Source organism: Schistocerca nitens, chromosome 8 (genome assembly GCF_023898315.1).
Source record: "Schistocerca nitens isolate TAMUIC-IGC-003100 chromosome 8, iqSchNite1.1, whole genome shotgun sequence".
In the NCBI taxonomy this organism is placed as follows: Eukaryota; Metazoa; Arthropoda; class Insecta; order Orthoptera; family Acrididae; genus Schistocerca; species Schistocerca nitens.
Genome location: NC_064621.1, coordinates 428,878,709 through 429,103,755, shown reverse-complemented (window position 1 = coordinate 429,103,755; position 225,047 = coordinate 428,878,709). Strand labels below are relative to the sequence as shown.

Genomic DNA, 225,047 nt, shown 5'->3' with positions numbered 1-225,047 from the left:
GATAGAAATAACCGGTTACTGAGAAGTAACGGTTACTGCGATAACCGTTACTCTGATACAGGCAGTTATTTCAATAACTGTCTAATGTCAACAGTGCCTCGCGCCATCTGTTGACCGAAAATCGTACTACGCTTTCCCGTCAACTCATCGGTGATCTGGCTAGGAACTAGGGAGCGGGTAAACCATTTGGTAGGCGTTCTATAGGCCATGGGAAAAACTGTGAGACTGCGCGCCATCTGTTGATAAGAACTGTGTACTATATAGTGCGTCTTCGTTACTTTTAGCACAAACAATTAAATAAAGTTAATCTCCGACAGTGGCTGATAGGAGCTGCAGTACAGGCATTAACAAGTACGGTCGTTCCCTTAAGCCACCGCCTCATATGTCAATTTAGCTTGGACGGGTAGTATAAAGAGAGGTACCATAAGGAATTCGAGCGACTATGGAAATAACTGTCAGGGATCGGTATTTTCCTCTGGCAGTTAACGTTATTGGTTCAAAGTTCTCGCTCTCTGGCAGTTATCGGGCTACCGTTACAGGCATGTCTATTACAAACTACTTGTATCTTCGAAATGTACAGTTTCGCTAGGGAAATTTAGCACTAATTGTAGATGACTTCGAAAACTATATCGTTGATTGCGCTATATTATATCTGAGTAATCTTTGAAGCAACTCAAAAGCGAAGCTCACTTTGCACTTGTCAGAATAGTATCATACAAAATAAGAATGCACTCTACCATCATGACTAAAAGAAACGTCCTGTAATGGAACAGATAGTTCCTGAATTCGTGTTGTACGGTGTCACATGCTGTTACTTGTGAATGCCGCGTACCGGTGCTTATATTTAATAACCCTGTGAATAAGCATACAGAAGGCCTGAAACCCGTATGCTATGTTAAAGCTGGACCAGCAAATATACAATATAGGAAAAACGTCTGCTACGTATCTAAGTTGCCCCTTTCTCTGACTGTCATATAGAAGATACGAGTTCGATCTCCCTGAGTGAGAATGAATTTGGCGATGTGCGGTGAACTGAACGTAATTCGCTCATTCTTGGGTATGTATTGTACTTGAAGTAGCGGTTCCAGTTTCAAAAGCTAACGGTACGATGATGTTTTGCCCATCCAGCATGTGTAAAATGTGGAACAAAATTTCACTTTCGATGCGCAAAGGTCGACTGCTCATTGAAAGGAAATGAGAAATTTACAAAAACGTGGAAGTTTAATACGTGTAGACCTACCGACATACTAAGAAGGGCCGCAAATATCCCGCTAACAAACAGATTTGAAGTGCTGGACGTAGATAGTAACGATGATGCTCTTCAAGCTCATACAGAACATTCTCAATCATCGAATGCTACAGTAACTCTTCCGGAAAGCACTACCGCTTAGGAACTTCAACAAGGAGATCTTCAAATTCCGTGTGATGCTGCTGTTCTCCGAAAACCATTAAACAAATTTCCCAAGAAGAGGTCTGCGTCCTGCACACAGAACCAAGCAATTAATGTAGGCCACTAGACCGCCTACAAAGACAATGGCAGGCTGTTCCTATCACAAAACGCGGTAGAGACTGTGTAAACTTTCCATCCTTGGAAAGCAGATTTAGTGTTCTTGAGCTTGTTGATGCTACAGGGAAACACATTAAAGTAGACTCACAAGTCAAGGTGCTTAACCCAAGTAAGGTTAATGAAAGTGAAGTGAGTAGTAGGTGTAGCAACAATATTACATCAACTGTCAATAGAAGTGAAGTGAATAATGGGTGCATTAAAAATATTACGTCAACTGTCAATAGAAGTAATGAAACCGCAGGTTCTTCATCAGCAGAAGCTATGGAACTGGCAGTTTTTCTGGCTGGATCAAATGACGTAGCGAGAAATGAAGGAAAAGACTTGTTATCATTAAAGAAGAAACTGCAGGAACTACAAAATACGAAAATCCTCATCTTTTCAATACCATGTCGGCATGATCTTCCATACTAGTCTTGTGTGAATGTTGAAGCGAGAAGAGTAAATGAAGAAAATTTGTAAATACTTTAAAAATGTCTGTTTTGTGAACATAAATAACTTAGGTACAAGATTCCACAGTGCTCATGGTCTCCATCTGAATCAACCCGGAAAGAAGTATGTGAGTAATGAAATCATAAAAGTAGCCAAAGTGTTAGGCATAGCAAAAATCGATAGCTCTGAGTCAATACCTCTTAGATTTCGGGAAAATTCTTTCTTAGAGGTAGCAAAGAAGGGCGGAGTCTAACAGGTTTGCCCAGATTCACACTGAATGACCAGATTAAATATAAGAATAATATAATAAATGTCAGTAACACTAGAGAGAAATATAGCAGTAATGACGATTGCCCCCATAAAAAAATTACTCACCAACTTTGTCTCTCAAGATAGGTTATCTCAATATTGAAAGTATAAGTGGAAAACATGTAACTTTAAATGAATTTGCAAATGAGAACTTACGTGATGCATTATGCTTAAGTGAGCACTGGTGTAAAGGAAATGAAATATCTTTTCATGTACTAGATGATTTCCACTTAGCAAACAGCTTTAGCAGAGAGCAGCATATTCATGGGGGTGTATTAATTTTCATTAAAAAAGAATTAATAAATAGTAGTAATGAACTAGATCTAGGATTTCTGTGCAGTGAGAAACATATCTGGATCATTTAAAAATTTCTATTGTATCTCTTTACAGATCACCAGACAGAAGTCCACTAATATTTTTAGAAAAACTTGAGACTTCACTAAATTTCTTTCTTAGTCCTCAGTGGAAGAAATACGGTATAGTGATTGGTGGTGACATCAATGCCGATTTTTATGTAAACAAAGTTGTGCACACCGTAAATGAATTTAAAAACCTGTTACGACAATTCAACTTCATTTTTACAAAGTGCAAACCCACGATACAGTCTGTTTGTCTCGGCAACATATTTACAAATGTCACTAGAGAGTTACTGTCTTCAGACGTAGCTGTCTTCGATTTCTCGGACTATGACTCAGTTTGATTAAAAATAGGTACAGATAGGCCTAATATGGGCTATAAAGTGTTTAAAGAGCCTAAAATAGTCATCACAAGACCAATAACGCAAGAAAAAGTATCTAATTTTATGGTGCTACTCAGTAATTATGATTGGTCACATATGTTTAAAAATAATACCCAGGACTCTGTCAATACATTGTTTGATAGATTTTTTCATTCTTTCTTACATATATTCGAGACCAAATGTAAAGTTTAACCTAAAAGTAACAGTAATAGACATAAGGATAAGAATCCATGGTGTACCACTCAACTAGCCAATATGAAAAGCATGTTGTTGTTGTATAGAGATTCCTACAGACTTCAGAAAACTGATATGGGTAAACAAAGGTACTCAAGAGCGCAAAGCAATATAAGTATGCTTTAAATGAGACCACAAAACAGCATAACCTATTAAGCATTGAGTCATCAAAAAATAAATGCAAAAATGCATTGACTATAATAAATTCATTGGCCAAAAGAAAGCTTAGGTAGAAATTTCTGCAGATGAATTTAATAACTACTGTATAAAATCTGTTAACCAAATTAGGGAAAGCATTGGGAGGCCACAAGAAACTGTAGCTGATTTCATTAAATATCATAATGTAGACTACACCCTGAAAGATAAATTCCTTTTAACAGAGGTCACACCAGATGTTATTTTAACTATTGTAAATAATTTTAGGCCCTCTCATAGTGAAGATATATATGGTATTTCTTGTAATATGTTAAAAAAGATAATTGGGCACATAGTATATCCTCTTACTAAATGTATAAACAGATGTCTAATTGAAGGAGTATTCTCAGATGTATTAAAATTGTCCAGGGTAGTGTCCCTTTATAAGGAAGGAGACAAAAATTGCCCATGTAGCTATCGCCCAATATCTCTGACACCTATAGTATCTAAAGTTTTGGAATCCATCATCAACTCCCAGTTGTGTGATTATCTGACATGTAATAACATTATTACTGCGGTACAATTTGGCTTTAGGAATGGCAAATCCACAGTCCATGCCATTGACTCCCTGATTAAAAAAGTGCTTAATGCTCACGAAGGAAAAAATTTTGCTCAGACTATCTTTTGTGATCTTAGCAAAGCCTTCGATTGTGTGGAGCATATTTCACTCCTCAACAAACTAGTTTATTACGGAATCACAAACAGTGAAGTTGACATTTTCGAATCTTTCCTCAGAAACCGTAAACAAATTGTTTGTATTGGTAAACAGAGATTACAGCTAGCTGAAGTGCGGTGTGCCACAAGGCTCAGTATTAGGACCTCTGCTATTTATCCTAACGACAAACGACCTACCATCTTACATAAATTCTCACTCCATTCTCTATGCAGATGATACCACTTATTTCAATATCAGCTCAGACATGGATATGCTCCAAACTGTGGCAAATGACTCAATATCACAAGCATCAGTCTGGTTTCGAGCAAATGGGTTCCTGCTTAATGAGATTAAAACTCAAAAGATTGTATTTAGTTTAAGAGCTCTGCCAGTAGCAGACTTCATGGATAGTGTTAAGTTCTTAGGTATTGTTATAGATAGTAAATTGACTTGGGAGCCACATATTAAATACATTAGTGCATAGCTGTCTGGAGTGGTGTATTTGTTAAGGAATTTAGAAAACCATATACCTGCGGCCTATGAAAGATCGGCATACTTTGCTTTTTTTCAAAGCATTATATCTTATGGGCTTTTAATATGGAGATATAGCTCACACCTTCAGGATATTTTGGTACTTCAGAAGAAAGTAATTTGAATTATCACAAACAGTGATAAACTCGCCCATTGCAAACCACTGTTTATCAACTTAAAAATATTAACTGTTGTAAACATGTATAATTACACTGCCCTACTGCATACAAAGAGCAACTTATCAGAAAACCACCGTAGAAGAGATGTACACTTTCATGGAACCAGAAACAATAGCCATCTTGACATACCTTAATACAAATTATCCAAGTCACTGAACAGCTACAAAGTGGTGGGTATGAAGATGTTTAACAAACTGCCTCTAGAATGGGTAGAAGCTGCATTTGATTTATTTAAAGACAAATTATTCAATTGGTTAGCTGCAAATCCTTGCTACTCACTTTAGGAATAGTGGTATCAGTTTGGAGAGTACTGCATAATTTCTTTAACTGAGTAATTTATAATGCAACGTTTTCATATTTGATTTTAAATATTGTACTTTATGGAAAACCAATTGTGACATATTGATCTTCAACCCATGTATATATGCTGTATAACTTTTATACATGTAACTTGACTTTGTCAGTTGCTGTAATAGCTAAACGACAATAAAATTTCGTTCAATTCAATTCCAGTACTGCCATCCAGGCATATAATATTAGTGCGTATCTGGCTTTTCTGCACTCAATATAAGCCTATGGTGCATTCCTAAGAGTCGTCAGTTACTATTTCTCAGGTGCTTCGCCAAATATTTTCAAATTCGTTTTTGCGATTTGTAGATGGAGTTGACCCAGGTAAATACTGATTATCATTAGTTTCCAGTTTCAAAAAATGTGGCTTTAAAGGAGATTTTTATGTACCCATTTGATACAGCAGTCCCAACTTAATTTAGTGTTCATTTTAATGAAATGTATTAACAGGGATAGTAAAACACGAAGGAAAACCAGTACTCCAGCAGCGAGTACGTTGTGCTGCTGTATGGTGGTAGCACTCAGTGCAGGTTGCCACGTGGGATGGGTAAGTTGGATAATGAAGATGTGATAGAGGTTTTCCTGTTCCTATTAATATATAAATAATTTCTTGATGAAGGTGCAGTATAGTTGTGAATAAATTAGTAATTTAGATTGTCATTTGAACAGTTTTCGAATTCTTCAAATTTGTTAAAAGCCTTTGCTTTCAACTATTTTGTGTTTTATTTTTGAGGACATTTAGTGAGACATGATGTGTGTGTGAAAATATCATATTAAGGAGTAGCGTCCAATGGAAAGACGTGCACTTGGCAGATTTGCCATAAGGCATTACTGTCTCTAGGTATTTATAAATACACTATGACCGAGCGAGGTGGCGCAGTGGTTAGACACTGGACTCGCATTCGGGAGGACGACGGTTCAATCCCGCGTCCGGCCATCCTGATTTAGGTTTTCCGTGATTTCCCTAAATCGCTGCAGGCAAATGCTGGGATGGTTCCTTTCAAAGGGCACGGCCGACTTCCTTCCCCGTCCTTCCCTAATCCGATGAGACCGATGACCTCGCTGTCTGGTCTCCTTCCCCCAACCAACCAACCAACCAAATACACTATGATTTCTTAAATCTAACTGTAAATACGCCTATCTGCCATACTTAATGAGTATTATGCTGATGTACAAACTGCCTTAGCTATATTTGTTATAGATTCCTTTTAGGTTCAAAAATCAACCGTGTATGACAGTAGGTGGAACTGTTAAATATATTAACTTTTTAAAATAAGGCCTACAAGCTATTTTACTGAGGGGAATTCCAGACATGCTTGTAATTATCTTTTTTTGGCATTTAGAAATTATTTTGGCCCCAGAAGAATTACATCACAAAAGAATAAAGTATCTTACATGGCAGTGAAAACAAGTGTAAAAAGAACTAAGCAACAATTTTTCAGAAACACATAGTTCATTTAAGAGATAAATAACATATGACAGCCTTTTTAGATATATACTCTGTGTTAACTGTTTGAAGTTAATTTCGAATCTAGATACATACCAAGAACATAAACAGATGTGTATTCATTGTCAACGCTGCATAAACTGAAATTTCACATTTAAGAGAGAATTCATTAAATTTAAACCAGATATCCGATAACTAAGGTACTCTTCAGTTTGTAGTTTCAATTTGTTCCTATCTTTACATGGCGTGTTACTGGACAGGTCATTAACAAATATTTTAAATAACAGTAACCTTGGGACAAGGGGAGGAGAGTGGGAGGGAGTTTGAAAATATCCTTCGTTCCATGTCATCGTCTGACAGGCAGTCCATTTTTCCACCTGAGTTGCGTGGGTCGCCATCATGAAGACCAACATGCAGCAGTATATGAAATTTAAACACAGTTGAATAGAATTCATGACATTTGTGTGTTACAAATGATAATAACAACTGTGGACATGATCATTGAAACACATATTAACTGATTAACTAATTTATTTATGTATTCATCCATCCTTAAGCATTTGCAAGCAATTGATGTTGTCATGAGTAATATACAAGAGGTTTTATAAACTATGAGTGACATTCTTAGAAACACTTACATACACTATGGTACTAAATGCAATTGAAGTACATATAAAGAAAGAATATACATGATAAAACAATGCAGGTGATTTATACAGATTTCCCCACAAGCTTAACAGGTAATAATGTGACTAAGCATTGTTAAGCTTCACATTCTCATAATAAATGAATAGAGCGCATACATAAAAGTTTCCCAATTTGGTTAACAGTAAAATATGAGCTGAACATTATTTACTTACTTGCGTGTCCATTATATATGTAAGGCAAGATACCAGAGGGGACAAAAAAGCATAGAGAGAAGGTGCAAACAAACAATAATATGAGTTATTTAGTAAATCAGGTCCACTTTTAATGAGTTTTCAGAGTCTTAAACAGTGTAAAAAGCAGTCTCTTTCAGACATTTTTTGGGTCTTATTTTTAAATATATTTAGAGGTGCAACATGTGTCTGCACGGGTAATGTATTGAAAAGCTTTATTCCTACATAATTGTAACTACCTTGTGGTTTTTAAAGTTAGTTGTATAAATGCTTGTCTTTAATGCTTGATGAGTAATTATGATTATTAATGAATTGCCTAAGGTTGTAACTGTTAAAGTTTTCTTTTGTGTACGAAAGGCAGCTTTATTTTAGAAGAGATGAGAGTGTCATTACCTGTAATTCTTTGAAATAAGACCTGCATGATATGTTATTTTTGGTAGTCCCAGAGATGCTCCTGATGGCTTTTTTCTGCCAAGTAAAAATATCCCTGACTCCCAGAAAATAACTCCCTAAAAGAATGGCATAGCTTGGATGGCAATGAAAGATGGAATAATAGGAGTTAATCAGCAGTTTTTCAGAAACAGATGTGCAGACTTTTTACAGTAGATAGATAACTCATGAAAGCTTTCGAGATATGTAGTCTATGTGACTCTGATTGGTAGAAGTGGGCTCAACAATGACACTGGATAAGTTGAAAGATATATTTACAGTCTTTTTGTAGTTAATAGCTAACTCATTGTCCTCAAACCACATATTGGATAATCTGAGGATATTTTTACTTTGATTCTTATGTTTATCTATGTCCTCCCCAGAATTGATGAAAGTAGTATAATCTATGTAAAGCACATTTTGCTGGGCGCAAGCACTGATCTGTGGGGAACACCTCTAGTAATGCCCATAAACAGTGACTTTTGTCCATTTTACCTTACAATTTGTTTGCTGTTACTGAGTTAGGATTTAATGAAGTAGAATCCCAGGTCCCTATTGCTGTAACACCATAGTTGTTCCAGTGGTTTCCCTGTGAGTTAAATAAACAAATGCCTTGATTGAGTCCACAAGTGTGGTTTCAGCAGATAATTTGCATTCAGAAGAAGACTGCACAATAGAAATATTATTTTCAACAGCTTTAACTGTTGATAACTATGACTTAAAACCATATTGCGACTTAATCAATATATTGTTTTTGGCAAATGCATGCAGATTTGCTTTTGTATGCAACATTCAATAATTTATGAGAAAATAGTACCAGAGAAGTTGGATGATAATGATTAGTGCAGGTTTTATCACCCTTTTTATGTAATGGAATGTCTACTGACATTTTTAGACGTTCTGGAGAAATATTACTAACGGACACCCAGTTCAATCAGATAATTTGAAAGGCCATAAATGTCTTCTGAATTGGAACCTCTTAATTTTGCTATTGATTTAATTACATCACATATTTCCACTTTTCTCCAATTACAATTTGGCAGAGTACAAACAAAATTTCGAAAAAACTGTTTTATGTAAACAGAGTGGGTATTAAGCATTGATGCAAGTTTCAAACTCTTCATAAGAGGAAGAGAAGAATTAGGATTAGCAGCATTGATGAAAAAGGGTTTAAATTCATCTGAAGTCCAGCTGTACCTAATTCTGCTTTAATGATTCTCACACGGCTTTACATTTATTATTAGAGTTTTCAGTGAAGTTATCATTTGCAGTACATTTGGCTAATCTGATTTGTGATCTGTAGTGTCTCTTGAGGCTGTTGTATGTTGCTTTATCAACACTACAACCTGTTGCTTTATCATGGTAGATCAAAATATCTCAGATGATAGCATTGCACCACAACCATCATCCCTCAAAGCTATTTATCTGCATCTATTTTATTTATTGATTTACGACGTCTTATACATCTTTTTTGTTATGTAAAAAATTGGCAGAACATTGAATTGTCCACATTTACATAGCAAATGAAACCAGCAACAGTACCTCATATTTTGTCATACTTTTGTTTTTATTTAATGAACAAATTACGATTTTTCCTGTGACTATTTAAATATTGATTCTAAGTACTATTGAAAACCGTGCTAATTTAAAAGTGATCAGTTGCATGTGTTAGCGGACATCACAGTTCAAAAGAGAACCAAAAGACATGTCAAGAAGGTACAAAATGTTATTTAAATAATATTAACGACAGTTCATTGTCATTTAACGTGAGTGCAATTGCAAAATAACACTGTCTTATTTACTTATGGCAAAACTTTATTTATAATTATTGATAATTATCTGACTATAAGAGAATGTTTATAAAATTTTGTTATTAAAATATTGTAATATGTTAGTTTAGTGTGGAAAGATAGTCATAATGAATCAAGTCATGTATAGAGCTTAAGGACGATGTATTTTTGGTGGAGATGGCCTTCAGCCAATGGAGAAGCAGACAGTAGCTGAATACTATGGGAGTCAAGTAGAGACTGGGACGTTTCGAGGGACAAAGTCAAGGGAGCGATTGTAGACACTTTGTGGCGAGTTATGGAAGATGGCAGACGTGTCTGTGGTAACATGCATGATTCAGTCTTATAGGTTATTGATTCTGGGCGGTGAATGGCTGCAACAATAACTTTTTAAGGGTCTCTAACTCATAAGAGATCTGAATGTGCTCCAGAGTAGGACTTTAACTTTCTTCACTTGTATTATGGAACTGAACATAGAGAAAGTATGAGTTACTGTTCTTTGTATTGCATGTGTTAATTTGTGAATCATGTCGAACTCTAAACTATTTTGAGCCAGTGAATATCTCATGTATTGTGATCACAAAATAGACTTAGTTTTTGCAAGTTTTTGATAACTATTTATTTTGGGGATTTTTATATCATTCTTGTAATGTTCTGAACGTAACTTCACTGCATTTGATCAGGATACTTTCTGCCTGTATTTTGACTGAATATTGTAGTAAGGTACGAACAATACCAGGCAAAGTCGCAACTGTATTGCTCTTATGGGATGTTGTTAAGAACAGCAACTACACACCAGTAACAGTTTGGTACCTACATACTTGGGGTTTTTCTCGTCTGGGATATTAGTCTGACGCCTTCAGAATTGCAATTGTAATTTGAACATGTTGCAGTATTCTGTGCTCCAGGTTCCAGATGTATTGCATGGTAGGCAGTTTGCTTGGAGGCTCTGAACAAATAGTATTGCAGCAGTTGCATGCGTGAGATTCAGTAGCAAAGCTAGGTGTGGGGAAGTTCGCCACAGAACTTAAAGCAAGAAGAAGAAGACTACACAGAGGAGTGCTGAGTCTGAGTCTACAGCAGCTGTGGAGATCTCAATGGCAGCACAGCAGCGCAGATAGTGTCGACATTGGGCGTGCAACTCTTAGTGGGCAGAGGTCGACAGAACATACTTAATTTCGTTATTTGCGAAAGAGAGGAATAAATTGCATTATACATGAGATTAGGGGGAGATTTCAAGGTGTTATTTAAATGTGTTACTTGTAGTAGTTTGGGTGTGTGACATATGTAATGTAACTGTAATTATTGTTTGCACAGAGTTTGGTGTGTGGAGGTCATCGGACTTTATTAAAATTTTAATTTCTTGTGGAAGTAAAACGTGATTACGTGCGAAATGCTAGTTACGTTTTTGAGGGTATATTATGTGGCTTAATTTTAAGATGTGTGTTATCATTGAAGGGTTTTGAAGAGATTTGTGTCTGAAATTTTCAGGATGACTACATAATATGAGTGAGAGAATAATTTTTCGGATAAGCGTTTTATTATGCAAAGAGAGTACAGATGAATTTTTAGTTCAGTTTAACTGCTGAAAAAAATGGGCTACTTCTTCACAGGGTAGTGCTGGTTTTAAATTTTCGTACTAGATGCAGTAAATTTGTAGAGAAGTGATAAACAGTTGGTTTTTGAAAAATTTCATAGTACAAAAGACGTGTTTTCTCGTGGGAACATGGACAGTGTGTTTGAAATGTCGAACTGAATCAAGTGTTTTGCCCATAACATAAATCAGTTTTTGATTGCTATCCTGTTTGTGAATTATCGATTCCATTGGGGAGGGAATTCATTGCCTGATCTGTGGGGAGTCAGGAAGTCGTATGACTATTGTCAACTACACCACCGTCATATTTCTACAGCTATCACCTCCAGCACTGACAGTGAATGCGGATTGAAGCATGTTTCGTGGCCAAAGGCGTCAATAATTTTGGCAGAGGTAGTTGGACTGTGAACCATCCGAACTTTGGCCCAGAACATCGATCGCATGCTGTGTTGGTGATGATGAAGTGTTACGATGTGGCCAAAGGTAAAATTTGATATAAAATGAGCCAAATGTGGAAAAAACTTTTGAAAAATCGAGATGTTTCTAAAGTCACATAAAAGTTCTGTGTTTAATTGGGCATTTAGTTAATAATCCACAGTTTTATAATTTGTGTTAGATTTAGTAAATGGATAGTAGTAAGAGGTTATTACATATCCTAGGAGCAACATAATGTTTCATACACCATCTCAAGGATACTTACAATGTTGTCGATGTGCAATGACGTACAGTGTTGAGACGCAAGTAGGGTAGTCTGTTTGATACGTTATGTATATGCTTATAATTTTAAGTAAATGTGTCAAATTTGGTAAGACTTAATATGCCAACTTAGCGACCTAATGAGCCACATTAACTGGAGGTGTGTAATATTAGGAGTATGTGCGTGTCTACCTAGGCCTGGCGCTGAGGAGAGATGACATTATTGCATGGCGGAACGTTAACAGGCACAGGGCATGCCACAGCCAGCCTGCTAGTTGACTGTTTCCGCCCCAGGTGAGCTTAGGTGCAGAGACAATGAACGTATCGCCGGAAATGGCTAAATCCAAGAGCTAGGAACTTGGACGGCTGATACTTACATTGCCTTTGTGCAGAATATGCCCTAGAAAATGGCAGACTGTCAGACACTCTTAAAGATGACCAAGATACAGCTCTTAAGATTTGACAATTACTCAGATAAAAAACTAAACGTCGTCCAAACAGGCCTTGGAAGGCCCAACAGTACCACCTAGACGCCACGTCAGCCACTCAGCGCAGGGGCGTCACTGGATGCGGATACAGAGGGGAATGCAGTGAGCACACCGCTCTCCCAGCCGTTGTTAGTCTTCATGACTGGTAACTCACATCAAATATTAATTCAAATCGGAATACAGATGCGATCTCAGATAAATAAGGCATGTCCAATGACACCATAATATTTCAATACCTTTAAAAGTACAGAAGTTAATATTTAACATTGAATAAACACTTGCACACTGAACCTCTGAATTAACAACCTTCAAATGCTTCATGCAATTTCAACAAATGTTATCTCAGAGGATAGCATTGCACTATAGTTATCATCCCTAAAAGCTATGTATCTGTATACAGGGTGGTCCATTGATAGTGACCGGGCCAAATATCTCACGAAATAACCATCAAACGAAAAAACTACAAAGAACGAAACTCGTGTAGCTTGAACGGGGAAACCAGATGGCGCTATGGTTGGCCCGCTAGATGGCGCTGCCATATGTCAAACGGATATCAACTGCGTTTTTTTAAAAATAGGAACCCCTATTTCTTATTAAATATTCGTGTAGTACGTAAAGAAATACGAATGTTTTAGTTGGACCACTTTTTTCGCTTTGTGATAGATGGCGCTGTAATAGTCACAAACGTGTAAGTACGTGGTATCACGTAACATTCCGCCAGTGGGCGGACGGTATTTGCTTCGTTATACATTACCCGTGTTAAAATGGAGCGTTTACCAATTGCGGAAAAGGTCGATATCGTGTTGACGTATGGCTATTGTGATCAAAATGCCCAACGGGCGTGTGCTATGTATGCTGCTCGGTATCCTGGACGACATCATCCAAGAGTTCGGAGCGATCGCCGGATAGTTAACGTTATTTAAGGAAACAGGAAGTGTTCAGCCACATGTGAAACGTCAACCACGACCTACAACAAATAATGATACCCAAGTAGGTGTTTTAGCTGCTGTCGCGGTTAATCCGCACATCAGTAGCAGACAAACCGCGCGAGAATCGGGAATCTCAAAAACGTCGGTGTTGAGAATGCTGCCGGCCGCGTTGGTCTAGCGGTTCTAGGCGCTCAGTCCGGAACCGCGCGACTGCTACGGTCGCAGGTTCGAATCCTGCCTCGGGTATGGATGTGTGTGATGTCCTTAGGTTAGTTAGGTTTAAGTAGTTCTAAGTTCTAGGGGACTGATGACCACAGATGTTAAGTCCCATAGTGCTCAGAGCCATTTGAACCATTTGAGAATGCTACATCAACATCGATTGCACCCGTACCGTAATTCTATGCACTAGGAATTGCATGGCGACGACTTTGAACGTCGTGTACAGTTCTGCCACTGGGCACAAGAGAAATTACGGGACGATGACAGATTTTTTGAACGCGTTCTATTTAGCGACGAAGCGTCATTCACCAACAGTGGTAACGTAAACCGGCATAATATGCAGTATTGGGCAACGGTAAATCCACGATGGGAGCATCAAGTGAAACATCAGCGAAGTTCATGGGTCAATGTATGGTGCGGCATTATGGGAGGAACTATAATTGGCCCCCATTTTATCGATGGCAATCTAAATGGTGCAATGTATGCTGATTTCCTACGACATGTTCTACCGATGTTACTACAAGATGTTTCACTGCATGACAGAATGGCGATGTACTTCCAACATGATGGATGTGCGGCACATAGCCCGTGTGCGATTGAAGCGGTATTGAATAGCATATGTCATGACAGGTGGATTGGTCGCCGAAGCACCATACTGTGGCCCGCACGTACACCGGATCTGACGTCCCTGGATTTCTTTCTATGGGGTATGTTGAAGGATATTTGCTATCATGATCCACCGACAACGCCTGGCAACATGCGTCATCGCATTGTCAATGCATGTGCGAACATTACGGAAGGCGAACTACTCGCTCTTGAGAGGAATGTCGTTACACGTATTGCCAAATGCACAGAGGTTGACGGACATCATTTTGAGCATTTATTGCATTAATATGGTATTTACAGGTAATCACGCTGTAACAGCATGCGTTCTCAGAAATGATAAGTTCACAAAGGTACATGTATCACATTGGAACAACCGAAATAAAATGTTCAAGCGTACCAACGTTCTGTATTTTAATTTAAAAAACCTACCTGTTACCATCTGTTCGTCTAAAATTGTGAGCCATATGTTTGTGACTATTACAGCGCCATCTATCACAAAGTGAAAAAAGTGGTCCAACTAAAACATTCATATTTCTTTATGTACTACACGAATATGTAATAAAAAATGGGGGTTCTTATTTTAAAAAACGCAGTTTACATCCATTTGACCTATGGCAGCGCCATCTAGCGGGCCAACCATAGCGCCATCTGGTTTCCCCCTTCAAGCTAGACAAGTTTCATTGTTTGTCGTTTTTCGTTTGACGCTTATTTCGTGAGATATTTGGCCTGGTCACGATCAATGGACCACCCTGTAAATTTCATTTATTGGTTTACTGTGTCTTATACATCTTTTCTGTTACACACATCCTCAGCATTTGCACAGCAAATGAACCCAGCATCAGTGCCTCATATTTTGTCATAGTTAAGTTTTCATTTAATGAACATCTTACCCCACAGTAACTTTATTTAAATGTTGAATCCAAATGCTGTTAAAACTGTGCTAATTGAGAAGTGGTCAATTGCATGTGTTAGTGGAAACAACAGTTCAAAAGAAACCAAAGGACACATGTCAAGAAGTTATTTAAATAATATTTAACAACAATTCATTGTCATTTAGTGTGAGTGATTTTGTGAAAGAATACTGTCATATTTAATTATACACAAAACTATTTGTAATTATCGTAAATTATTTGAATGTAATGTTTATAACATCTCGTTATTTAAACATTATTGTAATACTATAGTGTGGGAAAGTGGACAAGATGAATCAAGTCATGTGTAGAGCTTAAGGGCGATGTGTTTTTGGTGGAGACGGCCTTCAGCCAATGGAGAAGCAGACAGTAACTGAACACTATGGGAGTCAAGTAGAGGCTGGGACGTTTCGAGAGACAAACTCAAGGGACCAATTCTAGATACTTTGTGACAAGTTCTGGAAGATGGCAGACATGTCTGTGGTAATATACATGATTCATTCATATAGGTGATTGATTCTGAGTGGTGAATGGCTGCTACAATAACTTTTGAAGGACGTGTAACTCACAACAACTTTTGAAGGGCCTCTAACTCACGAGAAATGTGAATGTGCTCCAGAGTAGGACTTCAACTTTCTGCGTTTGTATTACAGAACTGAGCATATACAGAGCATGCATTACTACTCTTTGTATTGCATGTGTTAATTTGTGAATCATCATGTTGAACTCTAAACTGTTTTGATTTGGTGAATCTTTCATGTACGGTATTGTGATCACGAAATGAAAGTTTTCGCAAATCTCACGGGAGTTAAGGAAAGGAGAGAACAAACTTTATTGTCTATAATATATCATACAATCTCCATTGATCTTTATTTTACAATTGCCATTGCCGACTTTCACCCATGTAAACAGGTACTCATCTGCATTCAATTTTTTCTTCCTTCTCGATGTCAAAACAAATCGCATGCTTGGAACAAGTGTTCCATATGGTTGTTTAGCCAAGAGTCCTGCAGTCTCTGCTATACTCCATGTCTTCCAGGCCAAGATATTTGCATCAGGAAAGGCTTCAAGGCCACCATAATCTGCTTGGTTGCCCCATACAACTGCAAGTGTCAGCCACGTGCTACCTCCAAACACAGCCTGAACATCACACGTGAAGTTCAGATGCAGTCCACAAAAAACATTTGGGCCTCCAATCAATTGCTGTTTATTGAACTGTCCAGCCAAGTCAATATCAATGGCCTTCAAACTGCGATAGACAGGTACGCTGCGCCGCCAGCGACGTCGCCATGCACGTCGCAGAGTGGGGATTTTTCTATCATTCTTGAAACGCTCTGAACGTAGCTTAACTGCATTTGATAAGGGTATTTTGTGCATGTATTCTGACTGATTATTGTAGGAAAACTAAACATTATTCATTATAATTCTCTGTCATCTACATCAGTTACAGTCGTTAGAATAGAACCATTTCTATTAAGTTATCGATGTATCCTTTATTTTATATTTCTGTGTATTTTATTTACTTGCAATTCTAGCCAATGCATAGACTCTTTGACTGCAGCATCACAGCGACAGGTTATTATCTGCAGCGAATTTCCTGTGGGACATGAAAGCATACATTCACAGCTCGACCCCATGACTACAATGAGCTAATCTTTTTAAACAGGGCCGTGTGTAGTACAGATACCTAGGGTATGGGCAATATCAGCCAAAGTCGCAACTGGATTGTTCCTATGAGATGCTGCTAAGAAGATCAACTATGTAGAAGTAACATTTAGGTAGTGTCACAAGGGGCATAGTGTTGCACTAGTGTACTGACCTCAAAATCTTGGAACATGTTACGGTCAACACTATTCTGCCACTGTACTCCTTCAACATGGACGATTTTTCAGGGACTCATCTGGCCCTAACTTCATTTGAACGAGAGAATATGAGGTGAATGGACAGGCCTGCCGGTTTCCCAATTTAAATCCAATCGAGCATATGGGGTCAGTTTGGGGAGACGTTTTGCAGCACATCTATGTGCACCAAGGAGCATCCAACATTTGTCAATTGCACTGGTGGAGTAATGGCATGCCCTACCACAAGAACACCTTATCAACATTGCAGAGAATGCTTCGCTGTCTGTGGTGATTACACACTATTAAGAACCATGTGTCGCCTTTTGTAACGCCCAGGGCACCATCATGAATCGCAGTGACTTCAATGTAATTTTTGTCTTCGAATAACTGTATTTTCTATTCATCTCACTCCGTATTTACTTCAGTTACCTTGTGAACTACACTCCTGGAAATGGAAAAAAGAATACATTGACACCGGTGTGTCAGACCCACCATACTTGCTCCGGACACTGCGAGAGGGCTGTACAAGCAATGATCACACGTACGGCACAGCGGACACACCAGGAACCTCGGTGTTGGCCGTCGAATGGCGCTAGCTGCGCAGCATTTGTGCACCGCCGCCGTCAGTGTCAGCCAGTTTGCCGTGGCATACGGAGCTCCATCGCAGTCTTTAACACTGGTAGCATGCCGCGACAGCGTGGACGTGAACCGTATGTGCAGTTGACGGACTTTGAGCGAGGGCGTATAGTGGGCATGCGGGAGGCCGGGTGGACGTACCGCCGAATTGCTCAACACGTGGGGCGTGAGGTCTCCACAGTACATCGATGTTGTCGCCAGTGGTCGGCGGAAGGTGCACGTGCCCGTCGACCTGGGACCGGACCGCAGCGACGCACGGATGCACGCCAAGACCGTAGGATCCTACGCAGTGCCGTAGGGGACCGCACCGCCACTTCCCAGCAAATTAGGGACACTGTTGCTCCTGGGGTATCGGCGAGGACCATTCGCAACCGTCTCCATGAAACTGGGCTACGGTCCCGCACACCGTTAGGCCGTCTTCCGCTCACGCCCCAACATCGTGCAGCCCGCCTCCAGTGGTGTCGCGACAGGCGTGAATGGAGGGACGAATGGAGACGTGTCGTCTTCAGCGATGAGCGTCGCTTCTGCCTTGGTGCCAATGATGGTCGTATGCGTGTTTGGCGCCGTGCAGGTGAGCGCCACAATCAGGACTGCATACGACCGAGGCACACAGGGCCAACACCCGGCATCATGGTGTGGGGAGCGATCTCCTACACTGGCCGTACACCACTGGTGATCGTCGAGGGGACACTCAATAGTGCACGGTACATCCAAACCGTCATCGAACCCATCGTTCTACCATTCCTAGACCGGCAAGGGAACTTGCTGTTCCAACAGGACAATGCACGTCCGCATGTATCCCGTGCCACCCAACGTGCTCTAGAAGGTGTAAGTCAACTACCCTGGCCAGCAAGATCTCCGGATCTGTCCCCCATTGAGCATGTTTGGGACTGGATGAAGCGTCGTCTCACGCGGTCTGCACGTCCAGCACGAACGCTGGTCCAACTGAGGCGCCAGGTGGAAATGGCATGGCAAGCCGTTCCACAGGACTACATCCAGCATCTCTACGATCGTCTCCATGGGAGAATAGCAGCCTGCATTGCTGCGAAAGGTGGATATACACTGTACTAGTGCCGACATTGTGCATGCTCTGTTGCCTGTGTCTATGTGCCTGTGGTTCTGTCAGTGTGATCATGTGATGTATCTAACCCCAGGAATGTGTCAATAAAGTTTCCCCTTCCTGGGACAATGAATTCACGGTGTTCTTATTTCAATTTCCAGGAGTGTATATTGTAGCTCTACAGTGCAAATTTCATCTAGCTATATTACTTGGTAGTGACACATAATGCGAGTTACTTTTGTCCTTAAGTTTTTCACACCAGTATAATTAACCGCCATTGCAAGAGGCATGAATATTTGAGTATTATTGCGTGCACACAAACTGAACTAAAATATATTTTAAGTAATAATATGAATCAATGCTTTGAGATTTGTTAACTTCATTCAAGGTAAAAGAAATCCTTGTGCTCTTTAAGAGAAGTAACGAATGTATCCTAATGTACCTTGCTCACCCTATGCAAAAAGGTTAAAAAGTTGATGTAATTAATTGTAGGACGTGGGACTGCTAGCATTATATTATCCAAGCCAGATAATATTCTTTCATGATATAGGCATCCCATGTTGCAAAAAGAAGAGGATATATAAGATACATCACACATATTGGTGTTGACACCCAAGTATCCCTAATATTGACATCTCTGTCGCTTTAATAAAGCAAAAGATCTGCACAGAAGCCGTTGCCTTCATGCACAGGAACACAAGTGCAAAAAGTACGTTCCTTGAAGATCCATCTGGTCACTGTAGCCATGGATACTACATCACTGGCGAGTTAGATGCATGTCAGTCATACAGAGCAGTGATTCTGGAAGATGCTGACCAGTTTCTGACGAAATGCGTGAAGGGATTCTGTCACATCACTAAATAAAACAGATAAGATGACATGATGTGTCTTGTCAATACTTACTTTTAATTCAATGCTGCAGCTCAGAGGTCATGTCAGAAAAAGGATGGGAGTTTTAGAACTGGGACAAGTTTTATGTGGAAATTAAGAAACTATTCAGTGACAACCATATAACTGATCAAAAGAGCCAGCACTAGGAGGAGACAGGAAGGTCATAAATACAGAGTGATTAGTGCAGTGTCACACTTTGAACCCCAATACTATGGAACTGACAGAGTTCCACAGCCATTGAATGGCGTGGCAGGGATGTCTATCAGGTGCTCCTTTTGAAGTATGCATGGCTGTTATAGGAATTCAAGTGGTATCAACACAGAGAGATAACATATCAGAAAATAATATGCCAAAAGGCATTCAACAGGGTTCCAAAATTCGTACTATTGAGAAACATGCAAGTTCATCAAGATCCCTCATACAAGTATGACAGATAGTAAGAGAAGAGATGCAAATGTTTATAACATCAACCCACACAACTAGGCGTAGCAGCGTTGAGCGTCAAATCCATCAAGAACGATGTAACATCGCTAATTCATAAAAAGAATCCTCTATCACTGGCACCGACCTCTACAAATCAAACCAACATTGATGAATGTAGTCAGAAACCTCAAATACGCCATAACATCCAAGATTCTCAATCACACAGATACAAAAGGTTCCCTTGTTAACTCCACAGGTGAATAGAGGAACTCATGCTTGTGGGATGGAGGAGGAAACACAGTAAATTTTCAGCGTACTCTGGTGAAGAGAAAGAAGAAGAATATTCGACGACCATTAAGCCGTGAAAAGTCAATTAACAGGGCAATTACTGCCCACAGTCCAACATATGGGACGAGGGCAATCGCCATAGCTTAGTTGACAGAGCTATCCAATGTGCGTCAAGCATTTCCTGTCGCCATACAGAGGTCCCAACTGTTTTCCCAGGTGCCAAAATAAACTAAACGAGGCGACTATGTGTGGATTCAAGGTATGACATGATATACAGCCCAAGAATTTCAGGACGGCCTAGCAGTGGACAACGAATTTTAATCCTGAACTTCACTCAGTAATAAACTGTAGTGGCACAGAGTGTTATTTCATGTGATGTGTCAGTATAAAAGTCATGTTGTATAGAGCGTGATACAGGATGCCGAAATTTATTGATTATTACATCTATACTCTACAAGCCACCTTATAGTATGTGGCAAGAGAGTAGTTTCTGTACCACAGTCACTTCCCCCTTTCTAGTTCCAGTCATGAATGGTTCATGGGAAGAAAGATAGGTGAGAAGGATGTGTGAACTGTAATCTGTGTAATTTTACATTCATGGTCTTTTTTCAAGATTTTAGGGGGAAGCAATATATTGGATGACTCCTCTAGGAATGTACACCCTCAGACCTTTAAACCACACTGCGATGCAGATGCCTCCCTTGCTGTGTCTGCCATGACACTTTTGTGCCTGCTAAATGAACATCTAACGAAATGCTCTACTTTTATTTGGATCTCCTGTATTTCCTCTATCAAATCTATCTACGTCTAGACCTAGCAGTAAAAAAAAAAAGTGCACAGAATTGACTCGAATAGTGCGTATATCATAAGGTGAATAGTCGTATCGAATAAGGAAATAAAAGCATGCATTGATAGAGAGTGGCAAGAAATCTGGGATGGAACAAACAAGGAGGAGTACCTACCAGTTTCTTCCTAACATAAGAGGAAGAACAAGAAGACATACTACCTTCGGACCAAGAGAACTATACTCTGTCTGTTGGCATGAGGCCCATAACCTATCTACTTACTAAAAATACAACAGCGCACCACAGACACTTGTAAATGTGGAGCAATTGATCAGTACCCTGGGTCACATTGTCTGGGAGTGTGCCATTAGACAAGATATTACAGACCAGGACAGGAACTCATTTTGAAATGCAAGTCTGTACCGTAATATTATAAGGAATGAAGAACTGTGGCATAAGCTGACCTCGCTTACAGCGATCAGCTTATGAACCACAAGCCTACATGGCTGAGAGACAACCAAGAAGAGGCCTTACATCACGACTGTGAGATGCACCGTGGCAGAACACCAATCTACAACTACCTTCTGTAAATAGTGAGAGATAAGCCTTGGGGAGGACCAGGAAGGACTTCCTGAGATCCTGACAGCCATCTCCCAATCCAGCCATCTCCCAACCTCTGCGCTTTGCGTAGTAGAGTAGCACAACCCATGTGAATCCTGAGTTACACCTCAGTATGCTAGGGGCTAACCCCTAGACAAATGAGAGTTTCAGCTTGGTACTAATATCAAGTACTGAAGTGAAGTGTATTGTTTTGTTGTGCAGTGTAGTACTGTGTTGTATAATGTGATAGTCATGTATTCCAGCATTATAAATTACAGAATTTGTGGTCTTCGAATGCTGCATAGTGTAATAGACAAGTAGTGTGTGTCTCCTGGATTCCAGATGAACAGCTAGCTGAGCACCCGATGGCCAAATGGGGGTATGTAGACTTTTTTAAAGTTATTATTATTATTTTTTTGTTATAATATAGTTATTCTATGTAGATATTTCCCCTTTAAATAGCATAATGCTTAGTTATGACTAACATGTTTGAAATTATGTTAAAATATTATGTGCTTTATTCATGCCAGTTCGTGTGCAACATTCGATCTGTTCTTTTATATAAATAACAGACTAAAAGAAAATAGCGAATAAATAAATAGAAAATATCAAATCTATCTGTTATGGATCTCAGACTGATGAGCAGTATTCAGGCATTGGTCGAATGAAGGTTTTGTCAATTACATCCTTGGTGAATGGATTAATTTCCTGAGTATTGTTCCAATGAATCTCTGTCTGCCATCTGACTTACCTGCAGTTGGTTTTATGTGGTCTTTCTTGTCTAAACTGCTTCATAAGCATACATCTAGATATTTATGGAAGTGATTGCTTGTAGTAACTGTTCTGAAATTGTGCAGCAATACAGTAATTGGTCTTTCTCTATATGTATACACAATACATTATGTTTGTTTGTGCTAAGAGCCACTCCCTAGACCAAGCATCGAACCCCTGCTGATCTTCCTACATTTTGCTACAATTTTATAGCATACAAGTTTGTCAGAATAAAACAGCATCATCCACGAAAAGTCTGAAGGAACTTGTAATGTTATCTACTACGTCGTTTCTATATGCTGTGAAAATTATTGGACCTGTAACACCCCAGTGGGGTATGCCCAAAGTTAATTTTGCGTCAGACGACTTCTCGCCATTGAGAATGACATTCTGTGTTGTGTTTTCTACAAGCTCTTCAATCACACAGTTTGTCTGATACTCTGTGCACTCGTATTTTGTTCATTAAGAAACAAATGCCTTACAGAACTCGAGGAACACATCGTCACTGTGAGCGCCATTGTGTACTGCTTTCTGGGTCTCACGGACCTATTGGGCAGCCTGGGCTTCAAGAGTTTCCCAATTAGAAAGTGTTTTCTTCCTTCACATACAATGGCACATTTCCTCATGGTGTGAACCAGTTATTTTAAATGTTTCTGACGAATGTAGGTTAGCTAATTGATGTGAGTATAATGTGCTATCATGACTGTGCTGTTTGATGATGAGAGAAGGGAGAGGGTGAAATAGGTTTCCAGCACATAGCTTTTTTCCTCTTGAATGGCACCAAAGGGGTCGCCAAGCTTAACGACCACTTATGTCAGATGGATCACCATTAGTGGTGTCACATGCCCTTGCACAATGAAACACACAGAGAAGTTTGTAAGTTACTTCAGGACATTGGCAGGAAGTCTGGTGATTAGGAATTTTACACCACCCCTTTATCACCCCATGCTGGCCAAATACTTTCACTCAATATGTCTTCTACCACTGGAATTTGACTCGATTGCAAAGTCAAACGCCATTTCACAGGTGTACATTAGTGACCTCACATACAGAGGCGAGTTGTTATAAAATGAAATGTCATGTAATGCAAGAAAGCCACTGTATGTAAACAGTTTTTAATTGCTAAGTGGCAAACTAGTCAGTAGACACTACAATGGTAAGATACATTGCATTTTAAGTTGTGACATAATTAATGCTTGAAAAGAAGAAGAAACAACAATGCAGGAGCAAAACAGTAATGGGCTCTTTTATGCCCATAAAATATGGTCTCTACCACAATATTTGTAATATAAATAATAATGGAGGACTTGGAAGAGCAGTTGAACGGAATGGATAGTGTCTTGAAAGGAGGATATAAGATGAACATCAACAAAAGTAAAACGAGAATAATGGAATGTGGTCGAATTAAGTCGGTTGATGGTAAGGGAATTAGATTAGGAAATGAGACACTTAAAGTAGTAAAGGAGTTTTGCTATTTGGTGAGCAAAATAACTCACGATGGTCGAAGTAGAGAGGATATAACATGTAGACTGGCAATGGCAAGGAAAGCGTTTCTGAAGAAGAGAAATTTGTTAAGATCGAGTATAGATTTAAGTGTCAGGAAGTCGTTTCTGAAAGTATTTATATGGAGTGTGGCCATGTATGGAAGTGAAACGTGGACGATAAATAGTTTAGACAAGAAGAGAATAGAAGCTTTTGAAATGTGGTGCTACAGAAGAATGCTGAAGATTAGATGGGTAGATCACATAACTAATGAGGAGGTATTGAATAGGATTGGGGAGAAGAGAAATTTGTGGCACAACTTGACTAGTAGAAGGGATCGGTTGGTAGGACATGTTCTGAGGCATCAAGGGATCACCAATTTAGTATTGGAGGGCAGTGTGAAGGGTAAAAATCGTAGAGGGAGACCAAGAGATGAATACACTAAGCAGATTCAGAAGGATTTAGGTTGCAGTTGTTACTGGGAGATGAAGCAGCTTGCACAGGATAGAGTAGCATGGAGAGCTGCTTCAAACCAGTCTCAGGACTGAAGACCACAACAACAACAACAAATAATAATGGAGTGGATGCATGCACACTCGCAGAAGACAGACTCATAGACTGCTGAATGACTGCTTAATCTACAAATTACAGCACTAATTTCAACACAGAACACTGTCTCTAAAGACATTTTGTAGTTTTATATTCTAGCGTACACACCGAACACCTGTGAGTTCAACACCACATAGCTTTATTGTTTTGTGCTCCTTAAAAAAGGAAACTTGTAATTTCTGAATATTTCATGTTGCACACTATCACTAACGTTTTTTCTCCAAACTAGCTGCTTCATAAAATTAATGACTTTGGTCATGCAGTACAGTGTTTGTTTTTACACCCTTACATTAATGTTTTCAAGGGACAGGCATCTGTAATTACATCATCCCACCTTACTGACTTGTCGAACTAAAATTTTATTACTTGACACCACATCATCAATTTCAGTGTATCTTGTCCAATGAGATATCCAATAAAACTCAAGTACACTAATAGATAAAAAGGTATGTCTAATTTGAGTATCTGACTATTATTGCACTTACCATTCACAGAATGCATCAGACAAAAACTGAAAACCTGCAGTGCCATGACGCTGTCCAAACCTCATTTCTCCTCCGACAGACTGAGTAGGTGTGGTGGAGAGGTAGTAGAGTTTTGCTGGTGTCATAGAATTACCAGGTTTCAGTTTGTATGATGTGGTCTGTAAATGACGATATACCTACACTGGACATTCATTATTTTCAATTTGTGTTCTCAAGGATTCAGTCATATCTCATGATAGGGTGTGAAACCCCAAAATCGATTAAATGGAATAAAATCCATATAGTGCAATCTAATAAGTCAATTATACCAGAGAAAATTATATTTGTTTGTGCACTTTATTGTGATCTGTAGTGCAATGAAGGACCGCAGCTAAAGAGAAATATTTTTGTTGTTATTTTTAACTGTTATTCCTTTTTGAAACCTTAAGTCAGACTGTATTGGAGGGCAGCTTTACTGTATGATTAAATACACTAAGCAGATTCAGAAGGATGTAGGTTGCAGTAGGTACTGGGAGATGAAGAAGCTTGCACAGGATAGAGTAGCATGGAGAGCTGAATCAAACCAGTCTCAGGACTGAAGACCACAACAACAAGTCAGACTGATAAATTGCACAATTCTCTTCACTGGGCCACGTAATTTCAGCCACCTGGAAAGACTATCCACTCAGTGGGCTTTTGATTTTAATTCTGTAAAATACAGATGAACAATTCTCTCATGTCGCTTTTTACATTAACAACTATCTTTTGCCTCTGTATATAAGCAAAACCACTCCAATGTTAGTTAATAAAATAGGGTTCTACACTGTTGTTGATGCAGCACTCCATGCTACTCTTTCCTCTGCAAGCTTTTTCATATCCAAGTAACTACTGCACCATACATCCTTCTGAATCTGCTTAGTGTGTTCATATCTCGGTCTCCCTGTATGATTTTTATCCTCCATGCTGCCCTCCAATTCTACATTGGGATCCCTTGATGCCTCAGAATAATTCCTACCATCGATCCCTTCTTCTAGACAAATTGTGCCACAAATTCCTCTTCTTCTCAACTCTGTTCAGTACCTCCTCATTAGTCACATGAACTGACATCTGTACTCGTTGTTAACAAATTTCTTGTCTTCAGAAACGCTTTCCGTGCCATTGCCAGTCTACATTTTGTATCCTCCCTAATTTGACCATCATCAGTTATTTTGCTCCCCAAATAGCAAAACTCATCTACTACTTTAAGTGTGTCATTTCCTAATCTAATGCCCTCAGCATCACCCGACTTAATTCGACCACATTCAATTATCCTCGTTTTGCTTTTGTTGATGTTCATCTTATAGCTTCCTTTCAAGACACTGTCCATTAGGTTCAACTGCTCTTCCAGGTCCTTTGCTGTCTCTGACAGAATTACAATGTCATCAGCAAACCTCAAAGTTTTTATTTCTTCTCCACGGATTTTAATTCCTACTCCAAATTTTTCTTTTGTTTCCTTTACTGCTTGCTCAATTTATAGATTGAATAACATCAAGGATAGGCTACAACCCAGTCTCACTCCCTTCCCAATCACTGCTTCCCTTTCGTGTCCGTTGACTGTTATAACTGCCATCTGGTTTGTCTACAAATTGTAAATAGCCTTTCGCTCCCTGTATTTGACCCCTGCCACCTTCAGAATTTGAAACAGAATATTCCAGTAAACGTTGTCCAAAGCTTTCTCTAAGTCTACAAATGCTAGAAACATAGGTTTGCCTTTACTTAATCTATTCTCTAAGATAAGTTGTAGGGTCAGTATTGCCTCACGTGTTCCAACATTTCTACGGAATCCAAACTGGTCTTCCCCAAGGTCGGCTTCTGCCAGTTTTTCCATTCGTCTGTAAAGAATCTGTCAGTATTTTGCAGCTGTGACTTATTAAACCGATAGTTCGGTAATTTTCACACCTGTCAACACCTTATTTCTTTGGTATTATTATATTCTTCTTGAAGTCTGAGGTGTTTCGCTTGTCTCATACACCTTACTCACCAGACTGTAGAGTTTTGTCAGGGCTGGCTCTCCCAAGGCTATCAGTAGTTCTAATGGAATGTTGTCTACTCCCGGGGCCTTGATTCGACTTAGGTCTTTCTGTGCTCTGTCGGATTCTTCACACAGTATCTTATCTCCCATTTCATCTTCACATACGTCCCCTTCCATTGATTGCCCTCGAGCACATCACTCTTGTATAGACAATCTATATACTCCTTCCACCATTCTACTTTCCCTTTTTTCTGTAGAACCGGTCTTCCAGCTGAGCTCTTGATATTGATACAAGTGGTTCTCTTTGCTCCAAAAGTCTCTTTAATTTTTCTGCAGGCGGTATCTATCTTACCCCTAGTGATATATGCCTCTAGATCCTTACATTCGTCCTCTAGCCATCCCTGCTTAGCCGTTTTGCACTTCCTGTCGATTCATTTTTGAGACGTTTGTATGCCTTTTTGCCTGCTTCATTTACTGCATTTTTATATTTTCTACTTTTATCAATTAAATTCAATATCTTTTCTGTTACCCAAGGATTTCTACTAGTCCTCGTCTTTTTACCTACTTGATCCTCCGCTACCTTCACTATTTCATCTCTCAAATCCACACATTCTTCTTCTGCTGTATTTCTTTCCCCTGTTCTTGTCAGTCGTTCCCTAATGCTCTCTCTCTGAAACTTTCTATAACCTCTAGTTCTTTCAGTTTATCCAGGTCCCATCTCTTTAAATTCTTACCTCTTTGCAGTTTCTTCAGTTTTAATCTACAGTTCATAAACAATAGATTGTGGCGAAAATCCACACCTGCCACTGGAAATGTCTTACAGTTTAAAACCTGATTCCTAAATCTGTCTTGCCATTATGTAATCTATCTTAAACCTTCCAGTGTCTCCAGGCATCTTCCACGAATAAAACCATCTGTCATGATTCTTAAACCAACTGTTATATATGGTGAAGTTATGCTCTTTGAAAAATTCTACCAGGCAGTTTCCTGTTTCATTCCTCATCCCCATTCCATATTCACCCACAACTTTTCATTCTCTTCCTTTTACTACTATCAAATTCCAGTCCCCAATGACTATTAAATTTTTTTGTCCCTACACTATGTGAATAATTTCTTTTATCTCATGATATATTTCTTCAGTCTCTTTGTCTGTGGAGCTAGTCGGCATACAAACTTGTACTACTCTGGCAGGTGTGGGCTACAATAATGCATTCACTATTATGTAGTAGCTTACCTGCACTCCTATTTTTTATTCATTATTAAACCTACTCCTGAATTACCTCTATTTGATTTTGTATTCAATTTTCCTATTAATCTATCCAGTTCCCTTTTTAAATTTTCTAATCTACCTGCCCATTAAGGGACCTGACATTCCATGCTCTGATCTGTAGAACGCCAGTTTTGTTTCTCCTGATAACGACGTCCGCCTGAGTAGTCTCCGCCCAGAGATCCCAATGGGTCACTAATTTACCTCCAGAATATTTTACCCAAGAGGACGCCATTATCATTTAACCATACAGTAACGCTGCATGCCCTCGGGAAAAATTATGGCTGTAGTTTCCCCTAGCTTTCAGCAGTACCAGCACAGCAATGCCGTTTTGGTTAATGTTACAAGGCCAGATCAGTCAATCATCCAGACTGTTCCCCTGCAACTACTGAAAAGGTTGCTGCTTGTCTTCAGAAACCACAAATTTGTCTGGCCTCTCAACAAATACCCCTCCATTGTGGCTGCACCTATGGTACAGCTATCTGTACCACTGAGGCAAGCAGGCCTCCCCACCAACAGCAAGGTCCATGGTTCATGGGGGAGGGGGTTCTACACTAATAAAGAAAGAACACACAGTTACTGCTTGAAATTGAACCACACTTTGTTTTTTAATTAAAGAAAGAATACAAGAATATAGTACAATTATTTCGAGCAGACGACAATAAATCTATTTTAATGAAGAATTATTTAAATATTACTTGATCTTTGTCCACTGTAGTATAGTCAAATTAACAACGTCCCACTGTAAAGAATGGCTCACTTACATGTACATATTACCTCAGTATTCTCTGACTACCAGATCAGAGGTGGCACAAAACAATGTACATGCTCATGTTTACACCATTTACAATTGACACACTTTTTACTTAGCTTATTAATTACAATCCATAACATTTGGCCTTTTTGCAAGAGCTGATATTAGTTTTATTAAAAATTAAGTTGTCGCTATTTTACATTTGCAGCACTGCAGCAGAGATTTGTTGGTGAGACATGTTGCCTTCTTTTAGTCAGTACAAACTGTATAGCTTGTTTTGTACTAGCTCACAGATGTAAAACTTGGCATTTACACTGCTACTTTATTCTCATAACATCATCATACTGTTTGTGGCTACTACAAAACTGAACATGAAATGAAAATACACAGTAATGAGTAAATTGTCCAATATAATCCTGATGTGTAATTTAAGATAACAATAAAGTTACTTTTGAATTTTGGTGACTGTCTTGTCCCATTCAAAAGTTTTCATTCAGACGGCACTTCAGCTACTACAACGCAGACCTTTTTTATGTTAATCCTATCTGGGTTGTGATACAACTATTATTTTAAGTTCTTGATCTAGGTAAGATAGGTGTACCCTATCAAAATAGTTTCTACAGTTATAAATACTCTATGTGATTAGCAATGTAACCTGTAAACAAGTTCAAACGTAGTATAGTTTCATGTTCAAACGTGATTAAAAGCTATTTTCTTCTACTATGTTCTACAAGTCTGTAGAACTTTCTGATCTTGAATTTATGCATGTGTAATACAAGAATGAATCTTGTTTATCCATAACATTTGACCACAGTAATAAATCACAGTCATCTGTTAGTAAAATTCTTGGTTATATTTATTTATGTCTAGAGAATGTCAACTTAATCTTATACTATTTGAAATTATGTAATTAGAGCACAATATTTAAGTACATGAGAAACTTCCACAGTACCCTACTGAATCAACAGAATAACGAAAGCTTGTTCTAAACTGTACAAGATTTGTAAATCTGTAGAGGATATCCATTGTAGTGTTTATTATTATTTCATACCATTTTTTACTTAGAGACAAATATAAGACAATTTTTATAAAGAACCAAATTCAATTTCACTATTTTTTTGTTGAGATCCTTCATATAAGTATATAGCAGTTAAGGATGAATAAGTTATTATTTGAACTGCCACTTCGTTGCATTTTGTGTCTGAAATATATTGAAAAATTTTTATTTCATACTTCTTTGCACAACTGAATTTGAATGGATAATTTGTGGATATTTAAGACCAAGTTTTCGTACTTACAATCAACATTTTGGGTGCAGTAATTGATGAGGTGGAAGTATCAAATTAAAAAGTACTATCACTAGAAAAGAAAAACTTTGAGGAATCAGAAATTGCAAGAGTCATATAGAAATGATAATGTGCTGAGGGAAGAAGGGGTATAGAAATAAAAAGAAATTGTGGAATTACTAAGTAATGAATTAAATTAAAAATGTATTCTTACCAAATTGTTTAAATTAAGTGTGTTTCTGAATACTGTAAATAAGTTGTTTTAAAAGTAACCAGTCTTCTAACAATCTGCAATAATGAATAAATCTGTAATCATACTTACTGCTTTTTTGCAAGGATAATGTGAAGTAGTTGATTGCATCAGTACAAGCTTAGGGTAACAACATCCTTTTTGAAAAGGCTAGAACATCTCATTTTTTCATATATTGTGTGTTACATTTAGCTGTTTACTGATGCAGTAGCATATTAGACATCATTCTGTTCTCTTTTTCTGAAAAATTTAAGTCATTGATGTAAATATATCAAAATTAAATCAGCTGTGTAAATTTTTAGAATCTCATATATTTAATTAAAGTAGCAATTTATTAAACAAAATCTTAGAAATACATGGAAAAACTCTCACTGCACCATGACATGTCTGGCTTAGCACCCCTCATTACTAAAACATATACAGACAAGGTATAAAACAATAATCTCAATTCATTTTCAACAGTCAGGAAAATAAAGTAGGGTAAACTGAATTTAAGTTATGTGAAGTCTATAAAACTGTCCTTAGAAATATATGTTACTAAATGGGTATCCTGGGATACAGTCATCCAGTGTCATTAAGGGGTGAAAGGTTTAAAAAGTAAGATAAGTATTACGGTTAGAAACTGTATTTGTCTTGAAGCATCTTAATTCATGATATGCGGTTCCCCATACTGTATTGATCCATTATTTGTGAATGAGAGTATTTAACGATTTGTAAGTGTGGTGTCTTGCCCTCTCTTCACTAATAGGGTGCCTACAGGATGCAACGTTCTCAGAATGCTATATAAAAATTTCAAACAAACAACATTAGTAGTTTTCTTTCTAGAAAGGAAATAGACAGTACTTAAATTTACTAGAGCAAATGTCGCTAGCGAGAGGTGACGTGAAAATAACACAGTTCTTGCTGCACACCAAGTCCAAGGAAATACTTGAAACAGATCTGACGGTGGAGCACGTTGTAGATTCGGGCCGATATTGTGCGGCCGAAGGTTTTTGTAATAGAGGTGGAGCCCCTCCACACCCACACTGGCATGATGGCCAACTCAAATAGTCATCTCTACATAAGGGTTAGTTTGCACTAAAGTGAGGTGTCCCAGGATGTTGGTTCAAATGGCTCTGAGCACTATGGGACTCAACTTCTGAGGTCATCAGTCCCATAGTACTTAGAACTACTTAAACCTAACTAACCTAAGGACATCACACACATCCATGCCCGAGGTAGGATTCGAACCTGCGACCGTAGCGGTCGCACGGTTCCAGACTGTAGCGCCTAGAACCGCTCGGCCACCCCGGCCGGGCAGGATGTTGGTACTGTGATGTTTGCGTATGTCTGGTTAAGGTTAACCATTAATACGCGCTCATCTGGAGATAGATTGTGTTGAAGTCGAACGAAGGGTAGCGGGCTGAAGGGCAGAGGAAAAAAGTGCCAAGGCAAGAGCCAAGGGAAAAAACCTGTGCGATAATTATGTCGGGTGATAAGAGCAGTAGTGGATGTCTTGCTGCCTGCGACAGGTCATGCAAGGGTAGGCTTTGTTAGTAGTGGGTATCATGCATATCGATACCTTTGACGTTGTGCGGTGCTGTTGCTCGGCGGTTGCTGCTGGGTGCAGGCGTTGAACCCTCGATCAGCGTCAGGAACCTGCAACAGTTAGGTTTATCATCGTCTCTGTGTCCGATAGGTCATGTATCGGATGCACAGTGTAGGGTGATGTTGGCGAATTGTTTGTGCGTCAGTGGGCGAGCTCGTCGGTTTCCCTGCTGTGGCCTGTTGGTCGGCTCTAATAGCAGCTAGTAGTTTCCAGTCAACGTTGCTGATATTCAGGGGCTTGCCGACGTTTGTAGCTTGTTGGTGTATGTTAGCTTGCCATAGGTGGTTATGCCCCAGCTAGTAGTGTCTTTGACCGCTTATGCTTCCACCTATGGCTGGCAGGAGCTTTTATATACAGCTGTTGCAGGTAGCGCGCCTGGCGCGGTCCAATTCCGCGATCCTGGTCCCCGATTCTTCGCTGTCTTCTCTGGTCTTTCATCTCGCCTCTCCGTTCCGGCGCTTGTGATTACGCCTGAACGTTCCTCCCTCCGTCCCCCCTTCAAAACGTCGGATCGTCGTCGTGTACGGCGTGCGACAATGGGGGGGGGGGGGGGATGCAGGAGGGTGGACGCTATGATGGGCCAGAAGCTGTAGCTGCAGGGGACGACCAGCTTCCGGCCATACCCCGCCATCCAGCCTGCGCTCTGGCAAAAATGTCCCCCGGAAAACGACCAGAAGGGTACACGTCCACCTCCTGCTGCCATGAACCAGATGAAGACGGCAGCGACTGCTGCGGTGCGGGCGGGTCCAGCTTCGTGGGTAGGACGAGGGGAGGTGGAGGAGGCGAAGGCTCCGTCTCCATCGGGCCGTCCCACGGTGTCGTGATGACACCCTACGGCGGTTGCTGTGGCCGCGCTGTCATCTGGACCCGTGACTCTGGGGGAAGAGGGACTGAAAAATCATCGTGTACATGACAGAGGCGAAGCTGATTTTGGTGGCGGTGCTGCAAACCATCCGGACCTGAAACACGACTCATGCAAGCGCCTAGTCGACGGACAATCTCGCGTCGCGACCACCGTCTGCTGCTTCTAAAAACCCTGTAAAAGACAAAATCACGCAGCGCGAAGCGATACTTGCGGGCTTCTTGCGGCGCCGGATGCTGAGGAGAGTGGAGCAGGTGGTGCATTGTGCGATAGCGGCGGCCGTGAAGCAATTCCGCCGGCGATAGTCCATCTCGTGGGTGCGAACGTTATGAGGCGAGAAACAGTTACAATGCTTGATCCCTGGTGTGTGCGGAGCGACGTTTGGCCATCTGCTGAATGTTGGGACAAAACGTTCCGTTTCGCCGTTTGACTGTGGACGGAACGATGCACTAGTTACATTTAGTATGCCATTGCGTTCACAGAATGTTTGAAAGTCATTCGACGTGAACTGAGGACCATTGTCAGACTATTACTTCAGGTAAGCCTTCTAGGCAAAAATTCGAAGACAACACCTGAATTGTTGTCGAGTTCATTGGCACAGCAAACGGAAACTTGCTGTATGAGTAAACCACAATTTAACGAGTGTTCCAGAAAGGTCCCGCAAAGCCTATGTGCACACGTTGCCATGGCGACTGCGACTTAGGCCAAGCAGAGAGCTTTTGTGACAGAGCTGACTGAGTTTCCGTACATGTGTGACACTGACGTCATCTGTTCTGTTTGGGCGTCCATGCCCTGCCAAGTACAGTGTCGACGAGCTAACTGTTTCGTACGAACAATCCCTAGTGCAGGCTGTTCCAACCGAGCTCCAGGGAGCCGGAGCGCTCCGGAGCGCTCACTGCCGCACCTCAGAGCCTGCGTGGAGGGGGAAAGTGAACTCACTGCCCCCTGGCCGCATGCAGCCGCAACTGACGCAATAATCCGTGTTCAATGACAGCTATAGCCGCGGGAGTCCTGTACCTCTATTGGAGGATACCTTTCTATTCATTGAGAGGGATTGTCGCCCGTAGTGTCTTGTATGTCACAAAGTGTTTAATTCTGCGAAGATGTACAAAATACGACATAATATACGACATTATACACGACGCAGCGCACTACGATCAGGAAGAAGGCCTTGCACGCAGAGAACTGGTAGCCAGTCTTCAGAACGGCATACCGGGAGACCTAAGTTTAAAAACGGTTTCGTAATACTGAGGGTATCAAAACATGCAACATAGTTCGTGTTCTGTAATGCGTTTATAATTTTCGGGTGATTGAGAGCGGAGAAAATACCACTGAATCTGCAATTCGAGCAAGCTACAGGGTCGCTCACATCATTGCGACGAGTGGTAAGCCGTTTTCGGTGGGACCACTCGTAAAATCGTCCATGGTAGCAGTTGCAAAATGTTTGTTTCCAAGGGAGGTGCAAGCAATTGAAGGGGTTTGCCTGTCGAAGCAAACAATGTCTCGTCGAATCCTAGACATGGCAGCGGATTTAGAGACACAGTTTAGGAAAAAGGCGGAGAGCTTTGTTGCATTTTCGCTAGCGCCTGACGAAAGCACCGACATATCGGACTGTGCTCAGCTTGCAGTCTTTGTGCGTGGTGTCGACATGGAGCTGCAAGTAACTGAAGAACTCTTGGATGTGGTACCACTCGATTACACCGCAACAGGACCTGACTTTTTTTTCTTTGCCATTCGTGAGGAAATATCCCTTTTTATCGAAATGAAAGGGGAAGAAGTCCGTTGTCTGAAAGATATAAAATGGATATCAGACCTGGCGTTCCTAGCTGACATGACTATGCATCCGAATAATTTAAATCTGTCATTGCAGGGCAAAGGGCAGCTAATCGTTGACATGCACGACCAGATCAAAGCGTTCATGGAAAAGTTACGTTTATTTGAGAGGCAGATGAGTTACGGACATTTAACGTTCTTCAATCGTCTTGCTTCTTTAAAACTACCTGAACGTACCACTTTCGGCGATTACCAATCAAAGTTAAAGCAGCTCATCAAGTCGTTTGAAACACGATTCCGAGACCTCACTGGTTTGGAAATGGAACTTAAGTGTTCAGCACTCCTTTTTCAGTTTCTCCCGATGACTTGTCATCGTCACTTCAATTGGAGATTATTGATTTGCAAAATTCAACTTTGTTGAAAGAGAGGTACTACAACACGTTGGATTGGTCACGATGGTATCGTTCATTACAGCAAAAAACATTTCCCAAGCTTCACAACAATGCCGCTTAGATCATGTGCATGTTTGGATCTACATATTGTTGGGAGCAGCTTTTCTCAGCAATGAAAAGAGTAAAAAGTAAGGAACGATCGTTTCTTCAGGATGCAACAATGAAGGCAATACTCCGCATTAACGGTGCGACTACTTTGACGCCTGATATTTCCGATCTTGTAATGAAAATAAAGTGATAAGCTACACAGGCCCAATAAATGTAGTATGCAATTTCTTGTAAAACAGTTGTTTCTTATTTATTTCCTGAACATCGTATTTCCTGGTATAGCATGTCACCACGTCTTAGCAGCTATGAGTATGAGATTGTCGATCTTGTAAGACGCAGCTGGCACATCAAAACGCTTGCCTTGCCGCCTGCCTCAGCCAGCCGAGCCACGTGCCGGCGTGCCGGCCCACTTGAATGGTCACAGCGAGCGACACGGCTCCCTGCAGCAGGGAGCGCTCCGCGGCTCACAACGGAGCCGACAAGCTGGAACAGCCTGCCCTAGTGTCTTTGGTGAAGTAATTGCAACACTTCTTTTTGCAAAACTTTAGGGATCAAGACACGTGACTGCCCACTGTCACTTTGAACAAGAATCACACATTTATGTACAGCAAGGCTATTCCGACTAGCAAAGTATCGGCGCACTACCGAATTCTTGATGCTGTCCAAGGAGTAAGGCCAAGATGTGCGAATATAATTGGGCAAAATGTTCAAATCTGGTCAGCATCCGTGGCCTGTGCAGTTTTTCATATTTCAGCGGAAAAGACTGAAGCAATTCAGAATCCTGTGCATCGATGTGACAAGATGCACCAGAAGCGTTAAAGTCTGTGCCAGGGCCAATCGGAAGTACGTCCGCATTACCATGTTGAGCTGTCGGATGATACACAATCTCGTACTGGTATTTAGACAGCAAAGCCCATCCTTGCAATTTTTAGGCAGTTCGTACAGGAACCGGTTTCTTCGGATGAAACAAGGACTGCAAAGGCTTGTGGTCTGTAACTAAGTAGAATTTTCTGCCATACAAGTAATGGTGGAATTTGGTGACACCATACACAATAGCCAATGCCTCTTTCTCAATTTGTGAATAGTTGTACTGAGCTATGGATAGCACTTTTGATTCGAAAGCAATAGGTCTGTCTATCACCAATTCTGTGTGAACGCACTGCACCGATTCCGTAAGAGGAAGCGTCAACCTGCAATACAACAGGTTTTTCAGGATCAAAGTGAAATAAGCAAAGATCAGTGAACAATGCATCTTTTAAGTTTTTGAAAGGCTACTTGGCACTGATCTGTCCATACAAAGGGGACTTTCTTGCAACGCCAGCGATTCAATGGAGCTGCTTTTTTTGCAGCATTCGGTATGAACCAAATATGATAGTTCATTTTTCCTAAAACTGACTGCAGTTCTGTGATATTGCGAGGAACTGTCAAGTCTCGAATGGATAACAAATGCAACTGCAGAGGATGTATATCTTGACTGTTTATGATATGACCAAAATACTCCACCTCGGGTTAAAAAAAAAAAATCGCACTTCTCCAGTCTGCACTTCAATCCTGCATGAGAAAACACACTAAACAAAGTACGCAAATTTGCAGTATGTTCTTCAGGTGTTCGACATACTACTACAATATCGTCCAAATAGTTTCAACAGTTTGGCACTTGTGCAGTCAGCTGTTCTAAATACCGTTGGAAAATGGCGGGTGCGAAAGCAATGCCAAAAGGCAAACGCAAATATTTAAACAAGCCCAAGTGAGTACTTACTACACACATTGAGATTCTTCACCGAGCGGTATTTGAACATATGCGTCGCGCAAATCAATTTTAGAAAAGTTGGGCGCCTAATTTGTCCATAAGATCTTCTGGGCTTGGCAATGGATAAGTACTAATGACAGTTTGTGGGTTGACTGTAGACTTAAAGTCAACACAGAGGCGAATGCGACCTGAAGATTTCGGTAGCAAAACCAGTGGACTTAGGTACTGACTAGCTGTTACGTGTGCAATAACTCCACTAGCCTGCAATTCTTTAAGTTCGGCAGTAACTTTGTCCCATAATGCAATGGGAACAGTTCTGGTTCGGCAAAATTTCGGCAGAGAATTGTCTTTCAGCGTAACGTGTGCAACAAAATTGTTACCTTTGCCTAAACCTTCAGAAAAGATTTCCAGGAATTCTTTTAGCAGGCTAACTACACTGTCTTTTGCATTGAATGCAGACACTGGCAACACGTTGTATTGAATGTTAAAGCCAAGCAAATGGAAGGAATCAAGACCAAATATGTTCTCACACTCGCGGGATTGTAGCACTGTAAAAGTCACTGTTTACGTATGTGAGCGATACATGGCAGGCAAAGTACATGTTCCGAGAGCGGGAATGTGTTGTTCATTATAGGCCATCAGTTGCGTGCTAGGTTTAGAGATGCTTGGGGATCCTAATAGTTGATATGTGCAACGACTTAGCAATGTGATAGAGGCACCCGTGTCCAACTGAAATTTCAGACTTTTCCCGCAAATAAGTAAATGAACAAAAAGTTTGACTGACCTATCGCTGACGAAACTGCACGCACGCTAGTTGCAGACTTTGAATATACTGCATTAATAACATAGGCCCTGTGACATGAGTTTTGTGAGTGGGCTAAATTCTGATGTTTGCTCCGTTGCAAACATACGGATTACACATGTCCTTTCCTACCACAAGCTTAACACTGAGCTTGTCGGGACGAACAGTCTTGGCGTTTGCGCCGTGTATAACAGCGAGGGCAAGACTAAACCCTATTCGGCTGTGGAGCCGCCTCTTCAGCGAACTGCTTTCGCGGCTTGGACAGGTGTTTACACGGCGTGGCTAGCGCATGCCGCCGGTGCGGAATGGGGCGATCACAACTAAGGGATTCAAGCCGACAAACAGCTGATGCTCAAATGTATGAGCCGAAAAGGCACCGAAATCCTGCTGTTCTAGTATTTGCACTACCTGCTGAAATGACGCATCGGATTGTTTCAAAATTTGTTCTCTGACGTTGACATCAGGCACGCTGTACACGATCGCATCACGCAACATTACATCTGAATATAAAGAACCTCAAGTACATTTAAATTTGCATTTTCTTGTCAGACCCTGCAAATTTGTTACCCACTCGCGACGTTTGTTCAGACTTTTTTTTTTGTTTTTTGTTTTTTTTTTTTCAACTGAAGAATTGATACCTAGCTGCTACCACATTCACTTGATGGTCATAATAGCGCGTTAGTGATGCTACCACGTCGTCGCAGCAAGTTCACTCGGAGTGGCGTTAGGGAACAGTTTTTATAGGAGCCTAAACTCTACACTTCCTACTGTTGATAGTAGATAGGGAAGTTTCGCAGTACCTGGTACATTGTGGGCAATGACGTGGGCTTCAAAAGTGACAACCACTCGAGCCATTCTTCTTCTTGTTCACAGAACTGTCGAAAAGATGGTATAGCAGCTGTAGTAGGGCGTGCTTGTTTCATCAGGCGTGCAGCGTTGGCCAGTAGCTGCTGCACCGTGTTGAGCAACGTTGACATTTGTTGTGTGTGGAACTGAAACATCTGCATTAACTGTGTGGCATCTGACGCTTGCGGCTGTGACGCCTGAGCGGGGAGGGGGGGGGGTGTCATTTTTGAAGAGACAAATGCAAAAAACAGGCAAGGCAAGCAATGTAAATAACGACAACATCAAAGAAATTTTCTGCAACGCCCATCTGAAAACACTGATTAGGAAAAAACAACAAGAAACCGTTTAAGCAAGGAAAAGCCCCCGCAAAGTAAAGACAAGAGAAAATTAATTTTTTATTCCGTGGCCGTTTGGCACTGGGTTCGGTGGATACTCGTCCCAATATGTAGGCTCTTGTTCACTCGCCTCGTATAGGGTGCCTAAGGGATGCTGCGTTCTCGGAATGCTATACAACAATTCAAACAAATAACATTCATAGTTTTTATTACAAATAAGAAGATTGTGTGGTGTGCGTACTGTAATACCTTCGGTACACGCACCATAAGATTATTTGACTTGTCGCTCTAACGAAGTAGGCGAGTGTCAGCAATATGTCTCGTGGTCTTATCGTAGCGTGTTCATCTTCTGCCGTTAGGTCAGACGATAGAAATGCCACTTGTACGCTTAGAGTAGCAGATTGACGGTGACCAACAGAACTTGATTAATTTTCACGTTTATTAAAATAATAACAAGCATAAAAATAACTTAACTTGGTTCTGGATGCTAAGTTCCTTTGGTCTTGGTACGTTAATCTTATTCTCACATATCTCTGATACTTGACAAAAGTGTATATACATTTATCTTCATGGCTATGTACAGGAATATGGTAATCTTATTAGGCGCAGACTGAAACTTGACTACAGACTAATGCAGACTAATGCGGACTGGTACAGACAGGTGCAGACTGACTAATCGGAGGTCTGTACACTCGTTATAATACCTCGCGCATTCAGGTATCACTGCGCGAGTGTGATCCGCGAGGAGAAAAGGTTCTACGTTAGCAGCAGTCTCATTGGCTGCGTTACATATTAGTACGAGGATTGGTGGAAGCAGAATTTGGTCCGACTCTAAGACAGCGCCATCTCGTAGTGCGGAGACGGACAAGTGCTGCTCCTGCACTGTTGTGCTTAGCGGGGCGCGCTCTATTGGGAAAGTTGTGTACGCGCTGACTACGCGGAACTATGTACACAACAGATTGATAATACTTAACTTGGAATATGCAGTGGTGTCACACGTGATGGGCGACATGCGACACAAATCCGAATCCTTTGCTATATACCATGTTCATGCATGTTTGACACACAGTTTGTGGGTCACTAATAACTGCTATTGTAGCATTCTTTGCTAGGCCTGTCTATATGCTGCCCGAATACTGAGCAAATACTGAGCAGCCGAGGCTGGCAGGAGAGGCATTTATATTCTTATCTTTAAAGGTTGCTCATGTCATGGTGCGGTCCTAGTCAGCGCAGCATTGGCCGACGTCATTTCACCGCCTTCTCTTCTCTTGCGTTCTTCATCTTCGTCCCAGCGCTTGTGGATACACCAGAACACACAAGAAGAGCCATTCTTGAACCCCAGCGCGAGGCACCATGGTGTGAGGGGGGTGTGGGTGGGGAAGGGGTATTGGATATGCCAATAAGACTGACTTGGTAATTTTTGCGGGAGGCTGAAAACTCGACAGGATGTGGCAAGAATACCAAACTCTTTCGTCACTCCCTTCATAACTTGGGCACGATAAGGCGTTTTCCAGCAGGATAAAACAAGTCTCCACACTGCGAAAAACGGGAGAGTAGGTTTTAACATTCCATATACAATGAGGTCATTAGAGGCCAAGCAGGAGCTCGGATGAGGGAAGAATGGGGAAGGAAATCGGCCACATCCTTTTATAGGAACCATCCAGGCATTTGTTTTTAGAGAAATTCGGAAAATTACCGAAATCCCAAGTTTTAATATTCGGACAGGGATTTAAACTGATGTTCTTCAGAATGCAAGTCCAGTGAGCTAACCATCTCACTCGATCCCATGCTGCAGATCACACAGCAAAAGCCTTGAAGAATGTACAGATCTTTGGCTGGCCTGGCGACCCCTATTTGTCATCTACAGAGAATGTCTGGGATGTAATTCGAAAATGTGGACTGTTATATCAGTCTTCTACCACCAGTCTTCACGAACTAACACATCCCATGTTTCAGGCATGGCAAGATATTCCTGCAGATGATTTTTGGAGGCTGTCTGCTCCTATGCCACAATGGATACAAGAGTGTGTTCATGCACACCTCATATTGATTTTGATAATGGATATCAGTTCCAAATGGAATGATAGCTTTATCGTTAAATACCTGTAATGTGATGAACAAACTTTGATACATATAATATTGGTCCCTCTTTGGTGTACTGCCTTACATTTCTATCTACTTATTAGCTGGGCAGGAACTGCGGGTGCGTCCTGAGCAAGTGCTAGTATCTCATTCAATGAGGCTCATTATAGTATGAATCATAGAAATAAGGCATAAAATATAGGAAGGTATAAGATTCCAAAAGGGAGGGGGGAGGGGAAATTTTCCCTCCATTCGTATGGTATGGAGGGGGTGTGACATCATAGGTGGAGGGTGGGAAAAACCCAGTCGCCATTCTGAATAAATTATTTGTCCCAGAAATGGATTTGTTCCACTACTGGAGTTCCATGCTTGCTGCACTTGATTGGTCAGTAAAGGGGCAGTTAATGCTGGTTGTGAATAATGTTGTGGACTGGCAAGACAGCCAATCCACAATGGACGGGAGACCGAAAGGCACGCGTTTAAGCTCACACAGGCTGGCGTGAGGTCTGGAACAGGTAACGTAATTATACTATCAAGAAAAGTACGTAGCTGCTGGAGTACTTAACTTTAATCCATAATTGGTGAACATCGGTCTGACTGTACATGCATCCCAAGATAAATAACAAATGATAATGGCGCCTTGCTAGGTCGTAGCAAATGACGTAGCTGAAGGCTATGCTAACTATCGTCTCGGCAAATGAGAGCGTAATTTGTCAGTGAACCATTGCTAGCAAAGTCGGCTGTACAACTGGGGCGAGTGCTAGGAAGTCTCTCTAGACCTGCCGTGTGGGGGCGCTCGGTCTGCAATCACTGACAGTGGCGACACGCGGGTCCGACGTATACTAACGGACCGCGGCCGATTTAAAGGCTACCACCTAGCAAGTGTGGTGTCTGGCGGTGACACCACATTCCTCCCCCGCAAATCGGCGAACGGTTGTGTTATAAGGCTTCCGCCCGCCGTGGGGAGGACCCCATGTTGACGTATGCGACGAGGTGGGGAGCCTAACAGCAGGCGAGGCTGTGCCACCCGCACCCTGCCATTCGGTCCGAGGGGAGCTAGGAAACGCCTGAAAACCTAGTCCAGGGTGCACGCCTACATGCGGTGTATGCGCCCGTAGAGAGACAGGAGGGGCCGAAGGGTCGACCTCCATCGAGTCGGGGCACCCGACGGGCGAAGACGACATATGGTCCGGAGCGGGCAAGAGTTCCATGGCGGATGACAACTGGTCACGGGAAGCGATCGGCGGCGCGTGACCCAGGGAGGCACCCGGCGGTTGCAGCGACGTGTCCACTTCGGGCGTCGACGGCGGGAGAACAGGCGGCGGCGGCGGCGCGTCGCCATGGGGCAAAATGGAAGGCAGCGTCGGTAACACCTGGGGATGAGGCGAGCCAGTAGATGGGTCCCCAGGGCGCTGACCGGACGGCCCCGTCGTTGAAAGCAGACGGGGAGCGGCAGAACCCGTGCGACGACAGAGGCGCAGCTGATTGAGATGCCTACGCACCTCACCAGAGGCCCCCAAAACCAGATACATAGCGCGGCCGAGGCAGCGAAGAATGCGCCCCGCGAGCCAACGCCGTAAACCTCGATAGTTACGATAGTAGACAACGTCGTCCGGGGCAAAAGCAGGTGTCCGCCGCTGCACAGGAACCTGATGCGGCGGATGTAGCAAAGACATCAAGGTGCGAAGAGGACGACCGTGGAGCAACTCAGCCGGCGAGCGACCATCGCGGGCCATCGCGGGGCTGAGAGCGATACGAGGACAAAAAGAGCAATAACGCGTCCTCCCGAGAATGCGACTCTTTCAACTTCAACATCTGGGACTTGAAAGTCCTGACCAAACGCTCGGCGGCACCGTTTGACTGCGGCGAAAACGGCGCGGACGTCAGATGTTGAATACCATTGGCCTTGCAGAATGACTGAAATTCTGCGGACATGTATTGTGGGCCATTGTCGGAAACAATAGTATGTGGAAGACCTTCAATGCAAAAGATAGCGGATAACGCTTGGATGGTGGCAGATGACGTCGTGGAAGACATGCGGACAACAAAAGGAAAATTACTGAATGAATCGACCACAACCAACTATCGAGCATTCCAGAATGGACCAGCAAAATCGATGTGTAAGCGTTGCCAAGGGGAAGTGGCTTTTGGCCACGCAAATAATTTCCGCGGTGGTGCGGATTGTTGTTCGGCACACACCATGCAAGAAGAGCACATTTGTGTAATCGCAGCATCGATTCCGAACCAAGTACAGTGCTGACGAGCAAGTTGTTTCGTTCTCACTATACCCCAATGTCCTTGGTGGAGAAGCCGTAAGACAGAGGACTGTAACGAACGTGGGACCACGACCCGGGACTGATCATTATCAGAACGCAACAGCAAAACACCGCGTCGTACAAAAAGTCTCTCCTTGTGAGCAAAAAATCGGCGAACCAACGGATCCTCGATCCGTGATTTTGACAAGGGCCATTGCGTAGTTTAATGAAATTTCCAAAAATTTAAATGAAGAAATTTCATTAAAGAATTAAATTTGTTTTTTAAGTTAATTTTCTTTACCTTTCTTTCTGTAAGTACGTACGAACTTTGTTGTAGAACCTGTTATTTACGTGTGGTAATAAAAAAAATTCATTTAGACAGAATTACATACATTTAAAATTACGTGAACTCATATTAACTGATTAAGAATATTTAGTTGAGAATTAAATCCTTTACATAATTCGGCCTTGGCACCCATTTTCTAAATGCAGTGGGTTTTTAAAATATTTACTGAATTCCTTCCCGGCGTTAGCTATGGAACACAAGACTGTCTCTATTAGTAGAAAATGGTTAAATATTGCCAAGCCGACGTTTAGTTATCACTGATATAACACACTTGACTATACATTTAAGTTATTTGAAAGAACCAAAATTGTTAAATTTCAACATTAACTATCCGCCTACGAATGCACAAATGTGAAAATACACTCCTGGAAATGGAATAAAGAACACATTGACACCGGTGTGTCAGACCCACCATACTTGCTCCGGACACTGCGAGAGGGCTGTACAAGCAATGATCACACGCACGGCACAGCGGACACACCAGGAACCGCGGTGTTGGCCGTCGAATGGCGCTAGCTGCGCAGCATTTGTGCACCGCCGCCGTCAGTGTCAGCCAGTTTGCCGTGGCATACGGAGCTCCATCGCAGTCTTTAACACTGGTAGCATGCCGCGACAGCGTGGACGTGAACCGTAGGTGCAGTTGACGGACTTTGAGCGAGGGCGTATAATGGGCATGCGGGAGGCCGGGTGGACGTACCGCCGAATTGCTCAACACGTGGGGCGTGAGGTCTCCACAGTACATCGATGTTGTCGCCAGTGGTCGGCGGAAGGTGCACGTGCCCGTCGACCTGGGACCGGACCGCAGCGACGCACGGATGCACGCCAAGACCGTAGGATCCCACGCAGTGCCGTAGGGGACCGCACCGCCACTTCCCAGCAAATTAGGGACACTGTTGCTCCTGGGGTATCGGCGAGGACCATTCGCAACCGTCTCCATGAAGCTGGGCTACGGTCCCGCACACCGTTAGGCCGTCTTCCGCTCACGCCCCAACATCGTGCAGCCCGCCTCCAGTGGTGTCGCGACAGGCGTGAATGGAGGGACGAATAGAGACGTGTCGTCTTCAGCGATGAGAGTCGCTTCTGCCTTGGTACCAATGATGGTCGTATGCGTGTTTGGCGCCGTGCAGGTGAGCGCCACAATCAGGACTGGCTCAAAAATGGCTCTGAGCACTATGGGACTCAACTGCTGAGGTCATTAGTCCCCTAGAACTTAGAACTAGTTAAACCTAACTAACCTAAGGACATCACAAACATCCATGCCCGAGGCAGGATTCGAACCTGCGACCGTAGCGGTCTTGCGGTTCCAGACTGCAGCGCCTTTAACCGCACGGCCACTTCGGCCGGCTACAATCAGGACTGCATACGACCGAGGCACACAGGGCGAACACCCGGCATCATGGTGTGGGGAGCGATCTCCTACACTGGCCGTACACCACTGGTGATCGTCGAGGGGACACTCAATAGTGCACGGTACATCCAAACCGTCATCGAACCCATCGTTCTACCATTCCTAGACCGGCAAGGGAACTTGCTGTTCCAACAGGACAATGCACGTCCGCATGTATCCCGTGCCACCCAACGTGCTCTAGAAGGTGTAAGTCAACTACCCTGGCCAGCAAGATCTCCGGATCTGTCCCCCATTGAGCATGTTTGGGACTGGATGAAGCGTCGTCTCACGCGGTCTGCACGTCCAGCACGAACGCTGGTCCAACTGAGGCGCCAGGTGGAAATGGCATGGCAAGCCGTTCCACAGGACTACATCCAGCATCTCTACGATCGTCTCCATGGGAGAATAGCAGCCTGCATTGCTGCAAAAGGTGGATATACACTGTACTAGTGCCGACATTGTGCATGCTCTGTTGCCTGTGTCTATGTGCCTGTGGTTCTGTCAGTGTGATCATGTGATGTATCTGACCCCAGGAATGTGTCAATAAAGTTTCCCCTTCCTGGGACAATGAATTCACGGTGTTCTTATTTCAATTTCCAGGAGTGTAGTTTAAAATCCGTCAGTCTCAGGATCGCTGTAAAAGAAGAACATTTTCTTAAATCACTGCTTATTTTTTTTATCTGTTCCCGATTTACGGGTTTGGTTAATTTTTCTTAGCGGAACAAATTTTTTAAATGTGCCGCCGCTGCAAATCGATCGATCGTGTCACAGCCCAGCAATACCGCTAAAAATGCTGAAAATTCTTTAAATAAATATTATAGATGACATGGGCAAGCTAATTTACATTAATAATACACACTTTTGATAAATTATGATGTATTTATACCACAGCAATAATTCAACTTACATTAGTTTGTAATTTCTGCTCTAATGGCGGCTAAATCTCGATACAGACAAAAGAAGTCTACCCATTCATAAAATACTTCGTCACAGCTTCCTCTCGCTTTCAGCTCTACAGGGAGATGACCAAAGAATCCACAGTACATGGTGCTTTTATACTACTGCTGACTATTAACATTTCTCTGTAATCCGACAACATTATTTTCGTCTGTGGCTGAATTTTACATTTTTGTTATCGCAGATATTTACACATTTCACAATTATATTATGAATATAGAAATCTTACCATCCTAAATACATAGAGAATATTACTTCAAAAAATATTACAATAATAATGAATGTCCTTTACACAAAATTCAATAATATTTTTTGTTAAATAATTACAGTATATACAAATTGCTCAGAGCGGCGCATATGATACAAATAAATTTTAGTTTATTAATAGTGTGAGTTTGCCAGGGAACGTTACATTGCCCCCTGGCAGCATTTGGCAAAGAGTTTCTATACTTTGACACAATGGTGCCAGTAACGTTCTTTACAATTCTGTATTTTTTTATGGAATGGCTCTTTCAATTAGTCCCAGGGTTATATATGTTCATGGCTCCCCAATTTGGGCGAAGGCAGACAGGAAACCTGGGCAAAACTGTGCCGGAGCCCAGCCATCCCAGTTGGTTCATGATTATTCTTGTCTCTTTAACAGTCATTCTTTTGAATTGATTTAGCAGTTTGTCATCAACAGTTACATAATATCACAGTCACATACAGTTCAACGAAAGTTTTTTGTGTGTGATGAACAACTCGTTACTATTAATTTTGCGATATACTGCAAGGTCACTTGTCCTAGGATATATCACTTAGTTTTTTGAAATAATTTAGCACAACGTCACTTTTCATAATGTTCCCACTACCTACGTGTTACAAATCCATCTCCTACACTTGTTAGTGTTCATTTTCTCTTATCAGTTTACGGATAAACATAATAAATGTTCAATGTTTATCAAAAATGGAGTCATTGACATGTTATGCAGTTTGTGTAAATATTTTGGAATATGACAATAATGCTGTAGTTGGTGAGCGGTGCGGAGTGATTGTTGAGCGGCGCTCGGCGCGGCGCGTCGGCTCCGTGTAGGTCACCGCCCCCGGTGTTGACAGCTACGGCGCGGAGAGGCGTGTGGCTGTCTGATCTGCTACGGGCTGCTGCGGCCGCTGCATGGCTGAGGTAGCCGGATGCGCGTTGTGTATCAGCTCGCCCGTGTGACATCTTCTTGCAGTGCTCCAGCAAACATGCAACAAGTTCACAAACAGTGTACTATCCTTATGGGCATTTTTCCTGCTGTGGGAAAAAACGCACACAGTTATTGGCAGTTATTATTCCGTAGGCCTTCACTAGTCTGGTTTGCAAATTTTTCGTTGCCACAGTAACACGTTTTATGGGCACACAATATTTTTTCACCATGTCATGACTTGTCATTAGTCACACGCAAGTTTTCACCTTAGGACAAAATGTATCTCTGTAGTCAATGCGCTTTTCTGGCGTCCCTTGACACACAAAGAGTTATAGTTTGACACTAACTTGGTCCACCGTCCGTTATCGGCTCACTGTTCGTGTCGTGCTAGTTCCTTGTCCACTTGCACACACGGCGATGATACAGTTTCTTATTGCTTGTGCAACACAACCTCGTGACGTATTGCTGCAGGTTTAACAGTCACTGTCTGTCTCGGCCACACAATACTGCACTTTTGTTTAAGTTTTTTTTATATAATGTTCGTTGTGCAAATTTTTTGGTAACAGCACATTCGTAACTTCTTTGTTCGCTCTTTACCAAGGTGTGTGATATTTGCGTACATGGTAACAAATATTAAAATTTTGTATTAGTTTGCCCAAAAATCATCTATATTTATGTTCGAGTAGATTTTATTTGTGCATTCCAGCCGGATTCAGGCATATTGTTCAATAACTCCTTTGAAATTATGTCACACTTTACTTGCAAGGTCCTACGTAACTACAGTGTAGTCTCTGTAGGCTAAAATTGACTTGGACTGTATCAGGCTAGCTCCTTTTTACTGATTGGATCTGCACATGCTTCAATTGAAGCTTCTTTGTGCGTAACTTCGCGTTACTTAAGTTTGCAATAAGTTTGCCTCCCATGGTGCCCTCGGGTCACTACTGGGTGCATTATTCTCTTTGATAACACTGGTTTGAAGATAAAGTTCTCAGGGTCTCATATTATTGATATTATTCTGGGTTCGGATCTGTCAATCTGACAGCTACACATATATACACATATACATATAATAGAAAAGATTGTACAAAGAAATATTTCAAGTTTGACACACATATAGAATATTATGCAGTACACAAACTAATCACTACTAAAATGTTCCTCTTGACTGATCTCTGTCACAATTTAACACTACGAATAATTGCACTAATCAGGATATCTGTGCAGACATTTAGAGCTTGTTTAAGCTAACACAAATATTCATAAACAAAACAGAAAGTCAATCATATTCTTATAACTAAATACTCCTACATTAGTACATTATCTCTACAAATCACACATCATTAATGTTCATTCATTTTCAAAAGAATGGTGTCCACATAGGACTATTAGTCATTTACTGTAGGAATAATTTCACATCATTACGCAGATACAGTCCCCGTACTCTCCCTGAGTGGGGATCTGCTAAGAGATAGCTACTATTTCCTTTTTGGACTAAGGAATGGAGTATGAGGCTCGACAGTAGGTTTTGTGAGGCTTCACCTCGATATTGTACTGATATCCCTTAACAATTCCTGGTCGTTCTAAAAATACATCTACATAATTAGATAATAACTGTACCAAATCCTGCTGTTGCATTGAGTTCAAATTTTCGGACTGTGATACTTTGTTCACAAGTGCGTCCACATTTGCTTTTAATTAATCACTTTGTACGTCTGGATAATAGAGATTTTGTCCTAGAGAATGATTGTCTAAATGTAGTATCCACTGATTCCTACATTTTATATTAATAACATTACAATTAGGCACAGGTACCTCTTCAGATCTGAGCATGGACAATTCTATCCTCCTACCCGCGTTCATCAAACTTAATTTTCCCCGAGAAAGGTCAATTACTGCGTCCCTTTCTCTCAAAAAATCTACCCCCAAAATGCAGGCTACCTTTAAACCCTTTACTACCAGGAATGAGCACGCTATGGCTTCTTCCCCTATATACATCTCTACCCGCACTTGGAGTTTAATTATTTGTCGCTGTGCACTGATGGCTCCAGTAACTTTGCAATTGTTCACAGGAAAAGTCAGCATATGCTTTTCTTTCCTCAGTACTCTGAATAAGTCCATACTCATGACACTGACAGTAGCACCTGTATCTACGATTGCTTGCACATCAATATTGTTAATTTTGATCTCTATTGTCGCTTGTACTTTGTCTTTGTGCTCCTTTATGCACGTGGATGGTTCAGTTATTAATTCATGTCCCATCTGTACCCCGTCATTATACCTGAGGATACAGATTCCCGATGTTTTGTTCTGTGTCGGGCTGCTCTCACTCCAAACCTCAGCCGACGATGGAGAGCGTATCTCGGCTGAATCTAGTTTGTTGGATTATTACTGGTGGATGGGTGTGGCTGCTCTGTGTCGCTGACCTCCACTATGTGTAAGTTGTGTTGCGTCGGCCGCCACGGTTGCGCAATTGGCGCACTTTGTGGTGGCGGTCGGTTATTGTCATATCTTTCACTGTTTTGCCGGTCCGGACTGGGCCTCTGGTTCTGTGGCCAAGTTCGGTTTACATCGTTATAGGTATTAGTGTTCCACGGCCCCCTGGCATTTTTCCATCTACTATTGCTTGGTGAGCCTGTTTCATATCCGTCATCGAAGCTCCTTTTCCGGTCATTATTCACCGGCGGACTATTGCCGTTCCGGTCTCTACCTCTATTCCCGTTTTGTACATAATCTTGTCTCCTATTGTTACCTCCGCCGTTTCCATTATTTGGTGGAGGCGTGTTATTTCCACCATTTCTGTAACCGTTTCCGTTACTTCTAGCCTGTTCAGTGGCTGCCTTAATATCCTCCTGAATCAGGTCAATTGAGTCCAGAACAGACAAGAAATGTTCTATGTCGTTCTCCGGTACGTGTATAAGTTTTTCCTTTACGTGTATCGGCAAGCGTGATTTCAAAAGTCTGATCAAATCCCGGGATGAAATCTACTCGTCCCAGTAACGGGTCTTATTAATGTATTTCTCAAAATATTTTCGCAAATTGCCTAATCGTGGAGAATACGGCTCTGGATTATATACCTCTTTCCGTAATCTCTCCTGAATACATGTTGACCAATATTTGGCCAAGAATGCCTTTTCAAATTGCTCATATGTGTCGCAACTGTCAGCTGCTTCGGTTGCCCATAATGCAGCATCTCCTTGTATGTAAGACATAACGAACTGTATTTTTTGTGTATGACTCCAAACGCTAGGCAAAATGTTTCTAAATCCCTTGATAAACACTACAGGGTGAACAGATTTCTTCTCCGTTGTAAAGATCTGAAACTGTCGGTTTCTAATCAGGCTTTCTTCAATCACTATTTTGGAGTGACATTTATTTGTTTCGCTAACATTGGTTGCCTGTTCTGTCTCGCAGTCGCAATTTTTCAGTGCTGTATTTATATGCCTATCATTGTAGGACCTGTCTGGCGTGACACACGCTTGTGCGTCGCCGTGCAGCAAGCTGATTTCTAGCTCGTCAAGATGACGGTTGACATTCCGCTGATACTTACAAATTCAGCTTGTAAATTGAGCATGCGCTCGAACATAACTCTTAATTATTGCACTTCTGACACCTCACCACTCTCTGGTCCGTGTCTAGTGCTTGCGGGTGGCACAGTATTTTTACTATCAACAGAATCACTGGCTGGCAGTGGCAACATTTCTTGCCCTTCTGCCCCCAGATTCTCACATTGTACTTCCTGAATTACGCCACTAACATTACTTTGTGTCCCACTTTCTAACTCGGTATCACTACTTGCTAACTGTTGTTAACTATCCATGTTTATATCTTTCTGACTACGCAATCTAACCATAGTCAACAAAAGAAAAAAAATCTGAACTAAATATCCTAACACTCAGGTTTCACTGACATAATCACACAAGAAATGGTCATTTGTTGAAACACACTTATTATATACTACAATGACTAACTACTCAAATGTCCTGTTATTTTTTTAAAAAAAAGCACTAACAACAAGCACACCACTAATGATCCGAGAACACTGCACTGAGGCTACTTTACTACCCACAGGACAACTACACTGTAGCTTTACCTTTTGGTGATCTATCTTGGGTGCAGCTGCCCCCTGGTATTGTGGTAGGTAATTAATTTTTCGATATAATGAGCTCTCTTCTTCAGCTTGCCTCTGGGTATATAGTGTTCTCATGCAAAAAATCATATACAGGTATTACCACACAATATTGGTTAGGCAATACATACAATACATGGAAAAAAAATATTAATTGTTCTCCAACAAAGTTCGACTATAATAATTCCCTAGTTATCTCACGGGTATTTAGTGGCCACTGCATATTCGAGCCCCACGGTGGGCGCCAATTTAATGAAATAATGAAATTTCATTAAAGAATAAAATAAAATATAATGGAATTTCATTAAAGAAGAATAATAATCAGTTATCTTTTTTTTAAAATGTGCCTTTAAGTTAATTAATTTGTTTTACCTTGCTTCTACCTGTATGTTCGAACTTTGTTGTAGAACCTGTTATTTACGTGTGGTAATAAAATATTCATTTAGACAGAATTACATTCATTTAAAATTACGTGAACTCATATTAACTGATTAAGAATATTTAGTTGAGAATTAAATCCTTTACATAATTCGGCCTTGGCACACATTTTCTAAATGCAGTGGGTTTTTTAAATATTTACTGAATTCCTTCCCGGCGTTAGCTATGGAACACAAGACTGTCTCTATTAGTAGAAAATGGTTAAATATTGCCAAGCCGACGTTTAGTTATCACTGATATAACACACTTGACTATACATTTAAGTTATTTGAAAGAACTAAAATTGTTAAATTTCAACATTAACTATCCGCCTATGAATGCAAAAATGTGAAAATAGTTTAAAATCCGTCAGTCTCAGGATCTCTGTAAAAGAAGAACATTTTCTTAAATCACTGCTTATTTTTTTATCTGTTCCCGATTTACGGGTTTGGTTAATTTTTCTTAGCGGAACAAATTTTTTAAATGTGCCGCCGCTGCAAATCGATCGATCGCGGCACAGCCCAGCAACACCGCTAAAAATGCTGAAAATTCTTTAAATAAATATTATAGATGACATGGGCAAGCTAATTTACATTAATAATACACACTTTTGATAAATTATGATGTATTTATACCACAGCAATAATTCAACTTACATTAGTTTGTAATTTCTGCTCTAATGGCGGCTAAATCTCGATACAGACAAAAGAAGTCTACCCATTCATAAAATACTTCGTCACAGCTTCCTCTCGCTTTCAGCTCTACAGGGAGATGACCAAAGAATCCACAGTACGTGGTGCTTTTATACTACTGCTGACTATTAACATTTCTCTGTAATCCCACAACATTATTTTCGTCTGTGGCTGAATTTTACATTTTTGTTATCGCAGATATTTACACATTTCACAATTATATTATGAATATAGAAATCTTACCATCCTAAATACATAGAGAATATTACTACAAAAAATATTACAATAATAATGAATGTCCTTTACACAAAATTCAATAATATTTTTTGTTAAATAATTACAGTATTTACAAATTGCTTTATAGCGGCGCATATGGTACAAATAAATTTTAGTTTTTAATAGTGTGAGTTTGCCAGGGAACGTGACAGTAGCAACAAAACGCAAAACTGTAGCAAGGACAGGGTCAGCAGCTGTGGCTGTAGCTACCCGACGAAAATCAATCGGAAACGATTCGACCACGTCATCGGTTTCCGAATCAATGAACATGCAAGCAAGTTCGGAGGAATCGAATGCTCTATCCTCAGCAACAGGCAAACGGGACAACGCATCGGCGTTGCCGTGCTTAGCAGTGGACCGATACAAGGTATCGTAGCGGCACTGCGAGAGGAAAATAGACCAGCGAATGAATTTCTGTGCTGTACGTGGAGGTACAGGCTTGTTCGGATGGAAAAGCGATGTCAAAGGTTTGTGGTCTGTGATGATGGTAAAGTGACGACCATCCAAGAAATCATGAAACTTAGTAACACCAAATACGAAAGCCAAAGCTTCTTTCTCGATCTGTGAATAATTTCTTTGCGCAGACGAGAGCAATTTGGACGCAAAGGCAATAGGGCGATCGTGCGATCCATCTTTGTGCGCAAGCACAGCACCGATCCCGAAATCCGATGCATCTACCATCAACAAAAGGGGTTTCTGGGGATCGAATGGCGTAAGGCAAGTATTGGAAAGCAACGCCGATTTCAACTGGCGAAAGGCGCGTTCGCATTCCGTCGTCCAGACGTACGGAACACCTTTACGGCGTAAGCGGGTGAAGCGGAGCTGAAATGGAAGAGGCGTGGCGCACATATTTATGGTAGTAATTGATTTTTCCCAGCACACTCTGTAGCTGCTTCAAATTGTGCGGCGAGGGCAAGTCTTGTATGGCACGGAGGTGCTCTGGACTGGGATGTATGCCTTGGGCATTGATTACATGTCCCAGATAGGGTAAGTCACGAGCAAAAAACACACATTTGTCCTTCCACAAGCGAAGACCATTTTGTCGCAAGACCTGAAATAATGTTCTGAGATTGGCTAAATGTTCTTCTTCCGTCTTTCCGGAGATCACAATATCGTCCAGATATTTTACTGCAGTAGGGACCGACGCACAAACAGTTTGTAAATATTGCTGAAACAATGCAGGGGCGGATGCACACCCGAATGGCAGTCTTTTGAATCGATACAAACCAAGATGCGTGTTAACTACCAAAACGCGGTGGGATTCTTCGTCCACCGGTATTTGCAAGTACGCATCTGCTAGGTCCAACTTCGATAAATATTTACCCGGGCACAGTTTGTCAAAAAGATCTTCCGGGCGGGGTAAAGGGAAAGTTGCAATCACTAGTTGGAGATTCACCGTTGCCTTGAAGTCCACACAAAGTCTCAATTTTCCGGAAGGTTTTGGCAAAATTACTAAGGGTGAGGCCCAGAGAGAAGCCTGCACACGTTCAATTACTTGTGATTCCAAATCGTGTAATGTTCTCGCGACCTCATCACGCATTGCATGGGGAACATTGCGCGCTCTGAAAAATTTCGGTTGCGCGTTGACTTTCAGTTCCAAATGTGCTTTATATTTCTTAGCGCAACCTAGGCCCGGTGCAAAAATGTCTGCAAATTCTTCACATAGACGAGAAACACTGGCTGAAGGCACAGTCTGGTTCACTGATAGGACCTGATTTACTATAGACAAGTTAAACAACTGAAACAAATCCAAACCAAACAAGTTCACTGCAGAAGAAGAACGAAGGACGTACAATGACACAAGTTTTGTTTGTCCCTTGTTGCAAGAAGGCTGCTCTGTCCTAACACAGGGAGCCCATGACCTGAATATGTAGTTAGCTTAACAGTTTCTGCACGCAACGGAGGTGTGCCCAGCTGTTTGTATGTGTCGTGATTGATCAGTGAAACCGCAGCTCCGGTATCGAGCTGGAATGCTATCACGTTGCCGTTTATGTCCAAGTCTACAAAAAGTTTATTGTCCTGCTGACGACAAGAGCGACTGTCTCGTGCAACGTGAACAAACACTGGTACCAAAGCACTTGCGACTTGACGGGATTTCCGTCGATGTCGACGCACACTATTTGTGGGATGAACACAGTCACTGTTAGAGAGAGTAGCACTGGGCGGAGTGGAATGAACTACATGAATTTCCATGGGCGATGGTTCACGAGCCTGAGTATTCTTGGTTCGATTCCGATTCCGGTGCGAAGCAAAGGACCTGGAATGGTTGTGAGTGTCCGATCCGAGCTTTTGCTGGCAAACACTCTGAACATGTCCTTTTTTATTACAGAAAAAGCAAATAGCCTGGCGTGACGGGCAATTCTCACGCGAATGTCGAGTAGCACACCGCGAGCATGATTTTACTGCATTTGCGTGGCACACGTGGCGGAGAGCCTGGTGGCAGCTGCGCGGACGGGCGCGAGGGCTGTTTACTGTTCCACGCAGCTCGCCCGGCGGTTCGGGTAACATGACACACGGCTGGCGAAGTTTCAAAGGATTCCTGAGCAAAGTCAAGCGTGTCCTGCCGATCCAATATGTCCATCACTTGTTGAAGGGAGGGATTGACCAGTTTCAAAATCTGTTCCCATATACGAACATCAGAAACGTTCTGTGCAATTGCATCACGTACCATAGTATCTGAATAAGGGAGTCCACATTCACACTCAAAAACACAATCCCTAGTAAGGCCTTGCAAAGTTGCAACCCACTCCCGATTAGTCTGACCGGCCGTACGTTTTGTACGAAAGAAGGTATACCTTTTTGCAACGACATGGACGGATTCTTTGAAATATGCATCTAATGCAGACAAAATTTCGTCGTAGGACAGAGTTGCTCATGTCGCGTCGGAGAAATAATTTCACTATCACATGGTACGTGACCACTCCGACGCAAGAAAGGAGAAAAGGCTGCCGCTCATTACCTTGAATTCTGTAGGCGGCGAGATGGAATCCAAATTGGCGTGACCACTCCGTCCAGCTTTCCAGTGCAGCATCAAAAGGACGAAAAGGTGGTGCAACTGCGTGTTGTGGCTGCGGTAGCGGTGGAGCGGCGGCCGCCGCATCGTTTTGCATTGTACGGTGACCCTGGACGAGCTGTCCAAGGGCATCCATAAGGCCTGCGTCTGCTGATTCTGCAAGCGATAAAATTCGGACAGTACATCTGGAGATTGTGGCGAAGCCATGACACAAGTAAATAAGGAAAATCAATACGATCCAATCCTCGTCGCCAAATTGTTGTGGAGTGGCAAGACAGCCAATCCACAATGGACGGGAGACCGAAAGGCACGTGTTTAAGCTCACACAGGCTGGCGTGAGGTCTGGAACAGGTAACGTAATTATACCATCAAGAAAAGTACGTAGCTGCTGGAAAACTTAACTTCAATCCATAATTGGTGAACATCGGTCTGACTGTACATGCATCCCAAGATAAATAACAAATGATAATGGCGCCTTCCTAGGTTGTAGCAAATGACGTAGCTGAAGGCTATGCTAACTATCGTCTCGGCAAATGAGAGCGTAATTTGTCAGTGAACCATTGCTAGCAAAGTCGGATGTACAACTGGGGCGAGTGCTAGGAAGTCTCTCTAGACCTGCCGTGTGACGGCGCTCGGTCTGCAATCACTGACAGTGGCGACACGCGGGTCCGACGTATACTAACGGACCGCGGCCGATTTAAAGGCTACCACCTAGCAAGTGTGGTATCTGGCGGTGACACCAAAAATAACATTGCAATTGTTGTTTGGTGACGTTCCGTATCTGCTCGATTTATTGCTTCTATATTACTAACTCTATTTGCAACACATTTGCAGACAGTATCCAAATACACCCCTGAATGTATTTGGCTTGAATCAGAGTGGAGATTACCTTGACTATATTCCTCCAGTGTTTCATAATGAGAGCACTCAGTGACTTCTAACGAATTTTAAACATAATTTCAAATGTTTTCCAAACTTATTACATTCTTAATGTCAAATATTTAACGCATTAACTAATTTGTAGAGTAGTAAATGTTTGAAAATGTTTTATAAAGGTGAGTTCAGTTCTTTAAACAATTAGGGGCACGGGTTTAATGGTTACAAACTGATATGGGTGAATAAGCAGTGCTGTAAGGGATTCTTAAACAGTGATGTACTTTTCTGAAATGAATGAGGTGTTAAATTAATCTTTCATATTTCGAAAACAGCAAAAAGGAGGATACTTGAAAAATTATGTAGCTGACTGCCTTTCTTATCATTGCTCAATCAGTAACTTGTATTCTCTTTGTATGTAGGGACTTCAGAAACTAAATTACACATTCCGTTTCATGCTAAGATCATTGCATGATAAGAGTGTTGCATTGTCGAAAGAGAATACATGTTCTGGGTTTCCTGCAGACACAGCTCTACTGTGGTAAGGAGTACCAGTTCATCACAGTGTGCGAACGACATGATGCAGAAACTGGAAGAGTACTTCAGAGTTGAAATGCTGGACAGCAAGATTCTTGTTCATAAAATATCTAAAATGCTGAGTGGAAAGCTCAGATCTTGCACCGTGTGGTTTCCTTCTTTTAGGCAACTTGAAAGAACAACAGGGAAGGGAGTAGAGATTTCTTTCGATAATGTGGACATTCACACAGTTTTCCTCAAATGGCTCCATAACCAAGGAGTGGATTTCTATTGTTGAAAAGTTGAACTAGTGGTAGAACATTTCGACCATTGTTTACAGGGACTTGGTGACTTGTGTTGCAGGATAGTGCAATAAATCTATGTCACTTAGAAGTGAATGCAGCCTTCAATAAAAGTTACTTGGTCTGGCATAACAATGTGTAACTTATTTTTTGAAGCTCCCTTGTACTTACCTTGGTGTCGAAGTGGTATTAAAACTCTGTCTTTTTCTTTCCTTGTCATTCATTATTGTAAAATACACTACTAATATTACTACTGCTACTACTACTACCACTACTGCTACTACTACTACTACTACTACTACTACTACTACTAATAATAATAATAATAATAATAATAATAATAATACCACTTGTATGTTCATAGATAAAACAGACCTTTATGTGGGAAATAATTTTATTAGCTACTGTATAATATTATTTTTGTCTGTGTCCTGCCCATATCCAATAAATTCATCTAAACTGAAACTCGTGGCTTTCTCATTCAAATTCACACGTATCACACACTATTCCAACAGTATTGCACTATTTCTAATAAAAACTAGACAAGTGACTGAGTAAACAATAGACTGTTCCATTGCCCTCACTCCTGATTATCGACATTCAGTTAAAAACTCATTACTTAAGGCTTAGTCAACAGAAAACGATCATATACCTGGTAATAAATTATCATCGATATTCTGCATATGTTTTTAGAAACTTTTCTTATGTGAATTTATAACTTGATACCACTTCAAAAAATTTTCAACCAGTTACAATTAATGATGACTTCGCAGAGAAAGTTAACACTTACAGTCCCAGGACAATTTATTAGACACACTTCAGCTCTTAAGCAAATTTCAATTTATGTTTAACGAAATTTGTTTTTTTTACTACATAAACTGTGATAAAATGATTACATGTCGTCTGTTCACAACTAAGGTGATACAACAAATAAATAAAATGTACCATTTGTTGAAAACATTTTAGTTCAATAATTGCAACAAAGATTAAAATATTGTGAATGCGAAAACATTAGTTTTAATATCTTTCTGAGTCACCTTTTGCAGCTATAAGAGCTGTAATACAATGTGGCATGTTGTCAATGCAGGACTGTACTGTGTTCTGCATTTGTGGATGATGATGCCACATATGGATGGTCTTCTCTAAGAGCTGTGTTTTTGTTCTGATGACATCTTTTGCCACCTCCCTCTTCATTAGTTCCCATACATTTTCTGTGGTGTTCATGTTGGGACTATTACCTGGCCAGTCTAATATAGAGATATTTTGTTCCTTCAGAAAGGATTTAACTGACGAGGGTGTCTGATAGGGAGCTCCATCCTGCATAAAAATAAGTGGTTCCCCATTCAGGAACCATTCTCTGAGCTGTGGTATTAACCGTTTTTGCAGGACTTCCTTGTACTGGTCTTGCCTCATTTTACCTTTAACAATGTAAAGACGTCCTTTGCCCTTGCCATAGATGACAGACCAAATCATGATCTTCGTTGCATGTTTTACCATCTGAATAATGCAGTCGGGATGAAATTTTTCTCATGTTTGATGGCGTACATACTGATATTTCCAATGTGCCTGAAGAAGACTAAAGTAATCCCTAACATAAAGGAGGCTGAAAAAAGACCCAGGAACTTAAAGACCTATAACTATTACATCTGTACTCTCTAAAAGAATAGAACTCACAATACAAGACAGAATATTAAATTTTATGCAAACATGCAATATTCTCAATGATAAAAAAATTGGAAATGAACATATGGCATTGTTGGCCAGGAGGCCCCTTTTGGATTTCAGCCACCGTATTGCAAGTCCTTTTTATTTGTGCCACTTCGCTGACTTGTAAGTCAATGATGATGAAAATGATGATGATGGACACACATCACCCAATCCCCTGCCGAGAATCAAACCCAGGCCCCTGTGTGGTAGGTGGTAACGCTACCGCTATGCTACAGGGATGTACATTCTCAATGACGAACAACATGAATTCAGAAAGGGCAAATCTAGCAAAACTGTAATAGCTGAATTTATAACACCTGTAACTAAAGCATTCGGTGAACAGTCTGCGGTATGTTCTTGGACCTATCTAAAGCATTTAATTGTGTATGACATGACATCCTATTAGAAAAGTTTCATTGTTATGGTATAAAGAGGAAAGCTGTAGGCATCATTAAATCGTTTTTGGGCAATAGAAAGCAGTGTGTAGAAATAAAATAAAAAGTGAAAAATAATATTGAAATTGTCTTTTCAAATTTTGAAATTGTGGAATATGGTGTTCCTCAAGGATCCATCCTTGGTCCACTACTTTTCATTTTGTATGTCAATGATATGACCATATCAGTATCTGATAGTGTAGTCATGTATGCAGATGACACTTTATTTGTTCTTACCAGTTCTACAACAAATGACATGCAAGAGATGGCTTCACTAAATATGAAAAGTGGGAACAATTATTTCAGGGAAAACAATACAAATGGAGGGAAAACAACATATATGCAGATAGATGCAAACAAAAAACACACTTTGGACATCACAGACAGGCTTGGAGACCTAGAACTAAAGGAGACAGACAGCTATAAATTTCTAGGTGTAACAGTGGATAGGTATATGACATGGGAGAATCACATAAATAACTTGTGCAACAAACTAGGTTCAAGCATATTTCTGATGAGAAAAATATTTAAGTCAGTAAATAGACACACTCTACAAGCAATGTACTATGGACTAGTCCATTCACACCTCATATGGCATCCTGGTTTGGGGAAATGCTACAAATGTACACACACTAAGGGTATCAAGATTACAAAAGAGAGCCGTATGATACATCGCGAAAGTACCACCTAGAAAACCTTGCAGAAATAAATTCAAGAAGCTAAAAGTTTTAACAATTGCATCAGTATATATATATATATATATATATATATATATATATACTCCCAGAAATGGAAAAAAGAACACATTGACACCGGTGTGTCAGACCCACCATACTTGCTCCGGACACTGCGGGAGGGCTGTACAAGCAATGATCACACGCACGGCACAGCGGACACACCAGGAACCGCGGTGTTGGCCGTCGAATGGCGCTAGCTGCGCAGCATTTGTGCACCGCCGCCGTCAGTGTCAGCCAGTTTGCCGTGGCATACGGAGCTCCATCGCAGTCTTTAACACTGGTAGCATGCCGCGACAGCGTGGACGTGAACCGTATGTGCAGTTGACGGACTTTGAGCGAGGGCGTATAGTGGGCATGCGGGAGGCCGGGTGGACGTACTGCCGAATTGCTCAACACGTGGGGCGTGAGGTCTCCACAGTACATCGATGTTGTCGCCAGTGGTCGGCGGAAGGTGCACGTGCCCGTCGACCTGGGACCGGACCGCAGCGATGCACGGATGCACGCCAAGACCGTAGGATCCTACGCAGTGCCGTAGGGGACCGCACCGCCACTTCCCAGCAAATTAGGGACACTGTTGCTCCTGGGGTATCGGCGAGGACCATTCGCAACCGTCTCCATGAAGCTGGGCTACGGTCCCGCACACCGTTAGGCTGTCTTCCGCTCACGCCCCAACATCGTGCAGCCCGCCTCCAGTGGTGTCGCGACAGGCGTGAATGGAGGGGCGAATGGAGACGTGTCGTCTTCAGCGATGAGAGTCGCTTCTGCCTTGGTGCCAATGATGGTCGTATGCGTGTTTGGCGCCGTGCAGGTGAGCGCCACAATCAGGACTGCATACGACCGAGGCACACAGGGCCAACACCCGGCATCATGGTGTGGGGAGCGATCTCCTACACTGGCCGTACACCACTGGTGATCGTCGAGGGGACACTGAATAGTGCACGGTACATCCAAACCGTCATCGAACCCATCGTTCTACCATTCCTAGACCGGCAAGGGAACTTGCTGTTCCAACAGGACAATGCACGTCCGCATGTATCCTGTGCCACCCAACGTGCTCTAGAAGGTGTAAGTCAACTACCCTGGCCAGCAAGATCTCCGGATCTGTCCCCCATTGAGCATGTTTGGGACTGGATGAAGTGTCGTCTCACGCGGTCTGTACGTCCAGCACGAACGCTGGTCCAACTGAGGCGCCAGGTGGAAATGGCATGGCAAGCCGTTCCACAGGACTACATCCAGCATCTCTACGATCGTCTCCATGGGAGAATAGCAGCCTGCATTGCTGCGAAAGGTGGATATACACTGTACTAGTGCCGACATTGTGCATGCTCTGTTGCCTGTGTCTATGTGCCTGTGGTTCTGTCAGTGTGATCATGTGATGTATCTGACCCCAGGAATGTGTCAATAAAGTTTCCCCTTCCTGGGACAATGAATTCACGGTGTTCTTATTTCAATTTCCAGGAGTATATATATATGTATATATATATATATATATATATATATATATATATACACTTAGAAACTAACTGCACTGCTAAATGGAGAGTATCATGAACGTAATACAAGGTTGAGAAATGACTATCATACATTAAATTAGATTTACTTTCATTCCAATTGATCCATAGTGAGCAGGTCCTCCAGGATGTCGAACATGTCAGAAAAACAATAATACATGACAAATATTTACAACTGAAACAAATAAGCTAATATACCTTCCGCAGGTCCCAAGTGGAATGATTACATTTTTTAAATGAACACTATATGAAACAATCATTTTAAAAACACTAACGCACTGAATTTAAAATAAAAAAAAGTTTTTTTATTTATAAGGTAATCAACATGTAATAGAGCTACTATAATACTTATTTACAATGAACACATTACTGCACTGAAATTATGCGGAAGTTATATTGTACACACACTCAGATCAGTTGGTTCTACTGAGAAATTCATCTATGGGGAAGAAGGAGTTGGCCACCAATAAATCCTTTAGGCTTCTCTTAAATTGAATTTCGTTGGTTGTTAAGCTTTTTATGGTTGCTGGCAAGTTATTAAAAATCTTCGTTCCTGAATAATACACACCATTTTGTACAAGAGTAAGTGACTTTTAATCCTTGTGAAGATTATTCTTATTTCTAGTATTGATTCGATGAATTGAGCTGTTGGTTTGAAAAAGGGATATATTTTTAATGACAAATTTCATTAAGGAATAAATATATTAGGAAGCAGTAGTTAGTATCCCTAGTTTCCTAAACAGGCTTCTGCAGAATGTTCTTGAGTTCACACCACACATAACTCTTAGTGCACGTTTTTGTGCCCGGAAAACTTTAGCTGGGTTGATGAATTACCCAAAAAAATAATCCCATATGACATTATGGAATGAAAATAGGCATAGTATGCCTGCTTTTTTATTTTCATATCCCCTGTGTCTGACACAATTAGCATTGCAAATAGAGATTTGTTAAGACGCTTCAGCAGTTCTGTGGTGTGCTCCTCCCAGTTGAATTTATTATCAAGCTGTAATCCCAAGAATTTAACACAATCCACTTCTTCTATCTGCTTGTCATCGGATGTTATGCATATACTTGTGGGACACTTCTTACAAGTTCAGAACTGCATGTAGTGTGTTTTTCAAAGTTTAGTGACAAAGAATTGGCTAGGAACCAGTGATTAATGTCCACAAATATTTTGTTAGCTGATCTTTTAAGACTACACTTGATTTGCTATTTATTGCAATGTTTGTATCATCGGCAAACAAAACTAACTTGGCATCTGGCATTGTTACTGATGAAAGGTCATTGAGACACACAAGAAAAGTAAGGGCCCCAAGATGGAACCTTGTGGGACCCCACATGTAATTAGTTCCCAGTTGGATGATGCCTGATAGCTTATTACATGTTTCTTTCCTAATAAAACCCTTTGTTTCCTGCCAGATATATAAGATTTGAACCATTTTGCAGCATTTCCTATTATACCATAACATCCTAATTTACTTAAACGGATATTGTGATTTACTAAGTCAATCGCATTTGACAGATCACAAAATATACCAGTTGCCTGCAATTTTTTGTCTAATGAATTAAGCACAGTTGTAAGTGTAGATAGCCTTGTCACTATCAGAACCCTTTAGAAATCCAAACTGCGACTTTGGCAGTATATTATTTGAGATAAGATGGTTATAAAGCTGATTGTACATTAGGTTTTCTAAAATTTTTGACAATGCTGCCAAAAGTGAAATTGGATGGAACTTTGATGCTAATTCTTTATCTCCCTTCTTAAACAGTGGCTTAACTTCAGCATATTTCAACCATCCAGGAAAAATTTCCACTGATAAATGACTGGTTAAACATGTAGCATAATATGTTACTTAACTCAGAATCCCATTCTTGAATTAACATTGTTGATATTTCATTATACCCTCTAGACGTTTTTGATTTTAAAGATTTTATGGTGGACATTATTTCTGTTGGGGTAATGAGGTTCAAATCATATTATGGAAGTTTCTTGAAATGTTTGGTCTGAGGTATTTCCATAGCAGCATCTACAGAACCTGACAACCCCATCTTTTCAGTAACAGTTATAAAATGTTTGTTAAAAAGTTCAGCAACACCATACACATCTGTCACCAACGTATCATTTACTCTTAACACTGTTTGTCCCTCTTCATGTCTGGTTCTACCGGTCTCCTCCTTCACAATATCCCATATTGTCTTTATTTTGTTATCTGATATGACTATCTTTTCCTTGAAATATATTTGCTTTGATGTCCATATTAAGTCTTTAATATTTTCAGTATTTCTTGTTATGTGCTATAGCATCAACATCAGAACTGTTTCGGATTGACAGATACAGTTTTCTTTTTGTTTTACAAGATACCCCTATTCCTTGAGTAATCCATGGCTTCTTTGTAGACTTTTCTCTAACCTTGGTTAGTTTTGGAGGAAAACAGTGGTCAAACAAGGTAAGCACATTAACAGCAAAAGTGTTATATTTTTCATTCATGCCATGAGCACTGTAAACATCAGTCCAGTGAATGTCTCTGAGGAATGTCCTAAAATAATCAGGTTTTGGCTTATTGATTAGCCTCTTGAGCTCAGATTTAACAGATTTTATATCCTGTTCAGTATTAACATTTAACAGAAGGAACTGCATGTCATGATCTGAGAGGCCATTGACTATTGGTTTTGTAATATAATTTTGTTCATTGGACTTTTCTATAAAGATATTATCAATGGCTGTTTGTGAGCAAGTGGCTACCCTAGTGGGGAACTTTACAGTGGAAATTAAGTTGAATGATAGCGTTACTAACTGAAATAAGTTCTTATTGGGAGAGTCTTTAAGGAAATCTACATTGAAATCACCAGCAACCACTATTTCTTTGTTTTTGGTTGTTAAATGGGCCAGTATAGCTTCAAGGTGGTTTACGAACAGATTAAAGTTACTGCAGATGCTCAATATACACTTCATATTATGAAGGATTTTTTGTGAAATTCTACTTCTGTTGCATATGCTGTTCTAGGCAAAATTTATGAATGTCTATGTTCTTACATTTATGACAGTTCCTGATGAATGTGGCAACTTCTACTTTCTCTATTTCTGTTCTACAAAAGTAAGATGCTAGCCTAAACCCTGTAACACTTAAAAGTTCTATACCAGTGGTCACATGATGTTCAGCGAGGCAGATGATGGCAGCTGGAATTGAGGACTCTAATTCATCTATGCAGATAAATAGTTCATTAATTTTGTTTCTCAGTCCTCAGATATTTTGAAGCAATAAAGATAGCTGACATTTCACATTGAATGAGTTAAAATTGGGTAGAGTTGAAGTATCTGCTGCCTGTTGAAAATTCTTAACCTATAGCTGTTTATGCTGATATAATAAGCTAGAATTATGTTTTTTGGTTTCTTTCTCAAACTGAAGGTTTGTCTCAGTCCTTACCTCTCTTAAAATTTGGTTTCTTTCTGTCCTCCCTACCCTAAGAAAGGGTCTTTTCTGAATCCTATAACCACTGGTATTCCATCACTCATGACAGTGCCTCTCCCCTTTAACGTTCCTGCTATATTCCCAGCCAGTTTACCCTTCCCTTTACTGTTGAGGTGAAGGCTATGTCTAGTATAAATCCCACCTATTGAGAGAATCAACAGGAACCACACCAATGTGTGACCCTGCATCTGATATAAGCAGCTGTTCCAACTCCAAATTAACTCTCTTGACAGGAGAGTTCAAATGACGTCAGCCATGGCGCCCAAGAACAGATACAAACTCAACACTAGTATGCTTCGATGCTGATGCAATCTTTGCCAGGTCACACTCTATACTGTACCTGGAATTTCTGTCAATACTATTAGCTGCCCCACCCACTATAACCACGGTGTCTTCCTTAGTGAAATCTTCACAAAGTGACCCTAAATTCCGTCACCTGTTCCAGACCAGCACTAGGTTTAAAAAATTGTTGAGCGGGTATTCTGATCCCAGCTCATCCTGCAAAAGTTGGCCAACACCTCTTCCAAGGGAACTACCTAACAACAACACTTTCTTTCTCTTTACTGATTTCCCTACATTCTTACTTTCACTTTTCTGCTGAAAGTTTGTTGTGCCCTGTCTACACCTGCATCTGCTTGAGGCTCACCAGCTTCTAACTGAAGCAACAGGTCATATCTATTTTCCACATTCACCATGAAGCTGTCAGATAAAGTTCTAGGCCCGTTCCTCCTGTTGCCTTGGCAAAAATTAACAGACAAAGAACCTGTAAATGCTGGGTGCATACTGTACAACAGTTTACCACAATGTATAAAGATGATAGAAAGTATGTCTCTTTTTAAAAGAAAATTAATAAGACATCTGATCAACATTTGCTCTTACAGTGTTACAGAATATATTGAAATAAAAAATTAAATAGTGTGTCAATATACATTTCTTATAATGTATTTTTAATGACATTTTCTGTGAAAATTCTATAAAATATATGTATATGTACTACCTTTTTGCAACTAGAAAATATATGTAGCAGATAGACTATAAATGCAATTCTACATAAATTGATATATATCACTGTATTTGTCTGCTGCAATGAAAGCAAAGGGTCTGAAGTGGGCTAAACACTGGTGTGATAAGGATGTGGACTTCTGAAGATCGGTAATTTAACTTTAAAATCATTATTTACGATATGGTATAACTTATATACATTTATTCATAGTATATTAACTACGTTTATTGATTTTTACAGGAATGCTTCAGTGATAAAAGTGCGTTTGAAATTTTAACCAACAAATCTTGATTATTTATTTGTCTGTGGATTTATATATATAGTGTCCAATATCGTTGTAAGAAATGATCCACAGACAAATAAATAATCCAATATATATATATATATATATATATATATATATATATATATATATATATATATAGTGTCCAATAACGTTGTAAGAAATGATCCACAGACAAATAAATAATCAAGATTTGTTAGTTAAAATTTCAAACGCACTTTTATCACTGAAGCATTCCTGTAAAAAGCAATAAACATAATTAATATACTATGAATAAATGTATATAAGTTATACCATATCGTAAATAATAATTCTAAAGTTAAATTACCGATCTTCAGAAGTCCACATCCTTATCACACCAGTGTTTAGCCCACTTCAGACCCTTTGCTTTCATTGCAGCTGTTAACTTTGGTTTTCTAGTGGGTCGACTGGTCTTGAAATCAATATCCTTCAAGTATCTGTGAACAGTGCGTTTAGATGCATTCACATTAGCCTCTTCCAGTTGAGCTTCGTTTGTTGTTGCAAATCTGCTTTCTAGGCAAATTATTTTGGGAAATCTTTCTGACCTTGGGGTCAAAATTGTTTTCTTCCACATTTGTTCTTCCATCTGGGGCTCAATTCTTGACCTGAATAAATTTTCTTCTTTATGCACCTCACGGTAACTTCTGATATTTGCAACCTTCGTGAAATTTCCCGATTGGAATACATTTTCGTATCAACGAGAGCTTTGACCTCAACTTTTTTATGTAATGAAATGTCCCCTCTTTTACCCATTTTTAAAGATCACAATTAGTAATATCAGGCTGTAAAGTAATCAATTGTGATGTCGATATTACGAAACTGATAATCAAAGTGAACGAAGTATTGCACCAGTTACACCCAGTAACGCCACTGAACAGGTTCTTTCGTGTACACTGTACTCTGCACATTGATACCTACAATAAGTCAATAATCCAATGTCATATAGCAACAGTACAAACAAAATTCAATTATGTAATAAGTGCCCTGAATAAGTATCATAAATTTTCTGATTAATCGCATTAAATATAGTACTCAACACTTAATTATTACAAATTACATTAAAAATGTGCAGTACGACCAATAATTTGGCCAGGGACTGTATACACACAAATACATAAAAATTACAAGCAAATGCTAAGCAATAAAACTAAGAAAAATCAGAAGTATTATTTGCTGAAAGTTCTTCTTAAAACTGGTCCCAATAAGCAGCATGAAACAGCATGAGACAGACTGCAGTTAAACTCAAACAAGATAAGTAGTCCAAAATACAAGCTGCTTTTGGTATGTTATCAAGTTAAGAAAACATGACAGTACTGAAACCAACAATATACATCTTGTGCCTTGTGAATTTTGTTGTAAATGGATTAGAAAAACACACTAAATATTATGTATTGTTTAGTAGGCTCTATTGCTACTCACCATTTTCTGAATCATGTATTATTGAGGTTTGCATGCATCATCCAAATTTTATTATAATTATTTGATACTACATGCATTTTAAGTGAATCTCTTTAGATACACACCCATCCATGTTAATCCACACAACTGAAAATATATGTCAGTCATATTTTCCCTGAGCTATTCTGTTCGTGTAGAAAAGTGTTGAGAAAGCAAAATGGTGATGTTTTTGATTTATAATATCTGAAGCCCTGGAGTTTCATGTGCACTGTAACCATATGTGTTACACAATCTTCACACACGTTCAGGATTTTTCTTTGTTCTTTGGACTCAAACCTCTAAAGTAAATTTGTGACGGTGTATTTTGTATTGATTATTAGAAATTATTTAAGATTTTTATAACTATTAATGTAAATTTACTGCTCCTTGCATGGGGTTTGTAGGCAGTGTAAACAATGGATTGCTAAGGATGAAAATCTGTGTTAGCTAGGTGCACATGTGCTGAAGTAAAATGTGCAGAGTAGGAAGTGTACTCATCAAGCCAGTCTGGAACAGCTGAGCAGCAGTTACCAGTCGAATCGAGCGCTTGCCATTGGTCAGTAACATAAGTACTGTGAGCTTTCGGTCTGTAAAGCTGTAGAGAGATTGGGATCGTTGAATATTATCATTTATTAGAAAGAAGACGTGTTTTCTAAGGAGTGAACTTAAAACAAAGCTTTGGATGGACTGGATGGGCACGTCTGTGTTGAAAGGAGAAGAAGCACTGTGTACCATTGTACACTGCAAATTATTCCATTAGAAAGAATAATTGGTATTTTGAGCAATAAAAGTGCCACATGGGAGCTGTAAATGTGCTGAAAAGTAAAGAAATGATATTTGATCTGCATTGTACTCAATGCAGCAATTCAGAACTCCAGAAAAAAGCACACATTAGATTTGTAAATATGTGGGCCAGTCTTTAAAATTCAATACGTAATCAGTGGTGTTCCAAATTATTGTTCAAATATTGGGCAACCCACATCACATCTCCTGGGATAGGTCCCTGATCTGAAACACCAGATCAAAAATTTAGCATCATAACGCTGAATTCATGAAGATTGTACATGCGCTTTTTGAAGAGCATTTTCATTTTTTGATTACACAAAAAGATTCTTATGCCAACTTAGAACAGAGCAGTAAAGTAATCGATTTTGTGTAAGGCAGTAGTATGAATGAAAGAGGACTTCCATTGTTCTCAATGATTAAAAACAAGTAATTTGTTTAAAAACTGTCAAAGGTATTCGAAAACGGACAATATAATTGACTTACAGCTTTATGTGGGTGTCTTACTTGATCATCTTATGTGGTGTGTGTAGGTCAACAGTGTTCCTAATGGTGTCACTGCATTCTGACCATTATTTTGTGTGTAACTATACAGTTCTGTAAAGTGTGATACTGAAACGATGGAAAACTACTTTTAAGATTACAAGGATTTTGAACAGGATGCTTTTTGTGAGCAGTCCCAATGAGCTCACAGTCCCCTGTAGTTTTATAATATTGCACCTTGTGAGGAAATGTGATGGAAACGTTGAATGAACAGAGAAAGCATGATGTGAAAAGCTCGTTTTAAAATATTGCAGTTATGTATGGTGCAAACACCTACTCACTAAAGCTGATGGGCAGGACCTCACCTTTGGGATGATTTGATAGAGGAAGGATGAGCCCTAGGTGCTTTACGAGACTGGCTGGGTACGGTTGAAGACGAGTGAAAATTTCATTGAGTACTTAGGATTAAATGTGTAGATAGTCTGCTGCTATTTGTGTACCTGTTTTCATATTTCTCAGATGTTTTTATTGGCATATCGTAATAAATTTCTTCAAATTAAGTGTTAGTGAGTGTTTATTGTGCCTCGCAATATGAAAGAATGAAATAATCACCATAACCTTTCAGCAAAGTTTACTGAACTTCCTCCAGTTGACAAATTACAGGGTAGTGGATTCGCTGGTCTGATGTGAGGAGCAGTAGCATCCCTTCTTTTCTAGGTAGTGAAGTCGAGTGGTGACTCACTTATACCCTATTTAGTTTGCCTGTGTCGTATTACAGAGTTAACAGATGACTTGCAATAGGGTTGTATGTAATCCAGGATTTAACAACCTGGGAGACGGTGTGGAGAAGAACTGAAGGTACTGACACCATAAAGGAGCTAGTAAAGTGAAAGATAATACATGAACAATACCGAAAATACACATAGCCACACACTTTCGCATGACAATGGACTAAAGAACATAGCATCAGATGCAGCAAGTCAGCCAAGGTAAGGAGAGAACCAGTAGCTATGTTACAAGTACCAGGATAACGCAAATAGCACAGTGCCAAAGTGGAAAAGACCATGAGCTACTAAACTGTTGGTATGGGACGAATACTTTTTTGTGAGTAGCGGCTAGTGAACTCGAAATTTTGTTTAGTTTTATAAATATGTAAAATTAGTAGAAAAGATGAAACACTTTTATTATTGCTTTCCCACTTGAGGGTAGTAAACACACTGCGGAGAAGAAGCCAACCTCTAAAAATCAAATGTGCTGGTAATAAGCAGTTAACAAAAGTGTGTTTAGCCATGATATAATTGTCATTCTGCGACTATGTGTGCCAGTATTACTGGAGTGGAACTGGTTAGAAAACATACAGACCAGCTTGAAGTTAGAGTAGGGGCTACTCTCAGTGTATTGCGATGGAAAATAAGTGGCACTAACAGAGTGGGCATTACCCGACAGGCATAGAAACGTGAAGTGCTGTACAAGTGCCCGTCATATGATCTACCAACACTTGGTGAGAGTTAAAGTATGCACAAGACGGAAACAAGGCAAGCAGGAAGACATAATAGACATCAAAAGTTAATTAGGATTTTAGTAGAGGAGAAAGACCAACTGCAGCTGAGTGATGAACCGTTACGAGTCAGTGGTGTACAGGTGCTCATTGGTCTCGACCTGACATCAAGCTGTTGGCAGATCAGGTTGGCACCTGTATGTTGCAAGTACACCTTCTTTTTGTATATCGGTAAAAGTATAAATTCACACGGTTAGGCTAGGTGTCTCCACTGCTACATTTTCTACGGCTCTTGGCGATTTGTTGGGTTGCAGTTTATTCATACAGGCGTCCATTTGTGTAGAAGATCTACTCAATAGTAGCTAAATCATGGAAGGAGCATCACTAGCTGTTTGTCCAAAAGTTGCAAGCGCTGGAGAGTCGTGGAATAATAGTTAATCTAAAAACATAACTCTTTGGGAGAGCACAGATAAAATTTTCAGTCATGTTATTAGTCCAGATGATATAATGCCTGACCCCTTTTCATTATTTAGGGTCAACTGTCTATTTTCGCACCATACAGATATCTTTTCTAAACCGTTTTGAAACTTGTTTTGATCTTCTGATGACTTTACTAGACGATAAACGACAACATCATCTGCAAACAACATAAGATGGCCACTCAGATTGTCTTCTAAATCGTTTATATAGACAAGGAACAGCAGAGGGCCTATAACACTACCTCAGGGAACACCAGAAATTATTTACGTTTACTTGATGACTTTCTGTCAGTTATTACAAATTGTGACCTCTCTGTCAGGAAATCACGAAACCATTTGCTTAACTGAAACGGTATTCCACAAGCACGCAATTTGATTAAAAGCAGATTGTCAGGTACAGTGTCAAAAGCCTCCTGGAAATCTAGAAATATAGAATCAACTTGAAATCTCTTGTCAATAGCACTCAACACTTCGTGTGAGCAAAGAGTTATATGTGTTTCAGAAGAACTATATTTTCTAAATCCGTGTTGACTGTGTGTCAATGGAACGTTCTCTTCGAAGTAATTCATAACTTTCGAACACAATACATGTTCCAAAATCCTGCTACATGTAGACGTCAGTTATATGCATCTGTAATTTAGTGGATTACTCCTATTGGCTTTCATGAATATTGGTGTGATCTGTGGAACTTTCTAGTCTTTGGGTATGGATCATTCGTCGAGTGAACGGTTGTATATGTTTGTCATGTATGGAGCTACTGCAGCAGTATACTCTGAAAGGAAGCTAATTCATATGCAATCTGGATCAGAAGACTTGCTTTTATGAAGTGATTTAAGTTGCGTCCTACTCCGAGGATACCTTCTCCTAAGCTACTCATGTTGGCAGCTGCTCTTGATACGAATTCTTGAATGATTACTTAATCTTCTTTGATAACGGAATTTCGAAAGGCTGTGTTTAGTAACTCGGCTTTAGCAGCAGTGTCATTGATAATATATCCATCGCTATCGTGCAGAGAAGGCGTTTCTTATTTTGCAGGTAGCCTACTTTACATATGACCAGAATCTCTCTGGATTTTCTGCCAGGTTTCGAGACACAGTTTTGCTGTGGAAACTATTATAAAAGCATCTCACACAGAAGTCTGCACTACATTTCAAGCTTCTGTAAGAAATCGCCAAACTTGGTGATTTTACATTTGTTTAAATTTAGCATGCTTTTTCGTTGTTTCTGCAAAATTATTCTGATCCATTTTGTGTACCCAGGGGAATCAGCTTCGTCGTCTGTTAATTATATGACATAGATCTCGTTATCAGGAGAAAGAAAACGAGTTCTACGGATCGGAGCGTGGAATGTCAGATCCCTTAATTGAGCAGGCAGATTAGAAAATTTAAAATGAGAAATGGATAGGTTAAAGTTAGATATAGTAGGAATTAGTGAAGTTCGCTGGCAGCAGGAACAAGACTATTGGTCAGGCGAATACAGGGTTATAAATACAAAATCAAATAGAAGTAATGCAGGAGTCGGTTTAATAATGAATAACAAAATAGGAGTGCAGGTAAGCTACTATGAACAGCATAGTGAACACATTATTGTGGCCAAGATAGACACGAAGCCCACGCTTACTACAGTAGTAAAAGTTTATATGCCAAGGAGCTCTGCAGATGATGAAGAAATTGAAGAAATGTATGATGAGATAAAAGAAATTATTCAGGTAGTGAAGGGAGACGAAAATTTAATAGTCATGGGTGACTGGAATACGAGAATAGGGAAAGGGAGAGAAGGAAACGTAGTAGGTGAATATGGATTGGGGCTAAGAAATGAAAGAGGAAGCCGTCTGGTAGAATTTTGCACAGAGCACAACTTAATCATGGCTGACACTTGGTTCAAGAATCATAAAAGAACGCTGTACACATGGAAGAAGCCTGGAGATACTGACAGCTGTCAGATAGATTACATAATGGTAAGACAGACATTTAGGAACCAGGTTTTAAATTGTAAGACATTTCCAGCGGCAGATGTGGACTCTGACCACAATCTATTGGTTATGAACTGTAGATTAAAACTGAAGAAACTGCAAAAAGGTGGGAATTTAAGGAGATGGGACCTGGATAAACTGACTAAACCAGGGGTTGTACAGAGTTTCAAGGAGAGCATAAGGGAACAATTGACAGGAATGGGGGAAAGAAATACAGCAGAAGAAGAATGGGTAGCTTTGAGAGATGAAGTAGTGAAGGCAGCAGAGGACCTAGTAGGTAAAAAGACGAGGGCTAGTAGAAATCCTTGGGTAACAGAAGAAATATTGAATTTAATTGATGAAAGTAGAAAATATGAAAATGCAGTAAACGAAGCAGGCAAAAAGGAATACAAACGTCTCAAAAATGAGATCGACAGGAAGTGCAAAATGGCTAAGGAGGGATGGCTAGAGGATAAATGTAAGGATGTAGAGGCTTATCTCACTAGGGGTAAGGTAGATACTTCCTACAGGAAAATTAAAGAGACCTTTGGAGAACAGAGAACCACTTGAATTAATATCAAGAGCTCAGATGGAAACCTAGTTTTAAGCAAAGAAGGGAAAGCAGAAAGGTGGAAGGAGTATATAGAGGGTCTATAGAAGGGCGATGTACTTGCGGACAATATTATGGAAATGCAAGAGGATGTAGATGAAGATGAAATGAGAGATACGATACTGCTTGAAGAATTTGACAGAGCACTGAAAGACCTAAGTCGAAACAAGGCACCGGGAGTAGACAACATTCCATAAGAACTTCTGACAGCCTTGGGAGAGCCAATCCTGACAAAACTTTACCATCTGGTGACCAAGATGTATGAGACAGGCGAAATACCCTCAGACTTCAAGAAGAATATAACAATTCCAATCCCAAAGAAAGCAGGTGTTGACAGACGTGAAAATTACCGAACTGTAAGTGTAATAAATCACAGTTGCAAAATACTAACATGAATTCTTTACAGACGATTGGAAAAACTGGTAGAGGCCGACCTCGGGGAAGATGAGTTTGGATTCCGTAGAAATGTTGGAACACATGAGGCAATACTGACCTTACGACTTATCTTAGAAGAAAGAGTAATGAAAGGCAAAACTACGTTTCTAGCATTTGTAGACTTAGAGAAAGCTTTTGACAAAGTTGACTGGAATACTCTCTTTCAAATTCTAAAGGTGGTAGGGGTAAAATAAAGGGAGCGAAAGGCCATTTACAATTTGTACAGAAACCAGATGGCAGTTATAAGAGTCGTGGGACATGAAAGGGAAGCAGTGGTTGGGAAGGGAGTGAGACAGGGTTGTAGCCTCTCCCCGATGTTATTCAATCTGTATATTGAACAAGCAGTAAAGGAAACAAAAGAAAAGGTTGGAGTAAGTATTGAAATCCATGGAGAAGAAATAAAAACTTTGAGGTTCGCCGATGACATTGTAATTCTGTCAGAGACAGCAAAGGACTTGAAAGAGGAGTTGAACGGAATGGACAGTGTCTTGAAAGGAGGATATAAGATGAACATCAACAAAAGCAAAACGAGGATAATGGAATGTAGTCGAATTAAGTCGGGTGATGCTGAGGGAATTAGATAAGAGATGAGACACTTAAAGTAGTAAAGGAGTTTTGCTATTTGGGGAGCAAAATAACTCATGATGGTCGAAGTAGAGAGGATATAAAATGTAGACTGGCAATGGCAAGGAAAGCGTTTCTGAAGAAGAGAAATTTGTTGACATCGAGTATAGATTTAAGTGTCAGGAAGTCTTTTCTGAAACTATTTGTATGGAGTGTAGCCATGTATGGAAGTGAAACATGGACGATAAATAGTTTGGAGAAGAAGAGAATAGAAGCTTTTGAAATGTGGTGCTACAGAAGAATGCTGAAGATTAGATGGGTGGATCATATAACTAATGAGGAGGTATTGGATAGGATTGGGGAGAAGAGAAGTAAGTGGCACAACTTGAGTACAAGAAGGAATCGGTTGGTAGGACATGTTCTGAGGCATCAAGGGATCACTAATTTAGTATTGGAGGGAAGTGTAGAGGGTAAAAATCGTAGAGGGAGACCAAGAGATGAATACACTAAACAGATTCAGAAGGATGTAGTTTGCAGTAGGTACTCGGAGATTAAGAAACTTGCACATGATAGAGTAGCATAGAGAGCTGCATCAAACCAGTCTCAGGACTGAAGACCACAACAAGAACAGATCTCTCCAATGCTGTTGATATTATTTCTTTGAATTCAAGCCACATCTGGTCTACATTTACACTGTTAACTTGGAAGGAATGGCGACTGTCTCTCAAGGAAGGCGTCAAGCAAGTTTTATCTGATTTTCTGATCAAGTATAATTTCGTTTGTTTTTGTATCATTTGGGAGATACTGTGTTCAGTCTCGCTACGACAGCACTTTGTTCACTAATCACTGTATTCATTTTGATGCTCATTGTTAGCTGAGGATTATTTGTTGCTAACAGGTCAAGTGGGTTTTCACATCCTTTTGTTATTCAAGTTGGGTCATAAACTAACTACTCGAAATAATTTTCAGAGATGTGCTTAGCACCTACGGATTTAAACATGTATTTTCACCAAAATATCGAGGATAAATTGAAGTCACCACCAACTATAATTATATGCGTTGGAAAAGTGTTTGAAATTCGTCCCAAGTTTTCTTTGAACCTTTCAGAAATTGTATCATCTGAGTTGGGAGGTCGGTAAAAAAAAATCCAATTGTTATTTTGTTCTGGCTGCCAAGAATAACATCTACTTGTACAAACTCACAGGAACTATCTACTTCCATTTCGCTACAAGATAAGCTACTTCTAACTTCAACAAACATGCCACTGCCAGCTGTGTTTAGCCTATCATTTCTGAACATCATTAGATCCTTCGCAAAAATTACGGCTACACTTATCTCTGGCTTTAGACAGCTTTCAGTGCCTGTGACGATTTGAGCATAAGCGCTTTCTATTAGTACTTGAAGCTCTGGTACTTTCCCAACACAGCTACAACTATTTACAATGGTTATACCAATGGTTCCTAGATCTACATCTTCGTGTGTGCTACTCTCTTTGGGACTGAAGCCCTTTTACAGGGTGTCAAATCAAACACCTTTCCGTGTTTCCCCAAGACCCTCTTAACCTAACAAACCTCCCAGTCCACGCCAAACAACCCTGCTACCCATGTAGCTGCCACCTGGTGCAATGGACTCCTGGCTATTTAGCAGAACCCAAAGCCCCACCACACTACAGCGCAAGTCAAGGAATCTGCAGCCTAAAGCTCTTTCCACTCATGCGAGCTACTGCAAAAACAGTGGTCAAAGTAATGACTGAGCCGTATGACAACTAAGGCAGCTTATCTCTGATAATAGTTCACAATTTGTGACAAAAGAGTGGTTGGATGCACTAAAGAGCTGAAGAATCAAGCCAGTCTACATCTCAGAGTATCATGCACAGTCCAACCTGGCAGGGAACGTAATGAGAAAAATTGGGCAATTGCACTGACCGTCATCAGTAGCTCAGCATGGACAGCGGCTACCAACCGTCAGTGTAAAACGCAACCAAAGCAATTCGAGATCTAGCTGCAATAGATTTGTATGGATCGATGCTGTGTGGACTGTTAATGTATGATGCTACTTCACATGCGAGAGACTTGATGATTTCCTGAACCCTCACACTCTAGATAGCTACGTTGTGGGATCCCTAACACAAATCTATGTACTTTCCTTTTATCTTTTATTTCTACTTCTTAAATGCAAGAGTCTTGTTACTTTAGAAAATTTTCCCGAGTTTGTAATATGTCCTAAAGTGAGAATATGTCATAACTCTTTTCTGTCGTCTTAAATTCCTGTCTTCTGTTCACAAATCGTTACTTTTAAGATTCTCGTTTCTAAAGTAACATTTAAGGCTACATCCCTGTCTTACCCCTTTGTAATCTGGGTGCTTCATTCTTGTTCTTCCTTGTTGTTGATGCATCTTGGTTATTGTAGAAACTGTACATCATCCACCTTTACCTGTTGCTCACTCCTATTTTTGTCAGAATTTCGAACATTTTGCACTATTTTGTGTCATTGAACACTCTTTACAGGTTGAAAGATCCTATGAACATGTCTTGACTTATCTTAAGTCTTTCTTCCACTATCGATTTAAACTGTGAGTATAGTGTCCTTACCTTTCTGAAAGCCAAACTGATCATCATCCAACAGCTCCTCGATTTTCTTTTCCATTCTTCTGCATAATATTCTCGTCAGTAGCTTGGATGTGTGTGCCATTAAGCTGATAGTGTGGTAGTTCTGATACTTACCTGCCATTGGTAACTTCAGGATTTGTGGAAAGGATATTTTTCTGTTGCAACGACGATGGTTTGTTGTACTACGAATTGCTTCACTGAGCTGTAACCATCACTGATGACATTTATTACTAACAAATTATCAGCAACTGAGACATCTTGTCGACGCAGCCCAAGAACAACAGCTAGAAAGATTGCTTGATGTTACACCCATAATAAAGCCTCCCCACATTCTGCTTAACTCACAAATAACAATATACAGAAGTTGAATTAGGAACCCATTCGGCATCCACATTATTCATATGATCTTGCGTCCTCATATATTTGCCTTCACCGTTCTGTATCGAACAACCTCCAAAGATCTTCATTTCTGGGTGAAAATGGGCTCCGAACATGGCTCGACGAGTTCTTCGCCTCAAAACCACATAATTTCTACAGTCGAGGACTCGAAAAGCTTTCCCAGCGTTGGCGGAGTATTGTAAATAGTGGAAGAGAACATATCATTCATGACTAAAGTCTCTGTTAAGTGTACATGTTGCGTTTATTAAATTTATGGAAAAACGTTGCAAACTTATGCGAAAACCTAATAATAAACAATGGAGTTTAAGGCAACTTCCACTTTCATTACGTAAGTGTCTTATCTGACCATATAAATTGCAGTGTCACTATTCTGACACCGTTTTTAAATTTGTAGGGCCATAATTTAGCGTTAATTAAATATCCTTGCATTACAATAATTAGCAGTATCTACATACATATACAGGTTACATATGTAAAGGTGTAGGCAGTGGAATAGTACACACCTACCTGACTGCCTTGATAGAAAGTTTTCAGTGGCTCACTTGAGAAAAGTACAAATTGGGTTTCACATGATCGATGTTCTCAGAATGGAGGAGGTCATGCTGTTTGACGTATATCATTATGTTTGAGATCAGAGTATGCTCTAAGATTCTACAAAAAATCGATGTGAAGGGTTAGGACCGTTGTTTTGTGGATCACTTCTGCTACCCTTCTTGTATACATTTGTGACATGTACTATCTTCTGACTACTAGGTGTTGTTTTTTGTTTGAGGAACCTGTGACAGATTACATTCAAAGGAGAGGCTAACTCCGCTACAAATTCAGTGTAGAATTTGATAGGGTTTCCATATCACCATGGAGCTTTGTTGAATTTTAACTATTGTCTACACCACTGCCACTAACACTTATTTCACTTATCTTTTCAGTGATATAAGGATTAAAGTATTGCAATTCTGCTGGGTTTCCTTTGTAAAGGACCATTCTGATTAAACCGATCCTATCACTGAACTCTACACAGCAAATCCCTCTCTGCTCTACTTTCCTATTGATAACAAATCGCTGCGCGGGATTAGCCGAGCGGTCTGAGGCGCTGCAGTGATGGACTGTGCGGCTGATCCTGGCGGAGGTACAAGTCCTCCCTCGGGATGGATGTCTGTGTTTGTCCTTACGATAATTTAGGTTAAGTAGTATGTACGCTTAGGGACTGATGACCTTAGCAGTTAAATCCCATAAGATTTCACTCACATTTGAACATCTGATAACAAATCCTACTCCTGTTACTCCATTATTTGCTGCTTTTGGTATTACCCTACATTACTCTTACAAGAAACCCTTATCTTCTTTCCACGATCGATATTCTCAGAATGGAGGAGGTCATGTTCAGCGATACCCATTATATCTAGAGTAAGAATTTGCATTTCCCTTTTCAAGTTTTCTGTCTTCGGTTGTTGTTGTTGTTGTGGTCTTCAGTCCTGAGACTGCTTTGATGCAGTTCTCCATGCTACTCTATCCTGTGCAAACTTCTTCATCTCCCAGTACCTACTGCAGCCTACATCCTTCTGAATCTGCTTAGTGTATTCATCTCTTGGTCTCCCTCTACGATTTTTACCGTCCACGCTGCCCTCCAATGCTAAATTTGTGATCCCTTGATGCCTCAGAACATGTCCTACCAACTGGTTCCTTCCTCTTGCCAAGTTGTGCCACAAACTCCTCTTCTCCCCAATTCTGTTCAATACCTCCTCATTAGTTATGTGATGTACCCATCTAATATTCAGCATTCTTCTGTAGCGCCACATTTCGAAAGCTTCTATTCTCTTCTTGTCCAAACTATTTATCGTCCATGTTTCACTTCCATACATGGCTACACTCCATACAAATAGTTTCAGAAAAGACTTCCTGACACTTAAATCTATACTCGATGTCAACAAATTTCTCTTCTTCAGAAACGCTTTCCTTGCCATTGCCAGTCTACATTTTATATCCTCTCTACTTCGACCATCATGAGTTATTTTGCTCCCCAAATAGCAAAACTCCTTTACTACTTTAAGTGCCTCATCTCTTATCTAATTCTCTCAGCATCACCCGACTTAATTCGACTACATTCCATTATCCTCGTTTTGCTTTTGTTGATGTTCATCTTATATCCTCCTTTCAAGACACTGTCCATTCCGTTCAACTCCTCTTCCAAGTCCTTTGCTGTCTCTGACAGAATTACAATGTCATCGGCGAACCTCAAAGTTTTTATTTCTTCTCCATGGATTTCAATACCTACTCCAAACTTTTCTTTTATTTCCTTTACTGCTTGTTCAATATACAGATTGAATAACATCGGGGAGAGGCTACAACCCTGTCTCACTCCCTTCCCATCCACTGCTTCCCTTTCATGTCCCACGGCTCTTATAACTGCCATCTGGTTTCTGTACAAATTGTAAATAGCCTTTCGCTCCCTTTATTTTACCCCTACCACCTTTAGAATTTGAAAGAGAGTATTCCAGTCAACTATGTCAAAAGCTTTCTCTAAGTCTACAAATGCTAGAAACGTAGTTTTGCCTTTCATTACTCTTTCTTCTAAGATAAGTCGTAAGGTCAGTATTGGCTCACGTGTTCCAACATTTCTATGGAATCCAAACTCATCCTCCCCGAGGTCGGCCTCTACCGTTTTTCCATTCGTCTGTAAAGAATTCATGTTAGTATTTTGCAGCTGTGACTTATTAAACTGATAGTTCGGTAATTTTCACGTCTGTCAACACCTGCTTTCTTTGGGATTGGAATTGTTATATTCTTCTTGAAGTCTGAGGGGATTTCGCCTGTCTCATACATCTTGGTCACCAGATGGTAAAGTTTTGTCAGGACTGGCTCTCCCAAGGCTGTCAGAAGTTCTAATGGAATGTTGTCTACTCCCGGTGCCTTGTTTCGACTTAGGTCTTTCAGTGCTCTGTCAAACTCTTCAAGCAGTATCGTATCTCTCATTTCATCTTCATCTACATCCTCTTCCATTTCCATAATATTGTCCGCAAGTACATCGCCCTTCTATAGACCCTCTATATACCCTTTCACCTTTCTGCTTTCCCTTCTTTGCTTAAAACTAGGTTTCCATCTGAGCTCTTGATATTAATTCAAGTGGTTCTCTGTTCTCCAAAGGTCTCTTTAATTTTCCTGTAGGAAGTATCTATCTTACCCCTAGTGAGATAAGCCTCTACATCCTTACATTTGTCCTCTAGCCATCCCTCCTTAGCCATTTTGCACTTCCTGTCGATCTCATTTTTGAGACGTTTGTATTCCTTTTTGCCTGCTTCGTTTACTGCATTTTCATATTTTCTACTTTCATCAACTAAACTCAATATTTCTTCTGTTACCCAAGGATTTCTACTAGCCCTCGTCTTTTTACCTATTTGATCCTCTGCTGCCTTCACTACTTCATCCCTTCACTACTTCGTCCACTGTATTGCTTTCCCCCATTTGTGACAATTGTTCCCTTATGCTCTCCCTGAAACTCTGTACAACCTCTGGTTTAGTCAGTTTATCCAGGTCCTAACTCATTAAATTCCTAAATTTTTGCAGTTTCTTCAGTTTTAATCTACAGTTCGTAACCAATAGATTGTGGTCAGATTTCACATCTGCCGCTGGAAATGTCTTACAATTTAAAACCTGGTTCCTAAATCTCTGTCTTACCATTATATAATCTACCCGATACCTTCTAGTATCTCCAGGCTTCTTCCATGTGTACAGCGTTCTTTTATGATTCTTGAACCAAGTGTTAGCTATGATTAAGTTATGCTCTGTGCAAAATTCTACCAGACGGCTTCCTCTTTCATTTCTTAGCCCCAATCCATATTCACCTACTGTGTTTCCCTCTCTCCCTTTCCCTACTCTCGAATTCCAGTCACCCATGACTATTAAATTTTCGTCTCCCTTCACTACCTGAATAATTTCTTTTATCTCATCATATATTTCATCAATTTTTTCATCATCTGCAGAGCTAGTTGGCATATAAACTTGTACTACTGTAGTAAGCGTGGGTTTCGTGTCTATCTTGGCCACAATAATGTGTTCACTATGCTGTTCATAGTAGCTTACCTGCACTCCTATTTTGTTATTCATTATTAAACCGACTCCTGCATTACTTCTATTTGATTTTGCATTTATAACCCTGTATTCGCCTGACCAATAGTCTTGTTCCTGCTGCCAGCGGACTTCACTAATTCCTACTATATCTAACTTTAACCTATCCATTTCTCATTTTAAATTTTCTAATCTGCCTGCCCGATTAAGGGATCTGACATTCCACACTCCGATCCACAGAATGTCAGTTTTCTTTCTCCTGATAATGACGTCCTCTTGAGTAGTCCCCGCCCGGAGATCCGAATGGGGGACTATTTTACCTTCGGATTATTTTACCCAGGAGGACGCCATCATCATTTAACCATACAGTAAAGCTGCATATCCTCGGGAAAAAGTACGGCTGTAGTTTCCCCTTGCTTTCAGCCGTTCGCAGTACCAGCACAGCAAGGCCGTTTTGGTTAATGTTACAAGGCCAGGTCAGTCAATCATCCAGACTGTTGCCCCTGCAACTACTGAAAGGCTGCTGCCCCTCTTTAGGAACCACACGTTTGTCTGGCCTCTCAACAGATACCCCTCCATTGTGGTTGCACCTACGGTACAGCCATCTGTATCACTGAGGCACGCAAGCCTCCCCACCAATGGCAAGGTCCATGGTTCATGGGAGGGCTATCTTCGGTAACAAGTTCAAACTTTTGACACTCCATGTTCTGAATATTAATGTATAACCCTTTCATTGGTTATTCTGTCTCTTTCTCATGGTTACCTTCCCATTAGCAGTCCACTCACAGATATCCAAAAGCCTTTTAGTGCAGTTCCCCACCTCAAGGCCAAGAGGTTGCCCTTAAATTCTGTCTACACCTCTGCCCTCTATGACAAGGCCGTCAGCAGAACATGTGTGAAACCTTATACTGGGAATTTTGACTGCTATTTCTGATGATTTTCATTCAAAATTGAAGGATGGGACAGTTCATTCTTAGTCTTTAAATAATATTCGTAACATTTATAGTGGATAAAGAACTAGCACTCTTCTTTTTAGTTATCTTACCATAATTTATGACATGATCTTACAAGCATCTTTTATCTGAATCTGACAAAGTGATTTGTAGAAACAACAGTTGGTGAAGTAAAAGAGTGTTCAATTCAAGGAAGAATATTTCCTTATTATTATGGAAACAAAAACATTTGTATCAAAGTTATAAATGTCATTTTTTAAAAATTTTCAGTCATATACAACATAAAGCGTTCCATCAACTTTAACAATACCATAAGTTATATGTAATTTAGCATTGGATGTCATCATCCATCAGCAACATTTATATTACTCTATATGTTGATTGGAACAGGCAGATTACTTCAGGTGTTTTCATTAACTGGTAATGATTGAAACTGTTAGATTTGGTTTTATTCATTGTAATGTTCTGTGTATGTACATAAGCTATTCGTTCACCTAGGCCTGGTATTGAGGAGAGATGGATTTCTTGTATGGTTGAACATTAGTGAGCCCAGGTCTCAGGGAGCAGCGATGCAGTCGGCGTCCGGCTAGGTGACCAGTACGAGCAAGTCCAGTTACAAAGATTAGAAGCGTCACCAGAAAGGGGTTAATCGTGAAGCTGGTAATTTGGACTGCTGTTTTTCACATGACCTTCATGCAAGAGGCAATGCTCCAAGAAATGATAGAGTGTTAGACAAGCTGAAAGACAGCTTCTTACAGTTTTTGAGTCCATAATACTTTACACTGAAATATTAATCCAAATCTGTATACATCTGCGATGTCAGAAAAATTAGGTGCATCCAGTGGTACAATGTATTTCAATATCTTTGGAACAATAAAAGCTAGTAGTAGTGGACCTGGTCACGAAAACTGACAAACGCTGAGAGATTGGAGAATGTCTTCTGTCGGTACCTTTGGGGCTTCTAGCGCCTATTTGGATGGAGTTTTTATGAAGTATAGATATTGGTTTTAAAAGAAAGTGATCGATTTTCAGTTAAGAGACAGATCTGAAATTGTTTTGTCTAAATATGTCACATTATAAATGTAGAAAGTGTTTATAATTATATAAATTCACGAAATGTAATCTAACTCAAAATGCAACAAACTGGAAAGTAAAGATAAATTTGGTATAGAAATTAGGAAAAACAAAGGCCTACCTTTAGGACTGCATTAATCAAGATGCTACAAGGTATGTATGTAATAATTCTTTCAAATTTACATTTCCATTCTATAAATTATGTAAATAGATATATAGTGTGGTGCTGTTAAAATGAAAATAATGAGGGAAAATGTAATTTTTTTAAAGGTAGGCAACAAGGTAAATACAAAAGGAGAGTAGGGCATTAATATTGACTGAAACAAAGTAGAAGTCAAAAGTGTCCTCCTCTCTCATTTCGTACAAAATCTGACATTCCAATACTTCATCCACAAATACAAAGGGGCCATTCTAGACTTATTGGAAGGGAGCACCTACAAAACTGCTGGCAAACTTGTAGGGCCTCTGTTAATCGCATGTCATCAGAGAATTTGTGTTATGTGACAACTGGCTGCATTAGACAAACGCACCTGAAATGACTTGGAATGTTCTGGAAACAATGCCAACAAGTTTGGCTACAGAATATGGCACTAGAATGCACTAATGACACTTGTCTAGAAATGAATTAACAAAGAAAATGGACTCTCAATTTTATCTCTGGATTTATCATGCATTGTATCAATTTATTTTTTGTCGTATTTCATTGCCACATAGATAGCTACTTCATAAGTACAACTAATATTGGTGCTCTGTTCATTCCATGCAGATTCAAAGTCCAACCACTGACTTAAGATTTTTTCTCATGTCTTTTCACTCCCACTATTACTGTATGAAAGATGCAAGGGCTTGCACTTATTTCACCTTCCTGAAATTATGAGTCACATTTATGACATGGTTGCATAGGGTAACGACTGGAATACAGTTATTGTTGGATGGGTGCTTCAAATGCCCCTCATTTGGATAAGACAATTGATGTAACTATCGAAAGCCATCTTGAACAAGAGGATTCTCTGTCATGGTTGTGTTATCTATAGCTTTATTGAACTCTACGAAAAGGTATAATTGGATGAATTGTGGACTGACCTGTAGCTCAGGGCTAAGAGTTCACATTCATCTCTTCTTAGACAGTGCTAGATATTTTGTATCTAATGATGCTGAATTAAATGGAACTTTTCTTTGATAACACTACCGCTTTGACAAGTCATTCACTGTATAATATCTATGAATCAACCTTTAGTCTGAATGAATCGTGAACGCTGCTTCATATTTTCGTAAAAATAAAATGTATTATACCATTTTTTAGACTACACTGCCTGGTTCCTACACGATTAGTTTTTTTTGGCTCCTTTTAAAATCGAATCCAGGAACAGAACAGTTTTCCTCAAATTCCCCTTCCTAGCGCAGGTGCCCAGTTTTGTGTGACAGAAGGGAAGTTTTCATTAAGTGAACGTCTCTTTGCGCTGTACATAACAGAGATATTGCAGCCTAGTATGACATTTATCCATATCGTTAGCAGAATACTTGTTGTCTACACTATGTTTCTACTTTTTTGGTATAGATACTTTATTTCACTCCACTCCTGCCGCACTTTGCACCCCACTGACTTACTCAGCCTAATCATTTTGCTTGCATTATGTCAGTACGTTTTCCACCTCATTAACATTAAACTGAATGACGATAATGAAAACGTATTACATCACTTTCCACTGTGAGATACGGCACTAGTTTGAATTGGAATGTGGTTATAACCAGCCACTTCATGACGCTACTTCCTGCTACATCCTGGCCAGTACAGGCAATTTGTCCAGCTGGTCGGAGTGGCCGAGCGGTTCTAGGTGCTTCAGCCTGGAACCGCGCGACCGCTACGGACGCAGGTTCGAATCCTGCCTCGGGCATGGATGTGTGTGATGTCCTTAGGTTAGCTCGGTTTAAGTAGTTCTAAGTCTAGGGGACTGATGACCTTAGATGTTAAGTCCCATAGTGCTCAGAGCCATTTGAACCAATTTGTACAACAAATGACTGTGATATTCTGCCACTTTGTGTATTAAGTAACCTGCAGTAGGTAGTGACGAGGGTGGGTCCTGATGAAATAGCGATAAATGAATAAAAGACAGATAAACAATAAAGTGGTTCTTCGTGTAGGTACCAGATGAGTGATGGGCCATACCAAGAGCAACAATGTTTGGAGGCAGATGGCATAGGGCTGAAGGATAGCTACCAGTAGATGCCTGCAGATACTGGTGAGTGCTAATTTGTCTTGTGTGATAGGTGATCAATATTTCTTTTGAAACTTTTCTTGAAAGTCGCTCCATGAAGTGAATTTCTCTGAATGTGCAGTTCCCCCCTTGACAGCATCCCCTTCCAAGTAATGGAGGAAAATATCTAATTTTTACTATCGTCCCAACGGCTTGAACGTAAGTTGGATGTACATCTCCTTCCAGTTTAAATTTTGGGAGTAGTTCACTTAAGCTTTTCCTGGGCTCTACACGGAATTCCAAAAATTTGGTTGGGGTACCACAGTCCTCTCTATATTTCTTTCTTTCTGCATCCTACTTAGTCTTTGCTAACTCCTCACAGTCTTTAAATTCTGATTATTTTCTTGGGCTCACCTGATGAAGGAGGTGTACTAACAGATGATTCTATCTTTCCTCAACTTTTTGTTTAATTAAATCATTTATATGTTATTCCAGTGTAGATCAAGTGGAACCTGAGGTAGCAGCTTCATCTGAATTTTTGTACTGTTCTAAAACATTTAATCTTATGCTATCTTCTGGAAACAGGTTTGCATCTCTGTATATTGCCTTTCAGCAGATTCTTTGACTTGTTTTATGTCACTATTAGCTTTTTAAACTGTTTCCTAAACTCATTCTAGCTAAGTCACATTGCTTAAATATGTTCAGACGTATTTTAAATCCAATACAGTTTTTCTTAATTCTGATATCGATTGATTTGTCTATGTCTTTTCCAGATATGACTCAAATACATTGCTGCAGCTATTTGGCTTAATTATCTCAGAAATTTAGTTATCTAATCTGAAGTTGGCTTTCTGTAAGGATTTAACCTTTACATCAAGTCTGGAACTTAACTGTCGTATTTCAACACTGATTTCTAACTTTAATTGTGCCATTTTAATATTTAATTGTTCGAATCTAGCCTCTTTGTATGCCTTAAATTGTTCACTTAAGTTTGTAAAAACGTCCTTGACATGTTCTCCCATTTTATGTGTTAATATTGGTACACAGTTAATATTACAGAAACAACATTTCCTCATATCACAAAATTCCCTTAACATGTCCAGAAAATCACTGTTATAAGCAAATCTTTACGCTTCCAACAGCCCAATATTAAGCAAAACTAAAAATAAAAATTTCCATAGTTTTTACGTTTTACTTGGATTTTCTATACTGCACACTCATTGTACTGTTAAATGCACTGTGCCACCGCGTCTTGAACCGGAAATCGCTGTGTAGCCGCCGCCGGTTCACTAGAATTAGTCGCTGTCCACCACAGTAATCAGTCATCTTACTTTCATTCCTACTTGCTTTGGAAATCGTGGAAATGGATGAATATACGTAATTGTGTGATCTCTATTATACGACATTTTACGACAATTATTCGTGACCAATAGCTTTTTCTTCGTATGTAGTTGCTTCAGGTCCTCACCATTTTAATTTTGTAAAACTCTCTTCATCTTCAATTAATCTTTACCATCTATAGCACAACTTCCTTCAAATTTCAAAATCTTGATCAACAAATAGCTACCACTTGAAGTACTTCCTCCTTTTCATCCGAACCATATTTATTTTTATTCCGAATATTTCTTTTCACAGTCACCATTTTTCTCACAATTTCTGTAAAATCTGCTACCCAGTTTGTAATTCAAGTCCTGCAATCAGGCGGCAGTAATAGGGAGTGTAGCTGTTGATTCAGACGTGAGCTACTGTTAGTTATGTATCGCATAACAGTAATTCAACCATGTAATACACAAGTTGATCTTCTGGATCCCATCACTATTGCTGTAGTCACTACTTGAAATTAATAACAATGTTATGTCTCCTACATCAAATTTAAAGGAAAACATTTCACCCTAGTTGTAGTTAAACACTGAATATATTTCCCTATCCTTCAAATTCACTGACAGATATGCTAGTTATTGCTGTGGATTACAAGATATTTTCTTTCGCAAAAATTCTTGTAGGTCAAAACATGCCTGTTCTGCTAAATAGAAGATATGTGGAAGTCTACACATGTCCAGGGAAGGATGAAATACTTATTTCTGTGTCCTACCACGTCTTTCCCAACTAGCTGTGATAGCCGTCTCATGATGAAGGCACGTGTCGTCTCTCTATATGGCTCCCCACGTGCTCAATAAGTTCAAACCAAAACGCAACAAGTGAATATTTTTATTAGACGTAATATGTTACGTAATTATTTCGTTGCTATACAAATTACATTTGTTCTATCATTCGCCTGTAAGAAGTCATAGGGTTACATCTCTCCCGCCGCCACCACCACATTAGGACTTTCACTTCCTCCACTACGTCTTGAACTACATAGGAGGTACAATCAAAAAGTAATGGGAATTTTTTAATTTCGCAGGCCTTATACATCCAATTCTCAGAAATATTTTTTTACCTATTGGTACATATTTCTGTGACGCATGTCTGCATTTTCAGCTCTTTTCGATATTTAGTTTCTTCTTGACAATTGAAAAGGTTTTACGTGTTTTCGAGTGCTTGGCGATTTATTACTTTCGAAAAAGATGGATCAAAGAATTTGCATTATATTTTGCTTGAAAAATGGAGTGAAGTGTAGCACCGCATTCGAAATATTGACTGTGGCTGAAGATAACCTACTATGAGTAATATAAGAGTTTAAAAGTGGTATAAACGTTTCAAAGTGTTGAAGAAGTAAAGAAAATGGTTCTGGAAAAAAGTCGAATCAGAGGGGTTGCTGATGATGTCGGCAAATCCTTTGGCTCATGCCAAGCAATTTTTTCGGAGGTTTTGGGAATGTTTGGGGCATGAAATGCTCAAGAATTGCTGAATGAAGTCGACAACGATCCAAAGCTTCTAAATAAGCTTATAACAGGTGATGAAACGTAGGCATATGGGTATGACGTCGAACCGTCCCAGTAGAAAATGCCTCAATAACCAAGGCAAAATTGTTCGATAAGTTCGATCACATGCAAAGGTTCTCCACACTGTTTTCGTCAATTACAATGGGACAGCGCATCACACGAGTTCCTGCGTTATGGTCGCACAGTCAATAAGAGTAGTGGGACAAGGCGGTTTCTGCCCCAAAGTACTGTTATCCAAGATGACGGCCGTGAAGTCAGTTGATGATGTCATCCAAGATGGCGGCCGTGACGTCAGCTGATGACGGTGGTGGGAAAATGCCATGCACCCCTGCCATATCCCCCATCCTGCCACCCCCCTGCGACCTCCCCCTCTGGTGGGAAGTTCAAATTCTAAAAGTACAATGCAACTTCTACTAATCTAAGAAACTGGTGGGAAAGAAAGTGCAGTTGGCGTACCTCCACAAATCCAAGTCATCCAACTGCCACCTCATCTGAGGTAATGGCGGGAAGAGGACTTGCCCTGTGCTAGACGTAAGTCTTTATTTTGCATGCACTATTTAGTTAAACAATTACAGGCACTACCACCATCCAATGTAGTTGCCATGGGACCCAGAGTCCAACTGACCTAGTACACAGTACTGCCGCCAGAGGGTGCTATCGTCCATTCTGTGACATAATCCAAGTTGGCGGGGGGAATAATTGCGGGAAACAGTGTGTTCACCACGAGGGCTGGAGTCCAACTGGTCTAATACACAGTACCGCCACCAGAGGACACTGTCATCCCTTCCCTGACGTAATCCAAGATGGCGGTCTGGTGGTGGAGAGGAAGGGCCTCATAACTGGAAATTCAGTTTGTGGGGGATGGATTCCTCTTGCTCATCATTCTCTGCTGTTGGTAAAGATGTAAGTCTTGTAAGAAGTAATTACATGGAGCAAACATGTTGCATAACCTAATGTTTGGCCGAATACTCTGGGTGTCTTAACTTAATGAATGGCACTTTGTTGGCACTTAACCTATTGTTCTGTTAAGTGGTACTCCATGTCAACCTCATTTGATTAAAATATTCTATCACCTTTGATACCAAATTAAATAATTAGTTATGTCCTCCCTCCATTTTGTGGTACACTTTTTGAATTTGACATGCTTTTGAACGCCATTTCTGGCCCAATCTTCTTTATCACCCACCCCCTTAAACTTCTGTAGTGCGTTTTACATAAAAATTGTGCAAATTAACCTAATGTTCTACACTTAACCTCCTGTTCTGCTCCATGCCACACACTCACACACACCCTCCCCTTAACTATTGTACTGCTAACACCACATTGATATAAAACATTTATGCAAATTAATTAAATCGATATTTTTATCATGTATAGGGTAGTGTTTTTAATTCGAATCATCCTACTGGTCAGTGAAATCGATGGAATACAGTTTAAACAAAAGATCGCTAGTAAAAAACACATCGCACAAACTCGATGGCCGGCGGCAAAGCCGCCACCGCCGCTGACAACCCCTTCCTGGCAACAGCTGCACAGCATCACTCTGGCATCCATGGCCCACCCTCCCTCCGGCTAGCGGGTTAGGGCTGCAGCAACCAGGCTGCTCACAGTGGCCCGATTCCGCAGCATGTTCTCCACCCCCATCACATTCTCGCTGATCATGTGATGTACAGCACACATCCTTGTCCACCTTGTCACAGAACTAGAAGGTATCCTCACACCGATCTCATACATGAAACGCCTAAGGCCAGCACTTGTGTTTACTTTTGCTGATGCTATACCCATAGATACTGACGTCACAGAACGTGCTATAGAAATCTGTTCCAGAATAACACAGGCTGCCTTCTCCCTTGTGATCATAATGGAACATGCAGGCTAAGTCCAGCCATACGTACCTGCCCCATCTTGATTGACACATTGCCACGAAATGTCTGCATGGCGACTCACTATCTAAAAGGTCTCAACTTGTATGCACGGAAAATCATGCCCTAACAAACCTGTTTACGAAAATAGCGCCGAATAACGCCAAATGCATTCTTCCTCATGGTCGTAACATGACACCATATCCATCACGTGTTACCCTTAATGCTTTCAACATATGCAAATGTTCTCACTCCAATGTAGAGACTCCTATATATCAGCGCAAAGGATGTTGTGTGAATGAATTGAGCATTATGATTGGCTCTTACCGAATTTACCCTCCGAATTACTGATGCAGCCGGTGTGGATGCACCATCTGACTGTTCTTTCTTTCTACAGATGAGACTTTCACTGGCAAAAAAACTATTTTACACAGATCGCCATATTGCATCGACAATTAAACCTTGCTAAGTGCCCCTACATATCGTCAGATACAGAAAGACTCTTACTCAATTACACTGCTTCCCTACTGAGGACAGGAGCGTGAATATTAGAGCGTGAAACAGATCTCCAACCCAGCAACATATCACCACATACCGCGTCGATGTAGTAAACATACAATTCATATCCTGCGTCAAACAACATCACCTGTTTTTACATCATTCATACATATACCGCAAAGATGGACAGAACCGTATATACTCCTCACAGCACTAGGTATTTTCCTGCAGCCAATGGTCACAAGTCATCCACTCGCAACGCTCGACCAGAGCGCCCTCAGCGCACCGAAATCACTCCTAGAAATGTTCTACAAATTCAGTCTCGCTTCCCCTTGGCACAAACGTGTTACTCTTTTTGGTCCGAACCAGCTTCCTTGCTTGCTCACTTTTCTACACTCATCTCCAGACTCTGGGATTACAAGAACACATGTATATCACATGATTTGCTAGAATATCACACCATTTACGCGCTAATTCTCGATATCAAGCACACAGCTGTATCTTAACGATCACTCGCGCAACAGAATTCTGAAGTGGTAGACAGGAAATTATTTCTCCAGAAATCTGAAACATTAGCTAGGTGGAGGGTGCTCTAAACCATAGAGTAACTGGAAACTAATCCAGTCTGTGAAGACTTTTACATGAAGAATCTGGACAAAAGAAAAATAGAGTAAACTGATATTTCCACTCACTGCTACCAATGTCGTGATGTAACAGATTCCAAATCATCCCTATAATTTACAAAGTCAAATAACGTGTTTCTCATGTCTAGAGAACAAGGAAAAGTGTCTTCCACCTGCTAGATACATACACCACAATCATTGTTTTCTCAATCAAATAAAGACGCGAAATGTGAAGAAGCAGCCAACAAAACAGTTTACATGGGCGGGAATAATGGCCCCGCGCAAAGACACGTCCATATTGAATCTACTAAAATTTCCATGTGATCACAAAAGATATCCAACACATATTAAGTATTAGGTCGGTATTCGGTCGTCTAGAAGTCAACCCGGTTAAGATGTCTACATTCCTATGATCCAACAGGCCTCTCCATTCAGACAGAGCCTACCGATAATTGAAAAAGTGAATCATCCCCACATAGGTCACACCAAGGACGCACAGGTAGAATCACCATCCTAAGAAATTGGTCGCACTTTTATTTTATCCCTGTACTTACAACTAAATGCTACGATCGCAGTGTCAGTTGAACGACATTCCACAATGAGTGAAGTATCGGAAATATACCCTGTTGACGACTGTAGAACTGGAAATAGAAATATCAGTACCATTCTCTATGACTTAACATACTCTTCTTTTTGTTTTCACAGTACTCGATGTCAAATCTACACCTTCCTTATGAACGGACATAGTCATTTCCTTTCTACATGTTGGTACACAAACACATGCTTTATAAGCCTGATGCTCAAAGCGAAACTATCACTCACCCCCTACTACTAAGTATAATACTTCGTCCCTAACCGATCACTGGCGATGCGAATTAATACTGTCCGAAAATCAACGATGGGTGGGAATGTCTCATAAGTTTTTCTTGCGAGTGCTACCACCATGCCTTAGAAAAAGAGGTTTAATCGTCTTATAAACCGCCAGATGTAAAAAAACCTGATTCCATCAACTACTGTACGTTATTGTCGCAAGTGGTCTTGGTTCTACATGTGCACACAAGTATACATGTTAAAAGCTATAAGGGCTTCACAAATCCATGTATCGCATTACCTACAAATCACATGGTTTTTCCAGACAAATACCGAGATGGTGATCGTAGGAGCGCATATTATCAGACCAGCAGTTCGGTTATTCGGTTACATGTAACCTACGATGCAACCTCGTCATAGAATCGATCTATTTTGAAAGTGATTCGGCTAAGGAACGTGGTACGAAGCCAATATTTGCAACCCCTCACAGCATGGCTACTAGATATTTCTGCAGTATTTGTTACATATTTTGTCTCGATACAATGTCAGAGGTTCTGCGCTATATCCACTGAGTTATAGGTGATGACTGATTGAGAAGCATCACAACAGTAGTAGATGGTGTGCTGAATGAGGCCATAAGAAGTGTACACGAGTTTTTCAGATCTCTAGTGTTACACTATCCGCTAGAAATTATCTCTATTATTTGGAACCAAGACTTCCCATTCAACCAAATACTTGCATTGGATCCTATGGACAAGTCCTCTAATGAATACTGTCACTAGTGAATCATATTTCTCGCACTCTCATGTCTCGAAATGAGTCACCCTTCGCAAACCTAGATGAAACAGTAAAACTGCAACCTGGTTTTAGTCAGCCCCTACGCATCCTGCAGCACCTCCCATTTCTACAGCTAGGCGCATGTGATCGTTCCAATTTAAGTAGGAACTGAGAAGAAGTCGAAGAAAGCCATACCCACCATCTTCTGTAGCCTATGTAGAAACAGAACAACCTTCATTAGTGTGACAGGACAGAATTTTGACCATTCGGTGGCAAAGCATGCATTGTGGTACGTATCCAAACCAGATACAGATACTACAGTCCAAAGAATATCCGCGTCCATTCACATCTATGAGCCTAACATGCTATCATCGTCATGCTGTACCATCCAACAGAAAAAACGTATGAACTATGAGAGCTCCACTAACTTCATTCAATATAGAACTTACCTACGCACCAATGATATCGAGATGACGCGTAGCTGCGGTGGGGGTCCAGTACGGAGAGAGAGATATCCCAATGCTTCCCAGAATAGCACAGTGTGCTTTCCTATAGCAATCCTAATGGGACAGCCGATCTGTCACTGAATTCACACATCAAGCTGCTGCTGCTGCTGCAGGTGTGGGACAATTCTGCTAAATATACAGGTATCGATCCACTGCAGAGGGCATCTGTACTGTAGGAGGACGTTCGTATCTCGTGGACTATTCTGTAAATCGCAAGAGACGCTCCCTGTGTCCCTGTCTCGTTGTGTGAAACTATTTTTTTTCTGCTGTAGCACACTTTGTACACTGCCATTTTGTTTCTTCTGCCACGACTTCGAGGTCTCTGTCAGGTTCTAAACCGACATTAAGTCCTTCTGATCCATGGCCTCTCGAAGAAAACTAGACTTCACACAGTGTAAATCATATTGTTACTGCGGCTACCATAACACACAACATACACTGGCTGATTTTAAATAAAAGACAATTATAACATAAGGAAACTGGAAGAGTTTGGTCACGTTGTGGAGAGTTTCCAAACTACAGTCCTAAGGTGATCCATGAGCTCTATGTTTAAACTCACCTGTCATACTAATGGTATAGCTGATGACTCTACATTCCATATCGACTGATTAATTATATTGCAGTCACATGCGCGATAAGTTTCAGTGTTATCCACTCTAGAAGGTGGTGTACCTCCAGCAAAACTCTTTCTCCAACTGAAACAAGCGATGTCGGTCAGTCATTATTTGGTAACCAACATTGTGCCAGTGGACAGATGAGATGGAAAAGACACCACCGGCGTACTCTAATAATAATCATCACAGTTGATACTGTGAACAATTTTAGCAATTTTACATTAATTTCAACACCAACCGATGATGCGACAGCATGTTTCCCATTGTCAGTGTCCTAGATAAACCACCCCTTCTCCACTTTGCGAGTATTATTGAGAATGTGGATAGACGATGTTACTTCTTTGTTAATTCGCGAGCACATACACCATCAAAGTATATCAGACAGCGCTCTACATATTTCTAACACCTCGAGCATAGTGCTTAATTTACGATCTAGCTCTATGCTGATGGGAGTCACAGAGCATTCTCGCAGTCTTAGGGTAAAATTAGAGACTGAAAGACCCCCAATGACACTGTCATTGACCAACTAGATCTGCAGCACCGTCAGCGATTTAATCTGCATCCGACCAGAACTAGACCACTACATTCCACGTCTCATGAATGAATGGAGCTTACCGAGTCCTCACCCATTCAAATGCACAAGATTTCTCGAGATGCCCCCATGTCGAGGAGGTTAGCACTCCTTTTTGATGTATAGTAACAGATCTGAAAGTGTCGTGATGTAATAACTGACAGTTAAGAAGAACAAGAAATTGATGATTTTTATGCGCGATGGAGCACCAGGCGGATGGAGTTCGACGAATTTTTGCATAAATCAACCAAGTTATCAATTTTAAAGTATTATCTCGGATACTAGGACCAGTATCTGGAAGGTAGCGCTGTTAATATTCCAATGTAAGAAATATATTTCAAGAGTTCTTCCTGGTTTCTCTACGATCAACTATGTTACCAAACTGTAAAACGAAAAAACTACTTTCTTAAAACATCGGCAGTGTGTCATACGAGCACAATATAGCTTTCCAGAGATGTATAGCATCCACTGTTCACATCCGATCACGGTTCAGAAATTATACTGTGCCTGCCTCAGCATTATATAAAATGATCGTTAGTAACGGGGAATACCTCTTACAAGGAAACAGATAAACGCATAGCAGCAGTGCCTGACATCTGAAAATTGCAAGACATCCCGCCACTAACTCTGTAAACAGCACATCTGTCGGGTAAATGTATACACAGGGATTGCAGTGACCCACAAGCACCAATCGCCAACTTAGTTATGAAACTGAAGTCTTGATTTTACATCCAAGAAGGAAGGAGTACATCACATAAATCATAGTTCGTTTAGAGGAATGTGTCACTTCCTATCACCCATGAGATGGAAGTCCTTTGATGACTGATGGGTTTACTGTAAATGATCACAAGTAGACAGTGCTTTAAACCACATACATAACACATGGCTGTATATGAGTAGAGCGCAGGCTATGTCACATGACCGATGCGTCCTGACAGAACAGTGGAAAAATTGACCTGCAGCAGTTTCTCCCTCTCTGGATGCATCATCAGTCCACCATTAAATCGTGTCTTGTTACAGCTCCATCTCAATCGATCATCCCGTCCACTCTCTGTTATCCTTTAACGGAGATGCATGTAAGTTTAGAGGCGAATGGTTCTATGTCTTCCTGAAAAGCGTCAAATACAGTAGTCAACTAGCGTATGTCACTGGTACCTCAAAGAACATACATCATAATGCTGCCTTGACAGAGAAAAATTGACTGCTTTCCTGACTCCCTTCACTTCCATCGACGTTTTCTCGGATTCTTCTTGCTGACGCATACTTGTTACCATGTTCGAATTGTTCTGCGTGAACCAGAAGATACGCAAGTACTTCCTCAATTTCCCTACATTTCAGTGTATATTCGGTCAATTTATACCTATTACCCCATCATTTTTCGCAATTCTGCCGATTTTATGCCAGATATATTCTTGTGATCATGACACAACCTCTCGTTCTGTGTTCTAAAATTGGCTGTAAATGTAGCACAGCTGCCAACACCTATCCCAAATGCACTGATTGGGAGGCATAGTGTAGCACTATACTCGATTGTATCCAGTCACCTCCACCTTTGCGCTGGGCCATTATTCCCGCCCATGTAAACTGTTTTGTTGGCTGCTTCTTCACATTTCGCGTCTTTATTTGATTGAGAAAACAATGATTGTGGTGTATGTATCTAGCAGGTGGAAGACACTTTTCCTTGTTCTCTAGACATGAGAAACACGTTATTTGACTTTGTAAATTATAGGGATGATTTGGAATCTGTTACATCACGACATTGGTAGCAGTGAGTGGAAATATCAGTTTACTCTATTTTTCTTTTGTCCAGATTCTTCATGTAAAAGTCTTCACAGACTGGATTAGTTTCCAGTTACTCTATGGTTTAGAGCACCCTCCACCTAGCTAATGTTTCAGATTTCTGGAGAAATAATTTCCTGTCTACCACTTCAGAATTCTGTTGCGCGAGTGATCGTTAAGATACAGCTGTGTGCTTGATATCGAGAATTAGCGCGTAAATGGTGTGATATTCTAGCAAATCATGTGATATACATGTGTTCTTGTAATCCCAGAGTCTGGAGATGAGTGTAGAAAAGTGAGCAAGCAAGGAAGCTGGTTCGGACCAAAAAGAGTAACACGTTTGTGCCAAGGGGAAGCGAGACTGAATTTGTAGAACATTTCTAGGAGTGATTTCGGTGCGCTGAGGGCGCTCTGGTCGAGCGTTGCGAGTGGATGACTTGTGACCATTGGCTGCAGGAAAATACCTAGTGCTGTGAGGAGTATATACGGTTCTGTCCATCTTTGCGGTATATGTATGAATGATGTAAAAACAGGTGATGTTGTTTGACGCAGGATATGAATTGTATGTTTACTACATCGACGCGGTATGTGGTGATATGTTGCTGGGTTGGAGATCTGTTTCACGCTCTAATATTCACGCTCCTGTCCTCAGTAGGGAAGCAGTGTAATTGAGTAAGAGTCTTTCTGTATCTGACGATATGTAGGGGCACTTAGCAAGGTTTAATTGTCGATGCAATATGGCGATCTGTGTAAAATAGTTTTTTTGCCAGTGAAAGTCTCATCTGTAGAAAGAAAGAACAGTCAGATGGTGCATCCACACCGGCTGCATCAGTAATTCGGAGGGTAAATTCGGTAAGAGCCAATCATAATGCTCAATTCATTCACACAACATCCTTTGCGCTGATATATAGGAGTCTCTACATTGGAGTGAGAACATTTGCATATGTTGAAAGCATTAAGGGTAACACGTGATGGATATGGTGTCATGTTACGACCATGAGGAAGAATGCATTTGGCGTTATTCGGCGCTATTTTCGTAAACAGGTTTGTTAGGGCATGATTTTCCGTGCATACAAGTTGAGACCTTTTAGATAGTGAGTCGCCATGCAGACATTTCGTGGCAATGTGTCAATCAAGATGGGGCAGGTACGTATGGCTGGACTTAGCCTGCATGTTCCATTATGATCACAAGGGAGAAGGCAGCCTGTGTTATTCTGGAACAGATTTCTATAGCACGTTCTGTGACGTCAGTATCTATGGGTATAGCATCAGCAAAAGTAAACACAAGTGCTGGCCTTAGGCGTTTCATGTATGAGATCGGTGTGAGGATACCTTCTAGTTCTGTGACAAGGTGGACAAGGATGTGTGCTGTACATCACATGATCAGCGAGAATGTGATGGGGGTGGAGAACATGCTGCGGAATCGGGCCACTGTGAGCAGCCTGGTTGCTGCAGCCCTAACCCGCTAGCCGGAGGGAGGGTGGGCCATGGATGCCAGAGTGATGCTGTGCAGCTGTTGCCAGGAAGGGGGTAGATACGCATGGCTGGATGCAGCTTGCATGTTCCATTAGGATCGCAAGGGAGAAAGCAGCGTGTGCTATTCTGGAACAGATTTCTATAGCGTGCTCTGTGATGTCATTGTCTTTAGGTATAACGGCTGCAACGATAAACACACATGCTGCCCAGATGAATTTTGCATGTTGGATCAGTGTAAGCATGGCTTGGAGTTCTCTGGTGAGGTGGACAGTGGTGTGTGCTGTACCTCACATGATCGCCAAGGACGTGACGGTGGAGGAGGACACACTGTGGAATCGGGCCACTGTGAGCAGCCTGGTTGTTCCAGCCCTAACCTGTTAGCCTGAGGGAGGGCGGGCCATGGATGCCAGAGCGAAGCTGTATTCCATCTGTAACTGTAATTTAACTGTATTCCATCGATTTCATTGACCAATAGGATGATTCGAATTAAAAACACTACCCCATACATGTGAAAAATATCGATTTAATTAATTTGCATAAATTTTTTATATCGGCGTGGTTTTAGCGATACAATAGTTAAGGGGACGGTGTGCGTGAGCTGGTGGCATGGAGCAGAACAGGAGGTTAAGTGCAGAACACTAGGTTAATTTGATAATTTTTATGTAAAACTCAGTACAAAAGTTTAAAGGGGTGGGTGATAAAGAATAATGCGCCGTAAATGGCGTTCAAAAGCATGTGAAATTCGAAAAGTGTACCACAAAATGGAGGGAGGACATAACTAATTACTTAATTATGTATCAAAGGCAATAGAATAGTTTAAGGAAATGGGGATGACATGGAGAACCATTTAAGAGAACAATAGGTTAAGTGCTGACAAAGAACCAACCAACAGGTTAAGACAGCTGGAGTATAGTGCAGAACATTAGGTTATGCATCGTGTTTGCTCAATGTAATTACTTCTTACAAGATTTACATCTTTCCAAACAGCAGAGAATAATGAGCAAGAGAAATCAATCCCCTACAAACTGATTTCTTTTATAAATAAGCAATATACCCTTGAATATTCAGTTATGAGGCACTTTCTCTCCACCACCAGACCGCCATCTTGGATTACGTCAGGGAATGGTCAACAGTGCCCTCTGGTGGCAGTACTGTGTACTAGACCAGTTGGACTCCAGACCTCATGGTGAACACACTGTTTCCTCCCATTGTTGTCCTCACCATCCTGAATTACGTCACAGAATGGACGATAGGGCCCTCTGGTGGCAGTACTGTGTACTAGGTCAGTTGTATTCTGGGCCCCAAGGCGACTACACTGGATGGTTGTAGTGTCTATATTGTTTAACTAAATAGTCCATGCAAAATAAAGACTTATCTCCAGCACAGGTTGAGTTCTCTTTCCACCATTTTTTAGGACGAGGTGGTGGTCGGGTGACTTAGATTAGAGGAGGTACCCCAAGTGCCCTGTGATTCCCGCCATTTTCATAGGTTAGTAGAGATAGCCCAAGTGACCTTTCTTTACTATCAAAATTCAAATTTCAAGCAAAACCCTAGGAAGAAGTGGTGGTCAGATGACTTATATTAGTGGAGGTACCCCAACTGTGCTTTTTTTCCCACCGTTTTCTTTGATTAGTAGAAGTTACATAGTCATGGTGGAATTTGAACTTCCCACCAGTGGGGTGTGGCAGGGGTGGCGGCACTTTCCCGCCATCTTGCATAACGGCACTTGCGTCATCAGCTGACGTCACAGTCGCCATCTTGGATGACATCATCAACTGACTTCACAGCCGCCATCTTGGATGACGTCATCAGCTGGTGTCAGTTGATGACGTCATCGCCGCCATCTTGGATAACGGTACTTCGGCAGTAACCGGCTTGTCCCAATACTAATAAGGACTAGTTGCTTGAAGTTATGCATTGTTTGCATGAAGCAATCCGAAGAAAACGACAAGAATTGTGGCAAAACCACTTGTGGAAAATGCACCACCATAATGATCGCGCCCAAACTTCAATGCTTGTTAGTGTTTTTTGGCAAAAAGGTAAACCATATGTTGCCTCGGTTACCGTAATCAACGGACATGGCCTACTACGAATTCTTTCTACTCCTGATGCTGAAACAACCTCGAAGGACGTCGTTTTGCTACCATTGATGAGGTAAAAACAGAATCGATGAAGGAGCTGAACACCATAACGAAAAGTGATCTCCAGAAATCAGAAATGCTTCCAAGACTGAGAAAAGCGTTAGCAGAAAAGTGTTATTTCTGAGGGGGATTACTTTGAGGGAGACAAAGTTCATTTTGATTAATATATAATGATTTTTTTAAAAACAAAAGCACAAAAACTCCCTTTACTTTTTGATCATACCTCGTACATCGCGCTTTCACGAAGGGTGTTTCAAGCATTTAGAGCCACAATTACACATATTGTAGATATTTCTGAACTGAGTATCATGAGATGAGGAAAAATTGTTTGGAAACGTGTTTTTAACTTTTTATTTGATGTAGAAACTATTTTAAGCTCATATTAACTGTTCAAACTGATCGCTAGTATCAATGCGTGCGTTACAGCGGCGCAGAAAATTTAGCCACACTTTCTCAGGTCTCTCTGTTGCCTATTATGGAATGACACAGACATCTGAAATCTGCTCACTCGATCATTCTTCGTACTTGCTGGGGTACTGTCCACAATATATTCTTCAAAATTTATATTTCTTGGGCATATTGACGAATATCTTATTGATGAACTCTCTCAAACACGATCCAATATTATTTCGTCAAACTCTACTGCACGCAAAACTGTCAAGAACGTTGGCCAGCTCTCTGTATAGTTTCCCGCAAATTTCTAATCAAGGTAATAATTGCTGGCTCCAGTTCGTGTGTTACTAGATGTTTCTCTGTACATTAATTGTACTGTCTGGGTGCAGTTTCGCCATACTTTAAAAGCATCGCTACAAATTCCTGAATAGAGTAATATTCAATTTTCGACAACTAGTCTAGATTCCTAAACACTGGTAAACGCCACAATGTAGACGCCCCTGACGATTATAATATTATATAGGTTATAAATGTAGGGCCAGTATTTTCTACCCAGGGGCCAGTCGTTAGTTATGAAACACAAGCAGTTTACAAACGCATAACTATCATGCATTTTTCATTCAAGAACATATTACCTGAAATAATTTCCTTAACCCGAAAAACTTAGTTTAGGAGCCTCTGACGTCCGCTTAATGTTGAGCCTTCAAGTGTAGGACGTCCTGTAAATGAAGCTTTTCAAGTTGATCATTGTTTGTAGAGCTTCATCATTCGGTCAAATATTTGTAATCATACAGCAACAATTATCACAATATTTGTGGTTACAACATTAGTGATAATACTAAAAAATTATGATTACGGAATTCAGGGAAAGCAACAATAACAACTTTCATAATTTCAGTAATTTTCAAACCATGTGGCACTTGAAAAAATACGACAGAACAGACGAGGATAAAATAAAGATTTCAGTGAATGTTAGGGAAGATTAAAGACACCTTCAGTTTTATGTTTCTGCAGATAAGGAAGAAAGGTTACAGAGAATGACTGGGCCGGACAGGCTTGCGGAATTAATTTCTCGTATGTGCAGGGGGAAGGCATTTAAACTTTGCCAGACGGCTTGGAACCCAATAACTTGACGCATCAGATATCTAGTTTCTCACCTTGATTTGATGACATACGATGAGTGATTTTATAGCGAAATATATTCTGTATTAAACGTTTATGACACTAAACTGTGTGCCTGAAGAGGACTAGAACTTCTACCTTTCCACAGACAGCGCTCTCTCTCTTTTTTTGTTTTTTGAGCGTACTTCACGTACCAACTGTCTCGCAGAAAGCGGTCTCATGCCAGTATTGCTTTCATAAGCAGTTTTGCCGATGGTATTTTTGTGCTAGAACCTGCTTTAGGTCATCGGAACAATTAGTTGTCCTCACAATGAACAAAGGCTTCTCTTTACAGTCCTGAATGAAACAAACGTAATGGAGCAATTATTCAACTTAAGACAATGAAAACTACAGTGAGAGGATTACTATAAATGAATTTTAGACAACGATGCTGCTTGTTTACGTTTTATCTTCATAAAATTAGTTTCTTTACACATTTTGTGGTAGACTATCTTTACTTAAACTACACTAATACAGAGCAGTAAGAAGTTGACGTCTGTCATCCGCCAGTTCACATATTCATTTCCATGACTGACATTACCTCTTCCTCTGGAACTGGTACAGCATATTGAACATTGTGTACGATCCATTCAGTATCTGAGAGAAAGAAGTAAAACGGGTTCTCTTTAATTACAGCATAGTGAAAGTAATACGAGAACACATTGCATGCAAAGTATCAGTAAGCTTATTTCTTATGCTCTTATACCATACAGTTAACATAAAATTGTTTCTCACTCAGTAACTAAAATTTTCTCTGGTCAAAATATAAATAACTGTGTTATAACTAATCTTTATTAATACAAAGATGTTCTCTCTAACAACATGTAACGACAAAAACTTAGACATACAAGAATACAAAAACCAAAGTAAATATCAGCAATTCCATATATTTTTTTCTTCCTCTGAGAACGAAACATGTAAGTTACAGCAAACTATCGTAGAACTGTTCTTTCCTTGTTTATAACCTCTACACTAGCTTTTTTAACCATAAATCAAGTGGAGGATAGAACAAAACGAGTGAAAAAGTTCTACGGTGTAGACGGACAAAAAGAGTAAATGAGTTCTGCAGTGTGTAGAATGAAGATGAGTGTACAATTTGTCTGAATGACTTGCTTTTCAGAGAAATGTAATAGCAGTACGAGACAATACGTCACAATCTTTTGTGTTACTGGAATTGGTGGATCAACAATATAAAGTACACTCGAGAACACGCTACTTTGGAACGTTTATTGTATCCGTCATCTTTCGCTGGTCTACAAGATCCTAGAGTGGTTACGGTGGGTTTCACTAGTATTCTTACATAGTGATCGTCGCCAAACTTTTTTGCTCAGGAGTCAATAGTGACATTACGGGAGGCACCTTTGACGGCATACCTATCTTATTATAATTGGCAACTTACATAAATTACTATGTCATGAGCCACCAATATACTATATATACTAAGGACGTGATAAGATGGTCGCCGGCCTCTAAGTGCTGGTCGTTAAAAGTCGGACCCGTTAGTAACACTTCATGTCAACTGTTCTTGTTTGACTTTGCTGCCACCCTCAGCGAGCCCTAGTTGTGACGCTGTACTTGCCTGGGCCTGCCATCACTTAAACTGCTGAACTAGGCGAAAGACTTTGAAAATCCTAGTCATTTTAGTCAAATCTGATTATTGTCTGTCGACTGTAAGTTCCCCAGCTGCCATTGTGTCCCACGGGGACCATGGATATGGGTATCAAACAAATTGAGCAGACTACTTCCCGCTAACGATTTCCTCTTTTTAGCACTGAATATTAGTTTTGAGTATCAATACTAAATATGCATTTACTTCTTGGAATTTTGCCTCCGGAAGCGGGAACAGACTTTTGTCGCAGGGGCTTTAGGACGCTTAACAGCATGTTTATTAGCATGAGTACAATTAAAAGAAATAGGCAAGAGTTATAAATAAAACCATGACGAGTAAAAATATCTTAACGAATATCAATGACACGAACTTGCGAAAGTCGGTGTACTGCAGTATCGAGAAGTCTACGTCATACTCAGCAAGTCACCTAATGGCGTGTAGCGGAAGGTACTTCTGGCACCAACAATTGACACCTATTGCTCAGTTACACTCCCGAATGGCACGTCGGAAGAATGACTGTCGGCAAGCTTCTGAATTCGTTCTAATTTCTCGAATTTTCTCGTCGTGGTCATTATGCGAGATGTTTGTAGTTCGGCTCGTACGGGAAAGTACTGTCTCGAAATTTCAACAGTAAACCTCTTCGTGATGTACAATGCGTCTCATGTAACATCTACCACTTGGGAGTTCGCAGCGATCTCTGTAACGTTCTCGCGCCGACTAAAGGATTCTGTAAGGAAACGCGCCGCTTTTCGTTGCATCTTCCCTACATCTTCTATGAGGCCTATCGGGTAAGGATCCTATATTGCTTAACAATAGTCAAGAATCTGTCGAATAAGTGTCTTAAGACACTTCCTTCTTGGATGAGTTGCATTTCCTTAAGATTCTTCCTCTTAATGTCAGTCTGGCATCTGCCTTGCTTACTATTTGTTTTATTTGGTAATTCCACTTAAGGTAGCACTGGATAGTTACTTCTAGATATTTTAAAGCAGATAGTGTTTCCAGCAGTTTCTCATCAATAGTGTATTTGCACGAGGTCTGTCCAAAAAATCCCGGAACATTCGTAATTTCGCGCCAATGTTGTGCTGAAGCAAAATGTCGTTGGCATGCATACACACTCCTGTGTTTAACGTGTAGCTGCCGGAGATTTCATTGTTGCATGTCTGTTAATTATTGTTCAGTGCTATACTGAGTAGAACGTTGTGTCATATAGTTTGCGAATTTCGAGATGGCAGAATTAGAGGAGCAACGCACCTGCATTAAATTTTGCATGAAACTCAGGAAAACTTTTACAGACACACTCCAAATTACACAAGAAGCCTACGGCGATGAGCGCTTAAGCCGTACTTGGTGTTACGAATGGTTCACACGGTTTAGAAATGGCCGGACGGAAGGAACAGATGACCGTCGTTCAGGACGCCCTTGATCCCTGCCGACGATGCTCATGTCAGGAACGTCAACGAAAATGTGCGTACCAATTGAAGTCCGACTGTCCGAGAGATTGCAGAAGAGTGTGAAATTTCAGTTGGATCATGTCAAAAAAAAATCCTGACACAACATCTTGGAATGCATCGTTTTGCCGCTCAATTCGCCCCATGGCTCATGAGTCAAGGCCGGCCGTTGTGGCCGAGCGTTTCTAGGCGCTTCAGTCCGGAACCGCGCTGCTGTTACGGACGCAGGTTCGATCCTGCCTCGGGCACGGATGTGTGTGATGTCTTTAGGTTAAGTTAGGTTTAAGTCGTTCTAAGTCTATGGGACTGATGACCTCAGATGTTAAGTCCCATAGTGCTTAGAGCCATTTGATCATGAGTCAAGACCAGAAGGACCTTCGCATCGCAATCTGTGAAGAGCTTTTCGATCGCGCAAATGAAAACGAGATGTGCCTTAAAGAAAATCGTAATTGGTGATGTGACGTGGGTCTACTGTTATGATGTTGAGACCAAGGTTCGATGTTCAAAATGGGTCGGGAAAGGGGGGAAAATGGTCTCCAAGACCAAAAAAGTTCGTCAGATCAGGTCAAATGTCAAACCCATGCTGATAGTTCTGTTTGACTTTGAAGGATTAGTTCTTCATGAATTCGTTCTACAGGTACAAACAGTTAATCAATAGTACTATCAAGGTGTGTTGCGACGTCTGCGAGAAAATGTGAGAAGGAAACGGTTCGAAATGTGCCGACAAGATTCATGGCTCTTGGATCACGATAACGCACCAGCGCATTCGTCCTTGTTGATGCGTGACTATTGCGCAAAGAAAGAAATCACTGTGCTGCCTCATCCTCCGTACTCTGCAGACATGGCCCCTGCGGCCTTTTTTTTTTTTTTTTTAATTTTCAAAGTTGAAAACCCCGTAGAAAGAACGAAGATTTGCAACGATAGACAAGATAAAAGAAAATTCGCAGATGGCGCTTCGCGCGATCCAGCAAGGGACGCACCAAGACTGCTTCCGGAAGTGAAAACGACGTTGGGAGCGGAGTATCAGTTGCGGAGGGGAGTATTTCGAAGGAGACCATGCGCAATAAGTATAAGGTAAGTGTAGAAAAATTTTGTGGAAAAAGTCCTGGAATTTTTGAATACCCTCATACAGTAGTGGCTTTCTTTTCCTATGTATGCGCAATATCTGTAAATCCCGTGGTGTTTCTAGCATATAGTGTGTTTATGCGTGGTTGCCTAAAGTTGTCTCCGCAGTGGGACTCTCACACCTACAAATGATTAAAACGATCCTGCCATTGACAACCATCACCTAAGGAGTTCCATAAGTATCGTGTTGTTGTTTTACCTCACTTCAGTTTAGCACATCAAACGAATTCTTCCTATCGGGATGCCACTATAATGAATAACAGCTTCGATACCATGCATTATTTATTCTGAAAAAAACATATGGAGTACAAAAAATTGTAAAAATTTGGAGTACGCATTGTCACACTCCATTCTAAATTTAATTTCGAGGTTGGCAGAGCATACGTTTAACTTCCTTTAGACCGATGGACACAAAGTTAACAGGTGCTGATTAGAGGTGACAAACAGAAGACCTGCACCCTGACTATAGCATTGAGAAAAATCTCAGTAGACAAGCAAATGGAACTCAACACACTTATTGTGAGTGTTTTCCTGTCTGCCAAACCAAAGTGCACATATCACCTATTATAGTACGGACTGCAGTTACATTGCACTGATAGTCTGATCGTTGGGGCATTGGAAGCTGAGCAGATGTACGTGACATACCTGTAATTCTCTGCCTACACAGTGGACGCAAGATGCTGTCGTAAACTCCTAGGGCTGAAATTACCGTAGTACGAGAGAACACGAGCCAATATTTCTATTTGCTCAGTAGCCACGACTGAACGCGGGGTCTCGGGTTCGATTCCCGGCCAGTTCGGGGGTTTTCACAGCCAGCGAACTGGGTGTTTGTGTTGTCCTCATCATTTCATCATAACTGAGAAAAATTGCTAGGCTGGGAAGTGTAAAGATTGGGAATTTGTACGGGCGCTGATAACCATGCTGTTGAGCGCCACACAAACCAAAATCGTCTTCATCATCATCGTCGTCACGAACTGAAATTCGACTAGCATTCTTCCGAAAAGCAGCACTTTCATGTGTGTCAATCTCTACAGAGAGCTAAAGAAGTGTCACTCGAGTGATAACAATAAGAACTCTATCCACAGAGAAACGACTTTCACGTGCTGCTTGTGGCGAAATCAACACTTCTCAAAATGAAACCACCTGATTCTCTCGCCGGCGTAGTGTCTAGGTCGAAGCCCAGATGGAATTGCCTTCGATCGATCTCCATAGGGAAGTGTGTCTCCACGCCATAAGCCTGCTGACACCCCCCCCCCCCCCCCCTCCAGCCACGCGGCGTTTACGTTTGCGCTCAGGCGACGAATCCCAGCGGCCGTTACAAAAAAATTACCTTCCACTACATCGATCATGTATCTGCCAATCACCCGAAAAATTGAAAAAGAAAACAGCCAAGAGCGCAGGATCATTTATTAAAACGACCCGTTTCGGCAAGTTTCAAAGGCCATACTCAGATAATCAGCCCTGTAAAGATACGTGAGTGCTTGTTAATTAGGGCCGTCAGCCTTTACGTAACCCATACAAAGATCAGAAATACTACAGCTTGACATTTGGCTGGAGCTATACACAACTTGGGCCAAGGATCAGAAACGCTATAGTGTGATGTTTACCCATATGGTTGGAGTTGGTGTCGTGGTGAACAGCTCTGCGTGATGACAATGGCAACTGCTACTAGTGGCTGCCTGCCAGGAGTTAAGTACAGTATGAAAACGTACGAATTTGTTGCATTACATCACCTGCAGTCAATGGGAATTTAACTTACGTAAATTACATTATAATTTGCGAATAAAAAGAAAAAAAGGAAAATAAAAGAGGTCAATTGTACGTACAGATTCTACAAATGTAGGTGTTCATACAAATAATACAAGTCTTCAATAATCTTGCTATAAATTTATCAAAGACTTTAAAATAGAAACGCCAATAGAAACAGTCGTAGGATCATTGAATGCCAGTTGGTGACGCTTCTTGGTACTTCTAGCGACACTGATTCCATGGAAATATGGTAGATGGCTACTGGTAGTCAAAGAGACGCTGTAATATGCCGTTTCCATGAAGATGCTGCATGTCGGCCACAGGCGACCTGATGTATGGGGGACACTGTTACCATGGAGGCGTCGTTCAGGTGGCCGTTAATGGCTAAAGATGTGTTTATCGGACGCTGTTCCTAGGAAGATGATGCAGTTGCGATAGCCGTTGGCCGCCGTAAATGCATCTAGAAAACGACGTGAGAGCTACGATGAATGCACGCTATATCGAAGTAAATACCACTGCAGGTGTAAGTTGAAGTTATGCCATGCTGCTTGAAGTTATCAGCACTAGAATGCTCGAAAGAACATTGAAGTCGTAATTGGGTGGGAGAAAAATAGGAATGCCAAATAAGTTACAATATGAAAGAAATTATGTAAAGCATGATGTTCTTTTTTAAGTTTAAGCTTAATAAAAAGAATAAAAAAATATGAATTCTTAATGGTGGCAAATTTATAATAAGTATATTGGAATTATAGGATGAGTCAAGTGATAAAAACTATTAAAATATTCGGTTCTTTCTAAAAATCCTTAATGACAAACATATAGATAACAGTCAAAAAATGAAGAGCGAAGAAGCAGTAGCCTTTCCTATATTATATCTCCAAAAAGTCGAAAAAGGCTATTTCATGAAAATTTCACGAAAATTTCTAGCTCTTGCAATGTGTTCAACAATGTTCCTTTAGGAATAGTATCCAAATTCCAAGGCTATGGGTAATATTGCCTTCTGCCAAATGGGTAAACACCACATTATAGTATTAATGATCCTTTGTACACATTATGTAAAGCTCCAGCGAAATATCATGTCACAATATTTCTGATCCTCGTAAAGGCTGAGCTACCTAATTAACAAGCATGCTGTGGTCATAATCTGAAAATGACCATTTAAATGTGTCGAAACTGGTCATTCTAATAAATGATTCTGCATTTTTGACCGTCTTTTCTAGCAGATCACTAAGAACAAATCGTTGCTCTCTCCTTCCCATTTTGGTTAAAATTATGAATGCTTTACCTTGACAGGTTTTTGCATATTTTAAAATACTGTGAACCAAAAATAAGAAATTAAATTTCAAAATTAGCTTCATCAAGTGATGTTTAGCATCAGGTCAAACATGAAATGCTGAAAATTAATACTAATTCTAATGTTTCCTCCTTTGAACAATGGAAATGCAGCATCCTATGGATGAAATATAAAATTAGGGATGTCTATAAAAAGAAGGATGATTTGGACCTCAGAATGTACATCCCTCACTCAGTAATCAAATGTCCCTACTATTATTTCTATACTGAATAACGAAATTTATGGAAAAATAAATTATATATGAGAGTGCATTAGTGAGAATTACAGCAAAATTAATCTTAACAATCAGTAACTAGAGGTTCCCTTTGAACAACCTCCACAAACCAATTTTATCCATGAGCATTGAATGTAACAGATATCCAATTTTCTTCTAGCAAAATGACATTACTCACGAAGGGGCTAAGTATAATTTAACTTCCACATTAGATCACTCAACCATAAAATGCATTACTGCTTATGTTAAAATTACCCCTAAATGCGAAAAATTAAATAAACATGCCACATATAAAACTGCTATTAAAACCAAATAAATAATAGAGAAAAAGAAGCTGAAAAACAAAAATGACAATCTTCAAGAAATAGAGTTATTGACAGTATTAATGAGAAACTGGAATCACATCACTCCAGAATTACAAAAGTGGATAATGGTAGTACTCTGGCTATAATTAAAGAAGGAGAATACATCTCCAAGACAATTAGTTGTCTTCACTGAGAATATCCTAACACAAGTATTTAAAGAACAAACCATTAAGTTTCAGTTCACAATAAGAAAATTAATTTATGACAATATTTTTTTAATTTTTACCAGAAGATAAACAACAATTAAAATGTGTGAACCTACAATTGCTTAGACATAGTTCACAAATTAAACTACACAAGACTGAACAGCTAATATGCCCCCTAGTTAATAACAGTAACTGCCCTCCATATATTCTCAAAAAAAACTAAATGAAATTTTAATAGAATTTTACATTTTTGGAAATAACTCAAATATCATAAATATTTATGTTTTAACAACAAAAATTACCTCTAACTGTCCCACCTAAATTTGCGTCACTAGGCATCAAGAACCTATACGCAAATATCCCAATAGCCAAAACTATTGGTATTATTAAAAACAATTTGCTAAAACACAGTATTATGAACTGTGAAGAAACAATGGAATTCATTAAACTCATTCAGGCTATATTAATCTTGAACAGTTTTTCTTTCGACTACAGGCCTTATAGATAGAATGATAACCTACCAATGGAAATTACCTCAACAGCACTACTGCCAATATTTTGTCAGTCATTTAGAAAACACTTTTTTTGGAGAAAACCTGCAAATTTTCAGAATAATTGTGTGCTACAAATGATACATAGATGGCATACTTCTATTATAGAATGGATCAAGAGAAGAGTTAAATAATTTAACCACTGTTATGAATGATGCATTCCCAGATATAGCTTTCACACTCAAATATGAAAATCAAGGAAACATAAATTTTCAGGACCTGACCATGTCTAACAATCATCATAAACATTTTCTTTCTATTTTTAGGATACCAACAGTGACTGATGCCATTATTAATGCGTTCTTGCCACCCATTAAAATACAAGAAGATTTCTTCTGACAATGTCAACAGGATGTTAAAATTAACACCTGATTAACAACAAAAGGATGTAGAGATTCTGGAGCAAACTGATGTTGCTAATGACTATGGTTAAAAAAAAATTACCGGTCAGTGTGGCCGAGCGATTCTAGGGGCTTCAGTCTGGAACCGCGCAACAGCTACGGTCGGAGGTTCGAATCCTGCCTTGGGCATGGAAGTGTGTGATGTCCTTAGGTTAGTTAGGTTTAAGTAGTTCTAAATTCTAGGGGACTGATGACCTCAAATGTTAAGTCCCATAGTGCTCAGAGCCATTTGAACCATTTTTGAAGGCCTTAAAAATTATAGATGTTCTACAACAAAAAGTCCAACCAAAAACCTTAAATTATCGGCAAAACAAATATTTTCCAAAATGATTTATGTGGTAACAGTATCCAGTAAGATTAATAGGCATTTTAAAAATACCTCCGTTGCCTTTTAACCCGCAAACACCCTCCTAAATAAATTAAAGAATTCGACTGGAATTGCTATTGACCATTATTCTTGCTCGAGGGTATATAAATTGACATGTAGAGATTGAGAATAGTTATACACTGGACAAATAGACGTAACTTTAAAACACATTTTAAGGAACTTATGATTGGAACCTCACAGAACAAGACGATCTTCGGATAACACCTCACAAATGAAAAACATGTGGGAGGCGATATTACCGATAGTCTTGGATTTTTGCATACTGTACCCCATAGGGAACATCATGCTTTACATAATTTCTTTCATACTGTAACTTATTTGGCATTAACTGTTTTCTATTTTTCTCCCACCCAGTTATGACTTCAATGTTCTTAAGAGCATTCTAGTGCTGATAACTTCAAGCAACGTATGATATAACATCAACTTACACCTTGTAATGGTCGCCTAGTCATAGATATTGCTAATTGCTATAATCGCACTATTTCACTCCAATTTACGGAGCTTGATAGCACTTGATATTAGGTTGGCGCCATTAAAATACATTGTAGTAATCGCTGCTGCTTGCTGGATCGCTGCTGTGTCTCGATGCTGATGCTGGCTCTAAATCTGGTTGTCTAGGGTAAAAACATGAGGTCCCGTGTTTTTTATGTACTTTTGCTGATAAAGAACGAGCGAAACCAACACGTACGTAAACATCAAATATTTATTACTCTGGTGGCCATCTTAATTCCACTGTCCACCAAAGACCATAACACAACACAAAGTAGTACTTCCTTTACATGTTCTTTGCATTGTTTATCCATCTCAAACAATAACACAGAAACACACTTTACCAAAGTGACATTCCGACTGCCTCCTCGACCGTTCTTGCTGCTTGTATTTATAACATTTGTGGTGTCACCGCTAGACACCACACTTGCTAGGTGGTAACTTAAATCGGCCGCGGTCCTGTAGTACATGTCGGACCCGCGTGTCGCCACTGTGTACTCGCAATCCTAGCGCCACCACATGGCAGGTCACGAGACACGGACTTGACCTCGCCCCAGTTGTACGGACGACATAGCTTGCGACTAGACCTACCAAGTATTCCTCTCATTTGCCGAGAGACAGATTAAATAGCCTTCAGCTAGTCCATCGCTACTACCTAGCAAGGCGCCATGTGTATCATTGCTAATTGCTTACTACTATGCAAGAGATGTATTTCAACAAGAACAAGACTACATTAAAGTTAAGTATATTAAAATCTCTCTTCTTTTCTTTATAGTTTTCATCCAGTCTCCTGTTTCAGAATTTACGCCCGTCTGCGTTAGTTTCGCGTGCACCTAGCCACTCATTGTGTCGAGACCTTAGGGAATCGACACAACAATATTTTGGCGCCGAGGAGTGGTGCCGCGCCCACGTTGCAGTCTTTGTGTTCTACTTGATCTAATTTGCTTGTGTCATGGCTTCGCCGCATTCTCCAGATGTACTGTCCGAATTTTTTCGCTTGCAGAATCAGCAGACGCAGGCGTTATTGGAAGCCCTTGGACAGCTCGTCCAGGGTCAACGTGCGCTGCAAACCGATGCGGCGGCAGCCGCTTCTTCGCTACCGCAGCCACACAACGCTGTCGCACCGCCATTTAGGCCCTTTGAAGCCACAACCGAAAGCTGGACTGAGTGGGCCGATCAGTTCAACTTCCACCTCACTGCTTATGGAATTCAAGGTAAAGAGCGGCAGCCGTTTTTGCTTTCTTGTGTCGGTGTGTCTACCTACCGGGTGATAGTGAAATTGTTTCCCCGACGCGACGTAGCAACTCTGACCTACGAGGAAATTTTGTCGGCTTTAGATGCCTATTTCAAAGAAACAGTTAATGTTGTTGCAAAACGGTATACGTTTTTTCGTACAAAACGTACCGCCGGTCGGACTAATAGGGAGTGGGTAGCAACTTTGCAAGGACTTACTAGAGACTGCGCGTTTGCCTGTGAATGTGGCCTCCCATATTCAGATACTATGGTGCGTGATGCAATTGCACAGAACGTTTCTGATGTTCGCATAAGGGAACAGATTTTTAAACTAGTTAATCCCTCCCTGCAACAAGTGATAGACATATTGGACAGGTAAGACACACTTGACTTTGCTCAGGCATCATTTGAAACTTCGCCAGCAGTGTGTCACATTAATCGGCCCGCCGGGCCCGCTGCACGGGACGCTAAGCGGCCCTCGCGCCCGACTTCGCTGCGGCCGCCTAGCTTGCAACCACGTGCGCCGCGTAAGCAAGCAACTGCAGTGAAATCTTGCCCGCGGTGTGCAACTAGACATTCGCGTGAAAATTGCCCGTCACGCCAAGCTATTTGCTTTTACTGTCAAAAGAAAGGACATGTACAAAGTGTTTGCCAGAAAAAGTTAAGATCAGACAATCACACAAATTCCAGGCCCTTTGCTTCGCGCCGGAATCGAACCCAGGACAATCAGGCTCGTGGACCTTCGCCCATGGACATTCATGTAGTTCATTCCCACCCGTCCAGTGACACTTTAGCTAACAGTGACTGTGTTCGTCCCACCCAAAGTGTGCGTCGACGTCGCCGGAAATCCCGTAAAGTCGCACGTGCTTCTATACCTGTCTCAGTTCAAATTGCACGAGACAGTCGCTCTTGTCGTCAACAAGACAATAAACTTTTTGTGGACTTAGACTTTGCAGGAAAAGTGATACCATTCCAGCTCGATACCGGAGCTGCTGTTTCATTGCTCAATCACGACACGTACAAACAACTGGGCGCCCCGCCATTGCGTGCCGCAAATGTTAAGTTAACTAGTTACTCAGGACAGCATATACCTGTGTTAGGACAGTGCAGCCTTCTTGCCACATACAAGGGACAGACAAAACTTGTATCATTTTACGTTCTTCGTTCCTCTAGTGCAGTGAACTTGTTTGGTTTAGATTTGTTTCAATTGTTTAATTTGTCTATAGTGAATCAGGTCCTATCAGTGAATCAGACTGTGCCTTCCGCCAGTGTTTCTAGTCTTTGTGAAGAATTTGCAGACATGTTTGCACCGGGCCTTGGTTGCGCTAAGAACTATGAAGCGCATTTGGAACTGAAAGACAACGCGCAACCGAAATTTTTCAGAGCGCGCAATGTTCCCCACGCATTGCGTGATGAGGTCGCACGGACATTAGCCGAATTAGAATCTCAAGGTGTAATTGAACGTGTGCAGGCTTCTCTCTGGGCCTCACCCTTAGTAATTTTGCCAAAACCTTCCGGAAAATTGAGACTTTGTGTGGACTTCAAGGCAACTGTGAATCCACAACTGGTGACTGCTACTTTTCCTTTGCCCCGCCCGGAAGATCTTTTTGACAAACTGTGCCCGGGCAAATATTTTTCAAAATTGGACCTAGCAGATGCGTACTTGCAAATACCTGTGGACGAAGTATCCCAGCGCGTCTTAGTGGTTAACACGCATCTTGGCTTGTATCGCTTCAAAAGACTGCCATTCGGGTGTGCATCCGCCCCTGCTTTGTTTCAGCAATATTTACAAACTATTTGTGCGTCGGTCCCTACTGCTGCGAACTATCTGGACGATATTGTGATCTCAGGACAGACAGAAGCCGAACATTTGCAGAATCTCCGGACATTATTTCAGGTCTTGCGTCAGAATGGTCTTCGCTTGAGGAAGGACAAATGTGTGTTTTTTGCTCGTGACTTACCGTACCTGGGGCATGTCATAAATGCCCAAGGTATACATCCGAGTCCAGAGCACCTTCGTGCCATTCAGGACTTGCCGTCACCGCAGAACTTACAACAGCTACAGAGTGTGCTGGGTAAGGTAAATTATTATCACCGATTTGTGCGCAATGCTTCTTCCATTTCAGCTCCGCTTCATCGCTTACGCCGTAAAGGTGTTCCGTTCGTCTGGACGACGGAATGCGAACGCGCCTTTCGCCAGTTGAAATCGGCGTTACTATCAAATACTTGCCTTACGCCATTCGATCCCCGAAAACCCCTTTTGTTGATGGTAGATGCATCGGATTTCGGGATCGGTGCTGTGCTTGCGCACAAAGATGGCTCGCATGATCGCCCTATTGCCTTTGCGTCCAAATTGCTCTCATCTGCGCAAAGAAATTATTCACAAATAGAGAAGGAAGCTTTGGCTCTTGTGTTTGGTGTCACCAAGTTCCATGACTTCTTGTATGGTCGTCACTTTACAATCATCACGGACCACAAGCCTTTGACATCGCTTTTTCATCCGAACAAGCCTGTACCTCCACGTACAGCGCAGAAATTCATTCGCTGGTCACTTTTTCTCTCGCAGTACCGCTACGATATCTTGTATCGGTCCACTGCTACGCACGGCAACGCTGCTGCGTTGTCCCGTTTGCCTGTTGCTGAGGATAATGCATTCGATTCTTCCGAACTTGCTTGCATGTTCATTGATTCGGAAGCCGATGACGTGGTCGCATCGTTTCCGATTGATTTTCGTCGTGTAGCTACTGCCACAGCTGCTGACCCTGTCCTTGCTCCCGTTTTGCGTTTTGTTGCTATGCAATGGCCCTTGTCAAAGTCACGGATCGAGGATCCTTTGGTTCGCCGTTTTTTTGCTCACAAGGAGAGACTTTTTGTCCGCCGTGGTGTTTTGTTGTTGCGTTCCGATAATGATCAATCCCGAGTCGTGGTCCCACGTTCGTTACAGTCCTCTGTCTTACGGCTTCTTCACCAAGGACATTGGGGTATAGTGCGAACGAAACAACTTGCTCGACAGCACTGTACTTGGTTCGGAATCGATGCTGCGATTACGAATATGTGCTCCTCTTGCGTGGCGTGTGCCGAACAACAATCCGCACCGCCGCGGAAATTCTTTGCATGGCCGAAAGCCACTTCCCCTTGGCAACGCTTGCACATCGATTTTGCTGGGCCGTTCTGGAATGCTCGATGGTTGGTTGTGGTCGATGCTTTCAGTAATTTTCCTTTTGTTGTCCGGATGTCTTCCACGACGTCTTCTGCCACCATCCAAGCCTTATCCGCTATCTTTTGCATTGAAGGTCTTCCGCAGACTATTGTTTCCGACAATGGCCCACAATTCATGTCCGCAGAATTTCAGTCATTCTGCCAGGCCAATGGTATTCAACATCTGACATCCGCGCCGTTTTCGCCTCAGTCAAACGGTGCCGCTGAACGATTGGTCCGGACTTTCAAGTCACAGATGTTGAAATTGAAAGAGTCGCATTCTCGGGAGGACGCTTTGTTGCTCTTTTTGTCTTCGTATCGCTCTCAGCCCCGCGATGGTCGCTCGCCGGCTGAATTGCTCCATGGTCGATCTCATCGAACTCTGCTGTCTTTGCTGCATCCGCCACATCCGGTTCCTGTGCAGCGGCAGACTCCTGCTTTTGCTCCTGGCGACGTTGTCTATTATCGCAACTATCGCGGTTCACAGCGTTGGCTCGCAGGGCGCATTCTTCGCTGCCTCGGCCGCGCGATGTATTTGGTTTTGGGGGCCTCTGGTGAGGTGCGTCGGCATCTCAATCAGCTGCGCCTCTGTCGTCGCCTGGGTTCTGCCGCTCCCCGTCTGCTTTCAGCGACGGAGCCGTCAGGTCAGCGCCTTGGGGACCCATCTACTGGCTCGCCTCATCCCCAGGTGTTACCGACGATGCCTTCCATTTTGCCTCATGGCGTCGCGCCGCCGCAGCCGCCGCCGGCGCCGCCAGCAGCGGACGCTTCGCTGCAGCCGCCACGCGCCTCTCTGGGTCACGCGCCGCCGCTCGCTTCCCGTGACCAGCCGTCCTCCGCCATGGACCTCTTGCCCGCTCCGGACCAGATGTCGTCTTCGCCCGTCGGGTGCTCCGACCACATGGAGGTCGACCCTACTGTCTCATTACGTGCGCATACACCTCATGTTGACGTGCACCCTGGACTAGGTTTGCAGGCGTTTCCTAGCTCCCCTCGGACCGAATGGCCGGGTGCGGGTGGCACAGCCTCGCCTGTTGTTAGGCTCCCCACCTCATCGCATACGTCAACATGGGGTCCTCCCCACGGCGGGCGGAAGCCTTATCTCACGACCGTTCGCCGATTTGCGGGGGAGGAATGTGGTGTCACCGCTAGACACCACACTTGCTAGGTGGTAACTTAAATCGGCCGCGGTCCTGTAGTACATGTCGGACCCGCGTGTCGCCACTGTGTACTCGCAATCCTAGCGCCACCACATGGCAGGTCACAAGACACGGACATGACCTCGCCCCAGTTGTACGGACGACATAGCTTGCGACTAGACCTACCAAGTATTCCTCTCATTTGCCGAGAGACAGATTAAATAGCCTTCAGCTAGTCCATCGCTACTACCTAGCAAGGCGCCATGTGTATCATTGCTAATTGCTTACTACTATGCAAGAGATGTATTTCAACAAGAACAAGACTACATTAAAGTTAAGTATATTAAAATCTCTCTTCTTTTCTTTATAGTTTTCATCCAGTCTCCTGTTTCAGAATTTACGCCCGTCTGCGTTAGTTTCGCGTGCACCTAGCCACTCATTGTGTCGAGACCTTAGGGAATCGACACAACAACATTGTCAAAGAACTACTACAAAGAGATATAGTTTATAAGTCACATGTACATCTGTTATCATAATTTGTGCAGATAAGTTATTAATTTGCATCGAGTGACATAATTTAACATGTTATTAAAATGACAGACAGATTTGTTGACTTGACAGAATAATTCTTTGGTACAAAAAGGCCGTTTTTTAGAAGTTTGTCAATTGACTTCTCTAATTTGCATAAATAAGTAAATAACATGAATTATTAAGAATTACATTGGTTTTCTTCTAAAATAGGATTGATTACGTGAATACTGAGTGAAAACGCTCCTAGTGAACAAATAGGTTTCACTGGGTGATTTTTATTTAAGGAGATCCAAAATACCTAAGTTGGCCACTATTTTTCGTACTTCATATTAATTATTTAAGATGAACTTAGTGTTTTACATGATGACATTTGCTGTATCAGTGATCAAGTGATATTAACTTTTGTGTGGGTCAGTTATTCAGTATAATTTAATGGGTTGACTGTTTATGGAGACATGTTATGCAATCATTGTTAACATACACAATAACTTTTCTATAATCATAAATACTCGTTAAACTGGTTGAATTTTGGAGGGTATCGCATACTTCATTAAAGTAAAGCCTTTAATATGTTCCGTTACAACCTGCAGTGGTATTTACGTCGATACAAGGCGGATTCATCGCAGTTGCCACAACGTTTTCTAGTTGCATCCACATTGGCTAACGGCTATTGCAACTGCATGATCTCTCTAGGAAAAGCGTTCGATAAACACATCTGTAACCATTAACGGCCGCCTGAATGACGTCTCCATGGTAACAGCATCCTCCATACATCTGGTCACATGAGGCCGTTATGAAGCGTCTCCATGGAAATGGCACCTTGCTGCTTATCTTTGTCCACCAATAGCCAACCTATCGGTATTTCTATGGAAACGGCGTCTCAGAAGTGCTAAGAAGGGTCACCAGGTGGAATTCAACGATCTTACAGTTGGTCCTATTGGTGTTTTTATTTTAAAGTCTTTCATAAATTTGTAGCGATTAGTAAAAACTTGTATTATTTGTTTGAACAGTCACATTTGCACAGTGCTAGTTGCCCAGCTAGCCTATTTTTTTTACAGTTCATTCAAAAGTTAAGTTATTTACGTAAGTTAAATTCCCATCGGCTGCAGGTGACGTACTGCAGCAAATGCGCACGTTTTGTTACTGTATTTAGCGCCTGGCAGACAGGCACTAGTAGAATTACCATTGTGACCACACAGAGCTATTCCCCACGCCACCAGCTCCAGCCAAACGGGTAAATACCACGTTATTGTGTTTCTGATCCGTGGTACACGTTATGTATAGCTGCAGCCAAATATCACGCTTCAGTATTTCTGATCTGTATGTATGTTACGTATAGGCTGACTTCCCTAGTTAACCAGGTCTATCATATCTTTACAGAGCTCATAATCTTAAGATGACCCTTGAAATGTGCATAACTGGTCATTTAAATAAATTATTCTGCAATGTTGGGTTGGGTTAGGTTAGGTTAGCTTAGGTTAGATTAGGTACCATAGCGGTGCGGGGTAGCTGCGCAGTGTGAGGCGCCTTGCCACGGTTCGCGCGGCTGCCCCCCCCCCCCCCCCTCCCCGTCCCCCCGTCGGAGGTTCGAGTCCTACCTCGGGCCTTGGGTGTGTGCATTATCCTTAGCGTAAGTTAAAGTTAGATTAAGTAGTGTGTAAGCCTAGGGACCGATGACCTCAGCAGTTTGGTCCCATAGGAACTTACCACTGCCACCTGAAGCTCATATTCCTTTCAGAAGATTTGCTGGAAGTTTCCATTGCCCCCCCCCCCCCCCCTACATCCTTAGCGCACCGCCAATCAAAAACGCGTCTCTACTTGTTGGTGGGAAGTGTGCCCCGGCACTTCTGTGAGAAGATTCCTTGGTGGCCAGCTCATGACCATAGTGTGAGAGCTCGCACTTTCCTTCGCACTAAAAAGGATGTATTTTTGCCTTGTTCTGCCCTCGAGGCTTTTTTTCCACATACACATCCCGATTTTTTTTTTCTGCCCACCGGAGTGCTTCCTCCCACCTGCACTGTCCATTCTGCGGAGGATCTGTGGTCTCTGGCTTTGTAAATCGGCACCTCCTAGCTCTGTTCTCTCTCAGGGGAGTTTATGATCGCCCCTGCAGAACACGACAATGCTTTTCCCAACCTGTCTAGCCAATAGCGGTTTCTGAGGATAGCCCACTTCGTCGTTTCTGTCAGCACTCAGGTCTAACTCCCAGACACGGAATACTACAGAAATTGTTAGTGCATAGCGCTAGCCAGTAATAGCCAGTGACATGTTTAATACTCTAATTCTGCATCGTAAATATAAATCTAAAAGAATTAAAAAAAAACATAAAATGTATGGTGGCAAAATTTGCTGCCTTACATATCTTACATTTATTTACGTCCAGGTTAACTGCCAGAGCCTGCCCCATCCATCAATCCTCTGCTGGTTATTCTGCAAATCTGTATTGTCTCCTGGCGTTGCTGCTATCTTATAGGGAACCGCATCATCTGCAAATAGCTTTAAAGAGCATCCGGCCCTTTCTACTGTATCATTTATATACAATGTAAACAGTAAGGTCCCGTGACATTTCTTTGAGTATTCCGAAAATTACATCTACCGATTTTATTCCTTTAAGAGCGATATGTTGAGTTCTATCCACAAGGAAGTCTTGAATACAGTTGCAAATCAGGTCTGATAGTCGACGAGCTAATATTTTTGTTTTGGTTGGCAGGAGAGCCAACACCGTGTTACTAGAGGAGGCCGTAAGGCACGCGTTTTGGCTCACGCAGGCTGGCGTGAGGTCTGGAACAGGACAAGGAAATTAGAATTTAGAAAAAAGGACGTAGCTGGTGGAATACTTAACTTTAATCCATTAATGGTGAACGTCGGTCTTGACGGTACATGATTCAATATCAATAGTAACTGATAATGGCGCCTTGCTAGGTCGTAGCAAATGACATAGCTGAAGGATATGCTAAACTGTCGTCTCGGCAAATGAGAGCGTATTTTGTCAGTGAACCATCGCTAGAAAAGTTGGTTGTACAACTGGGGCGAGTGCTAGGAAGTCTCTCTAGACCTGCCGTGTGGCGGCGCTCGGTCTGCAAACTGATAGTGGCGACACGCGGGTCCGACTTATACTAACGGACCGCGGCCGATTTAAAGGCTACCACCTAGCAAGTGTGGTGTCTGGCGGTGACACCACAATTTTGTTCACGTAACGTTAGTATGCTATGATATCAATGCCTTCCTGAAGTCAAGGGACACAGGATCAACCTGAGCACCGTTGTCTACAGCGCTACTGAGCTCATGGAGGGACATAATGAGCTCAGTTTCGCAGTATCTCTGTTTGCGGAAGCTATGATGATTTTTAGAGAGGAGATTCTGCAACACATTGATGTCAACGACATAGGTCTGTAGCTGTGTTTATGTGATCTACAGCCTTTCTTGGAAACGGAAATGACCTGGGCTTTTGTCCAGTCGTTATGTACCCTTCGTTGCCCCAGCGATCTACAATAAACAGCTGGTAGAAGGGGAGAACGTTCTTTCGCGTAATCTATGTCGAATCTTACAGCTACCTCACCTGATCCTAATGCCTTTCCACTACTAAGCGATTGTGATCACTATTCTACACCACGATCGTCTATCTCAATATCTGCCATTTCGACGTTCGTTCAGTGATTGAAAAGAGGAGCTCTCCAGAATGAGGTTTTCACTCTGCAGCGGAGTGTGCGCTGATATGAAACTTCCTGGCAGATCAAAACTGTGTGCCCGACCGAGACTCGAACTCGGGACCTTTGCCTTTCGCGGGCAAGTGCTCTACCATCTTTTTTTTTTTTTTTTTTTGGGAACTTTCTGAATAATTGATGGAACAACCAAAGAAAATGAAACAGAAGAAAAAAAGTGCCAGAGGAGGAATCGAACACGAGACCTCTGGTGTAAGAATCCGAGCCCTAAACACCTTTTTTTTAATTATTTTATTTTTTGGTAAGTGCTCTACCAACTTGTTTTTTTTCCGCTGCCAACCTTATATATATATATATATATATTTACAACAAACAAAATTAGAAAATTACAGCCGTAGCAACAACAGAACAAGAGTTCCTTCTAAACTATGAAAAAGAAATTGAAACTAATAATGTGATGATAGATAATAACGAAAGAAAAATGTAACCAAATCCCGCACGCCATTCCATGTGCATGGCCCCTCGGCGTACAGATTCCATGTTCCAAATTGTTACAACATTTCTCGGCGTGTGGAGCCCCATGTCGGCGGTCATCCTCTGCCCGGTACTCCCCAACTGTGAGGGGGGTTGTCGAAGACACTGCGCAAATAGTTCGCAAATAGCTGTCGGTATCGGGGTGTACACTCAAGTGTGCTATGACTGTCCTGGAGAAATTGCCAGTAATCAAGCACCATCTTCTCATCATCGCGAAAGAGGTAGTATATGGACATGCCTTTAAACCATGTGAGAGCGTGAGTCTTCGCAGGTGGGAAATAAGTATACTCTGGACAAAGGAGGAGCCGTGGCTCAATTGTGCGAGGCGCGATACGCAGGTAGCAGGCGAGGATCTTCTGCACTAGCAGCCATACCTCTAACGCCGATCCACATGTTAAACGGTGTTCGTCAGTATCCACGAGGTGGCAACGTGGGCAAAGGGGGGAATCCGTCATCCCAATAGCGTGCAGCCGTTGTCGTGTTACAACCTTCCCGTTCACCACCTGGTACCACGCGGCTCGTACCCGCGTGGGGAGGAACGGCTGCTGGACCGCTCTCCACACTGCCGGCCATAGGGTCGTAGGGCTCTTCCTCTCAATCACATTCCGAGGTATGGACCTTAGCAGCAGTCTGTAAACGTCTCTCGCCTTGGGAGTGCGAGTGTTGGGAAGGTCTGGGTGCACGTAACTATATCTAATATATAAAAATGAATCGCAAAATGTGTTGGTAAGCGCATAACTCAACAACGCCTCGACCAATTTGGCCAAATCTTTTTTTAAAATGTTCGTTGAAGTTCAAGGATGGTTTTTACGGCGAGAAAAATTAGAAATATTGCTGGAAAAACCCTAAAAATAGCCCTTTTCTTTTTCCTATACAAATGATTTGTAACTAAAACGTAGTCAATTTGAGCTTTATTGCTATGGTATAAAGTTCATATTAAATTACAAGCACTCACTGTTGTCTAAGCAATGTAGGTGTGTTCCTAACGTCAAAGATCATATCTATCAAAACAATGTGCGTGTGTGCGTTGGAGCACAGAATACATAGTTGGAGAAGTTTAATGTCGCGTTCCGAAACTCGCGTTTCTTTTGTATTAGTTTCGGCACGCGAGATAAAATGCATCAGTTCCCACGTCATTACATCAGTCAAACAAAAATTGCGTTACAATTCGTACGGCTTAAGGGGAGTTGGAATGCCCTATCTCGCCAATGTTAAATTTGCTAACTTTGTGTACCTTTTTCTTTGGAACTATTATCTTCAGAACTTTGAAATTCTGGCAGAGGTTTTCAGCATATATTGTGAGCCCACTGAACTAGAACCAATGTTTTCTTTTTGTTGGTATAGTATTTATGAATTTTTTACCATTAAGCCATTTTTTATTGGAAAAAGTATAACATAAACTTCCCTAGTTCAGAGAATAAGCCAGTTCTTGTCATGATTCTAGTTCAGTGGCCTCTTTGAACTGTTTTGCAGCATTTCTGAAAATTTGAATGTTGTTGGTTGAGTGGTTTATGAGATAAAGGTACATGTAACACTAAAAATGTCAAATGCCAGAAAATGCGATTAAAGTAATTTATTATGAAAATTCACAAATACCTTTTATTCTATTATCAAAAGTGTCCAGCAGAGTAATCAGGGTCATCTTCTAGTTCTTCTTCTTCACCTAGAAGCTTTCTTCTCCTTGCTGCCCTTGCTTTTTTTGTATTAAATTCAGCTGCATACTGAGCCTTCCTTACTCGCACGCTGTCCAGAAGCTGAAGACCTCTGATGGTGTTGATACCAGGAGCAATGCCGAGCCTTGCCATGACCTTTAGCCTACCCATATGACCATCATTGAATGAAATAACAGCATCACTGACTCCCCATTTCAATGTTTTTATCCCAACAAATACATTCTTAGGTACACGAGTCCAAATGAGGTTGTTGAACGACTCGTTTTGATTCTGGGTACAACCATGAAGACATTTTCGCAGAAGATCAGGATGCCCCAAGTCTCTATATATTGGTTTAATTACTTCCATAACAGCCAATGGAATATAATTTTTATGGTGATAAGGATCCCCAGTAGCTTGAGATTTTCTATAATTGCACCATGACTGAGGACCATCTGGACAAGCAAAATGTTGAGGATTATCATCAGTTGATGATCGATGTAAATATGTGGCCCATACAGCTTGTCTCATTTCCTGCAAATTATTTGCATTATTTCTTATTGCCATACCATAGTATTGTTGTAATTCATTTATAATTTTATCTGACAGGCGACCTCTAATGGTTTTACCATCTGACAAAATTTTGTCCTTCAGATTCTGTTTCAGTTTCCTTAGACGAGTGCCCATTCGTTTCTGAACATGACCGACACATTCTAGTTTAGTTATTGTCTTATTGACATATGGCATGGATTCTGTAACACTTTTGTATGCCTTGGAGTCCCCATCTCCAAGGAATTTTGTGTAAAATACTCCCCGTTCTTTTTCTGATCTGCTAAACATTTTCACAGCAGCGGCAGCCTCCATGCCTCCACTCGTACCTTCATAATTCTTGCTACATATGTGAGCTGCTTCTATCTTACCAGATGCACAATGGTAACAATGTTTAGTGAGCACTTCATAGTCCAAAACTTTACCGCTGTCCACACTAGTAACAGTAGCAACAGCATTTTTGGATGTGTGACCCCTTTTCTGCCAGGTTCCATCAAAAGCAACAGGGATATCTGGGTTTCCTTCATTTATATATTTTGCTTCACTGGCAGCAGCTTTCATTGATAAATCTGCTACAGACTGAACAGCATCTCCTATCACTTCAGTGTAATTGTCAATTTTAGCAGGTGGAGGTGGAAGATTCATTATGGCACAAAATGTTTGAGCAGCAGTATGTCCTTTACCAATTGCTCTCATTGCATACATTAGCCTGATATTACTCTCAAACAAATTGCTACTGCATGTTTTAGAGCTCCAAAAACAGGTCTCATTTTCACAACTGGCCCAAACTATAGCAATTTTGCAGGAAAGTCCTATAGATTTTGTTATGTTCATATCAAAAGAACCTCCACAAAGATTACAACACAAACATTTCTTCATAAACTCAGTAAAAACAGGAAAGTCGACTAAAACATATTGTTCATTAGAAGCTTCATCTGTAATTTCACTTGCACAGTTTGATAACTTCTTTTTTGATGCACTGGTGGGCGTGTCTCCTTCACACATCTCAGCTGTACAAACGTCAGAACTTTCACCAGCATCAACAGGTGCTGAAGCAGAATCACTTGAACAAACGTTATTTGTAAATCTATTACCGCGAAACTTTCGCTTTTTAAATAATGATGCACTCCTAGGCATCGTAGAAACTACGCACTCACCACTGAAAGTCAAAACAAGACAGATAACAAACTCCAAATGAGCGACAAACTAAACTCGAGGCTCAAAACAAACACTCACAGATCAAAAACTGAACAATAAACACAGCTAGTCGTAAAAACAATGGTACCTATGGAAGGATCAAAGATTCTACAACTGAAGAGTGAAATCCACAGCCTTCTATATGTAATGTTTTCGGAAATGCGAAGATTTAAATGTGTACAAATCACAAGATGGGTAACTTTGCTGGGCGCACATGTAATTTTGAAAAATTAAATAAAAATACTTCCAATTGGAATTTCTTAACAAATTTTGCACCATTTTAAGCAGAAAATTTCAAATTAAGTTATAAGGTTAAAAACTGAAAATGTGAATTTTTTCCATTTTCCGGCATTCCAACTCCCCTTAAAAGGATTTGACTTCAAGTCATATAAAATTTAAAAAAAAAAAAGTTGTCTGTGACCTAATCTACTGAGTTTGCTTTTGTCAACTGATACACGAAACAAATTCGTGTTTTGTGCAGAGTGTTTACTTAGTTAGTGTTTGTTTAGTTCGTGATTAGTGAAAAACTAATTTATATTTCATATGCCTCCTATAAGACGAAGCAATTTAGGTAGAAGAACCAGAAATGCTACAAACCAAGCTAATTACCGATCTAATCGTACGGCACAAGAACGTGACGACGGAAATGAACGTGAAAGAATTCGGATATCACAAACGCGTGAAGCGCGAGCGCGACATTCAACTAATAATCGCGCAAGTTTGAATCGAGCTGCTTTCAGTTACGATGTGTCAATTGACTACAGTAACTACCAATGTGTTGTTATTGGTTCTATGAACTCGGTTTGCTCACACTGTAAGGCATTAAAATACAAAAACGAAGCCAATGGATTGTGTTGCGCAAATGGTAAAGTGAAATTGATACCATTGGACCCACCACCAGAACCATTGTACTCATTGGTTTCAGGAATAGGAACAGATTCTATACACTTTTTGACACATATCCAACAATATAACAATTGCTTTCAAATGACTTCATTTGGGGCAACAAATGTAGTTCGGGAAAATTTTATGCCAACTTTCAAGGTATGTATTATAGCAGTTACTCATAATTATTTTAGCGAACAAAATTTTCTGTCACAAAAGTTAAGATGTGTCACTAATCTTCAATTTCTTAATCACCTATATATCACTTAGTCATCATATTATATGGTGATTCAGTTTCAGTGACACTTTTATTATATTTTATATTTGATAGATATTAGTTCAAACTAAATATATACTTTTTAAGATCAAATATTATTTAAGTTTGATCACTGACAATCCATTAATTTATACCACACCATAATATTTTATTTTATTTACAGATACAAGGGCAAATATATCACAGAGCAGGTTCACTGTTACCAGTGTCACATAGCGACAACAAATTCCTGCAAATTTATTTTATGGGCAATTCAGCTAGATATTAGTTCAAACTAAATATATACTTTTTAAGATCAAATATTATTTAAGTTTGATCACTGACAATCCATCAATTTATACCACACCATAATATTTTATTTTATTTACAGATACAAGGGCAAATATATCACAGAGCAGGTTCACTGTTACCAGTGTCAGATAGCGACAATAAATTCCTGCAAATTTATTTTATGGGCAATTCACCACAAGAAATTGATCTGCGTTGTGCACATAACAATTTAGTAAAGAGGTCTATTGTAGAACAATTACAAACTTTATTTCATCAACACAATCAATTGATTATATTGTTTAAAACTGCCCTGGATCTGATGCCATCCGATAATCACAAAATTGTAATCAGAGCTGATAAAACACCTGCAGGTCAACATACAAGACGTTTTAATGCACCAACTATTGATGAAGTTGCTATCGTTGTAGTTGGAGAAAACTTGGAATCCCGTGATATTGTTTTACATCGTCGGAATGATCAATTATAACGTATAAAGGAAACACACCGCTCATATGATGCACTGCAATATCCCATTATATTTTGGCAAGGTGAAGATGGCTACGATTTCTCAATAAAAATGATAAATCCCATTACAGGTAACTAAAATATTAATTTAGCTATGGCGATAATATCTCAGTCATTATATTATGTATTTTAATTTTATATTTGAATGTTATTAAAAGAAAATCTATTTACAGGTTCTGAAACCAACAAAAAAGTCAGTTCAATGAACTATTATTCATACCGCCTAATGATTCGGGAAAATGAAGAAAATCACATATTGAAATGTCGGCGATTATATCACAAATATGTTGTTGACATGTATGTAAAAATTGAAACGGAGAGATTAGCATTCATTAGGTTGAATCAAACCAAACTCCGATCTGAAGAGTGTATTCACCTTCGAGATGCGATTAATACTGATGTAAATGCACAGAATGTCGGTCGGATGACTATTCTTCCAGCAACATACATCGGAAGCCCTCGGCATATGCACGAATATGCTCAAGATGCCATGTCGTATGTTCGTCATTATGGTACAGCAGATTTGTTCATCACATTTACATGCAATCCGCAATGGATAGAAATCAAGCAGGAGTTATTCCCTGGGCAATCACCCATTGATCGTCATGATATTACAGCCAGAGTCTTTAGACAAAAGTTGAAATCTTTAATGGATTTCATCGTAAAACATAATGTGTTTGGTGAGACACGCTGCTGGATGTATTCTGTGGAGTGGCAGAAACGAGGATTGCCACATGCACACATTTTGATTTGGTTGGTTGAAAAGATAAGGCCAAATGAAGTTGATGCAGTGATATCAGCTGAAATCCCTAATGTACAAGTAGATCCTGGATTGCATGAGGTAGTTATCAAAAACATGATACATGGTCCCTGTGGAACTCTTAATCAAAATTCATCGTGTATGATGGATGGTAAATGTTCAAAACGATATCCACGGACATTAATATCGGAAACAATTACTGGTAATGACGGTTATCCATTGTATCGTCGCAGATCGACAGCAGACAATGGAAAATCAACAATTGTCAAATTAAATCAACAAGATATTGAAATAGATAATCGTTGGATTGTTCCATATTCACCCATTTTATCAAAGACATTCAAAGCACACATCAACGTTGAATCTTGCCATTCAGTGAAATCTATTAAATACATTTGCAAATATGTAACCAAAGGGAGTGATATGGCTGTGATTGGAATTGGTGCAGAGAATTCCAATGATGAAGTTACCCAATACCAAATGGGCCGCTATGTCAGTAGTAATGAAGCAGTTTGGCGAATATTTTCTTTTCCTATTCATGAGAGACACCCTTCTGTTGTTCACTTAGCTGTGCATTTAGAAAATGGACAAAGAGTGTATTTTACAGCACAGAACGCAGTACAAAGAGCTGCTCAGCCACCATCTACTACATTAACACTCTAAGCGCCAAGCCCGTAAAATTTACGGGCCTGGGATCGCGCGAAAATCACCAAGCCCGTAAAATTTACGGGCCGCTACATTTAATTTCATTCAAAACACTGCAACGTTATTTCTACGGGTTTGGCCAGCGCTATACGTTTTTCAGATGTTTATTAACAAAATGCGTCCATAGATGTCACGGCAGCGCTGTAATTCATGTTAAAACTTATCTTTGCGTTCTCAGTCTGTATATCATTCAGTTGTTTGTCATCATGTTTCGGCGCGGTTTATCAGACGCAGAAATTGCGGATTTGATCAATCATAGCGACACTCTGGATAATGTAGAGAGTGATTCAGACGATTCTGAATGCAATGGTGTGTTTGAAGGTACGTATTTCCGAATTTTCCACGTAATTGTGCAGTACGCACATATCTGTTGAACATGTGTAAACGATGTATGTAGTTACACATAATGTGATATTCTTTTTAGAAGACGAGATTGATGACAGTTTGTCTTCAGATGAAGACGAGAATGATGTTGAAGGTGTTGCTTCAAATCCAGCAGCTGTGCCGTATCCGAAAGACAGTGAGTGGACTGCAGTTGACACCTACCGACCTCTGCCTGTCAACACGACACCCAGGCAGATACTAGTGGATATTGATGAGTCGAGTTCTGTACTGGATTGCAGTAAAGTGTTCCTTACTGACAGTGACGTAAATGAACTCAAGAGACAGACAAATTTGTATGCATCACAGACAATACAGAAGAAAAGAAGAGGAAATAATCTGAAGCCCCATTCAGTTTTGAGTTCGTGGAAGCCAGTGACTATAAGTGAGATGAGGCGTTTCTTGGGTATTATTTTCCACATGTGTGTTTCGAAAAAGCCAAAAATTGCGGACCATTGGAGCACTAATCCTGTTCTTAGTTGTAACTTTTGTCCCCATGTCATGAGCCGTTTGCGTTTCACTCAGATACTGTCATGCTTGCATCTTGTTGACAATTCAAATCAGAAAAAACCAGGCGAAGATGGATTTCATCCACTTTACAAAGTTTTGCCATATTATAATAATTTGAAGGAGCGATGTATCCAGGCATATCGTCCCTCAGAAAAAGTGACAATTGATGAAGGAATTTGCCCATTTCGAGGTCGTGTGAGTTTCCGTGTTTACATGCAAAATAAGCCTCATAAGTATGGACTGAAAGTATATGCTGTTGCTGAAGCCAGTAGTGGCTATGTTGTAAATTTTGAAGTTTATGCTGGTAAGCATATTGTTGACAATTCTTCGTCTGCGGTTATTTTGCGATTGTTGTCTGACAGCAGCTTGCTGAACAAAGGCCACACTGTGTATTTAGATCGATTTTATTCCAGTCCAGAGCTATTTCAGCAACTGGCAGAGAAAGGCACTGGAGCTGTTGGTACTGTGAACAAATCCAGGAAAGGATTGCCTAAAGATTTAGTATCTGCTAAGCTGAAAAAGGGCGAAATGTCTTTTCGGCGTAAAGATAATGTATTGGCAATGAAGTGGAAAGATAAGAGAGATGTGTATACATTGTCTACAAGGCATCAAGCAACATTTGGTACGCATACTAAGAGAAATGGGTCTGTAGTATTGAAACCACTTCAGGTACTTGATTACAACCTCAATAAAATTGGAGTGGATATTGGAGACCAACGCCTGCAGTACAATCCGTTCCAGCACAGAACTGTGAAATGGTGGCGAAAATTATATTTCCATTTGCTGCTTATGGGAGTATCAAATGCATTTTGGCTGTACAATGCAGTGCACAGGAAGAATATTACAATAACAGACTTTATAACAGTGCTTGCAGTTCAGCTTGTTGAAGACGACACACTTGAATTCATTCCAAGAAATGAAGGAACTGTAGGTCGGCTAACAAAGAGACATTTTTTGCAGCACATACCTGCAACTACTAAGAAGTATGCTGCTCGTGTGTGTCACGTGTGCAGTTCCAGGAGCAAGAAACAGAGTGGCAAGGCTTCTCGCAAAGAGACACGATACGAATGTGAACAGTGTGGCGTTGCACTCTGCCTGGAACCTTGCTTTAAAATTTTCCACACTAAAAAACAATATGATTCTGTGTGAAATTTATATGTAATACTGTATACTATCAGAAACATGTAATGTAGTGCCACAATTTTGGTTAAAAATAAATCACAATTGTATTCCCTTATTCGTATGACTTTTTCTAAATTCTTAAAACATCTAAGTGATTTCTATAACTGTACCTTAAAGCTGTGCATTGTAAAGTAGTTTCTTTCACTCAGAATTAAAGTAGAAATGTGCAGCTTCAAGATGGTACCAAATTTGCCACAATCCAAACAGTAGATTTGATGCAGTAATTTTTTTAATATTGGTAAAATTGCCCGGTTTCTAGGGACGGGTGCATAAAATAGGCCTGGTACAGAGAGTGTTAACCAGTTTTTTTGAGACATGCCAAAACGATCATTTCGCACAAACATTGCTATATTCTGAAATGCCAAAATATTATACCTGGAATCAATCCTCAAGGAGATCTATACGACGGAAACAAGGAAAACCAGTTCCAGGATATACAGATGTATATTCCACCGATGCGATTGGCCGGATTTATTCAGTACATCCAAGCAATGATGAATGTTTTTATTTACGACTGCTATTAGTCAATGTACGTGGCCCAACATCATTCCAACAGTTACGAACTGTTCATGGTGAATTGTGTGGATCCTACAGAGAAGCCTGTCAACGTTTGCAATTGCTTGAAAATGACGCTCATTGGGAGCAAACTCTCAATGATGCTGTAATATCATCACACGCTCATCAAATACGAACATTGTTTTCTATAATCATATCTACATGCTTCCCATCAAACCCAATTGATTTGTGGATCAAGTACAAAGATTATATGTGTGATGATATTTTGTATCAAATACGGAATAGAATGGGAAATCCAAATATACAAATCAGTGAAGAAATTTACAATGAAGCATTGATTTCCATTGAGGACATGTGCTTTATAATGTCAAACAAACTATTAATTCAATTAGGCCTGACCGCGCCCAATCGTCCAATGCATGACGCTTTTAACCAAGAGTTGCATCGAGAAAAACTGTATGATCTCAACGCTTTGAAAGAATTAATTCAAACAAATCTTCCACTGTTAACTGAACAACAGAAGTATGTATTTGAAACTCTTATGAAAGTAACAAATGATGAAACTGGAGGGATTTACTTCTTAGATGCACCTGGTGGTACAGGAAAAACTTTTTTGATTTCATTAATATTAGCAACAATTCGCTCACAAAATAAAATTGCACTTGCACTCGCTTCGTCGGGAATCGCAGCAACTTTGCTTGAAGGTGGTCGAACAGCCCATTCAGCACTAAAATTGCCATTAAATATGCAAAGCAATGAAACTACAACCTGCAACGTTTCGAAGAACTCTGCAATGGCAAAGGTTTTGCAGCAATGTAAATTGATTGTTTGGGATGAATGCACGATGGCACATAAAAAATCTTTGGAGGCTTTAGACAGAACCTTAAAAGATCTACGGAGCAATAATAACCGATTTGGTGGTGCAATGATTTTATTAGCAGGAGATTTTCGTCAAACATTGCCAGTGATTCCACGATCAACGCCAGCTGATGAACTCAATGCATGTCTAAAGTCCTCCAATTTGTGGAAACATGTCAAAGTACTTCATTTAAGCAAGAATATGCGTCTCGAGTTGCGAAATGACCAATCTGGAAACATATTCTCTAAACAACTCATTGACATTGGTAATGGCAAATTTCCTATAGACATGTTGACTGGCTGCATTAACTTTCCTCAAAGTTTTTGTCAGTTAACTCGATCAAAAGATGAACTTATTCAGAAGGTGTTTCCAGATGTTTCTCAAAATTACAGAAACCATGATTGGTTGAGCGAACGAGCTATACTGGCTGCAAAAAACATAGATGTAAATGAATTAAATTTCAAAATTCAAGAACAAATTACAGGCGAATTGAGGATATATAAATCAGTTGATTCGGCTACTAATCAAGATGATGTAGTCAACTATCCACCGGAATTTTTAAACTCGCTGGATTTGCCAGGATTGCCACCTCACAATCTTCAATTAAAGGTTGGATCGGTGGTTATAATGTTGCGAAATATCAACCAACCGCGTCTTTGCAACGGTACACGGTTAGCGATAAAAAAATTACTAAACAATGTGATAGAAGCAACTATACTCAAAGGAAAGTATAAAGGAGAAGATGTTCTCATACCGCGCATCCCAATGATTCCGACTGATGTGCCATTTGAGTTTAAACGACTACAGTTTCCAGTGCGGCTTGCTTTTGCTATGACTATAAACAAGTCCCAGGGGCAATCATTAAGTGTTTGTGGTATTAATCTAGAAAACCCATGTTTCTCACATGGTCAATTGTATGTTGCCTGTTCCCGTGTTGGAAAACCATCAGATTTGTTTATCTATGCGCCAGGTAATCAAACAAAAAACATCGTATACCACAAAGCACTACAATGATAATAATAATAATTATGATTCACATGATTAACAATAAAGCGATTACTTACTTTTAAATCCTTATATATGTTTTATTTAATTATTTTTTATTCACAACGCCCTATCACCAGGGTGACGGTTCTGTTCAGGAGAATTTTTTTAAATACGTAGGCAAAAAAACTGCCATATTACAAATCTTTTTGACAAGACGAAGTCTGTCGGGTCAGCTAGTTCAAGAATAAATGCCGAGAGGTGCGAGAGTGAAGGTGTAATGTGCGCAACCGTGACAGGTGGCAGAAGAGACGCCGGCAGCAATTCCTCTAACAGACGTCCCGTAAGGGAAGCATCTTTGTGGGTCCACAATTTCATCATTGTGCACAAGTATAACGCTGTAGCTCTTGCTCGTACATTTATAAGTCCCAGTCCGCCATCACGCGGCGGGAGGGTGAGTGTTTCGTAACGGACTTTGAATAGGTGTCCGGCGGTAAGGTAATATCCAAACGCTGCTTGCAATCTGTGTGCCATCGCTGTCGATATCGGTAGGACCTGGGCCATGTAGATCATCTTAGTCGCCACGTGAAGGTTGAGGTATTCCACACGCTGTAGGAGGTCCATCCGTCGAAGTAAGTTCCGGCGAACTTCTGTGCGTATGGCCTGTAGTAATCGTGCATAGTTCATTGCAGCCGTGCGGCGCACATCCTGTGTAAATGTTATGCCCAAGAACCTGATCTTGTTAACTAGTGGGAGTGGGGCTAAAGCGTCCTCCTGTAGACCTCTCCCAATCGGCATCGCTGCCGACTTGGCCACATTCGTGAGGCTGCCCGCTGCCAATCCATAGCGATTGATCCATTGTATCACCGATAGCACCTCGTCACCAGATCAGACAGGTAATAGAAGGTCATCAGCATATATCCTGCAGTGAAAGGTGTGATCCCTCAATGACATTCCCGAGAGCCTGTTTTTCAACCCTCCGACAAGTGGTTCGAGTGCGATCGCGTAAAGGATCATGGAGAGTGGGCATCCTTGGCGAACTGACCGTCGGATCGGAAAGGGACCCGCAATCCGTCCATTCACCAGTACACGGGATGCAGCTCCACGGAAAAGGCGCTGAAAGATGTCAAGAAAGTCAGGCGGGAAGACCATGCGGGCCATAACGGACAGAAGGAACTTGTGGTGAACTCTGTCAAAGGCGTGGTCGAAATCAATGGAGATCAGAGCAGCTCGAAGGCGACAGCATGTGGCGATGGCTATTAAATCCCTGCATTCGCTGGTTGCCGTTTGCATGTTGGTCACTCCGCCCTGTGTCGTTTGCTCCATTGAGAGGAGTAGGGGCAGAACCTGCTTTATGCGGCTGGCGAGTAGTCGGGCGAAGATTTTATAGTCCGAGTTGAGCATTGTAATGGGCCTGTAGTCCTCGACCGTCCGACCTCTGGAAGGCTTGTGTATCGGTATAAGGAGACCTTCCACGAATGCAGGTGGCACGTGGGAACCGGGGGTCATCAGTTCTTGGTACATGCTGATCCATCGGGGCATCATTAGATCGCGGAAAGTCCGATAAAACTCGAGTGGCAGTCCGTCTGGCCCGGGAGATTTGTTGAGTGCTCCCTTGTTAAGCGCGTCCTCGATATCGTCCCGTGTAATTCCACCTAACAGCGTCGCCGCTGCTGCATTGTCGAGGGTGTGCGACACGTGCTGCAGTATGTCGTGATCGTCCGCTTCCTCTTCCTCTGTATTCACCTCGTCGTAAAACTGGCGATAAACCATCTCAGCTACCGAAGCACGACTCACGCCCGGTGCTCACAGCTTTACTTCTGCCAGTATCTCGTCTCCTACCTTCCAAACTTTACAGAAGCTCTCCTGCTAAACCCTGCAGAACTAGCACTCCTGAAAGAAAGGTTGCTGCGGGGACATGGCTTAGCCACAGCCCGGGGGAAGATTCCAGAATGAGATTTTCAATCTGCAGCGGAGTGTGCGTAGGAGACGAGATACTGGCAGAATTAAAGCTGTGAGCAGTGGGAGTGAGTCGCGCTTCGGTAGCTGAGATGGTAGAGCACTTGCCCGCGAAAGGCAAAGGTCCCGAGTTCGAGTCTCGGTCGGGCACACAGTTTTAATCTGCCAGGAAGTTTCATATCAGCGCACACTCCGCTGCAGAGTGAAAATCTCATTCTGGAAACATTCCCCAGGCTGTGGCTAAGCCATGTCTCCGCAGCATCCTTTCTTTCAGGAGTGCTAGTTCTGCAGGGTTAGCAGGAGAGCTTCTGTGAAGTTTGAAGGTAGGAGACGAGATACTGGCAGAAGTAAAGCTGTGAGTGTGGTGTTACTGCCAGACACCACACTTGCTAGGTGGTAGCTTAAATCGGCCTCGGTCCATTAGTACATATCGGACCCGCGTGTCGCCATTGTGTGATCGCAGACCGAGCGCCACCACACGGCAGGTCTCGAGAGACGTACGAGAACTCGCCCCAGTTGTACGACGACGTTGCTAGCGACTATACTGACGAAGCCTTTGCTCTCATTTGCCGAGAGACAGTTAGAATAGCCTTCAGCTAAGTGCATGTCTACGACCTAGCAAGGCGCCATTAGCCTTAGATAGTTTGTATCTAAAGAGTCGCACTTGTATCGCCACAATCTCCAGATGTCTCATCAAGAACGATGTATACAAAGGCTGTATTAAAAGTTAAGTAGTCCAGAAGCTACGTACTTTTCTTATAGCATTCATTAAGTCTCCTGTTTCAGACCTCACTCCATCCTTCGTGAGTTAGCGCGTGCATCTTGGCCGCCTCTTTCAATTAGTGTACGTAGTGTTGGCAAGTCCGCCGACACTACAGTGACTACCGGGCGTGAGCCGTGCTTCGGTAGCTCAGATGACAGAGCACTTGCCTGCGAAAGGCAAAAGTCCCGAGTTCGAGTCTCGGTCGGGCACACAGTTTTAATCTTCCAGGAAGTTTCATATCAGCGCACACTCCGCTGCAGAGTGAAAATCTCATTCTGGAAACATCCCCCAGGCTGTGGCTAAGCCATGTCTCCGCAGTATCCTTTCTTTCAGGAGTGCTAGTTCTGCAGGGTTAGCAGGAGAGCTTCTGTAAGGTTTGGAAGGCAGGAGACGAGATACTGGCAGAAGTAAAGCTGTGAGCACCGGGCGTGAGTCGTGCTTCGGTAGCTCAGATGGTAGAGCACTTGCCCGCGAAAGGCAAAGGTCCCGAGTTCGAGTCTCGGTCGGGCACACAGTTTTAATCTGCCAGGAAGTTTCGAAGAGGAACTCTGTTATAATCTTCTGTGGTGAAACAATTTCGGAAGACCGAATTTAGTATTTCGTCCTTCTCTCCATTATATTCCGCGAATGACTAGATGATTTCAAAGCTTAATGATTTTACAAAAGCTAAAAAATTCTTAGAGTTTTTGATCAGATCGGTTGACAAAATTTTACATTGCTTGCAAGTGACGATCGGAGGGATTGCAGTGTTAAAAATCTGCAGATACCAGTCACCGAATGCTGGCCCCTTTTTGACTGGACCAGAGATGGGATTCTTCGTTGACGTCGGTCAGGGGCCTGAAGATGGCATAATGTAGCGCTGAAACTGGTTGCTCAAATAAGATAACAATGGGAAACTTTGACGGCTGAAGGTGTTTTTATTCGGTATTTTATACAGAGCAGTGTTCTGACCACGACTCACATTTGGAACGTATTGAGGGCATTGCACAGGTGCCGTCCATGGCTAGGCCCTTTCTACCATTAGGCAAGACTAGGTGGCTACCTAGGGCGGCAAAATTTTAGAGGCGGTAAAAGGCAGAAAAAACAATTTCAAATCAAACAGCGAAAAAATTGAGTAAATGAGGAGAAAAAATGAAAAAGAGGAAAAATTGAAACATCGAATAGTTTTTAGAAGCATACGGAAGAGTTACTTAATAAGTCTTTACGTACTTTGACGAAAACAAACACACTGCCTCTACCTACCTCAAAACTAAAACAGCCACTACTGAGTACAAAACATAAACAAATATTATCTTGAAACTTCCTGGCAGATTAAGAAACTTCCTGGCAGATTAAAACTGTGTGCCCGGCCGAGACTCGAACTCGGGATCTTTGCCTTTCGCGGGCAAGTGCTCTACCAACTTTTTTTTTTTTTTTGGTGTGTGTAACAATAACAAACATAAACTGCTTCTAGCACTTTTTCTTTAAATATATAAGACGATGACTTCATAAAATAAAATTTTTCTGGGAAACGTAAATAAGTGGACTTTTTTTTACATAATAGTGAAAAAAAATAAAATAAAATATCCTGCTTCTGTCAGTACAAAACAATAACGTTCGACGTACCTCTTTTAGGCGCGTACCTCGCTAATCCCGTCATACCTCGCGTTGGTGTCGGGTACGTCTTCACGTGTGTTTGTGGATCCTCTCCACTGTCCTGGTCCTTTCTTGTTCTGCTACTTATAGACAATAATTACATTCTCCTACCCGGGACACCCCAACTGGGTGGGGGATCAAGCAAGGCACTCCCTAAAAAATTTGCGTAATATGATCGATATCTCGGATGTCTCATAAGCTGTGAGTGGTGTTCCTGTAGTAAGGCCCAAAAGTCAAGCACATTATTACCGCCGTCTCGGAAAAGATAACGCACAGTCAAACCTCGAATCCAAGTCACTGCGTTTGTCTTCGTTAGGGGATAATACGTCCTATCTGGGAGAAGTAGTGTGCGTGGTTCTATTGTTTGCGGCCCCACCCGAAGGAGGAAGGCGATCATTTTTTTGACCAAACACCATACGTCCGCCGAAGGACCGCATATCAGGCGATGCTCCTCAGTGTCTATAACATTGCACTGCGGACACAGTGGCTCGTCCGCCATACGAATTGTATGCAACCTGGAACGAGTCACGTATTTCCCATTGACCACCTGATACCACAGTGCGCGCGTTCCCGTATCAAGGTGTGGGTGGTGCACTGTACGCCATACCACTGACCACGTAACCGTTGGTTGGCGGCGCTCTACGGCATTATTCGGCCGTCGTCGAGTCAAGATGTGATATATATCACGTGCCGTTGCCGTCCTGGTAGTTGGTAGTTCCATATGTACATAACTGTGTTCCACAAAGAAGGTTCGCATATGGGCAAGCGATGGTGAGATGTGAGCCACCGCTACCGGAGCCGAACGAGAAGGTGGAGCGAGTTCGTCTATCAAGCTGCCCGTCAGACTTGTCTGGTGTCGTGTCCACATCTTTATCATCGTGGTTACATAAATAGCCACTGCTCGGTCGCGTACGTGGACTAGTCCAAGACCTCCACGACTACGAGGAAGGGTGAGGGTTTCGTATCCTACCTTAAAAAGCAGACCTGTGCTCACAAAATATCCTAGTGCCGCCAGGATTCGGTGGGCCAACACCACCGGCATAGGAAGAACTTGTGCCAGGTGGGGGATGCGAGAGGCTAGATAAGTGTTGGCGAAGGTGACCCGTTGTATCATATCCAGTGCCCTTAACCTGTGACTTCGGACACTCGCACGAATTGTTTGCAGAAGATGTCTGTAACTCAGTGCCGCCGTGCGTCGAACGTCTGTAGTGAAGATAATTCCTAGGCATTTCATCGTGGTGATCGGCTGTAATGGTGCTACACTTCCTGTCGGGAGTCCTCTCCCGATGTTCATCGCTCCCGACTTTGCCATGTTCAGGCGACTTCCCGTAGCCATACAATACAAATTAATCCAGTGCAGGGCCGCTCTTGCCTCGTCGCCTGACCGTGCTAAAAACACTAGGTCATCTGCGTATGTTCGGCATATAAACTTGTTGTGCCTTATCGTCATTCCTTGGAGTCGATTCCGGAGCCCGTAAAGCAGCGGCTCGACAGCGATGGCATACAATATCGTTGACAGCGGGCACCCTTGTCTGACCGATCGTGAGATGGTGATGGGCCCCACCAAGCGTCCATTGATGAGCACTTTGGATGCGGCTCCGTGGAGTAGTCTCATGACGACGGTGACAAAACTTTCCGGAAACTTCAGTTTCGTCATCACGTCCGTGAGATGAGCATGACTCAGCCTGTCAAATGCGCGATCGAAGTCTATCGATACCAATACACCCCGGAGACGACATGTTGAAGCCAGTGCGATAACATCGCGGTAGTCGCTGAGTGCCGTTTGTATATTGCTAGCTCCTCCTAGCTGGGTTTGGTCGAGTGATATCACTTGGCGTATCACGCGTTTAAAGCGTGCTGCAAGTATCCTGGCGTAGATCTTGTAGTCGCAGTTAAGAAGGGTCAGTGGCCGGTAGGCCTGTATCCCTGTGCCGCCAGATGGTTTGTGGATGGGGATGATCATTCCTTCCACGAAGGTGGGCGGAAGAGGCACGTTGGGAGACATCAATTCGCAGTACATGGCAGTCCATCGTGGAGTCATGAGATCTTTAAATGTACGATAGAACTCTAACGGAAACCCGTCGGGCCCCGGCGATTTGTGCGACGCTCCCTTATCAATCGCTTACATTACGTCGTCAACTGTGATTTCACCTGTTAACTCCAGGTTGGCCGACTCGTCGAGACACGCGGAGAGCGTTCGTCGGACCTCGTGAAAGGCTGCCTGATCGTGTTCCGCTTCTTCATAGAGATGACCGTAGTGTTCCACGAAAGCGTTGGCAATGTCTTTTTGCTTTGTCATGCGGCGACCATCTGGCAGTACGACCGTCTGTATTAAGGTTCTGCGACTACGTTGTTTTTCTCTGATAACGTGATACATCGACGGGGATTCTCCACGGACTCGTTCAAAGGCCCTTGCACGGATTGCGACACCCTCCAGTCGGCGGCGCGTTATGGAAATTATTTGGGCCTGTGCTCGTTTTATACCTGCACGACGCTCCTGTGAAGGTGCTTGTACAGAAAGTTCGCGGAGCATCTGCTCCCTTCCGTATGCAATTAACGCTCGGCGCAATGCAGGCTTAACGCATTCCAGCCACTACTGCAACGTCGTCGGATATGTCGGGAGGCGTCGTTCACACACGTGCCAAGTGTCTTCGACTAAGCGTTTGCACTCAGGTTCCCTAAGGTGTGCTGTATTCAGTTTCCAAACACTGCGACTCCTCCACACTTGTTGACGACTCAAGGAGACCGTGCATATATATGCTATGTGATCTGAAAAGGCGACAGGCCACAATTCCGCATCGAGGATCGCAGGTTCGAGACGACGTGTTACGTAGATGCGATCGAGACGACTTGCAGAGTGACTCGTGACGTAGGTGTATCCACGTCTGTCGCCATGTATCTTCTCCCATGTATCAATGAGATTCATGTCCTGTATGAGGTGCCGCAGCTCCGGGCACGAAGTATAACGTGGGTGTTGATCTTTTGGTGCGAGCACGCAGTTGAAGTCGCCTCCAAATAAGACATGTTCATACCGACCTAAGAATAGTGTTGCAATCTCCTCTGCATAAAATCGGGATCGGTCGCACCGTCTGTCTGACCCCGACGGTGCGTAAATGTTAGCGACCCGTACTCCCAGCACTGTGAGCGCCAGTCCTCGCGCTGACGGCAGGTACACCACGTCCTCGGCTACTATGCCGCTACGTAGAAGTATCGCTGTTCCGCTGCCGCCGTCAGTAGTAGGTGTAATGTACGTATCGTACTCATAGAGGTCGGGGAAGCTCTCAACACATACTTCCTGCAGCAGAACGATGTCGACATCTGACGCATGCAACATGTCTCGTAATAATTGCAATTTGACAGGCGTTCTGATCGTATTAATATTAATAGAGGCTGTTCGATATGCCTGCCGCTGTTCCTCAGTGCGTAAAGCGCACATGAACGCTTATGGTAATTTGTGTGCTTCTGCCCGGTGGCATGCTGTCTGTGCGTCAGTCTGCATCTTCTGCGCGGTTAACATCCTGTGGACGCAGCACTCGCCATTGCGGTGCGTCGTCGGTGTGGGGGTCAGTATCGGAGTCGTCGGCCCAGTTCCTGTGCTGGAGGTCCAGCTCCCGTCGTGTCTCTCCTGCCGGGCTGACCGAAGGCGGTGGCGGTGCTGCGGTGGGTGGAGGGACTCCTTCCGTCGGCTTTCCGTCCGGTGTGTCTGTATTCAACCCCTGTGGAGCATAATTCGCGTCGGACTGCTGTGTGGGAGGTAGAACCTCCCGTTGCGCATCCGGATGCACTGTATCGACGTTACACCCAAGTCCGTCTGACGTGGACTGCAGTAAGCAGGTATCCGACGGCGCTAGCCGTCGTTTCTTGTGGCGCTTCGGCGATCGTTGTTTGCGCGTGTGCACCTCCGTATCCGAGTGCGGAAGTGACTCCCGGTGCTCAGGGACGAAAGCAGCTGTCGGCACAACAGCAGGATCAATTTCCATTTCTCCTACCGATCCTTTCCGCTCGGTTAAGTGCGTCGACGGCGCCGGAGCGGCAGAGGTGTGCGTCGTTTCGTCACTGGAGGCGGTCCCCGCCGCAGTCGGTTGCCGTAAACTGTCAGGATTTGGTAGCTGGTCATTCTTCGGGATGGGATCCGTTCGAAATGCGTCCGCATACGTTAGTGGCAGCGGCGTCAACGTGGACGGAGGTACGGGTTCGCCGCTTGGAACTTGCACTATCCTCCGCTGCATACATTCGGAACGGACGTGGCCCTCTTTCCCACAGCCTGACCATGTTTTGGGTTGTCCATCGTATATGACTATAGCTCTGCATCCGCCGATGAACAAGTACGAGGGTACATGTTGTGTCAGTTCTATTCTGATTTGACGCACCCCATTGAGAACGGGGTAAGTCGTGAAGTTGGACCATTTTTCCTCAACGTGGCTAAGCACTCTTCCATATGGGCGTAAGGCGTCAACGACCAAGTCAGACGGAACCTCGAAGGGAAGTTCGAAAATACGTATGTTTCGTAAGCCCAGTCCTGCATGATCAATAGTTACTTCTCCAACATGTCCATCAGAGTGCCGAAATTTGAGTCCATGTTTAGTATCTCGGATGATTCTGTCACATACTGCATCGTTAATCAGCTTGACGTAAACAACACTGCTCACTATGGAGAGGTGGATTCCGATAAGTTCGTTGTAGTCAAGTTTAACTTCGTCTCGTAGGAACCTTTCTATTTCGTAGGCTTTCGGTCTCGCATATTCATTCGAAAAACTAATCTTGAGAGTCGACTTTCGGTATGCATGTGCCATTCTATATCGAGTCGTCGAAACGCGCGAGTACGCCGAAGAGGTAAACAACTGCGCGAGCGCGAACTTCTCCGGCAGGGACGTAAACAGATGTCCGTGCCGTAGCACCGCCGAAGGCAGACTGACACTGAGCTACCGAAGCACGACTCACGCCCGGTCTCACAGCTTTACTTCTGCCAGTATCATTCTGGAAATATTATCTTGATTCGTATATGTCGAGCCCTCGAGCGGGTTTCATGCACTGGCTTGCGTTTTGCTTTTGTCTCCGCAGGTCATTTTTCATGCGTCAGTTGAATTGAGGACTGTCCCCAGAAAATGAGGACGTTTTGTCACTTTAGATTAATGATTAAAAGTATAATAGGAGATTTATATTGTGGTGTCGTTGTATGTTGGTGGTGATGGAGGGGTTCGGATTTGGGGAGACCGATGGTAGGAAAAAAAGAGGGGGCGTCATTTTTCTAGTTCTCGCCGAGGGCGGCAGAAGACCTAGCAAAGGCCCTGGTCCGTGCTCAAATATAACAACACATTCTGCAGGTTTGGTTAGCATCTGCATTCATGTTCAAGAAAGCATTTCTCGCAGTGTTTCCATATTTTTGTCCAACCACTGTACCTGCATCTGTACAAAACCAGCGCTCACTTTGGTAGTATATACTTTGTGCCTTAACATGGTTGTTGTAATAGTTTTGCGTGTTGTAATTACACGTGTCGGATAAATAAAAAAATGTCCCCTACGAACTAAAACTTAGCCAGGCAATGTGCTAAAATGTGTAAACTTGTAAAACAATTGCTGAGAATAAAACACTCTGATTTTCAAATTAAAATTTTTGTAAGGCTCCGTCTTTCGGAAGAACCGGTAACTCGTTCCCCGAGGCAGGTCGGTTGCCGCGCAGCCGGGTGTCCCGCCAGCCCAGTATATGAGAGCTGAGTTGTGGCCCAACCAAGTGCAGGAGAGCACGCCACAGTCAGCACACGTCACACCACCAAATCTTGAAAAATGTCAAATCAGCTTTCGTTCAAAATCGTTTGTGGAGCTACGATTTTGTAGAGATATTATCAAGGCTATGTCCATCTCCGTAGCACTTTCTGCCTTGCGAGTCGAGTGAGCAGGTTGTCCCTGCTTCCGCCTGTATAGCAGCACCGCGTGTGTCGAACTTTCGTGTACGTAGTCTCGTATGTGTATCAGCCGGTGTCACATCATTCTTGCCTAGCGGAATTCGTCGTTGGTGTGCTCTGGCGGCGGCGTTCTCTGCCCGCGGCATGATGTCTGTCCATTCTCCCAAAAACACTTTCGTCGGGGTACCGTTCGTTTCAGTTTTGACAAGAATACGCGTCATGTGCAACCCGGCTCTCTAGAAGTTCACTGTTTGTTTGTTGAAACGATTCGTGTTACATCTGATCAAGTAGATACTGATTATTTTGATTCTGATTTGCACGCACTTTTTGTGAAGTTTCCAGACCCCTTGCAAGTAGACCGGCGTCTTTCTCGGGTTGATTCTCAGGTGATGTTTAATCATCGTGATGGTTCCGTTAATCCTGTCCTCCTTGTAAATGCGGCGATCGAGTATATTCCGATTAGAGTTTACAATCTTCCACCCGAAGTGAACGATTCTTTTCTTATGTTTCCTTATGGAGTCGTTCGGTATATTAAGCGGGAAAGCTGGTCTGTTAAACATTGCTTGCTATGTTGCTGTGGTATACGAACCGCAGAAATGTGTGTTCAAAAGAATATACTTTCACACCTGAATGTTTGTGGTCACCGGAATCATCTAACATAAGCAGGGCAAGAAGGAACCTGTTGCAATGCAATGAAAGTGGCCATTTCTTATCCACTGTCCCCACCGTTTTAAGGTTTTAAAGTCGTCCTTTGGAAAACGTCGTCCGTTGCCATTAGCTGAATTAGTGTCTTCGCAGTCTGCTGTCAGTATTTCCCAGCTTTAGAGGACGTTGGCCATCACTCCGCACGACTTTCAGCCGCTATCGGCAGGTCCAGATGCGGCACCTGTTGCCGTTAATGCGCCGGCATCGGTAGCACAACTTAAACACCGGCGGACTCAGAATGGTGAAGATTTTGAACTTACCCCCCGCTCCCCCTCCCGTTCCTTCCCCTCCCCGTCCCAATACCGCCTCTCCGAGAAGGTAGTGGCGGTGGATGGTGCTTCATTCAGCGGTGATGCTATGATTACCGTCGATAACTACGGTTCTTATTTCGTCAGGGTTGGCAAGGTTGGTTCTGTTGATGTTGAAATGAATGTTGCACGTGCGTCCTCTCGTCCATTCTACAAACGTCTGTTCCGGTGGGATCCGATGATTTGCCGGAAACATCGTCCGGTGTCCCGCCATTCCAGTGTTCTAGTGAAATGCCATCTCTTCCTCAAGCTTATACGACAGAAGAACAGGTTACTGCGGATTCTCTTCCGGGCAGTCAGATGATGCAGACAGCTTCAGACGCTGCATCGCTAGTCTCTTCTTTACCTGATGATGACTTTCATCGCTCCCGGTGGTATTTCTCTCTTTCCGTTGCGTGGAGTGGGGACTCCTCCCTCCCCACAGCGGTCTTTGATGAGCCGCTACCCTTCCGCGTCAAGAAGTTAGGTTGTCACTGAGTGGTGTGAAATGTTTTCAACCTGAGCGTGCAGCGTCGCGACGAAAAAGACAAAGCATGGAATCTGCACATTCCGGTCGAGAGGATTCTGATCCTGTACCTTCATTCGCGCCTTCTGCCGGTGCTGGGGAGAGTGGGACGTGATGTGTACATTTTTTTCTAGTTCTGCTTTCATGCCTTACTTGTGTTAATTAAAGTAGATGTATACGTTTCTTACCTTAAATGTTAAGAGGATAAGCTCTCCACTATGGCATGCTGCGTTACGACGGTTTATTTATGATTCCCAAGCTGATGTGTTTTTGCAAGAAGTATTATTTGATGCGTTTTTTCCTGGGTATTCTATGTTTTTTAACACTGCGCAAGAAAATTCTACTGGCAAGGCCGTGTTTTACATGGATGGCATTCCGTCGACAGACTTTGATACGCATGACGACGGTCAGGGTATGGGCTATCGTTTCTATGATGCCTTAATTTTTCTTTGTGCTACATCTGGATCTGGTCGTACATATGACCTCTCGAGCTTTTATAAGGAAGAAGTCATTTATTTACTTCGTCAAAATCCGCCAAAGATTTTTATGAGGGCAGATTTCAACTGCATCTTACGTCGTGTGGTTCGGACTCCCAACTATGACTATTGTCGTGAACTTAATCATGTACTGGCGTCATTGAGTCTACAGGATTCCTTGATCTGCAGATATCCCACATTAGCATTAGTGCATTTTACATATTTTACAGTACTTCTAGTAGTCGAATGTACCGCTTTTGTTCGTCTGCTTCCTTATACAGTCAACTCTTGTCAGTTGATGTAATCCCTGCCAGCTTCACTGATCACTGTGCTGTTTCAATGGCTCTTAACCATGTCCTGCAGCGGATACATCTTTCTCGCCATATTTGGAAGTTAAATATCTTACGTCTGGCGGACCTCTCTCTGGATGATATCATTGCTGTCGTGTGGGGCAGGCAATCAGTTTGACAGTGCGTTATCCCTCGATTATTGAATGGTGGGATGACATTGCTAAATTTTGGCTAATCACTGCACTCATGCGCTTTAGGGCTGGTAAAGCGGCTGAAATGGGGACTCGGGAATTTTAGTATACTGACCTTCGTGGTCTTTATGATAGTGCTCGAGACGTCCCTTTAAGAGTTATGGAAGTTCACCGTGTGAAGGCGAAACTCCTGCAACCCAAAAGACTACAATTAGATGGTCTTCGTTTGCGATCTCAGCTGCATTCGATTCTCCATGATGAGTTGGCGTCTCTGTATAATCCTAAAAATGAACATGTACAGTCACAACCATAAGAAACTTCTTTTTTATGAGGTTACCTGTTTCTGTATATTTTAATCCATCTTCGGATTTCACAACATGATGGTAGATAGTGGCTGTGAACGGAGCAGGCGCCACGATCCGGTGAGTTAGCGTTCGTAGAGTGGTAGCGCCTGCTCCGTTCACAGCCACTCTCTACCATCATGGTGTGAGGTCTGAAGATGGTCTAAAACAGACGGGAACCGGTGACCTCATAAAAAAAGAAGTTTCGTGCGGTTGTGACTGTTGGCGTTCAATTTTAAATAATAAAAAAACCGCTGTACTCCAAGAGAAATGTTCTCAAAAATTTCTGTATAATCTAATTCGGCTTCGAACGCGATTTCAGAGGACATGTCTCACTACCCTTCGTCTTATAGATGTACGTTAGTGGCCATCCCAACCTGATATAACGCATGAACTTTCCGGTATTTTCCAATCTTTACATAGGAGTGGCATCAGACGGTATACTGTCTGCTGATTTTATTTCCCTCTTTGACAGTGTTGTTACTACAGCTCATGGTGAGGAGTTTTTTGGCAACTTTTCACAGTGATCAGATATCTGACGTTGTAGTTCGGTCTCCTTCCCGCAAATTACCGGATTTGGATGGGCTTCCCAAAGAATTTTGTGTTCGGTTTTGGCCTCTGATAGGAGATATGGTAACATCTATCGTGAATGAAGTTGTGCAAGGGGTACATATCTCTGCCTCCTTTAAGCTCGTAAAAATCGTTTCAATTCCCAAAAAGACGGGAATCTGTCCGTGGATAAGGTCTGACCGATAACGCTACTCAATTTTGGTTATAAAGTCGTAGCGCTGGTGATAAACAGTCGCTTGTCGGTTTTGTTTGCTGACATTATCGCGCATTATCAAAGTTGTGTCCAGGGTCGTACTTTTGGCTCCCTTTGCTGAATGTCGTGATCTTATCTCGATCGTTTCCACTATTGCCGTGTCGGGAGGTTTACATTTTATTGATTTTTATCATGCATTTGATCGGGTTAGTCACGATTTTCTGTTGCGGGTGTTGACGGCTTTTGGTTTTAATAATAGCGCGAGACAGATATTCATCTTTCTGATGATGATGAGATCCCATATTCCGAGGAGCGTAGGGGACGATGCGGGGGATCCGCACCGCGGTACTAGGCAAGGTCCTAGTGGAGGTCGTTTGCCATTGCCTTCCTCCGACCGAAATGGGGATGAATGATGATGACGACACAACAGCACCCAGTCGTCAGGAAAAATCCCTGACCCCGCCGGTAATCGAACCGGGACCCCATGCGCGGGAAGCGAGAACGCTACCGCAAGACCACGAGCTACGGTCTTCATCTTTCTATTTACTGATATTTAGGCGTGTCATGACTTGTATGGTAGTCTTAAGAAGAGCAGTAAAAATGTAGAAATTATGTTAAAATCGTATACACGTCATTTGTAAAATCGTTGGCGTTACTGGTATCATAAAGTAATATTTGTGCGACTGTTTAACGGTTTTGTCACAACTATTAGAATAGTCACAACTATTAGAATAACGAGTTGCATTTGTAAGATTTGTTACCTATTTGATGGTAAAAATCGTTTCGTATCAATATGCCATACACCTGGTTTTCTTACGAATAAATACCAGTAGCTCTGGACCTCACTTACCGAATTACACTAAATTTTAATGCATTTTATGAGGCTGGCTCTAACATAGATTATGAACCATAAACGAATTAATTAAATTCAAAAGATAAATATTTAAAAATGAAGACTCAAAAACGATGTGTAACTCTTTCCCTACTGGCTGACGCCGATGCCTTAGGCTATGGAGCGCCCTCTCTCTACCCTATATAACTCGTGGCTGCTTAACCATAAGCATCAGTTACAATGACTGAGGCCTCCACAGCGGGTCAGGCGCCATCGCCGTCATCCAGATGGGTAATGATACATCGTTTTAGAGTATACTTCTACGTCATTGACTTGTCTATGTAATATAGCACTTTTACTTTTCTTATTACAGTGCAAACACTGATGATGTCCCCTAATTAAAAGACCGAAATCGGTCAGAAGTTAACATCAGCTGCCACCAAGACTGTATTTAAAAATTGTAACAGATGACATTAATTAAACTATCAGCGGAGTCCCATCAACCGGACGCAACAGTTTTGCGTGATAACAACCAATTTGATGCTCAAAGCAGAGAAATATTGAGGTGTAAATACTGCTATCTTCAAAACTACTTATCTGAATTCGGAAAGTGGAACACGTTTGAATTCATCTCTTTCAGATGTACGAATCATGGAGCAGAAATTTCCATAGTTGTATTTAAAAAAGCGCAGTTAGTACCGATATCTTCATACCATGATTAAGCCCCATAGTGCTTAGAGCCATTTGAATTTTTCATAGCATGAATATAGCCATGACCAGAGCCTACATTTCGTTTAGTGAGGATTTAATCTGCGCGAAAACATAATTACGATATTATCGAGGATCTCGGAAATATATGAGACGAACAACTAATCTGAATCACCCTTCATATATACATGCACGAGGTGAAAAGAACATTTCATGAAGACAAATGAACCATGTTAAAGAGACAGAAATTTCATAGCAACGCGAGATGTACGATAGTGGCGACAGAACTGTTGTAAAGTCTTCCTCTAAATTTACCCTACAGTGTTTCGCGTGCATGAAGTCACCTTTTTTTCCAAAGATTCCCATTTGTGTTATCCTACCATCTCCGCTGATTTACCATACTGGCTATGCTGACTTATTAAGAACTCGATATCTGCTGTCATATCTACGCGATAAGAACTTCCAACTTTGGATTAATACACTAGAGATAGCCTCACAAGAGACTTGCATGTGGTTTTCTATACAGATTCCTGTTATGTGTTCTTCCCAGTTCATACGACTTTTTAGTGTTATTCCTAAAGTTATATTTATATAAAATCTTGTAATCAGATACTGTCAGGTCTGACGTTAATTACACCAAATGTAAATGCAGTCCAAGTCGTCCTAAACTTTGTATGTCTCAGAATCGTTAGCGTGCAGTCTGATAGTGTTGCTAAGCCTGTGTATATTGAAAACACCCTTAATTACCAGTTTATTTAACATTCGCCGCCCGGTATAACGTAGCTTGTTCTGTTAGTAAAAAGTGCGGCTAGCCGGCGCATATCTGCGAAAACAACCGTATGATCGTATCTTTGTCATCAGTCCACGCCTTTCAGTCGCAGCATTTGTACCTCCTATCGTTAATCGCAGCTCCCTTAATGAAGACAGTAAATATCATTTCTTACTTGCAGGGTTATTTCAACCATGAGACATTAAATTATAAGCGGCGATCGAAAAGCTTCCGTTTGCGGGTGTTGCTGCAGCGTATATGCAACCCAGCGCTACTACAAATGGGTATGTAAGCACCAACATGTAGGCAAGGGGTTAGTGTGGCCTTCGAACGGAAACTATTTTAATCGCCTTTTGTAATTAATATTTCGCGTATTTACTCAGACAGACTGGTGACGAAGGAGATAAACCACAAACCATAATAAGAATAAGACATCTGAAGTTCGTAAATAGTCAACGTATTATAACTGAAATGGGCATAGTTATAGGAACCATACATATTCCTAATGAACTAACAGCACCGGATCACGGGTAAAAATGCACAAAGTATCGTAAGCAAAATGATTTAAAGGTCGAATCAACGCCATTGCATTGTAGATTCAGTAGTACGAAGTGGTCATATTTCAAGCAGGCAGTAGCTCTATGTAGTCAGCGATGTGATCAGAAAGAAAAGAAACTTGGTATTTGCAGAAAAACTACAGGAGATCGTAGGGATACGATTGTGAGACCAATACTGCCTCTTGCGAGTTACAACGGCCAGCATGCTAACAGTAAACTCATCTGAAACATAATGATGGTGGGATGGACAAGCGCGCTGCTAAGACCTGTTTTAAAGGCTCTGACTCGTAGGCCATTACCTTGGTATGAGAAAAAAAAAGTCATAGGTTCCCAGCATTACGTAGGCTTATCGCAAAAGACTGGCCTACGTACAAACTGGGTTTCATGAGGGCCTAAATTTTTAATGGTTGTCGAACTTAAGTTGAAAGACGACCAGAAAGTGTAATTCGTTAGCATTCTTCCGGATCCCACGAAGAGAAAAACTAATTTGAATTCAAATCCACTTGATTCAATTTCCACCATCTTAAAAATATTTTTTCATGATCTAGTTACGCTTATGATATCCCAACTTTTGCAAATGAACCTTCATTACCTCCGAATCATCACTGGTCTCGTTATCATGGAAAGAGCATGTAATCTGACGTACAACTATTTAAATGTCGAGGAACAACATTGTAATTCTATCTAGCAAAAACTGTGCCTTTGTTTACTATGGCTTTATCCTCCAGGAAAAAATTTTAATGTTAGCACACGATTTAGACGCCTCTTGTAGAAAATGCTGCTATGTCACTGGAATGTGTGAGGGTCATTTCCGAACTATCAACTCCCAATTATTTTTATGGAAACTTCAACAGGTAATGAGAGCACAGTGACAAAGTTAAATAGGGTAAGGCTTGAGCTACATACTGTCATTTTTCTAGATACTCTCCATCATTCGTTATGCACTTTTTCCAACGATGAGCAAGAGCCTGTATGCTACTCTCATAAGATCGCGTACCAGCTATGGCTAGGCACTGTCTCATAGCTCTGACGAAAGCATCTGAGTCTGAAAAATGCGGGCCACATAAGGCTTCATTTATAGGCCCAAAAGATGGACTGAACGGGCGATGTTGCAGCACAGTCCATCCAAATTTGACTATGATATCCATGGCCAGAAAACTGTGGTGGACTAGGGGTTTTCATGTTACAAGTAGAAGCTTTCTTCCTCTTTCCTCTACTTCCTGGAATTTTTGGCTTTCAGTCTAGTTGGTCTCTTGTTGCGACCTTCTGAATTGACCGTTGTCTTACGCTCCGAAACAACCAGAAGACTGTGCTCTTTACTTTGTTTGCAGACTGTTGTACCTTGAACCCCTTCTTTTTTGGGGAATTCGCAAGCCATCACTCCACTGACTGTCCTTTGGATCGTGGTTGCTAGTAGCGATACTACGTATCACTTCCATTTATTATGTTATTGCTCCAGCAGGTCAGAAAAATTTCCATTCGTTTATTTTTCAATCTCGTGTGGACATCTGGAGTAAGCAACCTGTAAAAGTTTTCAACAATCAAGTTGCATAGCATCTTGTACAAGGCATTACAGCAGACATTCATCTGTGTGCACAATTCCTTGATTGTAATCCGCCAATCATAACGGTGATTTTATCGAGACATTGTTTATTATGAGGGATGGAAACGCTGCTTATTATGAGGGATGGCAGCTGTGCAGGGTGGACTAGGGCGTGACAGCACATGCTTTGTACCACTACTGAAATGCAGTACCCACCGCCTCTCATAGCCCCGCATACTGTATCGCCTCTCTGCGCCTTTAGCAAGTGTCAGTGGATTTCAGTTGGCTCAGTACGTTCAGCAGAGAAGAATTCAGTGATGCACCTCTATTTTATACGCACCTCAATGTCGGACATAATTTTGGAGTGCTCCCTTATTGTTGCTATCTCTCTGCAGGACAACGAAACTAACAAGACGTTAGAGGCAAGATTAAAAAAAATATATTCCTTCACCAACATAATCTGGCTCGGACATACAAAGCCAACGCGACAAAACTAAGAGGGATTTATTTCAGTGACATCCGAAGTTTCAAAGTGTCACACAGTGAACATCTTGTGGGTATGCGTTACCCCATTCTCCCATTCTTTAACTCTTCCGACATGCAGTTTGGGAAGAGCAGTCTAGTGTGTCTGGTTGAGCTGACTTAACAGTTGGGCAGTGGTGCAGATACGTACCCGGAGAAAGGTGCGCTTGGAGAGGGTGTACGTCTTGCCGACAGTGATGGTGGGTGGACGCGTGCAGCGCAGCATGAAGACCAGCAGCAAGCGGTGCAGCTTTCTGGGGCTGTCCAGCCAGGCGCTGGCGAACGCCGACATGGAGAGCCGCTCCCCCTGGAACAAGTGCTGGCTGCACTGTGGGCCAGAGGCGGTCGCATGTACAGCACATGTAATTAGAGCTGTTGATAGTAGTACTGGAACAAGCCCGGTACCATTCCAATGCCGGTACCATTCCAAAGTACCGTTATCCATGATGGCGGCCATGACGTCAGAGACACACCCCCCGCCTACATATACGCGCTAGGCATAGCCTTTCGTAAATATTTTCATAACACCGCCACCACGTGCTCATGTGGACGAAGTTCCCTTGTGGTTCTCGTCTGCTGTCCCGCTCGTCGTCAGCTGGTCAGTCACCGCCACAAAGTGTAACTGCACTCACTAAGGATACGATATTTTATACATGATTACTTATTGCCTAAGCCACTTCCTCTTACGTCGTCAGCCGGCCGCGGTGGCCGAGCGGTTCTAGGCGCATCAGTCTGGAACCGCGTGACTGCTACGGTCGCAGGTTCGAATCCTGCCTCGGGCATGGATGTGTGTGATGTCCTTAGGTTAGTTAGGTCTAAGTAGTTCTAAGTTCTAGGGGACTGATGACCTCCGATGTTAAGTCCCATAGTGCTCAGAGCCACTTGAACCACTCTTACGTCGTCACGTACAATATATTATAATTATTTTACAGGAAGACATTTCTTGCCGGCCGAAGTGGCCGTGCGGTTAAAGGCGCTGCAGTCTGGAACCGCAAGACCGCTACGGTCTCAGGTTCGAATCCTGCCTCGGGCATGGATGTTTGTGATGTTTAGGTTTAACTAGTTCTAAGTTCTAGGGGACTAATAACCTCAGCAGTTGAGTCCCATAGTGCTCAGAGCCATTTGAGCCATTTGAAGACATTTCTTAAACAAAATTTTCAAAACAAAATTACAGAAACAAGCATGATGGTCTTTTCCTGTGGATAAAATAAACGTTTATTAATTTAGTCATCCCGTCACCACATGGTCTCTAACTACTAATTTCTCTATTTCAACTTTCTACAGTAGACGTCAACATGCTACTACTACATACCGTGACCTTTTATAGTAAACTCCTTTCCCTGGCGTCGCTGAGTTTGTAAGTAGGCTGTTTAGGTTTTTTTATTGGTAACGCCACCTCTGTATGAAAATCACTGGCTGTGCTGTGTGCAGTCTGTGGCTGCTTTGCATTGTTGTAATACTCGCCATTGTAGTGTTAGGCAGCTGGCTGTGAACAGCGCGTAGCGTTGGGCAGTTGGAGGTGAGCCGCCAGCAGTGGTGGATGTGGGGAGAGAGATGGCGGAGTTTTGAAATTTGTCATGAACTGCTTTATATATGATGATATCAAGGTAAATACATTGTTTGTTCTCTATTAATATCTTTCATTTGCTAACTATCCCTATCAGTAGTTAGTGCCTTCCGTAGTTTGAATCTTTTATTTAGCTGGCAGTAGTGGCGCTCGCTGTATTGCAGTAGCTTGAGCAGCGAAGATTTTTGTGAGGTAAGTGATTTGTGAAAGGTATAGTTTAATGTTAGTCAGGGCCATTCTTTTGTAGGGAATTTTGAAAGTCAGATTGCGTTGCGCTAAAAATACTGTGTGTCAGTTTAAGCACAGTCCCGTAAAATTGTTTGAAAGGGGACGTTTCATATGTCGACCCTTAGCCGAGGATACCTCACTGGAATCTTCTGATTTTTTCTTGTAGTTTGTGTAATTAGTGTAGCTTTTGTTTATTGCTAGCACGTAATTGTAGAGAATTTCCTTTGTAGTTGCAGTCTTTCATTGTTGTACAGTAAAACAGGTGTGGCACGCATGTAGATTTGCACCAAGTATTTCGCAGCTGCAATTAACTAGATATTATTTTCAGTGCTATGTTAATGTGTTCCCCTATTTTTGCTCTTCAAATTGTGTTTTTCTGTGTTGTCGTGTGAAATATTGTGACAATAAGTGCGTGTGAAAAACGTAACACTAGGCTCCAAAGTAAATTGAGAAATGACAGCGAAGACGAAAGCAGTGTGTTAGCGCCACCGTGTAATGAATTAACTAATATTCAAAGTAGTAATTTGGTAACTGTGCATAGGGAAATGGAGCGGGTGGCAAACAATGGCGTGGACAGTGAAACAATTAGTGTAGAGGGAAGCATTATCGATCGATCGGTCGGCAACAGATCGCCTCAGGAATCGGGAATGACAGGACACAATTTTGCAAATACTGTAGATTCAGGTTTTGGGTCCTCACCGTTTTTTCAAATGAGTCAAGACACATTTTCTGCTTGTCAAAATGTGAATGTTGCCGGTGCAAATGCACTGCCGAAAAGTGTAGAGGAACAGATTCCAGACACTAACACATTATTATTGCAATTAATGCAGCAAATGAAACAAAATCAGAGTCAAACACAGCAACAGTTAGACGCAATGGGACAAAATCTTCGAAAGTTAGACACAGTGGAACAAAATCAGAGACAAACACAGCAAAAGCTTGAAAAATTAGACACAATGGAACAAAATCAGAGACAAACACAGCAAAAGCTTGAAAAATTAGACACAATGGAACAACACCAGAGACAAACACAGCAACAGTTAGACGCAATGGAACAAAAGCTTCAAAAGTTAGACTCAGTGGAAAATAAGCTTGAACAAACACGTGAAGATTTAACTACCGAGTTACATAACATTGAATCGAAATGTCAAAAAGTCTGTAATGATGTAAAAACACAAATTTGTGAGCATTTTCAACCTATTTTTTCGCGGCATGAAAATGCATTACAGAATCACGAAGCAGCCATAAAAGAACTGCAAATTATTGTTCATGAAAATCATGAGACCTTGCAAGCAAAAATTGACTCAGTTGCATCTACCAATTCGGTTATGCAACTTGCAAAAACCCAGGAAAACTTAAAGGACACAGTAGAAAGACACATGGAGGAAATTAGTACATTATAAGAGAAAGTAGTTGAACTTTCGGATCAGCTAAATAATTTATCTACGAAGGTAAATGATAATCTGAATGACACAAAACCGGTAGTCTTTAATGACACAGAAGAGAGCGAACAAATTAGGAAACTGAAACAAAATCTGAATCAAATTAATACGCAACACCAAGTAGAAATCCGGGAAGTACAAGATCAGCTGATACAGGTAATACAAGAATTACGTATTTAAGAGGACACTCGCGCTCCAATACGGGAAGAGGGACTTAGAAATATGGAACAACCACAAAATAATAACACAGCGCATTTCGGAAATTATGAAAGAAATTGGCAAGGCACACCGAATTTTGAGATGGAATCACAGAAACAACGTAACAATGACCGATATGCGACTCGCCGACATGATGACTTTGACTATAAGCTGTTCATTACTACACGTAAATTCAAAACGTTTAAAAATTCTGCCAACGACATTCATCCACAAGCGTGGCTCCATCAATTCTCTCATTGTTTTCCCCCCAACTGGTCATTGGAGCACAGGTTAGAATTTATGTGTGGCTACTTGGAGAATGAACCAGCTGTAAGAATCCGAACGGTCATTCACGATTGTCACAGTGAAGGAGATTTTTATCATGCCTTCCTCTCAGCATATTGGTCTCAAGCCACACAAGACCGAGTAAAACATAGCATCATAATGATGAAACGTTTCGAACAATCTGAATTTTCCAGTATTATGAAATATTTTGAAGACATGTTACACAAGAATCAGTATCTTTCAAACCCATACAGCCCCTCAGAACTCATCCGCATTTGCTTAATCAAACTGCCTGAACATTTACGACATATTATTTTAGCAGGACGTTGAAAAGACGACATTGAAGCTTTTCAGGGACTGTTACAAGAACTGGAAATTGACACTGACAATCGCGGAACGCGAGAACAGGAGCACAACAATTACAGGTCACATCTGTCACAATTCCGCGATGACAGAAATAATACACGACAAGGCTGTTCTTACAACGTAAATCGTGACCAAAACAGACACCACCCGTATGACAACCGTTGGCAGAGTAAAAATAATTACAGAGAAAGATCGCATTTCCATAGTAATGACTATCACAGAGATTACCATAGAAACAGACAATATGGGAACCAAAACAATTATTATCAAGGGAGACAGAATAACTTCAGACGCAACAGTTCGGCGCACAGTTACGATTCAGGGAGAAATTCTCCACCACATGACCGACAAACAAGAAACTATGAAATCTACCGACATGACGACAGACGAGATAATCATAACGACAGACCTGAATTTCATCAGAACTGGCGGGATTCAAACAGAGCAGGGCATTTTCGACAACGTGAATTTGTAGAAGTTAGGTCTCCAAATCCCAGTAACGACGCGCGCCAACAAAGAGACAGACAATGACTCGCACAGCAGGTAGCCGCGTGCGCCCGCTGGCTCCGAGAAAAATAACATAAGACGCTAGCCTTGAGAATAATTTTAGCATTCTTTACCGACGTATACCGCATGATAATTACGTTCCAGTTGAAACTCTGAGTACTGTGAAGAGTAAAGGTTTACACCACATTTCACATGTAAAACCGTTTATTTAAAGATAATCTGCTTTATAACTTAGTCTTTGCCATACAATGTTTCATTTCACGTTACTAGTATGCTTTGTCAGACTTAAGAAACTGTTACCATGCAACAATGTTTGAAGTTAAATATCCAGTCAAGAACCAAGGGAACATTTTTAAACAGAAATTACGAATGTATTGTTATAGTGAACAGACGACACAGTGTTGTATTTGTACATTCTTGCTTGTTAGTTGCACGATCACGTAATGACTATAAGGATCACATACTTAGAACATATACCGGCAACGCTAATGAGATTTTAATGCAACATTTTGGTTTATTTGAAAATACATTCTGAAATTAAAGTGCTTTCTGAGAGATACCAGATGACACAGAGGTTAGTTTATGTGACAGCTACACGATTTTATCGCGACGTTACTAATGAGTGACAGTTTGCAATGTTGCTTTTGCGGTGTTTCTGTTTTATTTCTGCACAGTTTTTCTGCATTATTCAAGAAATTAAAACATGTTTTAGTAGTGGCTTTTGTGGTATAGCAACAATGAGACAGCCTTTTTCGTAGCACAACAATACGTTACAGTACAGTACTTTCCTCATCACGGCAATAAGCGTAATAACTAAGATATCTATACGCAAAGCATTTCACTTTTGTGTATCATGAGGTAAGTACATTGACTTTAGCAGAACTTTGCTTACAGAGGACGATAACTACGACAGTTCCACAGAATTATCTTACAGCAAGACGTGCATTTAGCGCTACAGGATACGCATTTGAGTGATTAATTTTGTACTTAAAATATTTTTTTTTAAGATATTTGAAGTACAATGATACAAAGGTATTCCGTGATACATTTCATTCCATTGCAATAATCTGTAACACCTGAGGGTATAATTACATTAATCCTCAGGGGGGTACACGCCTACTTTGTGTACCATGTGTTTGGCACGCACAAGGAGCCCTAGCTAATATGGTATTTGCTTATACAACTTTACACATCGGTACCATATTTCTCTAACACAGAATTACACAGCTATCTGATTATTTGACAGAGAAACAAACATTCTTTTTACTACGTCAGTGACAGATGTTTACGCAATTACACAGTTGGATAACTTCACACTTATGAAACTGTATTTTGTCTGTACTTTGTAAACTGTTCATATTTTTTCAGAACCATTGTGATACTACGTGAGCTTTGAATGATGTATTTGGTATGGGATCATGATTTTTAAAGTACGTTTGAGGTCGATGACACCATTGAAATGAGCAGAGAATTTTTTTTTAGGTTTTGATATTATTGCAGAAAGCTACGACGATTGAGAGATTTGACTGAGGTGTTATGATGTTATTTTTACGACGACGATGTGTACTATGCTGTTGAGATATGTTTATGATCAATAAGATGATGCTACGTATATGAGGAATTTGATTATGCTACGGATTTCTAAGATGAAATATTGAAGACGTGTCGACGAATATGTATATGTGTAATAAAGTAAGGAATAATGAGTAGTGGTTAGGGAAAAAGGATGTTGGAAACCAAGAATTGTACTTTAAGAGTTATGAAATGTTTGTAAATGCGTGAATGTATCACAATGCTGACGAATATTTTTTTTGGCCACTTATATTTATAGGATTTTGTTTCTACAGATTGGTAACGCAAATTCGCAACCTGTGAATTTTTTTTTATATAAGACTGCCACTGTAGCGGAAACTGCTGTCGTAAATATTTCCGTATGAAAGTTAAGTGACCACCTGCACGTAATGCGTCGCGGGCACCCACCTGGGCGACAGCGGCCAGAAAAAAAAAAGCCATTAGCCTTCCAGCGGCACAGGTAGAAAAAAAAAAGGGGAGGCCATTATCCTCGCTATTGACGTTCCTTTGTAGAAAGCATTGTAAATACGAGATGCTAATAATAACTTGGAAACATTCTTACATCTGCACACCTGATTAGGACAAGTGTCTATCTACGAGAATTGAGAGAAATGCCATATGGCTTGCTTTATGTATTTATTTACTCATTTTGTTTAATATCTAGTTTCTAGCTGCACTGCAGCACTGGTTAAAATAAAATTTTATAGATGTACTAATATAAATATTTTCTGTCTCCAGATCCAGTAAATAATTTTATGATCTATTCAAAAAAACTAAGGAGCATAAAAAGATATTTCCCTTCACAGGAATTGCATACGGAATTATCTTTTCAACTACTGGGTAATTTTTTTTGGTAGAATAACTTCTTGTGGTGCACCACTTTAATTACTTAGACATTAAGATGTGATTATACATTTCCCTTATCTGCATTGTTGTCTTTACTGTAATATTTTTCTGCTTGAGCTATGTCATGTTTAGGTATAAGCTGCTGCTGTTTGTCAGGCATAATGTTACTGAATTTGACTTTGTATTACGCTGTTCAGCCAGTTTTACTACTGATTTATTTTTCTTGTTTGCTGCGCATTGCCTCATATTAGTTGTAATGTTGAATTGCTTGGTAATTTAGATTTACTGTAGCTTGCTTTGCCAGCTTGAAATTTTTGTCATTGATGTTTGTGTTACTTGATTTGTTCTGCTGCATTGCCTCGTCCCTTAGTTTAGAATCTGAGCTCAGTAGATTTAAGTTAGCTTAAGAGGGGGTAGACTATATAAGAAACTAACTATGATGAATTGGAAGCAATGCATTGACAAGGTATATAAAAAAAGATTTGGGCCAAAATGAGTATTGTACAATGAGAAATAATTATTTTGAAAGAAATATGAATAGAATACAGGAAGGAGGTTTAGATAGGACTTTTTGGCAATGATGATGAATGAAGGGAGATCTCCAAGAAGTAAAGAAAGTTTTGTTTGCAAAATACTGCAGTAAAACAAACCCTGTCCTTTCCTTGTATTATTCCGCTATGTGTTTGTGTACCCTTGTGTATTTGTTTTCTTCCTGTCTCTGTGTAGTTTCATAGAATTTTTTCTTCTTCTAATACTAAGCTACATTCACTATGATGAGGAATACTGTTATCCTCAAATATAATTGGCATTAATAATATGTTATTTACCTTGTAAAGATGTTTAGACATTATTTATTCTGTTTTGTTTTAATGCTCATGTGTGAAGTCGATGTTTCAATAATTATTCTGATCTTTTATGTATCTACTTATGTCATAATTCCTGTAACACTGATGTATATGTTATTTCGATTCTTTTGTAAAGCCCATATTACTACAAATGTTATCTGCATTGTTATGTTCTTTAATGATGTATTTTGTACCTTTGTAATTGTATTCTTATGTTATAATATTGTAATTGACACCAGTTCTTCAAATTAAGTATCATTTCACTGCACACGTTTCTGTTGGTCATAGTATATGGACAATATGTGAGAAGTAGGGACTGTTAGTGTTTGCACGTGTGTTAATAATTCAGCAAGGGACTGGATAACAGCATTGGTGGTTCTAAGGACAATTCCAAAAACTTTGTGAGTGCACAAGTGGTGGTTATGAACTTGCTATATTATCCGCAAGACTCTTCAATGGTGATTGTGCACCTGCACAGTCACAACAGATGGCTGCTGGCCATCTCTACCAAGGACTGCAGTGGGTCTGCACCTCTGGTGACTCACCAGTACCGTAATCTCTACAAGGACTACAGTGGGTCTACGTCTTTGATGATCCATCAATACCATTATTTCTACAAGGACTGCATTGGGTCTGCACCTCTGGTGGCACACCAATACCGTAATCTCTACCAGGACTACAGTGGGTCTGCTCTGTGATGACCTACCTACCAATCTTCTTCAAAACTTCGACTGACTCCGCTGTGGGTTTGCTCTGTTGTGGCCCATTAACTGTCAGCATGTCAAGAGTCAGCACTGTCTTTCCATTGGAAGGACAACGCTACTTCTTCAAGATTGCATGGAAATCCACTACTTCCGTGTGCATTTTCTTTTACTGCTCAGGCTTTGAGAAAAACACTGCAATGTGATGAATGATCAGGACTGTCTTTATGGACAGTGAGAAAATTTTAGCTTTTGACCAACATTGTATCAATAAGTGTGTGCATTTGATTTCTTTGTTATTGTAATTACGATTATGAAAAATTTTAACAAATATGTATTGGCCACTGCCCACACCAATTTGTAAAATTTTTTGTGGGGAGCATGGGGGCTATGTAAGTAGGCTGTTTAGGTTTTTTTATTGGTAACGCCACCTCTGTATGAAAATCACTGGCTGTGCTGTGTGCAGTCTGTGGCTGCTTTGCATTGTTGTAATACTCGCCATTGTAGTGTTAGGCAGCTGGCTGTGAACAGCGCGTAGCGTTGGGCAGTTGGAGGTGAGCCGCCAGCAGTGGTGGATGTGGGGAGAGAGATGGCGGAGTTTTGAAATTTGTCATGAACTGCTTTATATATGATGATATCAAGGTAAATACATTGTTTGTTCTCTATTAATATCTTTCATTTGCTAACTATCCCTATCAGTAGTTAGTGCCTTCCGTAGTTTGAATCTTTTATTTAGCTGGCAGTAGTGGCGCTCGCTGTATTGCAGTAGCTTGAGCAGCGAAGATTTTTGTGAGGTAAGTGATTTGTGAAAGGTATAGTTTAATGTTAGTCAGGGCCATTCTTTTGTAGGGAATTTTGAAAGTCAGATTGCGTTGCGCTAAAAATACTGTGTGTCAGTTTAAGCACAGTCCCGTAAAATTGTTTGAAAGGGGACGTTTCAAGTTGCTGCTATTATCTGTGAACAATTAAAAACATTTGTTGCACATTATTGTAGGTTACTGTAACTCCGAATTTCTCCGATACCCCTTTGATGTTGTGCTTGTTTGACTGGTTATGGTATTGGTTTTCCGCTCCTAGTCTGCTTCTGTCTGTAACGATAGGCTCAATTCAACGTCATGCTTGTCTGTTGAACAAAACAAGAGTTAGTTTTGCACGTTACAGCAAGTAAAAATCAGTGATAGTGATCAAGGTTCATGGCTGGACTTCAGAGCATCTATCTTTTGTGGTGAACTTCATTATCTTCCTTTAAACTGAATGGCGTGTTGTTTTAGTGTCTCTGCTTAACTCAAATAGTTAAGCCCAGACTCGTCTAGCGTCGCTAATACGTCTCTACAACACTCCTACGGCGCAAATCATCAATAAGGTCTGCCGATCACGCTATTGCGTGCGACCAGCCACCTGATTTACGTCTTTCTATGGCGGCTCAAAACTCGCCTTTTCACACAACATCCTCATCGCTCCCATTACGAATTATCCATGTTTGGTGCGTCCCTATCGCCTAATTGCGATTGAATGGCCACCGGATAATCGTTTTGATCACCGTACTCACACTAGCAACACAATGGAGAAAACAGGTGCGTCTTGAACACTACTGCGTCGGACAGACCACCTCATAATTATCACCCGAAACACCCACTATCGCCATACGCAACGGGTGGGTCCTGAACACCACCGCGTCGGACATCACACCCTGCACTCATCTCAAGAAACGCAACACATTCGGTGGGACGCAATGTCCACCTACCACATCACAACACGCTCATCACACCCCAAATCCAACCACCACAGATCCAGATTTTGTCCTGAAAGTTCTCCTGTCCAATAGCCTTGCCATAAGATTTCGTATAGGAAGTTATCCACATAAGATAACCCCTTCTATAATTAATCTAATACTTCTAAATATTGTTTGTGCCATAGCTGAAGCAAATTTTCTATATTAAGCGACCCAGTGGTCCCCATACAACAAAATTTAACATCAAACACATAATATAGACACAATCCATACCAAAATAAGACAAGCACATGAAAAATAGCAAAACAAATACACACAACATAAAACAAATAATCACAAAACACAAATAAAACACTGCCTATACTAATACAAATAAACATCGCCAACAAATCACAAAAATCTAATCTAATTATACACTACTTTGTTCCCGGCCGCGTTCTTCCGCTGCCGAGTGTGCCGCCCTAGTCATTCTTGTCTGTTTTGCGCATTTTGCGTACGGCCAGGGTTCGCCGGACGTATTTCGATTATTTGCGCAGGTTCTGGATTGCGGTCTTCACTCGCTCTCCAGTTCTGCATTGGTTGATCCCTTCCATTTTGATTGGCTGGGTTCCAGTTATTATTACCCTGGTTCCACCTACGTTCCTGTGGTGGAAAATTTTGTCGTCTATTATCGCGCCACTGTGGGTTGTTTCCCCTATTGTTACCGTTACCGGCATAGTTATTCCTCATCTGGTTTCTGTTTCTCTTTATATTCGCGTCTTGGCCTTCCTCATGCGGTTCCCTTTGCTTCTTCTTCTCACGCACCTGCTGCTCGTTATAGGCAAACTCCAGTTCCCTAAGAATGCCCTTAAATGCTTCTACGTCATTTCCGCATCTGCCAGCTAGCGTCTGCTGATATGTAAGTGGCAACTTCATATAGCATACGCGTATAATCTCCCCAGGGCTGCACAGTTCGTCCAGATACTGATTCTTTTTCAGCATGTTCTCAAAAAATTTCACAACACTTCGGAAACCTGAGCTCTCGAAGTCGCGTGTCATAAGGATTTCCTGTTTAATTCTGCTTTGGGTCTCCTTTCACCAATATCAGCTAATAAATGCGTCGCGGAACTCTTGGTACGTTCTGCAACCTTTAGCAACACTACGCATACTTTCCGCTGATGCACCTTCCAAGTGCGCACACACAAAGTCAAGTTTGTACATTAACGGCCACTGTGGGGGTAACGTTAGATCAAACTGTCCAATGAACGTTTTTGGATGTAACGTATTATTATCATCCTTATAGTGCTGGAACTTGCGTACCGACAAAGTGTTTATAATCAAACTGCCTAATTTCATCTTGCTGCGGTGGCGTTTCGATGTTTTCATAAACTACCTCCGTGTGCGCCTCCTGGACATCCTGTGACTCTTGCAAGTGCGAGGTGGATCGCCTAAGCGGGTAGCAATTGCTTGCGCCAGTTGTTCTGGTACTGAACTCCGCCTCCAGCAAATCACTTATTACACGCGGTACCTCCGTACGTGTGACTCGCGGTTCATAGCTGCCCTGACGTTCTAACGGTCTGGTTTCCAGCATGCGTGCTTCATTATCACGTCGGTTCACAGCTCCTTTGACAGATACTGTGTCCCGTTGCCGTACTTCCGAGGTTACCTCTTCCGTGGATACCGTCTGAATAGCGGCTCCAGTTTATCCTGCATTTGTAGAAGTTCTGTCGACTGACAGTGCCTCTACCCTGCTCTCGATTTGTCGTTTAAATTCGGCAAATTCTGCCAACAGTGGTGCCTCTCCGGCTTCCTCCTTCCTGCCCGACACAGTTTCTTCAATCTTTTTCACTCGTGTCTGCAGCTTATTTATAACAGTTTTGCAGACCTTGGTCGTGTTCTCTGGGACCTCCTTCGTTTCCCTCGCTATTCTCTTGGCTCTCCGCGCAATTAATTTCGCTTCATTGGCGGTTCTTTTCGCTTCGGCTATCTCTCGCTCTAACTTCTCACGCAACGCTTTTACTTCATCCTTCACACCGCATATTTCACGCTTTATGATGGCAAGCTACGCCCGGGTTTCCTTTCTACACTCCTGTATGCTGCTCTGTGTTTCTTCACTGATTCTTTCCAGACTAGCTTGCCTCTCCTTTCTACACGTTTCAATTCTCTCCTGCATCACTTTCGTACTAGCGTCAATCTTCTGCATCATACGCTCCACGACTCCAGCGATACCTGAACCGCCAAGTCTCCCCTTTCCGCATGATAACTACTGTCATGACTTGCAGGTGATCCCCTGCTCATTCTTTCGTCTCCTGTCGAGTAAGGTCCAAACCCTGCTCGGTACGACAGTGTCGGACTATTCCGTTCTGATCCTCCTGTACGTAACCCATTCATGCTTCTCATGGGCGACGTTTGCCCCCGCGGTGACACACTGCCGAACTCGCGCGTATCACCAGTTCAATGGGCCTGATTGCACCTCTTGGACTCGCCAATGGCCCACCAATCCCTACATCATGCTCCATGTTGTCCGGTGACGCCATGCGCTCTGTTCGTTCCCGAAAATAGCTGTTTTCTCTTTCGAATTCCGCTGCCGCTAATTCGTGTAAGCTGTCGTTGCTTCCTCTCATGACTGCCATTCTGTCAGCCCCTGTTGCGCCCTGAACTGTCCCTATTAAGCGCGCCTTAGCCCTCGTAATCATCTATGTTTCCTTACCCACTAACGTTATACACTAACAAACCTTTAAACACAAAATACACATTATAATCATTAACTCCCAATATCTATACAATATTCACATACAGGTGTTGGGTAACCATCCACAGACTGACCGGTTCACCGGACCTCGACACAAACCCGCCGGGCGGATTCGTGCCGGAGACCAGGCGCTCCTTCGCGTCCGGAAAGCCGTGCGTTAGACCGCACGGCCAACTGGGCGGGCGACCTGCGTGTAACTGCACTTTAATTATAAACACCCGGTATCACATGCTACGGGTCCCGCGCTCTCAGGGACCCTGCAGCTCCACTGCCAATTTTTTCTTGGGAAAATATTTGCTGTTCTTCGTTGAAAACATTAGTACTACCGACGATTATATGTGCTTGCTTGTGCAGTATTTTTAAAGCACTTCGCTCTCAACAAAACGATTCTAGTTACACTGTGACTTGTTGCCGTCAGACTTTCCCCATAGCCATACAAGATGGACAGGTGTGATTTACAAGTGTTGCACTTCACTGCGAAAGGGACTGTCCCGTTTAGAAGACTGACTCACAGCTGGGAGATATCGCCAAGTTCCTTCAGGACCTGAGACACTTGAGCGGGATAGCTTAACAGCCTTCATTTACACACAAACGGACTTGCTTTACGCTGCAGCCTTCTCAGTGTCTCAGAAACACAAAGAATGGACGCCTGGATGCATTCATCGTCTTTTCTCAAGAAAATCTGGGGGTGCGAGACTGCCGTGGATACACCGCTGAATTCACATGCTCCGTTCCAGCTGCCGATTACGGGAAGCTCGGTCACAGCATCAAGAGATTCTTCTAAGCAGGATTGAAAAGTTGACGCCTCGTAGCCAACACTCTTCAGAATCAACAGCAAACCATCGCCTACAACGATAATTCAGGTATACATAACGATGTCACAAACAATACGTGAAGGACAAGGACAGTATATGAGTAAATTCAGTGGGTACCTCAGTACGTAAACGATGATGGTAATCTAATAATCATGCGTGAGTGAAATGCTGTGGCAGTGGAGGGAAATGAGGACAGTATTACACGAGAATATGGACTCGGCAGTAGCAATGAGAGACGAGAAAGACTGAGTTCTGCCAAAAAATCAGCAAGTAATAGCGAATACACTGGTAAAAAGTCACAAGAGGAGGAGCTATGGTTGGAAAAGAAAACACTTGAATGAGATCATGATGAGACAGTGACTTCGAAACCAGGCATTAGATTGTAAGGTGTACCCAGGGGCAGATACAAACTCAGACCAAAATGTAGTAACGAGAAGGAGAAGGCTGAAGTTCAAGAAAGTTGTCATGAAGAATCAACGTGCAACGACTGAGGAATTATGCGATGCGTTTGGCGTTCGCTGCAACTGTAGATACTGCAATGATGCATGCGACAGTAAGCAGTTCAGTTGAAGAGGAAATAAAAAGGCCAGTCATCGAATTTCGACAGACAAATTTAGGTACAAGGAAGCTAACTCTAAAGAAAAACCTGGGTAACACAAGAAATAAAATTTATCGACGGAAGACGGAAATATGCTCAGAAAAAGCGATATGCCACTTAGGAATGAAATATTCAGGAAGTCCAGATAACCCAAGACGAAATGGCTGCTACAAAAACGTGACGAAATCGAGAAATAAACGGTCGCTGGAAAGAATCTTAGGTGAAATTAAAAGCAAAAATGTCAAAATTATGAGTGCTGGATGAATACCGCTGTTAAACCTAGAGGAGAAAGCGTATAGGTGGAAAGAATACATGGAAGGCCTCTATGAGGGAAGGGATTGTCTGCTGACGTGATAGAAGAAACTGGAATCGATTTGTAAGACACAGGGCATGTGTTACAGTCAGTTTTACGGAGCTGTGGAACACTTGCAATAAAATATGGTGCAAGGCACAGGTGACATTCCTTCGAAAGTTCTAAAATGATTGGGGGAAAGGTCAACCAAACGTATATTCCAGTTGGTTTCTAGAATCTAAGAAACTGGAAACATACCATCAGATTTTTGGAAAAACATCTTTCTGACAATTCCGGAAATAGTATGAGCAGTGCAAGAATTATTCCACAATCAGCTTAACGCCTCAGACATCCAAGCTGCTGATAAGAATAACTGTTGGAAGAAAGGGAAAGAAAATATAAGCTCTGTTAGATGACGATCAGCTTTAGGATCACTTTAGGGAAGGTAAAGGTGCCCTAGGGGCAACACTGATGTTGGTTTGAGAACAGAAATCTCACTTTGAAAAGTCAAGACACCCTCATAGGAGCTGTCGACCTAGGTAATGCGCTACCAACATAAAGTAATGCCAGATGTTAGAAATTCTGAGGAAAATAGATGTAAGCCACAGAGAAAGGTGGGTAATATACGAGGCGGTGCTCACTATAGACACACTTGTGACGAACACATTTCTCCTGACGAGAAACCAGTTTGTTGATATTGTCACTGTAAAATGTCTCACTTGATTGCCGAAGCCACAGTTTCATCTCTGCTTGCACCGTTTCATTACTGTAAAGTGAAGCCCCCGAAAGTGTTCTTTAAGTTTTGGGATGGGGCCAATTCGGGACTGTATGGAGGATGATCGATGACTGAACACAAGGCGTCGGCTTGTTGCAAATGGAGCGCTCCTGTGGATCTGGCACAGTCAGCCTGAAGGGGAGGGTGCTACCTGTGTGGAAGAAATTTTCGCATTCGTTTCTCACGCACCGCATAGTTACGTTTTTGAATGAGTGTCCAGTGTTTTTCATGTGTATAATATCTCTGAGTCAATACTAACGCTTTGTGAAACCATACTTTCGTAATATCTCTGTAGCATGTTTAATTACAGAAACAAACAGTGTAGGTGATGCCTGTGTGTGATATTCTGTGTAACGGAGGAAACAAAATACTTGGAAGTAGCAAAAAAAAAATGCTATCTCCAACATTAGCAAATAAAGAAACCATTCCAAGATTCATTTGTCCGATTTTCCGACTGCAGTATAGCCTCAAAACGACAGTTATAGTACAAGAGAGGAAGAAAATCACACGTGCAAACACCACAAAAAATGTTTATGTAAACAAATGCATTTGAGACTGCGAATAAATTCTCGAAACGCTTTGTGCTAACATGAAAAAATAAATAGTTGTTGCAGTTTTTCATTATTTAAAACGCAAACAGTATTAATAAAATGGCTCTGAGAACTATGGGACTTAACTTCTGAGGTCATCTGTCCCGTAGAACTTAGAATTACTTAAACCTAACTAACCTAAAGACGTCACACACATCCATGCCCGATGCAGGATTCTAACCTGCAACCGTAGCGGTCGCTCGGTTCCAAACTGTAGCGCCTAGAACCGATCGGCCACCTCGGCCGCCCAGTATTAATATTCTAAGTCTCTATTCTTCATGTCAGCATATTTGCAGCCTTCTACCGCTAGAGGGCTCCGAATTGTAGCGTGTAACAGAAACATAATCGATAATTCATTCGTGAATAATGTTAAAATAAATTTTATAATTGACAACTTTATGTATATATTGAAATACTCACAAAACGTAACCCTAATGTCGTAATATCTCTGTAGCATGTTTTGATTACAAAAACAGAGTGTAACTGATGCGTCTGAGTGATATTCTGTTTAATGGAGACGGCTCAATACTTGTAAGAACAAAAACAGAAATAGTGTCTCTAACATTAACATATAAAAAAATCCCAAGGTTTATTTTGTCCGAGTTTCCGCTTGCAGTATAACCCAAAAACTACAACTACAGTGCAAAAGAGGCAGAAAATCACAAAAAAATGTTTCTGTAAATAAATGCACTTGAAAATAAAAAAATTCTCGAGCCTCGTTGTGCTAAGCGGGAAAAAAATTAGCAACTAGTGTAGTTATTTATTGTTTAGAGCATGAATGACGTAGTTGAAGGCTGTCCAAAAACATCGATTATACTGAAAAAAATTAAAGTTCGTTTTATTTAAAAAGTTTTAAGTTTTCAGATAAAAAAATTCGTAGGCATTACTTTCCGGCACGCCCTCTTAGTTAATCCTATGTATGTCTTAAACCCAGTAGCGCACTGTCTATATTTATTATGTAACAATTTTCGTTTTGCTTAATACGAATGTTGGAACTTCCTGGCAGATTACAGATTAAAACTGTGCCGGATCAGGATTCCAACCTTGCGATCGTCTTTCGCGAACAAATGCTCTACCAAGTCAGCTACTTTTTTTTCCTTTTTTTGCTGAAATCTTTTACTGTGGTGTAATACTATGAATTACATAGTTGGCGCAAAACTGAAGAACTACCAACATACCACTTAGATTATTAGATTAAACAAGGAATTAATTTAAAAATTTGCAATAACCGAACAAGAGAAATAGAGAGGCAATATCACTGTATAATTATATCCCACTAAAATTATTTTTTAAACAATATAAACTGATTTTAATTTCTCTCTGCTGAACATGTTTATTTATTGCTTCATCTGTTTAGAGAAGTGAATGAGCATTTGCCACGGAATATTTGTTTTCTCCTACAGTAAAAATTTCATGTGTGCTGCAAGAAATTGAATATGTGCATTTATGTAAATGATTTGTTCAGATTTCTTGTAGATAACAGTCATTGTCCAAAATTTTGTTAATGACACTGTACGTATAATAAAACTAAACGGAAATGAAAAGCATAATTTTTTTGGCTTTCATTGGAAAAAAATCCATAGTTGCATCGAACAGTACCTTGTCACTGTACATGTATTATGAAAACATTCTGCATGTTAATCTGTTTTCTTTGTAATTTTCCATGGTTTTCCCAACTACCCTGAGCTATCCAAGCACGATTCGCAACCTGCCTTCGTAGTTCCAGTTTCGTCATAACCTCTCTCCTACCTTCCAAACGTCCCAGAAGTTTTGCTGCATACCTTGACTGACTAACACTCCTGGAGAGAGCAAATAGCGGAGAAATGGTTAAGCCACAGCCTAGGGGGTTCTTTAAAGAAAGGATTTTCACTCTGCAGCGGAATGTTCATGTCCCAATACGGCAAACTGTTTTAATTTGCCAAGAAGTTTCAAGTCAGCACACACTACACTTTTGGGTAAAAATTTATTCTGGTAATGTGAATGTTTACAGACACTTATTGTGGAAATAGAAATATCCCATTTTGTATTTAATAAATGTAAATAGGTTAAAGAGTGAATAAGTAAGAAAAATAACATTAATCAAATATTAGTGTACTCACCTGATCAATAATGGTTTGTCCAACGACACAAAAGAATCCAGTCTCGTACATGTAAATTGGAACGCTGAACAACATTTTGTACATTGCCACTTGGTCTGCTTGCTTCTGCAACAGCTGGTAAACGACATTACACAAATTAGTAAATGACAAGGATAGACAGACTTCTATTACTTGTTACTATCTGATAACTGGCCAGGTAAGAATTTCGTTACAAATCTGGAATAACGCAAGGAATGAGTTTTGAGAATATATACTATTATAAGGTTCATTGATATGTGTAATTCTTTGATTAGAAAGGATACTTTTACATCAGATGTCATCCCCAGAACGTACTTCTCGCTGTCATCGGAAGCTATCGCCATTTTTCTTCTTCTTTTTTCCTTTACGTATACAAACTGGAATCGAAGACATCAACTATTATTTTGTATTTCACAGGCCAACTGATACAATGCGCCTTTTGTCTTTAACGGACTTGATGCGCTATTCCCAACATTCACCTATAAATGGAAACAGCTTTTAAAATTGTCCCGACGTATGCGTCGTAGTGCCCCGAGGGACTTTTGTTTCATTTACTGTGTTTTGAAACGGATTTTCTTTTAGGCCTCATTGCATTCTACGAGACAGGAAAACTACACAGATGGCCATTGAGAGTGCGGCGGGAGCGAAAAAATTGACACTTTCCTCTTGGGTAAGAATTACCTCACTTTCAACGCTACCTGACTGGAATTGAGGGAGGAATCAGAGATTTGATCGCCTCAATGTAGACGGTTTCCTTTCCATATTATCTCTCCCAAAAGTTTTAGCACTTGAAAGCAATGCTGTTTAATTGGGATAACTCGGGTAACACATTCTAATTAGTAAACAACCCAATATTGTTATTACGTGTCGAAAGTGACTTATTACTGTTCTTTCATTTCGATGCACACGTTCATTCAGATGAGTTTCTATATGCCGGAAGCGCAAAGTTATGCATGTGTGTGTGACACAATCTAAATGAAATACTGGGCTGTTCGTCATTTATATAGTGTACAGAGTGACATCTGGTCTTGATGAAAATTACTGGAGGAGCGGTAAGGAACGTGAAATGCGTCGGCAGTAGTGGTTCGTCGTACACTCTTTCTATAAGAAGATCACGATTTTGCGATCGGAACAAGTACCGACTTACTTATGGTTGAAGACAGCTAATAGTCATATTCCTGGAGCATCAAAGAGCGTACAACGATAAAGGCCTACAAGCAGTAGCGCAGTTGTCAGTGCGAGAGGGAACCTTTTCACTTCTTGACAAGGGCAATCATATGGAACACATCACCTCTGGAGAGAAGATTCTACAGCTGGGTACAAACAACTGCAAATGAAAAGACTCTGAGTAAGATAAAGTCGTAACAAGTGCGATAAACAGTGAGCTTGCCGAGCATTTGAGCCGATTTGAGATTGGTAGGGACCGGAAAAAAACGTTTTAGGAGATTTAGGTGTTGTTTTTTGCTCAAATCGGTGTTATTTTTTGAAAATTTTGATGTTATTTTCTAATGGTTTATTTTTAAAATACGTTCTTTATTTCTGTCGTATTTCATTGTCTTCATGTGTTGTAAATGAAAATGTTCCTGTCAGTTACATTATTATTATTGTTATAGTCCGTTCATCATAAGAATAAATCTGATGCAATCATTGCACTATGTATCCTTCCGCGTTTGCTGGGGTCTCATTGGGTTTTCCGTTTCACATGGGACTGCTGCCAAGCTGTCTTGAGTACTGTCAAGTACGATAATTAGGGTACGTTTTGTGCTGTGCATTACGCTCACATCGACTTAGCGATAGACCGGCCGGAGTGGCCGTGCGATTCCGGGCGCTGCAGTCTGGAACTGAGCGACCGCTACGGTCGCAGGTTCGAATCCTGCTTCGGGCATGGATGTGTGTGATGTCCTTAGGTTAGTTAGGTTTAATTAGTTCTAAGTTCTAGGCGACTGATGACCTTAGCAGTTAAGTCGCATAGTGCTCAGAGCCATTTTTTTGACTTAGCGATAATACCAGGCAACAGCTTTACCGGCTCATTTAAGGGGAGCCGGAACGATGAAAATTACAAAATTAACGTTTCTTAGTTTTTTTCATTATAAAATTATTTGGAGTTTTATGAATAAAACAAATCAAGTTTCACCCTTCTAAGTGAATTCTGAGTGTGTTTTTTACCGCTGCAAAGTTGACGCGCCGCATAAACGGTTGTAGCGCCTTGGTGAGTCACCTCTGACGGCACCGCTCGCTGGCTGCAAACAATATCCCTCGTAGTGGTAATAGTGGAAAGAAGGTGTATGATATAAATGTTAGGCTAGTGTATGGCTTGCGTTGCATTGGCAAGGGCAGTGCTGCAGGGACAATGCTATGTGGAATTATGAATTTGCCAAAACCACCAACCAAGTTTGGATTTTATAATGAATTGGTGGGATCTGCTGCTGAAGATATTGCTCAAGCAACAATGAAGAAAGCAGTTGAAGAATCTGTGACAGATAATGGGAATTGTAGAGATAATGGCAACGTAGAGGTCATAAATCTCTAAATGGAGTTGTGACAGCTACCAGTAGCGACAGTTGAAAAGTAACTGATGTTGCTGTTCTCTCAGAACATTGTAGATGTAAGGGCAATACCAAGGACGAACATAGTGAAAGTTGTGAAGCAAATTTTCATGGCACGAGTGGAGCGATGGAAGTAGAGGGAGTGAAAGCAATTTTTTCCAGACCACAGGAGTGGTATAATGTACGATACACTAACTATCTAGAAGATGGTGATTCTAAGGGATATAAAGCTGTAGAGGAACTCAAACCTTATGGCAATGATATTCACATTAAAAAACAGGAGTGCACTGGACATCTGCAGAATCGCATGGGGGCTCAGTTGCGCAAACTAAAGCAGACATTAGGATCCCAGAAGCTTAGTGATGGTAAGACCCCTGGAGGAAGAGAAAGACTGACAGATGAAGCAATTGATAGATTGCAGAGGTATTAGGCCCCCTATAGGTGTGCAATTAGGCAGAATACAAGAAGCAATGAGCATATGAGGAGAGCAGTATGGGCATTATTTTTTCATATTGCATCAACAAATGAGCACCCACCACATGCACTGTGCCCCACAGGTGATGATTCGTGGTGTTAGTACCAATCAGGGAAGGAATATGCCTATAAAAATAGTTTCCCAAACGCTGTAATTGATGTAATTAAGTTTATTGGAAAAGTGTTTACATGGGAAAACACAGAATCCAAATGAAAGTATAAATAATTTAATTTGGATTAGGATTCCAAAAAGAGTGTTTGTACAGATAAAAACTTTGCATTTTGGAGTGTATGATGCAGTGGCAACATACAATGAAGGAAACATTATCAAATGTGATGTGCTGAAACGTTTAGGTTCCCAATCATGACATAACACCATTTCCACAATGCGCCTAATTGATGAAGAAAGACTAAGAGGTGCAGGAAGAAGAGACAAAAGCCTACAACATGCAGCAAAAGGGAATAAAACACCAGTGAAAAGGAAACTAACACCGGAAAAGAAGAGGATGCTGATAATCCATCATATGGGGCAGGAATGCATTGAAAAACTTTGGAAGCCATTTCCTGTAACTTTAAAATGTTCATCTTTGAGGAACATTTTCTCAAAAACTTCTAACAATACATCAATGAAATTTATACACAATATTGTTTACTTCTTTTCCTTCATTTTTATAACAAAGTGTAAAAAAATATTGTATAATTCAAGAGTTATAAAAGAAAAAGTGCAAAATTTTAGAGAAAAAAATAAGCATCTGTTTAAAAAAATTGTAAACAAAAACAATTAAATATTTCTTAACATGGCATTACAGCTTTGTAGAGAAATATTCAATGAACATGTAGTCCAAATTTCAGAGCAATATGTTTAACAGTTTTGGAAAAAAAATTGTGCTTTCTACTTGCTAAAATTAACATGGAGGAGATGGATCGTTCCGGCTCCCCCTAACCTGGATAGCACTGGCCGGTCAGCTGGTACAGCTAGCCTGCATTGACATGCCCAGCTGCAGTTTACACGTAAAAAGGGACGAGCAGAGGAGCAGTACAGCTTCGAATGTCATTTAATTTTTAAGCAGAATGAAATAATATACTGCAAATCTCCCACAATACGCTCCTTTGACGACTAGACGAAAACCGCAACACGTTATTGTTTTTAGGTAATATACTATTTTAATTAAAAACAAGAATGATGAAAATTCCTGATTTAACCACAGGGTAATTTTTCTGCTTAAGTTGTGTGTAACGTAAGAGAGTGTTGAAGGATTTCACCTCGTAGGTAAATATTGAAGCCACAGTAAGTGCTCTGGTAATCTCTTAGCTCCTTCCTTATCCGAATCCGAGAAATACATTTTAGTTCTGGAAGTGTCACCTGTTACGTTCATAACGAGCCTATCAACAACAGAATCTACGAAGCCAACCAGACGCCGCATGTACTCTTCTCTTATGACGAGTCGCTCTATATCCTGCCAGCGTTCGGCAGTGAGGTGTGAAAAAACTGCGTGCGTTTGTTACAGTACGTCTGGCAGCTTAACTTCTCGGGGCAAATCTCGCGGCTTGGCTCCAAATCAGTTTTGTTGCGTTCATATTGTAATGGTACAGTAGCAAACGTAAAAATGCAGAATCTGTATGATGTGCTCGATGCTGTGAAGTGGTACAAAAGGAATGACATAGATCAAATAAAGAGGATTTTTGCCTTAAAAATTAAATGATTTCTTAATGTAAACAACTTTTACGAACAGTCTTTCATAAAACATCGATAACTAAGAATTTGTATTTGAAATGGAAACAGGATTTTCGAGTCCATTATGTAATTGAAAGACGTGCATTATTCATAAAAAATGATGAAGAGTTTTATAATTACGAGATGTAGGAATTTAAAATTGAACGAGAAAAATAAATGCTAGCGGGGAGATTTGCACCAACGCATGAATAACTGTATTTGGCTCACATTCCATTACGCTAGCGACTGCGCTATACATTCAAGAAGCATATAGTTATTGACAGCGTTACATATCGCTGGAAAAACTTCAAAGCCAATTATCTCCTAAATATATGATAAACATTAAGAACAGCGCATTTCTCGGCACTTTTAACCGTATTCCACACAAGTGTTTCTCTACGGAACAGAAAGCAGCCTCAGCCACTTTCATACTGTGCATTAACAACGCGACAATCAGAGCACAACGCTGCAGATGCTGTGGCTGTACACAATTTTTGAAATAAAAACTACTTAGCTAAAGCGTGATTAAGAAAAACGTTGATGGCTGTTAATATATTTGCATATCTTTAAGTTTCATTTAACATAACTTAGTAATAAGATATCTAATACAGAAGTAGGGCCGGCTGGTGTGGCCGTGCAGTTCTAGGCGCTTCAGTCTGGAACCGCGTGAGCGCTACGGTCGCAGGTTCGAACCCTGCCTCTGGCATGGATGTGTGTGATGTCCTTAGGTTGGTTAGGTTTAAGTAGTTCTAAGTTCTAGGGGACTGATGACCACAGATGTTAAGTCCCATGGTGCTCAGAGCCATTTGAACCCATTTTGAACATAAGGAGGACCTACTTCCAAGAGCGTAACAACACCAGTGTACGTGTGCTACGGCTTCCGACCAATCATTGAGTTTATGTTTGTTTGCATCAGGTTTATTCTTATGATGAAGGGATTGTAGTATCATTATTACTATTACATCAAAAATCAAAATTTATTTTTACTATCGGAAAAAAGAAATTTTACATCAAACCTAGTAAATGTTGTCAATTAAAAAACAAATAACTCTGCAGCTTCAAAATCTATTATTATAACTTCTAATTTCGCTGATGAAACATTTGGCTTCTAAAACATCAACACTTCACTGTAACGTGAAAATTGTTGCTCCGAGTCTGTATTTGAATATGAGAGCCGAACTGCCTTCAGCACAACACGCCCCATATCCCGACACTTTTATACAACTTAGCTTGCCTAAAAAAGACATGTGGTGATATCTTTAATACAGCACATCAATTAAACTTCATATTTTCGCAGTACACAAGTATAAATATGAAAACCACCGAACACAGTAATTGTGTTCATTATGGCACCTGATGAGTTTGCAATCACAGCACGGAACATATGACGTCACAAACACGTGTTTCCGGTGGTCCAACAGAACACTGAGAATTTTTATTTCAATAGTTGCTCAGTATTATTTTTACTATTTTGTGAAAAAAGTATGTGGTGACAGCCTGATGGGTAGCATATTCCGAAGTCTGACTGACCGATAATAGCAAACACAGCTGGTGCCATGTTTAGTGTAGTGTTTGTGAAGATAAAATGACGTATTTGTTGGTTTTCGTGTTTATACTTGCTTACAAAAAAAAAAAATGGAGTCCGTTGACGCACTACATTAAAGGGTCACTCCAAAATGCGTCGTTTTTGCACGATTTGTTGTATAAAAAGATGGGGAAATATGATTTTGGTACATACACGGTGGTAAGAGACAGTCTGAAAAGCTTATAAGGATGTTGCAGGGCAGATTGCCCTGAGAAATAAGTCAGTGGTCATTAACTCGAAAATGGCCCACCGTATCGAATATTTTTTGTAACAATTATTTCTTAGCACAGCCTACTCTGCAACACCCTTACAAGGTTTTTCATACTGTTTGTGATCACCAAATATAATTGTTATTGTCTGACTTCACATCTAGGCATCAATTCCTTGCGGGGGAAATAAATGGTCATTTTAAAAGTTACATGTGTACCTCAACCTTGAGAAAGATGTCTAGATCGAATTTTAGCATTAAATAACAGTCAGTTACCAATATTAGTAACCAGCTACCTTCACATTTACGTTTCTAGACGGGAACGAAGAAATCATAAAATTCTGCATATTTTGCGAAAACCGCCAGATTAGCATTATGTCTGTAAAGACATCTTGTTTCAAGTTATTTTTCGTGTTATCATTCGCGCGAAATTGTCTGTCCCTAGTGATTGGACTCACGATTAGTCCACGCTCGAACTGACAGCTATCGTGACCTGTCCATGCTGCTACTACTGCTTCTTCATTGACAACGGAACACTCTCTGCCTCATTTTATGCGATCCGCCTCTTGTGACATCTAGTGGTCAATTCCGCGTTAGAGAGGGGTGTATGGATATTTCCGATCAGATAGTGAACAAAATATGATCCAGTGGATAAAGTCGGAGATTACGCGATGTTGTTCGCGGATGATGCTGTTGTGTACACGTATCAATACAAAGAATCTGCAGTAAAATTCACGAAGACTTGCAGAGGATCGACTTTTCCTGCACGGACAGGCAGTTCATCCTTAACGTAAATAAACGTAACAAATCGTGTATAAATAATCGAAGAAATCCTTTACACTACTGATAACAAATTACTGGCAAAAAAGTAACAACTGTAAAAACACCTCAGAGTAACCGACAGGAATGACCTAAAGTGCAATGCCTGTTGGGGTTGGAAAAATATAAGTAAATACGCCAGATATGCATGCTTTCACATACATACAGAGGCTAGTCAAGCCTACAGGTTCCGCTCTTGTATGTGATACCGAACGGCACCTGTCCAATGACCTCAATACGTTCCAAGTGTCAGCCGCACTCAGATTATTGTTCTGTGTAGCTGTGAGTGCATTTCGAACGTGGGCAAAGTATTGAATCTCGTATGATCAGTGCTTCGGTAACCAAGGAAGCCGAAGTGTCTGGTGTTTCAAGAGGCACTATTTCCAAAATATATACTGCGTACAGGGGAAGTGGAACAACATGATCTGCTACGCCACAACGCAGACAAATGCACGTGTTGAGTACAGTGACAGATGGACACTGAAGAAGATTGTGACGAAAAATAAGAGGACGACAGGTCCAAAAGTCATTGCAGAACTGACTGTCGCTCCCGCGAACCCTGTCGGAACCAAAACAATACGAAGGGAGCTCCATATGCAGGGATTTGCAAGGCGAAGTGGAAGTCCAAAACTAGTCATCAGTGTTGCAAATTCCCGTAACAGAAAAACATGGGGACGAAGCTATAAGACCTGGACTTTGGAGTAAAGGGAGAATGTCATTCGTTCGGAAGAGTCTTGTTTCACAGTGTTTCTAACTTCTGGCCAAGATTATATCCGAACAGTGAAAGATGGCGTGTATTCGGTGATGATTTAGGCAGCCATAACGTGGTTTTCCATGAGCCTATGGTTATTCTGCAAGGTTATATTACTGCCAAGGATTACGTGACGATTTAGTCTGATCAGAACTGTCCCTAATGGTGATGTAGTGTTCCAAGGTGAAGGAGTCCCTGTTCGCAAAGCTCGCATCGTCCAGGGCTCGTTTTGTGAGCACGAGGATGAATTGTCGCATCACACCTGGCCATCATAGTTGCCAGGTCTCAGTATTATTGAGCCTTTGTGGCTTATTTTGGGGAGAAAGATGGGTGATCGGCGTCCACCTCCATCATCGTTACTTGGAATTGCCACTATTTTGCACGAAGAATTATATAGTATTGCATGGAAATAATAAAGGATCTGTATTTATCCATTCCCAGACGACTCGAAGATATTTCGATTGATAGCCGTATTAGACATGCCAATGCGTTGTGTTTTAGGCGTTTCTGTATTTTTCCCAGCCGCTATACATAAAAAACGAGGGTTGGAACATAAATAGTGGCAACTATTTATTCACAACCGATACAAAAGAGTTACATGTTTGCACCTGTTACTGTCCTTCAAAGTAGTCACCAGCTTCGTGCAGAAACCGTTGCCAGCGATGTGGAAGAGCCTGTTATGTCGATGGTGCGAATGGAGTGGTCCAAAGTTATGGTGGTTCTCGTGTACGGCTGTGATGGTGTTATCCTAACGCATTACGTTCCTCCACGGCAGACCGTCAATGCACAATATTACTATTCGTTTTTGGATCATCACCTGCGAACAGCTTTACGAAAGAAGCAGCTACACTTTCTGCGCAGCCCACCCATCATTTTGCACGACAATGCGCGGGCGCATACAGCTGTGGCTGCTCTGTTCCGTCGATGGGACTGAGAAGTACTGTACCACCCACCAAACTCCCTGGACTCAAGTCCTTGTGACTTTGATTTGATTCCGAATATGAAGGAATTGGCTTCAGAACTGTTCCAGAGGTTCAACAGGCAGTAGACCACTTCATTTGCATCATCAACAGAACAGGCTATGCTAGCTGTATAATAGGCCTTCCATATCTCTGGCAACAGGTTCTACACATCGCTAGTGACTACTTTGAAGGACAGTAACAGGTACAAACATGTAACTCTTTTTTTATCGGTTGTGAATAAGTACTTGCCATTATTTAAGTTTCAACCCTCGTATAATCTAGAAAATGCAGATGCAAGAGATTAATTCAAAGAATCGTAAGTAAATCTGATTTATCCAAGGAGTGCATCACAGAGGGGTTAACTACCGAAAAACTAAGAGTGTACGTTTCAAGAAGTGTTGGGCAGTATACAGTGGTGTGCAGAGGTTGAGGTCGAAAGTAACTTTCGCAAATGTGTCACTGCCAAGTATCATAGCTCTATGAAACTTGGACCGTATACAGAGAGAACTCCTAAGTACAGTACAGGAGGTAACTGAATGACAGGCGCAACGAGAGGAACAGAAATGACATTTTTATTCAGATACAATAATTACCCTGAAGTCACCGTGATTTACGAGGGTCTCTGGGCATTAGAAAAGGTGGGAGAGGGCTCTTAGTAGGATGTGCGTTCACCAAGAACAGAAAAGAGTTCTTGTGGTAGGGCGTTCCATTCCTCCACTAATGCGATTGACATCTGCTGGATGGCCGATGGTGCATGTGAACATTCTGGAATACGTCTCGCGAACGCTCGACTTGATTTAAGTCGCGGGGAAGGGCAAGCCAGTCGATTTTGCCGAATATCCTCGCGTTCTGAGAGTTTCTCCACAAGCGCTGTTCAATGCAGTCGCGCAATGTCATCCACAATAATGAAGTCAGGTCCGAATGCAACTCTGAAAGACGCACATGGGGAAGGAGTACAGTGTCACAACAGCGCTGATCGGTGAGTGTAACGTATTCAAAGATCTGGAGGTTAGTACGCCCATGCAACATTAGGCCTCTCCACACCATAACACCTGGACAACCACAAAGATCATATTCGACAGCGTTCTTGGGCATGTTAAGTGTTTGCATCTCTCGCCGCATAATGGTACGTCCAGTGTCACTACTCAGACAGAATCTATTCTCGTCCGAGAAGCGCAAGCGACTTCACTCCTCGTTGGTCCAGTCCTTGTGCTCCTGGCGCAATAACAAACGATACCGCCCATGTGTGGTTGTGAACAGAACACAATATGCTGGTCGTTGGTAGAAGAGACTATCTCAGTGTAGTCGCCGCGCTACTCTGGAGCCTCAGATTGCGTGCCTATTAGTCCTGTTAAATGGGCTGCAATAATAAATAATAATGTCGTGTGACGAGGGCCTCCCGTCGGGTAGACCGCTCGCCTTGTGCAAGTTTTTCGATTTGACGCCACTTCGGCGACTTGCGCATCGATGGGGATGAAATGATGATGATCAGGACAACACAACACCCAGTCCCTGAGCGGAGAAAATCTCCGACCCAGCCGGGAATCGAAACCCCTTAGGATTGACAGTTTGTCGCGCTGACCAATTTTTTTTTCTTTTTGCATTTTATTCGGTATTGTTCGTTGCGTTTGGTCGGGGCGGACGTCACAAGACATCAGTTTTTTTATTACAGAGGGCGAGCAGCCCTATGACCGAACACGCTGACCGACCGTGCCGGCAACCACTCAGCTACAGGGAACGGACAATGGGCTGCAATTGCACCCGCTGTTTGACGTGGGTTCCTTCTTGCCTGTTGCGCTCTGTAGCGGTCATCTGCTGCTGTAGTTGACTGTGGTCGAACGCCTCCTCTCTTTTGGACAGCAGTGCGTGTGGCTCAGAACCCTCCCCATGCACGTGAAGCAATGCTGGGAGCAATACTAAAGTCCAATGCTGCACTCATCATACTTCGTCCTTCTTCCAGTTTTCCGATGATTCTTTTTCGAGTGAAGTTATTCAGATGTTGACTGTGGGCCGTGTTGTAATGCAGAACACCACCGCAGTGCACCGTAACTGCTCACTGATTGACACACACTGTTTTTTGCTATTATTTTAACCGCCTCTTCCTTTCAGCTCCTCTCCTCCTTCAACTGCCTCGAGTTGCGGAGTCATCACCATTTGGCGGTATATTGATCCTTCCCATGCGCCATTTGCAAATGGAGCAGGTAAGGAGGGAGGGAATTACAGTCGTAGCAGAAGTATCCTCCACCACACACAGTGGCGTGTGACGTGTGAAGTACAGATGTGAACGTGAATATAAACGTCTGAGGTTCTTCATTTACAACAGTAAAAGCATCAACTCCACAAGAATTGTATTTAAACTAGTGGTAACGGGTTTTAGAAGATAGCACTCATCAAATTCGGACGTATAACAGTTATGGTACTGATGCTATAGAATTCCCTCTCAGTTTTGTGGAGGAAGATAAGTCCGTGCCAGCCTAAATCATTGGAACACCACTAGCAACATCTCACGGATGGAGCTACTGCATGGGACCCCTCAGCTTTTCTCGGCGTGACTGTGTTACAGTGTACTTTCTCGCACTCATCCTAGTTGTTAATTTCATTTTTGCAGACGACATTTTCATTGAGTTCTGTGTTACGCCTGCTCGCTGCGTGGACACCAATCAGATTGCCTGGACCAACATCAGAGTCCGCAGCACCTAAAGAGGACGACTGGATCGGTACTCGAAATATCGTGTATATAAATGGAATTCACAAGACTGAGCACCCGAAAGCGTACCGTAGAACGACTGCATTTCGTCTGTGCAAGACATTCTCGAAAACTCCCGTCTAACTCCATCCCCAAATATGATTATATCCGTGAATTTTTTTAATTTTAGAAGAGTGCTGAAGAGTGTGTAAGTCACAACAATAAACAACACGTCGAAGAATATATACTTATATGGATATGGTGTCTGTTCTTTCGGACATGTCCGAAAGAACAGACACCATATCCATATAAGTATATAGTTCTGGCAATACCGCCCATGACCTTCCTCTTCTGTGCGGATGCACACATATTACCCGAACTCTTACGGAACTTGGTAAGAATGTCTTCCACGAGTAATGAGTGTGTTGGGTAGGGACATTACGAATCTAGTGTGTGGACATATAAGGTGAGAATGTGGGTCTCGCTGGAGACGTGCGCGAGGTAGTCCCTGCAGTCGCACTACCCTCTGTACCTTTGGTGGCTCAGATGGATATTGAACGTATAGCACAGTTGGTAGTGTATTGCCGGCACGGTAGCTCAGCGTGTCCGGTCAGAGGGCTGCGTGCTCTCTGTAATAAAATAGAAACTAAGTCAAAGAATCAGCAATCAACTTGAACGGATGACTTGTGATGTCCACCCAGACCAAAGGCAACGAACTATATCGAAAAAAAAGATGGATAGAGCGTCTGCCATGCAAGCAGGAGATCCCGTGTTTGAGTCCCGCTCGGGGCACACGTTTTCACCAGTCCCCGTTGATATATATCAACGCCTGTCAGCAGCTGAAAGTGTTAATGTATAATTCTAACACGTCGAAGAACGTCGTCTAGAAGAAATGAGGACAGATTTCAGTAGAGTATTGACTGATACATTGGTAGATCTACACTGCCTTATAGAAACAAACCAGAAGACGTGTTCGAATGTCTATGTAACTTCGTACCCGTTCACACCATCGGTGCGTGTGGAAATGATTTCTGTCGTTATTTTCTGTGATACGGAACAAACACCAGCGTATATTAGTGTTGTTCATTTTAGTGTTGTTTTCTAGTGTTGTTTCCAGGCCTGGTGGGATATATAAGGGGGCTTGAACATCAGATGTTGAGTGATCACTGTGGAGGACATAGAGATGCTACACACTGGTGAGCGACAGCGTTATTAGTATTCGACAGTTTGAAAAGAGACTTCATTGTGGGTTTCCATTTGGCCGCTGGGCGAATCGTGCAATACCAGATTTCTGCGGCATTCGGATGTGACAATGGCCCAACGTAGGTCTGCATGAAAAAGTGAGCACAGGCATTCTCGCCGCCAAAGTTCTGCTCGACCACGTCTGAACAATAGAATGGAGAAGCGCCGTACTGTACACCAAGGAAATCGTAACCGCTTGACATCTTCACCTGCCACCCGAGAACAAGTAATGGACTCCCTAGAACATTTTGTGGCATCCCGCACAATTGGTCGGAGACTACCAGCAGCCACAGTAACGAATTACCGTCACAGGCGTCGGCAGCCGTTAACACCATAACATAGACGGCTGTGTTTGGAGTGGTGCCGTCATCGGGAAGCATGGGTTTCTGCTGAACGGCATTAAAATGTATTCAGCGAAGAATCGCGGTTCTGCACTATACCAGATAACCATTGTCGGCGAGAATGGCGGCGACGTGGGAAGGGGTCTTATTCTTCCAGTGTTTTGGAGAAGCACGGAAGTGTTATTCCTGGCGTCGTGGTGTGGAGAGCCATCTGGTGTGACGGCAAACTCTGATGACACCACAATTCGTCACGGACATCCTGCATCCTCATATATTACTTCTCATGCAATAGTATACTGGCGTCATTTTTCAACAGGGCAGTGTTCATTCACCCATGGCCCGTGTCTCTGCAAACAGCCTGCGTGTTTCCGATGTACTCCCACGACCAGCAAGATCCCCAGATCTGTTCTCCATAGAACACCTCTGGGACACCCTCGGCCGTCAATCCCATCCCAGTGCCTTATCCAGCACAAAGACTTGAGGCTCTCTAGTGCTATGAAGAATAAAATTTATTATAGCGCCAGTTCCTGGGACAAACAGTGATTTCTTAGGGGCATTTGGCAACTATAATTTAGAGGCGGCAGAAGAGTTGGCCGCTGAAGAGAAGCCAACTACAGTAAACGAATGCGATTATCAACATGTGACAAATCAGTTTGAGCAATCTCGCTGTTGTTCTTCTGTAACCCACGGATCACTGGGGCCTTGCATTAAGCTGAATTTATCCTGTTTCTAATGTTAGAATAGATACACAAGCAACTTATCTGGTGTACTAGTCGCGGCTGAAGCGTTTCAATTGTCTAAATTTTTAGTGATGGCCTCCTCCCTTTGAAGAGCTCGAGACCAGTGGGGCGGCGCAGTGGGAAGACATTATATTTGCATTCGGTAGAATGACGTTTCCAATTATCGTCCCGCCACCCAGCTATTTTTATTTTCCTAAGTCGCTTAAGGAAAATCTTGGGATGGTTTCGCTGAGAAGAGCGTAGACTTCCCACATCCTTCCTGAATCCCGGCTTGTGCTCTAATGGTCTCGTTGTCGACGGGACGTTAAATCCGTATCTTCCTCCATTCCCTCGGATATTTGCAAACATATGCCAATGAAATGTGATTAATATCATATCACTTTTAGATGTTGATCAACATTATGTAAGCAGCAAGTGTTCATCAAGTGATGTCCTACGTAACGTTAATAACTACAAACATTTTGTGTTTGAAGATACCAGTACAAGATGTTTTGCAAGTAAGAGTATCCAAATAGGTGAATATTTCATTGTATGAGGGATGCTATAAATATCTTTTTCCAAGAGAAGTTTGATATACTATTATTCAAAAAGCTAAACTTACTTCATCAAACCAAAACTATTCACACTTAAAAGGAATGTACCTTAAGATAAAACTAAGTCCCAATCGCAGAAAAAATTATTCGAAAATAGCAATTTGACTTAAATTCTTGCTTGATGGCCATTTAAATGAAGCTGTATTTTGCGTCAAAAAATGGTGCAAATGACTCTGAGCACTATGGGACTTAACTTCTCAGGTCATCAGTCCCCTAGAACTTAGAATTATTTAAACCTAACTAACCTAAGGACATCACACACATCCATGCCCGAGGCAGGATTCGAACCTGCGACCGTAGCGATTTTGCGTCAAGTTGATAGTGTAATCGCGATCTTCACTGTCGCTATTCCGGGCATTTCTTACAGATATGGGTGCCGGATTAGCGGAAGTAGCGGAAAATTGAGAATGTCTGACAGTTAATATAAACACATAGCGGCTATATTTTATTAAATCTTAAGATACATTTATTTTCATAGAAAACGAGGTTCTTGAATGTGTACATAATAGTATCGCTCACTATGGAACATGTCCCGAAATTTTTAGTTGTCGCAATGATGATAGGCTACGCGGCGCCGGCATACAACAGCTTCACAAGCATTACATCAGTACCGCACGTATCTGGTTGCTGCATAATGTTCTCCAGGAAGATGTCTGCAGCTTCAGCACCAGCAGTGTGAGAAATCTTCATGCTTTCTCCTCATATTTTCCCTCCCTGTCATCATTACTTTCTTGCACACTTTAGATTATTTCTTCATCTGTTAAAATTCGATCTAACTTACAGTTTTCCCCATTCAGCTACTTAGTAATTTGTTATTCATTAATTTCTCCTCCTCCAGGAATGTACAGCATTGTTTAGTGTTGTAATTAACGAACAATATTGTTGCATACGGTGATTTATTGTTGTGCGCGTCGTTTCTGGTTGAAGCTTTAGAGGCCAGATATGGGTAGAATTATTGAGAGGCCGAACTACTGAGAGCTCGATTAGCGAGAGTTTAATCGGGAACACTGAAGAATGGGATACACCCCGTCGGTTTTGACCAATTACTTCACAAGTTACCACAGATAAGGCACTGCAAAGATTAAAAAGCATAGATGAAGGTGAAAGGGTCCTGTGGCCACCTTTCATTAGTCCGGTAGCCCATTTTCACTAGCATTTCTCTTTCTTTTCCTTGTTTATCTTTTCCCATAACTCTCATAGTGGTGTGATTGAATGAACGTGGTTGTGTGTCACGGTGCTAGATGGTGGCGTAGTCTGCTGCAGAAAGTCTGCGATAGTGATACAGATTCAGCAGCAATTTTACAGAATAGCCAACTCTCGTAGTGGTCAAGTAGGCAAAGAGGTTTGCGCTACTTGTGAGAAATCCACCTGTGTTAGGTTGGTGGCGGAAATGGCATCTTTGGGTTTTCCGGGCCATGCGGAGCATGGAGGAGGCTGGAGATGAAAAAGGGAGGCAGTCTGCCGCCGGTACAGGAAGCGTCCACAGCTGGGCTCCAGTCGAAGAAGGGTGAGTTAGACTGGCCGCGTGGCGCGTTGTTACTTGGCGAGAGGAGAGCTGTTAGCTTTTGGGTCTCGCTTTTCAACTCTGAAAGATTGCTTAGCCTTGTCGTAGCAAGGAATGCAAAACTTTGGCAGATTTTTCTTTTAGCAAATTTCTATAGCAGACTTGGATCCGCCGGAAGAGCGCAACACAAAGGTGTCGATAAGAAGTGAGCACTCGCTTCTGTATGAATGTCTGTTTGCCTTCAGCTGTGCTTGTATAAGCTTTCATTTTTCTAAATATTAATAGCTTTGCCTTCTCGTAAATTTTCCTTGCTTGATGTATCTTTCGTCCGTGGGGAGCCGACCACGTGGTTGAACATTAAAGTTTGTTGGGCTACCATCATCACTAACTGTCCGGTCTCATGTTTGTTTTAAAGAATGTTAACTGTTCATGATTGTGTGATGTGATATTGTTGCAACTTGGCCACGATACCTAGAAATTGCGTCTCCACAAACCACGTGGGCATGCGGGTGTACTGCGAAACGTGTACCGTTTCACGAGTTATTGCGATCAGTTATCAGGCAACAGCAGTTGTATGAATGCTTCACACTAATGATTTTAGATGTAGATTATAATGGTGTATGTATCGATGCTTTTCTTTAATGTTTTAGGAATTAATGTTATCAGGAATTGTGTACATGCCTCACAGCCATATCTTAGGAATAAATTATTTTATACACAATTTTCTCTTGCATTCCGAGATAACGTTTTTGCACCTAAGCCACTCACCTCGTAGCTTCCCTGTCAGCATATCCAACACGTTTCCTTACGCACAGGTCCAGTGATTAGTTTCCCCTTTTATTTCAAAACAAATGCTTTAGATTAAGTATTATTTTCAGGTGTGTTGCTGGGAGCTGATCTTCTGCCCAGTGTTCATGCATGTGCTATTTTATTTTAAATGGTTGATTCTCGTGGACAGTGCACGGGAAATACTATTAATTACATCGCATCCCCTATGAGCGATATCACGACGTACGTATTTTTATGAGTTGTTGGTCTGTGATCAAATTAATTTATTTTCCGACTCGGCCAAACCTTCGATTAGTTGTATGGTTAAGAGTCGGTGGCGACCCTAATCTTCTCACGTTAATTTCACAATCAATAAGCATTTCCATTCCCACTCTTAACGTAATAACCCGTAGAAACAGGTTACTTACAAAGGTTGAGAAACAAAGGAATGTAGTACAGAGAAAAAAAATCGTGAACATATATTACGTACATACATACTTCGGATGTAATGTTACGTACATCACTTTTTTCACAGTACAAAAGCCTAGTGACCTATTCTTCAGATGACCTACGTAGGTTAACTGAAGGATTGGATACCAGTGCTAGCGAAAGCAAGAAAAAGCGGCATACGTAACATTGGCTTGGAGTACCTCAGTTGACATATGTACATATTTTACCTATGTCGGATTTTCACTTTCGCTAGTTACTAGTACCAACTGAAGAGTAGGATACTAGTAGTAGCGAAGGCAAAAAAGAAAAAAAAAAGCCAACAATCGTTGATCTACATAGGTCAACTGAAGAACTGGATACTAGTACTAGTGCAGGCGAAAAATGCGACATACGTAAAATTTGTATCTTGTACCTATACAGGTCAACTGAAGAACAGGGTACTAGTACTAGCGAAAATGAAAAAAAGCGACAAAGTAAAATTTGTAGCCTGTACTTCATTTGACCTAAATAGGTCAGCTGAAAAATAGGATGCTAGTACTAGCGAAGGCAAAAAAAGGCAACTAACGTAAAATTTGTATCCTTCACTTTAGATGACCTACATAGGTCAACTGAAGAGTAGGATACTAGTACTTGCTACGGCTAAAAATTCGACATACATAAAATTCGTATCGTGTACTTCAGTTGACCTATACAGGTCAAATGAAGAATAGGAGTAGCACTAGCGAAGGCAAAAAAGGCAACAAACGTAAAATTTATATCCTGTACTTCAGTTGACCCACATACGTCAACTGAAGAATAGGATACTAGTACTGGCGAAGCCGAGAAATGCGATACAAGTAAAATTTGTATCCAGTACTTCAGTTGACCTACATAGATTAACTTATGTCTAGGATAATAGTACTAGCGAAGGTAAGAAAAGCGACAAACGTAACGTTTGTATCTGTACTTCAGTTGACCTATATAGGTCAACTGAAGAATAGGATACAACCTCCGTAGTTTAGTTGAGGTACAAGATGCCAGTGTTACGTGTTACGTTTTTCGCCTTGACTAGTACTAGTATCCTATTCTTCATTTGGCCTACGTAGTACAGCATACAAACCAATTGCAGAGGGATCAGCAACTGGAACGACTCAGTATCAGTATTACCACAAGCGACAAAAAGCGTACATAATATCTATTTCTTAACAGTACATTAATTTATTTTTATATACGATTATGATGCTTTGCTTCCCCGTGAACCATGGACCTTGCCGTTGGTGGGGAGGCTTGCGTGCCTCAGCGATACAGATGGCCGTACCGTAGGTGCAACCACAACGGAGGGGTACCTGTTGAGAGGCCAGACAAACATGTGGTTCCTGAAGAGGGGCAGCAGCCTTTTCAGTAGTTGCAGGGGCAACAGTCTGGATGATTGACTGACCTGGCCTTGCAACATTAACCAAAACGGCCTTGCTGTGCTGGTACTGCGAACGGCTGAAAGCAAGGGGAAGCTACGGCCGTAATTTTTCCCGAGGGCATGCAGCTTTACTGTATGATTAAATGATGATGGCGTCCTCTTGGGTAAAATATTCCGGAGGTAAAATAGTCCCCCATTCGGATCTCCGGGCGGGGACTACTCAAGAGGACGTCGTTATCAGGAGAAAGAAAACTGGCATTCTACGGATCGGAGCGTGGAATGTCAGATCCCTTAACCGGGCAGGTAGATTAGAAAATTAAAAAGGGAAATGGATAGGTTAAAGTTAGATATAGTGTGAATTAGTGAAGTTCGGTGGCAGGAGGAACAAGACTTTTGGTCAGGTGAATACAGAGTTATAAACACAAAATCAAATAGGGGTAATGCAGGAGTAGATTCAATAATGAATAAAAAAATAGGAGTGCGGGTAAGCTACTACAAACAGCATAGTGAACGCATTATTGTGGCCAAGATAGACACGAAGCCCACGCCTACTACAGTAGTACAAGTTTATATGCCAGCTAGCTCTGCAGATGATGAAGAAATTGAAGAAATGTATGATGAGATAAAAGAAATTATTCAGGTAGTGAAGGGAGACGAAAATTTAATAGTCATGGGTGACTGGAATTCGAGAGTAGGAAAAGGGAGAGAAGGAAACATAGTAGGTGAATATGGATTGGGGCTAAGAAATGAAAGAGGAAGCCGCCTGGTAGAGTTTGGCACAGAGCATAACTTAATCATAGTTAACACTTGGTTCAAGAATCATGAAAGAAGGTTGTATACATGGAAGAATCCTGGAGATACTAGAAGGTATCAGATAGATTATATAATGGTAAGACAGAGATTGAGGAACCAGGTTTTAAATTGTAAGACATTTCCAGGGGCAGATGTGGACTCTGACCACAATCTATTGGTTATGAACTGTAGATTAAAACTGAAGAAACTGCAAAAAGGTGGGAATTTAAGGAGATGGGACCTGGACAAACTGAAAGAACCAGAGGTTGTAGAGAGTTTCAGGGAGAGCATAAGGGAACAATTGACAGGAATGGGGGAAAGAAGTACAGTAGAAGAAGAATGGGTAGCTCTGAGGGATGAAGTAGTGAAGGCAGCAGACGATCAAGTAGGTGAAGAGACGAGGGCTAGTAGAACTTCTTGGGTAACAGAAGAAATATTGAACTTAATTGATGAAAGGAGAAAATATAAAAATGCAGTAAATAAAGCAGGTAAAAGGAATACAAACGTCTCAAAAATGAGATCGACAGGAAGTGCAAAATGGCAAGGCAGGCATGGCTAGAGGACAAATGTAAGGATGTAGAGGCTTATCTCACTAGGGGTAAGATAGATACTGCCTACAGGAAAATTAAAGAGACCTTTGGAGAAAAGAGAGCCACTTGTATGAATATCAAGAGCTTAGATGGAAACCCAGTTATAAGCAAAGAAGGGAAAGCAGAAAGATGGAAGGAGTATATAGAGGGTCCATACAAGGGCGATGTACTTGAGGACAATATTATGTAAATGGAAGAGGATGTAGATGAAGATGAAATGGGAGATACGATACTGCATGAAGAGTTTGACAGAGCACTGAAAGACCTGAGTCGAAACAAGGCCCCGGGAGTAGACAACATTCCATTAGAACTACTGATGGCCTTGGGAGAGCCAGTCCTGATAAAACTCTACCATCTGGTGAACAAGATGTATGAGACAGGTGAAATACCCTCAGACTTCAAGAAGATTATAATAATTCCAATCCCAAAGAAAGCAGGTGTTGACAGATGTGAAAATTACCGAACTATCAGTTTAATAAGTCACAGCTGCAAAATACTAACGCGAATTCTTTACAGACGAATGGAAAAACTGGTAGAAGCCGACCTCGGGGAAGATCAGTTTGGATTCCGTAGAAATATTGGAACACGTGAGGCAATACTGACCTTACGACTTATCTTAGAAGAAAGATTAAGGAAAGGCAAAACTACGTTTCTAGCAATTGTAGACTTAGAGAAAGCTTTTGACAATGTTGACTGGAATACTCTATTTCAAAATACAGGGAGCGAAAGGCTATTTACAATTTGTACAGAAACCAGATGGCAGTTATAAGAGTCGAGGGACATGAAAGGGAAGCAGTGATTGGGAAGGGAGTGAGACAGGGTTGTAGCCTCTCCCCGATGTTATTCAATCTGTATACTGAGCAAGCAGTAAAGGAAACAAAAGAAAAATTCGGAGTAGGCATTAAAATCCATGGAGAAGAAACAAAAACTTTGAGGTTCGCCGATGACATTGTAATTCTATAGGGACAGCAAAGGACTTGGAAGAGCAGTTGAACGGAATGGACAGTGTCTTGAAAGGAGGATATAAGATGAACATCAACAAAAGCAAAACGAGGATAATGGAATGTAGTCGAATTAAGTCGGGTGATGCTGAGGGAATTAGATTAGGAAATGAGACACTTAAAGTAGTAAAAGTGTTTTGCTATTTGGGGAGCAAATTAACTGATGATGGTCGAAGTAGAGAGGATATAAAATGTAGACTGGCAATGGCAAGGAAAGCGTTTCTGAAGAAGAGAAGTTTGTTAACATCGAGTATAGATTTAAGTGTCAGGAAGTCGTTTCTGAAAGTATTTGTATGGAGTGTAGCCATGTATGGAAGTGAAACATGGACGATAAATAGTTTGGACAAGAAGAGAATAGAAGCTTTCGAAATGTGGTGCTACAGAAGAATGCTGAAGATTAGATGGATAGATCACGTAACTAATGATGAAGTATTGAATAGAATTGGGGAGAAGAGGTGTATGTGGCACAACTTGACAAAAAGAAGGGACCGGTTAGTAGGACATGTTCTGAGGCATCAAGGGATCACAAATTTAGCATTGGAGGGCAGTGTGGAGGGTAAAAATCGTAGAGTTAGACCAGGAGATGAATACACTAAGCAGATTCAGAAGGATGTGGGTTGCAGTAAGTACTGGGAGATGAAGAAGCTTGCACAGGATAGGGTACCATGGAGAGCTGCATCAAACCAGTCTCAGGACTGAAGACCACAACAACAACAACAATGATGCTTTGCCACAGAAGATAACCAATTTATTATCTATGGCTCGAAAATAAACAAACTAATATTCATGGCTAAAATATGTCATTGGTCAAAGCCGACGAGTTGACCCCATCATTCAGTTGACCCGTTCAGCGTATAGAAATCGGGCACATTTTTTACAATACGTGCTTTAATGATGAAAGATATTCCAAAATAACTTACAAGGCCCCTTGGTTCTAGTAATGCCACATTTTATCATTACATCTTGTCTACGGACCTAGCTTGAGGAAACAACATTCACTTTCAGCAACAATTTTCCCTGTTTAGTTCTGCGTGTATTGTTACGAATTAGCTTACCGTAGATCCAGCGAAGATGACGACGCAAATATTAAGCATGTTTAAAAAGAGGAGAACGAAAATAGAGTGAGTCATAGCTTTTTGCAGCTCTGCAACAGACCTGTAAATAACAAAAACTAGCGTTAGTTATGTAAAAACCACAGAAATACTTCTCATATGGTATACCACTAGAACACCCTTACACCTAGTTTAAACCACAATTTACAGTTTAAGTTTCGTAATAAAATAGTTTTTTTGCGTAAGTTAGTTAAGATTAGCCGTAGTGTAGCTAAGTTACACTCAAACCATCTCACTTCCTTATCGCAGCCTGCGATACCTCGTCATTTCTAAGGGAGTGTGAATAAAATGCTACTACAAGCAACTCAGTTAGCTAACTCTTCAGGCTCCCAAGGGATTAAACTCAATCGCCTGCAGTTACAAACCAAATGAGAGTTGGAGAGACAAATGCCATCAATTTTGTTCTAAAGCATTTATTGCCCTTTGTTTAAATTAGTTTTTCTTGTGCCTTCCTTCACTTCTACACGGGAAGAATAGTGGAAGGAAAGTGAAGCACTAAGCAACGTATTCGATTCTACCTTGAGAAACTGACGTGAAAAACGTCGAAATAAATAAAAATACTGAAGGTGGAGCTGTTTAGAGCGAAATAAAACCCCAGCTTACGTGATGGTGAATTGGCCTTCTTCAGAGATTATTTCTCTAGAAAAGTAGACAGTTGCACTTACAAGTTACTGTGCAGTCTTGCGCGTAAGTTTTGTAATTAATGGTTTACAGTGAACCACGCTTGTCGGGTAACAAAAAGAGCTACAATAATTCAGAATTTGCTTGCAGTGTCACCGAGCGAGGTGGCGCAGTGGTTAGCACACTGGACTCGCATTCGGGAGGACGATGGTTCAATCCCGCGTCCGGCCATCCTGATTTGGGTTTTCCGTGATTTCCCTAAATCGCTCCAGGCAAATGCCGAATGGTTTCTTTGAAAGGACATGGCCGCTTTCCTTCCCCTTCCTTCCCTAATCCGATGAGACCGATGACCTCGTGTTTGGTCTCTTCCCCAAACAATCCAATCCAATACAATCTTGCAGTGTCCTAACCAAATCCAGCACTAATTCATGCCACATCGAGCGTAAAATTATAAAGAGCAGTTACTAATATAGTGTGATCAAATACGAAACTTTAGGTTGAAATAGCGTGGCGGATCTGGAATTTTGGCAGACTACTAAATATTTGAGAAACTTAAATCTTCTTCTGGAATAGACATACCTCAGAGAAAATGACCATCTTGGATTTTAAGGACAAATCACAGCGTCATCCACTATGGTCACGAAAGAAATGTAAATATAAAATTCTTTAGTGGTGATGGAAATAAAAGATTGAGTAACATATGCAGAACGTTTTAATGGAAAAACTCTTCTTATTTACACATAGTTAAAATGAGGGCAATGAAGCTCATCCTTAACTTTGTTAATCTGGCTGACATCATATTTCAGTAAATTTTGGAAGAAGCTTTTATGATGGCATCAGCTTACGTCCTCCTAGTTTCAGTAACAGGTGTCTTTTTTATTTAATTCTTTTATTAATTTTAACTGTCCCTAAATGGTTGTTGTACCAGGAACTAATTTCGAAACAACAAAGTTTGATGTAAATTGTCAGTGGTCGGTTCGCGTGGAGAGCTATCCGAGCCCAACTCGCGAGGCACCCACACAGCATAGCTTCGGCCAGAATCTTTCTTCTACCTTCAAGGAAAGGTCCTAGGTCGGAGTCCCGGTCCATCATAGAATATTAGTCTGCCAGGAAGTTTTAAACGCACGCACGTTGCGCTGGAGAGTGAAATACTTACTCTACGACTAAACATGGTTTCAAAACAAAGACTTTTTAAGGAGAAGAAGCTATTATACACAATGCTGTTAAAATACACGAATATTTGTTTTGTGTATTTCGGAAGAACATTAAGTGAAACTTGTGGCTCTTACTCTCCAACACATAGCAGAGAGTGTTGTACCTAGAGGACAGTTTATCTAAGAACACATGATGTTTCCTGGTCGCTGTTGCAATCTTTACAATAACATGAAGGACAGCACATTAGAGACCACCACAAACAGTATCCGGAATATTTTACTGTTTTAGTTGTTGAGAGAGGTGAGGTTGTGTTTTGTGCAGGGTTTGTAAACATTGCAAATTCGACATATTTAAGTGATGATAATATATGAAAGCTATTTTGAACATACTGTTAATTCTTCAATCACAAAGTTTTATGGTGAATAAAATTCTGTATATCTTTATAATTAATTACGTAACGTGTGGACGGTTAAGCCATACTTCGTCAGACGTGCATCCTCTTGTAACTTGCAACAGGAAATCATTTTACCATGGAAAACGTAATGTTTGCAAATGAATTGAGTTTCCTTAATGTCTTAACAATTTTCCCTGTCTCTAAAATGGAAATTTTTGTTAGTTGCCAATAGTTTCTATTTCAAAATGTTTTAACTTGTAACTGATTTTTGACAAAAGTTCTACTTAATTTCATTTTACTTACTGAATGCTGATGTGTAATAGCGTAATAATAACAAACAGACTACGAAATACAATATTGGCAAGATTTCCTCGATTACAACGATTTTAAACTGGAATAGAATATTTGTTTCTAGTTACGTGACCATGCTTGTATATAGGAACTGCTACACACATAACATAATCATTGTCATTTCAAGAAAGAAAGAAGAAGAAGACACACCACGAAGGGATTATCCGAATGAGACGAAAATCAGTAGACGTGATGTACACGTAAGAAAAAACAAATTATTACAATTTCACAAAAATTGAATGATTTATTCAAGAGAAAGAGTTTCACAAACTGAGCAAGTCAATAACGCGTTGGTCTACTTCTGGCCCTTATGCAAGCAGTTATTCGGCTTAGCATTGATTGGTAGAGTTGTTGTTAGATCGTTAAATACCGAGATGGTTGGAGGGCCCTGCCCATATGATCCAAAACTTTCTCAATTGGGAAGACACCTTACTGGCCAAGGTAAGGTTCGGCAAGCACGAAGACAAGCAGTAGAAACTCTCGCCGTGTGCGGGCGCGCGTTATCTTGCTGAAATGTAAACCGAGCATTGCAATAAAACGGGACAGGGTAAGACGAGTCAAGAGCGGATTTAACGACGACGTCTGGTGAGTCAGCCAGCCTGGATGTGGTTTTTAGGTGGTTTCCCACCTCCAACTAGGTAAATACTGGGCTGGTACCCGTGCCCCGAAAACGTTTAGAAACTGTTACCCCACCTGAACACCTAGTCTATACTACAAATAGACACATGGGGTTCACAGATTCCTTCCTGGTGTCAGGAAGGACGTCTAGATACCAAAAGCCGCTAACACTGCCAAAACCTATACACCAATGTCGACCCCACATACAAACGGTAAAAGGCAATAGGAAAAAGAACTAAAGATAATAGTGAACAGAGGCGTTCCTAAGAGGTAGTCTCCACTGCTTCCAATCTGAATATATAAGCGTAAACCAGATGTGGTTTAAATTCAAACAAATAGTATTGACTGCTATTGAGAGACATATTCCAAATAAATTAATAAGAGATGGTACTGATCTCCCATGGTACAATAAACAGTTTAGAACACTGTTGCAGAAGGAAGAACAAAGCATGGAAAATTTGAAAGAACGCAAAACCCTCAGGATAGTCGAAATTTTACAGAAGATCGAAATGGAGCGCGAACAATGCGAGATGCTTTTAATACTTTCCACGACAAAAGTACATCTAGAAATCTGACAGATAACACTAGTTAACAAATTTTAACTTTTTTTCTGCATCTGGTTTGTAAATGGGTGGATTTACCTAGTTTAGGGGTGCTGAATACACTGGTGAATTCAATTTTTCTCTATGGTGTCACATTTCCTAGATACAAAGCAGAATAAAAAATGATAATAGCGAAAATTGAATCAATTAAGTCAAACAAAAATACACATTCAGAACATTTGAAATCAATACTATTTTGTATGTATATAAGGGCATGATGTCAATAAAAGGTTCAAATTTAGTTCAGAAGATATTTCCACCTTTAATCGTCTTTGGTTTTTGAAATATGCGACGACGGAGCTCTTCTTTTGTTTGCCGTTTCATCGCTCTCCCTAACAAGGCCGCAGCATCATCGAAGGATTCCAATGGCCTTGTTAACGGTGTTCCATGGTAAAAATGTCATGATGAAAGCGTTCACCATGCTCATAGCTTACCGCTCCCAAATTTTCCGGGAACAAATCAAGGTGAGAATGTAAAAAGTGAATTTTAAGCGACATTCTACACCCCATGTTCTTGTAGGTGTCCAACAGACCATTCACAATGGTAACATAGTTTTTGTCTTTTCGGTTACCCAAAAAGCCCTTCTCAAGTGCTTTAAAAGAAGACCAAGCAGCTAATTGGACATCTGTGAGTTTGGTATCAAAGGTTGGATCTTTCAGCAATTTGTAATTTTGTCATATGATGACATGGATGGAGACCATGGCTGTTATTTGAAGACAAATGTTGGTGTTGGGACAGCAACCAGCCACAAATTTACTTCCTATATTCAAAGGGTACCGTTACCGGTTTCGAATCGTTATGATTCATCTTCAGACCGTTTACACGCTTTCCTTATAACATGTGGTGCGTTTTTTACAGATAAATTGTCTTAAAATATAAGTAATACATAATAATAAGCACGCCTCACACAGATGGTTGCGTTACAGATTTTCGTTGGATGTGACTTACGTGAAATGTCGGTTTGGAGTGTTTGTTTTCATAACATTTATCCAACAGATGTGGATACATTCCCACTGCATTCTTATTGTTAAACACGTAAATTTTTCTCACTGAACACGTTAGATTTGTCACTAAAAATATTTCTATTACGCACAACATGTTTTGATACATACAGACAAAAATCAAAGATCCACTTCACAGTAGTCACTTCAAGCCAAATCAGTGTGCCACAGAAGCCAAACCTAAATATGCTACCCTCCCATACATAGGCCCACAATCATACCCAATAGAAAACTTATTTAAAAAGAAAAATATCACAATCAGCTTTTCCACAAATAATAAATTACAACAAAAAGTAATCCATGATGTAAATGCCTCCAAGAGCCCCTACCGGAAATCAAGAATATACAAACTCAAATGCTATACATGTCCAAAATTCTACATTGGACAGACAGGCAGGAGCTTCGAAATTAGATACAAAGAACACATTGATGCTTTAAGACTTGGAAACTTGAACAAATCTGCATTTGCAGCCCATATTGCTGAAGAAAACCATTCAGTGAGAAACACTGAGAACAACATAAAAATTTTACATCTAGCAGACAAAGGAGTCACTATGAATATATTAGAAGAAATAGAAATACACACACTCAAAAACAGCACCCCAGACTATATCCTTAATGAACAAACAGAGTTAGCTAACACCCATTTCCTGAAAAATTTCCAAAAATTGTTTTCCAACCTCCAAAGCAAATAATATTTCTACGCCTATCTGCAGATCAAGGACGGCTGGTGTGGCCGAGCGGTTCTAGGCGCTTCACTCCGGAACCGCACTGCTGCTACGGTCGCAGGTCCGAATCCTGCCTCGGGCATGGATGTGTGTGATGTCCTTAGGTTGGTTAGGTTTAAGACGTTCTAAGTCTAGGGGACTGATGACCTCAGATGTTGAGTCTCATAGTGCTTCGAGCCATTTTAACCATTTGCAGATCAAGTAGCAAATTTATATGTTACTATACTCCTCATGATGCTAAATGTAATTAAATAATGTACTATTTTACCTATACAGTATTTAAAAAAAAAGAGGAACAGCTTTATAATTAATGTAACAGTATCAATGTCTCTGTACTAGTGTAAAAAGCATTTCAGTTGCATAAGTGAATATATGATCCTTTTCCAAACATAGGACATCTTCAAATGTTACGATATATCACAGCATCTTTGATACTCATATGTTTGTAAGCTCTTTGTATGTATCAGTATGTATCAAAACATGTGGTGCGTAGTAGAAATCTTTTGAGTGAAAAATCGAAAGTGTTCAGTGAGAGAAATTTACATGTTTAACAATAAGAACGCAGTGGGAATGTATCCACATCTGTTGGACGAATGTTATGAAAACAAACACTCCAAACCGACATTTCACGTAAGTCACATCCAACGAAAATCTGTAACGCAACCATCTGTGTGTGGCGTGCTTATAATTATGTATTACTTACATTTTAAGACAATTTATCTGTAAAAAACGCACCACACGTTATAAGGAAAGCGTGTAAACCGTCTGCAGATGAATCATAACAATTAGAAACTGGTAACGGTACCCTTGGAATAAAGGAAGTAAATTTGTGGCTGGTTGCTGTCCCAACACCAACATTTGTTTTCAGCCATTTTCTTATTTGTGGTCCAACAAATATACCCTCTTTCAACTTTGCCTCTCTTAATTTGGGAAACTTTTCTTTTAAGTGACTGAAGGCCTCACCTTCTTTCTCCACACCTTTTACAAAGTTCTTGACAAGGCCCAACTTGATATGACGGGGAGGCAAAACGATTTTATTGGGCTCAACCAATGGGATATTTTTCACATTTACGTTTCCAGGAACATATGACTTCCCTTTAGGCCATTCCTTGACTGTATAGTGGTTCTTGTTGTCACAGCTGTCCCAAAGGCACAAAAAGCAGCAGTATATAGTGAATCCAGCCTGTAAACCTGTAAGGAGTGCAACAGCTTTTAAATCATGGCAAAGCTGAAATTCGTGATCCTTATTATTGATTGCCTCTAGCAGCAAAGCCATGGTTTCATAAGTTTCTTTCATGTCTACTGCGTGAGCCAAAGCTACAGATGGAAATGCACTGCCATTACGCAGTAGTACTGCTTTCAAGCTGTTTTTACTGGAGTCAATAAATAGTCGCCACTCCTGTGGATAATGTTGTACACCTAGCTGCATCATCAGACCATTGTCATCTCTACGTACACATACTGAATTCTGCATATTGAAATATTGAGCGAAGGAAGCACCTCTTGATCTGAAACAGGAAATTTTTGTCCCTGGAGCTAGAAGGTTACGTTGTTGAAGTCTCGACCCCAAGAGCTCAGCTTGCTGTTTCGAAACTTTTAGATCGCGAACAAAATCGTTCTATTCCTTTTGGTTAAAGAGCTTAGGTAAAGTGCCATGATATAGAGGGCAGTACTCTTCCATATGTTCAATACTTTCTGATTCACTTGACATGGTGTCTGGTTCCGTGGCTTCCAAGTTACAAACAGGAACAAGCAACCTCTCATCATGGGGCACAGGCAAATGCACTGAAGATACATTTGGTTGCTTTATTTTATGTCTAGTTTTGCTTGAATGTCCCGAAATATTTGTAACGCAGAAGTAACAGTCTGAATAATGGCCATTAGGCTCACAACACTACATCGGAACAGTGAATGGCATGGCTCGGCGTTTTCCTTTCAGCAACTCAGTAAAGGTTGTAGTACAGGTTATGCAGGCAATATGAGGAGCAAAATTTTTATCTTGATCACCAACAGGACAATCAAAATAGTAATTGGTTTTCTTTGGGCTTTTGGAGTGAATTTCCCACACACATAACAAAAGTTGTTGGGGTGGTTTAGACAGCAGATTTACTAGTTGCCATTTTTCTTAGTGTAAGTCTTAAACACAAAAAGTTTGCACTATCTTTCGCAGGAAACACTCACTGAGGATCTCTTTCACATTACTGGAATACCACACCAATCATTTACTGACGATTTGTAGATCTTCTAGCTTTCCTCTGCAAATCAAAAACAAACAATTAAACATCGAAACAGAAGAACAGTAAAAAGAGAAATACTGAATACGAAAAATAAAAAACCTTTAAAAACTCCAAAATGGTACGTGCTAGAATATACATCAGCGGAAGGACACAATCAATACGTTCACTGATTTTATTGATGACAGTCTCACTGAAACAGGAATGCTAAATATGGTTTTCCAAAATTACTTCATCAAAGAAGACGAAATAAATATTTCAGGATTTGAAACAAGAGCAGCTGCCAGCACGAGTAACTTAAAAGTAGTTATCGTGAGTGTAGCGAAGCAGATCAAATCACTTAAGAAAGGGAAGGCCTCCGGTCCTGATTGTATACAAGTCAGGATCCTCTCATTGTATGCTGATATAATAGCTCCATATTTAGTAGTCATTTACAACCGATCCGCACCTGGAAAACTGCACAAGTCAAAGCAATAGCCAAGAAAGTTAATAGGAGTAATGCGCTGAACTATGGACCCATATCGGTAACGTCGATTTGCAGAAGGATTTTGGAACACATACTGTGTTCGAACACTCCGAGTTATCTGGAAGAAAACGATTCATTGACAATTAGCCGACACAGATTCGGAAAATATCGTTCTTGTGAAACACAACTAGCTCTTTCTTTTCACGAAGTAGTGATTATTATTAACAGGGGATGTCAAACTGATTTCGTATTTCCAGAAGACTTTTGACACCGTACCTTACAAGCCACTTCTAATCAAACTGTCTCAGTTGTGTGACTGGATTCGTGACTTCTTGTCACAAAGGTCACAGTTCGTAGTAACTGACAGAAAGTCATAGAGTAAAACAGAAGTAATATTATCTGGTGTTCTCCAAGGAAATGTTATAGACCCTCTGCTCTTCCTGAGCTACATAAACGACAATCTGAGTACTGTTAGATTTGTTTGTAGATGATGCTGTCGTTTAGCGTCTTATAAAGTCATAAGATGATAAAAACAAATTACAAAACGATTCAGACAAGATATCTATATGGTGCGAAAAGTGCCAAGTGCGAAAAGTGTGAGGAGTCTGCTAAACTTCAGATACACGATAAATCACACATATCTACAGGCTGTAAACTGAACTAAATACTTAGGGATTAGAATCACGAATAACTTAAGCTGGAATGACCATATAGATAATGTTGTGGGTAAAGCAAACCAAAAACTAAGATTTATTTGGTAAAACACTGAGAAAATGCAACAGATCTACCAAAGAGATTGTCTACAATACGTTTGTACGTCCTCTTCTGGAGTATTGCTGTGCGCTGTGGGATCCGCGACACATAGAATCGATGGAGGACATCGATAAAGTTAAAACAAGGATACAGAGCTTCATGGTTATGATACGTGAAGTGGTATGGCAGTCATTAAAACAAAGGCAATTTTCGTTGTGGCAGGATCTTCTCATAAAATTTCAGTCACCAGCTTCTGCTCTTATTGTGGAAATATTCTGTCGGCGCCCACCTAAATAAGGAGGAATGAACAGCTCAATTAAATAAGAGAAATCAGAGCTCACGCAGAAATATTTAAGTGTTCATTTTGCCCGTGCCCTATGCGATAGTGAAATGGTAGAGAAATAGAGTGAAGGTGGTCCAATGAACACACTGCCAGGCACTCAGTTGTGGATTACAAAGTAATCATGTAGGTGTAGATGTAGATTCGCAGGTGAGATTGCTGTCTTCAGCGAAAGGGAGGAATACGTTACTCCTAGCTTCTTTGTGTGGTTGCATATCGAAGCATGTAGTACACTTCCCATCAACTTTGACGTTTGCTGCATATCGACTTCATGGTGTTGCAAATTTTATAGCCAACAGCATATATCCTTTTTTTACTGTACAGAGTCCACAATTCGTCCAGTGTCAAACTAATAGAAATAAGTAATCAACTTACCTAAGGATCACTTGATGATGCCGAATATTCTTCATTAGTTGGTGATACATCTGCTCGTGACTACCATTCTGTGTGTACACAGCTACAGGCCTGGGTAACGAGTTGCCCGCCGCTACTAATTTTCCACGAGGTCTACGATGACTGCTTAACAAACTGGAAGTGACCCGGTCTCTAGGTACCCCCTCATCTCTCTTGCAGGGCTCGTCCGTCTCGTTGTCCCCGAACTTCCCCATCGCCATCATGTTGTTGTTAAGGACGTGCAGCTCGGCAGCGATGCTCAGCATGAGGACCGCGAAGAAGATGTTGAGGTAGACGGACACGGCTATCGCGACGACGATGGTGAACACCTGCAGCACGTAGAGCAGCTCGTACGTGGGCGACTGCTGCAGGGCGTCGGGCAGCCACGTGGGCAGCGGCAGGCTGCGCCCCTGCGGCGAATCCTCTCCACCGGAGAACAGCGGCTCCAGCATCCACATCATCGTCGGGATCCCGGTCATCACCTGCCGCACGCAAGGCAGGTTTCTTGCAGAGTGAGCTACAGGTCTGTGCCATCTCCCAAGTAACATCGTTCTATTACGACAGGAGAAACTGACTGAAGTTGTAATGTATGAGGGCTATTCGGAATGCAAGGGACGGTCGGTTGCAAAATGGAAACCACATTGAAAAATCAAAAAATTCTTATTTGGCACAGTTAGCTACACTTTCCAGCTACTTCTCTACAGGCTGCTCCATTGGTAGTGACCGGGTCAAATACCTCACGAAATAAGCATCAAACGAAGAAACTGTTGTTGTGGTCTTCAGTCCTGAGACTGGTTTGATGCAGCTCTCCATGCTACCCTATCCTGTGCAAGCTTCTTCATCTCCTAGTACTTACTGCAACCTACATCCTTCTGATTCTGCTTAGTGTATTCATCTCTTGGTCTTCCTCTACGATTTTTACCCTCCACACCGCCCTCCAATGCTAAATTTGTGATCCCTTGATGCCTCAGAACATGTCCTACTAACCGGTCCCTTCTTTTTGTTAAGTTGTGCCAAATACTCCTCTTCTCCCCAATTCTATTCAATACTTCATCATTAGTTACGTGATCTACCCATCTAATCTTCAGCATTCTTCTGTAGCACCACATTTCGAAAGCTTCTGTTCTCTTCTTGTCTAAGCTACTTATCGTCCATGTTTCACTTACATACATGGCTACACTCCATACAAATACTTTCAGAAATGACTTCCTGACACGTAAATCTATACTCGATGTTAACAAATTTCTCTTCTTCAGAAACGCTTTCCTTGCCATTACCAGTCTACATTTTATGTCCTCTCTACTTCGTCCATCATCAGTTATTTTGCTCCCCAAATAGCAAAACTCCTTTCCTACTTTAAGTGTCTCATTTCCTAATCTAATTCCTTCAGCATCACCCGACTTAATTCGAATACATTCCATTATCCTCGTTTTGCTTTTGTTGATGTTCATCTTATATCCTCCTTTCAAGACACTGTCCATTCTGTTCAGCTGCTCTTCCAAGTCCTTTGCTGTCTCTGACAGAATTACAATGTGATCGGCAAACCTCAAAGTTTTAATTTCTTCTCCATGGATCTTAATTCCTACTCCGAATTTTTCTTTTGTTTCCTTTACTGCTTGCTCAATATACAGATTGAATAACATCGGGGAGAGGCTACAACCCTGTCTCACTCCCTTCCCAACCACTACTTCTCTTTCATGCCCCTCGACTCTTATAACTGCCATCTGGTATCTGTACAAATTGTAAATAGCCTTTCGCTCCCTGTACTTTACCCCTGCCACCTTCAGAATTTGAAAGAGAGTATTCCAGTCAACATTGTCAAAAGCTTTCTCTAAGTCTACAAATGCTAGAAACGTAGGTTTGCCTTTCCTTAATCTTTCTTCTAAGATAAGTCGTAAGGGCAGTATTGCCTCACGTGTTCCAACATTTCTATGGAATCCAAACTGATCTTCCCCAAGAACGAAACCCGTCTAGCTTGAAGGGGGGAACCAGATGGCGCTATGGTTGGCTCGCTAGATGGCGCTGCCACACGTCAAACGGATATAACCTGCGTTTTTTTTAATAATAGAAAACCCCGTTTTTATTACATATTCGTATAGTACGTAAAGAAATATGAATGTTTTAGTTGGACCACTTTCTTCGCTTTGTGACAGATGGCGCTGTAATAGTCACAAACGTATAAGTACGTGGTATCACGTAACATTCCGCCAGTGCGGACGGTATTTGCTTCGTGATACATTACCCGTGTTAAAATGGACCCTTTACCAATTGCGGAAAAGGTCGATATCGTGTTGATATATGGCTATTGTGATCAAATTGCCCAATGGGAGTCTGCTATGGATGCTGTTCGGTATCCTGGACGACATCATCCAAGAGTTCGGACTGATCGCCGGATAGTTACGTTATTTAAGGAAACAGAAAGTGTTCAGTCACATGTGAAACGGTAACCACGACCTGCAACAAATGATGATGCCCAAGTAGGTGTTTTAGCTCCTGTCGCAGCTAATCTTCACATCAGTAGCAGAAAAATTGCGCGAGAATCGGGAATCTCAAAAACGTCGGTGTTGAGAATGCTACATCAACATCGATTGCACCCGTACCGTATTTCTGTGCACCAGGAATTGCATGGCGACGACTTTGAACGTTGTGTACAGTTCTGCCACTGGGCACAAGAGAAATTACGGGACGATGACAGATTTTTTGCACGCCTTCTATTTAGCGACGAAGCGTCATTCACCAACAGCGGTAACGTAAACCGGCATAATATGCACTGTTGGGCAAAGGAAAATCCACGATGGCTGCGACAAGTGGAACATCAGCGACCTTGGCGGGTTAATGTATGGTGCGGCATTATGGGAGGAAGGATGATTGGCCCCCATTTTATCGATGGTAATCTAAATGGTACAATGTATGCTGATTTCCTACGTAATGTTCTACCGATGTTACTACAAGATGTTTCACTGCATGACAGAATGGCGATGTACTTCCAACATTATGAATGTCCGACACATAGCTCGCGTGCGGTTGAAGTGGTATTGAATAGCATATTTCATGACAGGTGGATTGGTCGTCGAAGCACCATACTATGGCCCGCACGTTCACCGGGTCTGACGTCCCCGGATTTCTTTCTGCGGGGAAAGTTGAAGGATATTTGCCATCGTGATCCACCAACAACGCCTGACAACATGAGTCAGCGCATTGTCAATGCATGTGCGAACATTACGGAAGGCGAACTACTCGCTGTTGAGAGGAATGTCGTTACACGCATTGCCAAATGCAATGAAGTTGACGGACATCATTATGCGCATTTATTACATTAATGTGGTATTTACAGGTAATCAGCTGTAACAGCATGCGTTCTCAGAAATGATAAGTTCACGAAGGTACATGTATCACATTGGAACAACCGAAATAAAAGGTTCAGACGTACCTACGTTCAGTATTTTAGTTTAAAAACCTACCTGTTACCGACTGTTCGACTAAAATTGTGAGCCATATGTTGTGACTATTACAGCGCCAGCTATCACAAAGCGAAAAAAGTGGTCCAACTAAAACATTCATATTTCTTTACGTACTACACGAATATGTAATAAAAATGGGGGTTCCTATTTTAAAAAACGCAGTTGATATCCGTTTGACCTATGACAGCGCCATCTAGCGGGCCAACCATAGCGCCATCTGGTTTCCTCCTTCAAGTTAGACAAGTTTCGTTCTTTTTAGTTTTTCATTTAACGCTTATTTCGTGAGCTATTTTGCCCGGTAACGATCAATGGACCACCCTGTATATATTCTCCGCTACGACTAAGACATTTGTCGTAGAATTGTACCAACTTTCCAATATCCTCGTCATAGCAATCTTTGTGTTGATCTGCAGCTTGTTGCCTGTACCAAAACGTTTTCTTCGAAGCCAGCGGTTCATGTGATCAGATATTAAAATCTGAGGGATCCAAGTCCGGCCTGTATGATGGGTGATCATACACTTTCCAACGAAAACGCTGCAGGAGCGTCCTCATTGTCCCTGCAATGTGTGGCCGAGAATTGGCATGAAGAAGGATATGCATGTCAGATACGTTGTGAAGACTGCATGAAATCAGGCGAAATTTCTCACCGGCGCTCATGCTTGACGGGAGAGACTATTTTCTAAGCATCATTACGTGCTTACTATGCACTCAGAACTAAAAAGAGCGAGATCCACGGGCATACTAGGGACACTATCGAACACATGTAAGCAATGGTTCATCGGATTTAAACTGTAGTTTCCATTTCACTATCGACCGGACCTTACTTTCCGAACATCCGTCGTAATTTAATATTCGATTATCTGTTAATGAAGCAAAATCGATCACAATTCCTATCAACAAATTCATTGACATTAACCTAAACTGATATTGCAATTTTTTATATGTAAGATATGTTAAAACAACAGCGCAACATTGCTGATTGCTTGCTGATTCTGAAGATACCTAACAAGCATTCTGCAATTGTATTTTAGGATCCCTGTAAGAAATGCATATTCTGAATGTTCATGCACTCTGAAGTTCAATTAAACGATTGTTTTGAAAAGGGACCTTCAGTCAATTGATCCTAGAGAACAAAAGAACATGTTTCACACATAAAACTGCAACCATACGCACAAGATGAATTAATATTTATAAAATATTAATCATAATTTATTAAATTCTTCATAATTTCGAAAACATTTCATTCACTCGTCATTGATTGTCGATGAAATCCGTAATATGGATTTGTGGCGTAGAATGGAGACTCAGAATTAATTTTTTTGGCCTCCAGTTTAGAAAACGCCACAAAGTATGGGGTGGATTAGAGAGCTCCCGGCCTTCGTAGCAAGAGAGGTCTTTAGAAGTTTTCTTACAGACGTTAAGAATACGATATTTTAGGTAGAAAACATAAATTTCAGTATAAAATCAAAGCAACGGTGTATGTGGTGAAGCAATGCTCTGATGTACGAGGTATGTCCACAAAGTAAGTTCCGTTTGGTTATATAAAACAAACGTGTACAGATACAAAAAAATATTTATCGTACAAAAATCTACAACTGTTAATCTACTTTTCTACATACCTTCCGAAATTTTGTAGGCACTTGTCATAGCTTGGCATAAGTCTTTGTATGCCTTCTTCATAGAAGGTTGCCGCCTGTGTATTCAACCATGTGGTAACGTGTTTTTTCAGATCGTCATCATCGTTGAAGTGTTGACCACCAAGAACAGATTTAAGTATAAGAAGAGATGAAAGTCGCTAGGAGCGAGGTCCAGGCTGTACGGAGGATGATCAAACGCGTCCCAGTGAAATTCGCGTAAGAATTGTTTGGTCACATTCGCCGTGTGAGGTCGGGCATTATCGTGGGAAAAAAAACCACCTTTTGACAGTAATCCTCGGCGCCTGTTCTGTATCGTGCGTCGCAATTTCTTAATGGTCTCGCAGTAACCATGTGCATTCTTTGTTTGACCTCGCGGTAAGAAATCAATCGGCAAAATGCGTTTTCTGTCCCAAAAAACGGTGCACATGACTTTTCGAGGTGTCAAGATTTGCTTAGACTTAACCTTCGTTGGGAATGAAGTGTGCCTCCATTCCATTGATTGCCGTTTTGTTTCAGGGGTGTTGTACGATACCCAAGTTTCATCCCCCATGACAATCCGAGTAAGAAAACCATTGCCTTCTTCATTGTAGCGTGTGAAAAACTGAAGTGCACTGCCCATCCTTTGCTTTTGTTGTTCAGCAAGAATTTTGGGTACCCAACGTGAGCAAAGTTTTCGAAATTTCAGTTTTTCAGTAAAAATTTCATAAATTAGTGATCGTGAGATTTGCAGAACTTCCATAGCCGGGGCACTAAGTGTAAACTTACGGTTGTGCGTAATCTTCTCTCCAATTGTATGAAGCGGTTCAGAGTAACCACAGACGGGCGTCCACTTCGTTCTCCATCGTGCACTTGATCACGTCCTTCACTGAACAGTCTGACCCATCTTCTAACTATTGAATCAGTCATAGCATTTTGTCCGTAAACCTCGCAAATTTGCCGGTTAATTTCCTTTGGTTTAACTTTCTTTGGATTTAGAAAACGAATCACAGATCTGATTTCACATGCGGCGGCATTTCCAATTACGACTGACTTTATAAAGAAGCACTACAAAGCACACATCGACAGCAGCGATCTTGAAATGGCGTACATGTCTTCTCCTTGAGTCTGAGTAACTGCCGCACAGGCTCGGAACTGTGATCGTAGCTCTGCGGCGGATAGAAATAGAAACGGACGAAACGGAACTTACTTTGTGGACGACCCTCGTATTAGCCATCCAAAATGAGAAAGGCAGGGGAGAATAGGCTTAACAAAAATGTGCCATAAAACTTCTTCACTTCAGTTCGATCCAGTCGCTCTTCCTTAGTTACACGATGTAGCTACCTAATCTTCAGCATTGTTTTCTAGAACGCCTTAACATAAGCTTCTGTTCGCTTCTTGTACGTACTGTGTATCATTTACATTTCACTTCCATACAACCACACTACAGGCATATATTTTCTGAAGCGAGCAGTACCACGCCTCTCGCCGGTAATCAACCAGAAGTAACCAGTCGGCCATATTCACTCTGCCGTTGCTTTCGACAGTCAGTTTCAGTTTTGTCGGTGTGCTTTCAGTGCCGCCTGCTTTCAGCCGTCGATCTTGGTTGTTGTCACATTGCAGACTTTTGCTTTGAATTGTGAGTTGGAACTTGTCTTGCCAGCCACTGACGCTCTTCTTAGCTACTGTGTGTTTTCTGTAATGTTGTTCGCTCTTCTAGTGGGACTAGCTCCATGCTTTTTACTGTGCATTTATTCATTTTGTTTTTCCTGCCATATATCTCATATCCTCACGGGGTCCGCATGTTAATACTGGATTTGGCAACGTTTGTGGTAGAGGGTGGCCGGATGAGCTCGTCACCACCCCTCCTCCCTCCTTCCCTCCCCGGGACGGAATTTGTGTATCCTGACTATCTGCGCCTAATGCTGTTGCATGTGAAAATGTGCGAACGTTTTCTAAATGTTTGCGAATCTTGTAACTGAGGAGGGGCGAGCGTACCAGCCCGGTATTCAACTAGTCGAGTGTGGTAAACAGCCTAAAACCACGTCCAGGCTTGCCAACACACCAGCCCCCACCGTTAATCCGCAAGGCGGATTCGATCCGGGGCCGGTATGCCTCCCCGTGTTAACGCGCAGCAGTCTGTAATGGCAGTAATAATCGAAGTATTTGGTAACTTCATACTTTGCAACGGTATTTCTTGATCCAAGAAATTTCTTGAAGTAGTGAAAATTTCAAAATGGCTTCGAATCGAGACTGTGATAGCTAAAGGCGTCTTTACATAGCACTGACGTGAGACTGGCATAATTTCCGTATCAGAAGCCTGCTGATAATTAACCAGTTAGTAAAGAACTGAATTTTTTTCACCGACTCTAATTTGTTTGCTAAGTGCGTAATACGTTAAGACACAATCATGAATACAGTAAGTTTTGGCATCAGTGATTCCGTGGATTGATCATGGTATCTTTTTGCGAGGCGTGGTCTCGATTCCCGCTTCCGTCACGTATTTTAGGCAAACACGAAATGATCTCCTACTCGTCTAGTAGTGCCAAGGGAAGAATGTCAGGTTGCACCATAGTTCAGAATCCTCATTATAAAAGTCTCATCCCTTCGCTACCAACTGGGACAGAGCCAGTTTACGTTGGGCCACAGGAGATACGGAAGTCGCGGCAAACTCTGCGCCAGTGATCTTCCTTACGCTGTAGACTTAATTTTATTTCATGCGCCAATAATCACTTCAGGTCACAGGGCTCTTATTTTATTTAAACTGAGACGTTGAAAAATTTGGTGCTGGACTGGGATTCGAATTCGGATTCCTCTTTCGTGCTATCTGACCCACACAGAACGATATACTGCAGTTTGTGTCCGAATCCTGGTACAGCACAAACATATTCACGGTTTCATTTCAAGCCCTAGCGTATTCACACCTAACTACTATTGATAAATAGTTTTCATTTTTAATGTCTCACCGCGTGATGACAACAATAACGGTAGGTGATGTTATTTCTAGTCAAACACGCACACATCTCACTGCTGGTGAGCAAGCAATTCGTGGACAGAAACCAACGGCGGTAGGTGCCGGATGTGATTCCTGGACAGGCAAAAAAAACTGTATCCCCATGTCACAAGCAGATATCTCGCTGCTGGTGAAAAATTTCTATATCTAACATACGATTTTACTTAGCTAATAATCTGATTACGTGCTGGATTCTAATCCGCGTCACAAAACTTTACATCATGGCACTTCGTTTTAAACACGTGCAAACTTTGTTACTTGAAATTATACTAAGCGTTTTTCGTGGTTAGTTAACAGTGAGATAATGGTATGGTGGCTGGATTCTAGGTAGGGCACAAAAGTCTTCAGATCTGCTAACCGATACTGGTAAAAACTACCAATATTTAACGACTCTTTGCGTTTACTCACGTGACGAACGTTGCCGTGATCGAATCTGCCAGGCACGAAAGCTTTGGCTAGTTACAGCGGCTGTATGTGCTTAGTTCTAGTCCAGATGCTGAACCAAGTTTTTTGAAAGTTAAAAAATGTGCCCAAATAATTGCCGAATCATGAGTACAGAGAAATTACTGGTGATACGATGTTAATTTCGAGGTTTCCATAGAGCGCTTGTCGCTGTTAAACGCGTTGCTTTTAACTGATTAGTTCAATATACAATTTGCGACCAACCATTCGTATCAGGAACGACGTTACCCAGGTATGGGAAAACCTTTTAAAGAGCGAAAATACTTCAAATTGTCATAGAACTTTAGGAGTCGAGATATTGTCCCAAAATCTCTTGTTCATAAAGATATTTAATTTTGCCTGAAGATTAGTGGAATGACTTATGTGATGGAGTTAGTTAACACAAATTCAAATAAGTTTGGTAGTGATTTTGAAATATGACTTATTGTAATAAAATTGAAATATCACTTATTGTAATAAAATTGAGTTTACAAGCGTTAAGGACTGCCTCACGTCTAATGACGCATTTCCTGGTATTTACAGTATTGTGGTGTTGATTTATATCCGGACTGATTAAGTTAAGGATCAGTGTTCTCTAGTGAACTCTTGTGGTATCCATTTTGTATAGTCAAACACCTATAGTGCAAAGATCTTAAATTACGAGCAAGACAGCTACGCTATGTGGTTTGCATGCAAATAAGGTGAAACGCTTTTGGGTATGATAGTACATTCACACTGCTGGCGCAGTTTTTCTCATACAACGCTTTAGACTCTTGGTCAGAACATTTTGCATGTCCTCTATTATTTCCTGTGAGCAACAACTTCTGGACTTTCCTGACGCTTTTATCTTATGTGCAGTTCCTGTTGCTTGAAAGTTTTTCACCCATAACCTGACTACAAATGCCAATGGTACAGGACCATTCCGTCTAAAGTTGAAATGACGACAGTATTCCCGTCTAGCAGCAGCATCACAGTCATCATTCTTGTAAAAGGTCTTTACAGCCACAGCACGTTCAGGTTTGCTCCAGTGCACCATCTCAGCAGATGGAGTACCTACCTGGTATATATTACAAACATCCAGTGTTGTCAGTAATGCCATTTCACCTTTAGAGACTAATTAAAACAGCCCGTTTTTTTGTCACATTCTGTACTTTACAGTCGTCGGTAGTTAAAGATTATGTCTCAGTCATGGTGTGATCAACAAGGGAATGAACTTCAGCATATACTACGCGCCACGAAATTATCGGTCTAGGACATTATGGAGCTTTAGTGGAAAAAGATTCTTTGAAACTAATCCTGAGCTCTGCAGCCGCAGATTCCGGTTGTCAAGTGACACTGTAACTCAATGGTACAAAATTCTTCTGGAAATGTATAATGCATCCAGTACGAGCAGGATCAGCGCTAATCGAGAGGTTAAAGGTAGTTATCGAGTACTATTTATGTATTTCCATTATTATAACAGGCATGTTTTTCCGGTTGGCAGTGAGAATAAGTCAGCAGCGACTTACCTGCATGTAGCGCACGACCCTGGCAGCTTGGCTGCGGTAGATGGCGCGCACGCCGCCGCCTACATCCTCAAACTTGCGCCAGCAGCTCACCAGCTGGAGCGCCAGCTGCCGCAGACGCTTTCTGTGCCACAAGAAGGCGGCCACCTGCACACGATGAGACTGTGAGTGCACGGGAGCTCAGCTGCTTAATGCGTCTGAAGCTATGTAAATTAGTGCGGGGCTGTAATGTTATGAATCTGGCAGATAAAAAAAGCCGAGCCCTGTTATAAATGACCCAATGTCACAGAAAATATTGGCATGAGAAAATATTTTCTTGCACGTCCTTCCAGACGATTCTACAGCATTTTACCCGTTTACAAAGAAATCCCAAGATTCTCTACAGAGATTTATTCATCCAGCTAGACCAAACATGCGCTGTCCTGATAAACTCATGATATACCTCCTAATGCCTTGTCTGACCTCCTTTCGCTTGGCCTAGTGTAGCGACTGGACACGATATAGCCTCCACAAGTCATTGGAAGTCCTCTGCAGAAATACTGAGCCGTGCTGCCTCAACAGCCGTTCGCAGTTGCGAAATTGTGGCCGTTGCAGGATTTTGTGCACGAACAGACCTCTCGATTAGGTCCCATAAAAGTTTGATGGGATTCATGTCGGGCGATCTGGGTGGCCGAACCATTCGTTCGAATTGTTCAGGGCACATGAAGTCCATGAATGGCTCCAAAAGGTCTCCAAGTAGCGGAACATAATCATTTCCAGTCAATGATACGTTCAATTGGAACACAGCACCCAGTCCATTCTATGTAAACACAGCCCTCACCATTATGGAACCACTACCAGCTCGCACAGTGCCTTGTTGACAACTTGGGTCCACGGTTCGTGGGGTCTGTGCCACACTCGAACCCTACCATCAGCTCTTACCAACTGAAATCGGGACTCATCTGATCAGTCCACGGTTTTTCAGTCGGCTAGGGCCCAACCGATATTATCGCGAGTCCAAGAGAGGTGCTGTATGCTATATTCTGTTAGCGAAGACACTCGCGTCGGTTGTCTGCTGCATTAGCTGATTAACGGCAGATTTGACCGCACAGTCCTAACGGATACGTTCGGCGTACGTTCCGCATTGGTTTCTGTGCTTTCTTGAAGCAGTGTTGCTTGTTTATTTTTTTATTTACACGTCAAGTTCCGTAGGACCAAATTGAGGAGCAAATCTCCAAGCTCATGGAACGTGTCAATACATGAAATGGCTGTCGATCACTGCCTTGTCCTTGGTGAGAGGTAATGTGGTACTCTCGGCACACCCTTGACACTGTGGATCGCGGAATGATGAATTCCCTAACGATTTCCGAAATGGAATGTCCTATGCATCTACACTACTGACCATTAAAATTGCTACACCACGAAGATGACGTGTTACAGACGCGAAATTTAACCGACAGGAAGACGGTGCTGTGATATGCAAATGATTAGATTTTTAGAGCATTCACACAAGGTTGGCGCCGTTGGCGAAACCTACAACGTGCTGACATGAGGAAAGTATCCAACCGATTTTTCATACAAAAACCGCAGTTGACCGGGGTGAAACGTTGCTGGTGAAACGTTGTTGTGATGCCTCGTGCAAGGAGGAGAAATGCGTACCATCACGTTTCCGACTTTGATAAAAGTCGGATTGTAGCCTATCGCGATTGCGGTTTATCGTATCGTAACGTTGCTGCTCGCATTGGTCGAGATCCCATGCCTGTTAGCAGAATATGGAATCGGTGGGTTCAGGAGGGTAATACGGTACGCCGTGCTGAATCCCAACGGCCTCGTATCACTAGCAGCCGAGATGACACGCATCTTATCCGCATGGCTGTAACGGATCGTGCAGCCACGTCTCGATCCCTGAGTCAACAGATGGGGACGTTTGCAAGATAACAACCATCTGCACGAACAGTTCGACGACGTTTGCAGCAGCATGGACTATCAGCTCGGAGACCATGGCTGCGGTTACCCTTGACGCTGCGTCACAGACAGGAGCGCCTGCGATGGTGTACTCAACGAACGAACCTGGGTGCACGAATGGCAAAACGTCATTTTTTCGGATGAATCCAGGTTCTGTTTAGAGCATCATGATGGTCACACCCTTGTTTGGCGACATCGCGGTGACCGCACATTGGAAGCGTGTATTCGTCAAGCCATACTGGCGTATCACCCGGCATGATAGTATGGGGTGCTATTCGTTACACTTCTCGGTCAGCTCTTGTTCGCATGAACAGTGGAAGTTACATTTCAGATGTGTTACGACCCGTGGCTGTACCCTTCATTCGATCCCTGCGAAACCCTACGTTTCAGGCGGATAATGCACGACCGCATGTTGCAGGTCCTGTACGGGCCTTTACGGATACAGAAAATATTTGACTGCTGCCCTGGCCAGCACATTCTCCAGATCTCTCACCAATTCAATACGTCTGGTCAGTGGTGGCCGAGCAACTGGCTCGTCACAACACGCCAGTCACTACTCTTGATGAATTGTGGTATCGCGTTGAAGCGACATGGGCAGCTGTACCTGTACACGCCATCCAAGCTCTGTTTGACTCAATGCCCAGGCGTATCAAGGCCGTTATTACGGCCACAGGTGGTTGTTCAAAATGGTTCAAATGGCTCTGAGCACTATAGGACTTAACATCTATGGTCATCAGTCCCCTAGAACTTAGAACTACTTAAACCTAACTAACCTAAGGACATCACAGAACACCCAGTCATCACGAGGCAGAGAAAATCCCTGACCCCGCCGGGAATCGAACCCGGGAACCCGGGCGTGGGAAGCGAGAACGCTCAGGTGGTTGTTCTGGGTACTGATTTCTCAGGGTCTATGCACCCAAATTGCGTGAAAATGTAATCACATGTCAGATCTAGTATAATGTATTTGTCCAATGAATACCCGTTTATCATCTGCATTTCTTCTTGGAGTAGTAATTTTAATGGCCAGTAGTGTAGCTACAACCACCATTTCGCTATCGATTTTTTTTTAAAATTCCTCTCGTGCAGCCATAGCAACTTTGGAATTTTTTTCTCTTGAATCACTTGTCCACAAATGACAGCTCCGCCAGTTTAGTGCCATTTTATACCTTGTGTGCCGGCCGGGGTGGTCGAGCGGTTCTAGGCGCTTCAGTCTGGAACCGCGCGACCACTACGGTCGCAGGTTCGAGGCCTGCCTCGGGCATGGATGTGTGTGATGTCCTTAGGTTAGTTAGGCTTAAGTAGTTCTAAGTTCTAGGGGACTGATGACCTCAGAAGTTAAGTCCCATAGTGCTCAGAGCCATTTGAACCATTTTTGAACTGCTCGGTCACACTGTGCGGATGCGGTACCTTGACGGAGAGGAGGGTGCCCTGTGCGCAGACGTAGGCGTTCATGGCGAGGCGCTCGAGGTCGCGCGGGGGCTGGAAGGCGAGCGTGACGGCGGCGCACGCGGTGCCGGCCAGGTTGAGCAGCAGCACGAAGACGCCGCGCCGCGTCGCCACGCCCCACATGCCCAGCAGGCGCAGCGCCGCCGCGCACGGCGCCAGCAGCTCGTCCACCTCGTCGCGCATCCTGCGCGGGGCGGCCTAGCCACCGGGACACGGGCTGCGGGGGCGCTCAGCCACCACCGGCTGGGAACACCGGACACAAATATTAGTCATTCCCAGTGCACGTCATGCTAACACCGTGTACGCCTGGTCCCCGGCACGAATCCGCCCGGCGGATTTGTGTCGAGGTCCGGTGAACCGGCCAGTCTGTGGATGGTTTTTAGGCGGTTTTATGTCTGCCTCGGCGAATGCAGGCTGGTCCCCCTTAATCCGCCGCAGTTACACTATGTTGGCGATTGCTGCGCAAACAAGTTCTCCACGTACGCGTACGCCACCATTACTCTATAAGGAGATTAACCTGGTTGACGAGATGTGTTTGGTACACGACATGGCACAAGCAAAACACAAAAGTTCTCCGAGCGCTTCACATATCACGCAAACATAGGGGTTACACTCGTCTACATCTACATCTGCATCTACATCCATACTCCGCAAGCCACCTGACGGTGTGTGGCGGAGGGTACCTTGAGTACCTCTATCGGTTCTCCCTTCTATTCCAGTCTCGTATTGTTCGTGGAAAGAAGGATTGTCGGTATGCCTCTGTGTGGGCTATAATCTCTCTGATTTTATCCTCATTGTCTCTTCGCGAGATATACGTTGGAGGGAGCAATACACTGCTTGACTCCTCGGTGAAGGTATGTTCTCGAAACTTCAACAAAAGCCGTACGAGCTACTGAGCGTCTCTCCTGCAGAGTCTTCCACTGGAGTTTATCTATCATCTCCGTAACGCTTTCGCGATTACTAAATGATCCTGTAACGAAGCGCGCTGCTCTCCGTTGGAACTTCTCTATCTCTTCTATCAACCCTATCTGGTACGGATCCCACACTGCTGAGCAGTATTCAAGCAGTGGGCGAACAAGCTTACTGTAACCTACTTCCTTTGTTTTCGGATTGCGTTTCCTTAGGATTCTTCCAGTGAATCTCAGTCTGTCATCTGCTTTACCGACGATCAACTTTGTATGATCATTCCATTTTAAATCACTCCTAATGCGTACTCCCAGATAATTTATGGAATTAACTGCTTCCAGTTGCTGATCTGCTATATTGTAGCTAAGTGATAAGGGATCTTTCTTTCTATGTATTCGCCGCACATCACACTTGTCTACATTGAGATTCAATTGCCATTCCCCGCACCATGCGTCAATTCGCTTACAGGTCCTCCTGCATTTCAGACAATTTTCCATTGTTACAACCTCTCGATATACCACAGCATCATCCGCAAAAAGCCTCAGTGAACTTCCAATGTCATCCACAGGGTCATTTATGTATATTGTGAATAGCAGTAGTGTGAATAGTAATGGTGTGAGACGTTCCCTGGGGGGTCCAGCGGGGGCCGAACCGCACAATAACACTGGGTTCAGTGTGGGGCGGCGGAGGGGTGAAGTGGACTACGGTAGTCGTCGTGGGGTTGTGGACCACTGCGGCTGCGGCGGGGACGGAGCCTCTCCGTCGTTTCTAGGTCCCCAGTTAACATACAACATACATATATACAAGACCGTGTAACAGTGCCTCTAGACATAATAATGCCCATATTCTGCAAGGAATTGAGTCCACAAGTTTCTTCAGGTACGCCGTATTTAGCTAAAGCTACTCATTGATGATTAGACCCCGTAGAGTTGAAACACAGCCAGGATGTTGATTGGTACATTTCACTGCTGTTCTAAATAGTCCTGGATATTTTATGTGGGCTTAAGATTGGATGAATTAGCGGAGCACTCAAGATTCGATAGGGTCCCTGCATGTTGCGCGTGCACCCCTGTAAAGACGGCTGTTGTCATCTTAGAAAATGGGGCTCTTGACAAGGCAGTCATCATAAATATGTAGAAGAAACAGGCAACACTTGGTCACCACGAAAGGTGAAATAACTGTAGGAGGGGCGTTCAATAAGTAATGCTACACATTCTCGGGCAATGTCGGGTGAAAAAACACGGAATTTTTTGTGAGACATAGCTTATATGTTCCAATAGGTGGCGGCGCTGTACATAGCCTTCAAAATGGTGTGTGTAACGGAGGTGCGTTCCAAGCAAAGATCTGTCATTGAGTTTCTTTTGATGGAAAAGCAGAGCATCGCAGATACTCGTAGGTGCTTGCAGAATGTCTACGGAGAACTGACAGTGAACAAAAGCATGGTGAGTGGTTGGACGAGGCGTCCGTCATCACCGCAACAAGGTCGCGCAGACCTGTCCACTTTCCCACGCGCCTGCGGGCCACACGCACCAGTGACTTTTACAGTGTTGGCACGTGCAGACACTCTCACTAGAGATCGACGGATCACAATCAGACACCTCGCCACTTAACGGGACATTTCTGTTGGTAGTGTTGACACATTCCTCCAGTAGTTGGGGTACTCAAAAGTCTGCGCCCTCTGGGTTACTCGCCGCCTAACACAAGATCATAAAGAGCAACAAAGGGCCATCTGTTCGGAACTGCTTGCGCGTTACGAGGCTGATCGTGACAATTTTTGTCGAACTTCATCACAGACTAGAAACATGCGTTCATCACTTAGAACCGGAAACAAAATGGCAGTCCATGGAGAGGAGCCACACCACCTCTCATCTGAAGAAAAAGTTCAAAGCGACACCCTCAGTCAGTAAAGTCATGGCAACGGCCTTCTGGGACTTTCAAGGAGTTATTCTGTTTGGTGTCCTCCCTCATGGTGCAACGATCAACTTTGAAGTGTATTGTGCTACCCTCAGGAAATTAAAGAAACTACTTCAGCGCGTTCATCGCAACAAAAATGCAAACCAACTTCTCCTTTTTCAAGACAACGCAAGGCTTCACACAAGTCTGCAGACTTGGGAGGTGCTCACAAAAGTTCACTGGACTCTTCTTCCTCATTCGCCCCACAGCCCGGATCTCGCACCTTCCGACTTCCATCTGTTTGGTTCAGTGAAGGATGCATTCCACGAGAAGCAGCATGTGGCTGATGGGGCGGTTACTGGAGCAGCGATACCTTCCCTCCGACGTCCAACAGTAGAGTGGCATGTTGAAAAATAGGGTTTTGTAGCCAGAAGAGTGGGGAATAATATGGTGTCTTGGAATCCTGAATAAAACCGAATGGCTTTCAGGAAAAAAAAAATGTGTTGCGTTAATTATTGAACGCCCCTCTTAGATCATGTTCATGGCAAACAAAATGAATGGTCTCAACTCATGGTGCGAAAATGAAATTGTAAATATCACTGAACCGTTTCCGCCCCGAACCACACCTTCCATTCACTGACGGCCAAAGACCTCCTCAGTACACATACAACTTCGCATGCGTTGGAAAGAGGCAAAATGGAGACTCGCCGGACCGCACTACACGTTTTCAGTTAACTACTGTCCAGTTCCCGTGCTTGGTCCACTAAAACGCCCAGGAACCCTCTTCCAAATGTCCACAGCTTGCAATTCTCTTGCAGCGGCCTTCTTTTGGGTCTACCAACCCAGAAGAAGGCCGCAGAAACCGTGGCCGAAATGTTCGTTTTTATCCAGCAGCCGTAGTTTTATATATTATGATGCGGTACGATATCCAGAAAACGTTTATGTCGAATCACGTTTTGTGCTCCATCGGAGAGATGACCGCCTAAAAGCAAACAATCTGCCACAATTCTCAGAAGGGTTCAGGCCGGAGGAGGGAGCCTTGTGGTCTGGTTAATGATCTCGTCATTATGCAAGGCAAAATGGATCAACACAAATATGCGTCTCCCTTGGGGATCATGTCAGCCCCTACATGCATTTTGTGTTTTTCTCAACTCGACAGCAGCTATCAGCAAGACAATGCTTTGTGTCACACAGCTCGCAGTGTACGTGCGTATTTCGAACAGCACTCCTCTAGCCATAAAACTCTGCGGATTTAAGTCCAATCGAGAATGTGTGGGACCACCTCGATCGGGCTATTCGCGCCATGGATCCTCAACCGAGAAACCTGGCGCAGCTGGTCATGACACTGGAGTCGGCTTGGCTCCACATCCCTGTCGGTACCTTCCAAAACCTCACTGACTGTCTTCCTGAACGTCCGCGCTGCAAAACGTGATTATTCAGCAAAGTACCTATCATCTGAAGCAACAGATTACATATGGTCCGAGTGCATGCATTAGATCTTTGATCACAGAAAGGGGCTCACCGGACGAATCTTAGTCAGCCATGTAAAAGAGAGCACTAGTCCTACTAGAGTGCTACAGATGATGTAGACCTGATGCCACGTGGTCACGTGGTCCTCCATTGCTGACGTAAGTCAGACTGTGACTGGTGCGTGTGTGGCTGTTGGTTGTGTGGAATGAGTGCAGGGACCTGGGTCGACGAGGTGACAGGACGGAATGGTGGCAAGGAGCTAGTGTATAGAGAAGTGTCCATGACTACACCGAGAACGAAGCTGTCCGGTTTGTTGGTGCAAGAACGCTGTCTGTCTGGTGTGTGCACAAGGAATGGTGTACTATCTCAGTCATGTAAAATGGCGCAAGAGCAGTGGTTGTAAAAAGGTCCTAACTGACAGGGACTGGAGTCGAGTGTCACACCTTGTCATGGACAGTCGGTATGAAACCTATTAAGGATTGCTGTTGTCAGTGTAGATTAATCTCAACCAATGTTCGAACGAACTTTGCAAAAGAGAATTTCAAGCTGTGGACATTTGGAAGAGGGTTCCTGGGCGTTTTAGTGGACCAAGGGCAGAAACTGGTAGACCCAGAAGTAGGCCGCTGCAACCGTGGTCGAAACGTTGGTTTTTATCCAGCAGCAGTAGTTTTATACATTATGATGCGTTACCATCCCCAGAAAACTTTTATGTCGAATGACTCTGGCCGCGGAAGCCTACGCATTTAAATCGTGATTCATCCGAAAAGGCCACCTTTCGCGACTCAGTGGACCTCCAGTTGCGGTATTGGCATGGGAATTCCAGCCTTCGTTGCCAATGAATAGCAGTCAGCATGGATGCATGTACCAGGCGCCTGCTGCGGAGGCCCGTACGCAGCATCTTTCGCTGAACGCTCGTTGAGGAGACACTGTTGCTAGACCCTTGATTCATATGGGCGGTCAGGTGCTTAACAGTTACACGTCTATTCGCCCGTACACATCTACTCAGCTGTCTTTCACCTCTGTCATCTTTGGTCCATCGTGCACCACAGTTGCCTAGACGCGGGTTTTGGATAGTGCCATTTTGCAATGCACGGTATACTTTAAGTACGAAGCAATGCTTCGATCTTTGGCCCTAAAGCTAATGATCATGACCATTTGGACGTCTGATAAATCTTTCTGTTTCCGCATCATAACAACAACTGCACTGTTTCCCGTGTCTCCCCACACACTTTATACACCCTCCACTACTGGTGCTGCCATCTGCCGTCTGTGAGTGGTTATTGAACTTGATGTCAAACGTAGGCAGTGGTCGCATTAATGGAACTAGGCCATGTAAAATGACATAATTCTGTCAGAGGCTGCAAAGAACTTGGAAGATTAATTAAATGGAATAGTGTCTTTCAAAGATATTATATCGCCGACATCAACAAAAGTTGAATTAGCTCAGATGATAGTGCGTGAATTACATTAGAAAAAGGGATAGCAAACGAGACACTAAAACTAGTAAACAAGTTTTGCTATGTACTACATGCGCTTAGCCGATGATGGTAAAAGGAAAGGGAATAAAAATTGGAGACTGGCAATACCAAGAACTTTTTTTCTGAAACATAGAAATACATTGATATTTAATATAGGTTTAAATGTGAGGAAGTCCATTCTAATAGTATTTTTCTAGTGCGTAGCATTACATGGCAGTGCCAAATGGACGATGAATAGTACATAGTGTAATAGCATAATATAATAAATAGTAAAAAGTAATATGATATGTATATAATTTTATAGTATAATATAACAGTATAAGAAAAGAATAGAATCTTCTGAAGAAAGGATGTGCTCTAGGTACAGTGTGGCCAGTCGCGGTCACGGGCTGTGCGCCACAGACTTCTTTTTCTTTCAGGTGACCTTGTCAGGTAGGCATGACAGCAGCCAGCGTCACAAGACATCGAATGGTTCCAGAGACGCGCTGGTTAAATCGATGTAGTCCCTGTGAAAGTGTGACATAGATGCTGAGGAATTATAGCGGGAATCTTTGGAAATAAGATGACGCTGTTCACATGAAACACTTTGGGTAGATTCAGAGAACCGTTATACTCGTATTAAGACCACTGTGTGATACTTTTGCTACCTCCAGCGTACGTCTTGCATAAGCCGTCCCCTGACGGATGTGAAAACTCACGTGGACAAAAAACTGGTGACATCTCAGCATGGAAAACACGTTCCACTACACTGCGGAGCGTGAAATAAATTCTTGCATGTCAGATTTTTGACTCGAGGAGATGAACTTGGCAATGAGATGCGATATCGTTTTACGTCACAAACAGAACATAGGCGGCGCCATATTGTTTGGCTTAAACATCGTATGTGGTGGGTTTTCTATCTCGCAGAGTACGTGGTATGAATATATGCTGTTCAGAGCACCAGTAAATTGAGGATGTGCTTAAAATGAGTCGTTTTAGCTACAGTTAGCTACAATAAAATAACAAGAAACTACATATCGGCAGACACAGGCTTCCTGTAGGTGATGTTTGTAATGTCATGACTTGGGTGCTACGGTACAATGACGGCTTGTCAAAAGCGCGTCTTTTTGATACAATATGCATATTAAATATCAAATGACATTTGTAGGTAGAGCCATCATGCAGTCTGTATCGTCGGCGGAGATCCGGTTTCTGTGTTGGAACTGTAGCGTAATTGATAGCGTTGTGTGGTCATGAATCAGTAGGATTTCGGCCGTGGTCGGGTGCCGACCAGCTCCGCGCGCTAAAGGAGTTGTTTACTTCCACTTTGTGGTATTTATGTTGAGCAGCTTCCATCGTATTGTACCCTATGGCGCACCCTTACCGCCGAGCGACACTTAAAGCTACATTCCAAGCCGAACACGCACTACCACACGCTTATGAAATCGAACAACTCATTCGGGAAGATTAACACCACTTCTCTATGACCGGCACCATCGTCTACATTAAAAGGACTTAGTTCGACAATATGCACACGGTCTGAAGCACAAACATTCTGACGGCCATGCTGGGGAGGTGACGGTAGACCACGCTAGTTTCGGTCTCCGAACAATTCGGGTGTTTGAGCTCCCTTTCGACGTGCCCCAAGACGTAGTCGTTAAAGCCTTCGGATCCTACAGCAAAGTTGTGAGCCACATCGCGGAAAAATGGCAGACGTTCACTACACACTACATGTTAAATGGTATCTGACAAATCGAGATCGTATGGATCACGAGAATACAGTAGGAATTCTCGTACATCTGATGTAAGGAAATTTTATTATTATTCAGCATCAGATTGAGAAGGGGAAGCGACATGTACTTGCGTGGCTCCCTTTCCCGTTTAGAAAGTGCCACGTACCATTGCGAAACAGCGAGGCTTTGTGCGAGTGATGTACGATTTGAGAAGTGAAGTTCACTAAGAAATTCCCGGACGTCACTCGCACTGAAATTGTACCTAAGGGCCAGTTTACAACAGAGTTTGAAAAATATTACAACGGGAGGGGGGAATAAAAGTAGTATGTTAACGTCGGCCTCGACTGTTCTGTCCACACAATGACACGTCGGACACGGTTGGATCTGTGAAAAAAAAAAAAATACTTGGCACATAGAAAGTAAATGATTAAGGTTGTCCAACAACTAAAGCAAACACAAATTTAGAGTAATTGACACTATAATTACGAGCTTCGATTTGAAACACATACTACATGTTAACACGTCAATAACAATGACAGAGCCTGAGTGGTTTGTTATGTCCATAAAAGTTTATAAATCACGTAGAAATGTCCATTCATTAACCACTCTGTGTTTTTCACACATACTAGTCTCACATGCAACAAAATAGCAGTATTTCTCAATAAACTTAAACAAATTACAAATCTCATAATGACACCTATGTCATGGTGCGTCCGTATTATACAGGACATAAAAAGAGAATGATATCGTCCGGCAGTGGACGATGGGTTGCACGCTTGTTTTTTGTAATATTCAAATGTCTTCAGAGACTGTCTTTAATATGAGCGTTGAATTAGATTATAGTTTCTTAGGTGCGTCAGTGGCGCTGGATTCATTTCTCCTTGTAAACCGTCAAAATACATCGTTACAATGCGTAATTAAATATTATACATAGGCAAATAAATGGCTCGTGGCCTCTTTCAGTACTCGAATCAGTGTTTTATGAGACAAGATGTGGCTGTGTGAAAATACAACATGTCAATCGAACAGTCCAGACAGGTACCTTCCCAATCTGTTGACATGTGTTATCATCATTTATGATGGCCAGCCACAGACATGTGCAGGATGTGAACAAGGGGTCCATGTTAAGTCCGACTGTCTCCGTCGCCATTTGCTCCAGATCCAGACCAGTGACACAGCTCCTAAAGTCACAGCCAGTTCTTTACCCGACACCTACACCTAGGCTGTGCGCAACTCTGACGCGTCACTTCAGGATGAACTTGTTTCCTGCCAGCGCCCCCCCTCAGGACCAACATATGGACGAGACCTCAAAGACACCATCTCCTATGACGTCGACGAGAGCAACAACCCCAGAACTCGATGGACGGCCCACTCCATGCAATGGACATCGAATCGAGTGTGGTGCCTACTTCTGCTTTCCTCCAGATGGGCACAACGTCAGACAATGGACAGGAGCATTCCGACACAGAACAGCTCCTCTGAAAGTGGCGATTGTCCCGAAAACGGAAGAGGCAAAGTCGAATGCCCTTTAATGGCAAACTTCTTCATATGGCATCACAGACACAAGACAGTGATCTCCCTTCGAGTGAGCTGACAGCAGAAGTGGCTGCTCCTGACGTCCCGT

At 41.6% G+C, this 225,047-nt stretch overlaps 1 protein-coding gene across 1 annotated transcript; it reads right to left on the bottom strand.

Moving 5' to 3' along the window:
• Window positions 1-66,934: 66,934 nt before the first annotated feature.
• LOC126199594 (uncharacterized) lies at window positions 66,935-216,147 on the bottom strand. The gene is made up of 8 exons (XM_049936521.1): window positions 215,926-216,147; window positions 212,578-212,721; window positions 202,524-203,023; window positions 192,829-192,928; window positions 170,597-170,710; window positions 152,559-152,714; window positions 102,791-102,846; window positions 66,935-67,058 (listed from the first exon to the last, which is right to left on the bottom strand). Exons 1-8 carry the CDS (start codon window positions 216,145-216,147, stop codon window positions 66,935-66,937), a joined length of 1,416 nt encoding a protein of 471 aa, XP_049792478.1.
• Window positions 216,148-225,047: the final 8,900 nt, after the last annotated feature.

Excerpts from the sequence above, each read along its gene's own strand:
- LOC126199594 (XM_049936521.1), bottom strand. The coding sequence starts at position 216,147 with ATGCGCGACGAGGTGGACGAGCTGCTGGCGCCGTGCGCGGCGGCGCTG. Across the intron at positions 203,024-212,577 it reads GGGTCGTGCGCTACATGCAG|GTGATGACCGGGATCCCGAC; the intron begins GTAAGTCGCTGC and ends TGCGTGCGGCAG. Across the intron at positions 67,059-102,790 it reads TACCAGTTCCAGAGGAAGAG|ATACTTGAAGGATATTGATT; the intron begins GTAATGTCAGTC and ends CACTGTTCACAG.